Genomic DNA, 288,358 nt, shown 5'->3' with positions numbered 1-288,358 from the left:
ATTTTGTTATTTATTAATAAAATACAGGTATTTTTTAGATCCCTATAAATGGATTTAATTTTTTTCTGTTTTAATTGAACTCTTTATTTTAAGGTAAGTGTCTATTCATAAGCAGTTGCAAAAGATAATACAGGGATATCCCATTTCCCTTTATCCATTTTTTCCAATGGAAATGCAACAACTTTGCAAAGGTATATAGTACCAAATCATAATTCCAATGGTGATATCATTAGAATCAAGATAAAGAACATTTGTGTCATCCCAAGGATCTCTCATGTTGCCTTTATATCTATAGCACTTTCTTCTTGCCCTCAGCATCCCCACCTCCCCTTACATTCTGGTAACCACTGATCTGTTCTCAGTTTCTATGATTTTGCCATTTTAAGAATGATATATAAATGTAATCATATAGTGCATAACCTCTTGGCATTGTTTTTTTTTTTTTACTTAGCGTGTTTTCCTGATATCATTCAGGTTCTTGCCTATGTTAATAGTTTGTTCCTTTTTATTATAGAGCAGTATTTCCTGGTATGGATGTACCCCAAGTTGTTTAGCCTTTCACATATTGAAGGATATCTGTATTGTTTCCAGTTTGGGACTACTCTAAATAAAGATGGTATACACATTTTTGAACAGGTTTTAGTGCCAACATAAGTTTACATTACCCTAGGAATAATTTTGAGGAATGCAATTGTTGGATTTTATGGTAGTTACTAATTTAATTGGATAAGATACTGCCAAACAGCCTTCCAGAGTCATTATACCATGTCACACTCCCATCAGCAACATGAGTCACTTGATCTCTGAATCCTCTCCAGCATCTGGTGTTGCCATTATTTTTTAGTTTTGCCATTCTTATAGTTGTGTCATGATATCCGTTTGTGGTTTTAATTTTTATACCCCAATGGCTAATCACTGTATGCCTTTTTTGCCACCCATAGATCCTCTTTAGTGATATGTCTCTCCATGTCTTTTGCATCCTTTTTAATTGGATTGTTTTTAATGTTGACTTTTGAGAGTTCTTTATTCTAGACATTAGTCCTTCATCAGATATGCAGTTTACAAATATTGTATGCTAGTCTGCACATTTTTCCATTCTCTTAACAGGGACTTACACAAAGCAAAAGATTTTCATTTTGATGAATGGTGTCAAGTCCAATATCTCATTACCTAGCTCTAGATCCTGAAGATGTTGTTCCCTGAAGTGATTGTAGTGCTATGACTTACATTTATGTCTATGGTCCATTTTGATTTAATTTTTATATAAGCTTTGAGATTTAAATAAAGGTTCATTTTTAATGGATGCTCAAGTTTTCCAGGACCGTTTTTTTAAAGGCTATACTTATTGCCATTGAATTTTTTTGTTGTTTGTCAAAAATCACTTGAGCATATTTATGTAGGGTATTTTGGGTTTTGTAGTCTATTCTATTGATCTATATGTCAATTCTTGGCATGATATGTTGTGTTTTCAATTTCATTTACTTCAATACATATATTTTAACTTCCTTTGAATCTTCCTATTTGATCAATGAGTTATTTAAAAGGGTATTCTTTTGTTTTTAAGTGTTTGGAGATTTTCTCTTTTTCTTTATTATTGATTTCCAGTTTGATTCCACTGTGGTTGGTGAATTCACTCTGTATGATTTCAATTCTTTTTAATGTGTTGCAGTTTGTTTTATGCACAAGACAGAGTCTACTTTGGTTATGTTTCATGGACACTTGAAAAGAACATATATTCTTGCTGATTTTTTTTTGCCTAGTTCTCTTCTCGGTTGTTGAGAGAGGGGTGTTGAAGTCATCAAAATCATTGTGGATTTGTCTATTTCTCCTTCCAGTTTTATCACTTGTTGATGCACATATTGTTCAGCTCTGCTTTTGGTTGCATGCACAATTACAATTCCTATAATGTTTCCATGGATTGACCCTTTTTTCATTATATAACTTCCTCCTTCATCTCTTGTAATTTTCTTTGCTTTGATGTTTACTTTATTAGGTATTAATATATCACTTATGTATTCATTTGATTGATATTTTTTCATTAACTCCCATGTATCCCTATCCCCTTCCCCAACTGCAATGTATTTTACTTAAAATTCTTTTTACTTTTAGAACATACTTTTTAGAACCGTATAAGAAAACATTACAATTTTTCCTTCAGCCATAGACACAATTTGGAAGACTCAAAGGAAGGGCAGTCTACTGTATGTACTTATATTTTTACTTACAATGTTTTTTCTTCCTTCCTGATAGTCTAAGATTTCTCCTCATATTATTTCCTTTCTGTTCAAGAACTTCCTTTAGCCATTTCTTTAGGGTAGGGCTTCTGGCAATAAATTATTTTAATTTCCCTTCATTTGAGAACTTATTTCTGTCCATTACTGAAGTATGTTTATGTTGCATATATAGGTTGACAGTCTTTTTTTTGCCCCCCAGCACCTGGCACTGAAAAAATGTTATGCCATTTTCTTTTGACTTCTATGATTTCTGATGAGAGATCTGTTATCACATAAATTTGTATTCCTTTATTGGGAATGTGTCATTTCTCACTGACTACATTCAAATTTTGTTTCTTTGTCTTTGATTTTCAGAAGTTTGGCTATATTGTGTTTTTCGGTTTTGTTTTGTTTTGTCTTTTAAAGATTTTTATTTATTTATTTGACAGAAAGAGACACAGCAAGAGAGGGAACACAAGCAGGGGGAGTGGAAGAGGGAGAAGCAGGATTCCTGCTGAGCAGGGAGCCAGATGAGGGGCTGGAATCATGACCCCAGCCCAAGGCAGACGCCTAATGCCTGAGCCACCAAGGCACCCCTATAATTTTTTTTTAAGATTTTATTTATTTACTTGACAGAGAGAGAGAGATCACAAGTAGGAAGAGAGGCAGGCAGAGAAGGGGGGAAGCAGGCTCCCCACTGAGCGGAGAGCCTGATGCAGGGCTCGATCCCAGGACCCCAAGATCATGACCTGAGCCGAAAGAAGAGGCTTAACCCACTGAGCCACCCAGGTGCCCCTGTAATGTGTTTTGATGTAGTTCTGTTTTGTTTTGTTTTCTTCTTCTTCTTCTATTTTGAGTTGACTGAGCTTCTAGTATCTCTAGCTTTATGTCTTTTGCTAAAACTGAGAATTTTCAGCGATTTTTCTTTGAGTACATTTTCAACCCTGTCTTTTTTTCCCCTTTCTAGGACTCTACTTACACAAATGGTAAGTATTTTGTAATACTCTATGGTCCCTGAAGCTCTGTTCAATTTTAGTCAGTCTATTTTCTCTCTGTTTTTCAGATTAGATCATTTTATTATTCTATCTTCCAGTTTTCTTGTCTGTCTTTTCCATTCTTTTATTAAATATGTCCATTTAAGTTTTCATGGCATTTATTGCATTTTTCAGTTCTAAGATTTCTATCTTAGATTTCTATCTTTTTTGCCCTATTTTCCATTTCTTTGTCAACACTATTTCTTTGTTGAGATTCTTTATTTCTTCTCCTATTTCAAGTGTACTTATAATAGATCACTGAAAAATTTTATGACACTTCCTACAAATATTTTCCAGATATTCTAACATCTGTCATTTTGAAGATACTATCTCTCTCTCTCTTTTTTAAAGAGTTTATTTATTTATTTATTTATTTGAGAGAGAGAGAGTGCATGAGCTGGGGGTTGGGGGCAGATAGCGAGGGAGAGGGAGAAAGCAGACTCCCCAGTGAGCAGGGATCCCCACACAGGGCATGATCCCAGGACTTGGAGATCATGACTTGAGCTGAAGGCAGACACTTAACTGATGGAACCACCCAGGCACAACAAAGACATCATCTCCTAATTGTCTCTCATTCAGGTTGAGACCCTCCTAGGTCTTCATATGACAGGTGTTTTCAATTGAAACCTGGACGTTTTGGACATTACATAAAGAGATTCAATATTATTTAAATCATCTGTCTTAAGTGATTTCCTTTGGCACTGATCTATCAAGGAACAAGGGGGTCCCACCTTGTTATTGGTAAGTGTGCATAGAATATTAGGTTCCATATTCTGTCTCTATGGACATTTGAAGGACAGATTTGAATGTTGTGGCCCTTTAGTGGCCTCCACAGACACAATAGGGAGGAAATGAAGTCAAGATTCTTCACTAGGTCTCCTATAATACCACTTCCAGAGGGATGGGAGAGATGTCTCATTACTACAGGATGAGAGTGGAAATAGAAATGCCCCTAAGTAGTCTCCACTGACACCAGAAGGATATGGGTCTTGTTATGCCCAGTAAAGACGGAAATCTAAGCTTCCCATTCAGACTTTGCTGACATGGGGAAGGGTGGGCCAATGTTTTTTCCTAGGTGTTTGGCTGTAGGGGTGGGTATTTCCTAAAATTTTTCTGTCCACTAGGCTGTTTATTTTCTAGTCCTTTCGCTGAAGAGAGGAGGCTTTTTATGAGGGTGTTTTGGTTCCCATTGGTGTTTTTATGTTGTTAGCTCTTCAAACTTGGTGTCTGGGATATTGGAAGCAAAAGAAAAACCCAGGAAACTTACTGTTATATTAGTCTTCAGTTTCCAAGGTCCCTGGCTGGCTGGTCTTCCTCCCTTTCTCCACCTTCTAGAGTCTTGTTATATTTGCTTTATAAATAAAGTTTAGGGGTTTTAGTTGTACTTGTGGGAGGAATAGAGAATGCACATCTGCTCCATCTTCCTGGAAGTTGAAGTACAGTTGTTTGTTTTGTTTTGTTTTGTTTTGTTTTGTTTTTCTTTTACAAGAAACATTTTATCTTACAAAGAAAATTCAAAGTTGGAAACTTTTAGTTTTGCAAAAGAGAAAATAGATTCATGAAGTAACTGGCTTGCTGGAGACCTTTGAGCTAGTTAGGATAACAGCCAATATTGGAATCAACTCACTCATTTCCAATTTAAGTCACCTTGTATGTTTCTGCCATAATACATGTTGACCACTATTGTGTCCTCATATTCTTCTTTCTGGTATTCTTCCCCATTCCAGGGGGTGTTTAGAGACTAAATGGGTTGCCAGGGGACACTGACAGAGAATCCTAAGAATTGCCTACCTTAACTAATGATAGGTATGTTGCACTCATCTTTGAGTAGAACACTGCTAATATATTATACCACTCTCACTATCTAAGAAGATGAAGTTCACAAAAATCTAGATAATATTTTAAGGATTTTGCCTTCATTTTCAACAACCTCCATCCACTTCTAGCTACGATCATTTCTTCCTTCTTGTTCATACCATACTAATTGTCCTTTTCTTCTTTGTAGCACTGATATATTTTGTTCTTCCTTATTCTCCCACTTGAATTATCTAAATATTATTTTTACTTCAGCCATAGTCAAATTTTCAAAATGCTGAAGTATTATTGATTTTTATTTTTCCTAAAATAAAGATAAAATACTTAACCTGGTAAAACTTTTTTTTTTTTTTTTTTTTAACAGTGAAAGAAAGGATCCTCAGTATGGTCTCACACCTAGTTCAGCTTCTTGCACTACTTCCCACTCTCTTGCAGTGCTTCAGCCTCACAGCCTTTCTCCTGGGTCCTTGTTCATGCTGTACTTCCTCAGCCCCTTAGAACATTAGGCCTTTGCTTCTGCCACTCAGTCGTCCAGAATCCATCTCCAGTGTTCACACTTTTACCCTTTACCTAGTAAATTTATTCAACTGTTAGGTATCAGCTAAGGTATCATTTTTCAAGGATGTTTTCTTTACTCACACATTCTTTTCTGCTCCAAAACCATTTCCTTCTTCCACGGCACTTCTCCCATGTGTCATGTTACATTCACAGATAACACAACCTGATGTATGTTCATCTCCTCAAATTTAGAGTCACTTTCACTCAAAAAGTCCAGGGAGGTTTTCCCTCCCCCACTTAATCTCCAGCAGCTAACTCAGAACCCAGTATGTAATAGATGTCCAGTGAATGTTGGTTAAATTAATGCAGGAAGGTGGGAAGGGAAGGGAGGAGAGAAGAAAGGAGGGACAGAGAAGGGCAAAGAGAGAAGGTGGGAGTAAACGAAGGGGTGGGAAATACAACTTTCATGTGGTCCTTTTTTACAATCATAGCTCTGTCTCTATTTCTCTGATCTCAATATCCTCAACCACAAAGTTAATAAAGCAGCACTTATTGGACTTGTGAGAATCATATAAAGAAACACATCTAAAATACTTACAAGCCTAGAACATTGAGCAGATAGTTAATGTTAGGTCACATCCCTTTCTACCTAACATTAACTAATTAGCTAATGGATTTTCTCTTAGATGATTTTTTAATTCATTGTGGGTGTTTGTTTAATTCAGGAACCTCATCCATCAAATAACATTAAATTGTTATTACTTGATGATTTACTACCACTAAAACTATTTGTCTTTCACACACATCAAGCAATACGCTAACATAACTGAGAGATGGGTACTAAAATGTGCGTTGCTACTCAAAGTCTTTAATTATAAAACGATGTGCAAACTTCATTCTTAGTTCACTTTGAAAAGTTGAGAAAGCATTACCCCATTCTGTATGCATTACACTGAAGGCCATGAAATACTCCATTGATTTTATAATCCTTGCCATTAGCAGTTAAGTGTTTATATTATTCTGCTCCCTGATAGTTAGAAAACTTGTTAGGATATTATTTTCTTTGGCTTTGTTCTACCTCAAGAGTTGTTCCTCAGGCATGTCTGGGTTTTACTGAATATATTCCTTATTTTTGACATTTTACTCTTGAGGATTTTTTGAAATGGGGTGTCTGTGCCATGTAGATTGGCTCTTTCCAAACATGTAACTGTATATAAAGAGTCATTTCATTGAACCCAGATGGTGTTATGATTAAGTGGATAGTCCCAGGCTTTAAATAACAGACTAGCAGGCCTTGAATGCTAAATATGCCTCTTACTAGTAGTGTAATATGGGAAATATTATTTCACCTCTCTGATCCTCACTTTGCCTATTGTAATACTCATCTTCTAGCATTGTTTTGAAGATAAAATGAGAAAAGTTCAATGTTTATTATTTGCCAGATGTTTTTCTGAGTGGTATTTATATATTATGTTACTTAATACTTGCCCAAATCCCATGAGGTTGATACTATTATTATGCCCATTGTATGAATGGGGAAGTTGCATTAAGTAACTTTCCCATAGTCACACAACTAGAAAATGGCCACGTAAGACCATGAATCCAAGCAGTGGGAGTCCAGAGCCTGCTATGACATGTCTCAGAATACTGAATTCTTATGTACTCACGTGGTACAGAACGGCCATGGGATCCTCATGGCCCTCCTGGTCCTGCTACCAGCTGTTACTGGTAGAGAGCATGTGGGTAGTGCTTCGTGTCACTGCACATCTCCCAGATTTGGCAGGGGCCGACCCATAGGAGCATGCCATTGTTTCCTGGCTGTACTTTGTTCTGAAGGGCTGAGGATATACCTGCGCATGTCACCACAATGCACCTTCCTCTGGATTAAGTTAAATTAAGCACAGAGAATCAGACAGTTGTAAAGGGATCCATTGCAAAGGTTCATAAAAAAGAACTGTAGTGTCTAAGAGCTGGATGGTACCAGGCAAATAGTAACTAGAAGTTCTTTCAGTTTTGTTTTGTTTTGTTTTGTTTTTAAAGATTTTATTTATTTATTTGACAGACAGAGATCACAAGTAGGCAGAGAAGCAGGCAGAGAGAGAGAGGAGGGGAAGCAGGCTCCCCGCTGAGCAGACAGCCCAACGCGGGGCTCGATCCCAGGACCCCGGGACCATGACCTGAGCCGAAGGCAGAGGCTTTAACCCACTGAGCCACCCAGGCGCCCCAGTTCTTTCAGTTTTAAAATGAATTACTTGCGTCTCAAAGACTTGTTTTAGGTCTTATAGCAATTTCAAGGCCATAAAAATGCTTTCACTTATATTTTCTCACAGGATAGCTCTTTCAGGACTGTGCGACTAGCCCCATTTTACAGCTGACAATATTTGAGGTCCCTAGAGATTAAAAAATTTGACTGAGAAAACTGAGGTGGTAATGTCAAAACGTGAGTTTGAAATCTAGATGTCTCTTTTTCTAAACCAGGGCTATCTTGATTTAACAATGTGTTCGTGTCTCATCATGTTATCTTCCCTGTGTGTTCAGGACAACATCTCAGAGCAAAAGAAATGGGACTCTGGTGCAAAATGAACCTGAGGCCAAATACAGAATGTTTCATTAATTTTTCAATTGGCTAAATTTCCTTACTTCTCTGGATCTCAGGATCTCTAGTTCATAAAAATGGAAATATTCAAATAAATGCTTAGATCATATGAAACCTCTGGAATGCAGTTTAATTGGTGGTAGTTCCATATTTATTTGGATATATTTATTTTACTTTCAGTTCCCATCTACTCATGTATCTCATGGAAAAGCTGCATGTGACTTTATACTCAGATCTAGAGATGGAGGACACAAAATTTAGAAAGACCCTGGACAGAGGATGAACCACAACAGTACATTCAGCATGAGGGGAGGAAGGAAATATTTTCTGTTCCCAAGGCTCAGGAAATCATGTCTCCCTCAAGTTGGGGAGATTAAGCAAAACAAATGATACTACAGTAATGAGCTTTATGCACATATTAAAAAAAATGTGCAGTCCTTTTCCAGGGTCCTCTGCCACCCCAAAGATCTAAATACTTACATGGTATTTCATATACCAGCACTCCAAAGGCAAGCAGTGCTAAGTCATCAGAAAGTGTGGAGTAAGGATAGAAAAGCAAAAACTGTTCTAATCAAGAAAAGCCTGCCAGGACAGGGTGGGGTTCAGGAATGGAGGCACCCAGAGACAAGTAGCCTCTTTCATAACTTGGACTGGGGCTGTTCCTGTGACTGGTGTCTCCACCAAAAATGTCCCCGAGGCAAACAAATATGTTTTGAATGAGTTAAATGACTTCCTTTCTGTCTCTTCTGTGCCAGGCACTGTGGGAAACATGTGGGATATGTCTGTGAAGAGAATAGAGACTCTTCTCAGGGAGCTTCCAATCTATGTATATGGTGGTGAGGGGAAGGGGATGAGCATGTTGGGAAGGTCTATAAATAGAATAAGTAAACTTTTAAAAAAAGATTTTATTTATTTATTTGAGAGAGAGACAGCAAGAGAGGGAACACAAGCAGGGGGTGTAGGAGGGGAGAAGCAGGCTTCCCGAGGAGTAGGGAGCCCAATGCAGGGCTGAATCCCAGGACTCTGGTATCAGGATCTTAGCTGAAGGCAGATGCTTAATGACTGAACCACCCAGGTGCCCCAAAATAAGAAAACTTAAAAAAAAGAAAGAAAGAAAAAGAAAATCCTGCAAAAGAATTGTATTTCTAATTTATTTGTTTGCTTTTCAAAAATAGACAAGATTATCTAAGCACTGCCAGAATACCTGAGCAGAAAACAAGTATTCCAATTTTACCACCTCTCCAAAAATTCCAATCAAGCAAAGAAAGAGTGAAAGTAAAGACTGGGTGTCTAAAGAGTCAGAGGAAGGACCTGGTATAAAGCAAAGGCAGAGTGAAGATACTGTATCTTTTTACGAAGACCTGAGCATTTGCTTAAAGCCATTATCTCCCCTGCTCAGAGGAGGAATTAGAAAAACATTTTTTCTTTTTTTTAAAGCATCATATAAAGTGGTATTTCCCCACTTTTAAAGTGGATAAAAGTTTGGCCAAAGTGGATGAGAACCAGAAGATAAATCTAATGGAAACGTTCCAAAACAGAATGAAACCACAATGTTAAGAAATAGACTACAACAACAATCTTAACATTTGGAAGGGGTAAAGGAACTATTAAGGTCCCTTTAAGGACACTTTTATATCTATTTTTACCCAAAACCTTCTAGGAAAGAATATGTTGTTGGTCACACTTACATCCTTTGGTTCTGAGAATGGGGAAGAAAAATGTGAAAACTATGAGCCATAAAGAAAATCAGGTGAAAGGCTGAGAGACCCAGCCTCAAGTCTGGCACAAGTAGCCAAGAGATAAATATCCTCAAATGGACCTTGTGTATAAATTGTTGATTATAATACTATTTTTCTTCTATCTCAAAAGACTATTCAAAGGATCATATTACATCCAAATGCAGCAGTTTAATAATGGTCATAATAATAATAAAAACACCTGTCATTAGTTTTAATTGTATTTGGAATAACTTCTCAATTAACATGCACATGAATTGTCAGGATACAATATCGCATTTCAGAAAATGACAGAGACAAACCTATCTTAACATATTAGAAGGAGCATCAAAACTAAGCAAACAAGAAACCAAAACTTTAGCAAGTATGCATAATAAAGTTTGAATAATGAAATCCTGCCATTCTCAATGACGACATGGATAGAGCTAGAGGGTATTATTATGCTGAGTGAAATAAGTCAATCAGAGAAAAATAATTATCATATGATGTCTCTGATATGAGGAATTTGAGAGGTAGGGCAGGGTGTCATGGGGGTTAGGGAGGGGAAAAAATGAAACAAGATGGAACTGGGGAGGGAGACGAACCATAAGAGACTCTTAATCTTGGGAAATAAACTGAGGGTTGCTGGGGGATAAGGGGATGGGATGGAGTGGCTGGGTGATGGACACTGGGGAGGGTATGTGCTATGTACATTTGGTGTACAATGTAATTTGATGTACAATGCTGTGAATTGTGGAAGATTGATGATTCTCAGACCTGTACCCCTGAAGCAAATAATACATTATATGTTAATAAATGTAAAACATGGAAAAAAACATGGTAATGTGTGTTTTGATTTATATACAGAATCGTGAATATCATTTCATTTTTTAGACTCGGAAGAAGTTCAGGGCATAATTACTTCATTAACATAAACTTTCAGAGAACGCTCACTTTTTCTTTTTGAAACATAAACCATATGATTATTTTTACAGTTAATTAGAGTAGACTCTTGTGGTGAAATGGATAGTTTCCATAGACCAATGTGGGTACAATTTACATTTTGTTCATATATGATTGTTCAAGTCTGGATCTAAATTTCATCAATGCAACCAATACAAAAGTGAGTCAATCAGTCAAATCCCTGGTATTTTCTCCCTATTTTTTTATTATGGTAAAATACACAAAACATAAAATTTACTATTTTAACTTTTTTAAGTGTACGGTTCAGTGGTACTATATTTGTCTCTAATGTTATGCAACCATCACCAACATCCATTTCCATAACTCTTTTCATCTTGTAAAATTGCAATTCTATGCTCATTAAAATTGTAACTCCCTATCCACCTTCCTCTAGTTCCTGGCAACTATAATTCTATTCCCTGTCTCTATGATATGATTACTCTAAATAACTCATATACATGCACTCATAGAGTATTTATCTTTTTGATTGGCTTACTTTACTTAGCATAATGTCCTGTAGGATAGCCCCTGTAGCATCATAAACCAAAAATTCCTTCTTTTAAAACTTTGAATAACATTCCATTGCATGTATATAACACATTTTGTTTATTCATTCACCTGTTGGTGGACAGTTGTGTTGCTTACATGTTTTAGCTACAGTGAATGTTGCTATAAACGTGGGTGTACAGATATTTCTTTGAGAGTCTGCTTTCAATTCTTGTGGATATATACCCAGAAGTAGAATTACTAGATCATGTGATAATTATATTTTATTTTTTTTGAGGACCCACCATATGGTTTTCTATTGTAGTTGTACCATTTTGCATTCCCTCTAATAGTGCACAAGAGTTACAATTTCTCCACATCCTTTCCAATACTTGATATTTTGTTTTTTGCTTGTTCATTTTGATAGCAATCTTAATGGATATGAAGTAGTATCTCATAGTTTTGATTTCTAATTCCCTAATAATCAGTGACTTTGAGCAGATTTTCATCTGCTTATTGATCTTTTGTATATCTTCTTTGGAGAAACATCTATCCAAATTCTTTGTCCATTTTTGAATTGAGATTTTTTTTTTTTCTGTTGGTGGTAAGTTTTAGGAGTTCTCTCTATTCTCTGGATATTAATCCCTATTCATATGTATGATCTTCACTTATTTTCTCCCACATGCTGGGTTACCTTTTTGCTCTGTATTGTCTTCTGATGTACAAATTTTTAAAATTTTTATCAAGTCCAATTTGCCAATTTTTTCTTTTGTTGCCTGTACCATCAGTCTCATTTTTAAGAAATCGTTGCCAAATCAAATATTATATAGCTTTTTCCCTATGTTTTTAAAGAATTCTATAGTTTTAAGTCTGACATTTAGATCTTCAATGTATTTTTAGTTTTTGTATGCGTTGTTAGGTAAGAGTCAGCATGATCCTTATCCAGTTTTCTCAGCACCATTTATGGCAAAGACTGCCCTTCCCTCATTGAAAAGTCTTGACATCTTTGTCAAAAATTATTTGACAAAGTCAAAATAAAGTCTCTGAGTGTTTATTTTTGAGCTGTCTATTCTATTCCATTAGTCTGTATGTTAGTGCTTATGCCAGTAACACATTGCTTTGATTACTGTAGCTTTGTAGTGAGTTTTGAAAATAGAAAGTGTGAGGTTTTTTCATTTTCTTTGGGTTTGTTTTTCTTTTCCAAGTTTTTGTGGGTTTTTTTTTTTTTTTTTTGAGGTTTCATATGAGATTTCTGGTATTTGTAAGCCATATTGCTTCTAAGTGATTGAAATAAGTGTTTAGTCTTCACCCCATCAATTGTATGCACATGTGCAGATATGCAGAATAATAATAAGTACTTCATATGGAGTTCAGGGTGCATCTGGGGTACAGATGATACTTAGAGTGTCACAGAAAAAGGGTCTTGTATACCATTCTAAGGAGTATATCTCACCTCTATGCCTACCTCTTCTACCAGCTATGAACCAAACAACAAGTACTTCCTGTTGCTGTGACCCAACCAAAGGAAAATATCACTCTCTCAAAGGGTAAGACACTGACTGGGTTGTGGGTATAAAGGAAGAGTATAACATATACCTATGTGAAGATTGTTCACTGCCATCCTCACCGCCATGGCTTTATTTTCTGTTTTCTTTTTGTGTATCTGTGTATCTGCACTTGTGCATATGGTTAAAAGGGTGAAGACTATACACTCATTTCAACCATATAGAAGCAATGTGGCTTAAAAATACCAGAAATTTCAGATTAAAGGGAAAAACAACCAGATACAACAAAAAGAGATATATTGAGCATGTTGTCATATTAAAGTTTTGGAGTCTGTTATTCTATAGAATAAATGTATGAATAGATCATACATTAATCAGATGACTCTCAAGTTCTGGCAGATAAGTATTTTTATTGTTTGGTTGTTCTTTACTCTGGTCTAAGCATCCACAGTTGTGTCTGGTGTGCAATATGTTCTCAAAACATTTAGGTGAAATGAGAGATGAGGAAAACAACAGGAAAAGAACATATTGACTATCAATTTACATTTGAAAAACCAGGTACTCTTCCTGATCAGCCATGGATAGAATCCATCTAGATTAAGTCAGTAACAAATATAATATTTCAGGAAAAGATATAAACCCTGCCCTTAAGAGAGAACGGCAGGAAAGCAGGACTCATGGAACTCATAAATCTGCCAGGAACTAGGTTAAAGATTCTTTACATGGTGTCTCATTTAATCTTTGTAGCCATCCCATTAGATAAACATCTTCAACCACATTTACAGATGAGGTGCAGAAGAATAAGAAGGTAAAGTAACTTGTGCAAGTCAGGCAATTAAGAAGTATCAGAGGGAAGAATCATTTTTTTTTTTAATCTTTTTGACTCCAAGTTCAGCACTGTCTTTTGTAATACCATGTTTACCTTTTGGAAGATTAAAAAATCTTTAGGCAACAAAAAGTATAGGAAATGATTTAAAAATGTTCATTAAAGAATAAAATGAGGGGTCATCTATTTTAGAATAAGAATGGATTTTAGGGACAGGAAAAGCAAAGAGAATTAGAAATTTTTTCAGTGTCTACTGACATGTTTAACCCTACAACACTCTATCAAATGATAATTCTCAAGAAACAGAAAACTTAAGAAATCCCTACCGTCATGAGTCAGATGTAAGACTTGAGCTACAAAATTCATGCTATTCCATTACACTGTGAGGTTTCTATGTAAACTATGGTGGAGGAGAGAACCCTGAGATAAAACAACAGGCTTGTTATACAAAGCCTCACACAGATCATTCTATGAAAAATATAAAAATAAACAACATAATAAATGCCTCATTGTGTATCTTAGTGAGATTAAAGAGAAAAACAACCGGATACAACAAAGGACATATATTGACCATTTTTTCATATTAGAACTTTGAAGTATATTATTTTATAGAACAGATGTATGACTAAACAAAGAAATAAATAATAAAATCTGGCCTGGAATTTCACTAAAATTCTTGGAATGTCTTTAAATTATGTTGGATTTCAATTAATTTATATTCTTTCAAAATCTCAATCAAATGTTGCAGGACTGTGAACCAATAACAATTAACATATTGCAGTGCATTCCAGTTATCACAGGAAACACTAAAATTCCTAAGTAAATTTATTTAAAAATGATGCTTTAGCTTCATAATTAGAATGCCAAATAATTGCCACTTCAAATAGTTAGGCCGATTTGAATATTTCGTATTTTGGTGCTTTCCTCTTCCCTAAAATGTATTCAAAATCTTATTTATTTATGCATTGATTCTTTTATCTTTGGGCTAGATGCATAAATTTGTAACAGCTGATGTACTTCTTATAAAAAAAACTACACAAATACACATAAATATGCGCACAAAACTATCAAGTTCTGTTATATTTTCTCCTGACTTTATAGATGTACTAGCCATTTTTTAGTTTATCTACTGAATGTAGCAAATATAAATCTGTCAAAAGAAATATATTTTATGAAAATATAATCATAAATTAAAGATTGAGTAACTCAGCCAGTAAAAAATAACTCCCTTTTTCCAAAAGTAGTAGTATATTTTTAGTACGTCTGAGAGGATAGTGAAATACTTATGTCTGATTGACTGCCTTATTAATTAGTGATAGACTGGAATTTTAGATCCTGTCTAGAAAATAAATCATAAATAATTTGAAATTTAAAAAAATAAGTTATCGCAAAAATAAGTTCTTGGATTTTGATGAGCCAAATCACTTGGGTTTTCATAGAGGACCATATAGACACTCTGCTAATATCCTTAACAAAGTCAGATGTTTCCAGTAATAGTTTACTATAGAAGTTGACTCAATCCTGTTGGTGAAAACAACTAAACCAAAAGAAAAACAAAAGTAAATTTTTTCAAATCAAAATTAGACTGAAATATTACTGGACAAGTTTTAGGAAAAAAATGTTTTGGGGACATAAGCTATCATTTGGGATCCCAATAACTTTGGAGGCATTTGTCAAATCTGGAAAAGTCTACTGAGACTCTGAGAATATTAAAAGTTAAACAAAGCATTTGAGAAGCCCATGAGATAGGAACAAAAATTAGAACTTAGGAAATACCAAAAAAGGGGGATATTCTCTGACAAATCTCTAAGAGGCAGCCCATAGATAATGTTAAATTAGAATAAAAATTGAAAATTAAACTATCTTATAAAAATGAAATAATTAAACCCAGTTTTAAATAAACTAAGTAACTAAAAATTAGATTAAGATGATCATGGAATGTTATTACCTTCATGTTTTTAAGTCCAAAGTTGAATTATCTCCAGAGGAACACAATACCATTCTGGTTCTTAAATTACTCCTATATAGGTTTGACAGCATCAAAGTAAACAGACAAATAAGGAGACAAGATATAATGTGACTGTAAACTTCGAAAATAAATTCTAAGTAAAGATAGATTCCCAGAGTACAGGCAATGAAGTCATCTGAATCAGTTAAGATAACTAGATTTCATATGTTAAGGAAAATTAAAGAAAAGATTGAGAATTTCTGTAGAGGACTGGAAGCAATATAAAAATTAATCGAACTCAAATTCTAAAATTAGCAAAGAAAGATAAACTTACTAAAATTAAGGATTCAAAAGATAAGTTTGGCAGCATAAGTGACATAGATTAAGTGAATTACTAAAATGAAAAATAGGTCATAAGAAAATATATAGAATAAAGCACAGAGGAGATAGATAGAAACAGAATGAAAAGAGTAATGTTAACTAGAGAGCAAATATAAATGATGATCCCGTATTTGAAGAGAAACTGGATAAAAGTTTCACAGAAATGATATAAAGAAAACAAACAAACAAACAAACAAAAAAACTACTAACTGCTACTAGGATAAATTCAAAGAAAACCATATTTAAGAAAATTATGTTGAATCTGTTGAAAACTAAAGAGAAAAAGAAAAAAATTAAGCATACATAATAAGGAACACTAATTACAGAAAACTAAACAAGTCGTAAGTCTCTTAAGAATATTCAAAATATATTTTTAAAGATTGTCAACTTAAAATTATATAACCATAAAGAATTGCATTCCAAATGAAGACATGATAAAAACATAAGCTGGTTACATGTGATACAAGAGAATATTAACAGATTTTATTAGACTTTAATCAGTGAGGTTTCTATGTTGCAATATCTAGCATAATCATTAAGTGAATTAAATAAAGTGAATGAATGCAATTAAGATATTAAAAAGTGAATAGAGGAGAAATACAAAATGATAAAATACTAATCAATAAAAAAGTGGCAGGAAAAAACATAAAGAAGAATCTAGAATAACTGGAGCAAACAGAAAGCAGAAAGTAGGAGTATATTTAAGTCCACATATGCCATTGTTTAAACTAATGTATGCAGACTAAGCTCAAATTAAAACATACACATTGTCTAACTGGGTAAAATAATATAAAAAAGTTTAACTCAAAATATGACAATTTTAATTTATGCAATTATTAACACAGCATATAATATATAAATATAAATTTTTTCTTTTTTTTTTAAAGATTTTATTTACTTATTTGACAGAGATTATAAGTAGGCAGAGAGGCAGGCAGAGAGAGAGGAGGAAGCAGGATCCCTGCTGAGCAGAGAGCCCGATGCGGGGCTCGATCCCAGGACCCTGGGATCATGACCTGAGCCGAAGGCAGAGGCTTTAACCCACTGAGCCACCCAGGCACCCCTAGATATAAATTCTAAAATGAAAGTATTAATAATGTGCATATACCTGAAAACATTTTATTTTATTTATTTTTTACCTAAAAATAGTTTAAAACATATAAATGAGTAACTCAAAACAAGTAAACCATAAATAACTCAAGGATAGAATATTTATCAAAGTTAACTATGTACTAGGCTGCAAAGCAAGACTTAACAAATACCAAATGATTTAAATCATAAAGGATATATTCTCTGATTACAGAATAAGGAAGCAAAAAAAAAAAAAAAAATAGCCAAAACATATCTAGAAAATGTCTATGGTTTAAAAGTTAGGAAACAACCTTCATAATGAACTATAGGTCAAAGAAGACATTAGAATGGGAATTAGTATGTGTTTCAAATATGTACACACACACACACAAACACACACACACATACAGCTACATAACAAAGCTTCACTTCCAAGGAAATGTATAATTTTAAGTATGTGTGAGTGTGTTTGTTTGTTTGCTTTAGGGTCTCATTTATTTATTTGAGAAAGAGAGAGAGTGACAGAGAGAAGGAGCAGGGGAGAGGCAGAGGGAGAAAAGCAGACTCCCTGTTGAGCAAGGAGCTGGACACAGGGCTCAATCTCAGGACCCTGGTGTCATGACTTGAGCTGAAGTCAGACCCTTAACTGACTGAACCACCCAGATGCCCTGTGTATTTCTTAAAGTAACTTAAAAAATACATACTTTTACTATCCACCTGAAGAAGTTAGAAAAAGAATGGCACTAAAACAGCAGGTTTAATATAAAGAAATTTGAAATAGTTACTCAGAAAATAAAGACAAATAGAAAAATAAATAATAAAATAGACTAGACAAACAAAGCCAAAAGTTGGTTGCACAGAAAAGTTAATACAATTTATGAAACCTGATAAATATGCATGAGAGAGAAAGAGAAGGCATAAATACCCCATATCAGAAATGAAAAGGAGGTCATAACCTCATATTCTTAGATATTACAGACATTAAAAACTTACACTAGATATAAATTTATTTCAAAAAACTCAAAAATGTAGACAAATTGGAGAAATATTTTGAAATGTACAGCTTATCAAAAGTGATCTAATCAGAAAGGAAAAAAATGAAAAGCATATAATATTAAAATAAATTATAATAACTACAAATGTCCACTGACACCACTTTCATTGCATAAAAAGAAAATAACATTTATACCCAGTTGGTTTCACTAAATTTTACTAAACTTTAAAGAAGAAAGAAGGTGGATACAAAAATAATCTGCTAATAAGAATATAAGAAAGGTAAACAGTGGTGAAATTCTCTCATAAATCTATACTCAAAAATTCTATGAAATTTTAGCTTATTTAACCCTGCAATGTATAAAAATCACATTATCTTGAGAAAGCTAAGTTATTCCCAGAAATGCAAGATTATTTTAATATTCAAAAATCATTCAATATATTCCCTTGTATTTGAAAGAATAAAGGATTAAAAAACATTTATGATAATTTTGGTAATGCCAAGAAAAACAATATTATATAATTCCACACATTATTGAAAAGAAATAGGTTTTTAATAATAGGAAACTGTTAGTGAACTAATAAAGGGAATCTTATTTATTCTCATAAAATGTTTATACAAACTATAACAGACATTATTCACAGTATTTAAATATTAAAAATCTTTCTTCTTAAGATGAGAAACAGGGAAAAATCTGAATTACTACCACTTCTATTCAATATTGAACAAGAGGTTACAGGCAATGATGAAGAAAAAGGAAGAAGAGGAAGAGAAGTAGGAGTAAGAGGGGGAGGACTGAAAGAGAAAAAGGAGAAGGAGGAGGAGAAGGATAACAACAACAGCAAGAAAAAGAAGTAATTGTTATATAGTTTGGAAAGAGAATTCAGTAAAGTCTCAGGATACAAAACCAATGTAAAGAAATCTATGCATTGGCAGTTTCACTTATACAGTTGTGTTTCTATACATAAATAATGAAGCAGCAGAAAGAGAAATTAAGAAACAATCCCAATTACAATTGCACCAAAAATAACAAAATACCTAGGAATAAACCTAACAAAAGAGGTGAAAAACCTATACTCTGAAAACTATAAAACACTGATGATAGAAATTGAAGACAACACAAAGAAATGGAAAGATATTCCATGCTCATGGATTGGAAGAAAAAATATTGCTAAAATGTATATACTACCCAAAGCAATCTACATATTTAAGGCAATCCTTATGAAAATACCAACATCAGTTTTTTATAAAAATAGAACAGAAAGTCCTAAAATTTGTGTGGAACCATAAAAGCCCCTGAATAGCCAAAGGAATCTTTAAAAAAGTAGAAAACAAAGTTTGGAGGCATCACAATTCAGGATTTCAAGTAATTTTAAAGTCATAATAATTAAAGTAGCACGATGCTGGCACAAATATAGACACAAAGATCCACAGAACAGAATAGAAAACACAAAACCTTCTGCACAGCAAAGGAAACAGTCAACAAAACAAAGAGGCAACCCACGGAATGGGAGAAGATACTTGCAAATGACAGTACAGACAAAAGGTTGATATCCAGGATCTATAAAGAACTCCTCAAACACAACACACACAAAACAGATAATCATATCAAAAAATGGGCAAAAGATATGAACAGACACATCTCCAATGAAGACATACAAATGGCTACCAGACACATGAAAAAATGTTCATCATCACTAGCCATCAGGGAGATTCAAATTAAAACCACATTGAGATACCACCTTACACCAGTTAGAATGGTCAAAATTAACAAGACAGGAAACAACGTATGTTGGAGAGGATGTGGAGAAAGGGGAACCCTCTTACACTGTTGGTGGGAATGCAAGTTGGTGCAGCCATTTTGGAGAACAGTGTGGAGTTTCCTCAAGAAATTAAAAATAGACCTTCCCTATGAGCCTGCAATTGCACTACTGGGTATTTACCCCAAAGATACAGATGTAGTGAAAAGAAGGGCCATCTGTACCCCAATGTTTATAGCAGCAATGGCCACGGTCGCCAAACTGTGGAAAGAACCAAGATGCCCTTCAACGGACAAATGGATAAGGAAGATGTGGTCCATTTACACTATGGAGTATTATGCCTCCATCGGAAAGGATGGATACTCAACTTTTGTAGCAACATGGACAGGACTGGAAGAGATTCTGCTGAGTGAAATAAGTCAAGCAGAGAGATTCAGTTATCATATGGTTTCACTTATTTGTGGAGCATAACAAATAACATGGAGGACTTGGGGAGATGGAGAGGAGAAGGGAGTTGAGGGAAATTGGAAGGGGAGGTGAACCATGAGAGACTATGGACTCTGAAAAACAACCTGAGGATTTTGAAGGGGCGGGGGGTGGGAGGTTGGGGGAACCAGGTGGTGGGTATTAGGGAGGGCACAGATTGCATGGAGCACTGGGTGTGGTGCAAAAACAATGAATACTGTTACGCTGAAAATAAAAAAAAAAATTTTTAATTTAAAAAAATAAAAAGAAATAAACCCATAATCATATGGTCAATTATTTTCAAAAAAGCAGGAAAAAATACCCAATGGAAAAAAAGACAGTGTCTTCAACTAATGGTATTGGGAAAACTAAACAGCAACGTGCAAAAGAATGAAACTGGACCACTTTCTTACACCATTCCCAAAAATAAATTCAAAATGGATGAGAGTTCTAAATGTAAGACCTGAAAACATAAAAGTCCTAGAATAGAACACAGGCAGTAACTACTTGACATCAACCATGGCAAATTCTTTCTAGATAGTTCCTCCAAAGCAAGAGAAACACAAGTAAAAATAAACTATTGAGACTTCATCAAAATAATACCTTCTACACAGTGAAAGAAACCATCAACAAAACTAACAGGCAACCTATGGAGTGGGAGAAGATATTTGCAGATAACATATTTGATAAAGGGTTACTATCCAAAACATAAAGAACTTACACAACTCAACACCCCCCAAAAAACAAATAACCCAATTAAAAATACGCAAAAGACATGAACAGACATTCCTCCAAAAAAGACATACAGATGGTCAACAGAAACATGAAAATACGATCATTATCACTCATCATCAGGGACCTATAAGTCAAAACTGCAATGAGAAAGCCTGTCATAGCTTTCTGAATGGCTAAAATTAAAAACGCAAGAAACAGCAGGTATTGGTGAGGACTTGGAGGAAAAGAAACCCTATTCCTACTGTTGGTGGGAAAGCAAGCTGGTGCAGCCATTGTGGAAAACAGTATGGAGGTTCCTCAAAAAGTCAAAAATGGGGGAGAGGAGTCAAGATGGTGGAGAAATAGCAGGCTGAGACAACATCGGGTAGCAGGAGATCAGCTAGACAGCTTATCTAACCACTGTGAACACCTACAAATCCAACGGGAAATCAAAGAGAATAAGAGCAACAATTCTAGAAACAGAAAATCGATCACTTTCTGAAAGGTAGGACCTGTGGAGAAGTGAATCCAAAGCGACAGGAAGACAGACCCCGGGGGGAGGGGCCAGCTCCCGCCAAGCTGCGGAGCAACGGAGCACAAAATCGAGACTTTTAAAAGTCGGCTCCACTGGGAGACATCGCTCCAGAGGCTAAACCAGGGGGAAACCCAGGCGGGGTCAGCATAACCCCAGGTCCCGCGGAGTCACAGAAGGACTGGGGGTGTCTGAGTGCCGCAGAGCTCACCGGCTACAGCAACAAAGCTGAGGAGTGAGCTCTAAGCCCGGGGTTACCTTGTGCCAGTCGCAGGCTGGGTGGGCTTGGAGCGAGGCTGGAGGCTGTGGAGACGGAAGCGACCTGGAGCTTTTCTCCAGCTCCAGCAATTGACTGCTTTCCTCAAGGTGCGACCGCAGGCCAGGGAGGCAGGGCAGTTGGGCTCTTTGCTCTGAGAGCGCAATGAGGAGTAGAACCCCAAGCTCTCGGCTCCTCTGGGCCGAGAGATTGGGAGGCTGCCATCTTCATTCCTGTCCTCCAGAACTCTATGGAAAGCGCTCAGGGAACAAAAGCTCCCGAAAGCAAACCTGAGTGGATTACTTAGCGCGGCCCCTGGCAAGGGCGGTGCAATTCCACCTGCGGCAAAGACAATTGAGAATCACTACAACAGGCCCCTCACCCAGAAGATCAACAAGAAACCCATCCAAAACCAACTTCAGTCACCAAGAACAGCGGAATTCCACAGCAGGAGAAAGCAAATCCTACCTGGACAAAATGACAAGGCGGAAACACTCACCTCAAAAAAAAGAACAAGAGGCCATACCGAAGGCTGGAGACCTAATCAGTACGGACATTGGTAACATGACAGATCTAGAGTTCAGAATGACAAATCTCAAGGTTCTAGCCAGGCTCGAAAAAGGCATAGAAGATATTAGAGAAACCCTCTCCAGAGAGATAAAAGCCCTTTCTGGAGAAATAAAAGAACTAAAATCTAACCAAATTGAAATTAAAAAAAACTATTAATGAGGTGCAATCAAAAATGGAAGCTCTCACTACTAGGATAAATGAGGCAGAAGAAAAAATTAGTGACATAGAAGACCAAATGACAGAGAATAAGGAAGCTGAGCAAAAGAGAGACAAACAAATACTGGACCACGAGGAGAGAATTTGAGAGATAAGCGGCACCATAAGACGACACAACATTAGAATAATTGGGATTCCAGAAGAAGAAGAAAGAGAGAGGGGAGCAGAAGGTATATTGGAGACAATTATTGGAGAGAATTTTCCTAATATGGCAAAGAGAACAAACATCAAAATCCAGGAGATGCTAAGAACGCCCCTCAAAATCAATAAAAATAGGTCCACACCTCATCACCTGATACTAAAATTTACAAGTCTTAGCGACAAAGAGAAAATCCTGAAAGCAGCCCGGGAAAAGAAGTCTGTAACATACAAGGGTAAAAACATTAGATTGGCAACGGACCTATCCACATAGACCTGGCAGGCCAGAAAGAACTGGCATGATATATTCAGAGCACTAAACGAGGAAAACATGCAGCTAAGAATACTATATCGGGCTAGGCTATCACTGAAAATAGAAGGAGAGATAAAGAGCTTCCAGGACAAACAAAAGCTGAAAGAATTTGCAAACACCAAACCAGCTCTACAGGAAATATTGAAAGGGGTCCTCTAAGCAAAGAGAGACCCTAAAAGTAGTACATCAGAAAGAAACAGAGACAATCACCTTACAGGCAATACAATGGCACTAAATTCATATCTCTCAGTAGTTACCCTGAATGTTAATGGGCTCAATGCCCCAATCAAAAGACACAGGGTATCAGAATGGATAAAAAAACAAAACCCATCAATATTCTGCCTACAAGAAACTCATTTTAGACCCGAAGACACCTCCAGATTTAAAGTGAGGGGGTGGAAAACAATGTACCATGCTAATGGACATCAGAAGAAAGCTGGGGTGGCAATCCTTATATCAGATCAATTAGATTTTAAGCCAAAGACTATAATAAGAGATGAGGAAGGACACTATATCATACTCAAAGGGTCTGTCCAACAAGAAGACCTAACAATCTTAAATATCTATGCCCCTAACATGGGAGCAGCCAACTATATAAACCAATTAATAACAAAATCAAAGAAATGCATCGACAGTAATACAATAATAGCAAGGGACATTAACACTCCCCTCACTGAAATGGACAGATCATCTAAGTAAAAGATCAATAAGGAAATAAAGGCCTTAAATGACACACTAGACCAGATGGACATCACAGATATCTTCAGAACATTCCATCCCATAGCAACTGAATATACATTCTTCTCTAGTGCACATGGAACATTCTCCAGAATAGACCACATCCTGGGTCATAAATGAGGTCTCAATTGGTACCAAAAGATTGAGATCATTCCCTGCATATTTTCAGACCACAATGCTCTGAAGCTAGAACTCAATCACAAGAGGAAATTTGGAAAGAACACAAATACATGGAGACTAAACAGCATCCTTCTAAAGAATGAATGGGTCAACCAGAAAATTAAAGAAGAATTGAAAAAATTCATGGAAACAAATGATAATGAAAACACAACGGTTCAAAATCTGTGGGACACAACAAAGGCAGTCCTGAGAGGAAAATATATAGCGGTACAAGCCTTTCTCAAGAAACAAGAAAGGTCTCAAATACACAACATAACCCTACACCTAAAGGAGCTGGAGAGAGAACAACAAAGAAAGCCTAAACCCAGCAGGAGAAGAGAAATCGTAAAGATCAGAGCAGAAATCAATGAAATAGAAACTAAAAAAACAATAGAACAAATCAACAAAACTAGGAGCTGGTTCTTTGAAAGAATTAATAAGATTGATAAGCCCCTGGCCAGACTTATCAAAAAGAAAAGAGAAAGGACACAAATAAATAAAATCATGAATGAAAGAGGAGAGATCACAACCAACACCAAAGAAATACAAACAATTATAAGAACATACTACGAGCAACTCTATGCCAACAAATTTGACAATCTGGAAGAAATGGATACATTTCTAGAGATGTATAAACTACCACAACTGAACCAGGAAGAAATAGATAACCTGAACAGACCCATAACCAGTAAGGAGATTGAAACAGTCATCAAAAATCTCCAAACAAACAAAAGTCCAGCACCAGATGGCTTCCCAGGGGAATTCTACCAAACATTTAAAGAATTAATTCCTATTCTCCTGAAACTGTTCCAAAAAATAGAAATGGAAGGAAAACTTCCAAACTCATTCTGTGAGACCAGCATCACCTTGATCCCAAAACCAGACAAGAATCCCACCAAAAAAGAGAATTACAGACCAATATCTTTGATGAACACAGATGCGAAAATTCTCACCAAAATACTGGCCAATAGGATCCAACAGTACATTAAAAGGATTATTCACCACAACCAAGTGGGATTTATTCCAGGGCTGCAAGGTTGGTTCAACATCTGCAAATCCATCAATGTGATACAATACATTAATAAAAGAAAGAGTAAGAACCATATGATAATCTCAATAGATGCTGAAAAATCATTTGACAAAGTGCAGCATCCCTTCCTGATTAAAACTCTTCAAAGTGTAGGGATAGAAGGCACATACCTCAATATTATTAAAGCCATCTATGAAAAACCCACTGCAAATATCATTCTCAATGGAGAAAAACTGAAATATTTCTGCTAAGGTCAGGAACACGGCAAGGATGTCCGTTATCACCACTGTTGTTCAACATAGTACTAGAAGTCCTAGCCTCAGCAATCAGACAACAAAAAGAAATGAAAGGCATCCAAATCAGCAAAGAAGAAGTCAAACTATCACTCTTTGCAGATGATATGATACTATATGTGGAAAACCCAAAAGGCTCCACTCCAAAACTGCTAGAACTAGTACAGTAATTCAGTAAAGTGTCAGGATATAAAGTCAATGCACAGAAATCAGTCGCATTTCTTTACACTAACAACAAGACAGAAGAAAGAGAAATTGAGGAGTCAGTCCCATTTACAATCACACCCAAAACCATAAGACACCTAGGAATAAATCTAACCAAAGAGGCAAAGAAACTATACTCAGAAAACTATAAAGTACTCATGAAAGAAATTGAGGAAGACACAAAGAAATGGAAAAATATTCCATGTCATGGATTGGAAGAACAAATATTGTGAAAATGTCTATTCTACCTAAAGCAATCTACACATTTAATGCAATCCCTATCAAAATCCCATCCATTTTTTTTAAAGAAATAGAACAAATAATCCTAAAATTTATATGGAACCAGGAAAGACCTCGAATAGCCAAAGGAATATTGAAAAAGAAAGCCAAAGTCGGTGGCATCACAATTCCAGACTTCAAGCTCTATTACAAAGCTGTCATCATCAAGACAGTATGGTACTGGCACAAAAACAGACATATAGACCAATGGAACAGAATAGAGAGCCCAGAAATAGACCCTCAACTCCATGGTCAACTAATCTTCGACAAAGCAGGAAAGAATATCCAATGGAAAAAAGACAGCCTCTTCAACAAATGGTGCTGGGAAAATTGGACAGCCACATGCAGAAAAATGAAATTGGACTATTTCCTTACACCACACACGAAAATAGACTCAAAATGGATGAAGGACCTCAATGTGAGAAAGGAATCTATCAAAATCCTTGTGGAGAATGCAGGCAGCAACCTCTTTGACCTCAACCGCAGCAACTTCTTCCTAGGAACATCGCCAAGGACAACAGAAGCAAGGGCAAAAATGAACTATTGGGATTTCATCAAGATCAAAATCTTTTGCACAGCAAAGGAAACAGTGAACAAAACCAAAAGACAACTGACAGAATGGGAGAAGATATTTGCAAACGACATATCAGATAAAGGACTAGTATCCAAAATGTATAAAGAGCTTATCAAACTCATTACCCAAAGAACAAATAATCCAGTCAAGAAATGGGCAGAGGACATGAACAGACATTTCTGCAAAGAAGACATCCAGATGGCCAACAGACACATGAAAAAATTCTCGGCATCAGGGAAATACAAATCAAAACCACAATGAGATACCACCTCACACCAGTCAGAATGGCTAAAATTAACAAGTCAAGAAATGACAGATGCTGGCAAGGATGCGGAGAGAGGGGAACCCTCCTACACTGCTGGTGGGAATGCAAGCTGGTGCAACCACTCTGGAAAACAGTGTGGAGGTTCCTCAAAAAACTGAAAATAGAGCTACCCTACGACCCAGCGATTGCACTCCTGGGTATATATCCTAAAGATACAAACGTGGTGCTCCGAAGGGGCACGTGCACCTGAATGTTTATAGCAGCAATGTCCACAATAGCCAAACTGTGGAAAGAGCCTAGATGTCCATCAATAGATGAATGGATAAAGAAGAAGTGGCATATATACACAATGAAATATTATGCAGCCATCAAAAGACATGAAATCTTGCCATTTGTGATGACGTGGATGGAACTAGAGGGTATCATGCTTAGCAAAATATGTCAATCAGAGAAAGACAACTATCATATGATCTCTTTTATATGAGGAAGTGGAGATGCAATGCAGGGGGGTTGGGGGGAGGTAGGAAAAGAAAAAATGAAAAGATGGGATTGGGAGGGAGACAAACCATAAAAGATTCAATCTCAAAAAACAGGCTGAGGTTTGCTGGGGGGAGGGGGGACGGGAGAGGGTGGTGGGGAAATGGACATTGGGGAGGGTATGTGCTATGATGAGTGCTGTGAAATGTGTAAACCTGGCGATTCACAGACCTGTACCCCTGGGGATAAAAATACATTATATGTTTATTAAAATAAAAAAATTTAAAAAAAAAGTAAAAAATGGAACTACCCTATGATCCAGCAATTGCACTACTATTTACCAAAGCATACACAATCACTAATTCAAAGGGATACATGCACCTCTACGTTTAAAGAAATATTATTTACAATAGTAAAATTACAGAAGCAACCCAACTGTCTTCAATAGATGAATGGATAAAGAGGATGTGATATATATATAGAGAGAGAGGGAGAGAGAGAGGGAGAGAGAGAGAAACCAAGAGAGAAAGAGCACTTGTAATGAGCACCAGGTGATTAAAATAAAAACTTTTTTAAAAAGGATTGAAAAATTAGTCAACCTGTATATTTATGACTTGTGTACATTTCTTTTTATTGTATATTTCATTGAAGCTTACTTAAAAATCATTGGAATAAATACATATAAAATAAAATAAGGAAAAATAGGTTAATAAATACAATGACAGATTTAATATATACAACATATATTAAAAACTTTAAAAAACTTTCAGAAAACTAGGAAGAACATAATTTCTTTAAATCTGATACCATGTAACAAGCAAACATCCCATTTTATGGTGAAATATTGTTAACCTTTCCCTATGAGTCTGGAAAAGAGTCAGAAATAGGTTATCAGGATCCATTCCCTATTACACTGTTCAAACAGTCATGTAATAATAAAACTGTAAAAATTTGAACAGCTGTCCATTGTGTAAACAAAAATACAAGAATATAGACACTTGCTAGTAGAATCAACAAGATTACTTGGTTACTTGATTGGGAAGATTACTTGCTTAAATATCACATATATATACATTTCATATAAATACATTTCAGCAAGAAATGAAAGCTGAAATTTAGAAAATAAGACTATATATATTTAAATTAGTGTAAATAATATTAAGTAGTTTATTTACACTAATATTTATTATAAATAATAAATAATAATAAATAAATATAATAATATAATAATATATAATAAATATAATAATAAATAAATAATAAATAATATAATTAATATTAAGTAGTTTATTTACACTAATATTTATTATTTACACTAATATTAAATTAGTGTAAATAATATTAAGTACCTAGGACAAAATTTAATGAAAGATGTGCAAATCCTCCACATGGAAACTGTCAAAAAGTATTATGAACAGAAATTTTAAAACATTTAAATATGTGATCTTTTAAAAATGTTGCTCAGTAATTTGCAGATCTATGTGAAAAAGATAATAGAGAAAAAATATGATTAAAAATGAGTAGGGAATCTGAAATTAGTATTTTTTAGAAAAGATATACAGCTGGCTAACAAAGACAGGAAAAGATGCTCAGCAGCACTAATCAACAGGGAAATATAATCAAAATCAAAGTGAGATACCACCTCACACCTGTCAGAATGGCTAGTTTCAAAAAGACAAGAGGGATGCCTGGGTGGTTCATTCAGTTAAAGTTTCAACTCTTGATTTTGGCCCAGGTCATGATGCCAGGGGAATGGAATCAAGCCCTGTATCTGGCCCCACACTCGGTGGGAAGTCTGCTGGAAATTCTTTCTTTCTATCTCACTCTTCCTCTCTACCTCCCCCTGTTTTCTCTCCCCTTCTCTCTAAAATAAATAAATAAATCTTTAAAAAAAGAAAGATAAGAAATAAGTGCTGGCGAGGATGTGAAGAAAAAGAACCCCTGGTGCACTGTTGGAATGTAAATTGTTCCAGCCACTATGCAAAATAGATGGAGGTTCCTCAAAGAAATAAAAATAGAATTAGTTTATCCAAGGAAAAAGAAAACAGTATGTCAATGAAATATATGCACTACCATATTTGTTGCACCATTATTTATAGAAGCCAAGATATGGAAGCAACCCAAGTGTCCACTGATGAATAAATGGATAAAGGAATTGTGGTATGTATATATGTGTATTTATATTTATACTTAATATATATTTCCAGTATATATATGTATACACACATATATATGTCATACATAGTCAACCATAAAAAAAGGAAATCTTATCTTCTTTACATCATGGATGGACCTTGAGGGCACTGCTAAGTGAAATAAGTCAGAAAAACATATAATCTCACTATATGTGGAATTAAAAAAAAAAAACACTTCATAGATACAGAAAACAGATAGGTGGGGGGGCAAAAGTGGGGGTTAGAGGTGCGTGAAATGGTTAAGAGGGTCAAAAAATACAGACTTCCAGTTGTAAAATAAATTAAATGAATGTTATGGGGATTTAATGCACAGTGTAGTGACTGTAGCTAATAATATTGCATTGCATATTTGAAAGACACTGAGAGGCGAGATCCTTAAAGCCTTCATCATACGGAATAAAGTTGTAAAATGCATGATGATGGGTGTTAACTAGACTTACTGTGATGATTATTTTGCTATATATACAATTATCAAGTTATTACATTATACACCTGATATAATATGTTATACATTAATTATATCTCAATTAAAAAGAAATATAGATATTGATAATCTACTTAATGCCCTATGTATTAATCAATTCCAGAGAGATTATGGAGTTAATTCTGAAAGAAAAAACAATAAATTTCTGCAAGATGACATAGCTTCATATATTTCAGGCAGAGAGGGACTTCTTTAAGAAGATATAAAAAGTATTAATCCTGAAAGGAAAGAATTGATAAATTATAGCACATTAATATAAGGAACTCTTAATGAAAACACCATTAGGAAAGTGAAAAGGCAAACCAAAGTGCAGAAAAATGTGTTTGAAACAGATATAGTTGAAATAGGGTTCATACATTGTATACATAAATAATTGTTCCAAAAATTATAGGAAAATAAAAAAAGAGAGTATCCAAATAGCCAATAAACCCATTAAAAATCAAGGAAACAAAAACTAAGTCTACAATGAGATACAATAAAAACTCAACAGAATGGCTAATGCTAATTTTTATGTAAGACCAACTTTTGGTGAGGAAGTAAACCTATCCTATAGCTTTCCCCCTTACTGCTGATAGGAATAGACATAAGGACCATTACCTTACAAAACTATTTGCAAAAATTGACTGGCATTGAACAGACACTATCCCTGTAACCACCAACTACATCCTTGGTTATATACCCAATCTATATGTACAAGTGTGCACCCAAATCTATAGAAACATACATAGTGTAATTTAAATAATAGTCCCAAACTAGAAACAACCCAAATGTCTATCAACATTAGAATGGATTCATAAATCACGATGTATTTGTGAAATAAAAAATTTACAGAAATTAAAATGAACTACAAATGTATTCTGTTCATAAAATGGCACCATTAAAGGAGGGAAAATCCATGACAAATAATACAATATTAGAACCCAGGCTGCTGATTATCTTTGGTGAGATGTGAAGCACTATTTATTGTTAGAAGTCAGGAGGATAGGTTCTTTTGAGGAATGAAATTTTCTCCTTCTCAGAGTTGATAGTTACAAGAGTATCTTCATTTTGAGATGCTTATTAAACTAGGCATTTATGACTTATGCACTTTCTATATGCATGTTTCCCTCCATTAGAAAAATGTTTAAAAACATATCTAGAGTTATTTGAAGAAATAAATAGACTGTCAAATAACTTTGAAATATACCTTTATTTTTACATCTGTCTTTTTACCCATCTATTTAAATACAGATGCATATATTATAAACATGCTCCAGCAAATTTGAAACTTAATAGAAATGGGTTAATTTATACAAAATTTTGCTTACCAAGCTTGATATAAAAAGAAATATAAAATCAGAATTATCTTATATTTTGAAAATAATCTGTAATCAAAATCTTCCCTCAAAGGAAACCCTAGGCTCTTTTGTCTCTATGAGCAAATACTATTGAATGCTTAAGAAAGAAAAATATCAATCTTATGCAAAATTTTCCCAAGGATAGGAAACAAAAGAACACAATTTATAAGGTCAGCATATTTTTAAGTCTAAGACTTGACAAGAACATTACAACAGAAAATTTCAAGCCAGTATCACCCAAGAACATAGACATGAAAATGTGAGCAAACAAAAACTAACAATATGTATAAAGAATAATACATGATGAATAATTTAGGTTTGTTACAGAGATACAACATTGATATATGTGGAAAATTTATGTAATCATTTCCATAAATGAAGTAAAAAGCATTTGATAATATATATTTTCCCTTGAGTTTTAAAAAATAGCGCTTTTCAAGCTGAAAATAAAGGGTACCCTTAATTTACCAAAAACAAAAACCAAAGATAGCATGCTTAGGGTTTAATGAGGAAATAAATCTTCCCTTGTGGGATTAGAAAGAAGGGAGGATTTCATAACATGCTACTTATCTTCATCATTGTACTAGAGGTACTAGTCAGTGGAATAAGCCGAAGTAAAATAAAATGAAATAAATATTTATTTAAGATTTAAAAAGAAGAAATACAAGCACTACTATTTTTTTCAAGCACTACTATTTTTTAACCAATTAATTTAATACAATGGATCAGCAATTTGGTTGACTTAAAGAATAATATGCAAAAATTGTTTTTCTATATTAGCCACTAGTTAGAAATAAGGGTAACAAAAATATTACAGACCAGGGAAGAGACCAGCAGAAAGTGGATGAGATTTCCTCTCTTCAGAAAGCTGTAAAGCACAATTTTTAATAAACAATTTTTTTAGTGCAGTTTAAGGTTCACAGAAAAATTGAGTGAGAAACACAGAATTCCCATTTACCCTTTAGCCCAAGACATGCTAACATCGCTCATCTCAACCTTCCCCCACCTGAGCAGCATATTTGTTACAACTGATGTTACATTGACACATCATTATTACTCAAAATATATAATTTATATTCAGGTTTATCCTATGGGTTTGACACATGAATATTGACATGTCTACCTATCTGATAGCATCATACAGAATAATTTCATTATTCTAGAAATGCTCTATGTTTCACAGATTCTTCTTTCTTGCCCCCTAATTCCTGGCAACCTCTGATCACTTTACTGTTTTGGCTTTTCCCAAATATCATATAATTGGAATCATACAGTATGTAGCCTTTTCTGATTGGCTTCTATTGTTTAGTAATATGCATTTAAGTTTTCTCCATATCTTTTCATGCTTGATAGATCATTTCTTTTTTACTGGTAAATAATATCCCATTGTCTGTGTGCACCACATTTTATTTATCCATTCACCTACTGAAGGATATCTTGGTTGTTCCAAGATTTGACAATTATGAATGAAGCTGCTGTAAACATCTATGGACAAAATTTGTGTGTGTGTGTGTGTGTGTGTGTGTGTGTGTGTGTGTGTGTGTTTCTCCTTGGACATAGTTTTTAATTCATTTGGGTAAATACTAAGGAATACAATTGCTGCAGGATATAGTAAGGGTATTTTTTGTTTGTTTGGTTTTAAGAAATTGCCAGCCTATACCAGTTGGCATTCCCATTAGCAATAAATGGGAATTCTTGTTGTTCTACATCCTCACCAACATTTGGTGTTGTTTCAACTTTGGTCATTCTAATAGATGGCAGAAATATCTCATTATTGTTTTTTTGTTTGTTTGTTTTGTTTTTTAAATTAAATTTTTTATTTATTTTCAGCGTAACAGTATTCATTGTTTTTTCACCACACCCAGTGCTCCATGCAATCTGTGCCCTCCCTAATACCCACCACCTGGTTCCCCCACCCTCCCACCCCGCCCCTTCAAAACCCTCAGGTTGTTTTTCAGAGTCCATAGTCTCTCATGGTTCACCTCCCCTTCCAATTTCCCTCAACTCCCTTCTCCTCTCCATCTACCCTTGTCCTCTATATTATTTGTTATGCTCCACCAATAAGTGAAACCATATGATACTTGACTTTCTCTGTTTGACTTATTTCACTCAGCATAATCTCTTCCAGTCCCGTCCATGTTGCTACAAAAGTTGGGTATTCGTCCTTTCTGATGGAGGCATAATACTCCATAGTGTATATGGACCACATCTTCCTTATCCATTCATCCGTTGAAGGGCATCTTGGTTCTTTCCACAGTTTGGCGACCGTGGCCATTGCTGCTATAAACATTGGGGTACAGATGGCCCTTCTTTTCACTACATCTGTATCTTTGGGGTAAATACCCAGCAGTGCAATTGCAGGGTCATAGGGAAGATCTATTTTTAATTTCCTGAGGAATCTCCACACTGTTCTCCAAAGTGGCTGCACCAATTTGCATTCCCACCAACAGTGTAAGAGGGTTCCCCTTTCTCCACATCCTCTCCAACACACGTTGTTTCCTGTCTTGCTAATTTTGGCCATTCTAACTGGTGTAAGGTGGTATCTCAATGTGGTTTTGATTTGAATCTCCCTGATGGCTAGTGATGATGAACATTTTTTCATGTGTCTGGTAGCCATTTGTATGTCTTCATTGGAGAAGTGTCTGTTCATATCTTCTGCCCATTTTTTAATATGATTATCTGTTTTGTCTGTGTTGAGTTTGAGGAGTTCTTTATAGATCCTGGATATCAACCTTTTATCTGTACTGTCATTTGCAAATATCTTCTCCCATTCCGTGGGTTGCCTCTTTGTTTTGATGACTGTTTCTTTTGCTATGCAGAAGCTTTTGATCTTGATGAAGTCCCAAAAGTTCATCTTTGCCTTTGTTTCCTTTGCCTTTGGAGACATATCTTGAAAGAAGTTGCTGTGGCTGATATCAAAGAGGTTACTCCCTATGTTCTCCTCGAGGATTCTGATGGATTCCTGTCTCACGTTGAGGTCTTTTATCCATTTCGAGTTTATCTTTGTGTACGGTGTAAGAGAATGGTCAAGTTTCATTCTCCTACATATAGCTGTCCAGTTTTCCCAGCACCATTTATTGAAGAGACTGTCTTTTTTCCACTGGATATTTTTTCCTGTTTTGTCAAAGATTATTTGACCATAGAGTTGAGGGTCCATATCTGGGCTCTCTACTCTGTTCCACTGGTCCATGTGTCTGCTTTTATGCCAGTACCATGCTGTCTTGGTGATCACAGCTTTGTAGTAAAGCTTGAAATCAGGTAACGTGATGCCACCAGTTTTATTTTTGTTTTTCAACATTTCCTTAGCAATTCGGGGTCTCTTCTGATTCCATACAAATTTTAGTATTATTTGCTCCAGCTCTTTGAAAACTACTGGTGGAATTTTGATCGGAATGGCATTAAAAGTATAGATTGCTCTGGGCAGTATAGACATTTTAACGATGTTTATTCTTCCGATCCAAGAGCATGGAATGGTCTTCCATCTTTTTGTATCTTTGATTTCTTTTAGGAGTGTTCTGTAGTTCCTCGAGTACAGATCTTTAACCTCTTTGGTTAGGTTTATTCCGAGGTATCTTATGGTTTTTGGTGCTATAGTAAATGGAATCGATTCTCTAATTTGCCTTTCTGTATTTTCATTGTTAGTGTATAAGAAAGCCACTGATTTCTGGACATTGACTTTGTATCCTGCTACATTACTGAATTGCTGTATGAGTTCTAGTAGTTTGGGGGTGGAGTCTTTCGGGTTTTCCATATAAAGAATCATGTCATCTGCGAAGAGAGAGAGTTTGACTTCTTCCTTGCCAATTTGGATACCTTTTATTTCTCTTTGTTGTCTGATTGCTGTTGCTAGGACTTCTAATACTATGTTGAACAAGAGTGGTGAGAGTGGGCATCCTTGTCGTGTTCCTGATCTCAATGGGAAGGCTGCGAGCTTTTTCCCATTGAGGATAATATTTGCTGTGGGTTTTTCATAGATAGATTTGATGAAGTTCAGGAATGTTCCCTCTATCCCAATACTTTGAAGCGTTTTAATCAGGAACGGATGCTGGATTTTGTCAAAAGCTTTTTCTGCATCAATTGAGAGGATCATATGGTTCTTCTCTCTTCTCTTATTGATTTGTTCTATCACATTGATTGATTTGCGAATGTTGAACCATCCTTGTAACCCAGGGATGAATCCCACCTGGTCATGGTGGATAATCTTTTTAATGTGCTGTTGGATCCTGTTTGCTAGGATCTTGTTGAGAATCTTAGCATCCATATTCATCAGTGATATCGGTCTGAAATTCTCCTTTTTGGTAGGGTCTTTGCCTGTTTTGGGGATCAGGGTAATGCTGGCTTCATAAAAAGAGTCTGGAAGTTTTCCTTCTGCTTCTATTTTTTGAAACAGCTTCAGGAGGATAGGTATTATTTCTTCTTTGAAAGTTTGATAGAATTCCCCAGGGAATCCGTCAGGTGCTGGGCTCTTGTTTTTTGGGAGGTTTTTGATCACTGCTTCAATCTCATTACTAGATATTGGTCTATTCAGGTTGTCAATTTCTTCCTGGTTCAATTTTGGGAGTTTATAGTTTTCCAGGAATGCATGCATTTCATCTAGGTTGCTTAGCTTATTGGCATATAACTGTTGATAATAGCTTCTGATGATTGTTTCTACTTCCTTGGTGTTAGTTGTGATCTCTCCCTTTTCATTCATCATTTTATTAATTTGGGCTTTCTCTCTTTTCTTTTGGATTAGTGTGGCCAATGGTTTATCGATCTTATTGATTCTTTCAAAAAACCAGCTTCTAGTTTCGTTGATACGTTCTACTGTATCTTTGGTTTCTACCTCGTTGATCTCTGCTCTAATCTTGATTATTTCCCTTCTTACGTGTGGAGTTGGTTTGATTTGTTGTTGATTCTCTAGTTCTTTAAGGTGTAGAGACAGCTGGTGTATTCTGGATTTTTCAATTTTTTTGAGGGAGGCTTGGATGGCTATGAATTTCCCCCTTAGGACCGCCTTTGCTGTATCCCATAGGTTTTGGAGTGAAGTGTCTTCATTCTCATTGGTTTCCATAAATTGTTTAAGTTCTTCTTTGATCTCCTGGTTGATCCAAGCATTCTTAAGCAAGGTGGTCTTTAGCTTCCAGGTATTTGAGTTCCTTCTGAACTTTTCCTTGTGATTGAGCTCCAGTTTCAAAGCATTGTGATCTGAGAATATGCAGGGAATAATCTCAGTCTTTTGGTATCGGTTGAGCCCTGATTTGTGACCCAGTATGTGGTCTATTCTGGAGAAGGTTCCATGTGCACTTGAGAAGAATAGTATTCTGATTTTTTAGGGTGGAATGTTCTGTATATATCTATGAGGTCCATCTGGTCCAATGTGTCATTCAATGCTCTTATTTCTTTAATGATTTTCTGCTTCGATGATCTGTCTATTTCTGAGAGAGGCGTGTTAAGATCTCCTACTATTAATGTATTCATATCAATATGACTCTTTATCTTGATTAATAGTTTTCTTATGTAATTGGCTGCTCCCATATTGGGCGCATAGATATTTACAATTGTTAGATCATCTTGGTGGATAGTCCCTTTAAGAATGATGTAGTGTCCTTCTGTATCTCTGACTACCGTCTTTAGTTTAAAATCTAATTTATCTGATATGAGAATCGCTACCCCGGCCTTCTTTTGAGGCCCATTGGCGTGAAAGATGCTTCTCCATCCCTTCACTTTCAGTCTGGGTGTATCTTTAGGTTCAAAATGGGTCTCTTGTAGACAACATATGGATGGGTCCTGTCGTTTTATCCAATCTGCAACCCTGTGTCGTTTTATGGGTGCATTTAAGCCATTCACATTGAGAGTGATTATTGAGAGATACGTTTTTATTGACATTGTGTTATCTTTGAAGACTTTCTTTCTGTAGATTGTCTCTATATTTCTGTTCAATGCTATTCTTAGGATTTTTCCTCTTTTATAGAACCCCCCTTAATATTTCCTGCAGTGTCGGCTTGGTGGTTGCATAGTTTTTTAAGCCTCGCCGGTCTTGGAAACTCTTTATCTCTCCATCCATTTTGAATGTCAGTCTTACTGGATAAAATATTCTTGGCGGCATGTTCTTCTCATTTAGTGCCCTGAATATATCTTGCCAGCCCTTTCTGGCTTGCCTAGGTATCTGTGGACAGGCCTGACGTTATTCTGATGACGTTATTCTCTGTATGTAAGGAGCTTCTTTGTCCTAGCGGCTTTCAAGAGATTGTATCTACAATTATGATTCCTCAATTTTACTATGAGGTGCCTGGATGTTTTTTTTTGAATTTATAATCTTGGGGGGGCACCTTTCTACTTCTAGTACATGAACACTTGTTCCATTCGCAAGATTGGGAAAATTTTCATGAAGAACTTGTTCCACTATATCTTCTAGACTTCTTTCTTTCTCCTCCCCTTCAGGGATTCCAATAATTCTGACGTTGGAACATTTCATGGCATCATTTATTTCCCTGATTCTGTTTTCGTGGCTTCTAAGCTGTTTGTTCCAGGATTCCTCCTGATCCTTTCTCTCTTATCTGTTTGTCCTCCAGATCACTAATTCTATCTTCTGTCTCAGTTACCCTAGCTTTTAGAGAATTTAGATTAGATTGGAACTCATTGAGAGCGTTGTGAACCTCATCCCTGGTGGCCTTCAGCTCTGCCCTAACATTATGAACATCCTCCCTGGTCGCTTTCAATTCTGCCCTAATCAATTCCGTTTGGTCATCCATGGCTTGCTCCAACCTAGCTATTGCCTGGATAATTGTTAGCCTGAATTCTCTTTCTGACATATTGTCTATGTTGATAGCCGTTAGCTCTGTTGCAGAAGGCCCATCCTCTGTATTTTTCTTCTGTTGGGGATTCCTCCTCCTAGTCATTTTGGTGAGAGATGACTGGACAGATGTAGCTGGATGTATCGACCGTGGTGCAGTCAAGGTGCACCCTGGAACGCTTCTGAGCACTCAGGATTCCCCACCCAAATGAGAGAAAAAAGAAAAGAAAAAGAAAAAAGAGAGAGAGAGAGACAGGAAAAAAAGGGAAGATAAAAGAGAAGGTTCAGCCCAAATGGGCCCCAGGGTAAGATTTATGACGTATACAAACAAAAACAGACAAACAAAAAGACTGATAAAAGTATATGATGAGAGAAAAAAAATATATATATATAAGCAAAAAAAGGAGGAGCCTTGTCAAGAAGAACCCCAAGTATAAGATTTATATACTATCAGGACAAACATAAATACACAGAGACACTGGCAGAAGAAAAAGATGGGAGCATGGTTATAGATTCTCAGTGTGGGCGAGGAAGGTTATTTTGATTCTTCCTGGATGTATCTTGATATCTTTGTTAAAGGACTCAACTTTCCTAAGAAAAAGGGGGATTAAAAATTGGTTCACCTATAGGGGTAGCATTGCTTGGAGAAAGGGGGTTACCTTGAAGTTTAACTCTATATGAATATTAGAAAATAAAAATAAAAAAGGAATAAACTGGACTAAACTAAACTAAAATTTTTTTTAAAAAATTAAGAAAATAGAAAAGCAAAAGAAAAACACATGTGTATGTATCAAAAAATTCAGGTTAGAAGTTTATTATGGAATTTGATGTACTGGACATCTCACTGTGATGGTAAATAGGTTAAAAAATTATCTATATAAAAAAAGAAAAAAAAATGAACCAGAATAGTGGGAAAGAATTAAAAATAAAAGTTGTATCTATGAAGTAGTGGTGGTTGTTCTCTTGTAGTCTTTTTTTTTTTTCTTTCCTGATTTGTTTTCTGGGGGAGGGGGCTGCCACGTGATGTCAGTCAATCAATGACTGACATCAGTCATGATGTTCAGTCAATTTTCAGTCAATGATGTTCCCTGAGTTAAGTCCTCCTGACCCCCTCAAGGGGGTGGGCTCTGAGAAAAACAGTTTTTTCAGATTTTTGTTCTCTGGAGGTTTTTATGTTTGTTCACTTCTTTTCTCTCGCCTTGACAGCTTTTGATGGTTTTTGGAGGTTTAGAGGAAAGAAAACTGCACCCCGACCTCCCTCTCAGAGAGAAGCCTCAGTCTGCTCGCCTGCAGGTGCAGCAGCCGCTGGGCCGCTGGCAGAGCAGGTTCTGAGTCGCGGTCCCTGGGGACGCAGGATCTCCTGCTTGTACGCAAAACCAAGGCAGCGGTGGCTGTCTGGGCAGCTCCAGACCGCCAGAGAGGTTCCAAGCAGCGATCGCACACTGAGATTTTCCCGCTGGCTGGGGCTAACAGCGCCGGGCTTGCGCGCACCTCTCCCAGGGGAGGGTTTGGGGCGCGACGTCTCCAGCTCTATCGGCTCTATCGGCTCTATCGCCGCGTGGGTCCGAGAACACCAGGCTGGGCGTTCGTACACCTCTCTCAGGGGAGGGTGAGGCACGCGCGCGTGTATCTCCAGCAAGGTTCGCGTTCTGCCGTCTGGTGTGGCTCCCAGCCCCTCACGGGAGCCGGACTCCACCCGTTCTCGGGCGCACTGGCGGCTCAGGGACAAAGACCAGGTTTCTCCGCCGCACTCTCTCTGGCTCAGCGCCAGGAGAGGCTGTCCTGGGTCTGGGGACTTAAGCCCCTGTCCCTAGCCGCCCCGGTTCCCACAATTTCCCCGAGCGATCCTTTGCCCTTTTGAGTGCTTTCAACAAGACTCCAAGTTAATGCTGGTCCCCAGATGCAGGGCACTCTCGTATTGGGGTATTATTTTCCAATCGGTCGCCTCTGGTGGCTCCCTCCCCCTTTTGTTTATCTTCCGGTATCAGTCCGACGTTCCCACTCCACTTTACCTGCCCACTGGCATCTTCTGGCCCCCGTAGAGATCCAGACGTGTATAATTCTGATCTCAGGCTGATTTCATGGGTGATCGGAGTTCTTTGGTAGGTAATCAGCTCACTTTAGGGTACAGGTTGAAAAGGCGCCTCCTCCTACTTCCCCACCATCTTGTCCCCTCTCCTCATTATTGTTTTAATTTGTATTCCTCCGATGACATACAATATGGAGCATCTTTTCATTTGCATATTTTACATCTGTATATCTTCTTTAATGAGGTGTCTCTTCAGGTCTTAAGTCAATTTTTTAATTTGTTGGTTTCTTAATATTGAGTTCTAAAAGTTCTTTATACATTTTGGATATCAGTCTTTTACCAGATATTTATTAAAAGAGAGAGAGAGTACAGGCAGAGAGAGTAGCAGACAGAAGGAGAAGCAGGCTCTTGGCTGAGCAAGGAGCCTAATGCATAACTCCATCTCAGGAGGCTGGGATTATGACCTGAGCCAAAGGCAGATGCTTAACTCACTGAGCCACCCAGGCATCCCCATAGATATTTATTTTGCAAATATTTTCTTCCAGCCTGGGCCTTATCTTCTCAGTCTCTTTACATTGGTTTTTTTACAGAGCAGAACATTTTAATTGTAATAAATTTCAACATCAATTATTTATCTTCTGGATCAATCCTTTGGTATTGTGTCTAAAGTTATTGCCATATCCAAGGTAATCTAGCTTTCTCCTCTATTGCCCTTAGGGAGTTTATAATTTTTCTTTTTACATTTAGGTCTATGATCTATTCTGAGTTAAGTTTTGTGAAGCATGTAAATTATGCATCAAGAATTTTTTTCTTGTTTATATTTTTTTCCTTTCCTTTTTTTTTTTTTTTTTTTTTTTTTTTTTTGGTGTACAGATATCCAATAGGTAGCTCTAGTACCATTTGTTGAAGAAATAATCTTGTCACCGTTGTGTTATCTTTTCTTGTCAAAGACCATTTGACTATATTTATGGGCTCTTGGTTCTCTTCTATTTGTCCGTTATTTTTCTAATAATACACCATTTTGATTACTGTAGTTATATGATAAATCTTAAAGTGTCAATCCTCTTTGTTCATCTTGTATTGTTGGTTATTCTGTTTTGTTTTGTTTTGTTTGTTTGTTTTTTGTCTCTTCATAGATATTTTAGAATTAATTTAATATCCACAAAATAATGTGCTAGGAATTTGATTGGGTTTGGGTTGATTCTATAGATTAAATTGGGAAAAACTAACATCCTGATAATAATGAGTCTTTGTATCCATGAACATGAAATACCAATTTATTTAGGGTTTTTTTTTATTCCTTCTATGAAAGTTTTATAATTTTCCTCATATAAATCTCACACGTATTTTGTTAGAATTATACCTAAGTATTTCATTTTGGAGGATGTTAATTTAAATGGTATTGCATTTTTAATTGAAAATTCCACTTATTCATTTTTAGTATATTGGAAAGTGATTGACTTTTGTATACTAATCTAGTATCCTGCAACTTACCCATAATTTCTTATTAGTTCCTGGAGTTTTATTATTGTTGTTTTGATTCTTTCAGATTTTCTACATAGACAATTGTATCACCTGCTAATTAAAAAAACTTTTTCATTTTTTACTTCCTAATCTATACAGGTTTTCTTTCTTTTTCTTGCTTTACTACATTACTTTTGATTTCCAATACAATATATGGCAAAGGAGTGGTGAGAAGACTCAAACATTTTTTTAAAGATTTTATTTATTTATTTGACAGAGAGAGAGATCACAAGTAGGCAGAGAGGCAGGCAGAGAGAGAGGGGAAAGCAGGCTCCCCACTGAGCAGAGAGCCCGATGCGGGGCTCGATCCCAGGACCCTGGGATCATGACCTGAGCCAAAGGCAGAGGCTTTAACCCACTGAGCCACCCAGGCTCCCCAACTAAAACATTTTTTGATAAAAATTGTTGAAGACATGCACATGGAGGACAACATTATGTTCACATATTGCAAGGACAAGTGTAGAATTATGAATTCTTTTCTTAAATGGATTTATAAATTCAATGCAATCTTAATTAGTATCCCAGGCTTTATTTTTGTGTACACGAGTTTGATGATTAAAAAACTAATTATAACATGTATATATAAAAGCAAAATTCTAAAAGTTTTTTATAAAGTTACTATTTTTTTAAAAAAATATTTTATTTATTTATTTGACCTAGAGAGAGAGATCACAAGTAAACAGAGAAGCAGACAGAGAGAGAGAAGCAGGCTCCCTGCTGAGCAGAGAGCCTGATACAGGGCTGGATCCCAGGACCCTGAGATCATGACCTAACCCTAACCCACTGCGCCACCCAGGTGTCTCATAAAGTTACTATTCTTAAGACTTTGTAGCAGTGGGACTAAAACTGATTGAAATAGAGATATTCAATAACATAAGAATGAGCCAGAAACAAGTCTAAACACATATAGAGACACTGAATTTATGACATTGATGGTAACATAAACAGTGATGGAAAGGCAGTCTGGGACAGTGCTGGGAAATTTCTATATCCATCTGGAAAAATAAATTGACATCCATCCATGGCATACAACACTTAATTCCACGTGTAATGTAGTTCAAAATTTAAAAAGTCAAAACAATAATACTTTGAGAAAGAAAATAAAAGAATATAGTCAAGAATTTAGAATATGGAATAATTTTTTAAAATATTTTATATATTGGGGCGCCTGAGTGGCTCAGTGAGTTAAAGCCTCTGCCTTCGGCTCAGGTCATGATCCCAGGGTCCTGGGATGAAGCCCCATATCGGGCTCTCTGCTCAGCAGGGAGTCTGCTTCCTCCTCTCTCTCTGCCTGCCTCTCTGCCTCCTGTGATCTCTGTCTGTCAAATAAATAAATAAAATCTTTTAAAAAATAATAAATAAAATATTTTATATATTGATACAAGAGAGCAAGCGGGTACAAGTCCGGAGAGGAGTAGAGGGAAAGGGAGAAGCAGGTTCCCTGCTCAGCCTCTATGCAGGGCTCAATCCTGGGATTCTGCGATCATGACCTGAGCCAAAGGCAGATGCTTAACTGAATGAGTCACCCAGGTGCCACAAATATGGAATAATTTTTAAAATGAGATGAAAGCAATGAAAGTTGGATTAATATTGCTACATTGGTTCCTCAAATTAGAATATCATATCATCCAAACAAAAAGGAATACTATAGAGTATAAAAATGATATTTGAAACATATAACTGAAAATGCCATAGAGATATGAGATATGAGTAGTCTTACAAAAAGAAACAACCTAACATAAAAATGGGGAAGAATCCTGAATAGTTATCTTGCAACAGAATATGTCCTCTTAGCTTACCCTATGAAAAAAAATGCTTCTTTTATTAATTATCAAGAAAAGATGAATTATCTACAATGAGATACTGATATACACCCACTAGGATGGACAATATTTCAAAAGACTGAAAATATGTGCGAGTGAGGATAAGAAGTGATGAATAACTCTTTTTTGCTGGTGGAAGTATAAGGTGATTTATCCACTTCAGAATACTGTTTACTAAAAATGAACAATTATGTACTAATAATCCAGTAATTCCACTGCTGGGAAATATTCAATAAAATATATGAGTAAGTATACCAAGTAAATGTATAAATGTCTTTGTAGTAGCATTATTGGCAATATGAAAGCTGAAAAAAAGTGTATCAATGTTAGAATGAACAAATAATGGTACAATGAACAAAAATGGTATACTTATTCAATGAACTCTTTTTTATAAGAAATATAGTTAAATTTTATAAAAGTATCATTGAGGGAAAAGCTATAAACACCAATGAATAAATATAGTAAAATTCTATTTATATGGATTTCAAAGACAGGCACAATTACTCTATTACTTTAGGAGCCAGAATGGGCATTATCATTTGCAATATGGAAAGGAATGGCGATTGGATTGGGGCAAGGATGTCTTTTGACTCTTGATCTCTTTCTTGATCTCTATGGTAATTACACTATACATCTATGTTTTGCATACTTCTTTGTATGTATTCTCTTTCAATTAAAAAAAAAAAGCCAAAAAGTGAGTTAATCTAATTGGGATAACTTGTTTGGTGAAATTACAATCTGAATGGTTACTGGAAGAAATGATTTTTCTTGATTACGGTAAAAATGTAATCTCTTACATATAAACATATAAAGGAAAATTGATATCTGAGGGTGCTGCTGGTTAAGAACAGTTGGATAGTACTGCTGAGTTGGTTTCTTATCAAGGACAGCTATAGTGTGGTTGCCTGGATTCTCTGGTCAGGTTTCCTAATTAAGTAGGATTGAGTGCTATTTCTCAGCAGCAGGACAGAAATGAAAATTTGTCTCCCTACCTGAAAGAAACCACTGAACAGGCTCTACAGCTGTTCTCTTAAGCTGTTCCAGCTTAATCATTATGGATCCAAAAGTAGCAGAGCTGTCCACCAAGATCTGGCTGGTTTGGGTCTTCAAATGGACTCCACTGGCTGAGCTCTCTGCTCAGATTCCATTACAAGCAGGGTTGTAGGATGGGTTACAAGGCTTCCCTGGTGCTGTACTCTGGTTAGTTTTCCTGGTCAGGAAGAGCTGAGAACTGTATTTAGTAGGGGATGGGTGGGGTACGAATTCCCTTTCATGCCTAGGTGGAGTGGCAAAACAATCCCCAAGGCTGGCATGGCTCATTGTTTGTGGATCCAAATCAGAAAATGTACACTGTGTTTGCTGGCCAGACAAGGTCACCAGCTTAGCTCTACAGACAGGCAGAGCTGCTGACTGGGCTCTTTGCTCAAGGGATACTGTCAGTGAAGTGGTAAGATGATCTATGCAGCTTTCCAGGTATTCTAGTTGGGTTTCCTGATGAGGCAGGGCTGGACAGAGTATTTAGCAACAGATGGAGTTACAAATTACCTTTCCTGCCTATGCAGGGTGGCATAACGGTTCCCAGGGCTGGCAAGGCTTGTCGTTTGGGGTCCTGAGTCAAGCAGAACTATATGCCATATTTCCTGGCCAGACAGGATCATTGGCTTGGCTCTGAAAGTGGGCAAAACATCCGGCTGGGTCTCTACTTGGGTGCCACTGTAAGAAGGAACTCAGTTTGCCAAGATCGGAACATTGGTTGGTGAAAACCCCAAACCCCTTCTCCATCACAATCTGATCTCAAGTGGTCAAACCACGCAGAATTTTCCCACTGTCTCTTTAGGGCAAGACTTGAGTGGGAAGTGACAAATTTCCAGGAAGTGACCCACAATGCTAGGGGAGCTAGATGTCCACTTTGGACTCCTTTTTCCACTGAAGAACCAGAGGCCCTGTGAGCCCTCTTTGTGCGTCCCGTGATAACCTGGGAGAGGAAGAATGCGGTCAGAGTGCAACCATTCCTTTTACCCTTACAATGTAGTCCTTCTTTGTCTTGGTTGTCCAAGGGTGTGCTTCAGTCTCATCCCCATACTCTGGAATTTTCATATGTCTTGTTTATGGATAGTTGCAAGTTGGTCTTCTTGTGAGGGGAACTGAAGTCAGGAACAACCTACATTGCCATCTTAGCGATGTCACCCTCCTTCTTCTTTCTTGTGGATCCAAATTTCCATGGTATTATTTTCTACATTCTGAAAGAAGAAATAGATTGCTATTTTTTTATTTAACAGAAATGTAATCTGACTGCCACATTTCTATATTTGGCATGGCTGTGAAGTTAAGTTTAAAATGGGGTAGGAAGGGACACCTGGGTGGCTCAGTGGGTTAAGCAACTGTCTTCTCAGTCATAATTCCTGGGGTCCTTGCTTTGCAGGGAGCCTGCTTCTCCTTCTGCCTGCCACTCTCCCTGCTCGTGCATTCTCTCTTTCTCTCTCTCTTTCTGACATAAATAATAAATAAATAAAATCTTTACAAAAATTAAATGGGATAGGGAAAGAAAAACTGAAAAATTATACTGGAAGAATAGGAAGGAAAGAAATGAAAAAAATAAGGATTTGTATCATGTCAGGGAATTTGAAGTCTACCATGTGTGATAGGGAAACTGTAAAGGCTTTTACTCTTGATCAATTTTGAAATAGTCGCGTATTATCTTAAGAAACCATCAAAAGGTTGATTTCTGATTCCCTCACCCTTAGAGTATGACTTTTATTAGTTACAGATTGTTCATAAACTTCAGTTTTTTTTTCTTTTAGTAAATAGTAGTAATATAACTGAAGTGTGTTCTTAATATATCATTTATCACATAATGACATATGGCACCTATCTCTTACACATATTCTTTTCCTCCTAAAAACAACAACAAAAAATAAATTGTTTATGCTTTTTCCAGGAAATTCATTTATTTTTAAGAACATTCTGTATGTAATCTGAAGGAAAACTTGATTTCAATGGTGGGATTTCAGGTATCACATTTGGCCAGGAAGAAAAGCACAGTTGAATACCATCGCATGACCTCATCTATATCAATTGTCATTATTTTCTTCACATAGTTTAGGGAATATGGATGACTTTATCTAACTGCCTTCAATTTGAAGATTTAAGGAAGTTACATAAAATGAAAAGGTTATGCTTAGTCTAGACTCGAATCACAGCCATCACTCAGCTCTTAGGAGATATTTACAAATTATGAAGAGCATTTATTTTGTTAATATATGTAAAACACCTCATCCAAATACATGGCATACTGTAGATACTTCATAATTTAAAAGAAGAGAGGAATAGAAACTTAAATACAAAGAACTTCCAAGGTATAACTTCTAATAATGACCTATTTGCATGTGCGTGCAAGGGGAAGGAAGTTCTATTTCAAACCACCAGCTCAATATGACAGACTCAATATATCAGAGAATGTGTTATTAAATAGATTGCTATAAAAAAGGATAAAATTAATTTTACACTACAGCGCTTCTTCTAAACGTGTGTGTTTGCTGGAAGAACTTGGTGCTGCTTTTTGAATAAAAAGTGACTTTTTATTCGTAGTATTCAACCAAATTTACATCCTCAGGGAAATTAAACAGACTGGGCACATTTTATCCATATGTAAATTCATGTCACCAGACAGCCCTGTGTTATCGCCAACAATTTAGCAGGAATATTAGCCTCTGGTAAGTTGCATCACTGGGGGGTCAGTAGAGTAAGTGCAGTTAAGTTGATTTGGGGTTTGATTGGAGTCTTAAAGAAACTCTTAATGTTAATTTAAGAATACTTAATAGTCTTTCCCTTCTTGCATTTAGTGTTTTTATCCCCAAGTAAGTCCTTGTCAATAAATCAATAAACACAATTCTAAACAAAATTCTAAATGTAAATTCAGTATTATATATTTCCTTGTTACATTTTGGGGGAAAGTTCATAGATCAGTGGATTTTATTTATCTCAAAGACAAAGACTACAATTTTAGATTTTCTGTAAGTATGTGCTTTATTACTGAAATGACAAATATTCCCAATAGAGATCTTCATCTTTCCTCTGGCACACTCTGGCCTGGTGAATTGTTTATTTTATTATATATCATCATAACATAAACTGTAATAATTGTACCAAATAACTTCACAAATTTTAAAGAAAATGGATATATTTGCTGTAATTAATATAGCATAATTTCCCTGGAAAAAACAAACTGATAGCAGTATTTCAAACCCTCAAAAACATCATAGAGTCTTAGTCTAGAAGTCATCTTCCTTTTCTCCATCAGTCCCTTTCCTCCCTCTTCTTCCTCTACTTCTTCTTCCTCTCTTTCTGTTTTCTAATTTTTTTTATGTCTCTTCCAAATTATTTCCCATTCATTCTGTCTTTTTCTTCCCATAGTTCCAGGGTTTGGGGATACAGTGGTAAATGACACAGTCCCTGTCCTCAGGTAGGTCACAAACATATTCTAAAAAATGAAGGAAAGTAAACCAGGTTTACAAGGATGAAACCACCACTGTTGGTTAACTCTTTGCCATATGCTGCTGGAAATTTACTTTTTTCACCCTAATTAGCCTCCTTATTGCAGACTCTCCACTCTTTGAGTGACGGCTACAACAGATATTTATTATATTATTCTTTCTATGTTTAAGTCTCCTTATATTTTTTTCATAAAAAAGAAAAACAAGGGGTGCCTGGGTGGCTCAGCTATTAAGCAGTTGCCTTGGTCTCAGGTCATGATGCCAGGGTCCTGGCGTCGAGCCTCACATCACGCTCCCTGATCAGCAGAGAGCATGCTTCTCCCTCTCCCTCCGACTGCCACTCTGCCTACTTGTACTCTCTCTCTCTCTCTCTCTCTCTCTGTGTCAAACAAATAAATAAAATCTTTAAAAGGAAAAAAAAAAAAGGAAAACCAAAAGATGCACACACTACTCTGAAGCTCAGTGGCTGCGGAAACATGCGACATTTAGCCTGGAGTAGTTCATGCTCAGAGAGCCATTAAAAGTGTTTTCAAACAGGCCATGGAAAGAGAGAGACAATTTGGCCAAATAAAAGCTTTAATATTGAGTGTTTCAGCTACATAAAATGATTCAATTTCTAATAGACACATACAGAGATAGAATGGTCTGTCTGAGAATAAGATAATGAGCTTCTTGTCATCAACTCAATGACTGGACTTTATAGTAAATTACTGATGTCAAAAGTTTTCATAAAAACATATTCTGATGGGGGGAAGGAAAGATGAATAAGAGACTCTTTAAGGTGCAGAGACACCATGAAATGCATATGTAGAAATAAATACCCCTCCTTTGTTGTGGGAGGGCAACTCAATATGGACAACTCAACATGCTATGTCCCTTATGAAGTTTTTAAAATAGGTGATCATATCCTATTATATTAATGGAGAAACTGAGGCTAAAGTAAATGGCGTTGTATACATACAATGCGATTTTACTCAGCCATCAGAAAGGATGAATGCTTACCATTTACATCGACATGGATGGAAGTGGAAAGTATTATGCTGAGCAAAATAAGTTAATCTGAGAAAGACAATTATCATATGGTTTCACTCATATATGGAATATAAGAAACAGGGCAGAGTACCATAGGGGAACAGATGGAAAACAACAAAATAGGAAGTCATCAGAGAGAGAGAAAAATCATGAGTCTTTTAACTATAGGAAACAAACTGAGGGTTGCTGGATGGAAGGTAGGCAGGGAGATGGGATAACTGGGTGATGGGCATTAAGGAGGGCATGTGATGGTGATGTGATGAGCACTGGGTGTTATCTACAACTGATAATTTAACACATCTGAAACTAATAATGTAAGTTGGCTAATTGAATTTAAATAAAAAATAAAGTAAGTAGCAAAATCTAGATGTGAAATCAAGTATGGATAATTGAAAAATTAATAACCCCCCCATGCATTCCATCCCAAGAATGCAGGACACACCATGATTAAGTGACAATTTAATTAATAAGGACAAAATAATTAATAAGGACAAGAATGTGCAATAAGAAAACTATATGGATCCCAGGTTGGTTCTGCTCAATGTTTCTACTCCAAAATCAAGAACACACACTTGAGTTTGCAAACACTGCCCTTAAAGGAACTGTTTTCAAAATCTGGCTCTGATATATGGTCTTGGATAATTTATTTTTATTTTATCATCTTAAACTTCAGTTTGAAAATTTAAACAAATATATAAAAATTCTATATAATAACTAAATGGTGACTTTTAGCTCTCATGTTGTTCTTATTACTACAAGCATACCTGGCCTTGACCTAGCTGGGAATTTAACCTCAGGAGCAATGATGCATCTAACGAGTTTGTTCCATTCTGGGCTTTAACTATGCATTCTTCCTGAAAGCTCCAATCAAGTCAGTTGCTTAGTAGTAATTTTTTCCTGGCATAATAAGATTGATTGGATTCTCTTGACTTGTTCTTCGTAGTTAAAGAAGCCTAGAGGGAGGTGGCAGTAAGTGCTCTTGCTTTTTTCAATAACAGAAAGAAGAGATGATTTTCTGGGGTGATTTTTCACTTACTTGTTTTGTAAGACAGTGGCAAAGGCTTCACAAGCACATGCTTGTTGGTTTCATGAGAGGGAGAGAGACTGGCATTCTTCATCAAGTTTGACTGGAGGCTGATATTATTGAGCTACTGTGTTTCATGTGTCTGGTGGTCAGTTCCCACAGTAGGGGCTCATGTTTCTTGCTTGGATAATTACTTAAAACACATTTATGGGAATTAACCAAACTGAATGTACTCTGGAGCCCACAGGCTCCCGCCAACACCGCAGGCTGTTCATGGTCAGAACAGAGCCCATTAGAAGCTGACAAAGGACAGAAGGTGAGCTGGGAACTAGGAAAATGTCATTTAGGCATGAAAACCAGGAGGAACCAAATACTCAAGCCGAGGGTTCCAAATAAATTAGAGTGGGCATAATGAAAAACAGGCAACAGAGCCCACGGAAATTGAATCCTCCACTCCCTGCCTGCCTCTGTTTATGTGCCCCACCGGTAATTGACCATTTAGGAGCTGATTTGAGTTTTACAGCTGTCATAACAGTCAAGTGCAGGGCAATCCATCATCCTATTTCAATCTAAGTCAGTCAGGTTCACTTTGGATGCTCCTGATTCAATGCTGCACAAGCACAGGCTCTAGCGCCATCTCTGTCCCTCCTGCTCTGCTTGTTCCCCATCCTGCAGAGGGGCATTAGCCTGACAAGAGCACAGCTTAGTGTTGGAAAGAAATAACATAAGAACTCCAGAGGAATCCACGTCTATTAACAGCTAGTGTCTCAGGTTGTATCTGTGTGTGTGTGTGTGTGTGTGTGTGTGTGTGTGTGTGTGTGTGTGAGCATGTGTTCAGATACAATGAAAAAGCCTAGATGGATAAAAGGAGTGTTTCAATTGAGCTGTGTGACTCCCTGCTATTTTTTATATTGAGATCAACTACTTCCACATGCCTTTCTTTACATTTCTGGTACCCATAAACCTCACATAAGGAGAGCTTGTATTTTTTCAGTGTGTCTCTGAGTCTTCTCTAGCTCACAAACTCTATGAAAGGAATCAGACTCTTAAATGTCCGTAGTTATGTTCACGTGTGATACTTCTCATTGAAATGCTATTCCCATTGTCTTTTCTTGGCCCAGCATCCCCCCACCCCCATCCATAGTCCACACATCACCTCTTCTGGTGAAGAATTCTCTGGTACATGCTTCTTCCTGCCCTAGTCTATACATACATGGTGGGCAATGGAGTCCACAGCCTTTCTACCTAAATATGATATTGACACTATTTATAGACTTTCTGCTCACAGCTAGCTTCTTTGAGCAGCATGTCAATCTCAAACATAGCCACAATGGATGGTTCACTACCATTCCCTCCCCGCCACACATACTCCCAATCTGTCCATATTCTTTGTTTTCTGTCTCAGAGTTTGTTGCCAACATTCACCCAAGAAAGAAACTTAGTTCACTTCGTTAGTAAACTTCAATTAAAGAAACTTGACCTCATCTTAACTGCTTTTTATCCTCTATCCTTTATATATATCAAGTCCTATCTATTCTAACTTCTTAACATCAACAGCATTCCTCTACTTTTCCATAGTACATTCAAGGTACTGTGACTCCTAGAGGGCACTTTGCTGTGCCCTTCTTGCCTGCAGGAAAGTGCTGTCCAGAGATCTTTTCTGTGACACAAATGTGACCCTGTCACTACCAGGCCTTCCAAATGTTAGTTCTGTTTGTGGTTCTGAGACTCAACCTCCAACATAGCTCATCTGGCCTGTCTTAATCTTGATCCTGCTTAATTTTTAGGCTTCTCTTTTACTACGCCTTTTTAACTCCATAATATACCCATAGAGAAATTATATTTTTTACTTCTTAAGTTTCCCCTCCCCTTTTAATGTGTTCTAGACCTTTCTGCCTGGAAGATCCTCACCCTCCTTTCCTCACTTACTAACTCTATCTCACGTTCCAGGTTTTGGTTTGGAGATACCACCTCCTAGAAGCTATCCCCAGTTTTCACAGCCTTTTTGTTATTTGTTTTTTATTTTATTTTGTTGCTTGGATGCTACACAGTCTACCCTAACATGAGGTCATGTGTTCCCTGTCTTGGCACCCATTATAACTCAGTGTTTTTGCTTATTTCAGTGTCTGTCTCATGACTCCATAACTGCTTTCTGTAAAGGTGAGGATAGGTCTGTATTATTTGTTGCAAAGACATATTAGGTAATTAATGGATGTTGCTGTAATTATTCTTTCTTCTCATTCAATAATTCTGCAAGGTATTATCTCCATTTTATAAGCAGTTCTTCAGATCAAGTTGTTATTAAGTGGTGGGGTTGGAATTAAAAATGAGCTATTTCTAATCTTAAGTCATAAACTTTTATACTACAAAAAGCTGTCTTTGTAATTCATAACGTGATATGTAGTAAATAGTATGTGTGGTAAGCTGAATAGTGGTCTCCCAGAGATATCCATATCATCCCTCAAACCTGTCATTGCAACTTTGTATGGGGAAGGATTTCACAGATGTGGGCAATTTTAAGGATTTGGGGATGCAGAGATTATTCTGGATGATCTGGATAGGCCCAAAGTTTGATGACCTTAGAGGGAAACAGAGGGAGATAGTACTACGGAAGAGGAAGTAGGAGATGTATAAGTTGGAATGATGTGAGGAAAGAGTCACAAGCCAAGGAAGGTAGGCAGCCTACAGAAGTTAGAAAAGGCAAAAAGACAGATCTCCCCTAGAGCTTCCAAAAGAAATCAGCTCTGCTGATGCCTTGCCTTTAGCTCAGTAAAACCGATTTTGGACTTCTGACCTCCAAAGCTGTCACAGAATAAATTATTATTTTAGTCTCCATATTTGTGGCAACTTGTTACAACAGCAATAGGAAACTAATACAATATGCATGAAAAATGCAATATACCCAATATATATTTGATACATATGTGAAAAGCATGTGTTTTCATTAAAATTCAAACTCTTGAATTTTAGGCCATCTGCGTACCTGAGTAAGACAGATTTAGCCATAATTATTAACTGAATGGAAGGCCACACAATTCCCTGGAGAGCCTGAATCAAAAAAAAAAAACAAACAAACTTAAAATATATTACTTTTTAAAGGAAGTTATTTTATGACTTTATTTTGTAATAATCAAATTTAAAAGGAAGGGGAAATAGAGTTAAGCCACAGCTTTCAAAAAATCATGTACATTCTTTAATGAGATGATAGAATTATTCCATTATTTCAACAGTTGTTTAAATGTTATGTTAAGATTGCTGCTGTCCGTGCTTAATTAAGTTTCACATTACAGTATGTAAAGGACACTTAGTTCACTTCGTTAGTAAACTTCAATTAAAGAGGTTGGTGCCACGTGTCACTTCACTACATCCCCCTGGTGGACTTCCATGTTCAGGAAGGATACGACTGTCTCTCATGGCTAAGGCCTAGAGCTGGGACCACTGGTCTGACATTTTCTTCTTGCTGTGGGTGCTCAATTGTGGTCAATCTCCTATATTTCCTACATGCTCCTTCTCATTCAGTTTTGTGTGAGAAACTCCTCATACATCCTCTTCTCATTACCTCCTTTGCCAATATCTTAGCTCAGAGTCCATTTCTCTCTTATTGGATTAATCTCTTTTTTAATTTAGCTAATATATTTCTTTTTATTATGTTCAGTTAGCCACTATATACCACATCATCAGTTTTTGATATAGTGTTCAGTGATTCATTAGTTACATGTAACACCCAGTGCGCATCACAACATGCGCCTTCCTTAATACTTATCACCTTGTTACCCCATCCCCTCACCCCCTCCCTTCTGAGACCCTCAGTTCATTTCCTGGTGTCCATAGTCTTTCATGGTTCATCTCCCTCTCTGATTTCCCCCCTTCCTATTTACTCCTCCTTGCTATTGCTTATGTTCCACGTATGAGCGAAACCATATAATTGTCTTATTGGATTAATCTTAAGACCATTCTGCCTTATGTCAATAGCTCCCTATGCCCTTAGAATAAATGTCAAAGTCCCTTCAGTGACCTACAAAGCCCTATAGAAATATGCTCCCTCTCACACATTCTAGGTCATATGCGTGGTCTCCCGTCTGGACCTGGAGTCTGCGGGGCACACTTCCGCCTCAGGACACGTGCACTTGCTGTTTCTCTTCCTGACTGTTCCTCCTGCAGATGTCCGCAGGGCTCACTGTCTCGCCTCTTACAGATCTTTCCATAGGCATCACCTTTTAATAAGGCCTCACCTGACAACCCAACCTAAAACTTTCTATCTGCTTCCCTTGCTTCAGTGTTCTCCGTAGCACTTACCACCAGTCAATCGACAACATAGCACCTACTCACCTCATGTCTGCTGTCTGCCCTCTCACCAGAGATAAGCTCTCTCAAAGCATTTTGATCTACTCCGTTCAGTGTTGTAGTTCCAGTTCCCTGAACAGGGCCTGGCACATAATAGAGATATAAAAATTGGTTAAGTAAACAATTTTGCAACCAGTCTCACTACTCAGTCCAATCATCACATAGTACATTTTATCTTTTGAAAAAAATTCAAACGTAGTATCAGGTCTTCCATGTTTGAAATTCACTAAGGAACAAGGTAAAATGTGTATTTTTTATTTGGATGTACAAGTGACTCTGTGATAAGGCCTCAATTCTACCTTCTCATCATGTGGTCTCGAAATCACATGCACCAGAACCTACCACACATCCTATACAGCTTGTCCCCATTTGCTGTGACTGCCCCGTATCCATTGCCTGATAAGCTCCTGCCCAATGAGCTCACCTAACAGAGTCTTCTCTCATCTCCCAAGTCAGTTTGAACATTACTCTCCAGAAGACGAACTGCAGTACTCTTTATTATCAATATGGAAAGAACATTCCCAGATTGCAGTCATGCAACTGCGTGTGCCTGCCTCTCTCACTAGGCAGAGCTCTGCTTTAGAGATTAGGTTAGATCTCACTCAGTCTGTCAACAAAATGCCTAGCATATTTTTAACAAAGAATAATCAAATGAATTGAATCAGGAAGGAACTACTTTGATTCTGGGGATTTAGAACAGTTTATCCACACCCGATCCCCCAAATTTTTCATGTCCTGGCATACATAGAAATTTTGTATGCACTGTCCCAAGAATAAGTAATGGAGTCTGTTCTTGGAGGACGGGACTGACCTGGAGGGTGTTAGTCATCGCCCACCCAGAACACTAATGGAATCAATATCTCTGCTCTCTGAAACTCGCTTGAGGCACCACAGATGAGACTCTGGATTGAAGGACCAAAATTCCAGTGGGAACTACTTTTTATGCCCTCTGTGCCTCATTCTTATTTAATAAGCTTAGAAGTCTTTCCTATGTTGGATTCAGGTCTCACAGTTAATAACAAAGCCAGGACTTTCCCCACTCTGCTCATTCAGCCCCCAGCTCTGAGACCCATTTCCTTTGAATGACTCCCCCTACTCAGGGAAATATGTAGATACACTTTAATAACAGTGTAAATGTACTTTTAAGCATCATATGCATTCAAACAATTGTGAAATGTATTTGTAATTATAGCATCCAGACTTTAAAAACCTCAGATAAAACTGTTGTTTGTTGTTAACCATTAAAAAAAAAGTAGAGATTTACAAAAATAGTGTGGAGATTGAACATGAATTATTTTGGTTCATAACACATGTGGTGACATGTATTTGCAAAGAATCAATCACACATCGGTATAAAAAGGAAGACCGAGTTTTATCATTATCAAAGAATGAACCAGAAGTGAATAAAAGTGTAAAGTACAAAAAGGGTAAATAATTATTCAACTCTTAAGACATCTAGTCTAGACCAATCACAAGTATTATATATATTTTTTGTGATTAAAAGTAATCACTTGTTCAGACAAAATACCACCTGATTTTTGTGTGAATCCTGCATGTGGGCTGTGGTTGCATTTAACCCTGGATTTTATTTTCATTTACTTTTAATGCCAAGTAAAGGATATTGTTTATTTTGTATATTCTCTCATATCCAAATGAGATCCGTGACATTTACCAGAAAGTTGGCTCCCTAGATTGAAAGCTATTATGTATTCCACCACTGCATTTACAAACAACATGGACTTTTTTTGGTGTAAAAAATTATGACTTAACTCTCCCAATTTCCATATTCCTTGCTAGTCTATCAGTGAAAAGGAAGCCCCTATGTGCTCTAGTTACCTGCACAAGCAGTACTTTATCCAACAGCATGTAAAGAGGTCTCATATTTTTTCTCCAAGATCTTGAACTTAATATTATAAAGAACCAACTTTTCTCTTAGAGCAAGGATTTTACTTTTTAATAGTATTTCCTATGTTTCAACCAAATCACTGCAAGGATATCTAACATAAAAACAAATTTAAAAAGCAGAATTGCTCTGGCAGATGCAGACGAGAGGCTCTGGGGTTGTTGTGTTCAGAGCCCTCCTCGCCTATTCTGAGGCACTTCTTCAGTACCTTGAGACTCCACGAAAATCAAACTGTTAGACTCTTGTCCATAATGGAAAACTTACAAATATGGGAGGGTAGTGGAGACCCTATATAGCTACCACAGAATTGTCCATCTGGAGGGACACAATTGGTCCTGAGAGTCAAAAAGTCAAAAGGAGGGGTACCTGGGTGGCTCAGATGGTTAAGCCTCTGCTTTCGGCTCAGGTCATGATCCCAGGATCCTGGGATCAAGTCCCGCATTGGGCTTCTTGCTCAGCGGGAAGCCTGCTTCTCCTTCTCCCTCTGTTGCTCCCCGTGCTCTCTCTCTGTCAAATAAATAAATAAAATATTAAAAAAAAAGTCAAAAGGAACAAATAGGAGCCATCAGTCTTGGGCAGAAACGTATAGGTGATCCAGAGCAAGAAGAGCATCTAATATGGACTGAGACATTTCCAGGAACACACAGAAATATTGCTAAGATGACTCAGTCTGGGATGTGGTGAGAAAGGGGAAAATCCAAAGGATCCTCATGAAGGAGCCACAGGTGAGCCCAGAACAGCAACTGAGCGGACAAGAGCAGCATAGGGGTGGGCCCTTGTATCAGGGAGAGAGGACAGGTTAAACAATTATAAGACTGTATGCTTTTTTAATTTCCTGGAGCTTCTGAAGCTCAGTTGTTGCTTTGCTTCCATTGGCTGCTGCACGGGTGTGGAAATTTATGGTACAGAGAAAGTGCACCTTAAATTGCTCTGTCTTAAAGTAAAAAAAAAAAAAAAAAACAAAAAACAGAACAAACAGAAAGCAGAAGCAGATTCATAAATACAGAAAACAAACTGATGGCTGCCAGAAGGATGGGGGTGGAGGGAATAGGCAAAATGGGTGAAAGGGAGCAGGAGGTGCAGGTTTCTAGTTATGGAATGAGTAAGTCACCAGGATGAAAAATACAGCATAGGGAATATAGTCAATAATATAATGCCATTGTGTGGCGACAAGCTATGCTTGTGGTGGCCATAGCATAATGTATAGACTTGTCAAATCACTATGCTGTACACCTGAAACTAATGCAACATTGTGCATCAACTATCCTTCAATGGAAAATAAGTAAACAAGCAAATAAACAAATAAATAGTTTTGGAAAATTTTAAAAGTAAAGTAACAAATCACTTTGTAGTCAAAGTGAAAAATCTTAAAGAATATGCTGTATTTGGGACTGGCATACCTTATTAGTAACCTTGACCAGATTTATTGATTCCCAGTGTTGGAGACTCCTATGTCCTCACTTACCAGTCAGAACAAGTAGTTGGCTTGATCTAGGGCACATGCTCACACTTCCCCCACTATTTAAATTGTTACCTTTATAATTAGTTATTTTATTTGAGATAGAAATCTTGACTTCAACTGTCATAAACTACATACTAAAACATATACAATTGTACTCTAAAACTGCAAAAGCATTGGTTTCCCAAAATTTAAAAAAATGATCTCGGCTTAGGATGGCCCATTATTGTGGTTGCCTGTCTCTCTCCCTGTTGATAACTATGTATTACAGAGTCAGTTAGGTGAATCTGTGTAAGGCTCAGGCCATCGCAAAGGCCACAGTTACAAACTGAAGCCATGGCCCTGAGAAAGCAGATCATGTTTAAAGTCTAGAGAAAGTATCCCAGTCAAGAAATGAGAGTGTCATCCACTGATAAAGGAATGCAGTTATCAGGGTTGAGAACCAGGCCAGATACCAGTGGTCCAGGACCATGAGACCCTCCAAGCATGTATCTGTGAGAAGTGAGGGGTGAATGAAAAGCTCTAAATTCAGACCAGGTGAAGGTAGGTGATCTAAGGCAGGCAGATCGACATAAATGATAATTTGGAAGAAGTAACACAATTACCAGAGAGGGTATATTAGTAAGTTCCTAGAAAGCAACTTTCCTCCATTACTATAGTTAAAAGACACACGTGTACACATGTGCATGTACGCAAACACACACAAAGTACAACCGATGGCAATTTACAGATCTTTATTCTTCAGTTAAAGACAATTAAAAAGAAAAATGGTATTTTGAACCAGACAAGTAAAAACAAACTAAAATCAGCCTAAAAGACAAAGTGTTTAAACATTTTGATTATTTATATTTAACATCAAGGGCTTAAAAATTCTTTGCTGTATATATAGATGCATGATAAATTTATATTTTATCTCTAAACTATAGAGATATATACTTAATTTTGTGAGGACTTTTCAAGTACTGCTTATTTTCTGAATTTGAATAAATTGGTTGCCACTTAAGGATATACATCTAATCTCATGGCACATTTTCTTCTGGGTTATGGGTGTCTCCTGAAACCAAAGGGCAGGAATGTAGCCAGGGTCATAAAACAAGCACCAGAACTCACAACTCTCCAGGTTTTCTTTCTGTGTGTCTTTGATATTTATGTCTGTAAATGATGTATGCTCCTCCATATTTGTAAACCATCCTCTCTGTTTGAAAACCAGCAGTTTGTAAACCGCTCACCCCCAAGACAGGAAAGTGTTGTGTTCCCAGGATTTTTCATGTCTCCTCCATGTGACAGAGAAGCTCAGTCTTCAACTGGACCCTCTTGGTATAGATACATATTTCCAGGGAAGCGTTCTCACTGGCTCAACTCAAATGAGGTTTCACTCACAACTCTAGTGGTACAAATGTGACTTCTGGGAACAACCTAATTGTTCTACAACCTTTACTTGGTGGTCTAGCAGAAATATATAAATAGGAAAGTATCTAGAGAAGGAAAAGCATGAATAAAACCCACAAGGCCAAAAGTATGCAATACAGGGCATATGGAGGACTTTAGAGAGCTGTCACAGAAGTTGGTCGTCTTATCCACACTCCCCTTCCCACCCCAACAGAATCTTGTCCATACTTCTGGAAGGAAGAGGGTTAAGAATAATATGCCAGTTTTATGCAAAAATGAAAATATACATGAGACGAGAACACAGAACAGCATTCTTGGTAATGTGAAGATTATGACAACCATATGGTTGTGTGTATGTGTGTAGAGTGACAGTGCTTTTACTTTTCATGTCCTCTCCAGGAAGTACTTGTCAAAAAAAAAAAAAAAAAGTGCTAGAGATGTGGAGGACATGGTGTCATTGCATTTAGTTACAAATCAGTAGAATTTGTTCTGAGAATCAGATTTCCCAAAGCCTCAGCAAATGCTAAATCACTTGCCAGATTTTCATAGAAGAAAGGATCCTAAACCAAAGCCCACCATTTTTAGGCAAGCCTGAGGAAGCTAATGTTTTCATTAGTTGAAGGGAGTGGAGAGATGCCAAGAAGAGAATTCTGGATGCACACAGCTCTCTCTAAGGCTTCACTTGTGCTGATTGAAAGGAAAGAATCAGAGAAACATAGGATGAGAAGGGGAAGTCATTGGGTCTCTATCTGATTTAAAAAAAGAGGGGAGGAAGCCTACACTAAGAGGCTAGTAGCTTAAAAACACAAATAGGTAGGACGGAGAATTCTTGGAAAGATAACCTTCAGGCAGAAAAATAAGACACTACCAACTGTCATTGGTTGAAACTTTTTACCCCAACAAGCTAAATTGCTACAAATTTTGTGATTGGAAGGACTAAGTCTTCGATGAGGAGGAATATTCTTTACTTTTCACCATGAGAAGACCAAGAGCAAAATGAGTAAGGGAGTCGGGTGCTCTTTTATTTATGCTTTTATTCTTTATCTGATGACCCTGAGAAACAGTTAGTGGCTGGACTTATATATAGCTAATTTCAAAGTTGTGTTTTGGCTAAATTGTTTATCCAACTAAGAATACGTAGGCTCCTTTTTCCTTTATAGAGAGACAAGGTCAGTTCTTCTGCAACTGATCATGATTTTGTAGCAACAGTCTTTAAGAGTCAACACTCTTACCTTGCAGCATCCCTACTTGAACATCTGTGCTCAGTTCTAAAATATTTCAGAAATGTAAACTAAGATACTAGTCAAAGAGCATATTCAATAAGCACTTTGATAAAAAATAGATCTATAGAGATGTGATGGTTAACTCCACAATGGACTATAAAATAATGATAATAGTAATATTCAATGACATTTGTGGAACAACTACTTGGTACTAACTTGTAATGTTTTTCATGTACCATCACCATATTCAGTTCCTCTAGAAAACTATGAGCTAGATAGCCAATTGTTTCCCTTTCTTAGAAACAGGAATTGAGGTGTTAAAAATTAAGCTCAAAGTAACACTACCAGAAAGTCATATGGTGGAGGCCCATCTCACACTTAGGTCTATCTGACCTCACAGAGCACAAGGCTTTACTCACTGTCTGGTATGGGCCAAGAGCACAGGAATCCCTGCATATCTAGCCCCAGGCCTAGGGCCAGTTCTAAGTTCTATTTAGACTTCACTTTGGGCCTACTGACTTTCCACTGTAAAGCCAGCTGCTTGCTATCAACAATGTGATTTTCTTCTGACACTAAAAATTCCCAGCTGAGACTAAGTAACCATCATCAAATAAGTGGGAAGTTTGGCCAGAAGATGGCTGCAATTCCTTTCAGTGGTTGTGTTTTGTGAAATTAATCATCATTCTGGTCCTTTTGTACATGTTAAACTATAAAAATCTCATAGAAAATCAGGAGATACATCTACATGCAAAATTTCAGCAGGCATCGATATATTTCAAAAGCATAAACTGGGGTGCCTGGGTGGCTCAGTCAGTTAAGTGGCTGCCTCTGGCTCAGGTCATGATCCCATGATTCTGAGATAGAGCCCCACACTAGGCTCCTTGCTCAGAGCGGAACCTGCTTCTTCCCTGCCTGCCATTCCCCCTGCTTGTGTTTGTTCTCTGTCTCTCTCTTGCTCACTCTCTCTGTGTCAAATAAATTAAAAAAAAATCTTTTAAAAAAAGCATAAACTGAAGGATGACCTATAATCAATAGGAATGCAAGAAAATGCACATATGACAGCCCTTTGTGAATTGTGGAACTCAGACCAAGTGAATGGGAGAGCTGCCATCTTCAACCTTGCCAGCAGTGTGTAGAGTATGAGTTAGCAATAAAAGTTGGCACTTTTGAAAACCATCAGGGAGAAAATACTTGACAATACAGATCACAGAGCTCTCAGGAGCCAAGTTATTCTTTTATATTCATTCATTCATTCATTCATTATTATTTGCAGTCATACTTCCTTTTATTGTGCTTTGCAGTTTTGCATTAAAAAAAAAAAACTGAGGTTTTGTGACAACACTGAGTCAAATAAGTTTACCAGCCCCATTTTTCCAACAACATTTGTTCACTTCATGTCTCTGTGTCAAAAAGCATTTTTAAATGGAGATACATATGCACAGTGTAAATGTAACTTCGACATGGACTGATAAGCCAAAAAAATTCATTTGGCTTTCTTTATTGTGATATTTGCTTTATTGTAGTGGTCTGGAATTGAACCTGTAGTATTTCCAAGGTATGCCTGTTTTTATCCACCTAGACATTCAGTTTTTCAAATATCTTTGGCCAGATAGTGGGCTTGTATCTATGGCAGATACATATACAAACAGTAACAATGTTGCCCCAGAAGCTTCATTACAGAGGTACATCTAAGTACCAGGGCATCTAAATCAAGGGATGGCAATACTGAAAAAGACTGATTCTCCACTGCTTGTGAATTATTCTGCTATCACCCTGCTGAAGAAATCAAGGACTTATCACATGTAAGACTCTAAAGTTATTTATTTATTTATTTATTTATTTTACTTCTGAGCTTTATTGCAAATATTAATGTGCTGCTTTGCCTTCCTGCTGGGTTGAACAGGAATGGTGGCAAATGAAGAGAAAATCACTGATGCTCCTTAGCTGGCAGGGGTTTCTCTGTATACTATTTTAGCCTATATCCCCATTTATCTGCACCTTTTCCTCATAACTATTAGGACGATTTACTTCTGTTAGGGAATCTAAAGGAGGAGTGAGCCATAAACTGAGCATTTCTTAAACCATGGCTACAAGCTAAGACTCTGTGGGAATGCTGTGTCTATACTCATAAAGGATTTCAGAGGGGATTTCAGAACTGAGAAAGCTTAGGAGACACATACTTACCATAAGCTCACAGCTGGCTGCATATTTGTCCTGGCAGGGAAAGGAGGAGATGGAACTAGCAAGCTTTAGTACAGGAGCCTCACTAGAGGTGCAAGTGCAGTGCTTAAGAGCACAGGCTCCTGAGCAATTCCACCTGAGCAAATCCTCCTGCTGCCACTTGAGCAACAACAATATTAATAGTAACTGTGTACCAAGACATATGAATGAATAAATTCAGGTAAAGCCTTTAGAACAGAGCTTGGCAAACAATAAGTTCTGTAAAAGATTTTGTTAATATTATTACTATTATGACTACCCGTATCATCATTATTATTAATACAGAATGAAATAAGTAAATATAGATTTATGCTTTTATTTTCATACAGATGTATATGTGTTTAAGCCATGTTCTTCTGCAACCTTTTTCCTAAAATCCTTTCCTCCTCTATTCTATTCATGTACAGGTACATCCTTCTGTTTTAGCTATTGGGACATATATCTTCATTATAAAAGGCAATTGTTGCAACCACAGCTAAAGAAGAAAAGAATAGAGAGGCTGTAATTCTCTAATGGGATGTGATGTGATTGAGTCAGAATTTTTCATTACAGGGGCTAGAGGTTGGCAGAGTCTCAAGGGTTCAGCACTGGGGATCTTCAAGTATGGTTGACACACCCCCTCCCCACTGGCGTGCGCCTTTTTCAATTACCTTGTGGTTGCATTTTGACTAAGGTAAAAGAAATTGGACTAGTTGAACGGGTTTTTTTGTTTTGTATTGTTTGTTTTTTGTGTTTTTGAGCCATGTTATGGGATGTCACACTTCCAAATTACACACCTCAGTATCAAGCATAGTTTCTTGCATGTAAGAGATACTTAGATATTATTATAGCTGAATTAATGACTATGTGTCCCCACAACTAACGTTTTCCTCAGTCTTTGAAGTTGGATAAGGAAGAGTTGCAGAGACCAAACCTACATGATGTCACAGGGCCATATTGTCAAGGAGAATCTCTGACTCAGGAAAATGGCTTGTTTGGACCACAAAGCAGGTAGGAGGCTGGATATTACCATTGTTCTGGATGTGGTAGGATTTCAAGATCTGATGTCATCTGATACCTCCAATATTTAGCCTGCCCACTATATTCAGACTCCATACCTTTAAAACAGCTTTCTACTCATGTAACTCACCTAAAAAGTTGGGTAACAGAGTCCAGATTCCTATAATTTCTGAGATATAGTGCTATATTGTTAATGAGTAACTCCATATTCAGTTTCACATATCATACTGACTCTTCTGAGCTAGGTTAGTTCTTATGAGTTGGGTTGGCATGAATCAGCTTCCTTATAGTTTACATCTAGGACATATGAATACAAATAAAATAGAAACATAAAAAAGTGAACTGGTCAAATTTGTAAGGTGAGAGCCAAACTCTCAATCTTAGAGATTATACTAATGTATTTTGTCAATCATTTTGTTGGACCTTGGTCTTGCCCTGGTTTTGTTTTCAAAACACAGACTTATCTCTCAATATGTTCATCTCCATTGTTTCAACTGTTTTTTTAAGGGTCTCAAATAATAGGGTATAACCTCCACTCTGCTCTGCTTATCTTCTCTTTCCTGGCGGGTAATGGATACATTTAGGACACTTTGGCAAGATCCTATAACTTCTCAGTGACTCTTGTTTTTTTTTGTTTTTTTTTTTTTAAAAAAAAAAAACCTCACTTCAGTATTTAGACTCAGTCTTTCTGTATTTAAATTTTATTCTTAAACATAATGCAAGTGTTCTTATCCTTTTACCCCTCTCTCCTACCCCAACTCAAGCTCACTTGTCCCATAGTCTGGTCTCTGGGATTAGGTGGAGGAAGGGTTACATGTTGAGCTCTTTACCTTCCTTTTCCTCCTCCCTCCCTTAGGTGTATTGGGGCAAGGACAATTAGAATAGGGAACAGTGCTTGTCTGATTACTTGAGGGAGTGAGAGTCCCTCTTTGTTGGCTGTCACTAGTTTACAGACTGATACTAGATAACAAGCAACCAAACCAGCTATTTCAAAAGAGGCAGGTGACTGTTCTCTGAGGTTGTGGCTGGGACATACTCCACTGCACTGTTCTGTCTGGCACAAGATCTAGTACTGAACTCATCTTTACTTTCTAACCTTCCACCACAGTGTTCCATCATGGGCCGTTTTAGGCCCAGCCCCTCTTAAACTATAAACTATTTTAATAAACCATTTTGCACCCTTAAATAAATAAATAAATAAATATATTTTTTAAAAAACCTGGAAACTAACTCTCCTGATTGGGATACATAGTCAACTAGCTTCCACAGTGCCCCCTAAATCCTTGGGAAGCTCACTTGGCACAGCAAAAGGCAGGGCTACATTCTACTCCACTGTTGCTGCCCATTTTCTCTCTACCATCTCACCAGTTCTTTTGGTCTTGTCCTGATAGCAAAGAGCAAGTTCATGACTATATGGATGTCTACCCAAAAAGTTATCAGCCTCATCATTGCTTTATGGATAATTCTTGTGACATTCCATTCTTTGACTTTGGGAAGGGACAGATGTCCTTTCTGAGCCAAGAATACATTGGTGTTTCTGTTCTCTTATTCCAGTGGAGGAGCTGTCTCCAACTGTGTATTTTCATAAACTTAGAATGTGGAATACTTAGTGTCTTTACCCTCAGATTTATAGCTTAGCTGTAGTTTTGAGGCATGGAAAATCTCTCCTGAAATCCTGTTATGTTTTCCTGGGCACCTCCAAATATCTTTTGGAGATTTATATCCCTCACTTGCCATTTCTGAAAACCAAATGCAGGGTTGTGTGACCCTGAGATATGCCCTGGCCACACATGACATCCTTGTAGTCAGGAAGATAAAGGCTATATGGAGAGAGGTTTATGAAGCACTGGAACTTGTTATTCGTGAAAATAATTTAATGTATGCTTTCACTCACTCACTTATTCCACACACATTTATTGTGAGTCTGCCATGCACAAGGCATTAACTCTGAAAAGATGCAAGAAGTTACAATCATCTGTTTTAGGAGACGGATTATTCAGGTGTCAAAAGGGAAGGGGACAGGAGAAATAGACTGCCCCTGGATGAAAAGGATAGGCAGAAAATTTGCTTCCCTGAAGATGCAAACATCATGGTTAACTTTTAAAGAAAGAGGAGAAGAATTTAAAGATAAGACCTTAGGTGACAAACACGTTACAGATTTGAAAAAGAAGTAGTAACAGTAGAAAGAAAGAAAATGAAAGAAAAGATGGTTTCCAAAGTAAGACAGTGCAGTGCTACAAAGCAGATGAAGAAGGAAGTTTCAAGAACCAGAATGGGAGTCAATAATATCAAGGGCCATAGAAAAGCCAAGGATAGTGAGAAATGAGACAGAGACTGGGGGCAGAGAAAGCGTTTTGGAAATACAGGTGACCTTTGAGAGAGCAGTTTAGTGGTATAGGGAAAAGGAAGAAACCAGAATGCAGTGGATTAAGAGCAGGGAGTGGCCAGCAAGGAAATAAAAGACTCTTTTGAATTCCTTATTTTGTTGTATTCTTTTTAACTGAAATGTAGTTGACACACACTGTTTTGTTGGTTTCAGTTGTACAACTTAACATCATGCTGTGTTCACCAAAGTGTGGCGGCAGGCTGTCACCAGGTTAACACTATTATAATACCACTGACTATATTCCCTGTGCTGTACTTTTTATTCCCGTGATATTCATTCTGTAACTGGAGGCCTGTATCTTCCACTCCTCTTCTAAGGAGTTTGGGAGAATGAAGGGTGACCCTGGTGAGGATCCTTTTTTAACCTTACACAATGAGAAAATGTAACATGTGAAAAGCAGAGGCAAAGGGACAAATGAAGATACAGAGATGGAAGTTGACACTGAAGGAATGAAGTCTTAGAAGTGTCAGGATGGTGTGAGAGTCGAGGTAAAACAGTGTTAAGAGGCAATGATTCAAGCCATAAAAATAAAACACAATTGCCCATTTTGCTCTTCAGTGGAGATAATCCCATGTTGAAAATTAGAATTGATTGACAGAATTATTCATCTTTGCAAAGATGTAAACAAATACCCCTTCATGCTACCTTCCCACTTAAGGTGTTGACCCCCAAGAGGAAATTTTTTTTAATTCCTTTTAAATAGTGCTCATTTAAAATCTGAGTGAAATTAATGAGGCCCATAGCTCCCTGGAAGAAAGCATGGTTGTAGTGCCCTGTCTAAAGTCAGAGATGCAGAGAGAAAATGGAAGAAACCATTCGCATCCAAGTCTACAATGACACAATGCTGTTTTCTCTGGCTCAGGAGTTTCCAGTGTCAGTATGAGTGAAGAGAGGTTAAGTGTTCACTCAGGCACCAGGTGAAAGACAGGGATAACTACCTGACAACATTTTCTCTTTTCAAACAGCCATGATCGAGCTCTCAGAAGATTTCACTTCACAGAGCTCAGTAAAAGCAAACATGAGTGGAAAAGAGATTCAAGGTGGTCTCTCCCACATAAAACTTCTGTGGGGAGAAAACAAACAAGAATAGTGTTTCTACCAGTAATAACAGATCAGAAATATCTTTGCAATGTCCTCTCGACTCCATGATATATTCTGCTGTTTTGAGGGCAAGAAGCATAAGATAAGACAAATGTGTAATTACTTCTTGACCCACTCTTTCTAGTTTTCCATTTTCATGAGATGCCACAATTCATTATTTGCATTGATATATACAGAAGGATGGGGACGCTTAGTTGATATTCATTTATTCAGCAGTCTGTAATCTATATTTAATGGAGTACCAGACTGTGGCATAATAAACCGTTTAGAAAGATAGCTGCTTCATACACAGGGGTTATTGCTTGCATAACCTGTACTTATTTTTCATTACAAAACTAAAAGAGCAAAGCATAATTCATACAAGCAAATGAAGTTAACATTTAATGGCTTGAAAAATGATAGTATGAGCTTGTACTGTCAGGCACTGAGTGGCTGTAAAATAAAGGAAAGGAGTCCCCCCAAAATTGCCAAATAAAAAGCTGTTTTTTAGTTCACTGTGAAATATGGATGCCAAGGCAAACAATGAGATTCCACTCCATCAGGTACTAAGTAGCCCCTTAATTGGCTGACTTGTGGAGCTATACGTCCTTCAGAGGCAGCCTCTGTCCTGGAGCACACCATGTGCTTGGGAGTCTGGAAGGGTCTTCCTGCTAACAGAGAGCTTCGGACACTTCTTCTTGTGCACTCCTGCTGAATATGCACCAAGACATGTGTGCCTTGGGAACCTGATGTGGAAACTTACATCACCAGGAGTCAGTGATGCACAGAATGTGAGTCCCTGGTGGCCCTGGAACCCTGACACTGTCCAATTCCAGCATCACGGTTCTCAAATGTTGTCATGGGAGCAGCGCAAATCTGGAATAAGCCTTTGTGAGTCTGTAGCAAAATTAAAATCACAAGGATACCATTATTAGTTTTTTTGGTTGTTAAATGTATTCAACTTAAAGAACTTTTAATTTCTCTGCTTTTATGTTTTTCCATGTTTGTTCTACGTCATCATTTCTATTTATGAATAATAATGGTATTAGATGGGAGGTGTGATTGTCTTTTTTTTTTAATATAATGTGATTAAATAGTAAAATCGGTCACCCAGTGTCAGCTCTCAAGGAATCCAACATTCTGGGAATCATGGTTTTAGATTTCTCATTCTCAAAGAGTGATACAGATTAATTCCTAGATGCAGAAGCCATCTCAGAACTCATAGGAATTAATCAGAATTATACTTTCTTGAGTCTATATCCAACTTCACTTATGAGATGCTATTTTTTTTTCTATCTGCTATTATCACTGGTTCTCCATTTGTAAGAATTTGGCTGTTAGAATAGTTAAACATTTTATTCATCTTCTGGCCCCTCATTTTCTCCACACCAGCAAGTTCCTCAGACATAGTGTATCAATAAAATATATTATTACACCATATATTATAGCTTCTCTTGGGGGAGGGGTAAGAACAGCAATAAATCATGGTTTTATTTCTATAATAGCATTTCTTTTTTATCTTGTGGTCCAGGAAGTAGAAGCAAATGTTTGATTGTGACATGGATTAGCAGCATGCCAGAGCTGTGTTATTACCAGACATCTGCAACAATTGGAATGCCCCCAGCTATCTATGATCAAAGACCATCAATAACACTCAAAAGCAGGATTTCAGAGACCTTTAATTATTTTCAACCCATATTATTAGGCCTTTTTATTTATTCTTAGATATAGTTCCAACCCCTCATGCCACTATTTGAATACGACAGATTAATAATTTATATTAGTCCTGAAGGTAAAAGGACAGGGTGTTACAAGTCACAGTATGACTTTTATAAAACTGAACATAATAAAACTTGATATAAAGATGGTTGGATGGGGAACAAAGATAATAGAATCTGGTCCAAAGCAAGCCAGGCCAATAAATGAACAAAAGCTTACAAATTCAACACAGGGATGGGAAAGGAGGAATAAGTACATGGCTAAACTAAACTAAGTTGAGGCATCTTGAAGATGGAGGTCTTATTTCTGTTACTGTGTTACTGCTATGATTGCTTGATTACACACAACATGCATATACTATGTCAAGGTATCATAAGGATATAGTGATTTGTATGGGATAAAAGTGGGATTAAGAAGTATCTCCTAAATTTTACATGCCGCACAGTTTTATTTACAGAATCGTTCTGCGGCTACAAGAAGGAAATTTTCAAAAACTCCCCTGCTTTAATGTGAGGGCTTTCGGGCTACAATAAAAACAATGGACGTCTGTGAAAAAAAAAAAAAAAAGAAAAGAAAAAAAAAAAAAAAAAAAGAAGTATCTCCTAAGATCTCCAAAGAAGGAATCTAGAATGTAAAATATTTTGTGTAAGTATTCTGAGTGTTGGAACAGCCCAAGTCATACTTTCTTAGGCATGCCAGGCCACACTATAAATAACATCAATGATCTTTAGTTCAGAATCATTAAGATCATCACGATCACCATCCTTACCATTACCACAATCATTATCATTACAATTAACGTTTGTTGAGTTTTCATTATGTAATAGGCACTGTGCTATGTGTCTTAATGTTATTATTCATTTAATCTTCACAAAACCTTATAAGCTATTTGCTATTATTTGCTCTCATTTTACAGAGAAAGGAACCAAGACAAAGGAACTTTATATGACATATTCAAGGACCCACAGAGAGCAACACCAGAAGTGGAACTGGAACTCAAATTTGCCCAGTATTAGTTTACCTTATTATTGTCTATTTCTGTAGTATTTAAAATTCTTTATAATTTGGAGAGGAAGCCCTGATATGAATGGTTATGATCAAACCTAATTCTTTTTTGCTCCTATTGGAAATGCATAACAGCAAGTGAGGATATGTCTCATGAATAACCCAAAATATGCTTATCCTTCCCCTTTTCCCAAGCGCAAAGAACTAGTATTCTCCTCTGAATACCGTGTTCTGCTTTCCCTCATCTATTCATATATTCCTTAACTCTTCCATGAAAAGAGGTCTTAATTATACTGATGCAGACTCAGTTCCTTGTAGTTCTTGCAGAACAATTGTCTTTTGATAGATTTCAGTATCAATAATACTTTAAGCAAAGCAGTATTTGTTGTTCATCTTTTAAATTCTGGAGTTGAAAGGAACTTAGATTATCCAATGTACTGGGGAAAATTGAATCCCAGAGAGGCTAAGTAACTTGCCTTCTTTCATAAAATGACTGGTAGGAGAGTACATACTGGATCTCAGTCTTTGTGATACTTGCTATCTTCTGCCTATGGCATCACTGGAGAAAGGAAATATATCATTCTTCGTAAGTTTTCAGTCTCAGCTATCTACAGAAGGGATGAATTCTTTTGTTTCTATTTATTTGCTGTCAGACGTAAACTAAGTCCTTGCCACATCATGCATGGGCAGGAAGATAGATAAACCACTCCCCTCCCCCCCAAAAAAACCCCTGGAAAATTAAAACAAACATACAAACAAAAACCCTTCCTATGTATCAGACTTGTTATATAGTATCATTGAACTCTGTCCCTTTGCCTTTGGTTTTCCAGGGTAATGACTGCTCTCACCGCTGATTTCACTAGAAATTTACACTGTCTCTAAATACACAGCAAGCTCAAATCTTCACACCCCCCTTTCTATAACCGTGCTGGCTTCAACAGTTTCAATGACGTTTCACTTGAGCAATTTCTGTTTTTAAAAATGGAGGGAGTAGAATGTATAGCACTGTCTCCACCCACTCTGTTAGCAAATTGTGATCAAATGTCACCCACAAACAGGACGGTTAATGATTTTCTTTGAGCTGAAACAGAAGTTGATCACTGGAAAATGGAAACAGTGTTCTTTTTTACTCCCTGCTTGGGATGTGATACAGGGTTGACTGAGGACTCTATTTAAAATTCAGCAACACAATTATCACAAACGCTGGACAAAGCAAATCTTCAAGCTAAGAAAATGAGAAATTCAGAAAGTAATGACTAAATCAATAGTATCTATAATCCAGGATGGAGGGAATGTCTTATCTTCAGTATTGATAGTTATTTGTAATACACAGAGATTTACTTAATGCTCAGATATAGATGAGAACACAGGCACTCATCAACTGAATTGGTTTAGAAATATAGCAGAATGAAGGACAGAAAAAACATACTTAATTCTTTACTTGGGCAAAGGCAATTAAAATAATTTTCAATCCTGTAATTAGAGAAGGGGGCTGGGAAAGCAGTAGACATAGGAGATGGGTAATAGTAGCCAAGCCCTTCTTGAACACACTGGTTAAACTACTGAGGAGTGTTTTGTTTGTTTGCTTGGGTGCGTGTGTGTGTGTGTGCACGTGTGATTTGTTAGAAATTGTCTCAGGTAGCAGGCAGGGGCAAGTGGGGCTGCAAGTGGGGACACCTGCTGTTGCAAATGTGAGCATCTTGGAGGGTGGAGGCAGGAAAAAAAATCAAAGGTGGTGGATAAACAGGCTCAATGCTTATAAATTCATCTCTTGGGAGCAAGGCAAGAAAATGGATCATTTACTGAATTTCGCCACCAAAAGTTTAGTTAATTAGCACTTACTGAATTATGGTGGGCAGGCCTAAGTTGTTGTTGTTGTTGTTTTAATAAATTAAGCAGATATAGAATAAGTATCTCTAATAAATAAAGGTTACAAAACATTTACAGCTAGGGTATAGAAATTATCTATCTCGAATCTCTCAAATGACTTAGCATAGGTTGAGGTTTCTTTGGTGTCCCCAACCCCTCAATCTAGTATTATCTATCTCTTTAAATCTGAGGATGCCCAGTAGAATGCTTAGTCAGGAACCTCTGTGATGGAACAAGTAACATCAAATATGCAGGGAGCGAGAGATCTCCAAGTAAGCAGTGGGGCAGCCAGAATGCCCTCCGGTGGTGTCATCCATAGGAAGGGCAGCTCCATCTGAGCCCACAACCTTTATGCACAGTCTGCTTTTACTGCAGCTGGTGCTTCTGGCCTATTTCACTGTGGGAAGAAGTGTGATTTGTCACTCAGCAGTACCAGGTAAGGGGAAAATGCATGATGCCTAGAGACCGAGTAAAGAAAAGAGCAATGGCAGGCAGCAAGCTCATCAACACAGCACAGCAAACATGGAGGGCTGCCTTGTGGGGGTGTATGTATGTAGCAGGGTATGGGAAACACGTTGTAGAGCGCCCTCCTGGAGCTGAAGAGGCCCCTGTGGCAGAGGGAGGAAGGCAGGCAATGGGCCTAGAGATGGTTGTTGAAGAGATTAACAACTGGCAGCGACTTTCTAGAATACAGGATCTGGGCTAAAAATGTGAACCACAATGTTTACCTTGAATTTTACAAGGATATACAAAAATATAGCAATGGTAATGATTAACTAAGTCAGTGGTAATATATAATTAAAAGGTATAGATTACAGTGCATTGAATCAACTGATGATTCAAAACTTGGGATTCTGATCACAAATACAAGGGGTTGTGGCTGCTAGAAGCAAACAGTGACAGCTGACAATTCAGGAGGAAACAAGTTACAAAGTTGTCAAAAGTAAAAGCAAGAACTGGAAAGATGTAGCCTAGCCCCTAGAGTTATTTCACAAAGGGATAAATAATCATACTGTTCAGCTTGGGCCCTTTTCCTTATAGTAGAGTTCAAATGATCTGAGTCATCAAGAATAAGTAAGTAAATACTCAGGAGGCTTGTGTTAAGAACTCAGAGAGTATAAAATATTTTAAGAAGAAAACTGCAACTCCTTTCTAGGTGCTGAGGCTGAACTACTTGTCATCCTTGTGTCCATTTATTTTCTTGCCTAGCCTGAATCCAATCCATCTGCAAATCCTGTAGTCTCTGTCTTCAAAACGTATTCAGCACACTCTGTCATCCCACTACCTTTCTCTTCTCAGCCAGAGAAAAATAGAAGTGTTCTCCCCCACACTGCTCCCTGTCTGCCTTGCCCTATCCGTCTCCCTTCCCATCACACAGTTTACCAGTCAGTTGTCAGAGAAGTTAATTTAGGGGGAATTCACATTTCAGATTGTGCTGTGTTGATGAGTTGATGACATAATTGAGGAACAGCAACGAGCTATAGGCTTCAGATTCCTGAGGTTTAAAAACAGGGCCCCCAACCATCTTCAGTCTCTATGTGATTTGGAAAATCTGTAAACCTTTGTCTTTCTGTACATTTCCTTGGCCATCATATCAATTGAGGCCAACAGCATCCTTTACCTGGGCCACCGAAATGGCTTCCTACCCGGACTTTCTGCTTCTGTTTTGCCCCCCCTTTCCAATGGGAGGAACTCTAAAACATACCAGTCAAATCTACATTTTTGAGAGTGAAGGGTAACATTAGTAATTACCCTAATACGATGGTCATAAATTGGAGCTATCTCTGGCAAACCAGGACATACGGATACTTTATCTTTAATCTACTTTTCTTTCAGAAAGTTCAGTGAACTTAAAAAAAAAAAATCTAAATAAGTTTTCATCAGTGTCCTTCTTAAATATCCTCCTGTGGCGTCCTATTCCATCAATAATAAATTACAAATCATACTGGGACTTACAAGTCTCCTTCTTAGATTTTACGTCGCTTTGCTCCATATGCTCCAGGCCCCCTGGCCTTTGTTCTAACATCTGAAAGTGCCCAGGTCAGTTGCCTCCTGAGACCACTGCATGCCCTTACCCACTCTGCCTGTAATGTTCTTTCTCTTTCTGTGTGCACAGCTGACTTCTTAAGCTTCAAATGTGCTCACACATAATCTCTTCCAAGAAGCCTTTACTATTACATCAAAGATATCCTCCACCTTTTTAACTCTATATCACATTAATATGATCAGTTAGTTGCCTTTTTAGTACTCAGCTTCATCTAAATTCCTATTTCCATTTTTATTGGTTTACTCTCTCCTAGAATACAAACCTCAGGCAAGCAGGAGGAACCTTGTATCTCCCATACGTGGACCAGCATTTGGAATTGCAAAGGAGGAAAAATAATTTTCCCTCTACCCTTCTCAGTTCTTGCCTGGGAAACTTGTAACAAAAGACAGGTTAACAAGAGAAAAACAAATGTAAGTTAATTTACATGTGTACCTCCTGTATACATGGGAGACAAAGCAAACACAAGTTAATTTTCAGAGGTGGTTTAAAATTCAAGCTTAAATACTATCCTTAACTAAAGACAAAAGAGAGAGGGTGTGGGGGAGTTAGTTATGGGGACCAGGACAGGGCTAGGAAAAGTAAACAAGAGGAATAGTTTTTTGTGATTTATAGTCATTCATCTCTTCTAGGTACAGAGAGGTTTCCACCCTCACAAATGGAGATTTCCTCCATTAATGTAAATTTCTCTTACAAAAGTGTAACCTCTACTCTGTTTTCAGAACTTCTCCTGTGTTTGCTGTTTCTCAAAACAATCATTTCAAAACAATTCTTTTGCAAGATAGGCATATTTGGGGATGGCGTATTCCACTATCATTAGGCACATACAGAGTATTTGCACAAAGGGTGAATAAATAAAACTTTAAATTATATTCAATTATGTGACTATCATAATAAATAAATGTGATAAAATGCTTTGTAAGATAAGAAGTAATATACAAAAGTGAGATTTTCCTAGGTAGATAAATATATCTATATTTATCTTGGTATATGTACATATATATTTAGAGCAGGGGGGCCTCTTATAAAATAATAGGTTCACAGGCAACACTCAAAAGATATTATATATTAAACTATCTGGTTGGCAGAGTACAGCAGCGAAAGAGTTAAGCCTGGTTGGTGAAGGGGAAAAGTTAGAAAGCAAAAGAGATTGTGTAGTCAGATGCCTGATCTCTGGTGGAGGCAGTCTCCACATCATATCTATTATGAGTGATACAGATGCAGAAAACTGTATTCTTCATATCATTACACTTACATACAGCATAATTTTCCTTGCAGAAATCCTAGACTGCTTAGCCCGGAGGTATTCAATAAAACTGAGAGGAAACACTAGAAGTGAATCATACCAGTTTGACATTTCCAGTTCTGCTGTGACCACCAGACCAAAATATAGTCTGCAGGCCTCTTTTTCATTAGCGTGAAACTGCCGGGTTTTAAAACAGTTTATCCGTTGAATTAATCTCCAACCTATCTTTCACACAGGGCAGATAGAGCTCCCTGCATCAGTCTTCCTCTTCTGAAACACTCTTATTTTTATTTGTATGCATTCTGGGTAATGAATAACGATCTTTTGTGGTTAGAGAATGCCATTCTCTAAAATAGCTTCTAGCATTTTGTAAATGTTAACTCATTAGATCTCACATGGTCCAGAGCCATCTATCACACTGAGGTAGGTCAAAAGCATCATACTTCACATTTTATAGATGGAGGAATTTTAGGACTTCAACCCAAGGTCATCTGCAGTCTACAGCCAAACAGAAGAAGACAAAGCACAGAAATATTACCCCGGAATCAAACAAATCTTACTCTGCCTTCTTACTGAGTCAAGCTGGCCCTCAGGGTCATGTAAGGACATTGATGTTTGCATTCAGCTAACTCAGGGATCCAGATCCAGATGAGGCTGAGGATTATGAAGTTAATCACACTGCTTGCCCCCCACTCACTTTGTCCTGGCAAAGAATAATTAAAATGCATATCAAGACATGAGGAGATGGAGAGGAGAAGTAAGTTGGGGGAAATTGGAGGGGGTGACGAACCACGAGAGACTGTGGACTCTGAGAAACAAACTGAGGGTTTTGGGTGGGGGGGTGGGAGGTTGGCTGAGCCTGGTGGTGGGTATTATGGAGGGCACGTATTGCATGGAACACTGGGTGTGGTGCATGAACAATAAATTCTGGAACACTGAAAAGAAATTAAAAATGCACATCAAAGTGGATTTCAAACTTCCATAATATCTGAGGCAATTCATTTCCTTTCCCTGCAATCCTCTGCCAGGCATTTTACTGAGATATCCACACACTTCCATTTTTCACAGTATTTACTATCCTGGGAGGAGGTGGTTCTACTAAAGGCATTTTCCAGCTGCAGGGAAGTGAACTGCTCTGTGTGGTTCCAGCTTCCAGCTTTGAACTCCTTTTTGCCTTTCTAGTGAAGCCAGTGGCCCAGCCAGTCACACTACATGGTGTGCTCTGCAGTCTTCCTGGCCCCATGTCCCTTTTCCTCTCCATCACAACCCTGGGTCTGCTCCTCACAAACAGAGCCAGATTGTCAATGCTTGCTTCAGTCTATGCTTCCTAGGGGATTCGATGAAAGGGACTAGTAATGGGGAAACATGCTACAGTGAGAACCATTTCTTGATACTTTTCTGCTAAGACAAAGGGATATGGTAGAGAATTGAAAAACTCTTAACGGAGTACAGTGGAACTGAGAATTATACTTTATTTGGGTTCCATCAACTCAGTCATCTATCTTAGGTTCCTTACAAGGAGGACCCAATTTTGTAACATTTCCTAAAGTATTGAGAGCAGGGGAGAAATGAAAGAAATGCTGGCTGAGGAGACTGTTCATTTCCCAGTCCCTCAATTTTAAGACAATTTTCTGCCTGTTGTCAGGGGTTTTTCAAATGTCAGAAATATAATAGAACTGGAAACATGAGAGAAGTTATATTAGCTATGTAACTTGTGAGATATGTCACAATTATATTTATTTTCAGACGATGGCAATATCAGTTTGCCCCCTTAAATTATAAAGTACAATAGAACAACTAAATTTCTGTTGCCCTAATGGGAATACACTGTGAGACATACAAAGTATATACACGAATGAGAAGGCAACAATGTAGTAATAAACGCTCCCAGCTCTGAACACAGTGGGAAGTGGTAGCCACTTCCTTTTTTGGTCCCCAGACTCTAATTCCACCTTTCGCTATTTGCAACCAATGAAAGACAAATGATTTTTAGAGAAATGAGAAGACTTTTTGGTATCCTGCAAATATCACCCTCTTACTTTTACTTCAGGAGAAAACTATGCAAATGAACTGGTCCTTACAAATGTAAGAGCCCCATTGAAATTGGTGCAAATGAAACAAAACAAAACAAAACAGGCTGTGGGCAAGAAAATATGAAAGTCTGCATTAATTTAATGAGCATTCAACAATCTAATTCACTCAGTTTAACAGAAGTTAAATTCTCTATTATTAGTATACTACTACTAATGCTACTGCTACTACTACTACTGTAAATTCAATTATTTAGTAGAAATGCATATAATGGATATGTAGTCCTCATACTGATGTATTTTTGGTTCATTTCCAATTTTCTGTGGTTGTACAAAGTTTATATCCAATGTATTTACCTGTATATCATAATATTCAATCCTCAGTACATTTGTGGAAAAGAAGTAGATGCTTTGGTTTCTTATTAAAAAATTAATAGAAATCACCAATTCACTGTCTAATGAAAAATGTATAGATTACCACTATCAATACTGGACTTTAAAAAATAGTTTTAGGGTTTTTATGTATGCTTGCTTGTTTGTTTTTGATTGATGAAAAGTGTAATCCTCTTAAATCTTGTTGGTTTCAGTGTCATCCAACTCAGAGTTTTTCTAAGGATAACATTTGGAATTTCCTTGAAGCCTATGATCAGCCTGGAAGAGAAGAGATAAGTTGAGGAAAGAAAGAAAGAAGGAAAGAAGGGAGGGAGGGAAGGAAGGAAGGAAACACCTGTAAAACTCCACCAATGATAATAGGTGTCTGAATTACAAAATAGGCTTTCATGGGGCTTTAAATTAATCCCAAAGTTCTGAGGCTATTGACTATATTAAAAAATCACTGAGTGATTGTGTGATCTCTAATGTCTTTCCCTGCCTATATCTGGGTTCAATCAAAAGACATAATGAGAAGGAAAAATATATTAAGACAATTATTTCAATTGGCTTACACAATTGCAGTGTAATTACACAGCGTAATTACACAGTGCCTGTGCAATTCCAAAATCTCTAGGGCAGGATCTAACTGCTATCGGACAGAAGTTGAAGCTGCCGTCCACAGGTTGAATTTCTTCTTCAGAGAATCCTCAGCTCCAAGCCCTTTCAGCTCTTTAAATCATGCCTGCCGAGATTGTTTAGGATAATCTCCCTGATTTATCAATTGATTATGGACTTCAATCACATCTATGAAATGCCTTCACAGCAACACCTAAATCAAGGTTTGACTGAATAACTGGAGAGTATAGTCTAGTCAAGTTGACACATAAAACTGAGCATCACTCCACCTTATCTCATTATATGTCTATTTAGGATGAGAAGAAGAAATACCTTTGTAATTTATGTATCTCCTTCTAATTTGTATCATTCTTACAAGTATTTATCTTATTTTCAATGCTCCTAGCTGCTTTATTTATAATAGCCCAAAATTGGAAATAACCAAAACATGTGAATGGCTGGACAAACAGTGGTACATTCATACCATGGAATACTACTCAGCAATAAGTAGGAAGGAACTGTTGTTATACTTAACGACTTGAGGAGACAATAAGGTTGTACGCTGAATGAAAAGAGCCAATGTCAAAATGTCATACACTACCTGATTCCAACTATACAACATTCTGCAAGTCACAAAATTTTAGAATTAGAGGACAGACTAGTGGTTTCCAGGGTTTAGGAATGGATAAGGACTGAGTGACCACAGAGAGACAGAATAAGAAAGATCTTTGTGGTGATGGAAAACTTCTGTATCTTGATTTGGTTAGTGTTTACTACAAAATAACAGAACTACACATGGGACCTCTCTCTACCATATTTCTAACTTCTCAGGATCAATAATTATTTCAAAAGCAAAAGCCTAGAAAAGAAAGGAATGTGTACAGTGTGTACCTCACATTGAAGCTGGGAAGAACATGCTAAGAAAGACAAGAAATAGAAATTGTAAATAGAAATGAAGACATTATTGAAAATGTCTTTACAACTTTTTGAATGGCAGAAGTATGTATAAAAATCAAATAAAATGATAGAACTGGAAGCTGACAGTTGATCCTTGAACAATGTGGGGTTTGGGGGTGTCAAAAGAGGTCAGCCATATTTACAATATGAGTAAACTGGTATAGTATAAGTATAAGATACTAAGTGGTGTTAGCCAGCGAGGAAACCCAAGTAGATGGGATTGAGAGGCTTGGATTGCTCTGAGAGAATGGTAACAATGATGATGATGACGACGACAATGACAACCATGGCAACAACTATTGATTTTTTTTTTTAATCATGGAAAATCTGTTTTCAAAGTGATTTTAAACATGCTCTAGTGTTTTTAGATGTGAGTAATGATGGACTTTGGTCTCTGAACCTAAGCTAGCTTCCAGATGGCTATGTAGTCCTGTTGTCACTGGCATCCATGTTCATGTAACAGCACTGCAACCAGCCCTAAGGGTTGACTTACTTTAAGCTTATGCACTCCTTGCTTGCTGACTCTTGCTAAGTCCCTTGGTCTGTAGCAAAACTAACCCACTCTCCTAGAGCTTTGCAGACCACTGGCCTTGAGGAGTAAAGGACCAGACATTCCAGATGCTAAATCCTGACTGCATTTGAAAACAGCAGCTACTGATGCCAGCAAATCTGTTCGGGATCATGTCTGCATATGACTAACTGCCTGTACTCTTTCTTCTTCTACACACAGATCCCCTCCCTTTTCCCATGCCTTCCCATAGAAAACCCTACAGCTTCACCTGGACTGGGAAGATGTCTTTGGGATGTTAGTCCACCATCTTCCCAGGTTGCTAGCTTCCTGAATAAAGCAACCTTTCCTTTCCCACAATCTCTTTCTTCAGTATTGATTTTCAAGCTGATTTTCAGCTAAATCTGAGTTCAGAACCACTTCTCTGTCTGGTAACAATGATGAAGTGGGTGCTGAAGAGCCTGGAATCATAGGGGACTGCTGATGAAAAGGACGTGGAAGGTGCTTGGACTAGGTGGGGGTGGACAGCAATCCAGGACATGGTGTACTTTTAGCCCTTCCTCTTCTTGTGTTTTCTGGAGCAGAAACTGTGGGATATCATAAGCTTAAGGAATATTAGGCTAGGGATTTTGGTGAATTGCTAGAAGCCATGTGTGGGCTAGCTGGAAATGCGGACCTGGGACCACAGTCATAGGGGGAGATCACTTTTCCTCCAGGAAGCTCACCTAAATCTCACATGGAGGACATCGGTGTGAAACCTTGAAAAGCTTCCCTACCTCCTGATAGTCCTGTTAGAGGGAGGGCAAGAATCTTATCTTAATTTTATATCCTTTTTTTCCACAGCATGAACTTGGTGCATAAAGAGCTTCAGTAAACATCTGTAGAACTGGAATGTTAATATCCATGCACAATTTCAAGAGAGGTTAATGTTTACCTTTTTTATCTCTTACCAGTGCCTGACATGGTGACAGCACGTTGAAGGCACACAGCAGTTAGCTAATAGCTCAGCTAGAATACTATGTGTTTTCACAAATTTATCCCAACCAATAAGCCCTTTCATCTCTTACGATTGTTTCTGCATATACCCTGCTGATTCAAATTGCACCTTCATAGATGAACTTCAATCCTATACAAGGTTCATGCCAGTTACAAGGTACATCCTCTTGGGAGAGATAATTTTTGATCATGGAGTCATACCTCCTTCTTAAAGAGAGTATTAAATAAAGAGATAGCACAAAAACTGCTGACCCCTAAGAAGTAGTTAAGATAAATGACAAATCCGAAATTTTTTAGCATTAAGGTAGGATCGGATTGGGTGGTAAAAGTAATCACATTTACTGATCACTTCTGAATCTCAGGCTTCGAAATGTGATCCAAATGGCTTCTAGGATCCCTTCTCCTTGCATTTCGAAATGTAATTGTCTCAGACTCCGGCAAATCCCTTAGCCCCACTTCTCTAGGTTTCTGTGAAGTTCCAAGATCACATGCACATATCTTATCTCAGGAGTTTACTTTCTTTGAGTGTCTGGGAACCCTAATCTTACTATATCCTGGTGCATGTAACCGGAGCTTAATTTGAGTGGAAACTTGGAGCCATGCTAGTTCAACAACTTTGGTTTACTTGGTGTGTCAACCTGCTGAACTGGGAGTCAGAAGACACACATTTAAATCTTGACTTTGAAACTTATTCTGTAACACTCTTAGTCTCTACGAACCTCAATTTCATCATCTTCAAAATAGGAAAATAACTTTGTTTCAATCATTATGCAGGGTTATAGGGGCTAAATGAAATAATGCCTTACATAATTTTACAAATACACATGATTGGGATTGAAGGTGACTTTTTTCTAAATCGTGTCCATCAACTTTCCTCCCCTTTGAGGTTCTCAATCAAAAAAAGCATAGAAAGTAGAAACAATAACAGAATGAGAAAACAAAACAAATGCAACTTAAAGCTTTATTTATAGCTGAGAAGGGACCCCTTGAAAAATTCTGGTAAAAGTCCTAAAGTGTAGGAGAACTGAGGGAAACCAGAGTACTTGTTCCACACCCATACCTCCTCAATTTCAGGATAAAACAACACAATAGATGAATGAATGAATGAATGAGATATAGCAGGTGCCAGAAGGAACCCTGAGCTGATCACGGAGTGAAGTACAAGAGGGGAAGATGGCCTGCTGTCCAGAGGAGCAAGGCCTTTGAAGATTACTACCCTGTAAGTAGAAATTTCAGGGGCTAATTAACACCTGAGGATAAGCAGCAGGAACAAAGAAACCTCAGCCTGGGCCCCATGTCCTTCGAGTTAAGGAGCTGTTCACATCACAAATATGGCCCACAGGATATTAGAGGTATTTTGTTTCAGTGGGGCAGTCTTCTTGTGGGCCAAGGCAGTCTTCTTGTGGGCCAAGGAAGAAATAAAAGGACCTCTTCCCATACTCCTTGACTCCATGATAACCTGAATAGGAAACAATTCAATTTGAAAGAATGACACCAAGTTGGTTTGTGTAATAAAAAAGTTTTAGGTTTTATTTGAGGTTCAGCTTATTCTAGGGGCTCAAATAATGTAGCTAAGATTTCATTTCCCTGCGGCTTTGTTTATTTTTACCCTTTTAAAACATTTTCCCAGCTTTATGGAGGTTAATTGACATGTAATATTGTTTAAGTTTCTGCATTTTGGGGCTTTGTCTTCTGCCGCTTTGCCTTCTTCATTCTTGGGCTCCCTGTCTTGGTTTCAGATAACGGTGGATTCACATCTTTCTTCCTATTTTATGTACAGACAAAAAGAGGAACGATTCTTCTCAGCAAGACTCGTACAGGTCCAACCGTTTACTCTGACAGGGATCCCTTGGGATGCATGAACCCTGAACCAATCATTATTACTGAAGCCCTTTTACGAAAAGGAAGTTGGAGGATTATTGCCGGAAGAAAAGCTAAATAAATAGTGGAGATCCTAAAACATTTATTTTACTACACAGCCATAGCAGAATGTCATTCCAGAGAGCATATTTCTATGTTCGGAACACCCAAAGGAAAAAATGAGCAGATCATTACATTTGTGGGAATAAAAAATGCTAGATTAACATGAAAACATAGCATTCATATAGAATGGGAAGAGAGCCTTCTGCTGAGGGAAGAATTTCTGAAGGAAAAGATGCCAATTTTAATAAGTGCCTCTTTCCTCCTCCAACCTGCCTTTTTGGTGGCAGCAATTACTACATCCCTCATGTATTTCCTTTTTCTTCACTCTTACATGGTTTAGTAAATTAACTGATTAAAAATATACGCACATATATAATAAAAATACATTTTACAAATATTTAGATTATTTTGAATTATGTTTTTATTTTTATTGTTTTATTTAAATGTAATTAATTAACATACAATGTATTATTGGTTTCGGAGGTAGAGGTCAGTGATTTATCAGTCCTATATAATGCCCAGTGCTCATTACATCATGGGCCCTCCTTAATATCCATCACCCAGTTACCCCATTCTTCATTCCCATCCCCTCCAGCAGCCCTCAGTTTGTCTCCTATGATTAAGAGTTTCATGGTTTGTCTCCCTCTCTGATTTCGTGTTTGTTTTTCCTCTCTCTTTCTTCTCCTATAGCCCTCTGTTTTGTTTCTTAAATTCCATGTATGAGTGAGATCATTTGATAATTGTCTTCCTCTGATTAACTTTTTTCACTTAGCTTAATACCCTCTAGTTTCATCCATATCATTCCAAATGGCAAGATTTCATTTTTGATGGCTCAGTAGTATGCCACTGTGTGTGTGTGTGTGTGTGTGCGCGTGTGTGTGTGTTGTGTGTGTGTATCACCTCTTGTCACATCTTCTTTATCCATTCATCTGTTGATAGACATCTGGGCTTTCTCCATAGTGGGGTATTATGGACATTGTTGCTCTAAACATTGGGGTGCAGATGCCCCTTCAGATCACTACATTTGTATCTTTGAGGTTAATATCTATTAGTGCAATTGCTGGGTTGTAGGGTAGCTTTATTTTCAGCTTTTTGAGAAACCTCCAGACTGTTTTCCAGTGTGGCCATACCAGCTTGCATTCCCAACAACAGTGTAAGAGGGTCCCCTTTCTCCACATCCTCGCCAACATCTGTCATTTCCTGACTTATTAATTTTAGCTATTCTGACTAGTGTGAGGTGGTATCTCATTGTGGTTTTGATTTGTATTTCCCTGATGCCGAGTGATGTTGAACATATTTTCAAGTGTCTGTTGGCCATTCGGATGTCTTCTTTGGAGAAATGTCTGTTATATATTCTGCCTATTTATTGACTGGATTATTTGTTTTTTGAATGGTGAGTTTGACAAGTTCTTTATGGATATTGGATGCTATCTGATATATCATTTGCAAATATCTCCTATTCTGTCAGTCGTCCTTTGGTTTTGTCAACTGTTTCCTTTGTTGTGCAGAATCTTTTTATCTTGAGGAAGTCCTAATAGTTCATTTTTGCCTTTGTTTCCCTTGCCTTTGGAGACATGCCTGAGCAAGAAGTTGCTGCCGCTGAGATCACAGAGGTTTCTGCCTGTGTTCTGCTCTGGGATTTTGATGGATTCCTGTCTCACATTTAGGTCTTTCATTCATTTTGAGTCTATTTTTGGGTATGCTATAAGGAAATGGTTTGGTTTCATTCTTCTGCATGTGGCTGTCCAATTTTCCCAGTACCATTTGTTAAAGAGACTCTTTTTTCCATTGGACATTCTTTCCTGCTTTGTTGAAGATTAGTTGACCATAGACTTGAGGGTCCATTTCTGGGTTCTCTATTCTGCTCCATTGATCTATGTGTCTGTTTTTGTGCCAGTACCATGCTGTCCTGATGATTACAGTTTTGTAATAGAGCTTGAAATCTCATATTGTGATGTGGCCAGCTTTGGTTTTCTTTTTCAGTATTCCTTTGGCTAATCGGGTCTTTTCTGACTTCATACAAATCATTTTATAAAATATTTTAATTAATTAAAATTAAAATATTTTTGCACCATCTGCAAATTTTATTTATTTTAATTCCTGTAGCAGTGTTTTAATTAATTACATATGTAGATATAAAGAAAAATATATTTATGAGATATTAAAATTTTACAATCAATATTTTATACTTATAAAATATATTTAAATATGTATGTTTATTATGTATAATTATGTGTAATGTATGTTTATTATGTATAGAAATTATGTGTAATAATAATAAATGATACATAAATAGTTATGTATAAGTTATTATGTAACTTCCTTAGCTACTATAAGACTGCATAATATACTTTCTGCTACAACACATTTAATGAGAGGGAGATCACTATTTTGCAAAACTGTCTGTTCCCTTTCCAGATAGCTCAGGTTGTTAAAAGTTACATGATACAATGATTAAATACCTTTGTACAAAATTTAACCCCTCTTCCCATAATAGTCTTTCAGATATCTGAAAGCAGCACCCTTGGGGCAGTTTCGAAAACTGACTTTGTCCACATCTTTTCTGTGTTTATGCTCCCAGGAGTAATCATGGAAAGAGAGTAAATAATCCCAGCAAGAACTCAGGAACCAAAAGGTTACTTTTACAGTCAAAGGGTTGATTGAAATCATGCATGGTGCCAGGCTCAGCAGCACCAGCATTGAAGAAAGTCAGCAAAGCTGCTGCTGTGGGATCCTGGGGAATGCAGAAGTCAGCTGCCTTCTAAGGCAGGGCGAGAGCACTCCCTGAACTCAGAGAATGTGCAGCAAAAGCACTCCTGCTTCTCAAAATTTCTCTGTTTTATTAATCAAACCTTGTTTTTTTTCCTCCTTTTATTTCTTTATTATTATTAGTAGTAGCAGTCACTAGCCACATTTTCCTATAGATGGTTTGTTAAAATGCAAATGCTTCAAATCTCTTTTTTGCAGTATTTCAGTTGAAAGTAGCCAGTTTTCTACTTTTATCTCATTTAAATGGTAGGCATTTATCCTTTCCATGATGGGGAAAGTCTACTGATTAATTTTAGGTATTGTATTTGCTTATAAGATATAGACAGTTTTTTGTTTTTTGGTTTTCGTTTTTTTTTTTTTTTAGTGGCTAGCAGTGTTTGTCTTTTTTACACCACTAGAAACGCAGGTGTGTTGCTCTGTATTCTGAAGTTCCAGGATTGGATCCCAATTCATTAGGACAGGATTGCACAGATCTTTTAAGGCACTGCAAGTAAACCATGAATGTGAAAGAGCCCTTTCTCCAATCCTTACTTTGTAGAAAACGGTTAAGATGACCCACTATTACTTTATGAAGATTCTGCAAGAGCTAACATTTTTCACACAAGAGTCTTACATCAAAATATTAACCCCAGGGGCGCCCGGGTGGCTCAGTGGGTTAAGCCTCTTCCTTTGGCTCAGGTCATGATCTCAGGGTCCTGGGATCGAAGCCTGCATCAGACTCTCTGCTCAGCAGGAAGCCTGCTTCCCCCTCTTTCTCTGCCTGCCTCTCTGCCTACTTGTGATCTCTCTCTCTCAAATAAGTAAATAAAATCTTTAAAAAAATATTAACCCCAGTTTACCCATGACCACACTGAACCTCACAACAACTTAACAGCAGAATATAATTATTGTCATTTCATAGCTTAGAAACTTAGACTTACAGACAGTAAGAGATTGCCTAAGGTAACGTATAGCTAAGAAATGTGACTCAGAAAAGTTCAGAATGTCAGCCCTATGAAATGGAAGTCTGCACTAGGGTATCACTTCATGTCTCATTAATGATAAGAATCAGAGCCACCTGTGAGATCAGGCAGGTAGTTATGGTGTATGTGTGTAGGAAGAACAAGGGAGTATGTGGAGGGAGGGGGGTGTATGTGGAGGAGGAGGGAGGGAGGATGGGGGAAAGACCTACTGTGTGACAGTCTTTGCTCATGTGCTATCCTTAAGAGTCCTTGGTGGGAAACATAACTATGTTCATTTATGAAAATAGGGGAACTGGAACCCTGGAGCATAAATGATTTGTCCAGTTTTACAGAACCACTACAAACATTGAGGGAAGGAACTGGGATTTGGCTGGAGGCATTTCTTTCACCAAAAGGAAATGTTAGGAATGATGAGTGAGTGCATGAGACAACGTTTCAACCCAGGATCAGTCCTCATATCACATGAACAAATCCCATCCATCAAAACCTCAAGCTCTTCTTTATTTCAGGCTGAAATAATTACCATCTATTCCCTTAGCAAGCCTATTAAAATTGATATACTTTTTGCTTCAACAATTTTGCAATCACTTTTGATTGATTGAATGATTTATTTATTGATTTATTCATTCATCAAACATATAACCTTGTAAGATATGTACCTGACATAGAGATAAATAAAGTAAAAAAAGTCTTGTTTCCAAGGAAGCTCTTGTCTCTTCAGGAGCAGAATGCTTTAAAATAGCTACAAAGAAATGGCATAAAGTAATCTGGGAAGAGAGCAGAGGAGGTGAGTCATTGAATAGATCAGAAAAAGCTTCACATAAAAATGTCAGAACACAGTCCTGTGAAATGATTTTTACAAAAATTTAAAGAATCAGTTGATCAACAATATTATCTAATACATGTAAGAAATTATAAGTTGTTAAAGATACAAAAAAAAAATAATGTGTGACTGACTTCATTTACTGAACCCCTACTCCATACTAGGATATTTATGTGTATTTATTTTTTCATATAATATCAAATTTAGAAACAAGTGAGGTTAAGCTAAGACTCTGAAGTATAATAATTTACAAAGAATCATAAAAATAGTAAATTTGGAATTCTAGTTTACTTCTTCTAGCCACTAAGATCATTATCCTTTTACTTTCTCATACTGTCTTCCATAAAGTCACTTAATTCAAAGGATTTAAACACCATTTGGAAAGATAAGATTTACAGACAGAGAAACAGTGGTAATAACATGAGACAGTAAATCATATAAATGATAAATATAATTTACAGCTGAGCATGGGTTAGCTGGTTTTTCTACTCATGATCTCATCATGCTGAAATCAAGATGTCCTCCAGGGCTGTAATCTCATCTGAGACTCAGGGTCATCTTCTAAACTCACTGTTTGTTGCCAGAATTCACTTCCTTGCAGTTATAGAATTTAGGGTCTCAGCTCCTAGGAGTGATCCCCATTCATTGTCCTGAGCCCTCTCTACAACATGCTAGCTTGCTTCTTGAAGGCCAGCAGAAGAGTGTCTCTGCTACTTACTATCTTTTATTTCAAGAACTTCTTTTAGAGTGCTTATCTCACAGGGCAAACATCCCACTATGAGATAGGCTCCCCACTTATTCTCAAAGTCAACTGATTGGAGACCTTAATTACATCTGCAAATCACTTCACCTTTTCCATATAACATAACCTAGTCCTGGGGCGCCTGGGTGGCTCAGTGGATTAAGGCCTCTGCCTTCGGCTCAGGTCATGTTCCCAGCATCCTGGGATTGAGCCCCACATCCGCCTCTCTGCTCAGCAGGGAGCCTGCTTCCTCCTCTCTCTCTCTGCCTGCCTCTCCATCTACTTGTAATCTCTATCTTTCAAATAAATAAATAAAATCTAAAAAAAAAAAAAAAAAACATAACCTAGTCCTTGGAAGGATACTCCAGCATGGCCACATGCCCTCTCCACACTTAAGAGAGACAGATTTACACAGAGTGTGAACCTTAGGGACCATCTTAGAATTCTATCTACCACAGATAGGAAAAGAACTTTATTAATTCATTTATAAATGCTGAAAGCTTCTTGTTCTTGGTGCTGCGGCATAAAAGCATACAAGATGATTGACACCCCTAGACTCATAAGGCCAAAGGAAGCCATCATGGACAACCAAAACAATCACACAAATAAAAAAACAGACTCAGTAATGTCACACCAAAACACCACAAATAAAAATAAAATAGGATAAGAGATGGAGATTGGGGTCTACTATTTTAGATGTATTGTGTAGAAAAAGAATGGGAGATCCAAAAAGAAAAAGAACTCCATCCTCCCTGGACCTTGCTCTCTTGGGTCTGAACCCGGGAGGATAGGAGAAAAGAGTCTATTTCACAGGCAGTCAGTAGCCCCCTGAGTAGAACCCCCACACCAGCACCACTGTAGCAGTGCCCAGGTCATCTGGGGTAGCCCTTAGAGCTGAGTTAGGAGGCAGCCCTGTAGGCAGCCAGGAGAATATGGAATCGGTCTGTGGACTCCACCATCTGAAATGCCAAGTGACTCTGGCCACAATTTTCCTCAGGCTTTCAGTCTTCTCCAAAGTTCTATTCTGGTCCATGAATGGGTTTGGTGGTAATACTGAAGTTCAGTCTGGACCAGAATTGTTAAGAGAGAGGGCATACCTAGAGGCTAGTGTGTTGGTGGCAAGTCTGAAATGTGAAGTCATTGTGGGGAGGATGGTTTTAGGAACTGCAAATTTTAGCTCTTGCAACATGGAAATATTATCCCCACTGCCTTCTTTGAAGAAAGGTTATTATTAGGCAAACTCTAGATATGCTGAAGGAAAAGGTAATAACATAAGTAGAGAATGATGTGAACAAAAGCAAGTAATAGGCATACAAAGTACCCTCATCCAATGGTGCATCCACATTCAGTGTAAATTATGGTGCTGACAAGCAAGATAGGCTAAGGCATGACTGTGCACAAGCTTACAGGCAGTGGGTAGAGTGAGTATGTGGAGTTTTCCTGTCTTGTGAATTGTTTTCATGACAATTTTTTTTGAGATATAATTCACATACCATAAAATTCAGCCCTCTAAAGTGTAGAATTCAGTAGCTTTTATGATATTCACAGAGCTGTGCAACCATCACCACTATTCACTACCTTGTGAATGGCTTTGGGCTGGAAAACACAAACAGGGTCAAGACCTGCCAATAATTCAGGAACAGATGGAAGATGTATGGGAGGTCTTTGAGGAATTCCTTTGTGAGCCATACTAACGGGGGCATGGTTAAAGTCCACAAGAGAAATGTTCACTTATTTCACGCCAATTTTAAATTCTTATCAATTTCCATATCGTCTTTAAGGCACGCTACCTATGGTGTCTGATAAATTGCTGGAGTTCATTAAATATTTGTTGAATGAATGAAAGAGTTTACATACCTCTAGCCAGGGAATCAAGCTTTGATGTATGTTTGAGTGTTTTCAAAATGCAATCAAACTGAAGAAAGAAATCAGTCAGTACTTTCTCCTACCATACACCTTGGACCATTAGTGGTAACTGTATTTTATTTTAGATTTATTTTCCCGCACCACAGTTAAATTAATTTTACAATAATGACTTATGGTTCCCCTCATTAATTTAATACCTCCTGTGCTAGGTATTTCCTCTGAGATCGTTTAATGCTGTCCTGATTTTTCTCTTTCCTTTTCTTCTACATAAGGTTCATGTATCACCCTCAATTCCTTCATTTTCAGACCTGTGTCTTTGAATATAGACAACACACAAGCTAATGTTGAATTTTGCTGTTTGTTTCTAAGATCTGTTCTTACTTCTTTAAAGTTCAGTATCTGGATTCATAGATTTGGGATTTCATGTAATCCCTATCTTATATCACTATTTAGTCTCCTTTTCAATATATTTTGTCTTGGATTAGGTGTTCACAGATGTGGGAATTAGCTAATGAGTTAGTGCAAATATGGAATGGAGCACACACTGTTGGTTGTCAATCCAACATCCATTTCCACCTGTTCCTCTTCTGTTCCAGAGGGAAGGCTTATATATTGGTTCAGGGGAGGATTTACTCACTCTCTTCTATTTGAAAAAAATAAATGCAAAGCTCCCATTGGTACTGGCATCCATATTATGAATAGGAGGAAAATAAGCCTCTTGATGATATTGACTCCAAGAAGGGCAAATAAAGGAATCTGGGTCTTTTTGACATAAATAAAAGGTTTATCATGTCAGGCTAGAAGTCTGCTCTGCCTTTCTGCTTTTTATTATGTGAGAGAATCCAACTTTTGTATTTAAACCAGAAAGAAAGGAAGTGCTCAAAAAACAAAACAGTGGGAATATGTCAAAGGCACAGAGGCCCCAAATGAAAACACTCAGAATGACTAATGCTAGAACTTCTTGAGAAACAAAATAAATAATGTAATATTGGATTAGAATCTAAAGAATAAAATAAATATCAGTGGGTCCACACTGATATAAATAAATGATTACACAAATAAGCAAATGAGGGAGAAGAAACAAGACCAAAATAGAGAGTAGAGTAGAATTACAAACAATTTATGTAGATACCACCCCCCCTCAAGGAGGTAACTCTGTATCCCTTCAGTGCAGGCTGCACAGAGTGACTTCTCTCTGAAGGAAAGGGGGAAGAGGGCAACTCTACTGTGCAGAAACATGAAAAACCGCCTCAGCCAGATGATCAAGCTTAACATCAGCAGTGGCAAGGTACGTTGATAGTAGGTACCTTTAATGTGATGTTATCTCTGTGGTATTCCTCCCCAAAATCAATACGCCAGTGTAATGCTGAGAGAGAACATCAAACAAGCCCAAGTAGAGGAACATCCAACAAAGTTCATGACCAGTACTGTTCTGCACTGTTGAGGTCATCAAAAACAAGGTAAGTTTGAGAAACTCTCACAATCTAGAGAAGTCTAAGGAGACATGATGATCCTGGCTGGGATCCTATAACAATAAAGGGCATAGGAAATCTGAATGAAGTATAGAATTTAGTTAATAATCATGTATCAATACTGTTCCATTAGATGTGACAAATATATCATAATAATGTAAGATGTCAACAGTAAGGAAACTGAATGCAGTGCAGGGATATAAAAGAACATACTATACTATATTTGCACATTTTCTGTAAATCTAAAGCCCATTGAATAGTGCAAAGAATTTCCATATATCGCTAAAGGTCTGCTCTCGATGAAGAGCTACTGTTATTTTTAATGTAATCAAATTTATCAATCTTTTCCTCTGTCATTAGTAATTTTTTTCTCCTTTTTAATCAACCTGTCAGCTTGCCCTTCTTCATGTCATGAAGAGACTCTCCTGTGTCTCCTAAGAGGTTGATTCTTTCTGGATTTCACACTGAAATAGATTATATGCCCAGAATTAATTTCTGTGCATGTTATAAGGTGAGAAATGATCTCATCATTTTTCTGTTTTCAATGCTTACTGAAATTTTTTTGTCTTTTGCCTACGCTATGAAGTGTCCGTTCCAAGTTTCTTCATGTGGGATAGTTTTCCCATTTCTGAGGAATTAGGAGAGTAACGCCCAGACAGTTCCCTTAGCACTCCATTCAGCCCACAGGCCATCCAGAAGGCCATGCATTCATTCTTAGCAAGGAAACAGTGTGATAAAGTCACTTCTTGATGGGATTCAGGCAGGGTCCAAAATGACTCATTCTGTGACTGGCAGCTCCTGCTCCTGGGAAGGCACATGAGCCAATGCGATTTTCGGACCCTTACTTAACATCTCTATTTCTTCCTAAGAAAAGACCAAATCTTCATAAATCTTCAAAGTTTTCCGTAATATGCTTGTAGTCTGTCTCTAGCCTCCTGTGTCATGATTCTTGCCACTAGTTCGTATTGACCTTCTGTCCATCCCTCAAAGATATCACTTGAGTGACTTCAGATATGTTATGCTTCTATCAGAAAACACGTCCTAGTATGAGTTTTCCTGTCATGGGTATTTTCTGTTCCATATTTTGCCTGACTAGTTCTTATTTTTCTTTCAAATTTTAGAATAAATAATATTTCTTCAGAAAATCCTCCCATAATCTATCAGAATAAGTGGCTTCCCCTATTACAATTCTCATAGCATCATTTTTTTTTTCTCCTTTGTAGTCTCTGTAAGATTTATACCTGGTTAACCATTTGCATATTTATCAGATTAATCTATTTCTCCTAATAAAATTTCAAGTTTCAGAACATATGTTGTTCAGCGATATTCCCACTGCTATTCTATGATGACAGGGACTTTTCTCTCTTGTTCTTCACAGTAGGCCCAGAATCTAGATGACTGCCAGGTGACCCTTGAACAATGTGTGGGTTAAGGGCAATGACTCCCATGCAATTGAAAATCCATGTATAACTTTCTTTCACCAATTTTGAATTCATTAATTTAAAAAAGATGAAGTATAATTAACCTGCAGTGTTATATTAGTTTTTGGGTATATAGTATAGTGATTCAACATTCCTATGAATTGCTAGTGTACTAGATAGGTGTACTTACTTTTAGCCCCCCTTATCTATTTCATCCCTCGCCTACCTACCTTCCCTCTGGCAACCACCCAGTTCTTTGTATTTAAGAGTCTGGGTTTGTTTGTTTTTCTTTTTTTCTTTGATCATTTATTTTGTTTCTTAAATTCTGCACATGAGTGAAATCATATGGTATTTGTTTTTCTTGGATTTATTTCATTTAGCATTTATTCCTCTAGGCCTGTCTATATTATTGCAAATGGCTGAGTAATATTCCATTATCTATATATATATATCATCCAAATCTATATCATCTATCTATCACATCTTCTTTATCCATTCATCTGTGGATGGACACTTGGGTTGCTTCCATATCTTGGCTTTTGTATATAATGCTACAGTAAACATAGGGGTGCATATATCTTTTCAAATTAGTGTTTTTGTTTTCTTTAGGTAAATACCTAGTAGTGAATTCTGGATCAAATGGTAATTCTATTTTTTAAAATATTTTAAGGAAACTCCATACTGTTTTCTATTTTGGTTGCACTAATTTTCATTCCCACAAACAGTGCATGAGCATTTCTTTTCTTCACATCTTTGCCAACACTTATTATTTATCATCTTTTTTATTTTAGCCATTCTGATAGGTATGAGGTGATATCTCATTGTGGTTTTGATTTGCATTTCCCTGATGATTAGTGATGACTCTGATGACTCCCCCAGAACTTAATCACAGATAACCTGCTGTTGACCAGAAGCCTTACCAACAACATAAATAGCTAACAGGTGTATTGTATGTGTTATATACTGCATTCTTACAATAAAGTAAGCTAAAGAAAAGAAAATGTTATTAAGAAAATCATAAGGAAGGGGCGCCTGGGTGTCTCAGTGGGTTAAGCGTCTGCCTTTGGCTCAGGTCATGATCTCAGGGTCCTGGGATCGAGCCCCACATCGGGCTGTCTGCTCAACAGGGAGGCTGCTTCCCTCTCTCTCTCTGCTTCTCTTTCTGCCTACTTTGTGATCTCTCTCTCTCTGTCAAATAAATTAAAAAAAATCTTTAAAAAAAGAAAATCATAAGGAAGAGAAAATATATTTACACAACTCTAGTGTATCAAAAAGAAAATCTGTGTATAGAAGGGAGGGCAGGAGAGGAGCAGGGGAGGCAGGGCAGGGAAGGCCAGGGCACGGGAGGGCCAGGGAAGGGGAGGCAGCAACCCAAGCATGGTGATATTCACCAGCCTGGTGGCCTCAGCTTAGCAGCAGCAGGTGGGCCTTAGGGGAGAAACAGTGCCCCAGAAGTGCAGTACAGCTGACACACCTTCCTGAAGGAACACCACCTGCAGTGGCCATCAGCAGCTGCAGCCACATATGAGTGCAGCTCCCTCATGGAGGTCTCAGTGGTAGGGGTTGGGAAGCCTTGTGTAAAGGGTCCACGCCAGCCTGGGAAGAACCCAGGTCCAATATTATCCTGGTACAGTCTCAGAGCTGAGCAAAGGAGGATTAAAGGACTAGAGGCGTGGAGGAGTATATGTGCGTGGGGAGGCACAGAGGGCTCCTTGCACAAATCCATCTGTGCCCTCTGACCACATTCCTGTGCTTCCGGCCATCCTCCTGCCTGCCAACCCACCTTCTGCCATGCTGAACTTGGCCACCTGGGTGACAAACAGGGATACCAGCAGACCTGGTCCTGGGGCCTGGAGGATCCTGAGCCTCCACAGGCCTCCCCTTACTAAGAGGGCAGCTTGTACTGCTTCTGTACCAGTCACCTTTGATATGGTCCCTGGAGCCTGGGGTGGGCAGTTGTTAATGAATGCTCTCCTGCTCTCTGGTTTGCCTGTCAACCCCTAAAAAATTTAATTAATTAATTAATTAATTAAATAAAATAAAATTTATGCCTGAGTGAACCTTCCCAATTCAAATTTCTGTTGTTTAAGGCCAATTGTAGTAGCTTATGTGTGAGTGATTGTTGAATAAATGAAAGAATCTAGGTTAGAAGTGAATAGTTGAATTAATGAATGAGGAGGAAAGAAACAGACTAGTAAGATACTAGATAATTTGGATTTTCTTGAAAAAAATAGAAATTAAACTTAAGAAAATAGTGCATTTGTTTTTCAATGTTTCCCATTTTCCTTTCCTCTCTGTCAGTCTGTGCTTGCAAGCACACATACCTAGGGCTATAGACAAAGTGATTGCTACCTTGAGTACTGAGCTGGAGCCCTGCACTTCAAGGTTCCCATGGTTTTAAAGTGGGGTATCATTTGTATGTCTGTGCTGGGATAGCGACCTACACCTTTCACATGCTAGCTTGAAGCAAATGTTGTAGATATAAGGCATTCAGACTCCACACCCTGTCAACATTTTGGGTGAGTGAAAGCACTACATGGATACAAAATTATGTTATTTTTAGAGTTAGAAAATGTGTAACCAGAAAATTCAATATGGACATCACTAAATAAGTGGCATTAAAGACATATGTGTGAGCCTCATATGTGTATATTTGAGTTCTCTTGGGCTGTTAAAAGGAAATTACCTTTATTTTTTTCTTTGTATCAATTTTTTAAAGCACGTTAGCTCTTCAGTCATGATATACACAGAAGGTCTTACTTTTTCCTTCTGTGACAGTGTATTTTTAAAACCTCCTGTTTTCTTAATTAAGAAACATGAGGACATCAAAATGATGGGATATGATTTTGACAGTTTTGTTATTTTAGGAGAAAAAAAGTTTGAGCCTCAATACAAACATTTAGTTAAGCGTATGTTCTTAGTTTCCAAACATTAATTTAGGAGAATATACAGGGAAAAAATGAGAGTAAATGAAGTCCATCAAAATTTTTAAGCATTTCATTTGTTATATAATACTCCTTATAATCATTAAGGTAATTTTAAGAAATTTGCTTTTTTCTTAAGATTTTATCTTTAAGTAATCTTTACACCCAATGTGGGAGGGTCACAACCCCAAGACCAAGAATTACATGTTCTACCTACTAAGCGATTCAGGGACCTGGAGAAATCTACTCTTTTTGGGTATGTCTTCCTAATGTCTATTTCCTATATCATCAAGCAGCACCTAATTTAAAAATGATTTCAATGGTTCTATTGAACATCACAGGTATATGCAATATGTATCTTTTTTCATAAATATACATAAAAATATTAAGCCAAATGGTTGCTTAAATTTTTATAATTCTAATTAATGAGGAAACTTGTCACAGAGTTTGCAAAACCCTTTAAACTTCTAAATGGGAGAAAGGAAATATTAGCAAGAAAAATTAGAAAATTAAAGCAAACAGCCTAAAAAATATAATTTCTATAAAATATACATTTCAGAGAAAGAGAACCGAATACAGAAGGGAGGAAATGTTCAAGGAAAATATTTCAAGAATATTACTCAGTCATATAGAATATGAAGGCCTAGCTCAGAGGTCAGCAAACTTTCTGTAAAGGACCCAATAGCAAATATTATAGGTTTTATGGGCCACATTCACTCTCTTGGAACTACTCAATTATACATTACCAGCTATAGACAATCTGTAAATAAATGATCCTGGCTGTATTCCAATAAAAATTTTATGAACATTGAAATTTGAGTTTCAGACAATTTTCAACTACCACGGAATCTGATTTTTTTTTTAATGAAATCTGATTCTTTTGGACCTCCTTCTCTTCCTCTTTCCCATTTAAAAATATAATCACATTATCGGGCATAGAAATTCAAGTGTGCAGACAGATCTGGCCCATGCCATGTAGTTTCCTAATGCCTGGTCTTGTTCTAAGGGTCACTGAGAGCCCAGAACAATATTCAGAAGTATAGTGATCCTTGGACCTACCTTTGTGAAATATCAGATACTAGGGACAAAGGGAGGGCTTAAGAGCTACTAGCTACATGTATATATAATCCAAATAGAGCATGTAAAGATTAATAAGGAGAAATAAAAGTTTAGTTCTATTAACCCTATAATCCAGCTGACAATTCTTATTAAATTGCCAAACTGTAGAAGGAGATAAGATGTCCTTTAACAGACAAATGGATAAAGAAGATGTGGTTCATATATATAATGGAATATTACTCAGCCAGCAGAAAAGATGAATACCCACCGTTTGCATCAACATGAGAGGGACTGGAGAGGATTATGCTAAGTGAAATAAGTCAAGCAGAGAAAGACAATTATCATATGGTTTCATTTACTTGTGGAGCATAAGGAATATAATGGAAGACCACAGGGAAGGGAGGGAAAACTGAATGGGAAGAAATCAGAGAGGGGGACAAACCATGAGAGATTCTAGTCTCTGGGAACCAAACTGAGAGTTACAGAAGGGAGGAGAGTCAGGGGAAGGGGTGACCAAGTGATGGGTATTAATGAGGAAACATGATGAGCACTGGGTATACACAGCTGATGAATCAGTGAACACTACATCAACAATTACATGTTGGCTGAATATAATTTAAAAAATAAAAATAAGATATAAAATAATTGAAAGTAAAAAAAATCCCTTATTATTCATAACAGAATTTTGGTTCTTGTCATGTTGTTTTTAGAAATTCTAAGCAAATACCTCATTTGTGCTTTCTCTTTCTCTCCTTTTCCATATGAACTTGATAAATTATTATAAAATTCATATGAAACATCAGGCCAACCATAGACAAACCGATTTCATTTTTTATTTACATTTTTTAATTTTTTTATTATATTATGTTAGTCACCAAATAGTACATCATTAGTTTTTGACGCAGTGTTCCCAAGATTCATTGTTTACTTATATACCCAGTGCTCCATGCAATACATGCCCTCCTTAATACCCATCACTGAGCCAACCCATTGTCCCACCCCCACTCCCTTCTAAAAACCTCAGTTTGGGGGCACCTGGGTGGCTCAGAGGGTTAAGCCCTCTGCTTTCATCTCAGGTCATGATCCCAGGGTCCTGGGATTGAGCCCCACATTGGGCTCTCTGCTCAGCAGGGAGCCTGCTTCTCCCTCTCTGCCTGCTTCTCTGCTTACTTGTGATCTCTGTCAAACAAATAAATAAAATCTGTAAAAAATTAAAAAAATAAAAAATAAATGAAAAAAATAAAAACCTTAGTTTGTTTCTTGGGGTCCACAGTCTCTCATGGTTCATCTCCTCCTCTGATCTCCCCCTTAATTTTTCCCTTCCTTCTCCATATTATTCCTTATGTTCCACAAGTAAGTGAAACCATATGATAATTGACTTTCTCTGCTTGACATATTTCACTCAGCATAATCCCCTCTAGTCCCATCCATGTTGATGCAAAAGTTGGTGTTCATCCTTTGTGATGGCTGAGTAATATTCAATTATATACATGGACCACATCTTCTTTATCCATTCATCTGTTGGAGGGCATCTCAGCTCCTTCCACAGTTTGGCTATTGTGGACATTGCTGCTATGAAGATTGGGGTACATATGACCTTTCTTTTCACTACATCTGTATCTTTGTGTTAAATACCCAGTAGTACAATTGCTGGGTCATAGGAAAGCTCTATTTTTAATTTTTTGAGGAATCTCCACACTGTTTTCCAAAGTGACTGCACAAACTTGCATTCTCACCAATAGTTTAAGAGTGTTCCCCTTTCTCCACATCCTTTCTAACATTTGTTGTTTCTTGCTTTGTCATTTTTTGCCATTCTAACTGGTGTAAGGTGGTATCTCAAAGTAGTTTTGATTTGAATCTCCCTGATGGCTAATAATGATGAACATTTTTTCATGTGTCTGTTAGTCATTTGTATGTCTTCATTGGAGAAGTGTCTGTTCGTGTTTTATACATTTTTTTTTACTTGATTATCTGTTTTTTGGGTGTTGAATTTGAAAAATTCTTTATAGATATTAAGCAACGCAATTTTAAATAGGAAGAGCAAGAAAACAAGTACAAGGATAATAAATCAGTGTAATTTCTAACCATTGAGAATGAATATGCAAATGGATAATGCCCAGAACATGTATAAAAATAGAACTCTGACCCATACATGACAACCATCCAGGAAGTCAACCTGTTTATAAGCCACAGCTGTAGAAAACCAAATCACTATCTCTAGCAACCAGTGCAGGAAACCTAATATCCCCTCTAACAACAAGCCCCAAATGACCAGGACTTGATTAATAACTGACAGCTTCCCTAATTTTTATCCCTGCCTCCTTCCAGCTGAGGCCCAACTGAAGAAAGCAAAATACACACAACACTCCTAACCAATCACATTGGTTGCTCTGCTCCTAGTTCACTTGCCAAAAGCCTCCTATCAAGGCACACCTGGACCCTTCCTCTGGACCACTACAAAGCTTCTTTTTTTTTTTTTTTTTTTTAAGATTTTATTTATTTGACAGACAGAGATCACAGATATGCAGGCAGGCAGAGAGAGAGGGAGAGAGAGAGGAGGAAGCAGGCTCCCCGCTGAGCAGAGAGCCCGCTGCGGGGCTCGATCCCAGGACCCTGAGATCATGACCCGAGCCGAAGGCAGAGGCCTTAACCCACTGAGCCACCCAGGTGCCCCCCACTACAAAGCTTCGCTCTCCTCTGCCTGACTTTTAGTCTTTTCCAAAATGCAAGTGATGGTGGTTGATCTACTTGCTATAGCAATTCTAGATAGCCATTTTTTGTTCTCATTTGAGTGATCTTTATTTACATCTACATAATTAAATTTTGGAAATAATATCCATTAATAGAGTAATTTGCAAATAAATTGTGATATGTCCCTACAATGGAAATAAGCTGATGGAGGAGGGTTCTGTGGTAATTACAGTCCAATAAGACACCCTTGACTATTCTTTTTACAGGTTTCCCTTAGAATATTCTTGAAAAGAAAAGAAACTCTGGTATTTTCAAGGTGCTTCACTGTCCCACTCCAACCATGACCCTTATGGACAAGCCAAGTAGGCATCTAAGTTTCACTGGGGAATGCTAAACCCAAATATGCTACCCTCTGTCTCTACTTCCCATTCTACTTCAGTTTTCAGAAAGTATAGAATCTGCAAACAAAGTTATGAGGAAGTCTGAAGAATTATTCCTTCCATTCCATAGCCAGATTCCCACAGTGCCAAGTCCAAAGCTCATGGTTTAGGTATTTTATATTCAAGGAAGCATCAGGCAAAAAAAAAAAAAAAAAAAAAAGGAAGTAGAATAAAGTTTGTGGATTAAACACAGTTAAATTTGAATTTTGGGTGTGCAACAAATACTTAACAGGATAAGTATAACCCAAATATTGCCCTAGATATACCTATACTAAAAATTATCATTTGCGGACGGTGAATGAGCGGGACACGGAGAACCATACATCCGTGGATGGACATACTGAACTGCACATCCCGCCTGCCAAATCAAGTAGCAGACAGAACATCCCTCAGTGTAGAAACTCCATTACGTCAGCAACAGATGAACAGCCTCACATTGGAAATTATCGTTTACAAAAAACAATAGGGAAGGGAAATTTTGCCAAAATGAAATTGGCAAGGCCTGTTCAAACTGGTAGAGAGGTTGCTGTGAAAATAATAGATAAAACTCAGCTAAATCTTACCAGTCTACAAAAGGAGATCGAAGAGAAGAACAGCAATTCTAGAAACAGAAAATCGACCACATTCTGAAAGGTAGGACCGGCAGAGAAGTGAATCCAAAGTGATGGGAAGATAGACCACGGGGGGAGGAGCCAGCTCCCTGCAAGCAGTGGAGCAACAGAACACAAAATCAGGAATTTTAAAAGTCTGCTCCACTGGGAGACATTGCTCCAGAGGCTAAACCAGGGTGAAGCCCATGCAGGGCCAGAGTGGCCCTAGGTCCCGCAGGGTCACAGAAGGATTGGGGGTGTCTGTCACAGAGCTTGCAGGTATTAGACAGGGGAAGCCGGCTACAGAGACAGAGCAGAGGAGTGAGCTCTCAGCTCGGGGTTACCTTGAACCGGTCGCAGGCTGGGTGAGCTCGGAGCGTGGCCAGAGGCCAGGAAGATGGGAGTAATTGGGCTCTTTTCTCTGAGGGTGCACTGAGGAGTGGGGCCCCGAGCTCTTGGCTCCTTCGGGCCGGAGACTGGGAGGCCGCCATTTTCATTCCTGTCCTCCGGAACTCTACGGAAAGCGTTCAGGGGACAAAAGCTCCCGAAAGCAAACCCGAGTGGATTACCTAGCCTGGCCCCTGGTAAGGGCGGTGCAATTCTGCCTCAGGCAAAGACACTTGAGAATCACTACAACAGGCCCCTCCCCCAGAAAATCAACAAGAAATCCAGCCAAGACCAATTTCACCTACCAAGGAAAGCAGCAGAATTCCAAAGGAGGAGAAAGCAAAGCACGGAACTCATGGCTTTCTCCCCATGATTCTTTAGTCTTGTGGTTAATTTAATTTTTTTTAATGTTTTTTTCCCTTTATTTTTTTAATTTATTTTTTTATTAAATTTTTTTATTTATTTTCAGCGTAACAGTATTCATTGTTTTTTCACCACACCCAGTGCTCCATGCAATCTGTGCCCTCCCCAATATGCACCACCTAGTTCCCCCCCTCCCACCCCCCCCATCCCTTCAAAACCCTCAGGTTGTTTTTCAGAGTCCATAGTCTCTCATGGTTCACCTCCCCTTCCAATTTCCCTCAACTCCCTTCTCCTCTCCATCTACCCTTGTCCTCTATATTATTTGTTATGCTCCACAAATAAGTGAAACCATATGATACTTGACTCTTTCTGTTTGACTTATTTCATTCAGCATAATCTCTTCCAGTCCTGTCCATGTTGCTACAAAAGTTGGGTATTCATCCTTTCTGATGGAGGCATAATACTCCATAGTGTATATGGACCACATCTTCCTTATCCATTCATCCGTTGAAGGGCATCTTGGTTCTTTGCACAGTTTGGCGACCGTGGCCAATGCTGCTATAAACATTGGGGGTACAGATGGCCCTTCTTAATTTAATTTTTTTAATTTAATTTTTTTCTTCTGCTAATTTTTTTAAACTTTTACCCTTTTCTTTTTTAACATTTTTAACTAGTTTATCTAATATATATATGTATTTTTTTTCTTTTTTATATTTTTTCTTTATTTGTTTTCTTTTTTTAATATTTTTTTTCTGAAATTCTTTTTATCCCCTTTCTTCCCCCCACGATTTGGGGGTCTCTTCAGATTTGGTTAAAGTGCATTTTCCTGGGGTCTTGGCTACCCTTTCAGTATTTTATTTGCTCCTTCATATACTCTTATCTCGACAAAATGACAAGGCAGAAAAACGCACCACAAATAAATCTTCTGATTTGGTTAAAGTGCATTTTCCTGGGGTTGTTGCTACCCTTTCAGTATTTTATTTGCTCCTTCATATACTCTTATCTCGACAAAATGACAAGGCAGAAAAACGCACCACAAATAAAAGAACAAGAGGCAGTACCGAAGGCTAGGGACCTAATCAATACAGACCTTGGTAATATGTCAGATCTAGAGTTAAGAATGACAATTCTCAAGGTTCTAGCCGGGCTCAAAAAAGGCATGAAAGATATTAGAGAAATCCTCTCTGGAGAGAGAAAAGCCTTTTCTGGAGAAATAAAAGAACTAAAATCTAACCAAGTTGAAATCAAAAAGCTATTAATGAGGTACAATAAAAAATGGAGGCTCTTACTTCTAGGATAAATGAGGCAGAAGAAAGAATTAGTGATATAGAACACCAAATGACAGAGAATAAAGAAGCTGAGCAAAATAGGGACAAACAGCTACTGGACCATGAGGGGAGAATTTAAGAGATAAGTGTCACCATAAGACAAAACAACATTAGAATAATTGGGATTCCATAAAAAGAAGAAAGAGAGAGGGGAGCAGAAGGCATATTGGAGACAATTATTGGAGACTTTTTTTTTTTTTTAAAGATTTTATTTATTTATTTGACAGACAGAGATCACAGGTAGGCAGAGAGGCAGGCAGAGAGAGGAAGGAAAGCAGACTTCCTGCTGAGCAGAAAGCCCGATGTGGGGCTCGATCCCAGGACCCTGGGATCCTGACCTGAGCTGAAGGCAGTGGCTTAACCCACTGAGCCACCCAGGTGCCCCTGGAGACAATTATTGGAGAGAATTTCCCTAATATGGCAAAGGGAACAAGCATCAAAATCCAGGAGGTGCAGAGAACCCCTTCTCAAAATCAACAAGCATAGGTCCACACTCCACCACCTAATAGTAAAATTTACAAGTCTTAGTGACAAAGAGAAAATCCTGAAAGCAGCCTGGGAAAAGAAGTCTGTAACATACAATGGTAAAAATATTAGATTGGCAGCAGACTTATCCACAGAGAACTGGCAGGCCAGAAAGAACTGGCATGATATATTCAGAGCACTAAATGAGAAAAACATGAAGCCAAGAATACTATATCCAGCTAGGCTATCCTTGAAAATAGAAGGAGAGATAAAAAAAATTCAAGGACAAACAAAAACTGAAAGAATTTGCGAACATCAAACCAGCTCTACAGGAAATATTGAAAGGGGTCCTCTAAGCAAAGAGAGACCCTAAAAGTAGTAGATCAGAAAGGAACAGAGACAATATACAGTAACAGTCACCTTACAGGCAATACAATGGCACTAAATTCATATCTCTCAACAGTTACCCTGAATGTTAATGGGCTAAATGCCCCAATCAAAAGACACATGGTATCAGAATGGATAAAAAAACAAAATCCATCCATATGCTGCCTACAAGAAACTCATTTTAGACCCGAAGACACCTCCAGATTTAAAGTGAGGGGGTGGAAAACAATGTACCATGCTAATGGACATCAGAAGAAAACTGGGGTGGCAATCTTTATATCGGATCAATTAGATTTTAAGCCAAAGACTATAATAAGAGATGAGGAAGGACACTATATCATACTCAAAGGTTCTGTCCAACAAGAAGATCTAACAATTTTAAATGTCTATGCCCCTAACATGGGAGCAGCCAACTATGTAAACCAATTAATAAGAAAATCAAAGAAACACATCAACAATAATACAATAATAGCAGGGGACTTTAACGCTCCCCTCACTTAAATGGACAGATCATCTAAGCAAAAGATCAACAAGGAAATAAAGGCCTTAAACGACACACTGGACCAGATGTACATCACAGATATATTCAGAACAGTCCATCCCAAAGCAACAGAATACACATTTTTCTCTAGTGCACATGGAACATTTTCCAGAATAAATAACATCTCCTGGCTCATAAATCAGGTCTCAAACGGTATCAAAAGATTGGGATCATTACCTACATATTTTCAGGCCACAATGCTCTGAAGCTAGAATTCAATCACAAGAGGAAATTTGGAAAGAATCTAATAAATGGAGACTATATAGTATCCTTCTAAAGAATGAATGGGCCAACCAGGAAATTGAAGAAAAATTGAAAAAATTCATGGAAAGAAATGATAATGAAAACATAATGGTTCAAAATCTGAGGGACACAGCAAAGGCAGTCCTGAGAGGAAAATATATAGTGGTACAAGCCTTTCTCAAGGAACAAGAAAGGTCTCAAATACACAACCTAACCCTACACCTCAAGGAGCTTGAGAAAGAACAAGAAAGAAAACCTAAACCCAGCAGGAGAAGAGAAATCATAAAGATCAGAGCAGAAATCGATGAAATAGAAACCAAAAAAACAATAGAACAAATCAATGAAACTAGGAGCTGGTTTTTGAAAGAATTAATAAGATTGATAAAACCCTGGCCCAACTTATCAAAAAGAAAAGAGAGAGGACCCAAATAAATAAAATCATGAATGAAAGAGGAGATATCACAACCAACACCAAAGAAATACAAACAACTGTAAGAACATACTACGAGCAACTCTACGCCAACAAATTTGACAATCTGGAAGAAATGGATGCATTTCTAGAGACATATAAACTACCACAACTGAACCAGGAAGAAATAAAAAGCCTGAACAGACCCATAACAAGTAAGGAGATTGAAAGAGTCATCAAAAATCTCCAAACAAACAAAAGTCCAGGGCCAGACGGCTTTCCAGGGGAATTCTACCAAACACTTAAAGAAGAACGAATTCCTATTATCCTGAATCTGTTCCAAAAAATAGAAATGGAAGGAAAACTTCCAAACTCATTTTATGAGGCCAGCATCACCTTGAACCCAAAAACAGACAAGGATCCCATCAAAAAAGAGAATTACAGACCAATATCCTTAATGAACACAGATGAGAAAATTCTCACCAAAATACTGGCCAATAGGATTCAACAGTACATTAAAAGGATTATTCACCACAACCAAGTGGGATTTATTCCAGGGCTGTAAGGTTGGTTCAACATCTGCAAATCAATCAATGTGATACAACACATTAATAAAAGAAAGAACAAGAACCATATGATACTCTCAGTAGATGCTGAAAAAGCATTTGACAAAGTACAACATCCCTTCCTGATTAAAACTCTTCAAAGTGTAGGGATAGAGGGCACATACCTCAATATTATCAAAGCCGTGTATGAAAAACCCACTGCAACCATCATTCTCAATGGAGAAAAACTGAAAGCTTCTCCATTAAGGTCAGGAACACGGCAGGGATGTCCATTGATGTCCATTCCACTGCTATTCAACATAGTACTAGAAGTCCTCGCCTCAGCAATCAGACAACAAAAAGAAATTAAAGGCATCCAAATCGGCAAAGAAGAAGTCAAACTATCACTCTTCGCAGATGATATGATACTACATGTGGAAAACCCAAAAGGCTCCACTCCAAAACTGCTAGAACTTGTACAGGAATTCAGTAAAGTGTCAGGATACAAAATCAATGCACAGAAATTAGTTGCATTTCTCTATACCAACAACAAAACAGAAGAAAGAGAAATTAAGGAGTCAATCCCACTTACAATTGCACCAAAAACCATAAGATACCTAGGAATAAACCTAACCAAAGAGGCTAAGAATCTATACTCAGAGGACTATAAAGTACTCATGAAAGAAATTGAGGAAGACACAAAGAAATGGAAAAATGTTCCATGCTCATGGATTGGAAGAACAAATATTGTGAAAATGTCTATGCTACCTAAAGCCATCTACACATTTAATGCAATCCCTATCAAAATCCCACCCATTTTTTTCAAAGAAATGGAACAAATAATCCTTAAATTTATATGGAACCAGAAAAGACCTCGAATAGCCAAAGGAATATTGAAAAAGAAAGCCAATGTTGGTGGCATCACAATTCCGGACTTCAAGCTCTCTTACAAAGCTGTCATCATCAAGACAGCATGGTACTGGACCAAAAACAGACACATAGATCAATGGAACAGAATAGAGAGCCCAGAAATAGACCCTCAACTCCATGGTCAACTAATCTTCGACAGAGCAGGAAGGAATGTCCAGTGGAAAAAAGACAGCCTCTTCAATAAATGGTGTTGGGAAAATTGGACGGCCACATGCAGAAAAATGAAATTGGATCATTTCCTTACACCACACATGAAAATAGACTCAAAATGGATGAAGGACCTCAACGTGAGAAAGGAATCCATCAAAATCCTTGAGGAGAACACAGGCAGCAACCTCTTCGACCTCAGCCACAGCAACGTCTTCCTAGGAACATCGCCAAAGGCAACAGAAGCAAGGGCAAAAATGAACTATTAGGATTTCATCAAGATCAAAAGCTTTTGCACAGCAAAGGAAACAGTCAACAAAACCAAAAGACAACTGACAGAATGGGAGAAGATATTTGCCAGCGACATATCAGATAAAGGGCTAGTGTCCCAAATCTATAAAGAGCTTAGCAAACTCAACACCCAAAGAACAAATAATCCAATCAAGAAATAGGCAGAAGACATGAACAGACATTTCTGCAAAGAAGACATCCAGATGGCCAACAGACACATGAAAAAGTGTTCCACATCTCTCTGCATCAGGGAAATACAAATCAAAACCACAATGAGATACCACCTCACACCAGTCAGAATGGCTAAAATTAACAAGTCAGAAAATGACAGATGCTGGCGAGGATGCAGAGAAAGGGGAACCCTCCTACACTGTTGGTGGGAATGCAAGCTGGTGCAAACACTCTGGAAAACAGTGTGGAGGTTCCTCAAAAAACTGAAAATAGAGCTACCCTACGACCCAGCAATTGCACTACTGGATATATATCCTAAAGATACAAACGTGGTGCTCCGAAGGGGCACGTGCACCCAAATGTTTATAGCAGCAATGTCCACAATATCCAAACTATGGAAAGAACCTAGATGTCCATCAACAGATGAATGGATAAAGAAGAAGTGGTATATATACACAATGGAATACTATGCAGCCATCAAAAGAAATGAAATCTTGCCATTTGCGACGTCGTGGATGGAACTACAGGGTATCATGCTTATTGAAATAAGTCAGTCGGAGAAAGACAACTGTCATATGATCTCCCTGATATGAGGAAATAGAGATGCAACATGGGGGGTTTGGGGGTAGGATAAGAATAAATGAAACAAAATGGGATCAGGAGGGAAGCAAACCATAACTGACTCTTAATCTCACAAAATAAACTGAGGGTTGCTGGGCTGAGGGTTGTCGGGAAAGGGGGTGGAGTTATGGACATTGGGGAGGGTATGTGTTATCGTGAGTGCTATGAAGTGTGTAAATCTGGCGATTCACAGACCTGTACCCCTGGGGATAAAAATACATTATAAGTTTATAAAAAAATAGAAAAATTTAAAAAATATCATTTGCATATCTGAAATTCAAACCTAACTGGATATCCTGTTTTTATTGTTAAATTGGGCAACCCCAGGTGAGAGGGTAAACTGACTATTTTTTTTTTAACTCATCTTATAGAATTCTTACAATTCATGTTGATATTCTCACAATGGGCTATTTAAAAATGTGCTGTTCAATTTCCAAATGTTTGTTTGTTTGAGATATCTTTTATTACTATTTTAATGAAGTATTAATGACCCTTCACTTTCCTTTCATATTAAAAAAAGCTAGAAGTAAAATATAAAAGTAAAAAGTTACATATAAAATGAAATCAACAAACATGTAATAAAAATCTGCTATTGTAGAATGTGAATTTGGGATAGTAAAGAAATACACATGTTGGGCATTTTGGATTCCGTAATGGCAAATAACTTATATAGGTTTAAAGTTCACAAAGATAACAAAGGCACTGAAGAGCACACAGCAGGCAGAGACTGACAGTTGTCCCATGAAAAAAGAGAACCACACTCACTCATATTTATGGGCTTCCTCTCTATATGCACACTGCAGTAACCATGCATGGCAGAACCAAAACTCATGAAGAAAGCCACAGTATTGATGTCTTGAGGTGTCAGAAGGCAGTCCATGGCTCTTGGAGCATTGAAAATTGAGGGGGAAAATCTTGAAAAGAAGGGAGGCAGAGAAGGTAGAAACAAATATACAAAATTCCAAGGAAAACAAGATTTTCCAAATGGAGAAAGAACTGTGAGTTTAAATTCTCCCAAGTTAGAGGGTCTTGGTAAACATTTTGAGCTTTCCACAGATCTTCCCTATCGAAGTGTAAAACCAAGCCTCCACCTCAAGAAATGGTCAGAGGACATGAACAGACATGTCTGCAAAGAAGACATTCAGATGGCCAACAGACACATGAAAAAGTGCTCCACATCACTTAGCATCAGGGAAATACAAATCAAAACCACAATGAGATACCACCTCACACCAGTCAGAATGGCTAAAATTAACAAGTCAGGAAATGACAGATAATGGCAAGGATGTGGAGAAAGGGGAATGCTCCTACACTGTTGGTGGGAATGCAAGCTGGTGCAGCCACTCTGGAAAACAGCATGGAGGTTCCTCAAAAAGTTGAAAATAGAGCTACCCTATGACCCAGTAATCGCACTACTGGGTATTTACCCTAAAGATACAAATGCAGTGATCTGAAGGGGCAGGTGCACCCGAATTTTTATAACAGGAATGTCCACAGTAGCCAAACTATGGAAAGAACCTATATGTCCATCAACAGATGAATGGATAAAGAAGATGTGGATAAGAAGATGATGGATGTCCATCAACAGATGAATAGATAAAGAATATATATATATATATATAAAATATACATATATACACACACACATATAAATAAAATGGAATACTATGCAGCCATCAAAAAGAAATGAAATTTTGCCATTTGCAATGACGTGGATGGAACTAGAGGGTATTATGATGAGCGAAATAAGTCAATCAAAGAAAGATAATTATCATATGATCTCTCTGCAATGAAGAATTTGAGAGGTAAAGGGGGGTATTTGAGGGGTAGGAAAGGATAAAATGAAACAGGAGGGGATCAGGAGGAAGAGACTCCTGATAAGACTCCTTAGAGACTCCATAAGAGACTCTTAATCTCACAAAACAAACTGAGGGTTGCTGAGGGGATGAGAGTAGGGAACAGGTGGTTGGATTATGGACATTGGGGAGGTTATGTGCTATGGTGACCACTGTGAAGTGTGTAAACCTGGCAATACACAGACATGTACCCCTGGGGCTTATAATACATTGTATGTTAATAAAAAATTAAAAAAAATTGTTTAAAAATGACACCAAAAAAAAGTGTATGAGCAGTAATAAAATGGCACCTTTAAACTTATAAAAGAAAAAAAATCTTTTTTTCAAAATAATTTAATTCAAAAAATTGAATTGAAAAATATTTGAAATCTTACAGAACATGTTATGTGAACACAAATTAAATTGAACATAGCATTGTAAAATATCTAGAAGTACTTGAAAGTAAACAGTACACTATCAAGTAGACCTAATTTAAATATGAAATCACAAGGGAAATTAGAAAATATTCTAAACTAAATATTAACATAAACACAACATATCAAAATTTGTGACATAGAAATAAAGTTCAGCCTTAAAAAACTTACACCTCAAAATACTTATAATAGAAAAAAAGTTTTAAAACCAATTAACTAAGTTTACATTTCAAATTATCCCTCTTAGAAGAGGTAATGTATAATTGCAATCAGGTACTATTTAAAGCCATTAGTATGATCAAAATGAAAACCCCTGACAATAAAATCAAATGTGGGCGAGACTGTAAAGCAACCAATACTCTTATAACATCACTGGTAGAAATATGTAATGCAACTACAATTGAAATTTTGGCAGCTTCTTTTTTTATATTCTATTTTATTATTTATCTAAACACCCACCTACTTTGTGATCTTCCAACTCTTCTTTTAGATATTTACTTAAGAAAAATAGCATTACATTTCTACAAAAAAGGTATGTGCAAGAATGTTAATAGCAATTCCATTTGTTAAACCCAAAGTGAAAAAAAACAAAAAAAAAACACAATTATTTATCAATATAGGAAAATGGAAAAACAAATTGTAGTATACAATGGAATACTACTCAACAATTCAAAAAAATGAGTTATTAATACAACATAACAACATGGACAAATCTCAGAAGCACTGCATTGCAATGTCAATAATAATAATAATAATAGATAAATAAAGACTATGGTGATTGAAATCATAAAGTGGCTGACCATGGGAGACTGGGATTTATTGAAAGTGGGCAGAAGACAATTTTGTATTTTCATGAAAATGCTCTATCTTGATTAGAGTGATGCTACTAGTTCCAAGGAAACAAAATTGTAGTTGTAGATTTACCAACTTCAATCCATCCTTTGGAATTCTCATAACTCAGAGCTTGTACATGCTTTTCTGAATAGCCCATTCATTTAAGGCTCTACTCTGCTTTTCTGTTCCTTCCACATTTTATTTCCCATCTCTACGTCAACATACAACCAACAAAGGCTTCTAGATTCAGCCACCACCTTCTCCATCACTTCTCTAGAAATTTGTTTTTATTTAAGAGTGAGAAGAAAGAAAATGATAGAATAGTACATAGTGATTAACAGGATCTTTTGACTGTAGAACTGTATAATTCATTATTTTCATTATTATATTGTATAGTAGACAATAGAGAGAAGGAAAAAGAATAACAAAGGTAATATCTTTAATGATGCATAACTTTTGCAGCACCTGGGTGGCTCAGTCAGTTAAATGTCTGCCTTGAGCTCAGGTCATGATCCTGGGGTCCTGGGATCCAGCCCTGTGTGGGGCTTCCTGCTCAGCAGGAAGTCTCCTTCTCTGTCTCCCTCTGCCCCCCCAACTCATGCTCACTCTCTTGCTCTCTCTTTCTCAATAAATAAATAAAATCTTTTAAAAAAATGATAGGTAACTTTTATTTAGTATTTAGTATGCGCCAAGTATTATCTCAGCACTCTGCATTAATACAATCAAATAATCCTCCTCACAGTCCTATGATGGAGGTACAAACATCTTCCCTGTATTAAATATGATAAAATAAAGTTATGAAAAGAATAAATTGCCCAAAACTACACACCTAATAAATGGGAGAGAACTGGAGATTTATGACTTGGCATCTACCTTTAGAGCCTATATTTTTAACTCATTATATTGGAAATTTGTGAGTCCCCCACAAAAGATTCTGGTCCCAATTGTCTATTTAAATTTGTAATTAGTTGATTAATTTTAAGTAAAATTAAAAATCAAATTTTAGTTACAATGTCCACATTTCAAGCACTTGGTAGGCACATGTGACTAAAGACAGCCATCTTGAACAGTGCAGATTTAGAATATTACCTAATGTAAGTGTCCCTCCCAAACCAGAGTCTGACTTTTACATCCAGTATGTCTGTTCTCATGGTGAAAGTAAGATCACATTAATGCACTAATTCAAAATTGACTATTCTCCCCTGCTCATTTAGGACCTCACCTCTTCTACTAAGAATCCCTTTACACCATGGTTCTTGGAGGTGCCTTCCATGTGCTGCTGGTGGGTGGCCACCTTAAAATTGCCATTGCTTTTATGAAAGACACCATTAATTCTACAGGTACTAACTTGAGAGGATCAATGGTGAATCAAGCTTAGAGAAATTAGAAATCTATGGCTTGGGTGCCTGGGTGGCTCAGTTGATTAAGCACTGGCCTTTGGCTCAAGTCATGATCCTGGAGTCCCAGGATTGAGTCCCACATTGGCCTCTCTGCTCAGCAGGGAGTCTGCTTCTCCCTCTGACCTTCTCCATTCTCATGCTCTCTTTCTCTCAAATAAATAAATAAATAAATCTTTTAAAAAAATCTATGGTTTGCTCATTTTCTGTATTTTGTGATCTGTACCACATCATCCTAAAATAATATTCTTAGATTGAACACATTTCAGAGTTAATATCTCTTCTACTTTTAAAAAATTCTCTTTGATTTTGTATTTCTCTCTCCCTGTGTTCCTCTTTTATCATACACACACACACACACAAGCATGTATGCATGCATACATACACACCAGTGTGTATACAAGCATGTAGTTAACCTATAATGATGTGAGAAAAAATGAACATGTTGTTTTAAGAATCTCTACATCTGACTGGTAAGCTGAAGTCCCTGGGTGACAAGCATATATTGCTCCAACATCCCATATGTGAATTCCTTCTCAGAAGGGCCCTCAATTTCCATGATCCAAGACTTCTGCTGGATCTTTCCCTCCAACTCACTGGATGTGTAGTGGCATGCACTGGCTAGAGCTGAGTGGTCATCTTATAATTAGTCTCATTGGGTTCATAATGACATAATTCCTTCCAAATCCATTGAAGAGGGCTTACTATACTTCATTCTTAGGTAAACTGATAGTATTTCTTTAAATGTTATTAACCCATGCATGTCCTACAGGTCTGATAGTCAATAGAAATAAGCATTTATACTTCAGTGCCACCCAAATGGCAATCAAAGTGGTTTTGTTTGTTTTTATTTTGTACCCAGCTTTATTTATCCATTCCCCTTCTTTTCATTTCCCCTTATTGCCAACCATATGTCTTCTCTTCCCAGTGATTGCTCTACTTTGGTTGGAGAAAGATTATAACATCAGATTTCTTTCCTTTTTTAAAATTTAAATTTTAAAAATTTTTTAGAGAGAGAGAGAGCAGGGGTGGGGGTGGAGGGAGAGAGAGAATCCTAAGCAAGCTCCACATTCAGTGTGGAGCCTGATGCAGGGCTCAGAATATAAATACCCTGAAACCATGACTTGAGTGGAAATCAAGAGTTGGACACTTACCTGACTGAGCCACCCAGAAACCTGTTTCTTAGATCCCTTAAAAATACATTACCTTATAGGACACCTGGGTGGCTCAGTTGGTTAAATATCTGCATTTGGCTCAGGTCATGTCCTGGGGTCCTTGGGTTGGAGTCCCACATCAGGCTTCTCCTGCTTTGCAGGAAGCCTGCTTCTCTCTCTACCCTCTGCCTGCCACTTCCCCTGCTCGTTCTCTCTCTTTGTCAAATAAATAAAATCTAAAAAAAAAAAAAAGAAAAAGAATACAGCTAATAATCTTTCTTCTTTTGGCCCTTCTAATAACCCTGTGTTTCCAAAATTTAGTAAGCAGTATTCCACTATAGAATGATACACCCTGCAGAATTTCCCTGGTCCCTTCAACTGCATTGGTGGACAGCAGCCACAGCTTATCGCCAATGATACTTTCTCAAGGAATGTTCAGGGAAGCAGCACAATCACCCAGTAAATAAAAAATATATATATATATATATATATATATATATATATATATATATATATATATATACAAATGTGAAAAACTCCAGGGAAAATCAGTGACTGATAAAAAATAAAATAAGACTATCTCAGCTGGGCAGAACCCGCATGGATGGATGATGCATCTTGCAGTTGTGTTGTCCATAGCCTACAAATGTTGACTGAAATCCATCAGACTCATTAAAAGAGGCCGTGTTCTGATAACTGTTCCACAGCAAGTAACTGGAAGAGGAATGCATGACGAAGATTAGGAATTGTAGTTTGTAAAAATATTATCAGTGAGAAAAATATGAAAAATAGGGTGACTTGACTTAATGAGGAAAAATCTAAAAAGCAATAAAAGAAATAAAATTAGGAGTGGGGGTCCCTTGAGTCAGACTTTTGGAAATATTCTTTCCTTCCTTGCCTATAAACCTCACAGCAAAGCCATTCCTGGAATAGGTAATTCTGTTCTTGTTTTATAAAAGAAAAACTGAGATTCAGAAAAACCAAGGAGCTTGGGCAATATTCTATGGCCAATGAGCAATGGGTCTAAAATAGACGCTCTATTTTCTGGACCCCAAACCTCACACTTTGTTCACTGTGCACTGCTGGAACTGTAGCAGATAGAAAAGGTTTACAATTTTAACCTACTCTGAAACCCAACCATTGACCATGTAGAAGGATATGGTAACTACCTCCTTTCTTACTCACAACTTTGTATTAGGTTAGCTTCATTCTAAACTGAGAAAACAGAGACTGAAATGTTAACTGACCTTCAAAAATGCACAATTCTGACTTAACTGGTAACTGAACCCATTCCTGCCTCCTGACATCAAAACACTATGCCCTTTTCACTGTGCTCTGTTGCAGTCACTAAGAGCAGGGGTGCTCAGATATTTCTAGCTTGGGGAAAATGTGTGTGTGGAATGTGTAGTGTACTATAGGGGAGCAAAAAATATTGACTAAATGAGATGCTATCTTTTCCTAGATTTGCAGATATAGAGATGTTAAGGGTTTAAGAAAGATATGTGGGTATTAAAGTCAAAATATTATATAAATTAACTTTTTTTCCTATATGAAGAAAGTCATAATCCAATTTTAAAAGGAGAAAACCATCAATGGTTTATAAATATTAACTCAGACATTTGATACTGAGAGATCCATGTGGCTTATCACAGTCAGCTATATCTTCCATATTTATTTCCATTCTTATTCTGTGTATGTATATGTATGTGTGTGTGTATATATATATACACATATACGTGTGTGTGTGTGTATATATATATATTTTTTTTGCCATAATAATTAAGAGGACATCAATGCAAAATAATATTCTAAGTCCTTATGAAATTATTTTAGACGTATATGACATTTATTCATCCAGTTGTCCAGTTAACATTAACATCCAGTTAATGTTTATTAAGCACCTACTCTGTGCCAGCACCACAACAGATGTGGGATAAAAGAAGGAAAGGATATCTTCCTTGGTCTCAGGTGTTTCACAGTCTTACAGAAATTCTTTTAAAAAGAGATACAGCAGGCATATTGACAAGAGAAAAGATATGGTTAAGTCCATTTGCTGTTGAGGTGATTATCATTGCTTATAAAGTTGCACCCATTGCAGGGTCATTTTCTTTAGGTAGGAGATAATATGGTCAGCTGAAGAAAGGCCATTGTTGTGGGAATGGTAACACTTAGCCCACATCACAGAGATATTTGCGTAAAGGAAAGCAGCAAAAACCAAAGTGACTATTTAAATCTTGGCAGCAACTTAGTTCTGAAATGTCCTATTAATGCTCTAATTTCTCCTTTCATATGCTACTTATGTGGGGCTCCATATAGAGATCATTTAATTGGCAATAGGAAAGACATGTGGCCATGGAAAAATACATGGAGAAATACTCTGAGTAGTGTCTATGGGGCTGGGTCCTACTGAATGCACTTTTTGTCCATTCTCTTTCTCTTCTTTTCCCCTCTTCTTCAGTTTCTGTTCTCCTCCTCCTTCTCCTTTTCTTTTATAAAAGTTGTACATTCTTCATTTTCCATCCTGATATTTTTTCCAGCCTTGTTATTTTGAAAATTTCAAACCCATAGAAAGCTGAAAGGCAAATACAATGAACACTTGAAAATCTTGCCACTTTTGCTGCTTTTTTAAAACTTTATTTTTGTCAATATATAATGTATTATTTGCTTCAGGGGTACAGGTCTGTGAATCATCAGGCTTACACAATTCACAGCACTCACCATAGCACATACCCTCCCCACTGTCCATCACCCAGCCACCCTATCCCTGCCCCCCCCCCCCCAGCAACCCTCAGTTTGTTTCCTGAGATTAAGAGTCTCTTATGGTTTTTCTCCCTGTCTGGTCCCATCTTATTTCATTTTTTACCCTCCCTACCCCCCAAAGACTCCAGCCCTGGCTCTCAAATTCCTCATATCAGAGAGATCATATGATAATTCTCTTTCTCTGATTAACTTATTTTTCTTCTTTTACTGCTTTTTAAACTCTCTCTTCTCCCCCTCCCCCTTCTCTTCCCTCTGGCTTCCACTCTCTGCCCCTCCCCCACTGTCTCTTTCTCTCTCTCTGTCTCTAGCCTGTCTCTCTGTCTCTCTCCATTTCTCTCTCTCTGTCTCTCTGTCTCCACCCTCTCTCCTTCTCATTTATTTAGTTCTTGTACCTTTCAATATAAAATTGAAAACACATAACTGCAGAGGACAAAGACATTCTCCTTAATAATGACAATACCATCATCAAATGAACTGAACATTGGTAGATAATACTACCTAATATACAATCTATGTTACCATTTCTCCTGTTGTCTCAATAACATCTTTATAGCAGTATATATTAGGGAGGGATATTCAAAATCCAATCAAGAATCTCACCTTTCATTTGCTCCCCAAAAATTTTAGCTTCCTTTAACATGTGACTATTATGACATTGACAATTGCAAACACTTCCATTTTTCTTAATTGATTGTTTCATAATACAGATTTGTGTCATGATTAGATTCAACTTAAACTTTCATGTTGCCATGTTCTGTGCTTCCCATACCAGAACAGACCAAAAGGCACACAAGTTCAGTGTGACCAATTATTAGTGATGTTAACTTTGTGCAATTGGATAAAATAGTATCCACTAGATATCTCCATCAAAGAAGTACTCCTTTCCCTTGTATTTAATACACAAATTTTGGCATAATACTTTAAGACTCTGTGAAAATCGTTTGACCCTAAAATCTTTCACACAATCATTTAACATCAATCAATAATCCATGCTTAAATCAATGATTCTTTTAAAGATTTTATTGATTTATTTGACAGCCAGAGATCACAAGTAGGCAGAGAGGCAGGCAGAGAGAGAGGAAGGGAAGCAGGCTCCCTGCTGAGCAAAGATCCCAATGTGGGGCTCGATCCCAGGACCCTGGGATCATGACCTGAGCCGAAGGCAGAGGCTTTAACTCACTGAGCCACCCAGGCACCCCATTGCTTAAATCAATGATTATAATGGAGGTTTAAAATGGTGATTATAGATTCTTTCATTTCTTCTATATGAGTAAGCTTTCTGTAAAGAATAGCCCCTCAGTTGGGGCACTTCGGTAGCTCAGTCAATTAAGTGCCCAACTCTTGATTCAGCTCAGGTTATGATCTCAGAGTAATTAGATAGAGCCCCGCATCAGGCTCCATGCTTAGCTGGGAGTCTGCTTGAGATTCTCCCCCTCTGCCCCTCCACTCTGCTAGAGCACATGCTCTCTCTCAAATAAATAAATACAGACTTTTTAAGAAAAGATAACACCTCAGCATTTTTTCCCTTTTTCTTTTTAGAGATAGTACTCTACAGACTTGTATTTTTGTTTAATATTTTTATAATCTATTAATATCAGTGTCCTTTTGTATTAAGTTATCTGGGTTTTGATGACTCAGAGTCCTTGTGAGTGAATCTCATGTTTGTTTGTTTTTTAAATGCATCCTCATATTGGCAACATTCTCTAATTTTTTAGCAAATACTATGTTTTAAAGCCACTGTGCTTTTTCCCTGACCCAGATCTGGAATCAGCATTTTCTTCCAGGAAGACTCCTGGAAGAATCTTTTTTTTTTTTTTTTTTTTTAAGATTTTATTTATTCAACAGAGAGAGACAGCAAGAGAGGGAACACAAACAGGTGAAGTGGGAGAGGGAGAAGCAGGCTTCCTGCTGAGTGGGAGCCCAATGTGGGGCTTGATTCCAGGGCCTTAGATCATGACCTGAGCCAAAGGCAGATGCTTAACAACTGAGCCACCCAGGTGCCCCCAAGGAACCTGAGTCTTGTTACTGTGTGATTTAAACCAAGGTCTGAGCACAAAGTGTGTCATTGCTACCAAAACTTATTTCAGAATCTCTTCAGTGACTTCTTAGTGGCACTTCCAGTTCCAACCTTGCTCTGTATTTGCATTCCTGTTCATCCACCAGGGGAACAGCAACATTTATGTGTCTGTCTCTCGGTCTTATCATCTATCTCTTTATCCATTTCTCTCTATTTACTCCATCCTACAATCCACCAAATAAATAAATAAATAAATAAATAAATAAAAATTAAAAAAATAGTTTGAGAATTACAACATCATGACAACTATTCTACTAAAATAAAATTCTCTGTGGTTCAACAATTACTTCGGGTCATTTGGATTCTCCAATGGAGGGCAATAGAAATGTTCTGCTCATATTTATCACCAATTAATTCTTTTGACTGTGTACTAAGGCTATCAATTTGATATATAGATATATTTTGCTTGTTTTCAATATTAGGAATGTCCTTACTCATCTGTTTTACTTGAATTTTTAATGAAATAGTTTAATACTAATATGGTTCAAAAGTCAAAATTATGAAAGCATACAATGAGAGAAGTCTATCTCTATTCCATCTATGCTCATCTATCTCAGGGAACCATTTCAATATTTCCCATTTTATCCTTCCATATCTATTTTTGAAAAAAAAATTTAAAAGTTTTCCTTTCCTTACACAAAATCTGCATATGCACATATGTGTGTGTTCTGCTTTTTAAATTTTACAGTACTTTTCTTAAATCTCTACATATCTGTTTATAGGTATGTTCCTCATCCTTGTTCTTTAAACAGTGCCATTGTGGGGTGTCTGCGTAGCTCAGTCAGTTAAGCACTTAACTCTTCATTTCAGGTCAGGTCTTGATCTCATGGTCATAGGATAGAGCCCAGTGTCAGGCTCCATATTCAGAAGGGGTTCTGCTTGAGCTTCTCTCTCTCTCTTTCCCTCTGCCCCTTCTCCCAACCTCCCCAAAATAAATAAATAAATCTATTTTTTTTTAAATTTAAGACTTTATTTATTTATTTATTTGAGAGAGAAAGAGAGCACAGAGGGAGAGTGAGAGGAGAAGCAGACTCTCCGCTGAGCAGAGAGCCCAATGTAGGACTTGATCCCAGAACCCTGAGATCAGGACCTGAGCCAAAAGCAGACACTTAACTGACTGAGCCACCCAGGTGCCCCAAAAATAAATCTTCAAGCAGTACCAGTGTGCCATTGTTTTTTAAGCACTTTCCTAGTAGTGGTTTTTTTTTTTTTTTTTTTTTTGGTAATATTTTACTATTTGACATACACCACAATGAATAACTTTCTGCATATGATGTTTCATATTTTAGGAGGTGTATTTCCAAGGCCAATTTCTAGAAATGGCAGTGCCTGGCCAAAGGATCAATGTCTTTGTTATATTTTTAGATACTGCAAATCCTCTTCCTTAGGATAGTTTTACCTTGCATCCACATCAGCAGTGTAGAACAATGGTAACTACACATCTACACCAAATCTCAAACTGTGTGTTGTCTGCATTGTTGAGCCTTTGAATATTTGTCATCTAATGGGTAAGAGCTGAAGCATAATTCACACGTGCATATGTGAGTGAAGCTGAATACTTTCCCATATTTAAAGCATTTGTATATATTTTCCTGTAGATTGACTGTTTGTGTTCTCCCTCATTTTTTTTGTATAGGGTTTTTTAAATCTATTTTGTTATTTTAACAGTTCTTGACATATTTGGTAGCTAGCTTTTTATATTTTGTCTGAGTTGAAAACGTTTTCTCCCTGTATGTCATTTGTCTTTTTGTCTTTTCTTATGTTTACACACACATACTAAAACTTTTCTACATGATCAAGTTTTTAAAAACTAATTTATAGGATTCCAGACCATTAATACAAGGCAAGTCATCTAAGTAGATCCCTAAGTCCAAGACATTGATCTTCCAACCAGAGAACCATAGAGATAGAAGAAGCAGACATTCAGGTTGAATGAGTGGGGCCTTGGAGCAAGTATCCATCCTGTGCTTAAGGATAGAAGGATGAAGAAGCTTGTGCAAATGAGGTCTTTCTCATGTTAGAAAAGTCTTAAACAAAGGTAGAACTGCCTGCATGAAAACAGGTTGTGGGTGATAGTAATGGAAATTAGATCATTAGGGTAGAAAACAGATGTGTGCACATCTTAAAATCAAGGACCCAGGCATTCATCTTTGTAGTGCTTATGTATCTAGCACTTGGAAAATACTCCATAAATATTTGTAGAAGTGAATGAATTGAATCTAAAGTGGAACAACAAGGAACAATCACAGCAGTGGAGTAAAAAATATTAACTGTACTAATTTAGATACATCCTTGTGTATGTACTTTTAAGTAAATTGGTTTACTTGAACGTTCAATACAAATTTCATTAAAAAAAAAATCAATCACCATGTTAACTTAAACTGGCCATGCAGACAACAAAGCTTTGTTCTTTTAACAATAAAATATCTCGCAAACGTTATCAGGGTATGGTAGTTGGAGAAAGCTACTATTTTTTCTTTACTCCCACAGCACTGAACATTTTAAATACCTACAAGAGACTATCAAAACATATTCTTGGATTACTAAACCGATTATCTGATCACCTAGATGTTGAGCTCTTTGCTTATACCCCCCTATTGTTCTCTTAAAAATCAGGCCAATTTCCTGAAGACATACAATAGGCAAGCCCACTTGACGGAAACATAGAGTCTTATGGGTAATTGGCAACCAGTGTTCAAAAGGAAGCATTTCACAGGAATCCTTTTTCTTTCCATAGCCAAGTGCTCAGCTTCTGAAATAAGAAGAGAAACTTTTGTTCTGTTGTTATTAAGTTTCTTTTGGTCAAGTGTATGGAATCTTGCACAGCTGGCCCCAAGACCACTTCAAGATACAGTCAGCACAAATACAAATATTTGCCAGCCCATCTCATAAGCTAGAGAAAAATAGAAAACACCTCCCTGTCAGACTGTTGCTTCTGTTCCTTCTTTGGCATGATTTCTTCCTAATAGACAGAATGCACTGCTGTGCCCAGCTGGTTCTTATGTCCTTTTAACACGCATCACAGAGAGTAAATGTGTGATTAACCAATCCTGACAGCCTTCAACAAACCACATCAGATAATTCATTGTTCCTTTGTGGATATCAAAGAATCGGCCCATGGCGCTGACTCAAAATATCACCTCCAAGAAAAGGCAGTGGGGGGAGGGAGGAAATTTCCAGCCTGTTTATGTTAGCAAGCTCTGTCAATCCAAATGTCCCCATCTATAAACTCCTACCTTTGCAGACCAGATTCCATTTCACCAGATCTCACTGCTCAAATACTAAAATAGAAAGAGAAAATAGATGTGGGACAATCATCATGTGGAAACCCTTCTACTAACAGCACTGACTATGCTGTTAGAGAAACAAGTTTCACCTCATATTTTATTCTCTACATGATGAAGTAGAGATTCAAAATTGCAATTGCATAATAAAGGAATTGTTGATGTGATATCTGTTATTTTTATTGAAGTCAGACTATGATTTATTCAGTGCTGGCACCCCTATGATCTAGTAAGAATAGGTGATCCTTCCAGGTTCATGCTCATCAGTACCTACTAAGTGGTCTCAGAGAGTCAGTCCTGTTTTCACAGCAACATGGCACCACTGGCAATGCAGATCCCTAAGCCCTTTCTAGATGTGCTGGATTGTGTTTGAAAAAATCCTCTGGGGGTGCCTGAGTGGCTCAGTGGGTTAAGTGTCTGCCTTTGGCCCAGGTCATGATCTCAGGGTCCTGGGATTGAGCCCCGCATCGGGCTCTCTACTCAGCAGGGAGCCTGCTTCCCTCTCTCTATCTGCCTCTCCCCCTGCTTGTGCTCTCCCTGTCTCTGTCTCTGTCTCTGTATCTCTCTGAAATGAATAAATTAAAAAAAAAAAAATCCTCTGGAAGTTTGATGCATGCTCCAGTGTGAGAATCACTGGTTTACTAAAAGGAAAAGAAAGCAACAAGGAAAGGGAGTGGGTAAATGTCTGTCAAGTTCAATTCTGAAGTGCACCAGCTTTTCTGGGACGTTCTGTCTAATTCCCCCTGACTGCTACCAGAATCCTTGTTATCTGACTATATTATTACCTTAACTGTAGTATATTGACTCTTGGTTTACATGTTCTGGCTTCTATAACAGGACATCTTAGCAACTCTATTAATTTTTATAGTTTCAATGATGAGGTTCTAGAACATAGGTGAGGTTCGGTAGGGTGAGGTCCGGAGCCTATGACCAAGAAAGAATTCTTGAGACATCTTTGGTGCAAAATGGTGGTTTATTAAAGCATGGGGACAGGACCCATGGGCAGGAAGAGCTGCTGCCCCGGGGAAGTGAGGAGTGGTCTATTATATACTAGTAAGTTGGGCAGAGGATTAGGGATGATGTAAGTCTCTAAGGAATTTTGGAAGCAAGGTTTCTAGGACCTTGAGGGGCTAGCTATTGTCTGGGGAAAAGGTTATTCATTACCAGTAATAAAACCTTCTAGTGAGACCCTTTAGATGTCTATCAGTGGGCCATATGCTTGGGAATGTTTGTCAACACTATCTTGGAGGTTTAGAGATAAAGTTTCCTAAAGGAATTGTTAAAGTAGACTTACAGGATCCTGGTTGGGGGTAGGGTGTTGGTCAGGCTAGGATTGTCCTTTGCCCTTAGCAAAGCCTTAAAGTGGAGGTCCCTCTGCCTATTTTAAGGGCTTATCAGTAGGTAAGGAAATTTAATAATTATTCTTCTGCCTCTGTGTCCCACATCATCAACACTAGTATAGCTCACAGAGGACAAAGGGTATGTGCATTTGTTGAATGAATGGATGATGGATGAATGAGTCTACATAATGTTCCCTTATCAGTATGCTCACAGTCATAGCCCTCGTTTTTTGGTGTAGGGGTGTATATGTGAATGAGAAAAGGGAAAAAGAGAAAGGTCCTTTTAGAGTTACCACATGGAAAATTTAAGAATGTGTCAATACAAATATTTGAACTGTGTTTTTTTTTTCTTTCAGATGGTCATCCACGAAATACATAGAATCAGGGAGACACATTTTTCCTTCAAATGTATAGAATGATACAATAACCCTATTGATAACTGTTTGTAACATACCCTTTTGTTTATTGGTTATTGTTTTTCTGGGTCTACCATAGGAAATACTATGAACTGGGTCACACAAAAACAACAGGAATTTATTGTCGCATAGCCCTGGAGGTGAGAAGTTAGACATTCTTGTCGAGATTGGTTTCTTCTGAGGCTGGGAGGGAAGGACCTGCTCCAGGCCTCTCTCTTTGACTTGTAAGTGGATGTTTTTATGTTCACACGTCATTCTCCCTGTATGTGTGTCTATGTTCACATTTCCCCTTTTAAAAGGACCCTAGTAGTATTGGATTAGGGTGCCTCTTATTTTAACTTGATTGCCTTTGTAGAGACCTTATATCACATAAGGTCATATTCTGAGGCTCTAAAGATGGAGACATTAACATATGACTTTTGGGGAGACACAGTTCAACCAGTAACATACTCCAACCTCTTGTTCTTGAGTGTCCATGGCCTGAGAAGGAGCAAGTAGCAAAACTCAAAGTCTGCTTTGTGTGGGAAAATAACATGGTTTGCGTGAGTATTTCCTTCCTGACAGAAAGCCTTAAACCCTATGCCATTCACAAGTGTTTGGTGATCTAGAACCACTGTGCCTGACCTACTTTATGCCCTGCTGTCCTCTCTTCTCCTGACTACCTAGGCTTACAACCTTACTGCCCAGATGCCTTCTATCTCCTTCTTTTAGTCCACAGGCCATATTTCTCAATTATGAACCAGCTTTCTTGTTAGTTCTGCTCTTTTTTTTCCCTTCCTGTCAGATCTCAGGCTCCCCTCTCTCACAGTGTCTAGCTACGTTCCAGCAGGCAGCCTGGGGAAGGACAGTATGGTGCTGAGGTCATGGGTTCCTGGGTGAAATTCAGGAACTGGCACATTCTAGCTGTGAGGTCTTAGCCAATTTGCTATTAGTGCCTCAGTTTCCTTGCCTGTAAAATGCAGATGTCAATAGGCCCAGCCTGGTAGGGTTCCTGGGAGGATTAAATATTTGATGACAGTGCCTGGCCCATAATAAACTCCAGAGAAGCAATTGCTACTGTTCCTCTGCTTATTTATCTGTCCATACTAGACCTGATGATATGCCACATCACCCAGTCTCAAGCACTTCTTGTTCACATTTTAGAACTTCTGAAATGCAGACTACTATTACACTGAGATGTAGATTATGATGAAGATTTTTTTATTTCCCTACTGAAAACTTTCTATTAATTCAAGGGTACAACTTAAGATTGATGTCATTTTAGAATTGAAGAAATGTTATAACTCTTGCTATTTAATGAGAGCCTATCAAGCACCAGATTGCAGCCACATCTTCATAAATCTTAAATCAGTTCTGCAAGGGAGGTTTTAGTATCTCCACCTTGTAGGTGGGAGCAGGAATTGGCATCACAGACTGAATCTGAAGGACACATAGTCAATCAGATGGCAAAGCCAAGATCCTCAACCAGGTCTGTCCAATGCCTGGACTCTTACACTATATATAATGCTGAGAGGATAGCCTGTTTTTGCTTTTACTTATTTTTATTTGTTTTTTTGTTTTGTTCTGTTTTGTTTTTGTTTGTTTGTTGTGTGGTGTTGTGTGGTGTTGTATTGTGCTGTGATGATTTGTGAAAGAGCCCAGCTCTATTCAGTGTATGGATGAACCCGTGTGCCTCCAATGTCCTTTTGGTCAGTGCAGCATCTGGCGTACTATGGAATTAACATTTGTTCGTCAGACCACATAATTAAGGATTTACTCTCTCCATCTTCTTTATTATATCAGTACATAATTCTGTCACAATGAATAATGCTATGATCATTAATTGTTGCTTGCATATATACATTATATCCCTAGTGAGAGTATAAGCCACTTACAAATGGGAATGATATCCTGTGCTTTCTGCATCCACAGTGTTTCATGAAAGCAGAGTAAACAAAAATTTAAAACAAAACCAAAAAACAACCTATATGACTCAGTAAGTGCTTATTTTCTATGATGAGGTTTAAAAAGCCTTCTAAGACAATGGTTACACAGGTAACCTGATATATCCTAATATGCCAATACAATAGGACAAACTGTTTATTATATGTGTATAGATGAATAAAGGTCATCTGAAGATTATCCTCCATGTTTACTGAGTTATTCAAAGATGGCAAACCTGTCCCATGTCCTTCCATTCCTCATTCCCAGCATCCACAGCAGACAATTGATCATGGAGATTTTACCGCTAGGGTCAGATGCAGACTGTGTTTGCAACACAGCACTCTAAGTAAGCAATCACTACCAATTTATGTGAGATTAACTTGCAAAATGAAGTCAATTGGACATCCTTTGTCTCACTCATCTGTGGTTTTGAAAGTGGAGAATACAAAACATTTAGGAGGAGGAATTATTACACTGGAAGATGGTCAGCTGAAATATATGACCTGAGGGTTCCCCCTACGTGGTCACAAAATATACATTCTCCTACTTCACCTAGGGTAAGACTAGCCTTGACTTCAAAATCACATCAGCACTGGAGCAGGGGAATCTTATTCAGAAGTTACCCAAGAAGAATTTATTCCATGATATTCAGCTCTGCAGGAGTTCTATTCCTTTAGGCTTTTGTATGCAGTTTATGCTTAGGCTCTACCCCAGACCTCTTAAATCTGCCCAACTTAATCAGAAATCCCAAAGAAGGATGCCGGATATTGGTCTGTTAAAAATAGTTCCCTAACTGATTTAAAATGCACACTGGAGTTGGAGAACCAATGTGCTTGGGTATTTGGTGAGAACAGTGCCACTGACAGATGCTTCCTGGGGGTATTTACATGGAGACTCCTGGCAAACAAAAGTCCTTAGTAAATGTCCACGAATATATACATAATAGTGGGATTTTAGGCCATAAGTTCCCATGGCGATCCTTGGGTTGCCAACATGGATGACCTTGCAGTGCTCACCTCCCCATGCCCAACTATACCACAGCTATTAGATAGGAGCACATCACACATAGTAATGAGCTTCTAAAGTCACAGTCTGTGAAGTTACAAGTTATTTACACGTATTTCCAATAACATTTGGCCATTTTTTTTTCTGTCCTATTAGAAGCTGGTTGCCAGAGGAAAAAATAATTAGTTGCTTCATATTCACACATTTCCATAAAGTACTTCTTTCAGAATTGCTGCTTGCATTTTTTTCCTAATGGTTTGCTGGTAGCCAGTCTCAGTGGATTTTCTTGAGAAAAGAACATCTCAAAGCTTTCATGAAGAATAAATTTTAAGGGCGCCTCGGTGGCTTAGTTGATTAAGTGTCTGCCTTCAGCTCGGGTCATGATCTCAGGATTCTTGGATCAAGTCCCTGGTGGGCTCCCTGGTCAGTCTTCTTCTTCGTCTCCTTCTGTCCTGCTCCTGATATCTCTCTCTCTCTCTCTCTCTCTCTCTCTCTTTCTCTCTCATAAATAAATAAAATCCTTTAAAAAAAAAAAGAGTAAGTTTTAGAAAATTGTATGGGATTCCTTTATCTCTCTGGGGCAAAATTCACAGAGCTCTAGTTCTTAGGTTTCATTTTGTTTTAGTAAATAAAAGTAAACTGCTCCCAAGATTTGTTCATCTTGTTACATAGATATTCTTCATCATCACATGTACTTTCTCAGCAGTTGGTTTACCTGCACATGAACTAACAGGATCAAGCAGCCCCTAACAGAAAGTAACACAAAGTTAGAAGACAACACAGAAATAGAGGTGCAATATCCATTTATGGACTCCTCTACTTGTTTTGACCTTAGCATCCCCACCTTCCCACTAAAGCCTCTCAAGATACCCTAATTCCATCCCCCATTCCAAATGTTTATGAATGAATTCATCATTTATACTTCTTTTGTAATCTTGATGTTTGCCTCTTCACAAAATTTCAATCCACTGTCCACTATCTTGCCCTTGTCCTTGAAATGCTTGAGCAAATTTTACTTTGGAATTGTGAAACACTACAAACCAGAGCTCCCTACTCTCACCTGGTCAGTCAATGCTAGTTGATAAACATTCACCACCTTATAATACTAAAAGAGAAAGAAGTGCAAATTTTGGTGGGGAACCCATAAACAGAGCTAAGGCAGTAAGAAGTGATAGCAGATCTTAGAGAAGAATAAAATAAAATAAATAATGTTGAAATTATTTTGCCTAAATATGAGATAAGATTTTTGTTAGGTTTGCCCCTCTGTGACTATGGGGTGCCTTTTTCATGTTTATATCTCAAGGGGAACTCAACAAATTCTTGAGGTTAAATCTACACAGCCCCAGAGGGAAATAACTTCCTACAACCAGAAATGTTTAAGTAGAGGCTACAGATCTTCACTGATTCCTAAAATCCATGTCTCCGTTAGTTTGAAGATGTACTGGATAGTCTTGATCTTTGGAGTCTAGAAGTAAATGCCAGCTCTCACACCTACTACTTGATGTTGGGATAGTTGACAAAATATCTCCCCACAATTCTCAAGGAAATTCTTTAAGGAAAGTATCCAATAGCTGTGCGATTCTTGAGTCATGGTACCTGGTCAGGGGGTTCAAAATCGGATGCAGGACTCTGACTGGTAAGTAGACATCCTCATGTAGTAAAGTCCTGATATAGCAAAACACAGGATCTTCCATGGATCCACATAAGGCACTCATCTTACACCAGAGGCTAAGAGAAATTTTTTTAGAGAATGTTATTACTCACCCAGAGTTAGCAGAGCAAAAGACAGGAGAAGGGCCTTCAGGGCAGTCTGCACTTCAAATACCCAAAATCTGGATCCTTGGAACAAAATATAATTTAGCTCAGGCTGGGATACTTAGCAGGCAAGAGTTGCTGAGTTAGACTCTCAATGGGGCTGTGAAGTTTTGCTCTCCTCATTGCTTAAGCACAAACTGTGGTAGAAGTATGATAACTTCATTTCTTTTCAGAAAATGACCCTGAAAAGAAAGTCAACTGCTAATGCTTGCAATGGCAATGAGGAGAAAAGGATGATTCCAAGCCAGAAAATAGCTTTACAAATTACTTTAGTTCTATATTTATAGAACAATTCGGGGCCTATAGGGTTCAACTACATTTTCTGGTTATATTTACTGGAACTAAGGTTGGAATTACATGCTACAGTGTATGCAAATTTGGGGAATTTAGAATATTGTGAACATTTCTTGTAAATGACAAAGGTCTGCTCTAGTTCAAATCATTATAGCTGAGGTATAAAGAAAATCATGCACTGAAGCCCAACTTCAAGCAGTGCAGGATGTTCTGATGTATTACTCACCCTCTATTATCACAGCTTCTGTGGTAGTTTGAGGCTCGCGGTCACTGAAGGAAACACACCCAGGCTCACCAGCACCAACCATGGTGGCCTTTTGCTGTTCTTCACACTTATGCCACGTGGATAAAGCCAAAAATAATTTTCGGAAAATAGAGAGAACTTCAGATGAGTTACTGAACAAAAACAAACATCCAGAACTTCCATCATGATTTCAAGATTTAATATGTCACATCCATTTCTTGTTGGTTTCTCAAAGTTGGATATTTAAGGGACACCAGGGTGGCTCAGTTGGTTAAGCATCTTCCTTTGGTTCAGGTCATGATCCCAGAGTCCCAAGACTGAGTCCACATGAGGTTCCCAACTCAGCAGGGGAGTCTGCTTCTCCTTCTGACACTTTCCCCTCTTATGCTCTCTCTCACTCTCTCTGTCTCTCAAATAAATAAATAAAATCTTTTAAAAAAACTTGGATATTTAATAGGACTAATTACCCGATCAAAGGAATTGCAACTAGTTTCCTGTCCCAGAGTTTGAGGCCAGGCCAGGAGGACATTGGATTTAACAGCCATGGTCCTTGAGGCTGAGACAATTGTGGGTGAAATTAATTTGTGAAGCTCAATACAGAAGTAATATACAGGACAAGGGTGAGAAGATGTTAAGACTGACAGGCTCAGTGGTGAGAGAAATATGGGTGTATGTATCGATTTGGAACACAAAGTGAAATAGTCACCACTCCATGAATTTTGCTCACATATGCTCAGGGGCTGAAGAGCCAGTTGAGGATTTTCTCTTACCATGTGGGGGTGGGAGTGGGTTTTGTGTTTCTAACTCAACATCATCTTACTCGCAGACTTCCTGGTCCAGGATGTTGAAAAATAATCTTTCAGAAGACTTGGAATGCTGGACTCTATAAAGTTCCCTCCCAGAATTCTATCTATCCTCCCTCCAGGGGCACAAACTACTCTCCATTACAGCCAGCCCACCCCTTGTAGTTTAGTGTAAAAAATATAATCAAAATGCCTGCAAAGAAATGTGAGTATGAATGATACTTGCCAATCCTAGGCATGGCCCATAAGAAATCCTCCACAATACAGCCTCATGCCATTTTTCTTCTGATGGTAGGATGCCAGCACCGCTGATACAGTGAGAGAAGCTGGAGTCATATACCAGACTCCTGAGTCCCTGAATCACTGAGTGGAGTAGAGGAACCTGCCAAGCAGGAAAATCCATGCTGGACTAGTACCTGAGGAAGAAACAGACTTCTGTTGCACTTGAACAGTAACACTTTGGGGTTGATTTCTGTCAGCTATGCTACTGTGCTGGTGATCTTTGATTGCTCTCTGATCCACAGTCAGACCTTTTGTGCCCTGCTGTGTACCCAGACAGGCTATCTTTATCAACTGCATCCCCTAGACTCCTTTTCTTTCCAGCTTTTGGTTGACTTTAGCCAGCAGGACTCACCAGCAACAAATTAGAAGATGAAATGCCCAGTGGGAGATAAGCAGAAAGGAAAAGGCAGGAGGAAGGTGTTATCCTTATGCTCCCTCTTGGTTTTTCCTCAGGCAACTGACTCTAACCTGGTTATAACTATAACCAAATCCTGGGAACAGGGACCCCTCCCATCCTCTTTCAGACCAAAGGACTCCCACTGTCATGGTAACTGGCCATGTTTTATTTCTTACCTTAGCCCTGCCCAGAACTTTGTAAAAAGGTCTTTCCTTAAAAATCGATTCAATTAAATCATGTTGATCATGTCATCTATTCCCTCTGGGACTCTGGCAGATAGAAAAGCTATTAACTCCCTCACTACCTAACTATAACTTTGTCTGGTCATCTCCCTCAACCTGCAACCTAATACATTGCTGATTTACAGAGAAATAGAAAATGAAAATGCTTTCTAGTCTATTCCTATGCTCACCACAAAGACTGTGGTAATAAAGGCCCAGAGAAGGAGACATTCAGAATTTTAAGCTTGGAACCAGGACTCTGATGGAGAAGGTGTGAGCATGAAGGAGAGAACTTTCTAAAGAAGAACAGAGCTGGAACTAGACACATCATAGTTTCTCTCCTAGAGATAGTTCTTTGGCTGGCTGCTAAGGAAGGGTCATCCTGGGAAACATGCCCTGCCATCTGCTCTTATCCAGTTAGGAATAGTGTAGAAGTGTTGGCAAGAAGTGTGTTGGGAAGGTCCATCCCAGACCTAGGAAACTTCCCACTGTGAATCCACAAGGGTTTCCTCAGAACCCCTGTCCCTTGCACTGGTCTTCTATGGCAGATGTGCCTGAAATCAGCATGCAGGGTTGGCTAGATTCCTTCCCAAGAGAGTTCCCTCCTTTGCAGTATGGCACTAAAGACATTCCTGCCATCATTACGAATAAACTTCACAGGTGGAATGCACTTTGAGAAAATGTGATAACTAAGCCATGGTTATCATAGCTAGCTGGAGGGAGAAGAGGCAGAGATTTAGGGTTTCTGGTCCCCTTAGGTAGCAGATAGGAAAACTATGGCAAACCCATTGTGTAGTTCTCAAAGGGACTGTGATTGTTTTTTTCTCTCTTGACCTTCCTCCTCACCAGTTCTGTATTTCAGGAGCAAGAAAGAGGTAAATGGGGGTCTTTGGATAGACTTGGACCACTGTGCTTCTAGGACATTCTTTCCTGAAGACCTTATTTTCTAGTCCTATTTCCCTGACCTCTTCCAAAGAGCACACAAAATAAGTCCTAAGAGAAGGCACTGTGGGTTCTTTGGGGGTAGGTCTGCAATTTATAATGGTCTGTATCCCCAGCACCCACACCAACTCCTGGCAGGCAGCCAGTATTTACAAAATATTTTTGTTCTTAATGATATCCCACAATACAGTTGAGAATGCCAGAAACATCCAGAGGCAGGAGTTAATTTTAGCATATGTTTTCCTCAAATTGTGAGTTTTAAAGTTTGCCCATCTTGAAGACTATATTTAGAAAACCTCTTAAGGAAAAAAAAATCCAATGCCCTTTTATAGAAGATTTAATGTTATAATAAAATATATGTGCCATTGCATTTATAGGGATCAAAACAGCAATAATTTGGGTACCTGGGTGGCTCAGTGGGTTAAGCCTCTGCCTTTGGCTAAGGTCATGATCCCAGTGTCCTGGGATGAGCACCCCATCTGGTTCCCTGCTCAGCAGGGAGCCTGCTTCCCCCTCTCTCTCTGCCTGCCTCTCCGTCTACTTGTGATCTCTGTCAAATAAATAAATAACATCTTTAAAAAAAAACAGCAATAATTTTTGTGGCAAGTTGTGAAAAGTTTTACTGCACTTAATATGCCAAATAATTAACCACTGATTCAATCATCTATTACTTTATTCTTATTTTATATCTTTGAGGTACCCCAATTCTGTGAATCCTCTGCATCCTTATTATGTTTCCAGATAATTCAGTTCTGAGTGTCCCCCTTCCTGATCACCTGCCTTACCCCATACTTATCAGATTTTTTGTTTGTTTGTTTCTGAATCTTCACCAGACTTAATTATTTAAGATATAACGAACTTTTAACAACCTTAAGGGGGGAAAAATATATATATATATACATATGTATATATGTGTGTGTGTGTGTGTGTGTGTATGTATATATATACACACAAACACACACATATATATACACACACACACACACACAGATACATATATAATCACCTTCCTTGACCTCTTAGCTTCTTCCAAACCTGAATCTAAATACCTAATCAAACACTTGTCCTCTCCATTAGCCCCATCTTCCACTGCAGTTCACTTGTTTATCTGCCCTTCTCTCTGAAATAGCCCTTAGACTGTATTCCAATCCAATCTCATCTGAAAGCTCAAGTAATATTTTTCTGGCTGAATTTATAATAGATGTCCTACTTTTCTAAGTAGAAGGGAGTGGGAGAATCAGAGTCAGAGAAAAATAGAGAGTCATTTTTTGGTTTGGTTTGGTTTTGTTGTTTTGTTTTCCTGTTTAGAAAGAACAATGAGATATATAACATAATTTTCTAACTAAAATAGAACTAAAAGATCAAAAAATCTAGGTTCCTGTTAGATAAGGAAACCAAGATTCAGAGAGGTTAAGTGGTTTACCTAAGCTCACACAGCAAGTTATTAAAAATGTAAGATTATACCAGGGTATCATAGGTCCCAATCAAGTCCTCATTCCACCCTTCTAAAAGTCTGTTTATCATTTATTCAGAAACAATAAAATTATAGTGTAATAACTACATATATAAAACAGCTAATAAAGGATCCTGTCTTTGAAATACATGCAGTCACCTACAACTAAATAAGACAAAAAAACCACATTGCTTTAATTTACAAATAATTTATACTAATATCAAAATTAAAATTCCCAGTAGGTATATAATGTTTTATAGTTTTCAAAGTTCATATAACTCCATTAGCTCCATGGTTTCATTTGACCTTGTGGAAAATCATTCCTTATTTAATTTCTCTCTGGGTCACATCCTTTTGTAAACCATTCCTGTCTAGAATTTACAGCGGTAATACTGACAGTCCTGACACTCTCCAAAAAGAGTTGTGAGTTCAGCCATGCAAGTCCTCACTCTGATGTAATTTTGATCAATTAATTTCTCCCATCAGGGAATTTAGAGTAAATCACACTTTCCCAGACTCAGTACTTGATGCCTCAATCTATGGTTCTCAAATTTAGCATTCATGGGAATGCTTGGCTCCACCGGCCCAGAGAGTGACAGATTCTGTAGGTCTGGGTGGGGCCTGAGAATTTGCATTTCTAAGAAGTTCCATGCTGCTGCTGCTGCTGCTATTGGTCTGGGCCTGCACTTTGAAAACTACTCTTTTCAAAGCTTGTTTTCTTGCTTGTACTTAGGCCTCAGCTCAGAAATCTAAATGTGTGAACTAACTCCCCTCAGAGGGTTCTTGGGAGAAGGCCTGGACTTCCTCCGACACCTTGGAAGGGTGCATCCCCCATTTCCTGCTGATGCATGGACGTTCCGGGGGATGGTGTCATCCCTGTATCTTAGCAGACTATGTGTTTGTCTCCTCCACAAGGAGTCCACAAGGAGTCCACAAGAGCTGAGGCAGATTTGCTGGTGCTGTGCCCTGACTGGCACTGTTCCTGGCACAGAACAGGTTTTATCCTTACAGAGATATTTGCCAAAGTGAAGAGGAATACATTCAACAAGCCTATGTTAAGGATTTAAGTTGTGTGAAGATCTGGTCTCAAAATGCATTTTTTAAGTGTCAGGAGGAGACTAGTTGGAGGGTGAGGTTACATTGGTGACTGATGCTGAGATAGACAGCTGCCAAAGAAGGCCATCATTAGCTCTTTTCCTCTGTATGGGTATGCCACTCTACCTCAAGGTCTAGGTTCCATTTCCACTCTCTGAATCTGGGTTTGGCCTTGTGACTGCCCCTGGTCAGTGAAATGCAGCGTTAAGTACCACTGAGCCAGTTCAGAGCCTAGTCTTGAAGAAGTTCTGTAGCATCTGCTTTTATTCTGTGAAATCAGACACCATTCAGGAAATCCCACCACCCAGAAACTTCCATCTGAGGAAGCCCAGGATACCTACCTCTGTGGTGGAGCTCTGTGGAGAAACAAAGACTCCTCACGTGACAGTGAAGGCTTCTTTGACTTTCTAGGTCAGACCGACACCAACAGCATGCCAACAAATGAGTAACTCCAGCTGACATCACATAGATGCAGCAGACACCAGTGAATCAATGGAATTCTGAGAAATAGCAAAATATTGTTGTTTTAGGCCACTAGTTTGGGGGTGGTTTGTTACACAGCAAAAGATAACTAAAAGATATGATATGTAGAATTTGTATATAAGTCCCACAAGCTGTCATATCAGCATTAGTCTCTGTACACTAATATTATGCCATAAAATATTACATCATTTTGAAACAGAATTGGATTCACACACAATAAATGCAGTCAAAAAGATAATTTCTCTCTAATATTCACCCATTCAAAATAGTTAATATGATATTCTATTTATAATAAGAGATAAAGTGGTATAGTGCTGAAGATTACAAAATCAGGAATGAATATTAATACTAACCATAGTAACAATTATCATCATTGTACCCTTACTAGGTACTATGCTGTGAGCTTTGAGCAACAATTTTCTCACTTAATCTCCACCAAATGTCATTACCTAGGAATTTATTGATCACAATTTAATTCAAAGGAAACTGAGATCACATATTAGGTAAACAAAAATAGTGATTCCAAATATTTAAACATATTTTTTCATCTTCTATAACCATAGACATTGATCATGTCCATCCTCTTAAGTCTGCTATTTTTTATTTTTAGATATGAGCAATCACCATACCTGTGAAAAGAAGAAAATATATTAATGTGTTTTTAGTGACGAAAATGGGTGGACAAATTTTTGACTCAACCGGGAGAACAACTGGGTTAAAAAATGTTAAACACATTTTTCTACTCAGTAAATCTCAGAGGTTCTTTAACGCTAATGAGCTCTGTGAGTACTACATAACCTTTCTGGAAATGATTTGACCTTGAAATCCTTTCAGACCATCAATTAACATCACATTTAGATAGTGGTATTCCACAAAATACAGATTGAAAAATGCTGTTATAGATAAAGGAATGAGGTGGTCAATTGATTGACTCTTAACTGAAAGAACTTGGGGGAAAAAAATCTGCCAGTGTGGAGACAGAGCTCCATTTAACATTATGTCATTTAATTTTGTATTATGGTTTTTGTTGGCATATATTGTGCTTTTAAATTAAAAATCATTAAACCTGTGCAGATACAAATATTTTAAAAATAATTTCTGGCACGGAGGCCCCAGAAAAAAGGAGACCAAATTCCAAACACAAACCTATGTTCTCAGAAGGATTCACAAATAATGGGTTTTAACTTCCCTGTAGCCTGTGCTGTATTACCTGCAACTCCGGGGAAGACATTCAATGTTGAGAAATAAGGCATGACATGGATACCTCTGTCTGCCCATTGATGGAATCTCTTTGTTCGAAGTCCATTCTAGAAGTGGTTCTTCCTGTCTGAGAGAATAGAACAAAATATCTCCACCATAGTTTGATAAAGAGCAAACATTGCCCTGAGCAGTGGGACAGAAGAAAGACATCATCCTTGCATGGCTAGTAAAGTGAATGGCTACTTTACAGAGTACATTGGAAGAATCTTTCAGAAAAAAAAAAAAAATATATATATATATATGTATATATATATACACACACATATATACACATATGTGTGTGTATGTGTGTGTGTGTGTGTGTGTGTGTGTGTGTGTGTGTATATATATATATATATATAAAATTTCTGGAACTGAATTTCAAATAGCTGTTGTAGTGGAAAACAAAAATAAGCTTGAGTCTGTGACAAAGTTCTGTCCTAAAATAAGAGTGGCATAACCCCAGTATAATAATGTGAGCTAGGAAAGAAGTTGAAAAATATTAAAAATCAAAATTTGATAGCTGTTTCTGTAGACATTTTTAAAGAAGAAGTAAATGTTTATATCAGACCCCAATCTATATTATTTTGAGAATGTGTTTATGTGTGTCTGAGAAATCATATAAATTTCTCATTCCACATATTAACTGATTATCCTTAACTAAGTTTTTTTAATGAAATCACAAAGTCCTTATTTTGACTTTCCAAGTATTTTTATGGTCAGTGAAGACCTTTTCTGAAAATTGCGGTTGGGTTCTGGTGCCCAGTATGTTCCTGTCTTTATAATGTTCTTCAATACATTGTATTTTCACCTGAGTATACATAACATTACAATGGCTCGCTTTTGGGCATTTGGGTTGGTGAAATATTCAAAGTGCTCTGATGCTAAAGGGTGGTGAGGCAATAACTGAGACAACTGTTAGGTAGTATTATGAACTCATAGATAGAGTTGTATCTGGCTTAAGTTGGGTTGCATATTTTATCCTCCAAACAATACTCACTTACTCATTATCTACTGTCATGAAATAGTATACAAAGAATATATAAAGAAACAGTAACAGGGGCGCCTGGGTGGCTCAGTGGGTTAAAGCCTCTGCCTTCGGCCTGGGTCATGATCCCAGGGTCCTGGGGTCGAGCCCCACGTCAGGCTCTCTGCTCAGCGGGGAGCCTGCTTCCTCCTCTCTCTCTGCCTATCTGTGATCTCTGTCAAATGAATAAATAAAATCTTTAAAAAAAAAAAAAAAGAAACAGTAACAATATTTTGACACATATACACACACACACAAAGACATAGTCTTGAAATAAATAAAAGACCTTTAATTGAACATTCTTATTTAAAATCCCAAGTTTAGGGGCACCTGGGTGGCTCAGTGGGTTAAAGTCTCTACCTTCAGCTCAGGTCATGATCTCAGGGTCCTGGGATTGAGCCCCGAATCAGGCTCTCTGCTCAGCAGGGAGCCTGCTTCCCCCTCTCTCTCTGCCTGCCTCTCTGCCTGCTTGTGATCTCTGTCAAATAAATAAATAAAATCTTAAAAATAATAAATAAAATCCCAAGTTTATTTATTAAAACACCGAACTGTAATTTCCATATTTCACAGTGTCTACATGGAAACCCCAAGTCAATAATTAGGATTTAGGAACTGTGTATCCTGTGTACAGAGCATGGGTGTTAGTGTCCAATGGATTGGGGTTTATAACCTGGTTTTGCCGCTTTCATAGAAAACATTTGCTACGGTAACTTGCCTCCATCCACAACCTTGGCACTTCAAATGCATCTCAGTCCAGTTCCCATAAGTCATGGTGATACCAATGTACCACAACCAACAATTCAAATAACTTTGTTTATATAATGTTTCAGTGAGCAAAGATTTATGAAATATGCTTAAGAAATATTTTCAACACTATCAAAATATATTGATTGCTGTTATTTGGGTTGATTTTTATAATTTAATTGGCATTCTTTAACAGTACAAAATAAGGGAAGTTTTTCAATACATTATGTACTTTTTGGTGGGGAAAATAGTATGAATATATGTTTAGATGGAAATGGATTTTTAAATTCTTTTTAATTGAGGTATAATTTATATGTAACAAAATTAACCTTTTAAACCTGTATAATTGGATAAGTTCTAAGTGAATACAGTCATTATTTCTTACTAGAGAATATTTTCATCATCCCCAAAAGCCCCTTCTATCTTCACCCTTGACAACAAGTGACCCATTCTCAGTCCCTTGGTTTTGCCTTTTCTAGAGCATCATATGAATGCAGTCATTTCATATATAGTATTTGGGTATGGTTCATTTCATTTAATATAATACTTTTGAAACTCTCCATGTTGTTGAAAGTATAAACAGTTCATTCTTTTTTATTGTTGAGGAATATTTCATTGTTTGGATGCACCAACCACAACCTGTTTATCCATTCACTAACTAATGCACATTTGGGTTGTATTCAGTTTAGGACTATTATTAATTAAGCTGTGAACATTTATGTCCAGGTGTTTGTGTAGACATATATTTTTATTTTTCACAGATAAATAACTAGGGTTTGGATTACTAGGTAGTATAGTAAGTGCATATTTAACTTTGGATGAAATTGCCTATTTTCCAAAGTAGGAGTTACAGTTGTCCCAAATCCTTACTAGCACTTAGTTTTGTCACTTTCTGCTTCTCATCTTAGCCATTTTAGGAAGTATATAGTGGTATCTCAATTAGTTTCAGCTTGAATTGTTTAGATTAATGATAAACATATTTTGATATGATAATTAGCCTTTTATATACATTCTTTGGTGAAGCGTCTGTTCATGTCTTTTGACATTTTAAAAATTTATTTCTGTTTAATTGTTTTTTATTGATGTATAATCAACATACAATTTTTTAAATTTTATTTTATTTTTTCAGTGTTCCAAGAGTCACTGTTTATGAGCCACACCCAGTGCTCCATGCAATACGTGCCCTCCTTAATCCTAGTTTCTGGTGTACAGTGTAGTGATTTGACAATTCTATACATATGCAATGCTCACCATGATAAGTGTAGTCACCATTTGTCACCATAAAATATCATTATAATGTTAATATTTCCCTATGCAGTACTTCTTATCTCCATGGCTTATTTATTTTATAATTGGAAGTCTGTACCTCTCAATCTTCTTTATCTATTTTATCCATTCCCCACCCACCTCCACTCTGGCAATCACGTTTGTTCTCTGTATTGAGTCTGTTTGCTTTATGTGTTTGTTTTATTTTTTAGATTTCATATGTAAGTAAAATCATATGGCATCTGTCTTTCTCTGACTTATTTTCACTTAGCATGACACCCTTTAGGTTCATCCATGTTGTCTTTGACAGTTTTTTTAACTGAGCTGTCTGTTGTATTACTGATTTATAAAACTTCTTTATATATTCTGGCTTCAAGTTTATGTCATGCTATATATTCGGTAAATATTTTCTCTCATTTGTAGCTTGTATTTCCGTATTCTTACAGTGTCTTTCAAAGAGCAGATATGTTTAGTACTCTTAACAATGTACAACTTATCCTTATTCTTCTTTTAGGATGCATGCTTTTCGTGTCTTTTCTAGAAATCTTTGCTTAAGCCATGATAACAAAGATCTCCTTTTTTTTTTTTTGAATCTGAAAGTTCTGTAGTTATAGGCTTTACGTTTATGTCTATGATCCACTTCATGTTAGTTTTTTATACGGTGTGAGATACGGGTTGAAGTTTATTTACTTCTTTTGAATACGGATATTTAATCTTTCCTACATCGTTTGTTGGAAATACTGTTGTTGGTGTTATTGTTTCCACATTAAAATGCCTTGGCACCTATGCTGGAAATCAACTGACCATTTCTGTGCGGGTCTATTTCTAGACTCTGCACTGTTCTCCATTACTCCGAATATCAGTCCTTAAAACAGTACAACACTGTCCTGAATACTATAACTTTTAGAGTGAATCTTTAAACTAGGTAGTATAAATTCTCCAGCTTTGTTGTATTTCTTGTTTTTGATATTAAAAGTTCTTTCCATTTCTATATAAATGTTAAGAGTATCAGCAATTTTTGCAAATATACAACTTGGGTTTTGACTGGGATTACATTGAGCCTGTAAGTCAATCATATCATAATAACATTGAGTTTTCTGATTCATGACCATAGAATATACTTTTATTCACTTAGGTTATATATTTTTCTTGGCAATGTTTTATAGTGTTCAATGTATGCTCTTGCATATTATCTATTATATTCATCTCTAGGTACCTCAAATTTTATTGCCATTGTGAATTATATTAATGTTTTAATTTCTATTTCCAACTGTTCATTGCACATATGTAGAATTTCATTTTATTTTTGTAAACTGGCATTTTATCCTGCAACCTTGCTGAGGTCACTTACAGAATATTTCTATTAGCTTTTTGTAGATAAGATTTTCTATGTAGACTGCAAATAGACAATTTTACTTTTCTCTTTCTAAACTGTGTGTTAAATTATTATTATTATTGCTCTCAGTGACTCTAGGAAAGTGACTATTAAATGCATAGATTATAGACTTACTATTAGGTATGGAACACTACACAATAGTTATTAGTATCACTCTTGTAAAAATTAAGAAAATGAGGTTCAGAAACTTCAGTGTATTGGCTTAATATTAATTCATTTTATTTTATTAAATTTATTTATTTCCATTAAAGCACCACCATGCCCCAGATTTAGTTCACCTTAGTGGTCTGTAAGATTTCCTTTTCCCCTGTTACTTATAACATTTGTACTTACAACATTTGATTCTTCCTTTTCACCTCATTCTCTTTCCTCTAGATATGTAGACAAAGCATCCGCAGTTAGTACACAGTGAATCACACACTGGGAATTAATAAAATGCAATCTTATTGTCCTCTAGCTTTTCCACAGCCAGTTTGGAGACTGACTGTTGGAGGCATGCATGAAATGCAAGGGGAGCAGAGAGACAGGTTCATCCACAACTGCATCATCCACTCAGAATGAATCTACTACATATAGAGCAATGTGCAAAAGGTAGAAAATTTTCATTTTTGATGTGTTCCAAGGAAGGACAAGGTGCTAGGTAGTAAGCGATGAGAAATATGTTTGAAGAGTGTTAGTCATGATTCTGATGGGAAAATGCAAATTAAACACTCTTGGTGTTTCAAACAAATAATTTAATGCTAAGAACTAGTTACTGACAGCTGGTAGAATTGGAAAGCTAAATAGAGAACATTAAACCATCAATTTAAAAACAGCAAGCATGCCCTAATATTCTAGAGCTGGAAGGGCTTAGGATAGGGATGGCAGCAGCAGGTTAAAAAGCTAGGGCTGGTAGGGACGCCTGGGTGGCTCAGTGGGTTAAAGCCTCTGCCTTCGGCTCAGATCATGATCCCAGGGCCCTGGGATCCAGCCCCACATTGGGCTCTCTGCTCCACGGGGAGCCTGCTTCCCCCCGCCCCACCACCTGCCTCTCTGCCTACGTGTGATCTCTGTCTATCAAATAAATAAATAAAATCTTCAAAAAAAAAAGAAAAAGCTAGGGCTGGTAGCAGGAGCTGGAAGTATGGCAGAGACTGACTGGTGGCAGTTGGAACCTTTTCATAAATGGCTTCTAGGGATGCTAGTGGAAGCAGAGGGGGAAAAAATTTAACAAAGAACTATCCCCTCTCTTCACTTCATCTGTCTTCAAATGTCCTGTTGCTATCCCCTATTGAATGGATGCAGCAGGAAGCCAGAGGGCAAGAAATTCCGGGAAATGAAGTTTCCTGTGATACAGGAACAGAAGGATGTGGAAATAATATAAGAAAAAAACAGGCAAATGACAACCTCAGAGGGATACGTGGGGGCCATGGAAAGAAGGCCAGCATGATGTCTTGGAAGTCAGTGACCTGATCGCACTGTCTTCTTCTTTGCTGCCTGCTGTTTTCTGTCTTCATTTCCCAGCATCTGAGGATATGGTGGCCAAAGTCAAGGTATCAGATAAGACTGATGAAAAGTGTATTACAAGATTTATGCCATTAGATGGATAGATATTGATATATATTATATATCAAAATATAAGGCTTCCCCAAAAATATGATAAAATTTCAATTAGAATTTCAATAATACATGGAGAGATTGAATAAAAGTACTTGATACATTATATGAAAGTATAAAGTCTTGAGAACAGATGACATTTTGAAAATTCTTTTGAATTTTGAATTGCTGACACTGCAAATCAGTACTACAGAGCTACTGGAATTACATGGTTGTAGTTTGGCCTAGGAGTACACAAATAGATCAGTTAGATAGAATGGAGAATAGGGTAACAGACTACCTTGTATGTCAGAACGTTATAAATGACAAAGATGGGATTTTAATTCAATGGCAAAAGGATGGATTGTTTAGTAAGCTGTATAGGTACAAGCTGTCTATCCATCTGGAAGCATATAAAATTGGACTTCGTTTTTACATCATGTTAAGATAAATTCCAAATGCATGAAGACTTATATGCAAAAAATGCAAGAAAATCTGCGAGAGTCTATGGACATTCTCTGGGCAAAGTAGGTATGAGCCTACTTGAATTTATGAATAAAATAATATTATGTATGGCAAGAGATAAACTAAGTCAAAACACAAAAGAGAGCATAAATACTTGGGAAAGTATTTGCAATGAAGAGAACATATAGATTCCCATTTTTAATAATATACAAAGATCTACAAATTTACAAGAAGGAAACAAATAATTGAATAATTGAAAATAAAGAGCATAGATTTAGAAGAGGCTGTTTACACAGGAGCATAGCCCAATGGCCCACAGATACGTGAAAAGATGCTCAAACACAATATTTACAAGTGAAATGTAAATGAAAGTAACAATGAACATTTCTTTACATTTATCAACCTTGCATTTTTTTAAAGAGTTCACGCAGGAAGGGGGTGGTAGAGGGAAAGGGAGAGAGAAAATCTCAAGCAGACTCACCTCTGAACATGGAGCCTGATGCAGGACTCCATCCCAGGTCCCCAAGATTATGACCTGAGCTGAAACCAAGTCAGACACTTAACTGACTGAGCCACCCAGGTGCCCCATTTTCTCCTTTTAAAAGAGGAATGATTATACTTCCTGAAGACAGGTGAGTAATAGGGCACCCTCACATTGCTACAGTAATATTACCAACTTTGAGATACAGTTTGTAAGACTCTAAAAATTAAAAACTCATAACCCTTTTGACTAAGAAAATACAGCTCTGAGAATCTGTCCTACTGAAATAAAAATGGCAGTACACAAAAAGACTCCATCAGGAGAGGATGTTTGAATAAAATATTGTATATCTATAGTATAAATATTAAGACACCATTAAAAAGGAGAAATTGGAATCATAACAATTGACTTGGAAAGGTTTCTAAGATTAAGAATAAAAGTGTGAATAAGATGTCACTTTTGTGAACTAAATAATGATACTGGGCAGAGGAAGAATCCTTTGTGTGTATATATGTATATAAAACATTATATAAATACATAGAAAGTATGGAAGAATAAATACATCAAAGAAATTTGGTTTGGTGTGCTGACAAGTTCTTCTGGTGGAGACAGGAAGGAGAGTAAATAAGCAGACAAGCATAAAGTGTGAGGAAAACATTTAAAGTTGTACAGGTCCCCATCTCTATATATGAGATGATCATGGCAATAAATTATGTGAAATTTTATATGTATGTGTATACATAAACACATATCTATGCAGATATGTTTATATTTATATGCACACATACACAGATGTGTTTATGTCTGTATATCTACATATATGTGCACATATATCCATGCACATACCTACATACACATGTTTGCTCAGAGAGACCAACAAAAAACTGGTGAATGAGTGGCACAGCCTGAGGGCCTTCCCTTCGCTGAGACCTGAGTTTTGCAGGTCTGTCTATCACCTTTGCCTTGTTGCTGGTGTCACAGTGGCTTTTTGCTCACCGGTGCCAAGTGTTAAGCCAGAAAGCCTACTCTCTCTTGCAGTTCATATGGCTCTTTCTAAACAAGGAACGGGATTAATTAGGATGTATGACACTGTTGATCTTTATCATTTAGTTTAGTTTGTGGTTTTCCTAAGTGATTACTCTAAGACTTACTCAATTACTTTTCTCTCTCCCTTGGGTTTCCCTGGCATAAAAGTCATTTGCATCCATTTTAGAAGCACCAAGAAAGAAGACATCAGCCTGTTTAGGCCTTGGATTTTCATCTGTGAAATGAGGATAATGATACACCTTCTTTGTCTCTGTCTTGAAGGGTTGTGGTGACAATTAATAAGATAATTAACAGGATATCAGCTCCTAGTAGAGACGTGTACCATATAAAAATGGCCTTTTTTTCTCACAATTTTTCAGCTTGATGATGTCACATGCCTTTCCCGTTTGTAAGTTTCATGGAAGCAAACATAGTCCACCAGAGCTGCGATAATTAACCAGAAGGTAATAGAAGTAAATTCAACTATTTGTAGATAGATATTCAACTATTTTGCAACAAGTCTTTTGGGACTTGGAAGACAACTTAAATCTCAAGAAAGATTTTAGCAGTCTGCCCGAAAACAAACAAGAAAAGAAAAGTCTAAAAACCACCTGCTCTTCACCTTAATAGCCATAGGCTGTAATTCCAGGGCCTCATTTTCTGTTGATGCAATCAATTCCTACTTTCCAGTTCTCAGGGATGTAGCAAGCCTGTTCTTTGCTTTCGTCAAAGCAATTCTTTTAAAAACTCCATCTTTCCAAAACACAACTCTGAAAGCCTATGCTGAACACCCTTAAACAGTTCTTCTTTACCAGCCAGACAAAATCCAAGTGCATTAACAGGGTATTAGACTGTCCTCCATAACTTGACTCCTCCCCATTTCTCAAACCTTGTTTTCATGACCACTCCCCTGGCCATTGTTCCCAGCCAACTGTAGAGGGGAGTGGGGAGGTGGCCCACTGCCCACTGGCAGTGCCTGGGCAGCACCCTGGGTATACTGTGTGATTCCCACCTGTCCCCACCCATGGCATTATCAGTGATGAAACTGGGGCCCAGATCAGCCTTGTGTGGCCTGGAGGAGGCTTAGACTGTTCTGAGTACCCTGGGCAAGACAATGTGTAAAAGGAACATACTGAGTTGCCTAATCACACAAAGTCTGAAGAGAAGGGAATTAATAAGGAGTAGAGTCTGAAATAGAGAGCTAGGAGGTTTAGAAACAAGACATGTTGTGTGCAGAGTGTCTCTCAGGATCACTGCATGGCATATTTTCCAGTTGACTTAACACTTATTTTCATTTTTTTTTCCTTAGGGTAAGCACCATCCCTATCAGTGACCTCAGTCTCCCCAAAAGCTGTACTTGGGACTAACAGTGTGTCTCAGCTAATGTTTAGTGTCCATGAGTCTTAACAATGAACAAGGCAACTTTAACCCCAAATCCCTCAATGCAAGTCCAAATGGAAAAGGATGTGCATATGCACTTGGGTATGTGTATGTGAGGTGCAGTTACAAACCATGGCTAAACCAACAAAGAGCGAGCCTAAACCAGCAATGCACTGGCAAAGGCTTACCAACTGACCATCAGATGGGTAGCCCTGATTTATAGTATCTGAACATTGCCCTGCTGTAAATACTCTTATTACAACCCATTTCAAGCTACCAATGTTTTTCAAAAATGGCCATCAAAATTCCTAATCATTTAAAATTAGCTACCCACAATCAATATGAGCCAGCAACAGCACACCACCCAGCAAAACAAGGAGCTCATGGGACAAAGACAACAGTCTTCTGATAATCATAGTCAGGAGCTGTGAAATTAAATCACTAAATAAATCAATAAGCACGAATCAAGATCGGAGGCAAAACCAACCCAAATCTGTGGGAACCATGAGTAGAATGTACTCTGGGAGGGAATGGCTGATGTGATCTTTGATGACGCAAAATCCAGGAAGATGAAGAGATTCCCTAAAGATGCTTCACCCGTAGCCATGAAGATGCTGCTGCCCAGGCTTCTCCTTCATCATTCCCATGGCCACCAGCTATTTGGGGGATTACTCTGATGGCTCTCTAATACAGATATGTTAAGTTCCCCATCTCTCAGTCCTCACAAAAATCCTAGAATCATTCTGCCCACTTTGTGGAATGGAGGCTCAGAGAGCTCAAGGAACTTTCTGCACCACCCAAGCTTACAAATACCCTCTGAGTATGTCAGGATACCTACATGCCTGTGTATACTTCATGGCTTTGTTCTGATCTGAGTGATTGTGATTTATGATTTCACTAACTCCCAGAACTTGAAATTAGTAACTGTTGTCCATTTTACAGAATAATCTGTATTCAATCGATATTTTCTGAATCAATTAATTTTATTTTTTAATTTTTTAAAAGATTTTATTTATTTATTTGACACAGAGAGAGAGAGATCACAAGTATATGCAAAGAGGCAGGCAGAGAGAGAGGAGGGGAAGCAAGCTCCCTGCTAAGCAGAGAGCCTGATGCAGGACTCGATCCCAGAACCCTGAGATCATGACCTGAGCTGAAGGCAGAGACTTAAGGCACTGAGCCACCCAGGCACCTCTGAATAAATTAAGTTTAGGTAACATTTTCAATGGACCATAGAGAATAACAGCTGGCTTCAATAAAAATTATCCCCACTTAACTGCTGAGTAGATACAAGGGGGTGACTGAGCTAGGTGACAACCACTGTTTCTTTCAATGCTGAAATTGTAACTTGTTGTCCTTATAATGTCTGCCATTTACTAGGCCCCTACATATACAAGCTGTGTAGATATTTCATGTTGCTTCATCTGCAGGAGAGTAGTAGAAGAATCAAGATGTCATCATCACTATACAGCTGAGAAAGGGAAGCTCAAGATAAGTGACTTGCCCAAATGCACACAATTTATAAGTGACAGAATCAATATCCACACTCAGGTCTGCCCAGTGTTAAACTGGGCACCCTTCCTTCCTGATGACATAACCCCCTTAATTTCTTGCCTCTGACACCTCCCTGCCTCAAGTGTACCCCTGCAGCTTCCTCCTGTCTCTGCCCAACAGGAACATATGTATATGAATAACAGCACTGTGGGCAAAGCCATGTTTTTCATGTGAACTCTGCTGCTTTCAACACATTTAAATCTAAAGTCTTGAGTCCAAATGTGTGACACTCAGCACAATAGTCACCTCTGGCCCGTTGGACTCCAAGTGCACAGCTATTCAATAAATGCTGATCAGAAAGTTCAGGGAGTTATGACATGGCATGACCCACTAGACCCCACGCTGCAGTCTTAATCATAATTGGAACTTGTCTAAAATCTCTCCGTTCATCTGTACTAACATATAGGGTTTTAATCACAAATTTGCAGCTCCATCTCATTATGAAAGGGAAAAATCCCTGGCAACGTTGTTAATTGACCTTAATCTAATGTGACGTGTAATACACTCAGCTGGATCCTCAGGCACTCTAGAAATAGAACAGTAAAACACCTCTTAAATCTAAATTATATTTGAAATAGCAGATTAGATTATTCCTCACATCCTCAAACAAACCATAGCCTGCTGAAATTTATCTTGTGCTTTCCAAACAAGGCAGAGACTCCAGCCTGACATGCTGAATGCTTTATGAGTTCATCTACCTTGAAAGTCACACCAGGTCTTCCTAATGGACCACATGGCTAATGCCTGCAAGGACATGAGTGGTCTGGCATGAAGATGCTGACCCACATCTGTGCCGGCTTTGAGGTCAGGCTGACCCGGGAGAAACAGGTCGTATGTTTCAGAGTCAGGCAGACAGAGACTCATTACTAGTCTGGCATTGACCAGCCCTGTGACCTTGGGTAAGTGACTTAGCATGGCTGAGTCATAAAACTCCGTTTGTACAGTACAGAAAGCTGTATGTGCCTCTCAGACTTGTGATGTTTAAGTCTTGTTGTGATGTTTAGAGAGAATGTGTAGAAACCACCACGTTCATAGCAACCCTTGATAAATTATGGAGATGATTAAAATCATTATTATTTTTACAAGAGGGGACTGGGGATTTTGGAAAAGCCTACTCACAGCCATAGGAAATGACTGAAATTGATATAACCTTGTGAAATCAACTTTTCTTCCTTATCTGTTTTTAATTAACATTTTATTGGGGTTAATATAGATGAGCTTACAGGTATGAGAAATGGTACTGAGACATCTCGTTTAGCCATTACTCAGTTTTCCCCAAGAGTAATGTCCTGCAAAACTGTATCACAGTCCTACAACCAGGACATTGGCATCGTCACAGTCAAGATAAAAAACAATGCCATTAACACTGTTACGTCCTCATTCCCCCTAGTGTTCTGGAAACCACAAAACTGTCCTCAGTTTCTATAATTTTTCCTTTAAAAATTTTATATAAATGGAACCATGTAGTATGTAAGCTTGTGGGATTGGTTTCTCACACTCATCATAATTCCCTAGAGAGATAGATCCAAGTTGTTTTGTGTGTCATGATTCCTTCCTTTTCATTGTTGGGTAGTACACCATGACATGGATGGACCATGGTTTGTTTAGCTACCTACTTACTAAAGCACAGTTGTTGTTTTCCAGTTATTGACTATTTAGGGTAAAGCTATTATGAACATTTTTACATAGGCTTTTGAGTGGAAATAGTTTAATACCTCTTGGATAAATGACCAAGAGTGCAATTGCTGGGACATATGGCAGTTGTGTGTTTAGTTGTATAGGAAACTACCAAACTTTTTCAAACTGGCCCAGCCATTTCTATTCCCATTCACAGTGCACAAGTCATCTACTTTCTCTGCATCCTCTCTAGCATTTGGTATTGGCACTGTTTACTTCAGCCACTCCGGTAGGTGTGTAATGATATATGATTTGGGTTTGGGTTTTAATAAGCATTTTTCTGATGACCAAAGAGGATGAACATTTCATTTCCTTATATGCCATCTGTATAGCCTCTTTGGTGAAATGTCTTTTGCCCATATTCAGATTGGATTGTTTGAATTTTTACTGTTTAGTCTGACATTTGTATTCTATACTGTATATGGGCCCTTTGTCAGATACATCATGTGCAGGTATTTTCTCCAGTCCCCAGTTTGTCTTTTTATCCTCTGATCAGGGCCATTGACAGAGTGAAAGATTTAAACGTGACATTTCCAATTTATCAATTTTTCTTTTATGGATTGTGTGTTTGGTGTCAAGTCTAAGAACGCTTTGCTTCAGACTAAATACCAAAGATATTTTTCCTGGGTTTTGTCTAAAAGTTACATAGTATTACATTTTATATTTAAGTCCATAATCCACCTTTAGTTAATTTCTGTATAAGGTATGATATTTCAGTTAAGGTTCACTTTGGAACCATGAATGTCCAATTGTTTCAGCACCATTTGCTGAAAAGGCTATTCTTCCATTAGGTTACTTTTGCACCTTTGTCAAAAATCAGTTGGATGTATCCGTGTAGGCCTATTTCTGGTTCTTTATTCTGTTCCTTTGATCTATGTGCCTGTCGCTCCACCAATACCACACCTTCGATCATTATAGCTATATGGTAGGCCTTAATATTGGGTGGAGTGACTCTTTCCATTTTTTTATTCTTTCACAATTTTTTTTAGTTATCTAGGGTTTTTACCTTCTATGTCAATTTTGGGATAAGCTCATCTATGTCTACAAAATTACTTTTTAGGATTTTCAAAAGAATTGGATTAAACATACAGATCAATTTAGAAAGAGCTGACATCTTTATGATGTTGAGTCTTCCAATCCATGAACATGTGATGTCTACCCACTTATTTATGTCTACTTTGATTTTTTCAGCAGGATTTTATATTTTGAGTATACTGATAATTGGCGTGTTTTATTTTAAGTGTATACCTAGGCTCTTCATTTTCATTGGCTTTATTATAAATGATAATGTGTTTTTAATTTTGGTTTCCCTATGTTCATTGTTAGTATATAGAAGTAAAATTGATTACTTGGTGTTGCTCTTATGTTTTGTGACTTTGCTGAACTCACTTACTAGTTCTAGGAGCTTTTTGTAGATTCTTTGGGATTTTCTACATGGACAATCAGATCATTTGCAAATAGGATGACGCAGCAACAATGGTTGCTGAGAAAAAACTTTTTTTACCCCTTTCTTACTGGTTGATCTGTCCTTGTGTACATCAGACTCCGAGGTGTGCTTCCTTCCCAAGGCTCACACATACACAGCATGTAGGACTTTTTCAAAACTCAATTTCATTAATCCCTGTACATGGAAGGAAGTAGCCCAGATTTGTTTTCCACTGATGTGTATTTTATCACATAGGACACTTTCATCCTGAGTAGGCAGAATTAGCTACAGTCAGTTTGATATTCAGGTAGTATTGAAAAAACATCTTGACATTTAAATAATAAAAATACAAAAGAAGTCCACCTTACAGATTTACTGTGAATGACAAATGATGAAAAGTATATAAGAAATATCTTTGCACATCATAAAAACATTTGATAGCAATTGTAACCAGCCCAAATCGTCATGAATCTGCAAATACACAACCCCTATATTCTCAACTTCAGGACACAGGGAAGGGGGAAACTTTCTTGGTGATTAGAGACTCCAGGATCTTTGAGACTCTCTCAGTGGTAACAAAACAAAAGCATTTCTTAATATGTAAGAATCTCCACAAAGACCTTGTTATCTTCAAATTTACATAGTGGTAGTGTTTAATGAATGGGTAAATCAACATAAAAAAATTATACTGAATCAATGAACATAATTTATTCCACTCTTTAGGGACCTTTTATGTAAACATTGAACTGGACGAGACACTATAAAATATATAAAAGAAGATTTTAGGAAACTTAAGCTTTTTAGGGATCCCTTTTTCATCTAACCAGTCCACTGAAATCCTGAACTCTAAAGGCAAATTACATCATAAGCAACTGGAACCTTTCAAAAAGCAGTTTCTGAGACCCTATCTGATACCTCTTCTTCTTCCCTACTGCTATTAGATTCTTGCTTGTTAGCTATTGAACTTTATTATGGGTTCTTCATTTTAAACTAATTCCTAGGCAACGCTGCTTCACAGGCACACCTACTAAGGTTCAGCCAACATCAGTTTCCCAAAGTTGAAAATTTTACAACACAGTTCAATCATTCCTCGGGGTGAGGATGAAATTCAAGGCACGTGGAGATCTGCGGATGAGTGCAAAGAGGGCACTGAGTCTTGTTGGAACGCCTCAAATAGAATATAGAAGGAACCAAACAATCTCTCCCTTTCCTGTAGAATCAGAATGCACCATACTCTCTCCCAGTCTAACCCTCTATTAATAAAAGAGCTTGTCTATGAAGTGACTTCTCGTCCCTTTTTCCATTCCCAAAACTGTCTTTAGAAATGAAGCTATAAAATGAGGGGTACAAGCTCTGACCCTCTGCTGGAATTAATTATCTTGGGCAAGTATTTCCCCATAATAAATCACAAATAATTGATTAAACTCAGAAGGAAAATAACTGAAAAAGATGAAAATAGCAAGTTGAATTTATTATTTTAACTACTAAAAAAATCTCATTTCTTTTTTGTGAACACCATATTTTCTGTGTAAGAAAAAGACGTATTACATATGCATGAACACCAATGCATCTATATTGTATCCAAACAGTGCCGATGGAACTAACAAACACATAATCAGTCTAGCCCATTCCTTTGAAAATAAATTGATTTTTCAGCACTTTTCCCCAAACTCCAGTTGCTTTGAAAATAAAATCATTTTCTTTCTTCCTGACACCAGTGCATTCTAAATGTGAGCATTTTCTCATCAAATGATTGTTTTTGTGGTTTTCTCCTACTGATTGGACATATCTAATTATCCAAATAGCTATTTAAATAGAATGCCTTTTCAGTCGTGTCTTCAAAGTGCAGCTTGAGGAGATGCAGCGTTCTGTGACCTTTTGACTACAGCCACCTACCTCAGCTCAGCCTAAAAGAAATTAGGCACCACGAACGATCCGGAAGACAATACTTATAAATTGTTATTGGAATCCACATGTTTTAATTTTTTAATTGCCAAACAAGGCAACTCCATGGCCATAAAAGGTGATTGAAAGTACTTGTACAAGATGTGAAACTGGCTGTTTTCCACTTGTAACAGAATATGAATCCAGATTTATCACAGAAGCTTATTTTCTTTTGACATTTTTATGAAAATAAATGTAGTTTGAGAGACTTTGCCCCACTCTGTTCAACCTTGACTGGAGACCATGTCACATAGTCCCTGTAACATGTCCCTGTACCTATTATGCAACATGTCCCTGATGTGCTCTCCACTTTGAAGAACAACCTAAGTGGAAGTATAATAGTTTTTCTCAAGTTATCTTTTATGACTTTGGTGTGAAATTCTGAAATTGTTGGTTATTAAGTTATCTCATATTTACTTATTTATTTAGAGATTTTATTTACTTATTTGTCAGAGAGAGAGTACAAGCAAAGGGAGCAGCAGGCAGAGGGAGAAGCAGGCTAACTATGGAGCAAGGATCCCTATGCAGGATTTGATCCCAGGACTCTGAGATCAATGATCTGGGCTGAAGGCAGCTGCTTAATGAAATGAGCCACTCAGATGTCCCATTACCTCATAGCTATTATTTTTATTTCTATGTGTATGTTTGCTAAAACCTAATATTTTCCTAAGCACTTAAAATGTGATCATTTTTTTCTCTTCCCTCATATGTGATTGATACATCTACTGCCCTTTTATGGAATTCTGTTGACCCATTATTCACATAAATGATGGAATAAGGGAGTGAATATATATTGTGATATGACAGTTGGGAAATTACTACACTGTCATCATTTCGAATGAGAACTGGATTGAATTTCAGTTTTTGTGTGGTGTTTTCTTATTTCATGGACTGAAGTGTATAACAACAATAATAATTTTCTCAGTTTATAAGCAGCTTTCTCTGATGGCATCCTTTCCCTCAATTTTTGATTCCAGTCATACCAGTCTTCCTAGAATTAAAAAAAAAAAAATCCCTCCTGGCACAGGACCTTTGTATATACTGTTCCTTTTATTCAGAATGCCACCATGCTCCTTCACACCACTTTTTTTTTTTTTTTTTAGATTTTATTTATTTATTTGACACACAGAAAGAGAGAGAGAGAGAGAGAGACATTGCAAGTAGGCAGAGAGGCAGGCAGAGGGAGAGGGGGAAGCAGGCTTCCTGCTGAGCAGAGAGCCTGATGCGGGGCTCAATCCCAGGACCCTGAGATCATGACTTGAGCTGAAGGCAGAGGCTTAACCCACTGAGCCACCCAGGCGCCCCTTCACACCACTTTCTACATTTTAATTAATTTATACTCAGCCTGCAGATTTAAGCTCAAATAAGTTTCTTCAGGAAACTCTTCCCTACTCTCTATCACCTTATAGTCTATAACACTAAAACCTCTCCATAAATAGTGCTTGTCTCAGCTACACTTGGTTATTCATCAGATGATGAGGCCAGGGTGAGAACAGAGTAACTGGTACCAACTAGAAGAGGCCTGAGTGCATAAATTTTACCTGCTGTCAGTGATTTTTACCAGAGGAGTGACATGGTCAGATTTATATTTTAGATTCTTCATGTTGGCCAAAATAAATAAATAAATAAATAAATAAATAAATAGAAATTGTAGATAAAATAACATTGTTTAGGGAATATTCAGGAGTAAGATTGGTGGCTAAGCTTTGATTACTGATATGGATAAAAGGAGAGGAAGGAGTCCAAGACAACCTGTGGACTTCTGGCCAGTGACTGGGTGAATGGTGAGGCTCTGAGACAAGAAGGGATACCAGTGAGAATGGAGGGAAGCAGGAGAAGTGAAAGTTCTGACAAAAACAGAACTTCTTAACCTGAACAACACATAATGTGAGCATTGAGACAGATACTGGTGGAGATACAGAGTCCACAAGTAACAGAGTTCAAGACAGGAAAGTGGACCTCCAAACTGTGTCCTGTCAAAACTTTAGAGTAAAAGATTTTCAAGGAAGATTGAGATGGAAGAATGAAGAGTAGTTCAAAGAGAAGAGTGTTTCTGTGAAACAAACAATGCAACCTAATCATTGGATTGGAAACACAGTGCTGAGAATAGTTTTCATGCTGAAAAAAGAAAGGTCAGTAATGTGGAGTATCAACTTCCTCTTCTCTGGGTGTCCCATGAACCAGTACTGTATACAGTTGAGACTGTGACAAAGAGTCCTTGTTGGACTAAACAAGGACTATTAGTGATCTGTGCACTTCCTTGTAAAATTCAGTTTCGGTAAGAACCCTGCTAAGTCAGTTTAACCAGAATCCTCAACCTTGAAAGCTTATTAGGTCCCTCATCCACCATCCCATAGGTAAAGTCTGATATTCTGGCATATCTTCAGCAAGTACATTGGTAAGTCAGTTTAGCCAGAAACCCCTTACCCCTGATGTCTCCTCTTAGTAATTTTGCATGCCCTGCTCTTCACCCTGCCCCTTGGCTAAAATTCCCATTGCCCATGCTGTGCTCAGGGTTGGGCCCAAATCTCTCCCCCACTGTAATATCCCACTGCAGTGGTCTCTGTAGCTATCATGATGGTCCTGAACAAAGTCTCCCTTGCTGTATCTAGGAAGTGCCTTTGAATTTTCTTTAACAGTTGTCCCATGGCTATCAAAAGTTCTAATGGTCATTTTAATTTTTATATATATATACCAGTGTTATAACAAGAATGTCATGATAAAAACAACAGTATGATAACAAATTTTAGAGACTTGGCCAGATAGTCACTGTGCAAATGATGATACTAAACTCCAGGAAAATTTAAGCATTGCTCCAGAATCATGTGTCCAGTGAGCAGCAAAGGCCCACGGTTTCCTCTGTGATAAAAATTCAATGTCCAACAGGTGTTCCTTTCCTGGTTTTCCTTACCTTTCCGATCTCATTACCTTTTGCTGGTTTCTTCATGGCATTGGTACATAAAAGGTAGCTGGACACAGAATCAAGTCAAAAACAAAAAGAAAACCTTTCAGTAAGGTTTTATGAATATCATTACAATGTTCACTCAAGATATTCTCCACATTGACGAGTCTCCATCAACACTGCAACTCCTATTCTACACAAATACCTGTTTCTATTAACCAAAGAGACAGAGAGTGAAGATTTTTATGACTGCATTTCAAAAGGTGTGTTCAAGACTTGACATCTTATTTAATATATCTGACTTTTCAAGACTATTTTCAAAAGCAATTCTTCAGCAACTTCCAGTATTTCTTTCATGCATGCTACCTTTCTTGCATTCAGCATTTTACAAAGAAAGACTTGATCTCATATGAGTCCTTACGAGAGAGAAGGAAGGCATATTAAAACTAATGCAGAATATAGATGACATGACGTTAAAAACTTGATTAGGAAGGAAGCAGTTCTGGAATGGTGGGGTAAGAGTCTTCAAACTCCTGATCATCCATGAAAGTAATGAGAACAGTGGGGAAAACTGTCACAATAAACTTTCAGAGCTCTGGAAGTTAACAAAAGTGTAAAACAATTTAGGGAACATTTACTAAGAAAAGTGACCGAATCTCAGTAGGAACAGGAAGTTTTCTGGTGGGTTAGCTCATCCTACTCCCAACCCCTTCATCCCAGCTCCATGGTCAACATGAAAACCATCAGCATCCCCATTAGACTAGCTCTCAAACCAGCAACCTGAGAGAAACTGGAATGACCAGAAAGGACTTGGAGCTGCAAAAGAAGCTCAGTTTTCAACAATTATCATTATTTAACATATCCAGAAGTTCCCTAGAAATTCTCTACTCAAAATTTTTCTTTACATGTTCTGACTCTGAACTTGCTCAGGGAAAACAGCTATTTCCACAGGACATTTTTTTTTTTTTAAACACAAGCTGCAATGGTTTAACATTAGAATGGTCTGAGGTCATGATAAAAGTTGGGGAAAATAAAAGGATGACCAAAAACCTTAAAGGAGAGCTGGGGAATGAGATGTCCATAATGGACTTTGAAAAGTTTTGAGATGTTCCTGGGAATCTAGAAGATCAGGCACATGCCTAGGATGGTGTGCATGCCCAGAGCTGTGTGCATGCATGGGGAGAAGGCCTAGCTCTCATCACTGAGAGACTGGGGGTTTCTGTGACAAGCAGGGAATGAAGATTAAGGCAGATTTGGAAGCCCCCGGAGTGTTGAAGATTTGCCTTGATATGAGCACAAAGGCCCTCAGCAAGGCTAAGAGATTTGTTGGTTCAAGGTATTTAATGAAATAACTGCCTGTTAAGTTATTGGCCATAAGTTAACTGAGCAGAGCCAAAAATCACACATTAAAAAAAAAAAAAACCACAAAGTTTACAGAATTAATTCAAAAGTCCTTAAACAAACAAACAAACAAAAAAACAATGACAACTCTGGAGGGAGGGAATATAAAGGATTTCCAGACTTGTCAAGTTATTTTAATCAAATGTTTCAACAAAAATTATGAGACATACAAAGACATAGGAAATGCTGACCCATACACTAATACTAATAACTTGAATAAGGCAAGGTTGTCCACTCTCACCATTTCTGGTCAACAATCTCCTGGAAATTCCAGTCAGAGCAATTAGGAAATAGATAATAATCAAAGGAATGCAAATTGGAAAGGAGAATATAAAATATCTCAATATACAAGACTTGAATTTGAATATAGAAAATGTAAATGAATCCAAAAAACATACTCTTAGAACCAGTACAAGATTGCAACAAGGTTGCAGGATAAAAGATCAAAATACAAAAACCAATTGCATTTCTGTACCCAAGCAATGAACAATTTAGAAAGGAAAAAAGAGAATAATTACATTTATAATATTTCCAAAAGGATAAAATACCAAAGAATACATTTAACAAGAGAAGTACAAGATTTGTATAATAAAAACTAAAAAATATTGTTGACATAAGTTTAAAAATCTTATATAAATGGAAATATATCCATGTTTTTGCAGGAGAAGTATAAATACTGTTAATATGTCAGTCCTCCAAAACTAATCTACAGATTCAACATATTCTCTATCAAAATCTTGGTTGATATTTCTGCAGAAAGTAACCTATTCATATGAAAATTCATATGAAAAAATCACATGAAAATACAATGGACCCAAAATAGCCAGAACAATCTTAAAAAAAAAAAAAAAGACCAAATTTGGGTCATCTATACTTCTCAACATAAAATCTTATAAAGCTATAATAACCAAGGCAGTGTAGTACTTGCATAAGACTAGATATGTAGAGCAATAGAATATAATTGAGAGTCCAAAAATAAAGAAACTCATAAGTTTATAAAAATTGATTTTCAATAAGGGTATCAGGACAATAAGGTGTCTTTTGAGAATGGTACTGAGACAACTGAATATTCATATATAAATGAACAGAGCTCAACTCTTACCTTAGAAGCAAAAATAACATTGTTCATAGACATAAATGTAAGAGCAAAAAAAAAAATATGTAGGAGAAAATAAAAAACAGAGCTGTAAAATGTTGGGACACTGGATTAGACTGTGGACCTTCAAGATGCAACACTAAAAGTGTATTTACCAAAGAAAATATAGGTAAGTTGAACCTCATTAAAATTTAAAAATTTTGTGCTGTACCATAAAAAATAAAAGTCAAATTGAAATCTCAGTTTACAGAATGGGAGGAAATATTTACAAATCATACAAGTATCCAGAACAAAGAATTTTTGCAAATAATCCAATTTAAATATGGGTAAAAGACTTGAATAGATATTTCTTCAAAGAACATATACAAATGACCAATAATCCCAGGAGAAGATGCTCAGTATCATTAGTTAGGAGAATTCAAATCAAAATCCCAATAAAATACTTTTTCCCACCTAAATGATGACTAAAATAAAAAAGACAGCATAGCAGAAGGTATAGAGTTGTTGAGTCACTATGTTGTACACTTGAAACTAATGTGATATTATGTGTCAACTATAAATTTAAAAAGGGATGAAATACTGATCTATGCTACAACATAGATAAACCCTGAAAACTTGTTATGCTATAGGAAAAAATCCAGATACAAAGACAATGTACTATATGATTCCACTTATATTAAATGGCCAGACAGGGCAAACCCATAGAAACAGGATGGATTGGTGTTTTTCAGGAAATGTGAAGGGGCAAATTGGGATTGACTGCTAATTTGTACAAAGTCTTTTGGGGGGTGATGAACATTTTCTGCAATTAGAGACTGGTGTTGGTTGCCCAATTCTGTGAATAAAACAAACAAACAAACAAACAAACAACAACAACAAAAAAACCCATTAAATTATACACTTTACAGGGTAAGCTTCAGAGGATGTGAATAATATTTTAGTAAAGCTGTTGGTGGGGAAAATTGAAGGAGTGAGAAGTATTCTCTGAGTCAGAGAAAGATTGAAGACATCAAGCCTTGCGATCTCTTGTTATGACACCGTGAAATGGAAATGGGATAGTGGCAAGAGCATGCTTCAGGAGCTTCACTTCTATTTATTTGACATTAGAAATTACCCTAATCATTATGAGGCTTAAAAATAGATTTTGATCAACAAAAAGTCTGCATCCTTACCCTTTAGATTTTTCTAGATAATAAAATTTTACTATAATCCCCATGGCCACCTTCTGTTGTCTGATCTCTCACATTACAAGCTATCATTTTGGGGATCTGTAAAACACAAGCATTAAACATAAAAGTTGCTCTCCAGCACATTCTTGAGAATAAACTTTATATTCATAATTGAAAATTCAGCATCAACCCCTATTTTATCACACCTAATGATTATCATAATTCGCTTCTTTTAAGCCCAATTATTTCTCAATTAGAAATTCAAATGGTTTTTCAAGTTTCTATCTTCACCTTAAAATGACGGAGGCACTCCACACAGATTATTTCAGCTACAATTTAAAATACTGTGTAATGAGGATATTTTTAAATGTCAATTAAAATATTGTGATAAGAAAACCAATTTCATTAATGAAATATAAGATGATAAATATCTAATTATTTCTTGACGAAAATCTCCATTAGATGCTTTTAGCATTCCATTAATGTGTAGAAGAAATAGTTTTTTTTTTTAATCCCTCAGAGTTTTTAATCATCTCCCTCTATTCTCCAAGAGCTGTTAATTCATTTATGATCTGCTTAGACCTGTTGGTAGCAGGTGAAGTAGGGGAAGGACTTTGAGGCAGGAGGAACAATATGTGTTAAGAGGACTGAGGACAATAAGGGAAAGTGTGTTAACTCCAGAGAACTCAGTTAGTTTAAAATAATTGGAACCCGTAGTGCATAAGGAAAAGCAATGAAAATCTTTTTTTATTTCTCTCATTGAATCCTTTAAAAACAAAATCTGTAAGGCTGATATTACCTCTAGGAGGAAATTACAACTCAGCCTGTGTAGATGGCTTGCATCAACTCTCAAAGTCCTGGAATAATAGAGCTGGTCCTTATTTTCAAAATTCCAAGTAAGTCTTCAACATGAACAGATATTTCTGCAAAGAAAACATCCAAATGGTCAACAGACACATGAAAAAGTGCTCAACATCACACCACATCAGGGAAATACAAATCAAAACCACAATGAGATACCACCTCACACCAGTGAGAATGGCTAAAATTAACAAATCAGGAAAAGACAGATGTTGGTGACGAGGCAGAGAAAAGGGAAACCTCCTACACTGTTGGTGGGAATGCAAGCTGATGCAGACACTCTGGAAAACAGTATTGAGGTTCCTCAAGAAGTTGAAAATAGAGCTACCCTATGACGCAGCAATTGCACAATTGGGTATTTACCCTAAAGATATAAATGTAGTGATCCGAAGGGACACGTGCACCTCAATGTTTATAGCAGCAATGTCCACAATAGCCAAATTATGGGAAAAGTCAAGATGTCCTTTGACAGATGAGTGGATAGAGAAGATGTAATACACACACACACACACACACACACACACACACACACACACACACAGAGAGAGAGGAATATTATACAGCTATCAAAAATGAAATATTGCTGTTTGGAATGACGTAGATGGAACTAGAGGATATTATGCTAAGCAACTAAGTCAATCAGAGAAAGACAATTATCATATGATCTTACTGGTATGTGAAATTTGAGAAACAAGGCAGAGGATCATAGGGGAAGAGAGGAAAAAATGAAACAAAATGACACCAGAGAGGGAGACAAACCATAAGAGACTCTAAATCTCAGACTGAGCATTGCTGGAGTGGACGTGGGTGTGGGGAATGGGGTGGCTGGGTGATGGACATTGGGGAGGGTATGTGCTATGGTGAGTGCTGTGAATTGTGTAAGACTGATGAATCACAGACCTGTACCCCTGAAGCAAATAACACATTATATGTTACTAAAAATTAATTAAAAATAATAATAGTGATAAAATAAATAAAAATTCCAAGTCTTTTGTAAGCTCATGCCTTTCCCATGGCTGCACTTCTCAGTGTTCCTGCTGTAGAGAAAATGTCCTAGCAGAATAAGGTGGAAAATGAACAAAGATTTGGAAAATAAGGGGCATTGGAGGGATGTGCATATCATCCATCCTTGATGATGAGTGGTGGTGTTGATCCCACCATGCTTGACTAAGAGACGCCATTCCTGTGAGACCCTGCTGAGCAAAAAGGGGAACTTCAGGTTATGTTTCTATGCAGATGGGTACTTCCAGAAGGTGGACCCTTTAGTCAAGAGAAAATTTCAAGCAATGATGGGTAACTACATTATGCTGCCTTGATATTTGATAAATAATCATACTGTAGAGTCAATCAGAGTTGAGATGCATGTTCATGCACAGATAGCCCCAAACTTCCAAATTAAGCCATCTCTTCAGTAATCGTTTAGCATGGATAACATTTTCTATCAACTCTGAAGAAGTAGAGAAGTAGTATATGAATGTGGGTTCATGACATCATTTTTTTTTCCACTGAGGGGCCTTTCAAAGTACAAATTGAAATATCTATTAGTCTTTTCAAAGAGCATTTACTAAACATATGTTGCATATCTAGGTGTTAATTGGATTATTTTGTTAGATAAATACATCAAAGACCCAGCTTACCTCTACAGGTCATTTATAATACAAAGAGTTAGTAAAAATCAGCACATATTTAGGGGAAAAAATAGAAATAACATAAAAATTCCAAGTAAATACTTAAGGGAGCTGTGAAGTTTTAATAATGCTGGCCCAGGGCTCCATCACTTATTACTCATGAGATTACAAACATGCTACTTAATCATCTTTTCTCAATTTTCTGGTGTATAAAATGGAGATAACACACTCTATTGCATATGTTATTATTAAGATAGTTGATATGCATGCAAAGTGTCTAGCACAACCCTTATTACCCTTAGCAAATATTAAATACTCAATTAAAATGAACTATATATTGGGTGCCTGGGTGGCTCAGTGGGTTAAAGCCTCTGCCTTCGGCTCAGGTCATGATCCTAGGGTCCTGGGATCGAGCCCTGCATCGAGCTCTCTGCTCGGCGGGGAGCCTGCTTCCTCCTCTCTCTCTACCTGCTTCTCTGCCTACTTGTGATCTCTGTCTGTCAAATAAATAAATAAAATCTTTTTAAAAAATGAACTATATATTAATAGTCATTTATTATTTGTTATTTACTAATTCTTAAATAAATAATTTTATATTTATTAAATATTCTAGTAATTAATACATGAGTTTTTAAAATATTTCATTTATTTATTTGAGAGAGAGAGAGAGAAAGATAGCATGAGCAGGGGGAGGGGGCAGGGACAGAGGGCAAGGGACAAGGACACCCCCTGCAGAGCAGCGAACCTGATGTACGGTTCAATCCCAAGACCCTGAGATCATGACCTGAACCAAAGGCAGATGCTTAACCTACTGAGCCACCGAGGTGGCTCAGTAAATACACAGATTTAATTATGGCTAAACTGTTTAGAATCTCAAACAAGTCACTAATCTTTAGTTAGAGTCTAGTCAGTGTAGATGCTGTATCAATCTCAGCAGAGGATTCTGAAGATTTCCTCTAGGCAGAAGTTGTCTGACCCCAGTTGAAAAGATACAAAAAATTACATAATATCATATCATATGTCACTTTGCTTCTCTGATTATCCAAACCCTCATCAGGCCTTTGAGTACTTTTTCTTCTCCTTTCCTTTAGTATACTACATTTGTCAAACATCTGCCCTTGTGTGCTGATAAGTGTAACTTGAACTAGGACACAAATTACCTTGACACCCTATTACAGAGATTGGAAATGCTATTTTCATGTATCTGCTAATAGCTGTCCTCCCCAATAGTGCCCATGTGACCTTTAAATATCACAGAAGCTAAGTGGCAGAGGAGAATAATAATGGCATTTTAATTGATTGGTAAATTATTGAGCAGCATTAGCTAATACACCGTAACAGTTCTTCTCCCTGCCCCACTCCATCTAACTGGAACAAATCATTATGCTCTCTGGAGGGTTCCTGTTTTTCTTACATGTGAATCTATGATCCATTTGACCCTGTCTTCTGTGGTGTAACATCTAGGTTATGCAGGTAAATGTTAGGGAAATAGTTATGTGGAAATTGTATGCTAAAAAGCAAATGTCATTGTAGACTACATTTCACTGCAGTTCTAATCATTCTGAGTAAGCAGTAATAATATTTTGAATTTGTTCTTGCTATTTTTAATATGATTTTTTAAATGAGTTTAGTAATGAATTTGAAGTTCCTCTGGACATCATTCTCTGGGTTTTCTAAATTCCTGACCCTGATAGTAATTACCAAACTTTGATACTGATCTCAAGTGAGTGACTACATCCATAATATGGCACTACTACTTTTGGAAGAATTTTGTTTATAGAAATCCAAATATAATCCTCCCAGCCCAATAAAATTCTGACCTCACTGAAAATTTCTAGACCATGCTGAGCTCACTCCTTCCTGGAAATATTTAGAATTTTGTAGTCCACTAACACGAAAGCCTTACAGGTCTTTGATATTTTTCATGTTGCTCATTTCAGGGAGCAGTGGGAAGTGTGGTGTATGTGGCAGACACTAAGCCATCAGGAGCAGCCTGTGTGACCATGAGTAATGGATTCTCATGAATCTCAGTCTCTTAATCCGGACAGTTTCATGTAGTTGTGAGGAAGAAATATGAAACTTTGGTGTTCCCTTTATTAAGTGTTTTGGGTTGAGGCCTGAACTATGCAACATAGATGTCTTTGGTGCTCAGCTGATGGGAGTGTAGTCAGCAGATAGTACATAGCCCCAGCTGAAAAGAGCTTGTCCAAGGACACACCTGTCCAGAGCTGCCCACATCCAGGGACTGATTGTCAATCAGTTTCAGTCCAAATCAGTAACTCTCTGATTGTCCTTATATGTTCTATATGGACCCCCAAGGTCCTAGCATGTTGGCTAAGACTTTGTCAGGCTTCTGTCACAGTTCAGCTTCTCGTTCTCCACAGTTCTATTTCTCACTCACTCTTACGGATGGGATGGTTGTCCCTAAATAATACCCTGCCTTTCACATTTTGTCTTATCATCTGCTTCCAGAGAATAAAACCTGGAATGTGCTTGACATACACTAATCATATAGTTGAATCTTTATGTCCTACCCCAAGGACTGGAGACCAAGCCTTCTGCATTTCTCCCTGTCTCTCCTCCAATGAGACCCTTCAAGCTAATATCAACCTCATCACCCTCCATTCTTAAAATACACACCCCACACCTCCATCCCCACCAACAACCTAAGCAACAAACATCTTTGGGCACCTTCAGCGGTCTCTCATATCCCTTTTCCCTATGTGACATGTCCTTTTCCTCAAAATGCCATAATTTACCTTCCTGAAGATTTAGCTCTGCCTTCAACTTCTCTGAGAATTTTTCTTGGGCCCTTTAGTTTGTGTTTAGTGTTCCCATGACACCTGGGGGCTTCCTTCTGCAAGTAATGATGGTGCTGTGATATACATTTTTATGTTTATCTCTCCTATTCATCTATGAACTCATAGTGAGGGGAGTGTGTAGGGCAGTGAAAAAAACACTCTTCTCCATAGCCACAGTTCCTAGTATGGGGTGTGCTAGGAATTCAGAATCATTTGTGGACAGCTTGGATGGATAATCAAATGAGATAATGAACAGTCAATACTTTTCCAGTGTCAGATTATCCGTTTCCCCATATTTCTCACCCTAATGTTATCATTAGTGTGTTTGAGGTGAAAATACTTCTACATGATTCCAAACCAAGAGGACTCAACTATGTGCCTATATAATAATTATGCAGTCCAACTCCCAAGAGAGGATGGGAGGAAGAGAGTGGCCATGTGCTATTTCTACCTTCAGAGTATTCAAAAATATGTGCCATAACTAAAACTACTGTATCCACAGAAATACTTATGCTGGCAATATATATGTGAACTTCTCTCCCATTTGATACCAAAATTAGCTCATTGAACAGATAATTCAATTTCTACATCTTATACAAGTTCAGTATCAAAATGCTATTGGGATTTAGAAAGCTCTGGGGAGCAACAACTTGAGATGAGTTTATTGGGTGGGCTTAGGGGGGAAGCAGGTATTCAAAAGTGGGTCATAAAGCCAAAGAGAGGCAGCATCAATGCAGTGGAGTAGAGATGGCAATTTAGAAGCAGAGGAGGAATAAAGAGAAAGACTTCCACTCCAGAGGCAGATGACTTATGTTTGAGCCTCATTATGCTCATTTGAAAATGGGAAAGATAATATTTAATTCATAGAAATGTGATGAAGACATAAAAAGAAAGAAATGTAATGAAGAATATTTATCCTCGGTGGTGAGGATTGGAAATAAGTTTGGAATTGCTGGCATAAACAATATGACCATCAATGAGTACTTTGTATCTGCCTGATGACAAAATGGTTGAGAACAACTTTGCTCACTTCCCAATGTAAGAACAGCCCTGTTATGTAACCACTCATGTTTGGACCAGTGTCACCAGCCTTGAGAAATATAGGCTCTTGCAGAACAGGCATTGCCAACAAGTCTGCACTCCTTCTTAAAAAATGGGCAGGAGGTCTTGAAGGACCTTCCCCAACTGAAATTTTCAACATTTAAAAAAGTGGTGTTCCCCCTCCCCCTCAAAAGCAGACTGAGTTCTCTGTCTTGGATTTTATGGTTTCCTTGAGTATTTATCATGAGTGTTAAAGAGATTACAGCAATATCCCAGAAGCCCAGCACCAAGCCTCTGGAGAGATAAGGCTTCTCTCTCAGTGTTGAGCCAAGGTTGTAAGAGATCTGGGCTCCACACACCTTCATGGGTCATTCATAGAGTGCAGGAAGTCCTTCTATTGTCTTTAAGAAATACAAATGGGGGTGCCTGGGTGGCTTAGTCAGTTAAGTGTCTGCCTTTGGCTCAAGTCATGATCTCAGGGTCCTGGGATCGAGCCCTGCATCAGGCTCCCTGCTTACCAGGAGGTCTGCTTCTCTCTCTCACTCTCCTCTTGCATGCACTCTCTCTCTCTCTCTCTCTCTCTCAAATAAATAAATAAATAAATAAAATCTTTTTTTTAAAAAAGTACAAATGGAAGAGATGTAAGTGCTGTCCTGTCCTGCCAAGGACATAAGGACTCAATCAGAAGCAATAGGATAAAAAAGTAGAATAATATTAACAGGGATCTTATTCAGCACTCAATTATCTTTTTCAGCCCATGTTGACCAGTTAGAACACTGACAACCAGTTCAGGTAACATGTGAACTGTAGAGTAACCCATCTATACTGACTTTGGCAATAAGCTTACAGACTAGCAATCTAGATGTCAGTAGACTCTGTTCCCATTCCAAATTAACAGTACAGTGAGTTGGGGGGACAAGAGGTGAGGATAGGGATTTGAAAAGGGTCTTGATTACACTTTAAAATTCCAACTTCATAGAAGGTAAGTCCTGGCTCACTCTGATGTAAGATACAATGGACCCTAATGTTTATTACATGCCAGACACCCATTCTGGCAATGGGATACAGAGAAGTAACACAGTGGTTTAAGGGCTGAGATTCTGGAGTTAGTGTGCTTGGGGATGAGCCCTGTCTCATCTCCTGGCATGCTATAAGACTTGGGCAACCAACTCCTAGTCTCTGCCTCAGATTCCTCATCTGTAAAAGGAAGATAAGAAAAATACTTGCCACAGGGTTGTTGCAAGGATAAATGAGTTAATACAAATTAAGGACTTAGAACAATGCTTCAGTAACTTCTCAATAAGTGGTAGCTATTATAAATATTAATGAGGAGAAAGATAAACTGAATACCTCTGGTTCCTCTCACCTTCAAGTGAGCTCCAGATGCTGTCCCCTGCCCCCAGCCCCTCACTGCTACCCTACCCAGAAGTGCCATTTAGTTCCCCTGTTAATCTCTGCCATCATTGATGACCTTGAATTTTGTAGCTGGCTCTGTTACCTGCATCACTATGCTCCTCAATACCTAGTCTTAGAGAAATCCTCCCAAACCCAGATTCTTCCCCTTAGCCCACTCAGATGCAGCATTTCCAGGCTCTCATTCTGACAAAGTCAGACTTCTTATCTATGATCTCAGACACATCAGCTGACATAATTTGGCCTCAGTTCTCCATCCATGATAGAGGAGCTAGAAATTAACTAGGAAATTAATTAATTACTTAAGGTCCTTTTCCACTTTAATTTCCTGTGATTTTATGGCTATAGCCTCTTAGTCAATATAATAATAATAATAATAATAATCCTGTTCTATGTTTTGAATCCTAAACAAAAATACCAGATGTTCCCCCAAGATGAAAGTGAGGCTCAGCATTATCAAAGTAAAGAGCTCTGGACCCAGGTCATGAGGGAAGAGGTGTGTTCCTGTGGCAAACTGAGACATCACTATCATGGGGTAAGCCTGACTGAGTGTCAAAGAAAGTCAAGGATATACAGAGAAAAGAGGATTGACAAGACCTGTGTGACCTGATTGTTCTTGGGACAAAGTTAACAATGGATTTGATGCCAAGACAGCAGGCAACAGAAGAATAACCTGGAAGCAATGCTCTCAGAAAAGGCTGGAACAGAAAAGAAAGACAGGGTGGGGACTCTTTGTGTTAGGGGCTGCTCTAGGAGGATTTTATTTTCAAAATGCTTAACAGAGTTGAATGCCTTTCCCAGAAAAAAATGAGATCACAATTCAGTCAGGAATGAATAGTATCTCATCTTAGATTTTAACAGCACAAACATCTGTGTGTGTGTGTCTGTGTCTCTGTGTGTGTGTGTGAGTGCACACACACATAGGCACAACCTCCTAAACTGAAGCCAAATGAGATGTAAAAAACATTCAAGATAAAAACAATTTGGAATACATTAAACAGAGTTGAGTCCGAATCAGGAATCCTGACGTTTTGTTGTTTCTCTCTCCTTTTAACCTCTATGTGGTCATTTTAAAGATCTCCACAGTGTTCGATGCTTTAATTTTCTTCCCTGTGTATAAGATAATTTGTTTTCAGTTGAAGTAACATCTGTTTCTGTAGATAATTAAGTTATTAGATGCCGATCAATTTAATAAAGCCACAAGGCTTTCCTGACCTCTTTATGCATAATCAATGAATTTAGATGCAAAATGTGAAAACTTTACTTTTTAAAAAATGATCTAAATCTTCCATTAACACAGTCATTTTGTAATTATGTGGTGCTTGCAATCCGGGAGCTATGCAAACATGACATTATGGAAACAAAGATTATTCAGTCATTATGGGGTAGCAAGAGAGAGACTGGGAAAGTAGCTGATCTTCCCTTTGTCCTTGAACAACAGTTTCTGTCTTTATTACCTGAAGTACTTTTATTTTATACCTCCTACAGTTAATGTTCATATCCCACCTGTTATAATAGGTGTCATTTCTAGAGTGTTCTAGGCACTTTGCATATATTTTCCACATTTAATCTCCCAATAATACTGCAAATAATCAATATTCTCCATTTTACAGATAGCTGAGAGAGGTAGGCAATTCACTGGGTCTTCCCAAGTGGAGTCAGAATTTAAACCTCAGCGTCTGGACACTGGAGTCCACCTCCTCTTTGCACCACTAACTGGATGTATGTTTCCGGAGTCTGTACCCAGCTCTGTACCCTGCCTCTTGTGTGCTGATCTGTGATAGTCTGGTGCTAAGCAAGCAACTTTGATTCCCGTAGATTTCAAAAGTGATAATGCATGCAAGGTTAAGAATTCTATTTCTGGGGTTTCAACAATTCATAGGTAGATCATCTTCACTATGAGAAGTGGAGGTAAATTTTCAAGTTTACACGAGACCAGCGAAAGAATGAATCAGGAATGCAATTAAACACCACAGGTCTCCATGATGACCTTCTAGTCACTAGAGAATCCAGATTCCTTTTTTAAAGCTAAAACACATTTTATGACTTTCTCCTTAATTTTGTGTGCCAAGTGAACATGGAGATCCAAATTAGCAAAAGATACTATTTGTGTTTTTGCTGCAAAATATAATAATTTGTCTTCACTTAAGATATTTTTATATAATTAATAAAGACAATAGCATAAAAGCAATTGTGCCATATAATTGACAAGACAGAAATCACCAGCTCTTTGAAAAATACCGGTGGAATTTTGATCAGAATGGCATTAAAAGTATAGATTGCTCTAGGCAGTATAGACATTTTAACAATGTTTATTCTTCCGATCCAAGAGCATGGAATGGTCTTCCATCTTTTTGTGTCTTCTTCAATTTCTTTCATGAGTGTTCTGTAGTTCCTTGAGTACAGATCCTTTACCTCTTTGGTTAGGTTTATTCCCAGGTATCTTATGGTTCTTGATGCTATAGTAAATGGAATCGATTCTCTAATTTCCCTTTATGTATTTTCATTTTTAGTGTATAAGAAAGCCACTGATTTCTGTACATTGACTTTGTATCCTGCCACATTACTGAATTGCTGTATGAGTTCTAGTAGTTTCGGGGTGGAGTCTTTTGGGTTTTCCATATAAAGAATCATATCATCTGCAAAGAGAGAGAGTTTGACTTCTTCCTTGCCAATTTGGATACCTTTTATTTCTCTTTGTTGTCTGATTGCTGTTGCTAGGACTTCTAATATTATGTTGAACAAGAGTGATGAGAGTGGGCATCCTTGTCGTGTTCCTGATCTCAACGGGAAGGCTGCAAGCTATTTCCCATTGAGGATGATATTTGCTGTGGGTCTTTCATAGATTTTATGAAGCTCAGGAGTGTTCCCTCTATCCCTATACTTTTAAGCATTTTAATCAGGAACGGATGCTGGATTTTGTGAAATGCTTTTTCTGCATCAATTGAGGGGATGATGTGGTTCTTCTCTCTTCTCTTATTGATTTGTTTTATCACATTGATTGTTTTGCGAATGTTGAACCATCCTTGTAACCCAGGGTTGAATCCCACCTGGTCATGGTGCTAGAGCAAATAATCCTAAAATTTGTATGGACTCAGAAGAGACCCCAAATCATTAAGGAAATGTTGAAAAACAAAAATAAAACTGGCGGCTTCACGTTACCTGATTTCAAGCTTTACTACAAAGCTGTGATCACCAGGACAGCATGGTAGTGGCATAAAAACAGACACATAGACAACTGGAACAGAGTAGAGAGCCCATATATGGACCCTCAACTCTATAGTCAAATGATCTTCGACAAAACAGGAAAAAATATCCAATGGAAAAAAGACAGTCTCTTCAATAAATGGTACTGGGAAAACTGGACAGCTATATGTACAAGAATGAAACTCAACCATTCTCTTACACCATACACAAAGAAAAACTCGAAATGGATAAAAGACCTCAACGTGAGACAGGAATCCATCAGATCCTAGAGGAGAACATAGGCAGTAACCTCTTTGATATCAGCCACAGCAACTTCTCTCAAGATATGTCTCCAAAGGCAAAGAAAACAAAACAAAATGAACTTTTGGGACTTCATCAAGATCAAAAGCTTCTGCACAGCAAAGGAAACAGTCAACAAAACAAAGAGGCAACCCACAGAATGGGAGAAGATATTTGCAAATGACAGTACAGACAAAAGGTTGATATCCAGGATCTATAAAGAACTTCTCAAACCCAACACACACAAAACAGATAATCGTGTCAAAAAATGGGCAGAAGATATGAACAGACACTTCTCCAATGAAGACATACAAATGGCTACCAGACACATGAAAAAATGTCCATCATCACTAGCCATCAGGGAGATTCAAATTAAAACCACATTGAGATACCACCTTACACCAGTTAGAATAGCCAAAATTAGCAAGACAGGAAACAACGTTTATTGGAGAGGATGTGGAGAAAGGGGAACCCTCTTACACTGTTGGTGGGAATGCAAGTTGGTGCAGCCACTTTGGAGAACAGTGTGGAGATTCCTCAAGAAATTAAAAATAGAGCTTCCCTATGACCCTGCAATTGCACTACTGGGTATTTACCCCAAAGATACAGATGTAGTGAAAAGAAGGGCCATCTGTACCCTAATGTTTATAACAGCAATGCCCACGGTTGCCAATCTGTGGAAGGAACCAAGATGCCCTTCAATGGATGAATGGATAAGGAAGATGTGGTCCATATACACTATGGAGTATTATGCCTCCATCAGAAAGGATGAATACCTAACTTTTGTAACAACATGGACGGGACTGGAATAGATTATGCTGAGTGAAATAAGTCAAGCAGAGAGAGTCAATTATCATATGGTTTCACTTATTTGTGGAGCATAACAAATAACATGGAGGACTTGGGGAGATGGAGAGAAGGGAGTTGAGGGAAATTGGAAGGGGAGGTGAACCATGAGAGACTATGGACTCTGAAAAACAACCTGAGGGTTTTGAAGGGGCGGGGGGTGGGAGGTTGGGGGAACCAGGTGGTGGGTATTAGGGAGGGCATAGATTGCATGGAGCACTGGGTGTGGTGCAAAATCAATGAATACTGTTACACTGAAAAGAAATAAAAAATTAAAAAAAAAAAAAGACAGAAATCACCAGAATATAAACCTCCTTAATCTTCTTCCAGACTTAGAGTGTCTGAGTGGCTCAGTCTGTTAAGCATCTGCTTTTGGCTCAGGTCATGATCCTGGAATCCCGGGATCGAATCCCACAAAGGGCTCCCTGCTCAGCAAGGAGTCTGCTTCTCCCTCTGCTCCTCCCCCTGCTCCTTCTCTCTCTCTTTCTCTAAAATAAATAAGTTAAATCTGAAAAAAAAAAGGTCTTTCCAACCCAAAGATTATCTCCTTAGTTTTCTCAAACATGTGAAGAGGAGAGTGCTATCCTGTCTCTTACACAGATTTATTCTGAGGATCAGTGAGGGAGTATAAAACGCAGACACTCTGAAAAGTGTGAAGAACCAGAACAGTATAAAGTATGGTTTGGTAATACTGTCTTGTTAATTTTCATATGACAAGAGATTTCCATATGATGGGAGTCATCGCTTCCATGTGCTCTTTCAAAATCAACTAATAATGATTTTATCTATGAAAGTTAAATGCAGACAAACTGTACTTTAATATTTTTTTCTTTCAAAACAGAAATAAAAAAGGAACACTAATTTTTAAGTTAGCTAGTTGCTCTTCCCTGGTCTGTCACTGTGCCACATCTTTGAGAGGCAAGATGACTGAGTATGACCACAGCACAATGATACGTTCTTTCTCTAATTTTCCAACAATTCTAGAATTAGAATATAGAAGTCTTTGGAATTAACAAATGATATTGAGAATTTGACTGTCAAATGCATCTTACTTTAGGCATTAAATATATAACAAAAATTTTACATTTCAATACTAAACATTGAACAACTGTTTCAGAGACCAAGGATCTTGCCTGTGGATTCTTTAGACCATGTACACTGCAGATAAATCTCTAATTATCCCTGACATTCTTTCTTTGTAATTCTTATTTTTGGTATTTCCAGGTTTTCTGTTGTAAAACACACCTCTACATGTAAAGTTTTATTGCTGTGTTTGGTTAGAATGACTTTTTTATTTGGCATGTGAGAGGACAGAAATTTCTTTTAGGGGAGGGAAAGTACTGAAAAATTAAAAGAGATCATGAAGAAAAAGGAAAAAAAACAGTTCTTTTATACAGGACTTTCTTATATCTTTCACACAGGAAAGATGAGTATAAACCTCAGTTTATCCTTTGATTGGCATAATCTAGATTTGTTCCTGTTGTCCTGGTATTCCACTTAGTTTAGTGCCTTTCCAATGACTTCCCATATTTACCCCCTCAAAATAACTATAGTTTAAAATTAAAGCATAAGTTATACACAGAAAAATATAAAAACCTTAAATGTACAGTTTACTATGCTTTGCTTATGTATGTACCTGCTTAACTGCTGCCCAAATAAAAATACAGGAAACCTACAGATTGTAGGTTTCCAACTACTTAGAGACTCCTCCAGCCCATTCCAGCTGATGCCTCCCCAAAGGAAATCAGTATCTCAACCTCTAACACCATAGTTTTGTCTGATTTTGAACTTGATATAAATGGAATCATAACCAAATGTCATTGTTAAAGTTACACTAAAATAAACTTGGAGGGGTTGCTAAGCCTCCACTTTGTATTTTAAGCTTCTTTCATGGTCTTCTGCAGTCATGTATGAAATGTGTAGGAAATAGTTTTTGTTTTATGCATGGTTAGATCTGAAAGACAATCACACAGAATCCATTGTTCTTTTCCATATCCCCTTCAGACACGAAGGTACTAGTGACTCCCTTCCAAGGAGCACATGCAGGGGACACACATTGAAACAAATTGTCCTTAGGCAGAAGCAGCTGGCTGCATATAATTCTTCTGCCTCTTGGGGCATGGATGAGGAAGTATTCACTATGCTTGTCTCTGATGGCCACTTGATGACTTCCCATGACCCCTGTCATAATAACATGCACAAAGCCACTAGGCTCACAGTAGGTGGTGTCAGTGGGAAGTGAGGGGAAATTACAACTTAGTATACCTTAAATGTAGTGGAAAAAATAAAAAGCTGAGCAATCCTGCTGTGGAGATGTATGGCAATTAATCTGAGCAGTCTTGCTGTGAAGGTTTGGTCATTTATTATAAGGGGCATAACTACAACTATTTGTTGTTTGGCAACACCTTTTTTCTTATCTTGTAATAAATGTTTTCAGTAATAATGAGCTCAAAAGAATGAGAGTGTGGTTTTGAAAAATTAAAAGCTAAATTTTCATTTTTCAAGAATGTTGATGATGAGTATGTAACACACTAAATATGTGTCAACATTTACTATCAACCATGAGAGATCATAGTCTTATCACCAAGACATGAAAATCAAAACACAAAGATTAGCTGACAAGCTTCATCATCTGCTTCAATAATTAGTAATTATTATAAGATGATGCCTGGAAACAATTTAATATTAGTATCTAGAGAAGGTGTGTTTAAATATTACTTTAATGCAATATTACCCTTCCTTTCCTGGATTAAATGAATATTTGTTGTAGCCAACATCCAAAATGACCCCTAGTGTTTCCTATTTCTTGGTATTCATGCCCTTGTGTATTTCCCTCTACAGTTCAAGATTAGGTTATTCAAGACAGTGTTTTCCACCATAAATTGTCTCTGTCTTTCTCTCTCATGTTCTTAGTTCTGCAAGGGAGCCAGGTGTCATGTCATAAGAACACTAAGGAACCTTAACATTTTATGAAGAAGCATTTCATTTTATGGTAAAAAACTGAATCCGACCAATAGCCAGAAAAGAATGAATGAATTCTTAGAGTAACCTTAATAATGCCTTGTAAAAATCTCCTAGAATGTACACCAATATGATTCTCCACCTCACAAATAGCCCAGCATCCTTCTCTAACTATATTTGACAGTTTGATTCTGGACTTAGGGGGGAAAAAAAAAAAAAAAAATATATATATATATATATATATATATATATATATAGCAGAAGAAGGAGTGTCCAACACCACTGGACCATCTAAACCATTTCATCTGTAGTTCTAATTTAACATATTTTCCCTTAAATTAATTTTTGATGAAATGCTGAGATTGTTATTTTATACTTGCCAGTTATAAAATACAGATGTCAAACAATGTTTCAGTGAAGAATATAGAGAAGAAGAAGAAAGAGAAAAAATGATTAAACAGAAGCCTTTAAAATAACCAATACATTAAGACTAAAGGCATTCACAACTAGTACTAACTCCATTATCCAACAACAGACTTTGTATCCTCATGAGGGCTCAGCCATTGAACACAATTCAGCACATTTATGTATCAGCCTGGATGTTTCTGCCTTTTCCAATGAAAACTATCAATCTCTGGTCCAGACATGTGTTTTTGTGGTATTGATTTCTGCTTGATCATATCTTATCATGCATTGTTCATATTTATCTATTGCTGTGTAACAACACCAAAATCCAGGAACATAAAGCAACAAGCATTAATTGTTTTTCATGATTTATCCCCTTGACTGGGAGCTGATGTATGGTTCTCCTGCTCCATGTTTGGTATCACACTACTCTTCCCTATGGCCTCTTCTACCTCAGCAGCTTGGGCTTCCTCACATCATGACAATATGTGCATAAGTCAGACTTCTTCCTTGGCAGATCACTTAAATTGCAAAAGCAGAGGCAACCAGGCACCTCATTCTATTCATCAAAGGAAGTCATGAGGCAAACCTAGATAACAAGAGGAAAGTAAGGCATAGATTCCATTTCTTAAGGAGTAAGACAAGCATCCGTGTACAATGAAGAAGTGTTGCTGACACCATCTTTGGAGACTCTAACATATTCATGGATACTCCTAATTCCCACCTTATTCCTCACCCAAACTTCCTGACTTTCCTCTGTATTCTTGAGCTTTTAATTCCCACCCTTCCAATCAGTTAAAAAGCTTAATATCTCTGGTGTAAGTTTCTCAGAGAAATAATTAATCAGTAAATTACTATGGTCCTTAGATGGAATAAACTTTCAAAGAAAAGCACCTCACATGTCACTGATCAATTTATACAGGTTATTCCTGAATTTGGTGTTGGTTTTTCAACCAATAGGCTATGACTATCAAGGGCAAGAATAGGTGTTATAGTGAATGGCAGGCATCGATAGCTTTATCAAAACAGGGTTGGTAGGGGTGGTCTTTTCCCTAAGAAGAGTGCAGTGACTGTGAAGAATGCACCTTGACTAGCAAGCTCTCTCTTAACTAATGAGCTAAAATTAGGTATTGATTTTATAGTTGCCTGGTTATTTAATTTTCTCTGTCTAAAAGTGTCTGTTTGCTAACCTGAAGCCCCTCTGCCCATGGGGTGAGACAAAAGCAATCCATCACAGAAAAATCAAGACTGAGTTAGGTTATTTATCAGCTTCTAGCATACTGAGATAGTTTTCTCAATTTCTCACATTGTAAACAAGGTAAGCAAGAGGATTTTCTGGGACATAGAGGTTCATACATTTGAAATATATAATTTACATAATGAAATAATCTCTCCACTGTAGTATGTTACCCAAACTTCTTACTCCCACACATTTCTTTTCATTGCAAACTTAATTGTATTGTGTTGATTTTTCTGTATTTTTTTATGATAGAAAACTTAATAATAAATTTGTCCAAGTGTACCTGTGATGGAACTACCTCATATACATATCTAGAAGTTCTTGCCAGTCTGATGACCAGAAAGAATAATAGTATATGACAGTAAGGAATAACAGAGAGAATCAATACTTCTATCAGAAGCCTGGTACCTAAGAAGTTTAAGATTTTATTCCAAAGGTCTTGAAATTATTAGTATAGCTAGCCAATTCATTCTTTTTTTCCTTATCTCTCTTTTTCTAAACAAGCAAGTATACTGTATTTATGACTCTGGTACACTCTGATGCTGCATAATTTCAAACTATTGATCCTAAGTCGATAATAAATGGAAGAAAGAGTTTCCATTCACCTCGCTTATCATTTACTACTACCATGTATTTGAGGTTTTAACTAAATAGTTGAGATACCTGCCCTCAAGACGCTCAGATATGTGAAGGAAACATGTATGTAAGTTACTATGCTTTGTAGGATTCAGATAGGACACGGCAAAAACAGTGCTCATTCTACTGAAGAAGAAAAGAGCAGAAAAGTCTTCATGGAAGAGAAGAGATGAAAGGTGAAGTTATATTTTTAATGGAAGTCCTGTTACTCTTCATTAATGCCAGCACTTGATATTGTCTTTCTTTTCAATTATAGCTATTCAGGTAGGTGTTTTATAGGATATGATTTCCATTGAGATATATTTTTGTGACTCAGTTTTTTTAAGTATATTAATTTATTTTTCTTATTTTTTCTAGCTTAATTCTACTCAAGTCAGAGAACATACTCTATATTATTTCAGTAATGAGTTTATAGACTAGCATACAGTCAATTCTGAAAATGTTCTAAGGATGTTTCAATACTCATATACATACATATTCTTAGGTTGCTATATAGTGTTTATATATATTTTCATTCCATTAAGAATGTTCAAATTGTTTATATATCATTAATTTTGCTTATTTTATTAGTTACTGAGATAATTATATGAAAATATCTCCACTATTATTTTGGTTTTGTTTTGTTCATTTTTTTTCTCCACTACTATTTTGGATTTCTATTTCTTCCTGTAGTTACATCTATATTTCCTTTATATATTTGGCAAGAGGAATTTACATCAGTACCTGTTTTGGATAAAGAAACACTTGCTCATGTACATCAAGAGATATGTATAAATAATTCAAAACAGTGGTATTCTTAACAACCCCAAAATGGAGATAATACAAATGTTCCTTAATAGTAGAATGAATAAATAAATTTCAGTATATTAATCAATTCAATGGTATACCATAAAACAATGAAAAATAACAATTGATATCTATACTATGTGCAAATATCACAGACAAGATTAAGGAAAATAAAGTAAATAAAAATGAATGTGTACTCTATGACACTATTTTTAAATTAAATTTTATTTTTTTTCAGTGTTCCAAGATTCATTGTTTATGTACCACATCCAATGCTCCATGCAATATGTGCCCTTAAAACCCACCACCAGGCTTACCCAACCCACACCCTCCTCCTTTCCAAAACCCTCAGTTTGTTTCTCAGAGGCCACAGTCTCTTCATGGTTCATCTCCCCCTCTGATTTCCCCCAACTCACTTCTTCTCTCCAACTCCCAATGCCCTACATGTTATTCTTTATGCTCCACAAGTAAGTGAAACCATATGATAATTGACTCTTTCTGCTTGGCTTATTTCACTCAGCATAATCTCCACTAGTCCCACCCATGTTGATACAAAAGTTGGGTATTCATCCTTTCTGTTGGAGGCATAATACTCTATTGTAAAAATGGACCATATCTTCTTTATGCATTTCTCTGTTGAAGGGCATCTTAGTTCTTTCCACAGTTTGGCAATTGTGGTCATTGCTGCTATGAACATTGGGGTACAGAAAGCCCTTCTTTTCACTACATCTGTATTTTGGGGGTAAATACCCAGTAGTCCAATTGCAGGGTCATAGGGAAGATCTATTTTTAATTTCTTAAGGAATCTCCACACTGTTTTCCAAAGTGGCTGCACCAACTTGCATTCCCACCAACAGTGTAACAGGGTTCTCTTTTCTCCACGTCCTCTCCAATACACGTTGTTTCCTGTCTTGTTAATTTTGGCCATTCTAACTGGTATAAGGTGGTATCTCAATGTAGTTTTGATTTGAATCTCCCTGATGGCTAATGATGATGAACATTTTTTCATGTATATGACACCCTTTATACAAAACAAAACTAGGCAATAAAACATAGCATTAAAGTGCTGAAAAAATCATTACTTTAGAGAAGATGGTGGGAACAGTAAGTGAAAAGGGACATGAAGTTGCATTTGTGTGATAATTTAATTTTATTAAATTGGTGTTGATTTAAAAAGGTTTTAGCTTTCTATTAGTTCATTGAATGGAACATTCACAATTTGTGCTTATTTCTGTGTTTTTGATCAATTTAAATTAGATAGAAAGAGAGATAGAAGATACAAGAACATGGAGGGGGATTCCAGATAGAGAGAGAATCATGAATCAAGGAATAGAGACAATAAACAGTAAAGTCCCTCCTGGAAATTTCAAAGACTTCAAAATGAACAGAAAAGAGAGTGGACCAACAGTAGAATCTGGCTGACTATTCACTTCTGAGCATACCATCGATTTATATATTTCTTGAGTGTTTGCTTCTCTTTGATGAAGAAAAACAGCACAAATATCAAAACATCATTTTGTTTTCTTTAAGAACATGGGTCTCAAGATAATTGAATCTCAAATGAAGTCAATAGCACCAAGTAACAAACATCAGTTTTCTCCAAAATTTGTATAAAAAATATTCTGTGCATGTGTCCTCAATATATTGATTTTGTGATTCATAAATCTTAAAAATAGCACTGCTAACACAATATAAAATGTACATTATATATGAAAAATAGAAAGTTATAAAGTTTTATATGAATAGAAATTTTACCATTTTCTTTCAGCATCTCAGCAGATCACCTTGAGAACCTCTTTGGAGAGTGAACTGTGAATTCAGCCTGAAATAGACACTACTTTTTTACGAAGAAATCTCCAGAAGTGTTGATAATAATGTGCTGTAATTCAGGATCCTGAAGTAACCTGTGTCCTTTGTCCCTAAGACAAGGTTTTCATGGTTTTAGAAATTAATTCAAGAGCAGAATCCTAGTTATAAGAACTGACCTTTAGCACCACTCAGAGGAAAACAGCATGAATCTTCGACATCTATTCATTTACATTCAGGGGAACTCATCCTCCTTTGGGATTACTTTTTGGTGAAGTGTTTCATGGAGGAAATGAGTCTTGAATTGAATCCTGAGAAAAACATTACATTGTTAAAAGAACAGCATCAGTAACATTTCAGGAACATTTCAGGAACATTTTAGGTGCCAGGAACAACAGAAACTTGAGATATAAAGAAGAATTTGAAGTAGTGATGTAATTTTATTTCTTAACTTAGGTTATGATTAACAAGAGTTTATATTTCTGTTGACTTGTTGAGTGGAATATTTATGTTTTGTGCATTTGTCTATTTGAACATCAAAAATAAAAGCAATTTAACAATGGAGAGGTTTAGAACATCTTAAGTAATAGCTTCTGGGGTGGGGTCATTTATTTTGAGAACATTAAAAAAAAAAAAAACTTCATGTATTTTCCTAGTAAGATCAGCAGGGCAGGGAAATTATCTCTTGAATTGTTGGTGGTAGACAAATAATGGAGCTTTCATGTTAGGATTTCAGTTTATCTAAAACAAACAGAAGGTTAACCCAATGCTACTACTATATAAATGAATTTCTCAGAAAGTGTATAAGAAGCTAAAAAACCCTCATATTAATTGGGATCTCTGTATCAGCAGAGGCTGAATTATGCCAAAAGTATTAGCAACTGAAACTTCCCCACTTTCTCAAAGAAAAGAAAACTGGGGTCCCAGAGAAATGACAAACAACAGATCTTCTCTTGCTTAAATGACGCTGATAACATGCACATTTACACTTGTGTAATTAAGTAGTATATCACTCAGAAAGGTAAAAAAGAAAAAAAAAGTACAACACTTCTGCTTGTAGTTGTAACATATGAAGAACTTAGGATTCATCACTTACATCCTTATAATAAATAAAAGCTGAGCTGAACGAACAGAAAATCAATGACTCTTCTTGTACTCATCAGAGAATTCAGATTTCAGTACAAACTGCTACCCTAAAAATCTAGAAGGATAGTTTAATCTAGAGAGTCAGAGCTGAAATATGCTTACCTGGAACAGAAGGTCCTGGGAACCATCAACTGGTAGGAACACCTAAATGGTAACTGACAAATTGCCAGAGGTGAAGTGTGAACTATTGTGAGACAAGAGAATCCACTGGGGGCTTCAGATCTATAGTAACACCTACAATTTTGTGGCTTTTGCCTCCAGTAATCTTATTCAGTTCTCACATTGATGATAAGAAAAATATTCCACCACCATTCTTACATGGAGGGACATAATACTCCATTGTATATATAGACCATATCTTGTTCATGCATTCGTCCGTTGGAGGGCATCTTGGTTCTTTCCACAGTTTGGCGACTGTGACCACCACTGCTGTGAACACTGAGGTACAGATGGCTCTTCTTTTCACTACATCTGTAACTTTGGGGTAAATACCCTGTAGCCCAATTGCATGGTCATAAGGTAGTTCTATTTTTAATTTCTTAAGGAATCTCCACATCGTTTTCAAAAATGTATGCACCAACTTGCATTTCCACCAATAGTGTAATAGGGTTCCCCTTTCTCCACATCCTCTCCAACACATGATGTTTACTGTCTTGTTAATTTTGGCCATTCTAACTGGTGTAAGGTGGTATCTCAATGTGGTTTTGATTTGAATCTCCCTGATGGTTAATGATGATGAACATGAATATGAACATTTTTTCTTGTGTCTGTTAGCCTTTTGTATGTCTTCTTTGGAGAAGTGTCTGTTCATGTCTTCTGCCCATATTTTGACATGATTATCTGTTTTGTGTGTGTTGACTTTGAGGAGTTCTTTATAGATCTTTGATATCAGCCCTTTGTCTATAGTGTCATTTGCAAATATCTTCTCCCATTCCATGGGTTGCCTCTGTTTTGTTGACTGTTTCCTTTGCTGTGCAGAAGCTTTTGATCTTGATGAGGTCCCAAAAGTTCATTTTCGCATTTCTTTCCTTTGCCTTAAGAGACATATCCTGAGAGAAGTTGCTCTGGTCATTGTCAAAGAGGTTACTGCCTATGTTCTCCTCTAGGATTTTGATAGATTCCTGCCTCATGTGGAGGTCTTTTACCCACTTTGAGTTCATCTTTGTGTATGGTGTAAGAGAATGGTAGAGTTTCATTCTTCTACATATAGCTGTCCAATTTTCCCAGCACCATTTATTGAAGAGACTATCTTTTTTCCACTGTATATTTTCCCCTGCTTTGTTGAGGATTATTTGACCATAAAGTTGAGGGTCCATATCTGGGCTCTCTACTCTGTTTCTTTGGTCAATGTGTCTGTTTTTGTGCCTGTACCATGCTGTCTTGGTGATCACGGCTTTGTAGTAAAGTTTAAAATCAGGCAACGTGATGCCCCCAGTTTTGGGTTTTTTGTTGTTGGTGGTGGTGGGTTTTTTTTTTTTTTTCAAAATTTCCTTAGCAATTTGAGGTCTCTTCTGGTTCCATGCAAATTTTAGGATTGTTTGTTCCAGCTCTTTGAAAAATGCCAGTGGAATTTTGATTGGGATGGCATTGAAAATATAGATGGCTTTGGGCAGTATAGACATTTTAACAATGTTTATTCATCTGATCCATGAGCATAGAATGCTCTTCTATCTTTTTCTGTCTTCTTCAGTTCCTTTCATGAGTGTTCAATAGTTCTTCCAGTAAGGATCCTTTAACTCTTCAGTTAGGTTTATTCCCAGGTATTTCATGGTTCTTGGTGCTATAGTAAATGGAATTGATTCTCTAATTTCCCTTTCTATTTTTTCACTGTTAGTGTATAAGAAAGCAACTGATTTCTGTACATTGACTTTGTATCCTGCCACATTACTGAATTGCTGTATGAGTTCTAGAAGTTTAGGGGTGGAGTGTTTTGGGTTTTCCATATAAAGTATCATGTCATCTACGAAGAGCGAGAGTTTGAGTTCCTCTTTTCCAATTTGAAAACCTTTATTTCTTTTTGTTGTCCGATTGCTGTTTCTAGGACTTCAAGTACTATATTGAACAACAGTGGCAAGAGTGGACATCCTTGTCATGTTCCTGATCTCAAAGGGAAGGCTGTCAGCTTTTCCCCACTGTGGATGATATTCGCTGTGGGTTTTTCATAGATAGATTTTATTAAGTTGAGGAATGTTCCCTCTATCCCTATACTTTGAAGCATCTTAATCAGGAAGAGATGCTGTATCTTGTCAAATGCCTTTTCTGCATCAATTGAGAGGACCATGTGGTTCTTCTCTCTTCTCTTATTGATTCATTCTATCACACTGATTGATTTGCAAATTTTGAACCACTCTTGCATCCCATGGATAAATCCCACCTGGTCATGGTGAGTAATCTTTTTAATGTACTGTTGGATCCTATTGGCTAGGATCTTGAGAATCTTGGCATCCATATTCATCAAGGTTGTTTGTCTGAAATTCTTTTTTTTTTTGGTGGGGTCTTTGCCTGTTTTGGGGGTCAGGGTAATGCTGGCTTCATAAAAAGAGTCTGGAAGTTTTCCTTCTGTTTCTATTTTTTGAAACAGCTCCAGGAGAATAGGTATTATTTCTTCTTTGAAAGTAGAATTCTCCAGGGAATTCGTCAGGTCCTGGGCTCTTGTTTTTTGGGAGATTTTTGATCACTGCTTCAATATTGGTACTAGATATCAGTCTATTCAGGTTGTAAATTTCTTCTTGATTGAATTTTGGAAGTTATAGTTTTCTAGGAATGCATTGATTTCATCTAGGTTGCTTAATTTATTGGCATATAACTGTTGATAATAATTTCTAATGATTGTTTCTATTTCCTTTGTGTTAGTCGTGATCTCTCCCCATTCATTCATAATTTTATTAATTTGGGTCCTCTTTCTTTTATTTTGGATCAGCTTAGCCAATGGTTTATTGATCTTATTGATTCTTTCAAAAAGCCGCTTCTAGTTTCATTGATGTGTTCTACTGTATCCCTAGTTTCTATCTCATTGATCTCTGCTCTAGTCTTGATTATTTCCCTTCTTGTGTGTGGGGTTGGCTTAATTTGTTGTTGATTCTCCAGTTCTTTAAGGTGTAGAGACAGCTGGTTTTTCTGGATTTTTCTATTTTTTTGAGGGAAGCTTGGATGACTATGTATTTCCCCCTTAGGACCACCTTTGCTGTATCCCATAGGTTTTGGACTGAAGTGTCTTCATTCTCATTGGTTTTCATGAATTGTTTAAGTTCTTTGAATTCCTGGTTAATCCAAACATTCTTAAGCAGGTTGGTCTTTAGCTTCCAAGTGTTTGAATTCCTTCCAAAATTTTCTTGTGGTTGAGTTCAAGTTTCAAAGCATTGTGACCTGAGAATATGCAGGGAATAATCTCAAACTTTTGGCATCAGTTGAGCCCTGATTTGTGACCCAGTATGTGGTCTATTCTGGAGAAAGTTCCATGTGTGCTTGAGAAGAATGAGTATTCTCTTGTTTTAGGGTGGAATGTTCTGTATATATCTATGAGGTCCATCTGGTCCAATGTGTCATTCAGTGTTCTTTTTTCTTTATTGATTTTCTGCTTGAATGATCTATTACTGAGAGTGGTGTGTTAAGATATCCTACCATTAATTTATTCATACCAATATGACTCTTTATCTTGATTAACAGTTGTCTTATGTAGTTGGCTGCTCCCGTATTGGGTGCATAAATATTCACAATTGTTTGATCTTCTTGGTGGGCAGACGCTTTAAGAATGATGTAATGTCCTTCTTTATCTCTGACTACAGTCTTTAGTTTAAAATCTAATTTATCTGATATGAGAATCATTATCCCAGCTTTCTTTTGAGGCCCATTGGGATGAAAGATGCTTCTCATCTCTTCACTTTCAGTCTGGATGTATCCTTAGGTTCCAAAAAAGTCTCTTGTTGACAACATATGGATGGGCCCTGTCATTTTTTCCAATCTGCAACCCTGTGCCGTTTTATGGGAGCTTTTAGACCATTCACGTCGACAGTGATTATTGAAAGATACGTTTTTATTGACATCATGTTGCCTGTGAAGTCCTTGTTCTGTAAATTTCTCTTCTATGACACTTTTATGACACTCTTGGATTTTTTCTTCTTTCATAGAACCCCCCACCCTTAATATTTCTTGTAATGCTGGCTTGGTGGTCACATACTCTTTTAAGCCTTGCTTTTCCTGGAAGCTCTGTATCTCTCCATCCATTTTTAATGTCAGCCTTGCTGGATAAAGTATTCTTGGCTGCATGTTTTTCTTATTTAGTGCCCTGAATATGTCTTGCCAGCCCTTTCTGGCTTGCCAGGTTTTTGTGGACAGGTCTGACGTTATTCTGATGGACCTTCCTTTGTATGTAAGGAATCTCTTCCCCCTAGCTGTTCTCAAAAGCTCTTATCTAAAATTATGATTTGTCAGTCTTGCAATCAAGTGTCTCGAGGTCTTTCTAGATTCATTCATCCTGGGGGATGTTCCTTTCACCTCTAGGTGGACATGAACACCTCTAGGACATGAACACTGGTTCCATTCCCCAGGTTGGGAAAATTTTTAAGGAGAATTTGTTCAACTATATCTTCTAATCTTCCTTCTTTCTCCTCCCCCTCAGGGTTCCCAATAATTCTGATGTTGAAACATTTCATGGCATTATTTATTTCCCTAATTCTGTTTTCATGGCTTCTAAGCTGTTTGTTCAAGGCCTTCTCCTGATCATTTTTCTCTATCAGTTTGTCCTCTAGATCACTAATTCTATCTTCTGCCTAGGTTACTTGAGCTATTAGAGTATTTAGATTAGATGGATCTCATTAATAGCATTTTTAACTTCTTCCTGGGTGGCTTTCACTTCTGCCCTAATCAATTCCATGTTGTCACTAATGGCTTTCTCCAACCTAGCCATTGTCTAGATAATTGTTACCCTGAATTCCCTTTCCAACATACTGTTTATGTCCATATCCAAATGCTCTGGTGAAGAAGGCATAGCTTCTGAATATTCCTTCTGTTGGGTGTTCCCCCTCCTAGTCATTTGGTGAGAGGTGGTTGAGGGCATGTGTAGCTGAATATATCAAACACAATCCAGGCAAGGTGCAACCCTGGAACACTTCTAAGTAATTGATAGTCACCACCAAAAAGAAAGAAAAAAGAAAAAAAAAGAGAGAGAAAGAATGAGACAGAAAAAAAAGAAGACCCAGCCAGAATGGGCCCCAAAGGTAAGATTTATAAGGTATACAAATAAAAACAGACAAACAAAAAACAGACAAAAGTAAATTACAAAAAAAAAAAAAAGGAAAAGGAAAAGAACCTAGCCAAAGTGAACCCCAAGGATGAGATTTACATAAATAATATAAGAACAAAAACATACACAGAAACTGACAGACGAAAAAGATGGGAGGGTGGTTATAAATCCTCGATGTGGGTGAGGAAGTTTATTCTGATTCTTCCTGGGTGTACCTTGGTATCTTTGTTAAATGACTCAACTTTCCAGAGATAAAGGGAGATTAAAGCCCGTTTACATATAAGGGTAGTATTGATTAGGGAAAGAGGATTACCTTGAAGATTTTATCTATATGTCACATTAAAAAAATAGAAAAGAAAAAGAAAAACACAGGTATATGTATGAGAAAAGTTCAAGTTAAGAGGTTATTATGGAATATGTTGTATTAAACTTCTAGTTGTAATGATAAGTAGGTTTAAATTTTTTAAAAAGAATAGAATAGTGAGAATGGATTAAAAATAAAAGTTGTATCTATGAAATATACAGATTTTAGGGCAATATGGGGAGATTAATACATTGTTTTCCCCTGATATTGGGATTTTATAGTTTTATGGGGACTCTGTAGTGGTTGTCCTCTCTTTCTTTTGGCTGACTTTCTTGGGGACGACTTGCCATGTTATATTTTAGTCAGTCCTGCTTGGGTTGAGTCTTCCTGCTCCTTATCAAGGGGCTGGGCTCTGTGGAAACCGAGTTTTTAGGCTTTTGTTCTCTGGAGGTTTTGTTCTTCAGTGGCTTTTTACGGCTTTTCAGAAGTTTCATGGAAAGGAAACTGCACCCAGACCTAGGTCTCAGAAAGAAGCCTCAGTTTACTCCTCTCTGGGTGCTCCAGAACACACAGACTCCCCCTCTGCAAACTTCGCTGAGCCATGCAACCTCCCACAGGTAGTGCATGTCCCCAGCTACCATCTCAGGAGTTGCCCAAAGTGCCTGCTTGTCTCTGCACCCCTGTGCTACTAAAACTGTGAGTGATATTGGTCCAGGGAGCCCATTTCCAGTGGTTGCCTTTGCGGGGACTGCTGTCTGGGGTAGTTCCTTCAAGTCCAGGCTGGGAGTGTCCAGACTCTTGGCTGGTCCTAGAGACCATGGGCTACCACCCGCATGGAGCACTCTCAGGCATGGGTGGGAGTGTGGTTCAGACCCTGGTTGTGCAGTGAGAGCAGAGTGCAAAAGGCTGTGGTTCTAGAGAGCACCCACCAGACTCCCTTATGTGGGGGTGGGAGTGGACGCAGCCCTAGCAGTGGTGCAAGCCGTGCAACCCTGGGGCCTCTGGGACCAGGAACTGGAGGTTCTGCCACCACACTCTCTCTGGCATGGGTGGTTGCTGGCAGGAGGAGTCATTGGTCTGTGGGCTTAGGCTCATGCCCATGACTGCCTGATTTCATCAGTTGTCTTTTAAGATCTTTTGCTCTTTTTGAGTGCTTTTAACTAGACTCCAAGTTAATGCTGGTCCCCAGTCACAGAGCTCTTTCATATTGGGGTATTACTTTCCAATGGGTTGCTTCTGGAGGCTCCCTCACCCTTCTGTTTATCCTTCTATATCAGTCCAATCATTCCCAGTATGCTTTACCTCTCCACTAGTTTCTTCTGCCCCTGTCAAGATCCAGAAGTTTATAATCCTACATCTCAGGCTGATCTCATGGGTGTTCAGAGCATTCTGGTAAATAATTTGCTCACTTTAGGGGACCGGTTGAAACAAGGTCTCCTACTTCTCTGCCATCTTGCCCCTTTCCTGGTGAATAAAATTGAGTTTGTCAAATATATGGATGTAACATATATAAAAATAATACCACAAAATAAGGCAAAGATCAAGTACTATTTTATATATAATTGAAATTGTTTTATGAATCTGAAATACATTGTGACAAGTTAAAGTATGTACAGTAAGCTGTATAGCAACCATTAAAGAAATAGATAAAAAATATGTATAGAAAACATAAAAGAAATGAAAACCTTATATTTGTATAATGCAAAAAAATCACTAAATAAGAATAGAGAAACAAAAACCATGAAACACAGAAAATAAAAAACAAAATGACAGACAAATTCAATGATATTAATGGTAGAATTAAAAGTAAATGGATTACACAGTCTAATTGAAAGACAATAATTGTCTAACTACATAAAAAAATAAGCTATGGCTGTATTCTGTTTATGATGAACACACTATATTCTAGGATACACAGACTGAAGAGAAATGAACTAAAAAAATATACAGTGCAAATAGTAATCACAAGAAAGAAAGAATGGGTAAACAAATATAAGACAAAATAGATAGTAAAGTAAAAATTATTTCTAGAAATGAGGGACATCTTATAATAATAAAAGGTTCAATTCATCTGGAAGATATATCAATGACTTGAGGAACCTCCATACTGTCTTCCAGAGGTTCAATGCAAACTGTATCAGTTTGCATTCCTACCAACAGTGTAAGAGAATTCCCCTTTCTCCACATTCTCACCAAAAGTTGTTGTTTCCTGTCTTGTTAATTTTGCCACTCTAACTGGTATAAGATGGTATTTCATTGTGGTTTTGATTTGTACTTCCCTGATGGCTAGTGACATTGAACATTTTTTCATGTGTCTGTTAGCCATTTGTGTATCTTCCTTGGAGAAATGTCTGTTCATGTCTTCTGCCCATTTCTTGACAAGATTATTTGGGTTTTGTTTTTTTTGTTTTGTTTTTTTTTTTTTTTTAGGTGTTGAGTTTGATAAAGTCTTGATAGATTTGGATACCAGCCCTTTATCTTATATGTCATTTGCAAATATCTTCTCCCACTCCATGAATTTTCTCTTAGTTTTGTAGACTGTGTCCTTTGCTATGCAAACGCTTTTTATCTTGAAGAAGTCCCAAAAGTCCATTTTTTGTTTTGTTTCCCTTGTCTTGAAAGAGATAACTATGGCCAATGTCAAAGATGTTACTGCCTATGTTCTCCTCTAGGATTTCTATAGAGCTACACTATGACCCAGATATTTCCCCCAAAAGACAGATGTAGTGAAATCAAAGGGATGAAGGGGCACATGCACCCCAGTGTTCATAGCAGCAATGTCCACAATAGCCAAACTGTGGAAGGAGCTGAGATATCCTTCAAAAGATGAATGGATAAAGAAGATGTGGTTCACATATACAATGAAAAATTACTCAGCCATCAGAAAGAATGAATACTCACCGTTTGCACTGACATGGATGGAACTGGAAGGGATTAGGCTAAGTGAAATTAGTCAAGCAGAGAAAGACAATTACCATATTGTTTCACTCATATGTGGAACATAAGGAATAGCACAGAGGGCCATAGTGGAAGAGAGGGAAAACTGATTGGGAAGAAATCAGAGGGAGAAAAGCCATGATAGACTCTGGACTCCAGGAAAGAAACTGAGGGTTACAGAGAGAGGAGGGTGAGGGAATGGGTTAATTGGCTGATGGGTATTAAGGAGGGCATATGTGGTGATGAGCACTGGGTATTATATGTAACTAATGAATTGTTGAAAATTAGTGACGTACTATATGTTGGTTAATTGAACATAATAATAAAAAAGGGAAGATATATCAATTATAAGCATATGTACACCAAACAACAGAGAACAAAAACTCATGTAGCAAAAACTGACAGAATGGAAGACAGTTCAACAATAATAACTGGAAATTTCATTAGCCCAGTTTCAATAATGTGCAGAACAAGTAGGTAGAAAATCAGCATGTAAGTAGAAGACCAACAGTAATATAACCAACTGGACCTAACACACATCTAGCAACATCCCATCCAACAACTGCAGAATATAAACTCCTCATGTGCACATGGAGCACTGTCTAGGATAAACCATATACTGGGCCATAAAACAAACTTCAATAAATTTAACATGGAAATTATATAAAGTTTGTTCTCTGATAACAATAGAATGAAATTATAAATCCATAACAGAAAGAAACTGGGGACAGTCACAAATGTGTAGATAATAAACAATGTACTCCTAAATAAAAAGTGGATCAAAGAAGAACTCCAAAGGGAGAAAGTGCTTTAAGATGAATTAAAATGAAACACAACCAACAATGGAATACAGCTAATGTAGTGTTTAGAAGGAAATGTATAGCTGTAATTGCTTGAGTCAAAAAGAAAAAAAATAATTAATTCTTGAAACACTGGAAAATCAGAAAATGAAACCTAAAGAAACAGAAGTAAGGGAACAAAGTTTAGGGCAAAATTTGACAAAACAGAAAATAGGCAAAAGAGAAAAATAATAGAAGAAGATTCTGGTGGGAGACAAGATGAAGGGGAAGTAAGACGAGGTGTCTTTTCAACCTGTACCCTAAAGTGAGCTGATTACCTACCAAAGAACTCTGATCACCCATGAAATCAGCCTGAGATTAGAATTATACACTTCTGTATCTCTACGGGGGCAGAAGATGCCAGTGGGCAAGTAAAGTGGAGTGGGAACATTGGACTGATATCAGAAGATAAACAAAAGGGGGAGGGAGGCACCAGAAGCGACCCATTGGAAAGTAATAGCCCAATATGAGAATGCCCTGCAATTGGGACCAGCATTAACTTGGAGTCTGGTTGAAAGCACTCAAAAATAGCAAAGGATTGTGGGGGGAAATTATGGGAATTGGGGTGGTTAGGGACAGGGGCTTAAGTCCCCGGACCCAGGACAGCCACCCCTGGCACTGAGCCAGAGAGAGTGCAGCAAAGAAGCCAGGTCTTGGTCCCTGAGCCACCAGCACACTTGAGAGCGTCTGGGTGACAGCTCCCATGGGGGGCAGGGAGCCTCACCAGCCGGCAGAACCACAGACTTTTGCACTCTCCACGCACACGCTGCGCTACCAGGGTCTGAATTGCGCCCCACACCCCTCCCTGACAGAGGTGTTGTAGGTGCCAGCCAGCTCTCTCTCGGACCCCAAAGAGTCTGAGCACTCACAGCCCGGGCCAGCAGGAAAATCTCAATGTGCTATCGCTGCTTGGAACCTCTCCGGCAGTCTGGAGCTGCCCAGACAGCTTAGGCTATCATGGTTTTGGGTACAAGCGGGAGTTCCTGTGACCCCAGAGACTGTGACTGGGAACGTGTTCTGCCAAAAGCTGAGGGGGAATTTATGTGCTCTGGAACACCCAGAGAGGAACAGACTGAGGCTTCTCTCTGAGAGGGAGGTCTGGGGGCATTTTGCTTTCCTCTGAACCTCCAAAAACCATCAAAAGCTGCCAAGGGGAGAGAAAACAAATGAACAAACAAACAAACAAAAACCTCCAGAGAACAAAAGCCTGAAAAACCGGTTTCCTCAGAGCCCACCCCCTTGATGGGGGCAGGAGGACTTAACTCAGGGAACATTGCCTGAAAAACCATGCGGCAGGCCCCTCCCCAAGAAAGCCAAAAAAAAAAAAAAAAAGACAAGAGAACAACCACCACTAATTCATAGATACAACTTTTATTGTTAATTTGTTCTCACTATTCTGGTTCATTTTTTTTAATGTACTTATTTTAATAAACATATAATGTATTTTTATCCCCAGGGGTACAGGTCTGTGAATCGCCAGGTTTACACGTTTCACAGCACTCATGATAGCACATACCCTCCCCAATGTCCATATCCCCACCACCCTCTCCCGCCCCCACTCCCCCCAGCAAACCTCAGTCTGTTTTTTGAGATTGAGTCTTTTATGGTTTGTCTCCCTCCCAATCCCATCTTTTCATTTTTTCTTTTCCTACCTCCTCCCAAACCCCCCACATTACATCTTCACTTCCTCATATCAAAGAGATCATATGATAGTTGTCTTTCTCCAATTGACTTATTTCGCTAAGCATAATACCCTCCAGTTCCATCCACGTCATCGCAAATGGCAAGATTTCATTTCTTTTGATGGCTGCAAAGTATTCCATTGTGTATATATACCACTTCTTCTTTATCCATTCATCTATTGATGGACATCTAGGTTCTTTCCATAGTTTGGCTATTGTGGACATTGCTGCTATACACATTCGGGTGCACGTGCCCCTTCGGAACACCACGTTTGTATCTTTAGGATATATACCCAGTAGTGCAATTGCTGGGTCATAGGGTAGCTCTATTTTCAGTATTTTGAGGAACCTCCACACTGTTTTCCAGAGTGGTTGCACCAGCTTGCATTCCTACCAGCAGTGTAAGAGGGTTCCCCTCTCTCCGCATCCTTGCCAGCATGTCATTTCCTGACTTGTTAATTTTCGCCATTCTGACTGGTGTGAGGTGGTATCTCATTGTGGTTTTGATTTGTATTTTCCTGATGCCAAGTGATGTGGAGCACTTTTTCATGTGTCTGTTGGCCATCTGGATGTCTTTGCAGAAATGTCTGTTCATGTCCTCTGCCCATTTCTTGATTGGATTATTTGTTCTTTGGGTGTTGAGTTTGCGAAGCTCTTTATAGATTTGGGACACTAGCCCTTTATCTGATATGTCGCTGGCAAATATCTTCTCCCATTCTGTCAGTTGTCTTTTGGTTTTGTTCACTGTTTCTTTTGCTGTGCAAAAGCTTTTGATCTTGATGAAATCCCAATAGTTCATTTTTGCCCTTGCTTCTGTTGCCTTTGGCGATGTTCCTAGGAAGAAGTTGCTGCAGTTGAGGTCAAAGAGGTTGCTGCCTGCGATCTCCTCAAGGATTTTGATGGATTCCTTTTTCACATTGAAGTCCTTCATCCATTTTGAGTCTATTTTCATGTGTGGTGTAAGGAAATAGTCCAATTTCATTTTTCTGCATGTGGCTGTCCAATTTTCCCAGCACCATTTGATGAAGAGGCTGTCTTTTTCCATTGGACATTCCTTCCTGCATTGTCAAAGATTAGTTGACCATAGAGTTGAGAGTCTATTTCTGGGCTCTCTATTCTGTTCCATTGATCTATATGTCTGTTTTTGTGCCAGTACCATACTGTCTTGATGATGACAGCTTTGTAATAGAGCTTGAAGTCTGGAATTGTGATGCCACCGACTGTGGCTTTCTTTTTCAATATTCCTTTGGCTATTCATGGTCTTTTGTGGTTCCATATAAATTTTAGGATTATTTGTTCTATTTCTTTAAAAAAATGGATGGGATTTTGATAGGGGTTGCATTAAATGTGTAGCATTCTTTAGGTAGAATAGACATTTTCACAATATTTTTTCTTCCAATCCATGAGCATGGAACATTTTTCCATTTCTTTGTGTCTTCCTCAATTTCTTTCATGAGTACTTTATAGTTTTCTGAGTATAGATTCTTTGCCTCTTTGGTTAGATTTATTCCTAGGTATCTTATGGTTTTGGGTGCAGTTGTAAGTGGGATTGACTCCTTAATTTCTCTTTCTTCTGTCTTGTTGTTAGTGTAAAGGAATGTGACTGATTTTTGTGCATTGACTTTATATCCTTACATTTTACTGAATTCCTGTACAAGTTCTAGCAGTTTTGGAGTGGAGCCTTTTGGGTTTTCCACATGTAGTATCCTATCATCTGCAAAGAGGAATAGTTTGACTTTTTCTTTGCCAATTTGGATGCTTTTAATTTCTTTTTGTTGTCTGATTGCTGAGGCTAGGACTTCTAGTACTATGTTGAACAGCAGTGGTGATAATGGACATCCTTGCCGTGTTCCTGACATTAGTGGAAAAGTTTTCAGTTTTTCTCCATTGAGAATAATATTTGCAGTGGGTTTTTCATAGATGGCTTTGATGATATTGAGGTATGTGCCCTCTATCCCTACACTTTGAAGAGTTTTAATCAGGAAGGGATGCTGCACTTTGTCAAATGCTTTTTCAGCATCTATTGAGAGTATCATATGGTTCTTGTTCTTTCTTTTATTAATGTATTGTATCACATTGATGGATTTTCGGATGTTGAACCAACCTTGCAGCCTGGAATAAATCCCACTTCATCGTGGTGAATAATCCTTTTAATGTACTGTTGGATCCTATTGGCCAGTATTTTGGTGAGAATTTTCGCATCTGTGTTCATCAAGGATATTGGTCTTTAATTCTCTTTTTTGATGGGATCCTTGTCTGGTTTTGGGATCAAAGTGATGCTGGCCTCATAAAATGAGCTTGGAAGTTTTCCTTCCATTTCTATTTTTTGGAACAGTTTCAGGAGGATAGGAATTAATTCTTCTTTAAATGTTTGGTAGAATTCCCCTGGGAAGCCATCTGTTCCTGGACTTTTGTTTGTTTGGAGATTTTTGATGACAGTTTCAATCTCCTTACTGGTTATGGGTCTGTTCAGGTTTTCTATTTCTTCCTGGTTCAGTCGTGGTAGTTTATATGTCTCTAGAAATGTATCCATTTCTTCCAGATTGTCAACTTTGTTGGTGTAGAGTTGCTCATAGTATGTTCTTATAATTGTTTGTATTTCTTTGGTGTTGGTTGTGATCTCTCCTCTTTCATTCATGATTTTATTTATTTGGGTCCTTTCTCTTTTCTTTTTGATAAGTCTGGCCAGGGGTTTGTCAATCTTATTAATTCTTTCAAAGAATCATCTCCTCGATTCGTTGATTTATTCTATTGTTTTTTTAGTTTCTATTTCATTGATTTCTGCTCTGATCTTTATAATTTCTCTTCTCCTGCTGGGTTTAGGCTTTCTTTGTTGTTCTTTCTCCAGCTCCTTTAGGCTTAGGCTTAGGTTGTGCATTTGAGACCTTTCTTGTTTCTTGAGAAAGGCTTGTACCGCTATATATTTTGCTCTCAGGACTGCCTTTGTTGTGTCCCTCAGATTTTGAACTGTTGTGTTTTCATTTTCATTTGTTTCCATGAATTTTTTTCCATTCTTCTTTAATTTCCTGGTTGACCCATTCATTTTTTAGAAAGATACAGTTTAGTCTCCATGTATTTGCGTTCTTTCCAAATTTCCTCTTGTGATTGAGTTCTAGCTTCAGAGCATTGTCGTCTGAAAATATGCAGGGAATGATCCCAATCTTTTGGTACCGGTTGAGACCTGATTTATGACCCAGGATGTGGTCTATTCTGGAGAATGTTCCATGTGCACTAGAGAAGAATGTATATTCTGCTGCTTTGGGATGGAATGTTCTGAAGATATCTGTAATGTCCATCTGGTCCAGTGTGTCATTTAAGGCCTTTATTTCCTTGTTGATCTTTTGCTTAAATGATCTCTCCATTTCAGTGAGGGGAGTGTTAAAGTCCCCTGCTATTATTGTATTACTGTCAATGTATTTCTTTGATTTTGTTATTAATTGGTTTATATAGTTGGCTGCTCCCATGTTAGGGGCATAGATATTTAAGATTGTTAGGTCTCCTTGTTGGACAGACCCTTTGAGTATGATATAGTGTCCTTCCTCATCTTTTATTATAGTCTTTGGCTTAAAATCTAATTGATCTTATATAAGGATTGCCACCCCAGCTTTCTTCTGATGTGCATTAGGATGGTACATTGTTTTCCACCCCCCTCACTTTACATCTGGAGGTGTCTTTGGGTCTAAAATGAGTTTCTTGTAGGCAGCATATTGATGGGTTTTGGTTTTTTATCCATTCTGATACCCTGGGTCTTTTGATTGGGGCATTTAGCCCATTAACATTCAGGGTAACTATTCAGAGATATGAATTTAGTGCCATTGTATTGCCTGTAAGGTGACTGTTACTATATATTGTCTCTGTTTCTTTCTGATGTACTACTTTTAGGGTCTCTCTTGGCTTAGAGGACCCCTTTCAATATTTCCTGTAGAGCTGGTTTGGTGTTTGCAAATTCTTTCAGCTTTTGTTTGTCCTGGAAGCTCTTTATCTCTTCTTCTATTTTCAATGAAAGCTCAGCCGGATATAGTATTCTTGGCTGCATGTTTTTCTCGTTTAGTGCTCTGAATATATCATGCCAGTTCTTTCTGGCCTGCCAGGTCTCTGTGGATAGGTCTGCTGCCAATCTAATGTTTTTACCCTTGTATGTTATAGACTTCTTTTCCCGGGCTGCTTTCAGGAATTTCTCTTTGTCGCTAAGACTTGTACATTTTACTATCAGTTGACGAGGTGTGGACCTATTTTTATTGATTTTGAGGGGCGTTCTTAGCATCTCCTGGATTTTGATGTTTGTTCCCTTTGCCATATTAGGAAAATTCTCTCTAATAATTGTCTCCAATATACCTTCTGCTCCCCTCTCTCTTTCTTCTTGTTCTGGAATCCCAATTATTCTAATGTTGTGTCGTCTTATGGTGTCACTTATCTCTCGAATTCTCTCCTCGTGGTCCAGTATTTGTTTGTCTCTCTTTTGCTCAGCTTCTTTATTCTCTGTCATTTGGTCTTCTATGTCACTAATTCTTTCTTCTGCCTCATTTATCCTAGCAGTGAGAGCTTCCATTTTTGATTGCACCTCATTAATAGCTTTTTTTATTTCAACTTGGTTAGATTTTAGTTCTTTTATTTCTCCAGAAAGGGCTTTTATCTCTCTGGAGAGGGTTTCTCTAATATCTTCTATGCCTTTTTCGAGCCTGGCTAGAACCTTGAGAATTTTCATTCTGAACTCTAGATCTGTCATGTTACCAATGTCTGTATTGATTAGGTTCCCAGCCTTCGGTACTGCCTCTTGTTCTTTTTTTTGTGGTGAGTTTTTCCACCTTGTCATTTTGTCCAGATAAGATTTGCTTTCTCGTCCTCTGGAATTCGGCTGTTCTTGGTAAGTGAAGTTGGTCTTGGCTGGGTTTCTTGTTGATCTTCTGGGGGAGGGGCCTGTTGTAGTGATTCTCAAGTCTCTTTGCCTCAGGCAGAATTGCACCGCCCTTGCCAGGAGCCGGGCTTAGTAATCCACTCGGGTTTGCTTTTGGGAGCTTTTGTTCCCTGAGCGCTTTCTGTAGAGTTCCAGAGGACAGGAATGAAGATGGCGGCCTCCCAGTCTCTCAGCCTGGAGGAGCCTAGAGCTTGGGGTTCCACTCCTCAGTGCGCCCTCAGAGAGAAGTGCCCAACCGCCCTGCCTCCCTGGCCTGTGGTTGCGCAGGTAGGAAAGCGCTCAATTGCTGGCACTTGGAGAATTGCGCCTGGTCGCTTCCATTTCCGTGGTCTCTGGCTGCGCTCCAAGCCCACCCAGCCTGCAACCTGCACAAGGTAACCCTGGGCTGAGAGCTCACTCCTCGGCTTTGTCACTGTAGCCAACTTCCCTGCTCTAATACCTGTGAGCTCTGTGGCACTCAGACATACCCAGTCCTTCTGTGACCCCATGGGACCTGGGCTTACGCTGACCCCGCCTTGGCTTCCTCCCGGTTTAGCCTCTGGAGTGATGTCCCTCGGTGGAGCAGACTTTTAAAAGTCTCGATTTTGTGCTCCATTGCTCTGCCACTTGCAGGGAGCCAGCCCCTCCCCCTGTGGTCTGTCTTCCTGTCACTTTGGATTCACTTCTCCGCAGGTCCTACCTTTCAGAAAGTGATCAATTTTCTGTTTCTGGAATTGTTGCTCTTCTTGTCTTCGATTTCCCATTGGATTTGTAGGTGTTCACAATGGTTAGATAAGCTATCTAGCTGATCTCCTGCTACACGATGTCATCTCAGCCTGCTACTTCTCTGCCATCTTGACTCCTCCTTCCATTTTTTTATAGATAATTTTTTAACCTATTTACCATCACAGTGAGATGTCCAGTACATCAAATTCCATAATAACCTTTTAACCTGAACTTTTTTTTCTTTTCCTTTTCTATTTTTTAATTTAATTTTAGCTTAGTTTAGTTTATTCTTTTTTATTTTTATTTTTTAATATTCATATAGAGTTAAACTTCAAGGTAATCCCCTTTCCCCAATCAATGCTACCCCTATAGGTAAACCAGTTTTTAATCCCCCTTTATCTTAGGAAAGCTGAGTCCCTTAACAACGATATCAAGATACATCCAGGAAGAATCAAAATAACCTTCCTCACCTACACTGAGAATTTATAACCACTCTCCCATTTATTTTTTCTTCCACCAGTGTTTCTTTGTATTTGTTTTTGTCCTGGTAGTATCTAAATCTTATATTTGGGGTTCTTTTTGACGAGGTTCTTTTGTTTTGTTTTGTTTTTATATATTCATTTTTTTTCTCTTGTCATCTACTTTTATCAGTCTTTTTGTTTGTCTGTTTTTGTTTGTATACTGCATAAATCTCACCCTGGGGCCCATTTGGGCTGGGCCTTCTCTTTTATTTTATCTTTTTTTTTTCCTCTCTCTCTCTCTCTCTCTTTTTTTCTTTCTTTTGGATGGGGACTCTTGATTGCTCAGAAGCGTTCCAGGGCCAACCTTGCCTGTACCACAGTTGATACATTCAGCTACATCTGTTCAGCCATCTCTCGCTAAAATGACTAGGAGGAGGAATGCCCAACAGAAGAAAAAATTCAGAGGTTGGGCCTTCTGCAACAGAGCTAATGGGTATTTACATAGACAATATGTTGGAAAGGGAATTCAGGCTAACAATTATCCAAGCAATAACTAGGTTGGAGAAAGCCATGTATGACAAAATGGAATTGATTAGGGCAGAAATGAAAGCTACCAGGGATGATGTTTATAAGGTTCTCAATGAGTTCCAATCTAATCTTAATTCTCTAAAAGCTAGGGTAACTGAGACAGAAGATAGAATTAGTGATCTGGAGGACAAACAGGTAGAGAGAAAGAATCAAGGAGGAAGCCTGGAACAAAGAGCTAAGAAGCCACAAAAACAGAATTAGGGAAATAAATGATGCCATGAAACATTCCAACATCAAAATTATTGGAATTCCTGAGAGGGAGGAGAAAGAAAGAAGACTAGAAGATATAGTTGAACAAATTCCCCATGAAAATTTTCCGAATCTTGCGAATGGAACCAGAGTTCATGTACTAGAGGCAGAATGGTCTCTCCCCCAAGATTATAGAATCCAGAAAGACCTCAAGATACCTGACAGTAAGAATGAGGAATCATAATTGTAGACAGGACCTCTTGAAAGCAGGTAGGACAAAGAAGTTTCTTATGTACAGAGGAAAGCCCATCAGAATAATGTCAGACCTGTCCACAGAAACCTGGCAAGCCAGAACAGGCTGGCAAAATGTATTCAGGGCACCAAATGAGAAGAACATGCAGCCAAGAATACTTTATCCAGCAAGACTGACATTCAAAATGGATGGAGAGATAAAGAGTTTCCAAGACCAGCAAAGTTTAAAAGAGTATGTGACCACCAAGCCGACACTGCAGGAAATATTAATGGGGGTTCTATAAAAGAGGAAAAATCTTAAGAATATCATTGAACAGAAACATATGGAGACAATCTACAGAAAGAAAGACTTCAAAGGTAACATGATATCAATAAAAACGTATCTCTCAATAATCACTCTCAATGTGAATGGCCTAAATGTGCCAAAAAAAAAAAAAATGACACAGGGTTGCAGATTGGATAAAACAACAGGACCCATCCATATGTTGTCTACAAAAGACCTATTTTGAACCTAAGGATACACCCAGGAATGAAAGTGAAGGGATGGAGAAGCATCTTTCATGCCAATGGGCCTCAAAAGAAGGCCAGGGTACTGATTCTCAAATCAGATAAATTAGATTTTAAACTAAAGACTATAGTCAGAGATACAGAAGGACACTACATAATTCTTAAAGGGACTATCCACCAAGAAGATCTAACAATTGTAAATATTTATGCCCCCAATATGGGAGCAGCCAATTACATAAGAAAACTGTTAATCAAGATAAAGAGTCATATTGATATCAATAATAGTAGGAGATCTTAACACAACACTCTCAGTAATAGACAGATCATCCAAGCAGAAAATCAATAAAGAAACAAGAGCATTGAATGACACATTGGACCAGATGGACCTCATAGATATATACAGAACATTCCACCCTAAAACAACAGAACACTCATTTTTCTCAAGTGCACATGGAAGCTTCTCCAGAATAGACCACATACTGGGTCACAAATCAGGGCTCAACCAATACCAAAAAATTGAGATTATTCCCTGCATATTCTCAGGTCACAATGCTTTGAAACTGGAGCTCAATCACAAAGAAAAGTTCGGAAGGAACTCAAACGCCTGGAAGCTAAAGACCACCTTGCTTAAGAATGCTTGGATCAACCAGGAGATCAAAGAAGAACTTAAACAATTCATGGAAACCAATGACAATGAAGACACTTCAGCCCAAAACCTATGGGATACAGCAAAGTAGGTCCTAAGGGGGAAATACATAGCCATCCAAGCTTCTCTCAAAAAAATAGAAAAATCCAGAAAAACCAGCTGTCTCTACACCTTAAAGAACTGGAGAATCAACAACAAATTAACCCAACTCCATACACAAGAAGAGAAATAATCAAGATTAGAGCAGAGATCAATGAGACAGAAACTAGAGAGACAGTAGAACTGGAACTAGAAGCTGGCTTTTTGAAAGAATCAATAAGATCAATAAACCATTAGCCACACTAATCCAAAAGAAAAGAGAGAAGGCCCAAATTAATAAAATTATGAATGAAAAGGGAGAGATCGCAACTAACACCAAGGAAATAGAAACAATCATCAAAGTTATTATCAACAGTTATATGCCAGTAAGTTAAGCAACCTAGGTGAAATGGATGCATTCCTGGAAAACTATAAACTTCCAAAATTGAACCTGGAAGAAATTGACAACCTGAATAGACTGATATCTAGTACCTAGATTGAAGCAGTGATCAAAAACCTCCCCAAAAACAAGAGCCCAGGACCTGATGGATTCCCTGGGGAATTATACCAAACTTTCAAAGAAGAAATAATGCTTATTCTCCTGAAGCTGTTTCAAAAAATAGAACAGAAAGAAAACTTCCAGACTCTTTTTATGAAGCCAGCATTACCCTGACCCCCAAAACAGGCAAAGACCTTGCCAAAAAGGAGAATTTCAGATCAATATCACTGATGAATATGGATGCTAAGATTCTCAACAAGATCCTAGCCAATAGGATCCAACAGCACATTAAAAAGATTATCCACCATCGGGGTGCCTGGGTAGCTCAGTGGGTTGAGCCTCTGCCTTCGGCTCAGGTCGCAATCTCAGGGTCCTGGGATCGAGTCCTGCATTGGGCTCTCTGCTCGGTGGGGAACCTGCTTCCTCCTCTCTCTCTCTGCCTGCCTCTCTGCCTACTTGTGATCTCTCTCTGTCAAATAAATAAATAAAATCTTAAAAAAAAAAAAAAAAAAGATTATCCACCATGACCAGGTGGGATTCATCCCTGGGTTGCAAGGATGGTTCAACATTCACAAATCAATGTGATAGGAAAAATCAATAAGAGAAGAGAGAAGAACCTCATGGTCCTCTCAATTGATGCAGAAAAAGCATTTGACAAAACCCAGCATCCGTTCCTGATTAAAATGCTTCAAAGTATGGGGATAGAGGGAACATTCCTGAACTTCATAAAGTCTAACTATGAAAAACCCACAGCAAATATCATCCTCAATGGGAAAAATTGGACAGCCTTCCCTTTGAGATCAGAAACATGACAAGGATGCTCACTCTCACCACTCTTGTTCAACATAGTACTAGAAGTCCTAGCAATAGCAGTCAGACAACAAAGAGAAATAAAAGGTATCCAAATTGGCAACGAAGAAGTCAAACTCTTTCTTTTCGCAGATGACATGATACTTTATATAGAAAACCCAAAAGACTCCACCCCCAAACTTCTAGAACTCATACAGCAATTCAGTCATATGGCAGGATACAAAGTCAATGTACAGAAATCAGTTGATTTCTTATACACTAACAAGGAAAAAATAGAAAGGGAAATTAGAGAATCAATTCCATTTAGTATAGCACCAAGAACCATAACATACCTGGGAATAAACCTAACCAAAGAGGTAAAGTATCTGTACTCAAGGAACTACAGAACACTCATGAAAGAAATCAAAGAAGAATCAAAAAGATGGAAGACCATTCCATGCTCTTGGATCAGAATAATCAACATTGTTAAAATGTCTATACTGCATAGAGCAATCTATGCTTTTAATGCCATTCCAATAAAAATTCCACCAGTATTTTTCAAAGAGCTGGAGCAAATAATCCTAAAATTTGTATGGACTCAGAAGAGACCCCGAATCGCTAAGGAAATGTTGAAAAAGAAAAACAAAACTGGCGGCTTCACGTAACCTGATTTCAAGCCTTACTACAAAGCTGTGATCACCAAGACAGTGTGGTACTGGCATAAAAACAGATGCATAGACCAGTGGAACAGAGTAGAGAGCCCATATATGGACCCTCAGCTCTATGGTCAAATAATCTTCGACAAAGCAGGAAAAAATATACAGTGGAAAAAAGATAGTCTCTTCAATAAATGGTGCTGGGAAAACTGGACAGCTATATGTAGAAGAATGAAACTCAACCATTCACTTACACTGTACACAAAGATGAACTCGAAATGGATAAAAGACCTCAACGTGAGACAGGAATCCATCAGAATCCTAGAGGAGAACTCAGGCAGTAACCTCTTTGATATCAGCCACAGCAACTTCTTTCAAGATATGTCTCCAAAGACAAAGGAAACAAAAGCAAAAATGAACTTTTGGGACTTCATCAAGATCAAAAGCTTCTGCACAGCAAAGGAAACAGTCAACAAAACAAAGAGGCAACCCACGGAATGGGAGAAGATATTTGCAAATGACAGTGCAGACAAAAGGTTGATATCCAGGATCTATAAAGAACTTCTCAAACCCAACACACACAAAACATATAATCATTTCAAAAAATGGGTAGAAGATATGAACAGACACTTCTCCAATGAAGACATACAAATGGCTATCAGACACATGAAAAAATGTTCATCATCACTAGCCATCAGGGAGATTCAAATTAAAACTACATTGAGATACCACCTTACACCAGTTAGAATAGCCAAAATTAGCAAGACAGGAAACAACGTGTATTGGAGAGGATGTGGAGAAAGGGGAACCCTCTTACACTGTTGGTGGCAATGCAAGTTGGTGCAGCCAATTTGGAGAACAGTGTGGAGATTCCTTAAGAAATTAAAAATAGAGATTCCCTATGACCCTGCATTTTGCACCACTGGGTATTTACCCCAAAGATACAGATGTAGTGAACAGAAGGGCCATCTGAACCCCAATGTTCATAGCAGCAATGGCCACAGTCACCAAACTGTGGAAAGAACCAAGATGCCCTTCAACAGATGAATGGATAAGGAAGATGTGATCCATATACACTATGGAGTATTATTCCTCCATCAGAAAGGATGAATACCCAACTTTTTTATCAACATGGATGGGACTGGAAGAGATTATGCTGAGTGAAATAAGTCAAGCAGAGAGAGTCAATTATCATATGGTTTCACTTATTTGTGAAGCACAGAAAATAAAACAGAGGACATTGGGAGATGGAGAGGAGAAGGGAGTTGAGGGAAATTGGAGGGGGGATGAACCATGAGAGACTATGGACTCTGAAAAACAATCTGAGGGTTTTGAAGGGGCGAAGGGGTGGGAGGGTGGGGGAGCCTGGTGGTGGGTATTATGGAGGCCATGTATTGCATGGAGCACTGGGTGTGGTGCATAACAATGAATTCTGTTGCACTGAAAAGAAATTAAATTAAAATAAATAAATAAACATATATGGGAAAAAAGAAGAAAATTCTGTGGGTTTTTTTGAGTTTAACAAAATTGATAAATCTTTATGAAATTGACAATTAAGAAGGACACTCAAATAAATAGAAACAAAAATGAAATGAGACTTTACTATTGACCTTACAGAAATAAAGGAAGGATTATGAAGAATTTTTTTTTAACATTGCTTGCCAATAATTTAGATAAACTGGATAAAATGGACATATTTCTAGAAAGACATAAACTATCAAATTTGACTCAAGAAAACATAGAAAATTTTTGAATAAATGTATATCAAGTAAAGAGATTGAAATAATAATAATAACAAATAACAAGAATAAAAAGCTCAGTCCTGATGGCTGCCCTGTTAGAATCTACCAAATATTTAAAGAGGAATTAACACAGTTTCCCAAAAGTCTTTCAGAAACAAAAGAAAAACAAACACTAGTCAATTCCTTTCCTATAGTCAATATTACATTGATACCAAAACTAAACAAGAAATTATAATAAACAAAACTACAGGTGGCTATCACTTATGAGTATAGACATAAAAGTCCTAAATAGAATACTAGCAAACATAACTCAACAATTTAGGACAATTCCAAGTAGAATCTATCCAGGAATGTAGGATTGGTTTAATTTTTTTTTTTTTTTTTGAGTAGAGTTAACACACAATGTTACATTAGCTTCAGGTGTACAGCATAGTGCTTCAACTTCTCTACACCTTATATTATGCTCATCACAAGTGTAGCTACCATGTCACCACACAATGCTATTACATTATCATTTTCTATATTCCTTATGCTGTGCCTTTTATTCCTGTGGCTAATTTATTCCATAACAGCGAGCCTGTATCCCCCACTTGCCTTCACCCATTTTGCTCTCTCCCCCACCTGCCTCTCCTCTGGCAACCATCATTTTCCTCTCTATATTTACATGTCTTATTCTGCTTTTTGTTTGTTTGTAAATTTGTTTGATTTTTAGGTTCCACATATGAGTGAAATCATATCAATCATTGTTATATACCACAGAACACATGGCGTATGTTATAAAACCAAGTACGTATATGAAATAACAAAGCATGGTCTATAAGAAAATAGTCTAATGAGAACCAAAGATTACATGATCATCTTAGTAAGCATAGAAAAATAATAAAAACAAGGAAGATATACTCTCATCATCTCCATTTAACATTATAGTTAAGGTTCTAGCCAGGTAAAAAAAAGTGAAATTAAAGACATCCAAACAGGGGTGGGGTGAGGAGACATAATTATCTCTATTTATAGATGGTATTATATTGTATATAAAAGTCTTAAGGAATCCACTAAAAAAGTTATCACAAAGAGTTCATAAATGTAGGATATAAGACTAATGTACCAAGATCAGTTGTATTTTTACATACTAGCAATGAGCAATCTGAAATGAAATTAAGAAAATAATTTCATTTTTAACAGCATCAAAAAATAAAATGCTTAGAATTCACTATAACAAAATAAGTTCAAATCTTATATACTGAAAACTACAGAACACTGTTGAAAGAATTAAAGAAGATCTAAATGGTGATATATTCCATGCACATGTACCTGAAGACTTTGTATTGTTAAGATGGCAATACTCCCCAAATTTATATATGAATTCAACACAGTCCCAGTAAGAATCCCACCTGGCCTCTTTGGAGAAATTGACAAGTTGATCTTCAAATTCTGTGGAAACTCAAGGGACTAGAATAGCAAAAAACATTAAAGGACTTACACTTCCCTCTTCAAAATTTATTATAAAGCAACATTAATCAAGAGTGTGGTACTGGCATAAGGACAGCCATTATAGTTCAATGGACTATTAACTGAGAGTCCATAAATTCATCCTTTTTTTTTTTTTTTAAGATTTTATTTATTTATTTGACAGACAGAGATCACAAGTAGGCAGAGAGGCAGGCAGAGAGAGAGGAGGAAGCAGGCTCCCTGCAGAGCAGAGAGCCCGACATGGGGCTTGATCCCAGGACCCTGAGATCATGACCTGAGCCGAAGGCAGAGGCTTTAACCCACTGAGCCACCCAGGCGCCCCTAAATTCATCCTTATATTATGGTCAATTTACTTTCAGTAAGGATTCCAAAATGATTCAATGAGAAAAGAACAGTCTTTTCAACAAATTTTTCTAGGATAAATGGCTAACCATACACAAATCAATGAAGTTAGACCCCTACTTCACACCATACACAAAACCAAACTCAAAATGGATCAAAGACCTAAATGAGAGAACTAAACTATAAAACTCTTAGATGCAATCTCTCATCATTCCTATTCAAAATTATGATGGAATTTTTGATAGAGTTATAAGACAGGAAAAAGAATTAAAAGCTACACAGATTAGAAAGGAAGAAATATAACAACCTCTATTTTTATAACATTTATTGCTGAAGGAGGGTCAAGTTGTTGGATTTGCACTACCCAAATGTAAGACTTACTATAAAGCTACAGTGATTAAGATATCATATTATTTTATAAAAGTATAGACACATAGATTGATGGAAGAGAATCAAGCACCCAAAGAAAGACCTAAATAGTTAATTGGTATTTGACAAATGAATAAAAAACAATTCAGTGGACAGTATTTTCAACAAGTGGTGCTGAAACAATTGGACATCTAATTTTAAAAAAATGAACATAAAGACATTAAAATTTTCCTAAAAATTAACTAACAATGAATAATGGATAATAAGTCTAAATCCAAAATGCAAAATTTTAAAAATATGTATTAGAGGGAAACAGAAGAAATCTATGTAAATTTGGTTTCGGTGAGGAGATTTTAATGCAACATTAACATTAACATTAACATTAAGATGGATGAAAGAAATTATTGATAGGTTAGAAACTTTTAAAATTTAAAACTTTTGCCCTGGAAAATATGTTAAGAGAAAAAAAGAAAGCCTCAACTAGGAGAAATTATTTGCAAAACAGATGTCTGATAAAAAACTTGTATCCAAGCCTTTTGTATACAAATAACTCTTAAATCTTAAAAAGTAAAAAGCAACTAATAAATAGCCAAATATCTTAACAGATACCTCATCAAAGAAGATAAGCAGGTGTCAATTAGTGTTTGAAAACAGGCTCAATATTATCTGTTATTATGAAATTGAAAATTAAAACAAGAAGTGCCAGTACTCACCCATTAGAATAGCTAAATTCAGGCGCCTAGGTGGCTCAGTGGGTTAAGCCTCTGCCTTTGGCTCAGGTCATGATCTTAGGGTCCTGGCATCGAGTCCCACATCAGGCTCTCTGCTTGGCAGGGAGCCTGCTTCCTCCTCTCTCTTTCTGCCTGCCTCTCTGCCTACTTGTGATCTCTCTCTGTCAAATAAATAAATAAAATCTTAGAATAGCTAAATTCCAGATCTTGACAATCCAAACACTGGGGAGAATGCAGAGTAACCAGAACTCTCATTTATTGCTCACTGAAATGCAAAATGATATAGTCACTTTGGAACACATCTTGTTAGTTTTTTACAAAGTTAAATATCTTCTTACCCTATGATCCAGCAATTATGTTCCTAGGTCTCTACCCAACTAATTTGTAAGGTTTTGTCCACATGAAAACCTTAACACAAATGTGTATAACATCTTTGTTCATATCAGCAAAACTTGGAAGCATCCAAGATGTCTTCCAACTGTTGTATGAATAAACAAAGTATGGCGCATCTGTGTAATGGAATATCACTTAGCAATAACAACAAATGAACTATGAACTTATGAAAATACACGAATGCATCTTAAATGCAAATAGTTAAAGTAGATGGTTATCTGATAAAGCTACATACTATATGATTCCTATGACTCTAACTATATGACATTCTAGGAAAGGAAGAATGACAGAGACCTAGAAAGAATAAAGGCATCAGTAGTTGCCAGGAGCTTGGAGGGAAGGAAGGGAAGAGCTGAACAGGAGAAACAGAGGGGAATTTTAGGGTATTAAATCTATTCTGTATGATACTGTAATGGATAAATGACATTTTGCATTTCTCAAAGCCAAAAGAAACTTCCAGCAAAAAGAGTGAACTTTAGTGAATGTAAAATTTTTAAAAAATAATTTGGGAGGTTAGAGGATTTTGGTATTTATGTAGAATATGACAAAAATAACTATATTATTCCTGTACAAAACAACCTCCCTAAAGGGAGTGAGATTAAAGAAGCTGATATATGTAATTTCTGAAATAAGTGGTGTCTGTAAGTCTAAAAGCAAAACAAACTACAAAACATAGTAGTCTCATAAAAAGTTGTTTACCATGAAAGTATGGGTTAATAATTCTAATACTGAAATACATGTAGGCTGAAATTGAACAATTAAATAAACAAATGGTGGATGGCAGGAGCCAGGTTTCTCACTGTCAGAGCAGGAGATTATAGATAATAATTCTAGCAAATCTAGAATAATCCATGTGGTAGTAGATTATAAATGGAGACCATATAGACTTATGTTTAAGACATTATATATAGATGTGTATATATATATATCATATATATCATATATATGTATATACATTATAAATACACATACATACACACACAATTGGTTACATTCAGGATATGAGTTAGCATATGTACATATATTTCCTTGCTTTGTCATTTGAAAAGACCAAGAAAAACTGACATGCCGGTTTCAGGAAGTATACCTAGAACCCAGATTTTGGTTTCTAATACTATTATCCAAGTAAAGGGAATTACCTGTCTCCCTTGGAGAAGAAATTCTTGGAAAAACAGCAGGAAATATGTGAGATGAGCCTATACCATCTTGAAGTGCCAGAAAATAAGGAAACAGTAAAAAAAAAAAAAATGCATATGTGTGTGTGTGCACACATACACACACATGCACACACACACACACATGCACACACACACACACACACACCCCAATGAGGGTATATCAAAGAGAAGAATCTAACTAAAAGAGCTCACAGTGCCAAGCTGGAACAATTTGAGCAGCAAAACAATACAGTATTATGGGATTACAACTCCAAGTATAAAATAAACATCCAAGGGCCCATTTGATATAACTAAATTATTGGATAAAAAGTAAGTAAAGGAGAAGATACAAACATCCCCTGCAGAAAATTCTAGATAATTTATGAGAATGCTCTGCCTTTGAAATACCTGGGTGGCTCAGTCAGTTGAGCTTCTGACTTTGGCTCAAGTCCTGGGATCAGGCACTGCTTCAGCCTCCCTCCCACACTCATTCTCTCTCATTTCCTCTCTCTCTCACCCTCTTTCTCAAATAATAAAATCTTTGGGACACCTGGGTGGCTCAGTCAGTTAAGTATCTCCCTACAGCTCAGGTCATGACTCCAGGGTCCTAGGATCAAATCCTGAATCCGGATCTTTGCTCAGGGGGGAGTCTACTTCTCCCTCTGCCTGCCACTCCCCTTGCTCCCATGTGCTCTCTCTCTCTCCCGCTCTCTGATAAATAAGTAAATAAATAAATAAATCTTTAAAAAATAATTTTTAAAATTTTTTAAAAAGAAAAAGAAACTTGTCTTTAAATATGAGAAGTAGAACGCCCGATTCCTGACTGTGAGCTGCAAAGAGTGACTTTGTTCGAAGGAGTACAGTATGGAAGTGAGGAAAGAATAACTTTATAGAGAAGGAGCCCAATAAATGCTGTCTTTCTGAGGCAAGGTTAACACAACAGTGATCAGTCATACAGATAGTGTGAATTCTTGATATGATGTCATGAAAATGATGTTTTATCTCACTGATTTTCTACCTCCAAGTCCATAATTCCAATGGAGTTAGGCAAATTGTAGCTGGGAAGTATTCTACAAAATAACTAATCTAACCATAATTCCTCAAAACTGTTAAAGTCATCAAAAAACAAGGAAAATCTGAAAAACTGTCCCAGCCTAAGGAGCAATGGAAACTAATTGTGTAATGATACATCCCTTTAAGGGGTGCTGCAACAGAAAAGACATATTTGGTAAAAACTGAGGAAATCTGAATATAGTAAGAAATTCAGTTAATAAGATACCAGTATCCTTTCAAATTAGTTTTCAAACTCTTTAGGTAAATACCCAATAATGTGATTCCTAGATCATAGGGTATTTCTACTTTTACTTTTTTGAGTAACATCTATACTGCTTTCCACAGTGGCTGAATCAGTTTACATTCCCACCCAACAGTGCGAGAGAGTTCCTTTTTCACCATATCCTCTCTGACACTATTGTTTCTTGTGTTGTTGATTTTAGTCATTCTGACAGGTGTGACTTGATATCTTATTATGATTTTGATTTGGCTTTCCCTGCTGATGAGTGATGTGGAGCATCTTAAGTTTTTGGTATTTCCATCCTGTTCCATTGATCTATTCCTTATGTTTATTGCAGTATTTTTTATAATAGCCAAAATATGGAAGCCAACCAAATGTCCATTGACAGATGAGTGGATAAAGAAGAGGGATATTATATATATTATATATAATATAGATATTATATATAATATATATAATGGAATATTATTCAGCCATAAAAAATAATTAAATCTTGCCATTTGCAACAACATGGAGGAAGCTATAGAGTATAATGTTAAATGAAATAAGTCAGAGAAAGACAAACACCATATGATTCCATTCATATGTGGAATTTAAGAAACAAAAACAAAGGGGGGAAAAAAGAGAAAGAGAGACAAACCAAGAAACAGATCCTTAACTATAGAGAACAAACTGATGGTTACAGAGGGGGAGTCAGTGGAGAGGGGAGGTGCTGGATGAAATAGAAAAATAAATACAAGTCAAAAAGTGGGAATAGCATTCAGAATTTATTTTGCAGTGAACTATTATTGAGGAAGTGCATACCCTGAGAAGTAAAAGTGGGACCACCAAGCTCCTTCCCCAGAACTCACACAATATCTCAGCATCGAGCCGCCAGAGTTCTGAACTCTGTCTCTGAGCATCTGTGCTTTAACTTCATTTATTTTGTGCACCCATTAATGAGATGTGTCCTAAGGTCTCAGGAAATCCCCCAAGAGATTATTTTTTGGGTCTGGAACACTCAAAAAATTTCCATATAAATTAACTGTAATTATTTCTTTGCTTTATGTCATTTCTGCTCACGAAAGTTTTCAGAGAAACACTCTACTTTCAGACAGTAGGGAAACGTATTTTGGTTTATTAGTTGCAACAAATATACCATACTAATGTAAGATGTTACTAATAGGAAAAACTAGTTGCAAGTTATCTAGGGAGTCTGTCACTACCTTTGTGATTTCTTCTGTACTACCTTCGTTTACTCTTTGCAAAAATTGTTCTAAAATGAAAATGTTATTAAAAGGAAGAGAGGAAGGAAGGAGGGGAGGGAGGAAGAAAGGAAAGAAGGTAAGAAGGGAGGAAGGGAGGGCAGAAGGAAGGGAGGAAGGAAAAAAGGAAAGGTGAAAAAAAGGAGAAAACAATTTTAATCTTGGTAAGAGATTTACATCTTAGACTGTGGAAATTGTATTCTAAAGGGATTTTAATGTCTTTGGCAGGTCACTATTGAAGCTTACTAGTGAGTGGTTTGTGGAATAAACCTCATTCTTCTTTTTAAATATTGATAGAATTTACCCATCTCCAGTCTTTTAGAAGCTCTTTTGTCCTTACATGAACATGAAAGATCAATGACAGTTATCTCACTTACAGATTCTCTTGAGACTCTGGTGTGTAATTTAGATGGGTCAGAGGTTTGAACTCAAGTAAAACAAATATGTGCACTCTTACAATCTTTTTTATCCATCATAAGTTTATTTACTTCACTTTCAGAAATGCTCAGTATACCCTTTTCAGCCCAAAGATGATGATTCTTGACAGAGAAGAAAGGAGCAGAGGAATTGAGGAGCTTTCTTGCACCAACATTGCTTCTTTCAATGTTTTATTTGTTTCCCTAGACATTCTTAGAAGATCACTTCTCTAAATGTGTATACAAGCATGTGTATGTTCATGTGTGTATAAATACATATTATACATATAAATTATAATAAACTTACCTATAAAATTATATGTTAACTTTTAAATAAATTTATTGATAAATTACATACTTTTTTTCTGGAGCGTTAACTTATCTTAAATCTAAATTATCTGACATTTTTATAATGTACACATCATTCACTTACAATTTAGCACAATACATTCTATAATTTCTATAGTAGGGTCATATTACTTCTTACCTAGTAAGTTGTTTTGTAAGTCAGATCATAGGGTCAAAATTAGGTACATGTCACAAATAAGGCCGACAGTATATATCTTTTTTTAATTGTTGTCTCTTGATAAATCTGGAAAAGCCAATTTTCTTCTCTGGCATTGCTAAGGATAGAGGTTACTGCACATAAAGTTGTTGACTTGCAGGGAAAAGCCAAGTTTTTATTTAAAAAACTCCTCAGTGACCCTTGTAGTGTACAAAGTGAAAGGTTTTAAATTAAATACAATACCATGAGATTTCTAATCCCATTTGCAAAAGATAAAACTGACACTCAGAGAGACTGCAGAAACTCAAAGAGCTAAAAAAGGTCATATAACCACATTAGTGTGTGTGTGTATAACCTTATTTAACCTTATTTATGTAACCTTATTTAGCTCCTTCTGTAACTTCTCAAATTATCAGTGTGTGTGTGTGTGTGTGTGCATGTGTGCGTGAATGTAGATATGAACTCAAGCTGCCACCCTACCACTGTGAAATAACAAACATGTTACAAGTGCTTTAGTGAGCACATGAATGAGGGAGAGACTATGATGGAATTAGCATGGTTCTTAATGCAGGATAGGGAAGGGGGAAGTCTGGATTCTGATCACACTGAGGGGCTGACTGTGTCTTCAGGGATTCTGATCTGATAGCCCTTCTGGACTCCAGAAATCTGTACTCAGAACACACATCACTATTCTGAAGTACCTCTCTGTTTATAAATCCCTTCGAAGGGGTAAGAAGCCTGCTTCCCCACATTTGAAGTCATTATTCCAGCTCACCTCACAGCTAAGATCTGTAGGGTCTCAGGCAAATTAGTTATTTTCTTGAATCTATAGTTCTCCCTGTGTGTAGACTGAGAGTAGGTGGGGAGCCCTTAGAGAGATATTGAAAGGAATCGTGCTCCTGCAGGTGTAAACTGCTTTGCATGGTGTCTGACTAAAGGAAGTGCTAGAGATGGACAAGAGAAAATCCCAGCTTTGAAGACTGAAAGGAAGAGGTTGCAAGAAGTTGGGGCCCGCAGGAAGGCTTCCTAGAGTAGACAAAACAGGAGATGAAAAATTTGAGGAACCCAGCCCATATGTACATGCTTTGGGGAGTGCAAAGGAAGGGTAGCATAGGCTAGGATCAGAAAAAGTTGGGACCCTACCAGCCAAGCCAGGGCTCAAGACTTTCTGCTCAGTAATGTGCCCTGTGTGCATCTTTCCATAACCCCATGTAGGGAAAGTTGAGGACGGAATTTTGGAAAGAATGCTGGCCCTTTCACTCCCTGCCTTGAGGAGAGAATAAATGTGCTATGGAGCCACCTGCATAGGTCTCAGCTCAGAGCTAAGTGATCAATAACTCTGGGGTGCAGAGTTAAAGAAAGTCACATCACTAAATTTGAGGGAAAAGACAAATAGGAAGAGGCCAGTCATAAATTTGGTTGGTTAGAGAACCAACTCCAGATGAGAGAAGAGGTTCAGAAAATAGGGAAGGAAGGGTCTAGGGCAACCACGCAGCCAGAAGGCACAGTAGGTTTTTGTCCAGTGCAGAGTTCCATAGTCCTAGATGCAAGTGGACTTCTTGGGGAGGGGTTCTGATAATTAGTATCCAACACCCTTATTCCTGGGTTTAGAATGAGGGCAGTCAACACAGCAGAACACAGGCATGTGGTGACTCCCAGCTGCAGAGCTGGTATAATCTCATAGCTAGAATCTCCTTGGTGACCACGGTGACCTTGAAGATGAGAGACTCACTTCAGGAGAGCCCTCTAGGAAACAGCAGTTTTTTTTTTGTTATTCCACATGCAGAAATATCCATAAGCTATAGCTATGGGGGTGTCAACACTTCTCCATTGGGAGTCTAAGCAGTCATTGTAATGGAGCTCTGGGGCACCAGCTTGTGTACAGCCAGCACCCTTCTGTTAAAAACCTATGTATTACCTGTACAAGCCAATCGTTCCTATTCTCGTGAGCCCCAATTTTCTTACTTTTACAAAGGAGATGAACACCTACGTCTAAGGGTTGTTATAAGGATTAAGTAAGATGTGATAAGGAGAGGCAGAGTGGCTGTTAACCATTAAATGATTAATGAACAATAATCAGTTTTAGTATAATGATTAATGTTATTAGATTTAAGGCTAGTATCAATTTTTTTCTTGCTCATATTTGTCTATCGTTTTCTATATATTTATTTATTTATTATTGTGTTACATTAGTCATCATACAATACATCATTAACATTTCTTGAACAGTCATCTGTTTCTCTCTGGGAAAAACAGAACAAAGCATCAGAATTCAAAGCCACCTTATTCTATCAGCCTCCATTCTATTTGTATTATTTTTATACTATTTCTAAGTCTCTTCCTCTCTCTCTCCCTTCCTTCCTTCCTTCCTTCCTCCCTTCCTTCTTCTTCCTCTCTCCCTCCCTGATTCTCTCTCTTTCTCTTCATCTTTCTCTCTTTCCTATAAGTGGAGAGCACACTGAGAACAAGGCAGAGGAATTAGGACATTCAGGTAAGGAAAAACAGGTATGGATCAGAAACAAAACATCTTCCAAACAAGGTGACTATTTGTTAAAATGTAACTCTTTGAATTATTCTCATAGAGAATTTTTTAAATAATTTATTCCTTTTTTCTTGCCCCTAGATCTGAACTTTCCATCACAGTCCCATTGCCATTTTATTATAGAGTACTGACACCAAGATACGGGATCATTTATGAGGCTGCTGGAACATAGCATAAAATAGCTGAAAAAATTTAATTGCTCATTTTGATTTAGTCTTCTCTTCTGACCAGTAATGACTTTGGATGCCATCCTATTGACCTCCTCTGCTTTTGTTCCCATCAAAATCGATACAGTATGCAATGTCATAAATTTGCCTTGGCTGACTTTCAGTCCATTGACACACCAAATGCTCCCCCTGCAAACTGGATGATAATAAAATTGTGGGTGACAGGCCTCCTGTATTCAGCAATCATTATGGTGGAGCCTGGCCTTAAAGTAAACAACACCCAGAGCCAGTAATATTGGGGAGATACTGATCAACAAGCTCCCTTGGAAGTTTCAAACTTTACCTGAATTTTTGTAGGCAATGAGGATTAGTTACAAAGTACCAGGTTCAGTTTCCTTTCCTTTCTTTTTTTTTTTTTTTTTTTTTTTAAGATTTATTTGTTTATTTGAGACAGAGAGAGAAAGGAGGGAGGGGCAGAGGGAGATGGAAAGGGAGAGTCCTTAAGCAGACTCCCTGCTGAGCATGGAGTAAAACTCAGGGATCCATCCCAGGACTCTAAAATCATGACCTAAGCCAAAATCAAGAGTTGGATAATCAAACTGACTGAGACCCCCAGGTGCCCCTCGAACAATTTTCTTAATAAGGTTCTTTTCAGCTGGACCAGAGAGAATATCAATAGTTTATGTGACTTCAACAAAATTTTTCCTAATGGAAGTGACCCTTAACCAGTTGAAAATATAATACATAAATAAAAGATCACACAGAGCACATATATAAATTTTAGAGAGTAGATCTGAACATCTATTTTCTCTGCATCAACTTAAACAGACATTTCTGTTATCTCAAAGCATCCAGCCTCTGCCCTCTCATGCCTAGCTTCCACTGAGGTCCCATCCCTCACTCTCAGACGTGACTCCAAATCTGATTTTTGTGTCAATAATTCCCTTTATTTCTATTGTATTTTGTAACTTGTAGATGGATCATTAAGAATATATTGCTTTAAATTTTGTGTTTTCGGGGTGACTGGGTAGCTCAGTGGGTTAAGCCTCTGCCTTCGGCTCAGGTCATAATCTCAGGGTCCTGGGATCGAGCCCCGAATCGAGCTTTTCTGCTCAGCAGGGGACCTGCTTCCCCCATCCTCTACCTGCCTCTCTGCCTACTTGTGATCTCTGTCTGTTAAATAAATAAAATAAATATTTTTTTTTAAAATTGTGTTTTCTAATGTTTTATAAGTGAGGTCAATATTATTTGTCTTCCATGGCTTTCTCCTTTGTTTTGAAATTTTTTTTTTCTTTTGAGACTCACTCACATTATATATCGTGACCTGGCCCACTCATGCTTACTGTTTTATAACACTCTTTAAATACACCACAACCATATATTCTGTCTGCTCTTGAAAGACATTTGCAGTTTTTATGTTTATTTATTTCATGTGTATGTAAGAACTATCACAAACCTGCTCCCATATCTTATTTTGCTTATTTTAATACATTTTAGAATCAACTTATCAAGTTCCAAGGAAAAACACATTGGAAATGTTATTGGAATTCCACTAAATCTGAGTCAGTTTAGAATTGGTATTTTGTGATTGTATTGTTTTCCATTTACTTATGCCTCCTTTAATATCTTTTAATATAGTATTGTATTTTCTGTATAGAAATTGTGCATTAGTTTTGCTAGATTTTCTTAAGTAACTTTTTAATGATGACTGTAAATGCTATCTGTAGTAATTTCCTCTCTGCCATAACAAAGTGTCATGAACTCAATGGTTTAAAACAACAGAATGTTATTTATTCACAGTCTTGGAGGCTCGAAGTCTAAATCCAAGATGTGAGCATTGACCACACTTCCTAGAGACTCTGAGGAGAATCCTTTCTTCCTGTGGTGGCTGTAGACACTTTGCTTTCCTTGACCTAAAGCTACTTCACTCTAATCTCTATGTCTGTCATCATAGTGGTTGCCCTGTGGTGTCTCTGTGATTATTCTCTTCTTACAAGGGCATCAGTCATATTGAATTCGAGTCTACTCTAATGAGTTCCTCTTACTCGATTACATTAGAAAGACATTATTTCCAAATAACGTCACATTCTCAAGTACCAGGCATTGGGACTTCAACATATCTTTTGTGGGGACACAATTCAGTCTATAACAGTGTCTGTTTTTTTATTACACTTTTCTAGCAGCTTTTTTTGTCAGTATATAGAAAGGCAAATAACTTCTGCATACTGATTTTAAGTTCAGTAAACTTGATAAATTCCCTTATTAATATTTTTTAGGTTTTCCTACATAAGAAATATTATCATCTACAAATATTAAGAATTTTGTTTCCTACATTAATCGGTTTTCCAGAGAACCAGAACCAATAGATAATATATATAATATATATTTTATTTTTTTAATTATATGTTATTTTGTATATATACAGTTGACCTTGAACATTGTGGGAGTTAGGGGCCTTGACCCACCATGCAGTTGAAAATCTGTGTATAACTTTTGACTTCCCCAAAACTACTAATAACCTACTGTTGACCTTAGCAATAACATAAACAGTTGCTTATCACATATTTTGTATATTACATTATTATATACTGCATTCTTACAATAACATAAGCTGAAGAAAATGAAATGTTATTGAGAAAATCATAAGGAAAAGGAAATGCATTTACAGAACTGTACCATATTTATTGAAAACAATTTGCATGCAAGTGCACCTGCATAGTTTAAACCCATGTTGTTCAAGGGTCAACTGTGTATATACATAAAAAGGGATTTATTTTAAGGAATTTTCTCAGATAATGATGAAGGCTGGTAAGTCCCAAGATCCGTAGTCAGCAAGCTTGGGATCCAGGAGATTCAATGTATTGTTCCAGTCTGAGTCTGAGGCTTGAGAACCAGGAGAACTGATGGTGTGAGTTCTAGCCCAAACGCAGAAGAGCAATGCCCCATCTTATGCAATCAGACAGAAGTTCCCTCTTACCAGCCTTTTTGTTCTATTCAGGTATTCAGTTGATTGGAGGAGACCCACCCACATTAGAAAATATATTCTGCTTTATTCAGTCTATTGATTCAAATGTTGCTGTCATCCAAAAGCTCCCTTACAGACACACTGTGATGAGAAAACAGCCATAGCCAGTGGCTCAACAACCTTATATGTAGTCGGTGCTTGCTCTCTGCTCTCTATCTCCTGCTTACTTGTGACCTGGGAGGGAGGACTGCCCTTCCCCCTGGCTCAGGGCACCTTAGTTCTGGGATTTGTTAGTAATAAGCCTTGTGCCCTTACTTCCTTTGAGTGAGTGTAGTCAAACTGCCTGTGATCCAAACAACTGTGGGTTTTCATTTCCCTGAAGGTGGTGCTAGGAGGCTGAGGAGGCTCCCTGCTGACCCTACCTGGGTGCCTTGTACCTCCTCATTCTACAGGTCAAATTTTGCATATTCTTAACTTGCCAGCTCCTGGTTTTCCAATACAAGCACCTAGCAGTTGTGACCAAATGTTCAGGAACCCTGTGGTCAAGTTCACACATAAAAATAACCAGCAAACCTCCTTTCCAATATTTAAAGATTATTTATTTATTTATTTGACAGACAGAGATCACCGTGGCAGGGGGAAGCAGGCTCCCTTGTGAGCACAGAGCCCAATGCGGGGCTCGATCCCAGGACCCTAGGATCATGACCTGAGCCAAAGGCAGAGGCTTTAACCCACTGATTCACCCAGGTGCCCCTCCTTTACAATATTTATAAATTTGTTTTCCCTTGAAAGGGGAACCCTCCTACACTGTTGGTGGGAGTGCAAGCTGGTGCAACCACTCTGGAAAACAGAATGTAGGTTCCTCAAAAAGTTGAAAATAGAGGTACCCTATGACCCAGCAATTGCACTACTGGGTATTTACCCTAAAGATACAAACGTAGTGATCCGAAGGGGCACGTGCACCCGAATGTTTAAAGCAACAATGTCCACAATAGCTAAACTATGGAAAGAACCCTAGATGTCCATCAACAGATGAGTGGATAAAGAAGATGTGGGGGGTATATATATATATCCCCACATCTTCTTTTATATATATATATATATATATATGAATATATATATATATAATGGAATACTATGCAGCCCTCAAAAGAAATGAAATCTTGCCATTTGTGACGATGTGGATGGAACTAGAGGGTATTATGCTTAGCAAAATAAGTCAATCAGAGAAAGACAATTATCATATGATGCCCCTGATATGAGGAAGTTGAGAGGCATCATGGAGGTTTTGGGGGGTAGGAAAAGAATAAATGAAATAAAATGGGATTGGGAGGGAGACAAACCATAAGAAACTCTTAATCTCACAAAACAAACTGAGGGTTTCCGGGGGGAGGGGTTTCGGGAGAGGGTGGTTGGGTTATGGACATTGGGGAAGGTATGTGCTATGGTGAGTGCTGTGAAGTGTGTAAACCTAGAGATTCACAGACCTGTACCCCTGGGGCTAATAATACATTATATATTAATATAAATAAAATTTAAAAAATAAACCTAAAAAAATTTGTTTTTCCTTGATTTACTGCACTGTCCAGGAACTCTATTTAAAAAAAAAAATAAATGAATGAAAAATCTGTGTCTTCATCTTGTCCCTCATCATCCAGAAACCATTTCCAACTCTTTACTATCAAGCCTACTACTTGCTGTTTGTTTAGATACTACTCATCTGGCAACTATTTAAGGATTTTTTTTCTTTTTTATTTATTTTAAAGATTAATTTTATTGATTGTTTGGTATGAGGGAGAGAGAGAGAACACCAGGGAAGAGGGAGAGGGACAAGCAGACTTTGTGCCTAGTGTAGAATCCCAATGCAACCTGGGGCTCCATCCCACAAGCCTGACATCAACACATCACCACCTGAACCGAAGCCGAGAGTCAGATGCTCAACCAATGCAGTCACTCTGGCACCCTGAGGATTTTTTTCTTTTTTCTATTCCTAGTTTGTTAGAGGATTATTCTTGGAAAATCATGAAGCACCTTTTCTAGATTTATTGAAATGAACGTACGGTTTTCTCCTTTAATCAGTTAATATGATAAATTATAAACATCATTTTTTTCTAATGAAAATTCCAGTTTTTCTGGATGCATTCAGCTTGGCTGAGCTACGTGATAGCATTTTATGTGAGATTTTATATATATATATGTGTGTGTGTGTGTGTATGTATACATATATACATATGTGTGTATATATGCATGTGTACATGTATATGTACACATGCATATATACACACATATGTATATATGTATACATATATACACACATATATATGTATAAATATATACACACATATATATAAAATCTCACATAAACTAAAGCCAACCCACTTAAGAATACATATGCAAAAATATATATATATATACACACACACACATATATGTATATAAATATGTATATATATATATGGGTTTTTTTGCATATGTATTCTTAAGTGGGTTGGCTTTAGTTTTCTTCCTGGTTTTGGGATCTACATAATGCATACCCTGTAAAATGAGTTGGAAATTTTTCCCCATTTTTCAGACAACTTTATATAAGATTGACAACATTCTTTCTTAAACATCTTAGTCTACCAGTGAATCCCAGAATTTTGGTCTTAGGAATTCTTTGTAGGAAGTTTAACTTGTTTTTCCATTTTTAAATAGCTTTCAAAATAGATTTCCTATTACTTTGATGTTATTTCTGATAAACTGTATTTTTAAGAGTTTATTGAATGACATTTTCTGATTCATTACAATATTTTCTGACACTCTGTAAGATCTGATCTGTAGTAATGTCCTTCTTTGCATTCGCTTGACTATTCATGCCTTCAGTCTTTTCTTCCTTATGTAATCTTGCCAGAGACTTCTACTTTTCACTAGTTTTTTCAAAAGACCAATTTTTGCCTTTGCTAATCTCCTCCTTATAATGTTTCCCATATTAATTTGACTCTCATCTTTAAAATTTGCTTCTATTTCTTTAGTCTATTTGCCCTAGCTTTTGATTTTCACCATTTCCCCTTTTAGAAGAAAAACTACTAATCCCTCTAGGCAGAGCTTCTCACTTTTTTCACCAGTTTTGATGATAGTATTTTTAATTTTCATTTAGTTCAGAATGGTTTCTAATTTCCCTCTTGATTTATGAGTTTTTAGAATTTTACTTTACATTTCTAAATATACAATTTATCTTTTTCTGGTTTTCTTATAATTATTTATTCATAATTTAATGGCATTGTAGTTAGAGAGTGTGGTTCATTATGCCAATTTTTAAAATGGAGAGTCACTACATTTTATCTAACATATGGAAGTTTTTTTAAAAAATATTTACCATATGTTTACAAGAAGTGTGTTTTCCAGTGCCTTGTGAACCATTTTATATATGTTTGCCCAAGGTTATTTTCCTTTTCAACAACCCCAAGTTCTTCCTGGTTTTTTTTTTTTTTTTTTTTTTTTCTGTTTCCTTTATTCTCCCTCTCCCTCTCTCCCTCCCTCTCTAGCTCCTGCTTCCATTTTCTCCTGTGGCAACACATGGGCATATGCACTATCCATCTCTCTCTCTTCCTCCCTCCCTCTCTCTCACTTCCCCTCTGTCCTTCTCCCCCTTCTTGAAGAATAATTTACTGAGGGATATGTGGGTGTTTTTTTTTTAATTAATTTATTTGACAGAGAGATAGAGAGATCACAAGTAGGCAAAGCAGCAGGCAGAGAGAGTGGGAGAAGCAGGCTCCCTGCTGAGCAGAGAGCCAGATGCGGTGCTGAATCCCAGGACCCTGAGATCATGATCTGAACCAAAGGCAGAGGCTTAACCCACTGAGCCACCCAGGTGCCCCGAGAGATATGTGTTTAAAAATCTTCCACCAAATTTGTGAATTTTTAAACCATTTCTTTTTTTAAAAATATTATTTATTTATTTATTTGACAGACAGAGATTACACAAGTAAGCAGAGAGACAGGCAGAAGAAGAGAGGAGGAAGCAGGCTCCCTGCTGAGCAGATTTGTATTTATCTCTAATGTCTAAGTGCTTTATGTCCACTTGGTTTAGAGACTTTTCTCGACACCTATTTTTTTTTGAGAATTGTTACAAGTTTCTTTTTTTAACCTTACTCTTTCTCTCTTTTTCTTTAAATATTGAAGTAGAGTTAACATATAATGTTATATTATATAGTATATAATATAACATTATATATTATATATAATATATGACATATATTATATGTTGTAGGTGTACAATACAGTGACTGGACAACTCCCAGCATGACCCAGAACTCACCATAATTGTAGTCTCTCTCACCATATCATATTATCACATTACTCACTGCATTCCCTACACTGTACTTTATATTCTTTTTTTTTTATAGAGAGAGTGCTCAAGTCACTCTCTTTTTTTTTTTTTTTTAAGATTTTATTTATTTGACAGAGATCACAAGTAGGCAGAGAGGCAGGCAGAGAGAGAGAGGAAGGGAAGCAGGCTCCCCGCTGAGCAGAGAGCCCGATGTGGGGCTCGATCCCAGGACCCTGAGATCATGACCTGAGCCGAAGGCAGAGGCTTTAACCCACTGAGCCACCCAGGCACCCCTGTACTTTATATTCTGATAACTAATTTATTTTATAAATGAAAGCTTGTACCTTTTAATCCCTTCACCTATTTCACCCATTCCACCACCTCCCTCCCTTCTAAAGGTATCATGGCTAAATAACATAAGTCAGAGAAAGACAAACACTATATGATGTCATTTATATGTGAAATCTAAAAAATGAAATAATACAAAACAAAAACAGACTCATAAATACAGACAACAAACTGGTACTCTTATTATTTCTTATTTTCTCTACTGGTTTGGGAGTTACATATTCATATCCTTTTAGCAGAAAGACTGAATTTTTAAAAATGCATATAGAATACAGTAAACGTTAATCAAAATTCTTATTCCCCTTCAAAAGAGTTATGAAATATTTTAACTTTCATTATTCCTTTTACCTGAAGTTGTACTGATTTCCAGCATTTTGTTTAAACTTCTACCCTGTCATGCTCCCTTACCTATCACACACAATTAGGCATTACTGTTTCCAATACACCTGTAAATGCTTAGAGTATATGTTAATTACATGTTAATGTATATTAACAATGTATTAACTAATATAAATGTTCATAATTCATTTCAAATTCCAGCTTTTCCCTGGAATTATTTTATTTCTGCTTAATATATGTCATTTAAAATTCACTTATAAAAAAACTGTTGATAGGGGCGCCTGGGTGGCTCAGTGGGTTAAAGCCTCTGCCTTCGGCTCAGGTCATGATCCCAGGGTCCTGGGATTGAGCCCCACATGGGGCTCTCTGCTCAGTGGGGAGCCTGCTTCCTCCTCTCCCTGCCTGCCTCTTTGCCTGCTTGTGATCTCTGTCTGTCAAATAAATAAAATCTTTAAGAAAAAAAAAAACACAAGAAAAAACACAGAAAAGGAGGGAAAAGTGGAAAACTACATACTGATAAATAAATAAAATAAATAAATAAAATCATTAAAAAATCTGTTGATAGTAAAGATTTCCCCCCAAAATTACCTTCTTTCATCCTTTTTCTTTTTTTTTAATTTTTTTTTATTTATTTGACAGAGAGAGATCACAAGTGGGCAGAGAGGGGGGGGGAGAAGCAGGCTCCCTGCTGAGCAGAGAGCCTGATACGGGGCTCGATCCCAGGACCCTGAGATCATGACGTGAGCCGAAGGCAGAGGCTTTAACCCACTGAGCCACCCAGGCGCCCCCTCATCTTTATTCTTGAAAACTATTTAGAGTATAGTATTCTGGGGAAAGATTTATTAATTTCAGCACATTAAAGATAATATTTCACTGTTTTCTGACTTTTATAGTTGCTTTTAATAAATTGGGTCATGCTAAATAATGTTCTTCTGTGGTTGGTCGATCTTTTTGTCTACAGCTGCTTTTAAATTTTCACTTTCTATGGTGTTCTGCAGTTTCAACATGTGTCTAGGAGTACATTTTTCTAAATGTTCTTTTCCTGTTTTGTTATTTGTTGAACTTTCTAATCTGAATTTAGTGGGATCAATAAGGTGAGATACAGGTCACAATGGAACACCATAAGTATAAAAAGGTTAATTATACATAAATAACATGGATGGAACATAAGGCTACATAGCTGAAGGGAAATAAAACAGTAAAAACAAAATGAGTCTAAAATATAAAAGCACTTAAAGTTGTTTTTTTTTAATTTTTTATTTCTTTTCAGCGTAACAGTATTCATTGTTTTTGCACCACACCCAGTGCTCCACGCAATCCGTGCCCTCCCTAATTCCCACCACCTGGTTCCACCAGTTAGAGTGGCCAAGATTAGCAAGACAGAAAACAACATGTGTTGGAGAGGATGTGGAGAAAGGGGAACCCTCTTACACTGTTGGTGGCAATGCAAGTTGGTGCAGCCACTTTGGAGAACAGTGTGGAGATTCCTCAAGAAATTAAAAATAGAGCTTCCCTATGACCCTGCAATTGCACTACTGGGTATTTACCCCAAATATACAAATGTAGTTAAAAAAGGGCCATCTGTACCCCAATGTTTATGGCAGCAATGGCCACGGTCACCAAACTGTGGAAAGAACCAAGATGCCCTTCAACGGATGAATGGATAAGGAAAATGTGGTCCATATACACTATGGAGTATTATGTCTCCATCAGAAAGGATGAATACCCAACTTTTGTAGCACTTAAAGTTTTAAGAATTTATATAAAACTATATGAATCATGGACAGTTAAATAAGCAAAATATATCCACTAACACTTTAGAATGATTGTTTAAGATGGGATAGAGGGGATAGGAATGCAGGAAAAGTATAAAGGGTAGAAAATAAGCAAACTAATAAATAAATGAATGAATAACTGGGGCCTGGAACTGACCAATGTGGTAACTTACACTGAGCCAAGGAATATTTATTCAAGCCTTTACATCTGAACCCAAAATGTATGTGTGTATGTGCATGTGTGTCTTTTCAGTTGGTACATTTGTTAACTAAAGTTTTAATTTCAATGTACTCAAATTCATAATTTTTACTTATACTTTGTGCAAAGTTTTCTATAAAATATTCAAAATGATGTTCTCCTGTACTTTCTTCAATTAAAGAAGAAAATGTGAATGTGTGTGTACTTTTCATAATTAGGTCTTTAAGCCAGCTGGTGTATAAATTTGCATGTGCCAAAGTGAGATTTCTTTCTGGCTTCTATTGGCACTAACAATGGGTATTTCATAACCAGTCTCCCTTTCAGTTTCTGTCATGCCCTCATATCCCTCTCTGTGATGTTCATTCAGATTTTAACTCCAGTTAGAAGCTGACCTGCAGCAGATTACGATGTTAGATGAAAATTACAATGAAAGATGTTTCTTGTAGCCTGAATTATTTCTTTGATAGCTACAATTGGAATACAAATATTACAAAAAATAATAATAATCATATTAGCCTAGAGCAACCCTATAGCCAGGATGTAGGATTAAGGCATAATCAGGTTTTGGAAATTCCACTAGTGTTGAGATAAAAATCGTAATCAAAAGGTAGGCATAATGAAAAGCCAGCAAACTCTTCACCATAGCCAGAATTCCCACATCTGCTCCAATTGTATTTCTTTTTTTTTTTTTTTTAAGATTTTATTTATTTATTTGACAGAAAGAGAGGGAGCACAAGCAGGCAGAGCAGCAGGCAAAGACAGAAGCAGGCTCCCCGCTGACCAAGGAGCCTGATGTGTGTCTCAATTTCAGGACTCCAAGATCATGACCTAAGCCTAAGGAAGGCACCCAACAGACTGAGCCATCCAGGTTCACCTAAATGTCACTTTCTTCATGAAACTTCTCTGTCTGGTCAATGATCCTCCTAAGTACTCATTAAGCACCCTGCATTTGCCTCATTAGAGTATTCATCAACTCCAAGGCACTCTTCTACAGGGCTGTGGGGACTGTTGCTTTAAATATGACAGCTTTTTTCTCTTCCGCTTCTGATATTAGACCCCTCCCCTCTGATACTTGGCATGGTCCATGCCCTTGGGACAACAAGGACTTCAAATTGCATAGACCTCAGTGCATCGATTAGAGTTTTTCCTTGAGTCTGATGTACAGATGTCTCTACCGGAGCCTTTAAAATGAGAAGATAAAAATCCAGAGTTACCCGAGGCCATATTCACCTGGCAATGGAAAAAGTCTCCGCAGAACAGTCAAACAGAACCAAACAGCAGTGAGAGAGGAGAAAAGAAGCATCTGGAGAGATTTAAGTACTTGATTGTAAACTCTGAGATTCTGCTTCAGGAAGTTCTTCCTTAATCTTTTCAAATCCTAGAACTGCTAATTTTCTTTTTTGATTATGCTAATCAATTAATGGATCTTTATCTCTTGCAATACAGATTCAAACTAATATACTTCACCATTCATCTTTATCTCCCTCAGAATGTGGCCAGCAGACCAAGAGAGCATCTCTGTCACCTGGGAGCTTATTTGGCATCTCATTCCCAGGCGCAATCTGTATACTTCTGGGAGTCTGGTTGCAATGCATCCTTGAGGGTTCTTACATGTGCTACAGTTTGAGAAGATCTCATGTAGACTATAAGCTGTACAAGAACAGAGAATATGTGCATTTTGCTCAGAGTTGTATCCTCACCACTTAGAAAGTGTCTGGACCACAAATTAATATGGTGGCATAATGGGCAATCACAAATAGGCAGAGATAACACTGTAGCCCAGCAAACTTCTTACATGGAGAAGAGAACCGGAAGTAAGCAAGATGTTTGGGGCTCAGCGGACTGAGAAAAGATGATGTAGAGCTGAGACTTTTGAGTCGAAGAATGGAAAATGAGCTGGGCAAGTTAACAAGCTTTGTGAACCATGAATGTGGAATCCAGCCTGATCTATCACCCCTTGTAAGTGTGTAATGTTTTTTTTCCTCATTAAATACAGACAGACAGTGGAAACCTTCCCCCACCAGCAAAACTCCCATACAACACTACAACACTTGCACTGGGACCATCCAACATTCACACGGTAGCAAAAAGCCCCATTTCAAATTCCTTTTCCCAGATAAACAAGATCTTGAACAGGTACTGAACTAGACATTTGAGTGATGAAAAGGTGATTGTGATGGATGGTGGGTGTCATTTTCCTGGGGGCTGCCTGACATAGAAGGAGAAAGACAAGAGTCCTACCTAAACAAGAGTGCTGGAAGTTCACTCACATGAGTCATAGAACAAAAATTAGAGCAGAAGAGAAATTATTGATATAAAACATACATGTTACAACTATTTATTTGTTTACTTATTTCCTTCTTCGCTTTGTTAGCATGAGGAGGGAAGAAATTTTGTTTGTTATTTGTTCTACATCCTTAGATCAGTGCCTAAACATAGAACTTGTTCAAAAATATTGAATTATTGAAATATTGAATTGAATTGAAGGAATAAAACACAGAAATGACAGAAAAGACATTTTAAAGATTTTATTTATTTATTTGACAGACAGAGATCACAAGTAGGCAGAGAGGCAGAGAGAGAGGAAGGAAGCAGGCTCCCTGCTGAGCAGAGAGCCTGATGCGGGGCTGGATGCCAGGACCCTGGGGTCATGACCTGAGCCAAAGGCAGAGGCTTTAACCCACTGAGCCACACAGGCGCCCCAGAAAAGACATTTTAAACAGAAGAGTGGGGGTCTCTTGGTGGATCAGTTGGTTGAATGTCTACCTTCAGTTCAGGTGATGACCCTAGGGTCATGAAATTCCCATATTGTTGAGCTCCCTGCTCTGAAGGGAGCCCATTTCTCCCTCTCCCTCTGCCCTGCCCTCCTGCTCACTTGTGTAATCTCACTCACTCTGAAATCTCTCTCTCAAATAAATAAAAATAAAGTCTTTAAAAAGTAAAATAAGCAGAAGATGAGAAGAAAATCCTTAAAACACATTTGAATCAATAATGACTTGTCAGGAAGCTTTCAGCCTTGAACAGCAGGTAGTGGGGAATAGCTAAAGTGCCAAATTAACAAATACTCATTTTCACTGTAGACTATCCATGAACCTAATGTATTGGGGCCAGCTCCAAAATAATTGTTTCTCCTTTCTTGGGCTTGCCCCCACTTCTACCTCTCACTCCACGGTGGCGGCTATGTCCTTCTGTCTGTGGGCTCCCATTACCTTACTTGCGTCTACCTCTGGCTTCATAGAACCTCTAATCCCAGCTTTCTAGAGGCTTTTACTCAGGTCTGCCTTCCTTTGGCACCGTGTTACATTCCTAACTTATCCACCTTCCAACCCTATAAAATATGCTCAATCCCTCTATGCCTTACCCTTGGAGACCAGGGAAGTGCTGAGAGCCAAGGACAATGAAGAGGCCAAAAAGGCACAGTACAGTTTAAGAGGCATTCCCAGCTCATAAAAAATTAACATCTAATTGATGATTTATCTAAGGTCATTTGCTTTCAGGGTTATTTTGAAGAATTATACTTAAGAGAACAGTAATTTAACCCAAAATGAATGTCTCACCAATGGCATTTCCAACCAGCCACAGACTGTCAGGACATATGTTTTGGAGTTGAGTTAAGAGATGGGGTGAAGCAGGTGGTGGCCTGCAAATCACATCTCAGAAATATCAGTCCTTGCCCCCCATCAAAAATGTGATTTCCACAAAAAATAATGAAATCTTGCTATCTGCAACAACATAGATGGATCTAGAGAGTATAATGCTAAGCAAATTGAGTAAATCAGAAAAAGACACACCATATGGTTTCACTCATATGTTGAATTTAAGGAATGAAACAAGTGAACAAAGAAAAAAGAGACAAACCAAAGAACAGACTCTTAACTATAGAGAACAAACTGATGGTTACCAGAGGGGTGGTGGCGGAGGAGATGGTTGAAATTCATGATGGAGATTAAGGACTGCATTTGTTGTGTTGAGTATCAAGTGATGTACTGAAGTGTTTAATCACTATGTTGTACAACTGAAACTATATAACATTGTATGCTAATTATATTGGAATTTTAAGATATTTTTAATGTGATTTCCTTTTTGCTACAGTTGTAACTCAAACTGTATGATAAGCCTAATCCCAGAACATTGAAGCAGCTTCAGTTGGTGTTTTCACTCCTCCAATCACTGGAGCACTGGCCCACATAGTGTTTAATGAACATTGGCACTTACCTTTCTAGTGTGAGTAATTTAGGGATATACAAAGGAAGAGATGTGAAATAAACTCCCTGGAGCTCAAGCATGGCATTCTAATGTTCAGAAACTCCATCTTTACATAATTTCTGTTAAGCATATGCCATCAGTTCCAGAATTTGGTTGCATTATGCCTTCTTGTTGATGTTGCTGTTATTGTGTAGTTAAATGCACAACACTGCATTTCTTCTATCTGGAATGTACCTCTTTTTTTCTGCCTTTCTACAGACTCAAATTTTTGCAACTCTGGTAGTTGCCTGATTGAGTGGGTATAGAGATAGTTGGTAGATAATAGAGATGCAACCATCCATGGAGTCTGAGTCTGCCAAGACCCTGAGACCAAGACATGGGTACATTGTCTGGTGAATTACATCACATTTTTGACTTGTGATGGTTAGCTTTGGTGAGGCATGGAATGTCATGATTATAGACTACTTGAATCCAGTCATGCAAAGATATGCTATCAATGGTTCCCTATCTTAAATTCCAAATAGGCTTTTATGTGTTGAAAAGAATGGTCCACTAGCATGACCTAGTGAGCAAAATATTCTTCTCTTTTCCCTCTTATTTACTGAAACATAAAACTGTCAGTGTATTAATTTGACATTTATTGAGTGCCTATTATATATATTCCACGAACAATCTAAGGTCTGGAGACATACAGATAAATAAAATCCCCACACCTTTGGTAAGGAGTTTACAGTAAGATGGGGAAGACATATGAGTAAGCAAAAATATATATAAACATGTGGCAGGATAAGATGATGTAGATTCATTTCCCTCTGTTACTTCCCACTAAACACAACTGTGATCCATAGAAATAACACAAGAAACAACAAAATGAGAAGAGCGAGATGTGAAGAAGAGAGCAAAATGGTTTGCCAGGACTAGAGGAACAGCACAGTAGGAGAGTGCCTCAGCCTCCATCACCCAGTGTAACACATCATGTTGTGTTTCCTGACCCTCAGCCCAGCAACAGAAGGCAACCCAAGCATGCTCATTCCTCCCAGGGATCCAAGGGGAAGCCCAAACATCAGAAGAGCCTTATACCACATGCAAGCAGGATCAATTAGAAGACTCATTAATGATAAGTGGCCAGAGGAAGTGCCTCTACTTACCACCAAGCCTGAAATGTCCATCCCTCTCTAAGAGATACAAATGTAAGCAGGTGGAATCAACAGCAGGGACCCAGACATGGCAAGCAGTCTGCCAGAAAGTTTCTTTCTCCACATGCCTGACTGTTTTCCCTTTTAGGTGCCTCCAGGCCAGGTGGCTAGAACTAGTTAAAGTCACACTAGTTTTATGCAACCTCTCCCAAAAAATGTAAGGGGACAGAACATTTCCCAATTTGTTTCATGAAGCTAGTATTATCCTGATATCAAAGGACAAAAATATATAGTACAAAAAAAAAAAAGGAAACTACAAAACATCATCGCTCATGAATATAGGCACAAAAATCTTCCAAAAAAAAAAAATTAGCAAGTGAATCTATCAGTGTGTATAAAGAACTACAGTCTATGACCAACAGGTAGTTATTCTAGATATGCAAGGCATGCTTAACATTCAAAAATCAACAAATGTAACCCAACCTATTAGATATAAAGTTACAGATACATTAAAATAAAAAGATAGAAAAAGATATACAAAGCAAATTACAACAAAAATAAATCTGGAATCACTATATTACTAGCAGACAAAGTAGAATTAAGGACAAGGAATAATGACAGAGATTTTGCATAATGATAAGGGAGGCAGATTCCTTAAGAAGACATACCCTTTGTAAATTTACATGCCTTTTAAGCAGAGGTTCCAAATGCTTGAAGCAGAAATAGATCAAATTAAAAGACGAAGTAGAAGAATTCACCATTATAGTTATAGACATAAATAATTCCCTCTAAGTAAAAGATAAAACAAGTACACTGAAATTAGTAAGGATGTTTAATACCTGACCAACACTATCCATCAATATAACCTAATTGACATTTATAGAACACTTCACCCAACAACAGAAAAATACACATTCTTTCCAAGTGCATGTGGAACATTCACCATGACAGATGATATACTTAGTTATATATTAAAAAAAAAACTTTAAAATAATTGATATCATACAAAGTTCATTCTTGGGCAAAAATAAAATTAAACTAGAAATCAATTAACAAAATAGTATTCATGAAACTCATCAATTTTTATAAATTAAACAACACACTTCTAAATAATCCAGTGATCAAAAAGGAAAACAAATTGGGCATTATATAATATTTTATATTAAATTAAAATAAAAATACAATATATCAAAATTCCTATGGTACAACTAAAGCAGTGCATGCATAGAAGGAAATGTAGAATTTAAAATGCTTGTATTAAAGAGAAGAAATATCTCAAATCAATTATTGAGTCTTCAGCCTCAGGGAAGTAGGAAAGGGAGGAAAAATTAAACATCGAGCAACCAAAAGAAGGGAAATAATAAAGATCAGAGAAGAAATTAGTGACATAGGAAACAGAAAAACCAGTAGAGGAAGTAAATTAGACAAAAAGCTGGTTCTTGAAAAGATAACTAAAACTAATAGTCAGGTGGCTAAAAACAAAACAAAACAAAAAAACCTAACTGGAAATGAAACAAATTTCCAAAACATAAGTTGAGGACATCCTACAATTTGTATAAGGATAACAAGGAAATGATGAGTGATGTAATGCCAATAAATTTGATAACATAGGTGAAATGGACAAATTCCTTGAAAACACAAACCATCAAAACTCAGTGAAGAGGCATTACACATAATGAACTGTACTGTATCTATTCAAGACATTGAATATCTTAGCTTTATCACAGGATTGCAGGGTTGGTCAAATATGAAAAAGTCAATCAACGCAGCCTCAAATAAACAGTGTTTAAGTTTTTATCTTAAAGAAAACTGAGCAAGGGTGGGGGGACAGTTGCTCAGTCAGTTAAGCTTCTGCCTTCAGCTGAGGTCATGATCCTAGGATCCTGGAATTGACCCCCTTCTTGGGTTCCCCTCTCAGTGGGAAGTCCGTTTCTCCCTCTCCCTCCCGCTGCCCCCCTGCTCATGCATGCTGTCTCTCTCTCTCTCAAAAATAAATAAATAAAATCTTTTAAAAAAAGAAAATTAGAGCAGAAATGAATGAATTAAAAACTTAGTAAGCAAGAAAGTCAGTGAAACAAGAAGATGATTTATTTTTTTTAATAATAGAATTGATAAAAAACTAGCAAGACTGACATAAACAAGAGAAGGTTTGAATGAGAATTTTTTTTTTAAAGATCTTATTTATTTGAGAGAGAGAGCATGAGCAGGGAGAGGGGCAGAAAGAGAAACATAGTGCCCACTGAGCAGGAAGTCTCACGTGGGGCTTGATCCCAGGATCCTGAGATCATGACGTGAGCTGAAGGCAGACGCTTAATGGATGGAGCCACCCAGGCACCCCTTGAGTGAACAATTTTGGGAGTTAAATTCGATAGCATCATAGATCCTGGAGCAATATAGACAATGAGGGAACACTGCACACAACTTAACACTCAAAAATTTGACAACTTAGGAGAAATTAATGAATTCCTCAAAAACCAAGATAATATAAATAATCTGAATAGTTTTATAACCGTTAAGGAAGTTGAATTAATAAATCTCCAGAAAAAGAAATCTCCAAGAATATATAGCTTAACTTGAAAATTCCACCAAATATCTCAAGGAAATTTTCACAAAATATCTTCCAGAAAAATATTAGGGCAGAGTGCTTCCCAATTCATTTCCTAATACCAAAAGCCTAAAAAGGCAAAACTTCCCTAAAAAGGGAAACTACAGACCAATATCTCTAATGAACTTAGACCCCAAAATCCTCAACAAAATATTAGCAAATGAGTCTATCAATTTATAAAATGAGTTATACTTTAGGTCTAAGTGAGATTTTTTTTCCTGATATACAAGGGACAGTAAATCAGTGTAATCCACCATATCAATAAGGTAAAGAAGAAAAGTCATGTCATTGAAACAGAAAAAGTATATAATGATATCCAACTCCCATTTATAATAAAAACTCTTAACAAGTTAAGAATAGAGGGGAATTACCTCAACTTGATGAAGAGATTCTGACTTTGGTCCTATTGGACATCTCAACAAGGTATTGTTCCTATTAATACTAAAATATCTCCTTTCCTTCTTGGAAACTTCTTAAAGGGTTTATTCAGACACATCTCCTCCATGACTAATACAATACTCATTTATTAGCCAGAAGTCTGGCTAATAAATGAGGAAAATAAATAGATAGGTAGATAGATAATAGATAGTAGGTATATAGATGATAGATATAGTTTGTTTATATATATATAGTTTATATATAGATTACATATATATAATATATATGTAGGCTAAAAGAAAACCATGTAATATTGTTTATTATTACATGTCATGTTAGCTTTGTTCCATTAATAGCATATTCTTATTTTTTTCTTTTCAATTTTTCATTTAAATTCTAGTTAATTAACATATAGTGTCATATTGGCTTTTGGAGTAGAATTTAGTGATCCATCACTTACATATAACACCCAGTGCTCATCATAAAAGTGCCCTCCTTAATACACATCATCCATTTATCCCATCCTCTACCCACCTATTCCATCAAACTTCAGTTTTTTCTCTATCATTAAGACTCTCTTATGGTTTGAGGCACCTGGGTGGCTCAGTGGGTTAAAGCCTCTGCCTTCGGCTAGGGTCATGATCCTGGGGTCTTGGGATCGAGCCGCACATCCGGGCTCTCTGCTCAGCAGGGAGCCTGCTTCCTCCTCTCTCTCTGCCTGCCTCTCTGCCCACTTGTTATCTCTGTCAAATAAATAAATGAAATCTTAAAAAAAAAAAAGAATCTCTTATGGTTTGCTTCTTTCTGTCTCTTTTTTATCCTTCCAATATGTTCATGTTTCATTTCTCAAATTCCACAAATGAGTGAAATAAAATGATATTTGTCTTTCTCTAACTGACTTATTTTGCTTAGAATAATGCACTCTACCTCCATTCATGTCATTGCAAATGGCAAGATTTCATTCTTTTTGATAGCTGAGTAATATTCCTGGTGTGTGTGTGTGTGTGTGTGTGTGTGTGTGTGTGTGTTCTTCTGGTCTCTCCCTGCGGATTCATAACTCTGCCCTTCCCACCTCATGACAGGTAGTGCTTTTCTGTTTGTAAAGATCCAGATATATATTCTTATATCTCAGGCTGATTTCATGGGTGTTCAGAATGGTTTGGCAGATATCCAGCTAAACTCAGGGGACTGATTGAAATGCAGTCCCTTACTCCTCTGCCATCTTGCCTATCCCCAGACATTTTCTTTTTTTTTTTTTTTTACATCTTCTTTATCCATTCATCAGTCAATGGGCATTTGGCTCTTTCCATAGTTTGGCTGTTATTGATAATGCATCAGTAGAATATTCTTAAAAGCAGGAATTGAAGATACAGTTTTTTACATTATCTACTGCACCCACTATTGTAATAAGCTAATTGAAGTTCTGTGTAAATAGAATTAAGGGAACAGGAAAAGAAAGATGGTAAATTGAGTAAAAATGAGGGGAAAAAAGAAAAAAGAACACTGGATTGTAAGAAAAGTCTGTGTTCTATGTTACATTGTGTAATATTTAGTAAGTCAAATAATTTCCACAGTTTTGTTTACTTCATATAATATTGAGAGAAACTTATCTGCCTTAATTACAGTAAAAGCTATTAGGCTGAACTAAGAATGTCATTGTTCATAGGTAAGGAGTCTTGAGCTAAGCAAGCTAAGCATGAGAAGCATATCATAAGTGTGTTGATGCAGGGGGCAGGCATGAGGAAATAGCAGCCACCAGTGGTGGTGTGCAGGTGCAGAAGGACTGAATGGGGATGAATAAGTGGAAGGAGTTGGCACAGAGGGCTTCCTCAAGAGGTGTGACTATAGAGGTAAATATGATGAGGTTGGGGTGGAGATGTAAGGCAATAGCCAAGAAGCTCAAAGACCTTCAGTGTGAGGAAACCACTTTGTAAATGAGATGGAAAGGGTAAGTCCACAGAAGACAAGAAAAAGTAACTGAACATCTAGATCTGGTTTGGGGTCATAGAAGCTTTCCTGAGGAAGCAAAGTACGTTGCAAGTCCCTTGCAAGTGACAAAGACCCTAGTAAAACTACCATCAGTGAAAAGAGGAACTGATTGACTCATGTAACCTAAAGGTTTAGCATAAAGTTGTTCTCACAGTCTCTACGGAGTGCCATTGTTCTCTCATCACCACTTGTCCAGACACTGTGTCTGTCTGCTTATCCTTCTCTTAATGGTATCATTTCTCCTTCTGTAACCAGGTTTCCTCAAGGTGGGGGAAGGGGGAATGGAAGAGGGGGAATGGCTAGCCTGCTGCAAGTCCAAGATTACTTCATTTTAATTGGAGACCACCGAGAATGAATGCATTTATTCCTGGAATAAACTCTGTGGCAAAAACCAAGTGAAGATCCTATGTCCACCAGTCGAAAAGGAGTGAGATCTTAATGTTAATAGATCCATCAGAATCTTGTGAAATAGAGAAGCCACAATTTCCAAAAGCATTTCATTTGTACTGAAAGGTAAAAAAGACTTCTGGACAGAAAAAAAAAAAAAGTCCATTCTATAGGCAAACATCAATGATTAGTAAATTATTGCTTTGGGCAATATATCTTAGGGTGCATGATAAACTTCTCCATGAACTTGAACTCTGATGATGCCTCCCTTACTATTAAAACATACTCTTTCCTTGGCTCCTAAGAAGCACACATGTGACTTAAAGTCTTCTTGCTCTTTCTCAGTTGTCCCTGAAAGTCTTCTTTCCTTTTCTTCATCCTTGGTTTAACTTTTATGGGTTGCCACTGAAACACACCCCAGGCTTCCACTCTATATTGTATTGTTGGACAGTTCTTATCACTTCTGTAGTTTCAACTCTCACCTCCTAAAACATGAATTCCAAAACCACCATTTCCCAATGCCCAACTGTCCAACCATTTCTTAATGTTCAACTGCTACTGAATATCTCTTACAATTCATCCCAGAGACATTTCAAATCCAAACTTCAATATAAAATTCATTACCTTCTCCTTTGAAAGCTTATCTTTTTTTCATATATTCTACATTTCAGTTAATGAATGGTACCCATTGTCCAAGCATAAGTTACAAAACAGTTTTTTTTTTCTAACTTCAAACAATGTTACCAAGACAAATTCAGTTTACCTCTTAAATAGTTCTTGAATATTTTTTCATTTTCTCCAAATTCACCTCAATTTCTTAGTTCAGGCTTTCAACATCAGTTCCTATTATGTATATCCACTGTCTACTATGTGCTGGACTGATGACTCAGGAATTAATATATGCTCTGTCAAGTAATCTTTAAGCCAAACCTAGACATTATATTCTGTTCACTCTTTTCTTGCTCCTCTGCAATGTAAAAGTAGATGCTAATGTGATTTAGATGGTAGTTTTCAAGAGGCAGCTGCATTACCCTTCACACACACATGGACAAGCTTGGGACCATTTAGAAATGGCTAGAGGAAAGACCCTGTTGGGATTTTGTGGGAAGACCAAGAAAGTTAAAATTCCTACAATCACACAGTATAATACCACATGATGGAGAATGGCCTCAAATAAAATAATGATTGTGTCTCTTTTGGGAAATTACCAGATGAGAATATTGATTGAATTATATTCCCAAGCCAGAACTCACTCATCAGGTTCTTGAAAGAAGTTCATCAATGTGTGGTCCTCTCTTCCATTCCTCATGGGTGTGCTTTTTCTTTCTATACACAAACCCATGCACTTTGGCCATCGCTTTGGGTCAATTCATTCATTCACTTATCCAACAACTATATGTTGACCAACTACTATGTGCCAGGTACTCTGCTAAGTGCTGGGTACTAAACAACGTTGACTGTTTCTCTCATGTAGAGTTTAGAGTACAGTTGGACAGATACAAAGCAACCAATAATAACACAAATAAATGCAACTGCAACTTACATAAAAACAATGAAGAGAAGATACATGGAGTTGTAAGCAAATGAATTGAAGATATCGGAACTCTGGATCTGGACTGGGCAAGGGGGTGGTAGGCACAAAGAATTTTGTTTTGTTCTTAAACTGATAGCCATGCTAAGATATAAAGAATAGGTAGGAGTAGCAGACTAAGTAAAGATGGGCAGAGAATGGAGAGAAAGGAGGAGAATTTCTAGAAAGAGTAAGCAACAGCTTATAATTCTCCTGTGGCAGAAAGAACACATTGAAGCTAGGGACTGAATTGACAGAGTGTGTGGAATGGATGAGGCTGGATGATCAGGCAGGACCAAAACAATTCATGGCTTCACAACTCATGCTAAGAATGTGAAGCCACAGGTCAAGTGTCATGGGAGCCAATTAAATCATTCCAAAAGGTTTGATACTGATCAATTGCATTTTGAGATAGGTCACTCTGACTGCATCATGAAAAAATGGGCTGGAATACAGCAAGATGGATACAGTACTCAATTAGTTTTTAATTGTATCAACCATGTTAGCAAGGTGAGGGACTGGGTTCATGTTGGTGCAGAGCAGATAAGAAAAAAACTTGAAGATTTTGAAAGTAATTTATGAAGAACATGTGGAAGTCCTCCTTTAGTCCTAATTTGAGACCCTGTGCTTCAATTTTGGTCTCTAGGATTCTTAAAAAGGGTATCAGCCTCCCACTAGACCTTGAGGATGTTATTTTCCTTCTTAACTAATATGTCCTATGTCCTTAATAGTGTTATGTTTGTTTTAAAGTGGTCCTTTTGTTTTAAGGTACTTGCATCAAAGCAAAACCATAGTAAGAAATTGAGCCAAGTTTAAATCTAGCTGTCTTAATCAAGTCTTAGCTCTTCTGAAATACTAGTCTACACTGTGCCTTTATGTAATGAATGGTCTTCTAACCAGGATTCTTACCTCAAGTTCTACCATCCCATTCAGTGACTCTCAAAGAACTTTTGAGTAGACCTCAGACCAGCAGCATCAGCATCACCTGTGAATTTGTTAGAGGTACAACTTTTCCAGCCCCATTGCAGGCTTGTGAAGCAGAATTCCTGGCATTGGACCTAGAAATTGGTGATTTCACAAGACCTCTGGGTGAATTTAATGCATGAACACATTTTGAAATAAAGTCATTTAACTCATTTCCACACAGGTTCTAGAAGAAATGCTTTGAAAGTTGTTTTTTTTTTTCAACCAAGAGTCATAAACTGTGAATGAACTCTGATGAACAGATCCCCTCCCTACATTTTATCCAGCCCTCTCAAGCATAGCCATGGCCATGAAAGTTAGTAACTCAACAATTCTCTCTCCACAATTGCACTCCAAGCTTCTAAGATAGTAGTTGGAACACAGAAGTGCTCATTACTTGTTGATTAAATGCATACAATGCATATCTCTTTTTTTCCACTCTTTATTTTATTTTATTTCTTTTCAGTGTTCCAAAATTCATTGTTTATGCACCACACCCAGTGCTCCATGCAATACATGCACTCTGTAATACCTACCACCAGGCTCACCCACCCTTCCACCCCGCTCCCATCCAAAACCCTCAGTTTGTTTCTCAGAGTCCACAGTCTCTCATGGTTTGTCTCCCCTCCAATTTCCCCCAATTCACTACTCCACTCCCTCTCCCAATATCCTCAGTGTTATTCCTTATGTTCCACAAATAAGTGGAACCATGTGATACTTGACTCTCTCTGCTTGACTTATTTCCCTCAGCATAATCTCCCACAGTCTGTCCATGTTGATACAAAAGTTGGGTATTCGTCCTTTCTGATGGAGACATAATACTCCATTTTATATATGGACCATATCTTCTTTATCCATTCATCTGTTGAAGGGCATCTTGGTTGTTTCCATGGTTTGATGATTGTGGCCATTGCTGCTATGAACATTGGGGTGCAGGTGGTCCTTCTTTTCACTACATCTGTACCTTTGGGGTAAATACCCAGTAGTGCAATTACAGGGTCATAGGGTAGCTCTATTTTTGATTTCTTAAGGAATCTCCACACTATTTTCCAAAGTGGCTGCACCAACTTGCATTGCCACCAACAGTGTAAGAGGGCTCCCCTTTCTCCACATCCCCTTCAACACATGTTGTTTACTGTCTTGTTAATTTTGGCCATTCTAACTGGTGTAAGGTGGTATCTTAATGTGGTTTTGATTTGAATCTCCCTGATGGCTAATGATAATGAACATTTTTTCATGTGTCTGGTAGCCATTTGTATGTCTTCTTTGGAGAGGTGTCTGTTCATGCCTTCTGCCCATTTTTTGACATGATAGTTTGTTTTGTGTGTGCTGAGTTTGAAGACTTCTTTATAGATCTTGAATATCAGCCCTTTATCTGCAGTGTCATTTGTGAATATCTTCTCCCATTCCATGGGTTGCCTCTTTGTTTCCTTTCTTTCCTCTCACTCTTTCCTTTGCTATGCAGAAGCTTTTGATCTTGATGAAGTCCCAAAAGTTCATTTTTGCTTTTGTTTCCTTTGCCTTTGGCGACGTATCTTGAAAGAAGCTGCTGTGGCCGATGTCAAAGAATTTAGTGCCTGTGTTCTCTTCTATGATTCTGGTGGATTTCTGCCTCACTTTGAGGTCTTTTACCCACTTTGAGTTCATCTTTGTGTATGATGTAAGAGAATGGTCGAGTTTCATTCTTCTACACATAGCTGTCCAATTTTCCCAGCACCATTTATTGAAGAGACTGTCTTTTTTCCACTGTATATTTTTTCCTGCTTTGTCAAGGATTATTTGACCATAGAGTTGAGGGTCCATATCTGGGCTCTCTACTCTGTTCCATTGGTCTACATGTCTGATTTTGTGCCAGTACCATGCTGTCTTGGTGATCACAGCTTTGTAGTAAAGCTTGAAAGCAGGCAACATGATGCCCCTAGTTTTGTTTTTCTTTTTCAACATTTCCTTAGCAATTTGGGGTCTTTTCTAGTTCCATGCAAATTTTAGGGTTGTTTGTTCCAGCTCTTTGAAAAATGTCAGTAGAATTTTGATCAGGATGGCATTGAAAGTATAGATGGCTCTGGGCGGTATAGACATTTTAACAATGTTTATTCTTCCAGTCCATGAGCATGGAATGCTCTTCCATCTTTTTCTGTCTTCTTCAGTTCCTTTCATGAGTGTTCTGTAGTTCTTCCAGTAAGGATCCTTAACTCTTCGTTAGGTTTATTCCCAGGTATTTCATGGTTCTTGGTGCTATAGTAAATGGAATTGATTTTCTAATTTCCCTTTCTATTTTTTCACTGTTAGTGTATAAGAAAGCAACTGATTTCTGTACATTGACTTTGTATCCTGCCACATTACTGAATTGCTGTATGAGTTCTAGAAGTTTGGGGATGGAGTGTTTTGGCTTTTCCATATAAAGTATCATGTTATCTGTAAAGACAGAGAGTTTGAGCTCTTCTTTGACAATTTGAATACGTTTTATTTCTTTTTGTTGTCTGATTGCTGTTGCTAGGACTTCTAGTGCTATGTTGAACAACAGTGGCAAGAGTGGACATCCCTGTTGTGTTCCTGATCTCAAAGGGAAGGCTGTCAGCTTTTCCCCACTGAGGATAATACTCGCTGTGGGTTTTTCATAGATCAATTTTATGAAGTTGAGGAATGTTCCTTCTATCCTTATGCTTTGAAGGGTTTTAATCAGGAATGGATGCTGTATTTTGTCAAATGCTTTTTCTGCATCAATTGAGAGGACCATGTGGTTCTTCTCTCTTCTCTTATTGATTTGTTCTATCACATCGATTGATTTACGAATGTTGAACCACCCTTGCATCTCCTGGATAAATCCTACCTGGTCATGGTGGATAATCTTTTTAATGTACTGTTGGATCCTATTAGCTAGAATCTTGCTGAGAATTTGGCATTCATATTCATCAGGGATATTGGTCTGAAATTCTCTTTTTCAGTGGGGTCTTTGCCTGTTTGGGGGATCAGGGTAATGTTGGCTTCATAAAAAGAGTCTGGAAGTTTTCCTTCTGTTTCTATTTTTTGAAACAGCTTCAGGAGAATAGGTATTGTTTCTTCTTTGAAAGTTTGGTAGAATTCTCCAGGGAATTCGTCAGGTCCTGAGCTCTTGTTTTTTGGGAGGTTTTTGATCACTGCTTCAATCTCGGTACAAGATATCAGTTTATTCAGGTTGTCAGTTTCTTCCTGATTCAGTTTTGGAAGTTAATAGGTTTCTAGAAATGCATCAATTTTGTCTAGGTTGCTTAAATTATTGGCATATAACTGTTGATAATAATTTCTGATGATTGTTTCTATTTCCTTGGTGTTAGTCGTGATCTCTCCCCATTCATTCATAATTTTATTAATTTGGGTCCTCTTTATTTTATTTCGGATTAGTTTGGCCAATGGCTTATTGATCTTATTGATTCTTTAAAAAAAAAACAAAACAGCTTCTAGTTTCATTGATGTGTTCCACTGCATCCCTAGTTTCTATCTCATTGATCTCTGCTCTAGTCTTCTTGTGTGGGGGGTTGGCTTAATTTGTTGTTGATTCTCCAGTTCTTTAAGTTGTAAAGAGAGCTGCTGTATTCTGGATTTTTCAATGTTTTTGAGGGAAGCTTGGATGACTATGTATTTCCCCCTTAGGACCGCCTTTGCCGTATCCCATATGTGTTAGACCGAAGTGTCTTCATTCTCACTGATTTCCATGAATTGTTTAAATTCTTTGATTTTCTGGTTAATCCAAACATTCTTAAGCAGGTTGGTCATTAGCTTCCAAGTGTTTGAATTCCTTCCAAGATTTTCCTGTGGTTGAGTTCCAGTTTCAAAGTATTGTGGTCTGAGAATATGCAGGGAATAATCTCAATCTTTTGGTATTGGTTGAGCCCTGATTTGTGACCCAGTATGTGGTCTGTTCTGGAGGAATTTCCATGTGCACTCGAGAAGAATCAGTATTCTCTTGTTTTAGGGTGGAATGTTCTGTATATACCTATGAGGTCCATCTGATGCAATGGGTCATTCAATGCTCTTTCTCGAGTACAGATCCTTTACCTCTTTGGGTACATTTATTCCCAGGTTTCTTATGAATTTTGGTGCTGTAGTAAATGGAATTGATTCTCTAATTTCCCTTTCTATATTTTCAGTGTATAAGAAAGCAACTGATTTCTGTACATTGATTTTTTTATATCTCTTTTGATTTTTGTTTTCCTCCTTTGACCTTTGCCTGTCATAATCAGTCTTCCAATTTATTTTCAGCTGAGCCTATTTTCTTACAATTCTTGTAAGGGTAGATCACTAGTATCAAAAGGAAGAAGATAAACATCATATTTCCCATGCTCAAAGGGAAACATTTCCCCTAGGGAGGCAAAAGTCATTGCAGTAAAAGTGAGATATTCCCAGTGCATTTTTTAAAAACCTCATTTCCCTCTGCAAAATGTCAAGAGCTATTTGGCTAAGATCTCATAACTTTGTAGGTAATAAAATAAGCATGGATTTTATACTCATATCTTAAGACTAAAGGACTCAAAGGAATTTTAAATAAATTACTTCTCTAAATGAGTGATTGTGTTAATTGTCATATCTAGAATTTAGCTTATCTGTTAATATGCCCTGGTGAATTCAGTGATGTGGTTTCTTCCCAAGGTGTTTGTGGCTATCAGGATGCCATTCAGACAGAATAGAATGCCCACCCCAAGGCTAAGTAAGAAACATTATCTCAGCAAAGCTGTACCCTGGTCTGGAAACATATGGGCAGTGGAGAAATTAACACTGGAAGCTTAAGGGGTAATAGTCATCTGACATTATCACTAAGAAAATCCATTTACATATTCAAATTAAACACTCTAGTGTCTAACTATTTAAATGGACCTATTGATCTTTCAGTTTCAATAAAATTACCCTCATCTTGATTACATGTTTAACCTTGTAGATTTTGAGAAAACATCCCCCTTCCAGAAATTTCTCTCTTTCCCCTTGTATATTACATTTTAATACTTTCTTCCTTTCCCTCTTTCTTTCTTTTTCCCTTTTTTCCTTCCTCCCACCCCTCAATTCTAAAATTTGTAGTACTTTTAAAGGAATTCCAAGATCTACTCTATTGTGTGAGTACAAAAAGAAAAAGAAACACAATACTCTTCCTTTCTTTCAGGAACTTACTATCTTGCCTAAGAGATTAGACTATTTCCCAGTGTTTACACCAGCTGTGAGGTGACAGGAAATCACAGTGGTCAAAGGCACAGACACTGCAGTTACTACACTACTTGAATTCAAACTCACCACAATTTGGTTGTGTGATTTTAGAAAGTCCTTCAATTTTCTTATATAAAAATAAGAATAAAACAATATTTTATTACATTTATGATTATTATGAAAAAAATTAGTTAATACATAAAAAGTTCTAAAAAATTAGGCACATAGCATACTTTATGTAAACATTAGTTGTTATTTAAGTGCAGTAATAAAAGGAAGTGCTATGAGACAGATGTCACCTCTGAGATAAAGAAATGATGTGGTAGAAAGAATATTCCTAAAGCAACATTATTTAAGATGAGAAGTTAAGAATTTAAGTACCAGTGTATTCATTTATTAAGTATCTGCTTTTTTTTTTTTTTTTAAATATGCTAGGACCAGGGTAAGACACATGAAATAAGGGAGTGTGTGTGTGTGTGTGTGTGTGTGTGTGTGTGTGTGTTGGGTCAGTTATCAAAAGAAGGAGACTGAGACAAAGTGAAAGTTGTGTAAAGCTTTATTCTATGCCAAGCATTAGAAGTCAGACTGACCGGCCAAGGCCACCTCCAAAGAGAGCGACCCCCCTTTGTCTTACAGGTTAGTTTTATAGGGCACAACCACAGACCTCTACATATGTGGCTTTGGCTGACTGGATGTCTCCTACCTGTGTGTTTTAGTAACAGTTACCCGGAACCGATACTAGTAACTGCTGAGGTGTTTATTAAACAACAAAATGGCTACCTAGGCAACATGGAGTCACTCTGGCTAAGCAGGCCCAGGCAGGTTTTAACGTGGAATTGGCCCCAACATTCCCCCCTTTTCTTTGGAAATTAGTCAATTCCTTGACTCTTTCTGAACTATAAGCAAACCAGGCTCCAGTGGGGGCCTTAAGGAAGTTAGTAAGACTATTAATAAGACTATTATGGTCCATTGGGCTGTTTTAGGTCAATGAGGTGTTCCCTGGCTACTGCTGAGTAGGAACAGGGTTAAAAGTGACCAAGTTATGAAACCCTTTTGAGTCTTAGTTTTAGTCTACAGTTGGTGGAGTCCACTGGCAGTGGCTCCCATTTCTGGGGGGTGTCTTGTTTTTGGCTTGTTTAATGGGACATGTGTGAATCCAGGCCCTGATGTTTTCTGTTTTTACTGCCATGGGGGTAGTCAGGATGACAGTGAATGGTCCCTTTCAGTGAGGCTCCAAGTTTTCCACTTGGTGGTGGCGTATCCAAACCAAGTCTCTGGGTTGGTAAGGATGTGGTTTCACCTCTGTCTCTGTCTCAGTGTAGGCAGTTTTGATCCCTGCGTGGGCTTTTTTTTAAGACAGACTCTAGTGCCTGCAGTGACTGGAGTACAGACTGATCAGTCATTTCTGCTAGGGCAACCTCTTGTAGCCATGGGCAGAGTGGAGGGGGTCTCCTGAACATTATTTTAAATGGGGTAACCTTGTTTAAGTAGGGTGTACGTTGTGCCCTAAGGAGGGTGAAGGGAAGGAGATCCACCCATCCACCACCAGTTTCCAGAATTAACTTTGTCAAGGTCTCTTTAAGAGTCCGATTTATTCTCTCTACTTGTCTGGAACTCTGGGGCCAGTAGGCACAGTGTAGTTTCTAATTAGTGCCCACAGCCTTGGCCAATGCCTGTGAGACTGAAATCACAAATGCAGGGCCATTGTTTGACCTGATCTGGAGAGGCAACCCAAACCTAGGAATTATTTTTTAGTAGCTTTTGGCTACCATTCCTGACATTTCATGTTTGTTGGAAAAAGCCTCAACTCAGCCTGAAAAGGTATCCACAAAAACTAACATATACTTGTGTTCATATTTTCCTTATTTTATTTCTGTAAAATCCACTTCCCAATAAACTCCTGGTTTTCTACCTCTTTTTCTTTTTCTCTTTCCATCCTAGTTTTTCCTGCATTTACCGCCTGACATTGAGCACATGTATCAATCACATCCTGAGCCATATGCCCTAATTTAGATACATGAAACTGCTTGCCCATGAGCTCCTTAAGTTTGCATATCCCTAAATGAGTGTCCTGATGTATTCAGCTTACTAATTTTTTCTAGCAGCCCAGTCCCCTTTATAGTCTAATTTAGTTCATTTTTGTAAATATTGTAAATCTTTCTCTGAATAGTTTGGTTTTTCTGGTAGGGCTGGAGCTGGGAGTATAACCAGTTCTTGTACCATTTCTCAGGCTGCTTATTTTGTGGCTTGATCTGCTAATTGTTTTTTTGTTTGTTTGTTTGTTTTGAAACCAGATCAGTCCCCTTTTCATGCCCCGGGCAATGCATAACGGCCACCTCTTTTGGGTCCCAAATAGCCTGGAGGAGAGCCAATATTTTTTCTCTGTTTTAATTTTTTTTTTCCTTCCGCTGTTAATAGGCCCCTTTCTTTATAAATAGTCCCATGTATATGGAGAGTAGCAAAGGTGTATCTGCTGTCCATATAGATGTGTGGCAGGGCCATTTTCCAGAGCTCCTCTCAGGAGAAATCACCACAATCCCTGCATACCTCTTTTCATCGGCCATGTAGCTACTCCCATCTGTGAACAGAGTCATCTCTTCATCCGGGAGGGGAGTGTCTCTGAGATCCGGCCTTATTCCTGTGACCCGGGTTAGGACTTCTCCACAGTTGTGTGTGGGTGGGGCGGGGGTATTGGTTGATTACCTGTTTCCTGGACTCAGAGAGAGAACACACTCCCTCGTGGAGATCAAAGTCTAAATAAGTGGCTTGTCCCCCACAAGCATGACTCAGTCCTCAGCGGCTATTAGCAAGTACTGTGGTCAGTCAGTTCCTCTGGCAGCAACGTGGCTGGATTTAGCATCACCAGGAGCTGGAAAGTCACTTTCTGTTCATTGAGGAGGAGGGCCTGATACCCCATCACTCAGGCGTTTGTTTTTGTCCAGGTGAGCTGGCCTTGAAACCCTTTCTGTGGGTTCAGACCCTTTCAGACCCTTTCAGACCACTTAAAAGCAAAGAGGGGCTGAGACTCCCTTGCCAAAGGTATGTAGAAAAATGTATCCTTGAGATTTAAGATGGTATACACAGTTCTTTTGGGGCCCAGGAGGGAGAGTAGGCTATAGGGATTAGGCACCGTTGGGTGGGTATCTTTAACTCGTTTGTTGATTTCCTGCAAGTCCTGAATGGGTCGGTACTCCCCACTCTCGGCCTTTTAGACCGGCAGCAAAGGTGTGTTTCATGGAGACTTGCAAGGAACTAGGATCCCATCTCCTCAGAGGTGGTTAATGTGTTTTCTGATCCCTTCCTTTGTTTCCCAGGGGAGGGAGTACTGCCGGATGCGAACAGCCGTGGCCATCACTTTTAACTGTATCACTACTGGAGGCAGTCACTTGGCCAAACCAGGGGCTTCCCTTCTGCCCAGACTTTGAGAAACTCAATCTGTAGGGCTTGGAGAAGGCTTCTCTCCCTGTCTCCTCTGGTTTTGAGACTGGCTAGTAAAAGGAGGTGTTCATCTACTGCTGCCACAAGCATCTGCACAATGGGCTGTCCTAAAGTCACAGTTATGTCTCCTTCCAAGAACTGAATGCCAGCCTATAGTTTGTGGAGGAGATCTCTTCCCATCAGGTTATATGGGGTATTAGGGAGGACCAAGACTCAATGCTAGACTATTCCTGAGGCCAAATTTAAATTTTTGTTGTCAATTTATGTTTTTTTTGTGTGTGTATCATTTCCCCCTTGTATCCAGACTTCCTCTCCAGATAGTTTTTCCATAGTCTTTAGTAATGATGGAAATTGTGCTCCCATGTCCAGCAAAAAATCAATTGATTTCCCCTTTACCTCAATTTTAGCCTGAGGTTCTGGGAGGGGCTCCGAAACATGGCCCCTTCAGTTTTTGGTGGCCAGCGTTGCTGTCTTCTTTTTAGGGAACTCCCTGGCCCAGTGTCCTTTTCCTTGCACTAAGCACACTGATCTGAATCTATGTCTTCCCGTCTGCTTTTTCTGTGCTTAGGCTTTTTTTTTTTTTTTTTTCACTGACCATCTCCTACTTGCCTTTTTTCTCTTTACTGAACTCTTTCCCTCTGTCTCCTTCCCACCTCATGTAATGCCAAAACTTTAACTATTTTTCTAGTCTGTTTTTTATTTTTTTTGTGTATCCCTGGCAAAAGCAGGATTTATTGTCCTCTGGTTTTCAGGCACCTTAGGGTCGATCGGGCTATACATTTTATAGGCTTCGATAAGCCTTTTTAGGAAAGCCCCCAGAGACTCATCCTTACCTTGAGTCACCGCAGTAATTTTAGATAAATTTATGGGTCTCTTTGCAGCCGCATGGAGGCCTCCCAGTAGAGTCTGGCAGTAGAAATGTAGGCTCTCCTTACTTTCATCAGAGTTTGGATTCCAGTTGGGGGGGGGGTCCTTTGGGCAGTAGTCCTCCATTCACTGGGGATCGAGGCCCCATGTTACTAGTTCTGGAAATTCTTACCCATTTTAGTTTAATATATTGAATACCTGTACAAACCTACATCAAGTACTGAATGCTTTAGTATTTTATCCCATTTGGTTAAGACCTAGATGTCCATAATTTAATTCCATTTGTCATCCAACAAAAACTTTAAAGTTTCAGGTTACCAAAGATTTTGAAAGCTACTTAAACAATTACCCATTAAAACTTTGAGACAGACAATTAACCATCAGGTCAATCATTTCTTTGTTAACAGATTTTAACAAATAACATGAGCTTATTTATGTTAAGTAAACTTTGATTGAAGTTTTACATTTACTGCTGTAACTTTAAAGACATGTCTATCTTAATTAAATCAACAAAATTAACTTAGGGTAAATACTGATTTATGTTTCACCTGGACCTACTCCACTTTGAATGTTTACCTGAGACACAGGTGGGACGATCTGGAGTTGGGGGGGGGTGTTAGGTCCAGGGGCTGCTTTTCTTGCTCCTTGACAGTAAAGAGAGAAGGAGCCATGGTGCAGGAAGCACCAAGGATGGTCTAGAGGCCAGTTATGCAGGCCATACCCAAGTTGGTGCAGAAACAGAAGGGGAAGACAGAAGAACAAAGTGCTGCCAGAAGGCAGAGAAAGGATTCCCAGTTTTAGAGAGTTCCTGGGTAAACCTTGTCACCCAACTGGGTGGCTTTACCTTGAAAATCCTTGAAATGCTAGAGAACAAGACTTAGGGGTGTCATAGGTCCCTTACTCCCTGTTTGTTCCATTTCTTCAAACACAACAAACAACACAACAGACAACAAAGACAAGACACAGAAAACCACAGACCCAGCGGCCCTTACCCAGAACCTGCTGCTGGTGGGGATTTTCTTGGTCCCCTACAAACATTCACCAGTGGGGATTTTCTCGGTCCCCTACAAATGAGCAACGCAACATACAACAAAAAGACAAGACAAAGACAACTGCAGACCCAGCAGCCAGTGAGGATTTTCTCAGTCCCCTGCAACCACCCGCTGATGGGGATTTTCTCGGTCCCCTGATCACCTAGAGGGACTTAAGACCCCTGGCGATCTACCAGAAGAGGGATGGGGCATCCCCCACACCCACTCCAGCCCTGGGCAGCAATGCCACATCCAGCTTCTCCTCAGTGGGCTATACCCTGGAGCTCCACAACCAGACAGACAGACCAGATCTCGCAGAATAAAATCTTGAGATCCTACCTCCAGAGGCTTTTCCCAGAAATTCTGATGTTGACCCAATTCTCATCATTTGATCCCAGACAAGGCCCCAAATGTTGGGTCCATTATCAAAGGAATGAGACTGAGACAAAGTGAAAGTTATGCAAAGCCTTATTCTATGCCAAGCACTAGAAGTTAGACTGACTGGCCAGGGGAACGAGGCTGAGATAAAGTGAAAATTATGTAAAGCTTTATTCTATGTCAAGCATTAGAAGTCAGACTGACCGGCCAGGACCACCTCCAAAGAGAGCGACCCCCTTTTTGTCTTACAGATTAGTTTTATAGGGCACAACCACAGACCTCTATGTATGTGGCTTTGGCTGATTGGATGTCTCCTACCTGTGTGTTTTAGTAACAGTTACCCAGAACCGATACTAGTAACTGCTGAGGTGTTTATTAAACAACAAAATGGCTACCTAGGCAACATGGAGTCACTCTGGCTAAGCAGGCCCAGACAGGCCCTAGGGTTTTAACAGGTTTTAACATGGAATCGGTCCCAATAGTGTGGTCTATCCCACAGTGTAAATATTAGAGCTTTTCAATGCAACATGAGGCTAACTGATGGTCATTTCACTATAGAGTTTCCCATGGAGTTGGCTGGGGATATCATCAGGCATGCTACCTCAAGTTTAACCTCTACAAAATATTGCTTTCTTTCCCTCTACAAGGATATGCCCTAATAAATACCCTGCAAATTCCATCTCTAGATATGTTTCTCAGAAAACTCAATGTAGAGCAACTGCTCACACAGGTCTATGGGGGTGGCATTTCCATATTTTTTATAGTGCCCTTGACTTTACACATGGAGAAACGTAGGTGAGACATGCGAGGACGCTTCCCCCCATTAATAAAATCTACAGTAATCAATCAATAATTCAAATTGTAATCCCTTAATGACAAGACTCACATTCGTCCCAGTATTCATGGAGAATATTATAGATCTTCCAAGACAATATCCGTTTAATAAAATTTGGATTTCTACAATAATGAATGAAGTTTTATGTTTGCATATGTGTAACCATTTAGATTTAAATACAGTTTCAAGTCAGAGAAAGCTATTTTATTCCTCAAGTGTCCGAAAGTTTGCTTCAGAAAATGTAATAAATGTCATTCACACGTACAACCCAGTATTCATAGTTTTCAACCAATTCCATGTTTACTTCTGCTTTTTATGTTCTATTTGTAATTTCTTATAAAAATTTAAAAATTGAGACATATGGTTTGCCTTTTTCCCCCATATGTTCATTTGCTTTTTTCTTAAATTCCACATATGAGTGGAATCATGTGTCTTTCTCTGACTGATTTTTTTCACTTGGCATAATCCTCTCTAGTTCCATTCATGTTGTTGCAAAAGGTAAGCTGTCGTTATTTTATGGTTGAGTAATATTCCATTATAAATATATATACCACATCTTCTTTATTTATTCATCAGTCAAGGGACACTTGGACTTTTTTCTATAATCTGGCTATTGTTAATAATATTGCTATAAACATCAGGACACATGTATACCTTTGAATCAGAATGTTTGCATCCTTTGGGTAAATACCTACTAGTGCAGCTGCTACATGGTAGGGTAGTTCTATTTTTATCTTTTTAAAGCAAAGCAGAAAACTGACTTAACTATAGAGAACACATTAATAGTTACTAGAAGGGAGGTGGGTAGGGGGATAGGTGAAATAGGTGATGGGGATTAAGGAGTGCACTTATAATCAGTATAGGTTGTTGTATGTAAGTGATGAATCACAAAAATTCTACAGCTGAAACTAACATTACACTGTATGTTAACTAACTGAAATTTATTTATTTATTTATTTTTATTTATTTGATGGAGAGAGAGGGATCACAAGTAGGCAGAGAGGCAGGCAGAGAGAGAGGGGGAAGCAGGCTCCCTGCTGAGGAGAGAGCCAGATGCGAGGCTCAATCCCAGGACTCTGAGATCATGACCTGAGCCGAAGGCCGAGGCTTTAACCCACTGAGCCACCCAGGTGCCCCAACTAACTGAAATTTAAATAAAAACTTGAAAAAAAGAAAAAAAGGCATATGTTAATTATCCATAAATGTCTATGATCCCTTACTATGGGGAAAGGATTTAATAGAAAGCTTCTGAAACATAGTAACACTTGTAATCTCTTAGGAAGCTTTTTAAAAATTCAAATTCTAGAACTCATGCCTCCCAAGCTAAGTAAACTGGAATCCCTGGGGAAGAGCTCTAGATAGTTTACATTTTAAAGGTACTCCAAAAGATCTAAAGTGCAGCCAGTATTGGAAGCCACTGGTTTTAGTTCAATTTGCTTCATGTACATTTTTAGATTACCTTCTTTCAAAGCTATGTGACAGTTGATAAGACTATAGCATTCATTGATTCATTCATTCTTTCTAAAATTTATTTCTGAAACACATATTTCTAGAGCACTTGCCACATACCAAGCATTGACTTAAGACTTGGGAATTCAGAAATGAAAAACACACAATCTTTCATTTAGAGAAGTAGTTTCTAGTGGAGACTGGATCAGAATAGAAACATTTAAGAAATCAATTCAACTTTAATACTTGACATAAGTTTGTATAATTAATTAAGAATGAGAGGTTTTCTAGTTCATGCTATTGCTTTAGAGAGAGCATTGTGGGTCAGGTTATAGTTAAAATTGTTTAGAAGGGAATTATAGGAATTATTCAGAAATGTGAAAGGATGAGATAATTTGAGGCAGAGGGAATGAATTCAGAGAACAAAATATCATGTTTTATTGAGGAACTACAAATAGAACCACTTCACATTCAAAAGTTATGTTACACAAATTAAAAGCAAAATATTAGTTTGTCAGTAATATTAACTTATTTCAACAAGTTCTGTGATATTTTAGATTTTAAAAAATCCCTGCTGTTATATGTGAATTCAAATGCTTATGAAAAAGTTTATAGAAAATCAAATGTTAAGCATTGACAGCAATTTTGAATGACAACTATATCTTGAGCATTATGGTAAGGGCTTTAAATATATTATCTTATTCAATAATCCAGTTAAAAAAAAAAAAAGGCAGTATCAGCCCTATTCTTTAGGTGAGATAAATTAGGCTCAGAGAAGATAAAGTGCTTAAACAAGGTCTCATCTCATAAGAATTTGAAATCATGATAAGAACCTAAAAAAAGCAGAACATGGAAATATCTGTATTTTCTCTACTAAGCCTTACTTTTACAATAATGAGTTTAGAGTTCTACAAAATGCTCAATCAAAAATAAGTCTTAACAAGAAAGATTACTTTCAATGGTAACTTGCAAAGAAAATAAAATAACTGCATAATGTATTTATTGTAGGATTGTAAATAAGAATCTTAATACTTGACATAGTGTAGTTCATATGTAACAGATTGTAGCTAGTTGGTTTTATGTTAGTTGTTTATTATTATTATTATTATTATTTTATAAACAAATAACATTATACATAATATGTGATCATGTTTTCAGAAAATTTTACTTTACTTTGTATTTCTAAAAAACAAAAACAAAAACCACTATCTTACATTATATTTACACCCACTCTGTGAAATAGGCCATCTATACTTTAAAGATAAGAAAACAAAAATGTCTTCAGATTAAGAGACTTTTAAAGATCATAGCCTTAATGGGTTAAAAAAAAAAAAAGAAGTTCAAAATAGTACCATGATCCTCCACTCATAGCTATGATTTAGAAGTTATTATCAAGGGTGCCTGGGTGGCTCAGTTGGTTAAGCGACTGCCTTCGGCTCAGGTCATGATCCTGGAGTCCCAGGATGGAGTCTCACATTGGGCTCCCTGCTCAGCAGGGAGTCTGCTTCTCCCACTGACCTCTCTCCTCTCATGCTCTCTCTCTCTCATTCTCTCTCTCTCTTTCTCAAATAAATAAATAAAATCTTTAAAAAAAAAAGAAGTTATTATCAAGCCAATCCTCCTACCAAAAGCAAATAGGACAACTGTATAATACACATACACAGGTGCACACAAATACAATTATTCCATGACATTAGAGAGAAACACAGAAGTGAGGTCAATACACTATTTCATGTTTCCCCTAAAAGTGGCTGACACATATTTTTAAGCAAAGCAAGATGATAGCCTAAATATCAAGAACAAAGCAGCTTCTAAGAAGCTAAGAAGATAAGTAGAGCTTTTGAGAGCTTTACACCAACATATATACAAAGAAACATTTGTCTAAATGAGAAATAGAGACCGTATATAAACACTCAGGCTCAGAGTTGGGACTCTGAAAGAATTGACACTAAGAATGGGAACAAATCATAAATAGACCATGAATTAAAACATAAAAAATCCAGACTCTATACATGTATGTAGATCCCAGATAGAAGTTTGTGATTTGCCCCTTCTCTAACTGGCTAGCAAACATTAAATTAAATCAACACAAAGATATATAGCATCATGTGGCATCTCTAAAACTTTACTATACACAGCATCTGGGCTTTAATTATAAAGTATCATTCCAACACCAAAATAGTACAAAGAAAGAAAGAGGAAACAAAGATGAAAGAAAAGAAAGAAAGACAGACAGAAAGAAAGAAAGAAGAAAAGGAAAAGAGAGGAGAGGAGGGGAAAGGAGGGGGGGGAGGGGAGAGGAAAGGAAAAGGGAAAGGGAAGGGAAAGAAGAAAATAAAAAAAGAAAAGAAAAGAAAAGATAGAAATAAACTCATAGATGAACCAGATATTTAAGTTACCTGAAATGGACTCAAATTTTATTCTGATTTATATGTTTAACAAAGTAGATGCAAGATACAAAAGTTTATCAGAAAGGGGAAATCAATAAAAAGATGAAATAGCAATTATAGAATGCATGGCTTCTACTTAAAAGTAAATTGGAGTAAAGTGAATCAGACATGATCTCTCACTGGAAACAAATTTAAAAATGAGAAAATATAAAAGATAGTTTCTAAGACATTGAACATTAATAAATGAAGAACAGTGATTCTAAGAGTTAAGAATAAAACAAAGAGAGTCCTATAATGACCATATTGTTTCCTTAATAGAGATTCCAGGCTGCAGTACAAGAAAGAGGAACCTAGGAAGAAACCAGAAGACCCTCGAATTGAAAAAATAAGGCTTAGCGTCAGGGGAGGCCAAGGAGGCTAGAATTTTCAGGGCAAGTACCAGAGAAAGCAGAGCTACACAGAGGATTGCACATGGATTCTAGACAGCTGAAAATGCCCCTCTTTTAGGTACTCCACAGAGTATTGACAGATATATACTTATAAGAAAACTACCTAAGGTATGGAAAGAAATACCAGAAAGGATTGGAAAGAATACTTTCTAGTTTCTAATCTTACAAGCGGGGAGCTTGGGAACCACCACACTATTCTAACAAAAAGCTAAAAAGAAAAAAAAAAATCAAAAATCTCTAATTCTTCTTGATTCATACAAGAAATGAGGTCACAGGGAAAACTGCTGCTTCCCAAACTAGAAATATAAACCAGAAAATACAGAGAATCACAGCCCACTAGAGCAGAAGCCTCCATGGAATCCAGGGTCAGAGTAGGAAAACCTGAACTGTAATTGACCGATTACTGTAAACTCAGTGAAAGCATGTCTGAGAAATAAAAACTCCAAAGGATTCAGTCATCAGGGTCCCCCACATTTATGTGGTTTTGTTGTTGTTGTTGTTGTTGTTTGTTTGCTTGTTTGTTTGTTTTACCATCCAAACAGGTACTCCAGGTGAATATCAGAAACACACACACACACACACACACACACACACAGAACTCATTCTTCTGTCAGGGGGAGGGTAAAAGAAAACCTATTTAAGTACAGCAGACCACTGTCTCTTTCTAAACAAGGTTTGCCTTCAGGAAAAAAAGTATTTATCCAGGGACAAACCTTTAGGGTTTACCAAAGCCTATATAACCTGGGAGAAGGGAAATTTCAGCTTCATTTAATTCTAACCTTCCATGTAGAGGAAATGAAATACCTCACTCTCCAGTTCCTTCTACTATCTAGCTGAGGTGTCCCACCTAAGGGGGAAGGAGAGATGTTAAGGGCTGAGAAACACTTGTGAAATTTACATTCAGAAGCAAATGTTCACTAAAAAACTGAGACCTAATTATATGACTATAGAATGTTTCTTTTCCCACCACAATTTGTGACCAAATTACTAGAAGCCTATTTATAGAAGTTCCTTTTACCCAGTACATGTCCAGCTATCAAGAACATACCACGACCAAAAGGAAAAAAGAAAAACAAAACAAACAAACAAACAAAAATAAAATTTGAAGAAACAGTCCTGCATCAGAACCAGACTCAGATATGGCAGGGATGTTGCAATTATCAGACCAGGGATTTAAAACAACTGTGATTAAGGTAAGAGCTCTACTGGGTAAAGTAGATAGCATAGGAGAATAGATAGACAATGTAAGTAGAGAAGGGAATCCTAATAAAAAAGTAAAAATATATATATATTAGAGATCAAAAACACTATGAAAGAAATGAACAATGCTTCTGCAGGGTTTATTAGTATGCTGGACATAGCTGGGGAAAGAATCTTTGAGCTGAAAGGCATCTCAAAAGAAACCTCCAAAAATAAAAGCAAGAAGAAAAATAGACAAAGCAAAACAAAACAAAACAGAATATTCAAAAACTATAAGACAACTACAAAAAAAAATGAATAGCATAAGGAATAGCATAAGGAGAAAAAAGGCAGAAAGGGTAAAAAGAAATATCTGTAACAATAATGACTGATAATTTTCCCAAGTTAATGTCAGAAGTTAAACCACAGATTATAAGAAGCTCAGAGAATACCACCTAGGATAATTTCCAAATATACAACATCTAGAATATCATTTTCAAAGTACAGAGTATCAAAGATACAGTTCTGGAAAGGAGAAAAATAAAACAACAAGAAAAACAACACCTTACTTATGGAGAAGCAAAAATAAGAATTACATCTAATTTCTCCAAAGAAACTAAGCAAATAAGAAGACAATGGAGTAAAATAAAGTGCTAAGAGAGAAAAAAAAAATTAAAAAACAAAAACACCAACCTAGAATATTGTACCCTACAAAGTTATCCTTCAAAAAGGGGAGAAAAATGAAGACTTTTTCTAACAAACAAAAATTGAGGTTTGTTGCCAGGAGACCTATATTGCAAGAAGTGTTAAAAGAAGTTCCATAGAGAAGGAAAATAATATAAGTAAGGAAATTGATTAAGAAAGAAATAGGAAAGAAAGAGAAAGAGAAAAAGAGAAAGGAAAAGGAAAAGAAAAGAAAGAAAGAAAGAAAATAGAGAAAATTAGAGGTGGAATTGAAGGTGAAATAAATTATTTTATTATTAATTAGTCTAACAGGAAACAGTGTCCAAAATAATAAACAACAGTAATAATGTATTCAATTACATAGCATATATACATATATACATGCTTATATATGCCTATGAATAACAGTGATGATATTAGGGATGAGAGGATTTCTCACTGTAGTGTTATTTGAAAATGGATTTGGATTAGTTACAGATGTATATTGCAAACTCTAAGGCAAACCTCTAAGAAAAGTTTAAAAAGAGGCATAATGTATGCTAAGAAAAAAGAAGAAATTGAGTCATATAAAATATAAAAGCTCAGTTGAGACCTATATAGGAAAATATGGTCTTTTTTTCTTTTGAGGAAAAAAAAAAAAGTTCTCCCCTTTGTGTCTTTCTCTCCTTGAGTCTTCTTTATTACTCATATTTCTGATACTACTGATCACCAAATGCATGGAGATTTTATTCCACACCAAGAAATTATCTGTGATACCAGCTGAGCATCATGCAATTTAACTCAATTCTGACACTCTCTATCCAGAGATAACATCAGAGTCAATATATTAAAGGACTCAGTCCCACAAAACTGCTTTTGCCTACTTCAGGTGCCAATTTCAAATACTAGGGCCCCAGGTTACCCACAACTTCTATCCAGCTTGCCTACAAATGAGGGATTCCCATGACCTTCTTCTCAATTTTGTTTTGTTTGCTAGAGCAGCTCACAGAATTCAGGGGGAAAAAACCCACTTGCTTAAAATTATTAGTTTATTAAAGATTATAAAGAATACAGATGAACAGCCAGGTGAAGAAATAACACAGGGCAAGGTCTGGCCCCTCTCCCTTCTTTGAAGGATGGGAGGTAAAGCTGAAAATTCCAAGCCTTTAATCATGGCTTGGTCTTTTTTGGTGACCATCCAGGAACCATCCAAGAGTGAAGTAGGAGTCACCTCAAGAGATCAAAAGATGTCCCTAGTCTTCTTACCCTTAGGAATTTACAAGGGTTTCAAAGCTCAGTGCCAAGATCTGGGAGAAGAAACTAATCTATATTTTCTATTATTACACAAAACCATAAAATGGAGAAAAATGGTAAAAGGGGTTAAGGGCAATAAGTAGAAAACAGGGCAAGGGCAATAAATAGAACACAGAAATAAGATAGATATTAATCAAACTTCATCAATAATCACTTTGAACATCAATGGTCTAAATGCACCAATTAAAAGACAGAACTTGTCAGAGTGGATAGGAAATAAAACCAATTACATATTGTTTACAAGAAATCCACTTTAAATATAAAGGCACATATAAATTAAATGTAAATGGATGGAGAAAATATACCATTCTAACACTAATCAAAGGAAACCAAAAAATTACATTAATTTCAGATACAGTAGACTTCAGAGTCAGGAAAGTTATCAGGGATAAGGATGGGCATTATATGATAAAGGAGTATATTCTCCAAGAAGACACAGCATTCCTCAATATCTATGCACATAACAACACAACATTGAAATACATTGAAACAAAAACTATTAGAACTACAAGGAAAAACAGATGAATCCATGATTATACTTGGTAACTTCAGCAACCCTCTATCAGAAATGTACAGATCCGGGGCGCCTGGGTGGCTCAGTGGGTTAAATCCTCTGCCTTCGGCTCAGGTCATGATCCCAGGGTCCTGGGATCGAGCCCCACATCGGGCTCTCTGCTCAGCGGGGAGCCTGCTTCCTCCTCTCTCTCTCTGCCTGCCTCTCTGCCTACTTGTAATCTCTGTCTGTCAAATAAATAAATAAATAAATAAATCTTTAAAAAAAAAAAAAAAAAAAAAAAAAAAGAAATGTACAGATCCAGCAGACAGAAAATCAGTAAGGACATAATTAAATTCAACAACACCATCAATCAACTGGATATAATGGGCATTTATAGACTACTTTATGCAGCAATAGAATACACTAAAATGCACCACATCCTGGGCCATAAAACATATTTAACAAATTTAAAAGAATAAAAATCCTACTATGTCTGCTATCAGACCACAGGAGAATTAAACTAGCAATATCAAAGACAACATTACCAGGAGGTGCAGTTTCTTGTAAACTAAACATATTTTTATTATATAATACCGTAATTGTGCTTTTGAAAACTTTCCCAAAGGAGTTGAAAACTGTGCATACACATTAAAAAAAAAAAAAACTCTTAGCAAATGTTTATAACAGTTTAATTCATAAGTGCTAAAACTTGAAAAGAACCAAGATATCCTTAAATGAATAGATAAGTAAATAGATAAGTAAACTCTGGTATATCCAGACAATGCAATATATTCAATATTTTTTTTAACGAGATACAAAACCATGAAAAGACATGGGCAAACTTTAAATGATAATTACTAAGTTTAAAAAGTCAATCTGAAAAGACTACATCACATGATTCCAATTATATGACATCTTCAAAAAAATAAAACCATGGAGACATTAAAAACATCAGTTGTTTCCAGTGAATAGGGAAGGAGGGAGATATGAATAAACAGATCACAGAAGATATTCAAGATATAAAATTATGATATCCCAATGATAAATGCACACCATTATACATTTGTACAAATCCATACAATAGACAACACCAAGAATAAAATCTACTGTAAGCTATGGACTCTAAGTGATAATAAACATGTATGTTTGTCGATTATAACAAATGCATCACTCTGGTGACAGATGGTATCTGGGTGTTATATATGTGTGCAAAGGGTAATGTGAAAAATCTTAGTACCTTCTAAGGTACTTTTTTTCTGTGAACCTAATACCACATTCAAAAATAAAATATATTAATAAAATAAAATAACACACATACACAGTAGTACTTAGAGCTCACAAAAAAGGTATAGTGCCTATTACCACCCTACTGACTGTAAATTTTAATGAGTCACAAGGTATTGGGTACAGTACTCAGGGGATCTTATCAAGGGAGTGGGAAATGATTTACCTTACAATAATGGCTTTCCTGACCTCACTTAACAAATATCAAAAGCAATATGCAAAGAATCAAACTATTTCCAAATATTGTAACTGTATTCCAGGAAAGGGTTAAGAAAAAAATTGGAAACATAAAAATATCCAACACTAGATAAAATCCACTGTTTGAAGCCAACTATAAACTACCAGCATGTAAAGAATGAGGAAATAATGATTCAAAATGAGGAATATAATCAGTCAATCCAAACTTATCCAGAATTGACAGAAATGTTAGAATTAGCAAAGAGAAAAATCACAAATAGTTATTACAACTGTATTCCATATGTTCAAAAAGCTGGAAGTCATATTGAACATGTTAAATAGAAAGAAAGTTACTAAAACTTAAATTGTATATGTAAAAACGAAAAATATAATGTCTGAGAAGAAATATAATACACTGAATGAGATTTGTGACAGGTTAGACAATTTGGATGTTAAAAAATAAATAATTAGTAGTCTGAGAACATAACAATAGATACTTCCCAAATTAAAAACAGATTAAAATATTCAAAAACAATAAACAAATGAATAAAAGAACAAGGATAGCATTATCATTAGTAATCAGGGATACAACTTCAATTAGCTTAAATTATAAATAATTGGAGTATATTAAAAAGAAAAAGATGTGAAGATGTAATGGCCATTTTTTTTTCTAAATTAGTAAAAATTCTAAACCGACAGATTCAAGTATCAGAAAAATGCAAATTAAAACCATGATATGGTACAGTATACCTATAAAAATGGCTAAAATTGATTAATCAAATCATGTGCTAACAAAGACATGGAGAAATTAAAGTTCTCACACACTGCTGGTGGGATATGAAATGATACACTCACTTTGTGAACATTTGAGCTCTCTATAACTGTAATTATGAATATAGAATATTTGTATATATATATGAATGAATCATTCTAGTTCCATATATTTATACATATTTCTAGAAAAAGAAATAGACACATACAAAGGTTTAAATGCAAAAGTTTATGTTTCTAAGCCAAAAACTCAAAAGAACCTATGTGCATGTCAAGGTGTGATTGGATAAACTGTGGTACATCTACACAAAGAAATACTGCTCAGTATTAAAGTCCAATGAAATACTGATCATGCAATTAGCAAACTATTATCCTAAATGAAAGAAGCCAGTCAAAAAAAGCACATATCCACAACAAAGTAAACAACTCAATTAAAAATGGGAAAATTACCTAAATAGACACCTCTCTGAAGAAGACATATGAATAGCAAATAAACACATGAAAAGTTGCTCAACATCAGTAATCATTACAGAGATGAAAATAAAATCCAGGATGTTGTACCACTTTATGCCCACTAGGATGGCCATTATTAAGCAAACAAAATAACCAAGTATAAGTGTTAACCAAAATATAAAAAACCTGGAGACCTTGTGTGTCTCTGGTGGAAACATAGAATGGTGCAGCCACTCTGGAAAATAGTATGATGGTCCTCAAAAAAATTGAATAACTAACATATGATTCAGGAATTCCACTTCTGGGTATATACCTAAAAGTTGAAAAGAGGGACTAAAACAGATACTTGTAAAACAGTGTTCATAAAAGCATTATTCATAATAGCTAAAATGTGAAAACAACCCGAAGTTCCATCAAGAGATGAATAGCTAAACAAAATATGGTATAAACATACAATGGAATATTATTCAGCCTTAAAAAGCACATGAGTTCTGATTCATGTTACAGAATGCATAAATCTTGAAAACATTATACTACATAAAATAAACCAGACCCAAAAGGGCAAATACATGAAGTACTTTATATGAAATAACTAAGAATAGTCAAATTTGTAGAAACGGGGTAGAATAGTACTTACCAAGGGATGGGGAAGGAAAGAATTCAGAGTTACAGCTTAATGGGTACAGAGTTTGTAGTTTAGGATGATGACAAAGGCCCTGGGCTGTGTGGTGGTGATGGTCATTCAACAATGTGAATGTACTTAATGCCAGAAAATAAAATGTAAGTATATCAGAGGAACACTGACAGAAGACATGAAAAAAGTTTTAATAGAAGCCAGAGCAAAAAGACATACTACATTGAAAGGAAAAAAAAAAAATACAACTAGGGCTGCCTGTGTGGCTTAGTCAGTCAGGTGCAGACCCTTGATTTTGGGTCAGGTCATGATCTCAGGGTCACAAGATGGAGCCCGACTTTGGGCTCGCCACTGGTCAGGAGGTTACTTGGGATTCTCTCCCTTTCCCTCTGCCCCTCCACCGCCCCCCCCAACTCATGTGTGCATTCACACTCTCTCTCTATAAGACTAAATAATAATAATAATAATAATATAACTAAAATAAGACTTCCCAGCATGAATGATGGAAGCTAGATAATTGGAATATGTTTACTAAAATTTTAAAGGAAAAGAACTGCAAGTATAAAAATAAAAGCAATAACTGTGTGTGTACATATATCTATATATATATATGATTCCTATATGTATATTAGTACATTAAAATATGTATAATAGTATAGTTATTAGTATGTATATATGATTAAAAACTGATAGAAAACAGTGCACACAGAAACAACAGAATTTACATTTGCTGTTAGAATATTCACCAATTTTTTTTAATTTTATTTATTTATTTGTCAGAGAGAGAGTGGGAGAGAGAGTGAGCGAGCATAGGCAGAGGGAGAAGCAGGCTCCCTGCCAAGCAAGGAGCCCGATGTGGGACTCGATCCCAGGATGCTGGGATCATGACCTGAGCTGAAGGCAGCTGCTTAACCAACTGAGACACCCAGGCGTCCCCACCAAAATTTTTCATATGTTGATTAATAAAGTAATTCCCAACAAATTTCAAAAAAATGAAACCATACAGAGCATAATTTCTATTAACAGTGGAACTAAGCTGAAAATGAATATCCAAAATGGATGATTAGAAAATTCTCAACTATTGGAAATTAAACAATAGATATATAAATGAGTTGGAGGATATATTTTCAAAACACATACACGCAAAGGTTTTGTATTTAAAATATATGAAGAACTAATACAAACCTATAAGTTATAGAAAACCCAATAGAAAAGTGGGCCAAATACTGCACAAACCAGAATATACAATATCTACTAAACATGAAAATGTGCTCATTTTCATTGGCCATCAGTGAAATATAAATTAAAACAAGATATGCTGCCATTATACCCCCATCAATATAGTTAAAATAAAAAATCTCTGTTAAGGTTAAGTGTTGGTAAGTATGTGGGTTCTGTCATTCATTGCTGGTGGAATGTAAATTGTTACAACCACTTCAGAAAACTGGCATTACCTACTAAGTTTGAAAATACACATGCTCTATGACACTGAAAATCTATCCTCAACTATATAGCTAGGCTAAATGTGTAATTAAGTTCAACAAAAGACATATACTAAAACATTCATTAACAGCACTCATTGTAAGTGTTAGAAACTGGAAACAATCTGCATTTTTATCAGCTATAAATTGGATAAATAAATTGTGGTCTAGTTATGAAAAATAAGCTACTCGCAAACATAATATTAAGTGAAAAAAAATTGTAAAAGCATCTGTATTATATTACTCAATTTATAGGAAGGTCCCAGTAAAACTACTCTATGTTGGCAGACGATAGCATAGTATTACCTTTGGGGAGGACAGGTTAGTGATTGGAGGGTCCATAGCAGGCTTCTGAGTAGCTGATAATACTTTATTTTTCAATCCAGAACATGGGAATATGGGTATGTTTGGTTTGTGAGAATGTACTGAGCTGAACACTTACTATGGTGTACATTATCAAAATGTTAACACAAAACAAAGCACAATTTTTGGCTCTGTCTTACCTTTCCTTTTAAAGGCTGTATTGTCTCAATGTTCATATGTAGACCTTCTGAAAATGCAGAAATGATGGTCATTGTTAACAAGTGTTAACTAATGGTCTATGCTCTGCAGGCTTTTATTTAAGGTCAGTGACAACAATGAAATTCTGTGTATGATACAGTCCATGCCCTGTTGGGGTTTATCACCAAGTTGGGGAGAATTTTATAAACTAACATTAAAAATACCCAGCAATTACACTACTAGGTATTTATCCAAAGGATACAAAAATAGTGATTCAAAGGGACACATGTAACCCAATGTTTATAGCAACAATGTCCACAGTAGCCAAAATATGGAAAGAACCCAGAAGAACCCAGATATCCATCAACTTATGAATGGATAAAGAAGATGTTATATATATATATATATATATATATATATATATATATATACACACACACACACACACACACACACACACACATACATACATATATACACACACACTCATATATATCATATATATTTATCATATATATCAAATTTATAATATATATCATATATATATTTACTCAGCCTTCAAAAAGAATGAAATCTTGCCATTTGCAATCAATCACATGGATGGAACTAGAGGGTATTATGCACCAGAAAGTAATTTAATAATTAAATGTCAGATTATTTCTTATTTACTAAAGATCCCTTTAAAATAAACTGATGATATAGAAGCCAATAATACATAAACACCAAATGATTACAAATATTAATGTTTTCTTAATATTAAGATAAAGGGAAATTGCCCTTCAAATCAAAAATAAACATCTAATTGCAGTGGTAATTGCATTTTAACTAATTTCATGCAAACTGATTATTAAAACATAGACTGACATACTATTATATGGAATAAGAGCATTTCAAAACATTGGGTGATGGAAATTTAAATTTATGAGATGCACATGCTAAGCTAAGTAGAACAATATCAAACTTAAAATTGCAGCAACTTTATAGTGCACAATAATCAGAAATATAGTGGCGGGCTTGAACCTTGGGCTTTGTATGTAATATAGAAAGATGAGATGTATCAAGAGTGAATGGGATTTACAGGAACCCCAAAACTCATAAAAGTGTTTTCTGATGCCTTTTGAAAGTCTGTTGCTCCAAGGAAGAGCATGAGAACCAGAACTTTGGTCATTAAAGAATTGAAAACTTGCAGAAACAGACACACATTTTACAGTGATATTTTTATCCTTGTAATTCTCCCTAGGAAACATATTTTAAGTTGTGCAAAGCATTTGAAATAACAAAACAATTGCTTCTTTAACAACTCATGTTCAAGCCAATAGTTATTACCTAAAATTATAATTAGAAAGCGATGAGCATAACTATGGTCTAGTTTTCTAAATATTAGTAATACTATGAATGCTTGTGTGTGTGTATTATTCCAAAAATGAAATGTACTAGAAAAGAAAAAAAAAATCCATCAAGCCAGCATCCCAGAAAAATGTTGACATAAAAATTAAATAAGGCAATATGTCTCAAAGACACTTATAAACTTAAAGTGATATATGATTGTGTAAATGGCATTAATAATCTATATCTTTTTAATAATTAGTAACATAATATCTCAAAGCAAGAAGTCATTTGAGAAATTTCCTTGTTAACTGCCAAACTTTACAAATGAGGAAACCAATGCCCAGATTAGGGATTTACCTATCCATGGCTACACAACTACATAGTGGCAAAGAAAGCCCAAAATTTAGCCCCCAAATTTCAACAAGTCAAACTTCAGATGTTGATTTATGATGTGAAAGTCATTGTAGATTCTTTATAGATATTTGTATCTGGATGGAGCTCAGAGCCTCCCTCTTGACCACATCTTCCAGGATTTTTTTCCATGCCTCCCCTTGCTTTACTTCCTCACCCTGAAAACCAGGTTATTTGTTCACATCCTGCATGCCAAGAACATTGTACAGATCAAGGGTTTTAAATATGACAAACAAAAGCATCTAATGCTGAACATTTTTAAAATTTATTGTGTTGCTATTTCAGTAATTAAAACTGGTAATAGTGGTAAATAAATTTACTCATTCCTCAAGCAATCTGTAGTGATATAGAGTAATTAATACTGTATTTCATTGCTTGAAATTGGTGTTAATTAATTCACTTGCCAGGTAATTTGTTCACCCTGATAAGGATTTTTCCCTATAATTCTGTTATTGACTTTGTTCAATATTTTAAACACAATGTAATTAAATTATAACCAAAACTACTGGAACTCACATTTAGTAAGTACAGTGATAGACCATCACTTTTGTGTGTGTGTCAGTGCAATAATTAAACACAAAATATATGTGGTATGTCTATGAGCTAGGCAGAGTATGCCTCTGTTTTCTTATTTTTTTAAAGTTATTGTTAGTTTATACCATTTAAACAATTTTTTTTCCTGAAACTGATAGCAAGAAGGACATTTATCTTTTTTCTACTCCCCAGCATGTAAGACCATTCCAGTCTTCTACTGATTTCTTTCCTATTGCCTCCTCTTCACTGTCTCTGTTTTAGTACTTCCATTTCATCCTTCTCCTGAAGCACCTTGTTGACTCCCCCACTTGTCTTTCTCACCTCTCAGATGGTTGTGAGGTTCTCCTCTTTGCCCTTTCTCAAGCCCTGCTCATCTTCCATCATGGCACTCGTCATCCTGTATATGAATCACTCACACTGCACATAAACAAATAACAACTGCTATTTGTTTCATCAGGGTCCAAAAACTCTGCCAGAAATGCAGTGGTTACCACCACCAATAGAAATTTGGCCTCATGTAACTTAAAGTCAAAACAGGCAGGGAGCTTTGCCATACTAACTCAATGGTTAAAAAAAAACACAAACAAACAAACAAACAAACAAAACACCAAGCATGCAAAATACTATGAAATAGAAATACAGGGAGCTATGTGGCCAGTACCAAACAAAACTGTTGCTATACTTTTTCAGTATCCTGATTATATCTGAAATAAACACACACACACACACACACACACACACACACACACACAACGGAAAATGGTTTATTTTCTGCAAATATTGTGCATGCACAATAGCAAAGAATTCTTAGGCAGTGTGGCACATGAATGGCTATTACCCCAAACTCTTCCCTAGGCCCATGCGGAAAATCTTTAATAGTGTTCTGGTGCTTTGTATTAATCCTAAAATCCCATAACTTTCTCAAACTTTCACTAAAGCTGATGAATTTGGTTCTTATTTAAGACCTACCCCAAATGTGTTCATTGGAGTATGAAGTCCTCCTCTTCCCCAAGACTGTTCATTGCTTTCAGCAGACAATTTGTCTTAAGAGAGGGACAAGAAAAACATTTCAGGATCATCTAGTTTAACCATTATTTTTCTTTGCTAATGAAGTTCCTCTCTGATCTATTTATGCCTGGATGTCAGGACCAACTTCCTACTGAGTAACTATGACCCCTTGGAGTGCTGTGGTAATATACATGGGTGCTTGCCAAGTGTGTATTCAATGACTAAGAGATCATTTAAAAATGATCTAAAGTATAGCTTGAGTCTGCTGCATTTCTGGGGCACCTGGGTGGCTCCATGGGTTAAGCCTCTGCCTTCAGCTCAGGTCATGATCTCAGGGTCCTGGGATTGAGCCCCGCATCAGACTCTCTGTTTAGCAGGGACCCTGCTTCGCCTCTCTGTCTCTCTGCCTACCTGTCTGCCTACTTGTGATCTCTCTTTCTCTGTAAAATAAATAAATAAAATCTTTAAAAAAAAAAGGAGATTCTGCTGCATTTCTAACAAGTGCCTGGGAGATTACAACATTGTGTGTTCAGAGACCACATGTTGAGTAGCAAGGATGTAAAGAACATAGAAATTAATCTGGATAATGGAAATTTGGAATATTTTTTAGTGTTATATCTACCAGATCAGGATCAAAGGTAGAGAGCTCTGGAACTCAAAGGCATACATTTTTTACTAAGGCTTCCAGAAATTCCAAAAACTCCTTGTACTACAAAGTTTCATTATACCCGCCCTGGTATAAGCCTTGTTTCTCTCTCCATAATATCATTCTCTAAAGGGGGGCGGGGAGTAATCAAAAGAGAAGTCTGACTTTTGCCTCAGTTTAACTACCAAGATCTATCCCATCATATATTTTTCATATTAGTTCTTAATAGGCTATGGGTGTTGATTCTACCATTAATATGCATATGTTCTGTGTTAGGGTTGGTTTTGTTCTGCATCTGGTACCAGGGTAATCATTGGATTATACCCTAAATCCACCATCAGTGAATCAAAGGAATACCAAAAGCAAATACTGCAAACAACCTGGGTGAAAAAAAAAGTCAAAAATGTCAAAACAGAGTTGTTGTTATCAGATGACTTTTTAAAGTAGCTAAGTAAATGAACAGTCATACAGGGTTATATTTGTGCCTAATTCTAGAGAACAGGAGAAATAATATTGACTACTAAGTTTTGACTACAAAGTCCCATCAATTAAATGGGGAATTCCTAATGGCTGCCCCAATTCTAAGTGACATAAACTCAACGAAATCCCTCTCTGGCCCTTCTTTCCTATGTTATCTTTTATCATTATTTTTTCTTCTCACTCTGAATTCTACAAAGTCAATGAGATAGCGGGCTTCATTGCGTCAACACAGATTTAAAATGCAGCTGTCCCCTTGTGACAGACTGATAGATCCCAACACAAGGGCCCACATCTCATGAATTATTTTGCTTGCTTTTTTATCTTCTTGCCTCTTGGTCTTTCCCCCATCATTCCTTCTCTTGCTTTGAATTCATGAAACTGCACACAGTACACCTTACAGAGTCTTTTAGATGAGCAGCAATTACTATGCTACTTTTTAAAAATCTTAATTATGATGCTAAATCACCTTTCCTTAACTATAATGCAGGAAAACCACCCTTTTTCTCCCCTCAGGCTCAACTACTTGACCAATTCTTTGTAGCCTTTATATTTCTTAAAAAGACATAGCTATTTGAAAATTTAATCCTTTTTCAAAGTGTTATGAAGAATAGAGATAATGCTTGAGAAAAACATTCAAAAGGTTGAAAATCTGAATCAACGTAGAACAGTTGTTTAAGTCATGGTTTATTAAGTAATAAAGTAACAATGTAGCAAATTTACAGCATACCAAAAAGAGTATTTTTGTTTCTCTAAGAAAAGTTTCTACACATTAATTTCTTCAAGAAAAATGTATAGATTTTATTACTCTTTGGAATCGCCTAGTCCAAAACTTTTTAAAAGAAACTTCACTTAAGAGTTTTTAGCTTTATAGGAAGCCACCATAATCGTGGCTTCTTTTATTTTCAAAAGATAGTTGAGGAAGGGTTCCATATTATTACTGTGTGCCCTGAGAGCTTGGTTCCTAGAAAAGCCAAGGTCCATCTTACACTGTGCAATTCTAGCTTATTAAGAAAGTTACATCACTGTTGACAACCTTGTCCTTTCTTCATAAATCCTGGGAGTTATCCCATAAGGAATATTCACGTTCCTTCAGACATGAAGTGACCATTAAGGTACACCAGTAAAAATCCATGGATTTTAGTGTTTGGCTCTATTTCTTCTAACTTAAGGAATTTAAGAAAAAAATGTTGCAGTGAAAAAAAATATTTTTATTAACAATGAAGTAAATAAATTTCTTGTTTCTTAATAAATGAGTTATAGAAAGCCAGGATTGATATTTTCTTTTTTTTAAGATTTTATTTATTTATTAGACACAGAGAGATCACAAGTAGACAGAGAGAGAGAGAGAGGAGGAAGAGAAAGAGGGGGAAGCAGGCCAATGTGGGGCTCGATCCCAGGACCCTGAGATCATAACCTGAGCCAAAGGCAGAGGCTTAACCCACTGAGCCACCCAGACACCCGACCCACACACTTTTTTAAAAAATTAACATATAATGTACTATTAGCCCCAGGGGTATAGGTCAGTGAATTGCCAGGTTTACACTTCACAGCACTCACCATAGCACATACCCTCCCCAATGTCCATAACCCCACCACCTTCTCCTTACCCCCTTCCCCCCAGCAACCCTCAGTTTGTTTTGTGAGATTAAGAGTCTCTTATGGTTTGTCTCCCTCCCAATCCCATCTTGATTCATTTATTCTTCTCCTACCCCCCAAACCCCTGATGTTGCATCTCTATTTCCTCATATCAGGGAGATCATATGATAGTTGTCTTTCTCTGATTGACTTATTTCACTAAGCATAATACCCTCTAGTTCCATCCACATCATCACAAATGGCAAGATTTCATTTCTTTTGATGGCTGCAAAGTATTCCGTTGTATATATATACCACTTCTTCTTGATCCATTCATCTGTTGATGGACATCTAGGTTCTTTCCATAGTTTGGCTATTGTGGACATTGCTGCTAAAAACATTCGGGTGCATGTGCCCCTTCAGATCACTACATTTGTATCTTTAGAGTAAATACCCAGTAGTGCAATTGTTGGGTCATAGGGTAGCTCTATTTTCAACTTTTTGAGGAACCTCCATGCTGTTTTCCAGAGTGGTTGCACCAGCTTGCATTCCCACCAACAATGTAGAAGGGCTCCCCTTTCTCCGCATCCTCGCCAGCATCTGTCATTTCCTGACTTGTTAATTTTAGCCATTCTGACTGGTGAGAGGTGGTATCTCATTGTGGTTTTGATTTGTATTTCCCTGATGCTGAGTGATGTGGAGCACTTTTTCATGTGTCTGTTGGACATCTGGATGTCTTCTTTGCAGAAATGTCGGTTCATGTCCTCTGCCCATTTCTTGATTGGATTATTTGTTCATTGGGTGTTGAGTTTGATAAGTTCTTTATAGATTTTGGATACTGCCATTTGCAAATATCTTCTCCCACTCTGTCAGTTGTATTTGGTTTTGTTGACTGTTTCCTTTGCTCTGCAAAAGGTAGGTTGGCTATATTAATATCAAGAAAGATACATTTTAAGGTAGGGAGGATGATGGCCATCTCCCAAAGAAGTCCACATACTAATCCTCAGCAGTAGCAAATATGTTACAATATGTGGCAAAAGAGACTTTGCAAGTGTGATTATGTTATGGAACTTAAGGAATCAGAGTCAAAGTAAGAAGAGATATAACATAAGAAGTAATGGGAGTGGAATGCTGTGCACCCAAAATGGAGAAAAAGATCATGAGCCAGGGAAAGAAAATGGCCTCTAGAAATTAAAAAAAAATAATAAAATAAAATAAAATAAGTCAAGAAAAAGCTTTCTCCCCTAAAACCTCCAAAATGACTTTGGCTTCATTTAATGGCTTCACTTTATCCCATAAGACTCAGAGTGAACTTCTGACTTCTGTTTTGACTCAAAACAAAATAATTTTGTGCCTTCTGCCTTTTAGTTTGTGGTGATTTTTACAGCCACAATAGAAAACTAATAGAGACTAAAAGATAAATAATGCCACTAGGGACATTTTTTATAATGATTAAATGCTGATTATAAACATATATGCAGGAGAGAAGAGAATCCTAAAACACAAGAAGCAAAAACAGAGAATTGAAGGGAAAATAGGCAATTCCACAGGAATAGTTGTAAATTCCATACATAACTTCCAATATCAGCTTAAACAACTACATAGAAAAGAAAAGCAAAAAAAAAAAAAAAAAAAAGAAGAAGACTTCAAAAGTACTATAAGTCAAGCAGACCTCACAGATATCTACTGAGTAATCTATCTATCAGTGGCAGAATATGGATTCTTCTTAAGTGTACTAGAACATTCTCCACATAGTTCATAAAACATGTTTTAGTAAATTAAAACATTTTAAATCATGCAGAGTATGCTTTCTAAACACATGAAATAAAACCAAAACTCAATAACAGATGAAAACATGGGATATTCATTACAACATGGAAATTTCACTACATATGTTCCAATAACCAAGTGGGTCAAAGTATATACCAAAAGGAAATTGAGAAAATACTTTGGTAGAGTTGTTCTTGTCTAAGTGACAACATAGGAACCCATGAGCTTACCTCTTCCAATGGACACATTGAATCTGCTGCTACATAAGAAACTCCTATAGCTCAATAGTAAAAACAAGCAAACAAACAAAATGAACAAAAAACAAAACAAAAATTTATTTAAAAATGGGCAGAGGACTGGAACAGATGTTGTACTGAAGAAGACACCCAAAGGCCGAAAGTACATGAAAGGATCACTAATCACCAGGTAAACACAAATCAAACCACAGTAAGATACTACCTCACACCTCTTAGAATTGCTGTTTGAAAAAGAACAGATAATAAGTGCTGAGAAGAATGTGGTGAAAAAATAACTCTTGTGCACTGTTAAAAGGAATTTAAGGTCCACCTGGATGGCTAAGTTGATTAAGCAACTGCCTTCTGCTCCGTTCATGATCTCAGGGTCTCCAGACTGAGCCCCACATTGGGAATCCCTGCTCAGGAGGGAGTCTGTTTCTCCCCCTCCCTCTCCCTCTCTTTCCCCCTGACTCAAATTCTCTCTCTCTCAAATAAATGAATTAAATGTTTAAAAAAAGGAATGTGAACTGGTGCAGCTATATGGAAAACAGTATGGAAGTCCTTAAAAAAGTTTTAAAAATTAAAAATAGAACTACCATATGATCCAGCAATCTCACTTCTGGGTATATATCCAAAGGGAATGAAAACAAGACATCAAAAAGATATTTGCCCGCCCTCATTCACTGCAGCATTATTCATAATAGCCAAGATAGAGAATAACCTAAGTGCCCACCAATGCCCACCAAAGAATGAATGAATAAAGAAGATATGAAAATTGAGATATATAGATATAGATATAGATATAGATATACAGATATATCCATGCTGGTAATGCACACATACACACAGATATATAGATATAGATCTATATAGATTTATATATATATATATAGATCTATATAGATTATATAGATATAGATATATAGTTATAGATATATCTATATTTATATATCTGTGTGTATGTGTGTATCACCAACATGGATTATGCTAAGAAAGATAAATACTGAAAGTAATCATTTATATGTGGAATCTAAAGAAGTCAAACACAAAGAAACAGGGAGCAGAAAAGTGGTTGCTAGGTTCTGAGAGACACAATAAATACAAAGAGTTTTATTAAAGGAAACAAATTTTTCAGTTATAAAATGAATAAGGCTTGAGTATCTAACATAGAACATGATGACTATATTTGATAAGGTTTACTCTATAATTGATATGTGCGAAGAGAGTAAAACTGAAATATTCTTTCTCATGCAAATGCACATACACAAACACAAATATGTAAGGTGATGGATGTGTTAATTATATGGGAGGAATCATTCCATGATACACATATAACAAACCATTATGAGGTATACTTTAAATATTTTACAATTTTATTGATCAATTATGCCTCAGTAAAGTTGAAAAAAAATTAAGTACTCTGATAGAAGGGAAAAATAAAACACAATATATACAAACTTATAGGATGCAGCTTAAGCAATGCCCACATGAAAATTTATAACTGTAAGCACATATATTAAAAATGAGATGAAATCTTACATCAATAATCTAATCTGTCTCCTTAAGAAACTGAGGTAGGGGGTGGAACTACACCCAAAGGGGCACAATACAGGAAATAATGATTAAAGCAAAAATTAATTAAAGGATATAATCATAACAGAGAACATCAACAAAACCCATACCCATATTTGAAAAGATCCACAAAATTGACAAAACTTTAACTAGGCTCACTAAAAGAGAGACAAATCAAATTACTAGAATCAGAAATAAGAGGGGACATTACTACTTATCTTTCAGAGATAAGAAGAAGTATAAGAGAATACTATGAACAATCAGATGTCAACAAATTAGATAACCTAGATGAAATAGACAAAAATCTTGAAACAAACTATCAAAATTGACTTAAAAAGAAAAAGAAAATCTGAATAGACATATAATGACTACATATTGATCAAAAACTTCCCCCAAAGAGAAGAGTAGAATCAGAAGGCTTCAACTGGTAAATTATGCCAATATTTAGAAAATAATTAATACCAGTTCTCAACACTCTCTATCAAAAAATAGAAAAGTAAATACCTTCCAATGAATTTTATGAAGTCAGTGTTATCTTCATGTGAAAATCAAAAAAATCACAAGAAAAGCAACCTAAAGTTTAATTATGAGCACTGATGCAAAAGTCTTTTTAAAATACTACACTAAATACAGCAACATACAAAAAAGATTATACATGATAAACTAATGAGATTCATTTCAATAATGCAAAATTGTCTCAATATGTAAAATTCAAACAATGTAATATATCATGTTAAAAGAATAAGAGATAAAACCATTTATTCATCTCCATAGATACAGAAAAAGAATTTGACAAAATTCAACATTCTTTCATGATAAAAACAAACAAAAAAACCTACTAATGAAAAACAAAAAAAGACTAGGAAAAAGGGAAATTCTTCATCTTGGTAAAGGGCATCTACACAAATCACAGCTAAAACTATGCTTTATCATGAAAGACTGAACACTTTACCCATAACATGAGAAAAAAAAAGCATGTCCACTTTATCTACTTCTATTCAGTGTTTCCTTAAAGGTTATAGCCATGGAAATTAGGAAGGAAAAATAAATAAAAGACACCCAACTTATAAATAAGTAATTAAAACTCCTTTTATAGATGACATGATCTTATTGTATTAGTTTTCAAGGTACACAATAACAAAATTCTACAAACTGGGTGACTTTAAAAACAGAAATTTATTGTTGCCCAGTTCTGGAGCTTAGAAGTCTATCAAGATGTCAGCAGGGTTAGTTATTTTTAGAAAAGGCCATTCTAGATCTCTTAGTTTCATATGTGGTATTTTTTCCTCCTATGTTTCTTTATATCATCTTACCTCTATTCTGCAACTAAATTTCCCTCTTTTTGCAAGGACACTAGTCATATTGGATTAAATCCACCTCTTATGACTTATTTTAACCTGATAACCTCTATAAAGACCTTATCTCCAATAAAGACACATTGTGGCACTAGAGGTTGGGGAAGGGGCACAATTAGGCCCATAACACTTCTATATAGAAAATTCTAAGAAATCACTAAAAAATTATTAGAATAAATAAGTTCATAATAATTACAGCATATGAGATTAATGTACAAAAACTAATTTTAAAACAATGTAAACTCTAGCAATAAACAAATCAACAATGAAATTAATAAAACTAAGATAACATCAGAAAGAAGAAGCTGTTATGAATAAATTTAAGAAAAGAAGTATAAGACTTGTAATAAAAAGTACACAACTTTCCTTAAGGAAATTAAAGAATATTTAGATTAATGAAAATATGTCATATATACATGCATCAAAAGGCCTCATATTTAAGATGGTAGTATTCCCCCAAATTGATCTACAGACTGAATGTAGTACCTATTAAAATCCAAGGTAGCTTCTTTGTAGAAATGTACAAGTTAATTTTAAAATTAATGTGGAAATAGCTTGTCTCCCTCCCGATCCCATCTTGTTTCATTTATTCCTTTCCTACCCCCCAAATCCCCTACATTGCCTCTCAACTTCCTCATATCAGGGAGATCACATGATAATTGTCTTTCTCTGATTGACTTATTTCGCTAAGCATAATACCCTTTAGTTTCATCCACATCATCGCAAATGGCAAGATTTCATTTCTTTTGATGGCTGCATAGTATTCTATTGTGTGTGTGTGAGTATACACACACACACACACACACACGCACACATACATATACATATATATATACACATACAAATGTAGTGATCCGAAGGGGCACGTGCACCCGAATGTTTATAGCAGCAGTGTCCACAATAGCCAAACTATGGAAAGAAACTAGATGTCCATCAACAGATACATATATGTATATGTGTGTGTGTGTGTGTGTGTGTGTATGTATGTGTGTGTGTGTATATATATATATATATATATATATATATATATATCACATCTTTTTTATCCATTCATCTGTTGATGGACATCTAGTTTCTTTCCATAGTTTGGCTATTGTGGACACTGCTGCTATAAACATTCAGGTGCCTGTGCCCCTTCGGATCACTACATTTGTATCTTTAGGGTAAATACCCAGTAGTGCAATTGCTGGGTCATAGGGTATCTCTATTTTCAACTTTTTCACCAGGAGGGAGACAAACCATAAGAGACTCTTAATCTCACAAAACAAACTGAGGGTTGCCCGGGGTGGGGGGAGGGGGGAAGGGGAAGGGTAGTTGGGTTATGGACATTGGGAAAGGTAATGTGCTATGGTGAGTTCTGTGAAGTATGTAAACCTGGCAATTCACAGACCCATACCCCTTGGGCTAATAATACATTATATGTTAATATAAAAGTAAAAAATTTTAAAAAAAGAGAGCCAAATCAAATACCTCCTGTCAATCAAACTTTCAATATTGTATAGTCCTATTTTTCTCTATATAAGTATAAACTTGATTTGATGAAAAAAATTAATATGGAAATCTAAGGGTCCAGAATAGCCAAAGTAGAAGAGTACTATTAGAAGACTCACACATGGATATCAAGCTTATTGCAAAACTACAGTTATCAAGACAGTATGGTACTGGCATATGGATATACATATTAGAATTAAAGCCCATTAAAATAATTCTTATGATAATATTTATAATCATTATGGACAATTTTGACAAACATTTGAAAACAACTTAATAAAGAAAGAATAGACATTTCAACAAACGGTGCTAGGACACCAGAATATCCATATACAAAAGGAAAAAATTGTACTCTACCTTACACTATATACAAAAACTAACTCAAAATGGAACAAAGACCTAAATAGAAGAAGCTAAATGTGAGAATTAAAACTATAAAACTCTTAGAAGAAAAGATAGCTGTAAATTCTTATGACTTTATTAGGCAATAATTTCTTAGATATGGCCCCAAAACTTCAAACAACAAAAGAAAAAGAAAACAGCGTTAAAATTTTACTCATTTGTTTTTCAAAGGATACCACTGAGAAAGTAAAAGGCAATCCACAGGATGGAAGAAAATATTTGCAAATCTGTATCTGAAAAGGGGCATCAACCCAAAATATAGAAACAACCCTTATAAGCTAATGACAAAATGACAAATAATACCATGAAAAATGAGTAAAGGGTCTAAATAGATATTTCTTCAAAGAGGACACACACTAATAAGCACACAAAAAGATGTTTAACAACTAAAAACTAGAGATATACAAATCAAAACCACTGATAAACTTCATTGAGATGACTAAAATCAAAATGACAGAAAATAACAAGTGTTGACAAAGACAAGAAGAAACTGACAACTTCATGCACTGTGGGAATGTAAAATTGTGTGACTACTTTGGAAAACAATTTGGAAATTTCTCAAAAGTTTAAACATGGAATTATCATGTGACCCAGCATTTTCACCTCTACATGTATCTCCAAGACAAGTGAACACATACATCTAGACAAAACCTAAAATGTCCATAGCCTCATTATCCATAATAGACAAAAATTAGATATAAGCCATAAGTCTGTCAAGTGAATAAATGAATAAATGTTTCCATTCAACAGAATATTATGTGGCAATAAAAAGTAATAAGGTACTTATACATACTACAATATGGGTCAACTTGGAAATTATGCTAAGTGAAAGATAATGGACAAAAAAGACTGTATACTATATGATTCTACTTATATGAAATATCCAACACAGAGAAGTCTCTAGAACATAAAGCAAACTAGTTATCACCAGGGGCTGGGGGAAAGAAACAGTGGGGAGTAAATGCTAATGATTACAGGGCCTTATGTTGGGTTTATAAAAATATTCCAAAATTGATTGTGATGATGGCTTCAGAACTCTGAGAATATACTAAAAACTACTGAATTGTATACTTTAAAAGAGATTAATTGGATGGCATGTGAATTATATCTCAATTAAGTTTGTACAACTTCTGAGGTGAGTAATCTGGGTATATAATCAGTCAAACACAAACCAATCTAAGTTTCCTCACCACCAAGAGAGAGTACTTACAGTCACCCTAACCAGCACAGAATTAACATCAGACAAAGCACCTTAAAGTGCTTCAGGACCCATAAATAACTGCATCAGTGTCTTTGCAATTGGCATTATTGCTTTCCACATTCAGACACGGAAGTTCAGGCTAGAATGTAGGTTTCACTCTTAACATCCCTATGCCTTTAACCTCTCTTTTAAATATGAACTTCGTTCTTCCTCAACCTCTTTCTCTAATTGCCTGATTCTGGCATATAGGTTTTGTTTGTTTGTTTGTTTGTTTTATGGTCTAGTACCTAGTTAACTATTCTTCATATATTTTGTTGTTGTTGTTTGTATCTTTGATTTGGTTTAGTGTTTTTGCTTTGACACTACTCAAGTGTTAGTTTCTGCTCTCAGTGCTGGAGATAGTTACACTGGAAATTGATAAATGAAATAAGAAAGCTCAACAAAGGTTGCTTTGAAGAAAGAGAAGTCTATCTATTATATCCTGCACTGTCCTTTATCCCATAACATTGCTCACACATCAAGAAATAGTCCTTCTAGGGGCACCTGGGTGGCTCAGTCAGTCAAGCAGCTACCTTCAGCTCAGGTCATAATCCCAAAGACCTGGGATGGAGCCCTGCATTGGGCTCCCTGCTTGGGAGCCTGCTTCTCCCTCTCCCTCTACCTTTCTCGCTGCCTACTTGTGCTCTTTCTCTATCTCTCTGTCAAATAAGTAAATAAATAAATATCTTTAGTAGAATTATGGAAGAACTATACCAAAGATTTGAAGAAGAGTTAATACCTATTCTTCTCAAACTATTAAAAAAAAAAGTAGGAGAGGAAGGAAAAATTCCAAATTAATTCTATAAAGCCAACATTACTTGATACCAAAACCAGATAAAGATATCAAAACCAAAAAAGAGAACTACAAGCCAGTTTTCTGACAAACATTAGATGTAAAAATCTTCAACAAAACATAAGAAAACCAAAACTAATAATTCATTAAAAAAATCATTCACCATGATCAAGTGGATTTTATTCCTGGGTTGCAAGTGTGGTGCAATATTCCTAAATCAGGGGCACCTGGGTGGCCCAATCAGGTAAGTGTCTGCCTTTGGCTCAGGTCATGATCCTGGGGTCCTGAGATGGAGCAGAATACCTCATTGGGCTCCCTGCTCAGTGGGGACTCTGCTTATCCTTATTCCACTGCTCAAGCTCTCTCTCTCTCTCTCTCTCTCTCTCTCAAATAAATAAATAAAATATTTTTTTAAATTCCCAAACCAATCAGTATGATATATCACATCAATAAGAAAAAAATGATAAGAACCATAAGATCATTTCAATAGATGACAAGGGCACCTGGTTGGCTCAGTGGGTTAAGCATCAGACTGTTGATTTCAGCTCAGGTCCTGATCTCAGGTGAGACTGAGCCCTGTATTAGGCTCCAAGCTCAGGGGGAGTCTGCTTGAGAATGTCTCCGCTCCCTTTGCCCTTCCCCCTTTTCTCTCTCTCAAATAAATAAATCTTTTTTTCTAATAAGATGCCAGAAAAAGCATTTGATAAAGTACAACATCCATTCATGATAAAAACTCTCAAAAAAGTAAGTTTAAAGGAAGCATACTTGAACAAAATAAAGACCTTATATGAAAAATCCACAGTGAACATTATGCTCAATGGGAAAAAACAAACAAACAAACAAACTGAGAGTTGTTTCTTACAGTCAGAAATAAGAGAAGGGTGTCTACTCTCACCACTTTCATTCAACATAGTACTGGGAGTACTATCTTCAGCAATCAGACAACAAAAAGAAATAAAAAGGCATCCAAATGGGTAAGGAGGAAGTAAAATTGTCACTATTTGCAATGACATGATACTATTTATAGAAAACCCAAAAGACTCCACACAAAAGCTACTAGAACTGATAAATAAATTCTGTAGTCTCAAGATACAAAATTAACATACAGAAATCTGTTGCATTTCTGTATACTAACACTAAATCAGCAGAAAAAGAAGTTAAGAAAACAATCTCATTTGTGGTTGCACCAAAAAGAATAAGGTACCTAGGAATAAACTTAACCAGAGAGTTGAGAAACCTGTACTTTGAGAACTATAAAACATTAATGAAAGAAATTGAACACACAAATGGAAAAATATCCCATGCTTATGAACTGGAAGAAAAAATATTGTTTAAATGTCTATACTACCCAAAGCTATCTACAGATTTAATACAATCCCTATCAGAATATCAATGGCATTTTTAACAGAACTAGAACAAACAATCCTAAAATTTGTTTGAAACCATAAAAGATCCAAGCAGTCAAAGCAATCTTGAAAAAGCAAAACAAAGCTGGGGGTATCACAATTCCAGACATCAAGTTATATTACAAAGCTAAAGTGATCAAGACAGTATGGTCCTGGCACAAAAATAGACACACATCTCAGTGAGACAGAATAGGAAATCCAGAAATAAACTCACAACTAAACAGTCAATTAATATTCAGCAAAGCAGGGAAGTATATTCAATAGGAGAAAGACAGTCTTTTCAACAAATGGTGTTGGAAAAACTAGACAGCTTCATGCAAAAGAATGAAATTGGACCACTTTCTTACACCATACACAAAAATAAACTCACAATGAACTAAAGAACTAAAGTGAGACTCAAACCATAAAATCCTAGAAGAAAGCACAGGTAGTCATTTATCTGCTATCAGCCATTGCAACATTTTTATAGCTACATCTCCTGAGGCAAGGGAAATAAAAGCAAAAATAAACTATTCAGGCTACATCAAAATAAAAAGCTTCCACATAGCAAAGGAAACATCAACAATACTAAAAGGCAACCTACTAACTGGGAGAAGATATTTGCAAATGACATATCTAATAAAGGTTACTATCTAAAATATACAAAGAACTTATAAAATTCAACACCCCAACAAACAAATAATTAAATTAAAAATGGTCAGAAAGAGTGTACAGACATTTCTCCAAAGAAGACATACAGATGGTCAACAGATTCAAGAAAAGATGCTCCACATCATTCATCATTAGGGAAATGCACATCAAAACCACAATATCATCTCACACCTGTCAGAATGGCTAAAATCAAAAACACAAGAAAACAAGTGTTGGTGAGGATGTGGAGAAAAATTAATGATCTTACACTGTTGGTGGGAAAGCAAACTGATGCAGCCTTTGTGAAAATAATATGGAGGTTCCTTAAAAAGTTAAAAATGGAACTACCCTATAATCTAGTAATCATGCTACTGGATATCTACCCCAAAATTACAAAAATACTAATTCAATTCAATTCAATTATTTATAATTGCCAAATTATCAAAGCAGCCTAATTGTCCATGGACAGATGAATGGATAAAAAAGAGGTAGTATATTACTCAGCCATAAAAAGAATGAAATCTTGAAATTTGTAATGATATGGATATGGCTAACAATTATAATACTAAGCAAAATAAGTCAGCCAGAGGGGCACCTGAGTGGTTCAGTTGGTTAAGTCCAACTCTCAATTTCGGCTCAGGTCATGATCTCAGGTCATGGGATGAAAACTCACATCAGGTTCCACACTCAGCACAGAGTCTACTTGTCCCTATCTCTGCTCCTCCCCCCACTTGCTCTTTCTCTCTCTCAAACAATAAATAAAATCTTAAAAAAAAAAAAGTAAATCAGCCAGAGAAAGAAAACACCATATTATTTCACCCATACAAATTTAAGGAACAAAACAAGCAAAGGGAAAAAGAAAGAGAGACAAAGAAACAGACTCTTTAGAGAACAAACTAATGGTTACCAGAAGGGAGGTTGGTGGGCAGTAGGGTGAAATAAGTGATGAGGATTAAAGAGTGCACTTGTGATGAGCACTGGGTGATGTGTAAAATTGTTGAATCACTATATTGTACACCTGAAACTAAGATAACACTGTATGTTAACTACACTGCAATTAAAATAAATACTTTATTTTAAAAAAGAATAAAAAGAAATAAAGGAAAGAAACAGTCCTTCTAACATGATATGGCCAGATGGCAGATTTCTAATGAAAAGGGTGGAAGTTTACCACATTAAAATCTACCCTAGCAAGTCCACTGGAACTCAATGACTCCTGGAGAAATAGTCCAAGAGTCAGACAACATCAATGCCAAATGGAGATAAAACCATGCTGCATAAAACCTAAAGGGGCTATTTTACATTTAACTATTCTCTATGTAAAAACCTAACAGAAGCTGTTACAATGCCAGCTCCCATTTTTCAGTTTTAAGCAAGTGGGTATACAAATAGCCCCTGACAACAACTGATGAAACAGAGGGAGAATCTGAGAGTGGATATTCATCACACAAACAACACCAAGTGGCTATCCATTCAAGTAGCTCTCTGGTTAGGCTGTAGTGGTAATTGAGTAAAGGAAGATGGATGGCCACTTCCCTTTGTTTCAGCAAAACCCCCCAAATTTTAAACCTTTTCCAAAACTCTGGATTCTATATTGTTGTTTGACCATAGAACTTTCTGTTAACATGATTATTGATCTTGGATTATGGGTGCTTCTTGTGAACAGAGTTTGTGATTTAATTCTGCAGCTCCACATCTTATCAATTTCCCAACATAGACTAAAGCTCTGAAATCATTATTGAGTTTATTGTCTGAATTAATGTAGTATTGATAATATGAAGCAATTGCTTGTCAAACCAGGGTCTGCAATTGTTATAACAATTCCAACTGAAAGAATAGTTTTAATTGTTTTGTTTTTACTTCATTGGTAATATAAAAAATAATAATACTATATCCTTAATCATTTTATGACCACCTTATGATACAATTCATACCCAACATTCTAAGTTCTCAGTTTTTAACATCATATATTTACTTTCCAACTCCTGGGATACATGTGTGTCCTTAGCTTTATGATGAAAGGTCTAGGTTTCTGAAGAATACCTATAACATTGTGGCACCTGAGTAGCTCAGTCAGTTAAGTATCTGACTCTTGATTTTGGCTCAGGTCATAATCTCAGGGTTCCAACTCTTGATTTCAATTCAGGTCATGACCTCAGGGTGGTGAGATAGAGCCCCAAGTGGGGATCCATGTTGGACATGGAGACTGTTTAAGATTCTCTCTCCCTCTACCCTTCTCCCCATCCCCAACTCCACCTGGCTTACATGTGCTCTCTCTCTCCAAAACTAATAATAATAATAATAAATAAATAAATAAATAAATACCCACAGCACTGAAGTCAGAGGCAATGAGAACTGATAGCCATCCTTTGGGGATCTCCCCCTTCCCATGTGTCTTTCCTTTCTCCTCCTCGTCCCCCTCCTCCTCCTCCTCCTTCTCCTCCTTATTCTTCTTCTTCAATAAGATTTTATTTATTTGAGAGTGAAGGTAGTGTGAGAAAGAGCATGAGCAGGGGAGCAGAGAGAGAGAGAGAAGTAGGCTCCCCCAAGTATGGAGCCCTATGCAGAACTCAATCCCAGGATTCTGAGATCATGACCTGAGCCAAAGGCAGACACTTAATCAATTGGGCCAGACTGGCACCCCTGTCTTTCCTTTCTGCATGTCTGTCTGGTGGACTTCAAGCTCTAGCTTCTGAAACAAAGACAGTAGTCTTCTGGAGACAATTCAACCAACTCTCACAATTACATAAGCTAATCCTCTGCAATAAAGCCCTTTATGTTTAAAATAGTCTTTCTGCTTCTGTAGTTGAACTTGCACAGAGTTGATCCATTACTTGGCTCTTATCACTGTTTTATTCTTGCCAAAGTTTTACTAGATCTCACCTCCAGGCACCAGCCTCAGAACTTCTTTTTTTGGCCAGTATTCTGGAAATTTTAAGCAGGCCTTAGAGTGATCCTGCATTTAATGGCCAGGGAAAGGAACAATGGGTAGCAGGGAGCTGAATCCACCACAAATAGGGAGCAGCTCTTCCAGTATATATTTTATTTTTGCTTTTTATTAAGAACACTTTTGTTTTTTGAAAATGAATGAGAGAATGTAAAAATCTGTCATATAGAAAGATCAAATACTAAGATTTGGACTTAATATTCATTAATATTAGCCTGCAAGAACTACTTGCTGGCAAAATTTTGGTTAAGGACAGAAAATGATCATTTTAGCCAGCTAATAATGCTGTTACCCATACAATTTAGTACAACATACTTATAGGAAAGATCTCTGCATAAGTATTGTTGAATTCAAAATCTAAAAGCAGATTAAATATAGAACAAAATCTGAAGCCATATCATTCTACCATTAAAGCCAATACTAGCAATGTTGTTTTAGCAAAACATAATCAATAAGACATGAAATTAATTTTGTTAATTTGAATATTGGTTTTGTGCCTTTTATATAATTCTTATATTTATTCTGGTTTTACAGTTCTATAAGAACTATCAGTAAGTCATAAGCAAAGTTTAAATCTCTATTTTCCCTACATTTAAGCAACATAATTATAGAAGTCATTTCTGTCAACAAATATAGCATCAATAAGAATTTCATTTTTCTCTAAAATGGTAGTTTTCAACCCTACTGGCACATTATAATTACTTGGGGCTGGGGAGTACATTTCCATCGATTCTGATTTAATTGGTCTAAGCAGAGCACTGGCTTCTAGGTCATTTCAACCTTTCAGTAACCAATAAAAATGATAGGAAAATAGTAAGGATATGCATTTGAATAGTATTTTTTTAAGATTTTATTTATTTATTTGATAAAGAGAAAGACAGTGGGAGTGGGAACACAAGCAGTGGGAGAGGGAGAAGCAAGCTTCTCACTAAGCAGTGAGTCCCAATGTAAGGCTAGATTCCAGGATGCTGAGATCATGACCTGAGCTAAAGATAAATGCTTAATGACTGAGCCACCCAGGTACCCTTTGAACAGAGTGTTAATCAAAATTTTCATTATTAAACTTTATAGAACATTATATCTACAAATGTAAATTTTTTCAATTGGATCTGGAATCCTCACTAAGTTAGATTACATATTGGGACATTAATATAAATTTCAACAAAGCATAAAGTAATTGGAATATTTCATAATACAAGTACTAACTACAACATAATTACTTTAGAATTTAGTGACAATAGCACATTTAGAAAAATTCCCGACTATTTAGAAATTAAACAAGATACCTCAAAATAATAATTGCATAAAAAGTAAATTGTAAGACATGTTAGGAAATGTCTTTAACTAACTTCAATTCACACTGTAATGGAAATACAGCATACTGGAACTTGTGAGATGCAGCCAAAGTGGCACTTGAGGGAATTTTATAGCTTTAAATACTTATTTTAGGAAAGATAAAAGATATTTTAAAATTAGTTATCTCTATTTCTATCTTAAGCTAGAAATGAAAAGGAAGTTAAACCCAAAGAATGATTAAAAAAGAACATAATAAAAGTAAGACCATAATTCAGCGTATTATTGTTCTTTTAAAACATTAACAAACTGAAAACTCCCAAGAAAACTTGTCAAATTTTTTAAAGAGAGAATAAAATTATTATAAGCAGGAATAAAATAAACATTATCTCTAAACATCCTACAGACAGTAAATGTAAAATAAATTATAATTATCAACAACTGTTTGTAATTAAATTTGACAACTCCAATAATGAACAAATTACTTCAGAAACACAAATTACCAAACTTACTCACTTACACATAAGAAATAAAAAAAAAAAAATCTAAGCAGCCTTATATTTAGTAAGAAAAAAGAAAAGGAATTCTTTTTTTTTTTAAAGATTTTATTTATTTATTTGACACAGAGAGAGAGATCACAGGCAGGCAGAGAGAGAGGGGGAGCAGGCTCCCTGCTGAGCAGAGAGCTGAATGCAGTGCTGGATCCCAGGACCCTGAGATCATGACCTGAGCTGAAAACAGAGGCTTAACCCACTGAGCCACTCAGGTGCCCCAAGAAAAGGAATTCTTAATTAAAATTTTACTACAAAGAAGACACAAAAATACTTATACTGGATAGTGCTGTTAAATATTTAAGAGCAGAATTATACTAAACCTAAGAAAAATGCTAGACATTTGTTTTTTCTGAAAAGTCAGAACAATTTTGATACTAAAACCTGAGAAAGTCATTATAAGGAAATGAAAATTACAGACTAATAGTCTTTTGAATATAAGCAGCAATAAAAAAGTTTACTAAATATTAGCAAACAAATTCAGCCATATATATATATATATATATATATATATATATATATAAAGGAATACATTATATAACCATATAACCAAGCAGTGTTTATCCCAAGTGGTCAGGTTGATTTTACATTCAAAAATGTATCAATTTATCACATTAACTGAATAAAAGAGGAAAAATTTATCTCAATAGATGTAGAAAAATCATTTGATAAAAAAAAGTCAGTGTCCATCCTTGATAAAAACAGAAAACTGGAATAGAAGGGAACTTTCTCAATATGATAAAGGATATCTTAAAAACCTTATGGCTAATATTATATTTAATGGTGAAATTTTGAATATTTTCCCAAAAGATCAGAAATAAGGCAAGGGTATCTGTTTTTACCCCTTTGAATCAACAGTGAAGTTGATATCTTAACAACTTCAATAAGGAAAAAAATAAAAGGAATAAATATTAAAAAGTAGAAGTGAAACTGCTATTATCCACAGATGGCATGATTATATAGGTGGAAAACTCTATGGAACCCAAAAACAAAGCAAACAAATTTCTCAACTAGTAAGTAAATTTTTCAAGATTGCAACATATAGTATATCTAAATACTGGCAGGAAATAATTGGAAACTGCAATGAAAAATTATTCCATTTAAAGTGGCATCATAAAAAATGTAATCTACTTCAACCTCGTACCCACTAAGTATGGGTCCAACTTCTTGGTTGATAGAAATATTGCATATTGTGATTGTTGTGTGTTATATGGGTGTACTCATTACTAAACCTTATTAAATTGTATACTTAAGGCCTATGCATTTCATTGTATATAAATGTTACCTCAATTAAAACAAAAATGTGTTTAAATCTTTTGTGTACTTAGTCTTTTCTTTATTGACACTGACTGACAACTTCCCCCACCCCCACTGGGTGTCACTGTCTTACTCATCTTTGTTTACATAATGCTTAAGTGGAGAAATTTGTGTTTACAATGAAGAGGTAAGAAGAGTAGAATAAACCAAAGCAGACAAAATATAATTCAGACAGACCTCAGAAACTAAATTTTGTCCTGGACATCCTTTCCTTGTCCTCACTGCTCCTGGAGCAATTTACAACCCAACAAGTGTTTTGTCTGCAATTCAACCCAAAATCCAGTGTTAATTTTTGTTGTCTTTTTAAATAAGCAAAAACAAAAACGAAAAAAGCTTAGTGAGAGGTTAGTATATAAATATATTACTCTATTAATATTATAACTGGCACATGCAATAACAAACACAATATTGCTGACATTTTTTCACTGACCATTGTTTACACTCAAGATGTATATAAAAACAAACAAACAAACAAATTATTTGCATCCAGTATCTATACTTTAGGTCACTCATTAATTCATGCATTCACCTAGCATTTGTTGAGTATCTATCTATGCTAGATACTAAAATAGCAGTGAGAATATACACATTAATAAGAAACTTTCTTTTCTAAAAATGAATTGGAATTTTAGGTGGAGAAAAAATAAGTAAGCAGACCAAAAAATAAATAAGCAGACCAATAAAAGAATGACTAATTGAGCTATGGAAGAGATAGGTAGAGACTAACATGGGTTTCTGCTAGTTTTTCTGGAAAATACATATGCATGCTATGTCTGGCTAACTCCTCCTGGCTTCTCTGCCAGTGGCAAGTGTCCCACTGGCCACCTCTTGTCTTTATTCCCCAATCTCAGATTTTTACTCAAGTGGTGCTCTGCCCAGAAGGTTCTTTCACTGTTTCTCCCTAACATGTCTTGATCTACACTTGGACTAAGTGCAGATCTACACTTAGGTCCAAGTTCTGCAAACCATCTTTCACTGATGCCTTTTCTATCCCTATGGCTCCCACATGCTATCATGTCCTTTCTTTCTACTTGCTTCACATGAATTTGTCTATGCTGCATTGCATGTTGTATATTCCTAAGAGAATAGAGACCCATCTAATATCCAGAGCCTACTCACAGCACTGGTCCACAGTTGGACCAGTGGACACTGGTCCACACGGAAGATGCTCAAAAGTAGGTTGTGTTATTAAAAGTAGTATGTGTTACTAATGCACAATTGTTGAGCACATGATATGAGCAAATTACTGATAATTTTTCTTGCCGAAGGTGGGATAGGGATGATCCAGGCACCTTTGATCTGCTCTACCTGTCCTTTCAACATAGCCACTTCAAATATAGTACAAACAGAGGCCATGGCATGCAATTTCTCCACTCAGCAAGTGTGCTGATGTGGAAAACTTATGAAATACAGTTTAGAAACAATGACTGTCATTCCTGAATTTCTCTGGAGTAGCAATTTGCTAGTGTGCCATTTTCATTGGCAACTCATAAAGTATTGACTTGAAGCGTAAGAATGAACATTTTTTCTTATCTCTGTACAAAAGGGAAATAGGCCTGAACTCCCTTGCAATGGGATGGAGATGGCCAAAAGATATGTCAGGACTATCCTTGTATAAGTCTAAAAGTTGTGCATATAATTTGACCTTGGCCACCACTTCTCAGTATGCAGTGAGCAGTGGCATGCCATCTGAGAAGGACAGAAAGACCACAATGTCTGGTAGCTGGGAGCAGAGGGTCATAAGCTACATTTCAGAACAAAGGCTCTAGACTTGATCTGAGGCCTAAGTACACACTAGAATCAGATTAATTAAGTCAGAATTTCTAGGGGTGGGAACAAGGCATTAGCAACTATTAAAGCTCCCCAAGTGATTTTAATGGGCAAATTTAAGAATTAATAAATACGATGGTAGGTTATTCCAGGGGTTTCAGACTTTTCTGAATCTAAATTACCTAGGGAGATCTCCAAAACTGCATGTGATGGCTAATTTTATGTGTCAACTTGACTGGACCATGAAGTGCCCAGATACTTGGTCCAACATTGTTTTGGATATTTCGGTGAGGGTGTTTTTTGATGAGATCAACATTTGAATCTGTAGACTGAGTAAAACAAATTATTCTCTCCAGTGTGAGTGTCCCTCCTCCAATCAGTTAAAGACCTAAATAGAACCCAAAGACTGACCCATCCATGTGTAAAAGAGAACTTGTGCCAGACTCTTGAGCCAGGACAAAGATTTTTTCCTGCCTTCTGATGCAAATGTTAATTTTGGTTCTTCTTGGGTCTTTGAGGCTTCAGGCTTTCAGAGGAAAAATTTATACCACAGGCTCTCTGGGTCGCTGGCTGCTGACTGCAGATATTGGGACATGTTAACCTCTGTAGCTGTGTGAGCCAATTCCTGATAATAAATCTGTGTGTGTGTGTGTGTGTGTGCGCGCACGTGCGTGCACATGCGAGATCATACATACATACATATATGTACATTGTGTTGGTTCTGTTTCTCAGGAGAACCCTGACTAATACAATGTATATTTCTTTTTTTTTTTTAAGATTTTATTTATTTATTTATTTGACACAGAGAGAGAGATCACAAGTAGGCAGAACAGTAGGCAGAGACAGAGGGGAAGCAGGTTCCCTGCTGGGCAGAAAGCCTGATGTGGGGCTTGATCCCAGGACCCTGAGATCATGACCTGAGCTGAAGGCAGAGGCTTTAACCCACTAAGCCACCCAGGTGCCCCTACAATGTATATTTCTTATCCGACTGCTAAAGATGTGTTTCTACTGGAAAGGTGTGGCCCCAGAATTTTGCTGATTTATTATTATTATCATTATTATTATTCCCAGATAGTTCTAATAATGACAGACTGCAATTTGGGCTTAACTAAATGATCTCAGAGAAGTTACTTACCCTTCTCTAAGTTAGTTATTATCCTGATATGTAAGATGAGGATAACTATACTATCTTATGTGGTCATAGTACATTGCATTGCAATGTAAATGGTAGAGTGCCTGGCCCATGGATATTAGGAACATTTATTTTTCCACATATGTGTGCAATTGGCAAAATATTTTCCATAGTAAATGTTCAATATTGATTTTAAATATAACTAGAAAATATTTCCAAGTGTCAGTGATTTAATTTCCTTTAGAGTACAGTTTGAGACTTATATGTGTCCCAGATAATATCAGTCTTTTAACTTGCCCCATAACAATACTTAGATATTTTTTGCCTATCTGTTCTTGACCCAAGCATTGGCCCAGTACAGATAGGCATTGATCCAACAAACTGAAATAACTTAATGTATTTCTGCCTGTTCCTAATTTCTTCCCACCACTCACCTGAATTTCTTCAGACATTTCAAAGAAACAGGTGGTAATAACAGTTATTAAGTGACATGAGACAGGATTTTACCAAACACTATTTGTTGGATATATTTTGTCTGATTTTTAGACCTGTGTCTCTCATTCATGCTACTGTACTATCATTTTAAATTTGAAATTCCTTAAGCAATACATTTAACCCTAGGACACTGCCACATTTTAGAGTCCCCATTGGCTACATAGTCTCTCCTTGTATCAATTCATCTTTGTTACCTTTAAAACATTCCCAAATGAGCTTCTATATAGAAAGGTGTTAGCATGTTTATAGCCATAAATTAATGAGTGTTTAAGAGAGGTTTTCTATAATGATTATTTCAGGTTATTTAAATATCATTTTTACTTTAAAAGATTGCTTTACTTGGATCTGAAACCTCAGTAAAGGCAAATAACTCAAACAGTCTAACCAGCAAGTATGATGCAGTTATAATTATCTGAATATGTTAACATTTAGGGAACAGTCAGACACATTACTGGCCTTTGGAAAATAGAATGCCTCATGTAGACACTAATTAATCAATAAAATCCTAATTAGGATTCTATTAAGTATTGGAAACGACATTTCAACTTAAATATTCCATGTACAACCCTGACCCATTCCCAAGCAGCAATAAAAGCCAATTAGGGTGGTATTCAAATTATAATTATGAATGTTATCACCACCTTCATCTACATTAATATTACAACAATTAAAGAGAACACAGTAAGGAATGAATCAGGCAAGTCCTCCTGCATAGATGCCTCACTTTGGGGCTATTGTTGAGAAGTTCAATATAACACAAAAGTGGCTTTTAAAGAGCACAGCTTTGGAAAGAGAAAACCTGAGATAAGGGCACCTGAGTGGCTCAGTGCGTTGAGCCTCTGCCTTCAGCTCAGGTCATGATCTCAGGGTCCTGAGATCAAGCCCCACATTGAGCTTTCTGCTTGGTGGGGAACCTGCTTCCTCTATCTCTCTCTCTACCTGCCTCTCTGCCTACTTGTGATCTCTCTCTCAATCTTTAATAAAAAGAAAACCTGAGATAATATCCACCAATATTAATTATGTATGTATCTGAAACCAATGTCTCCATCTGTGAAATTGGAATAACAACAGCCTTTTCCAGAACTATGCTGAAGATTAGAATTGATGCATATCAGTGTTCCAGCTGTGCACATGAAATCCTGCAGAAATGGAAGATATATTCCAGAATACTGACTGTCTGCATTCATGGAATCTTTGGAAGAAACCCAAGATTTATCAAAACTCATATGCTGTTTTTAGTGCAGGAACACATTTTACTGCAATCCCCAAAGATTATGTTCCAATCTCTGCTTGAACACCTTTATTGCTTCAGAATTTATTTCCTCATGGTGTACCACAGTTTCATTCTTAGAATTTTTAGTATTCTTAGTATTTTTAGTATTTTTAGTATTTTTATATTTTTATATTTTTTATATTTATATAAAATATAAATATTTTATATTTAGTATTTAGTATTTTTAGTATTCTTAGTATTTTTAGAACATGCAGAAATTGACCTCCTTATTGACTCCCATTGGACCCAGTTTTACCATCAGTAATAACATAAACCATATTGAAATGCTTTTCTAGATGAATTGTTCAAGAAAAAAAAAAAGTCATGTGTCTGATAGCATACGCTCTGGAACTAAACTGCCTCAGTTCAAATCCTAGTCCTATAGGTGACCAGCTGTGGATCTCAGGCATATTAACTTCTCTGTGCTTTAGTTTTCTCACCATTAAATTTGGATAGTAGTTTCTATCTCTTGCATGTGTTGTGAACATTACCTATCACTGCATTCATATCATTTTCCTTTTTCATTCTCACAAACACCCCTCTAGGTTATTATGTACAAGAACTTTCAAGGCCCAATCTTACTTGGATGTCAGTTTAAACACAAAACCCCTATTAAATTAATCAGTTTGATGCTCTTCTTTGTAAGATGTGTTATATCTTTCTAGATCTGCATGATCTGGAACAAAATATCCTTCTTTTTCCACAGTACAAGAGAAAAACAGAGTTTTAGAGGTAAGGCAACTTGTCCATAGTCACCTAGCTTGTAAGTGGAAGACCAGAGATTATGCAATGCAGGACTTACTTCACTCTCTCAGCATCCACCTCGGTAAATAAAGGAAGGGAAACAGAAGGAATGAGATCAGAGTTGAGACAAGCTGAGATCTGGCCATTGTAATGGTGCAAACCACACCTAATGGATATCCCCAAATGATTTGATCTGGTAGCAGCCATCACACTCAGATAGAAATGCTCAGAAGTTA

This window comes from Martes martes (genome assembly GCF_963455335.1).
Source record: "Martes martes genome assembly, chromosome: 3".
Taxonomy (NCBI): domain Eukaryota; kingdom Metazoa; phylum Chordata; class Mammalia; order Carnivora; family Mustelidae; genus Martes; species Martes martes.
This window is presented reverse-complemented; position numbering follows the sequence as displayed.